The sequence below is a fragment of the Danio aesculapii genome, chromosome 7 (assembly GCF_903798145.1).
Source record: "Danio aesculapii chromosome 7, fDanAes4.1, whole genome shotgun sequence".
In the NCBI taxonomy this organism is placed as follows: Eukaryota; Metazoa; Chordata; class Actinopteri; order Cypriniformes; family Danionidae; genus Danio; species Danio aesculapii.
In genome coordinates this window covers 12,963,166-13,214,296 of record NC_079441.1, presented here as the reverse complement: position 1 = coordinate 13,214,296, position 251,131 = coordinate 12,963,166, and the positions used below count along the sequence as shown (strand labels likewise).

The 251,131-nt window shown below is 34.7% G+C and overlaps 3 protein-coding genes across 3 annotated transcripts; 2 read left to right on the top strand and 1 right to left on the bottom strand.

Moving 5' to 3' along the window:
• Positions 1–6,685: 6,685 nt before the first annotated feature.
• On the bottom strand, positions 6,686–37,760 carry sv2ba (synaptic vesicle glycoprotein 2Ba). Its single transcript, XM_056462712.1, has 12 exons — positions 37,298–37,760; positions 24,225–24,405; positions 22,917–23,068; positions 20,964–21,097; positions 20,005–20,094; positions 19,711–19,824; positions 17,095–17,183; positions 14,532–14,696; positions 12,018–12,151; positions 11,675–11,878; positions 10,313–10,472; positions 6,686–6,869 (listed from the first exon to the last, which is right to left on the bottom strand). The coding sequence occupies exons 1-12, from the start codon at positions 37,758–37,760 to the stop codon at positions 6,686–6,688; spliced, it is 2,070 nt and encodes a 689-aa protein (XP_056318687.1).
• Positions 37,761–90,238: 52,478 nt separating this feature from the next.
• si:dkey-172h23.2 (uncharacterized protein LOC393772 homolog) lies at positions 90,239–113,079 on the top strand. The gene is made up of 4 exons (XM_056461062.1): positions 90,239–90,278; positions 99,436–99,592; positions 104,835–105,122; positions 112,892–113,079. The coding sequence occupies exons 1-4, from the start codon at positions 90,246–90,248 to the stop codon at positions 113,077–113,079; spliced, it is 666 nt and encodes a 221-aa protein (XP_056317037.1). The 5' UTR covers positions 90,239–90,245.
• Positions 113,080–118,698: 5,619 nt separating this feature from the next.
• LOC130231686 (A-kinase anchor protein 13) lies at positions 118,699–236,935 on the top strand. Its single transcript, XM_056461061.1, is given in 34 exon segments — positions 118,699–118,880; positions 122,421–124,296; positions 130,160–130,233; positions 164,397–164,460; positions 171,464–171,585; positions 175,223–175,506; positions 178,333–178,380; positions 189,323–189,503; positions 191,511–191,613; positions 196,613–196,652; positions 196,747–196,855; positions 204,994–205,156; positions 207,461–207,528; positions 207,630–207,684; positions 207,771–207,915; positions 208,534–208,637; positions 212,708–212,854; positions 214,720–214,967; positions 216,594–216,719; positions 216,803–216,920; positions 219,116–219,367; positions 220,964–221,040; positions 221,727–221,908; positions 223,317–223,399; positions 223,718–223,888; positions 224,245–224,397; positions 225,782–225,843; positions 226,731–226,775; positions 227,686–227,736; positions 229,057–229,290; positions 229,292–229,372; positions 229,375–229,494; positions 233,373–233,667; positions 235,531–236,935. Coding segments are annotated over 33 exon segments (5,460 nt in total). The 5' UTR covers positions 118,699–118,880; positions 122,421–122,900; the 3' UTR covers positions 235,590–236,935.
• The last annotated feature ends 14,196 nt before the right edge of the window (positions 236,936–251,131 follow it).

Genomic DNA, 251,131 nt, shown 5'->3' with positions numbered 1-251,131 from the left:
AATCTCAAGTAATAAAAATCTCAATTAACACATTAAGAGACCAAAAAGCTGCTCACCGTTAAACCGCCGACCGTCGTGCTATCAAGCCGTGACCAGGTGATGTCCAATTAACGTCAGGATATGGCTGTATGCGATATTTGTCTGTTCTCAGAACATTCAAAACTCGCTTGTGTGCGAGCGTGTGTGTGCGTGCGTGTGTGTGTGTGTGTGTTTCGGGGTAGGATAGGAAACATTTAGGACACATTCCATTGTCGTAGAAAATTATGGGGTTATAATTTTTTTAATGTTCACTATAAATTATAAAGTAGCCTAGTCTAGTAGTATTTTTTAATGTCCAAGAATGATGGTAAAATAATACTTTTATGCTAACTAGCATACTTTTTATTACTGAATGTTATGCTGCACTTGTACATAATTTTTTTAATTTGTTCATAACTGGGCTGTTCACACTGTAAAACAGTTTTCTTGGTCCTATTAGTGTTCATCAAACCTAAAACATTAAAAAAAAAACATATACTGTATTTTATGAAGTGTAGTTTTTAATGCAATTCCAAAACCAATGTTTTGTGTTGTGGTGTGTTTTTATAACTTTGCATATGATGGCATTTTACGTTTATTTTTTATCAAACATATAAAGGTTCAAAACAGCAGCAGCGAAATAACACACATCTGATGTGTTTCAGACACCCATTGATGTTCATTTGTAAGCGAACTGAGACCCATTATTTTTATGTTTCAGAAAGCAGCGTTCAAACTTATTCAAATGAATTGCGCTAACATAATTGCACCAGAGTTTATTTTAATTCTCCCAAACCTTCAAACATGTGTACATAGACTAAAGCAATGCTCAAGCTGTGCAATTTTGGCCACATTTTGGTCCTCCAAGTTTTGACAATCCATAAATACTAACATAACCTTTTGATCGTTGGTTTCACGTGCTCACCAATTTACAGCCAGCCAATTAATGCTACCCTGATTAAAGTCTTCCTCCAAGGATTTCAGACTCATTGACTTCTAATACAACTACCATCAAACCGAAAGAATACATGGGGGATTCGTTTAAAAAGACCTTTCATTTCATTTCTGATGAGTCTTATTCTTACCCGTGTCCATTTTGATCCATCAATGGTACAGTCTGACATCATGACAGCTGAGATCTTTCAGTGTGACAAGAGAATTGTTCTGTCTGACAACCTACAATCTCAAAGGACTATTTGAATTTGTAGAGTGAGCCCAGCTTAAAGGGATAGTTCAGCCAAAAATGAAAAATTGTTCAGTATTTGCTCACCCTCAAGTGGTTCCAAAGCTTTTTTCTGTTAAACACAAAAGAAGATATTGTGAATAATGTTGTAAATTGGCAGACATTGACATCCATAGTAGGGAAAACAAATACTTTGGAAGTCTTACTTTTTTCGAGAATACTTTTTACTTTTTGGGTAAACTTTACCTTCAAAGGCACAATATGTAATTTTTTCACTATGTTATGAACTGATTCACAACAAACAAAGTCCAATATTGATGACGCTGTCGCTGAGTGTGGATCATGAGAGTTGTGGACCTCATTACAGAAATCATGCTGATGGATGAGTTAAGCATTCAACACTTATTATCATGGTAATATGAATAAGAGTAAGACTGAAAGCTGTGGAAGTTAAACAAGAGTGCTGAATCAGTTGCAGCAGAGCTTTTATTATGCCACAGTCTAAACTTCCAGTTCTTAAGCTCATGATCATACGGAGAATCAGCTCTTTTTTATCATACTAAAAACATTTTAGGCTTCTGTTATAATTCAGCTCCGTGTAGTCTAATGAAACACACAACATATTAAAGCATCTTTGGTGTTTCCCTGTTTTCTATAAGAACAAAAACCTGAAATCAAGGGTGTGTGACATCATTAGCATGAGATTTCTCTGGATTTGAACATTCTTCAAAACATTTGGGATAATGAAAGGATAATAGGGTATATGCAGAGCTAGTGTTTCTTTCCAACACAATCTCACGACAATTCGTAACTTTTTGATTTAGTGGCTAATTCATGTGAATTCGTACAATCTAATTCGTACAATTTAGTACGATTTGCTCATCTCCCAATGACGGTTGGGTTTAGGTGTAACTAGTCTTTTGCATCTCTTCTGTGTTGTGTAAATAAATATTCACTCTGTTATATCTTTTATTGATTTTATTATTGTGAAAACAGTTAGAACAGAAAAATGAGCGCAGATCTAATCTACCAGCCTCCTGCAATGGCTTCCTCCTACATACTCTACAATGAATTTCCTTTTTTTTAGGTAACAAAGGGGGCGCTCTACATGTAAAACAATAAATAAATGTTAACCCCTTCCTTCCCATTAGTATTTTAATGTATGCAAGTGGAGAGATACAATATAACCCTGTTACATTGGGATGGGGTTAGGTGCCATGCCTCCTTTTTAAAATCGTACAAATTCGTACGACTGAATTAGCCACTAAACTGACGAAATGTAAAATACTTACGTTTTCTCGTGAGGCTGTTTCTTCCCATACTGATAAACCTTCGGTGAACGATTAATATGACTTTTTTTTCCATTTTATACAGTTCCTTTTACAGCATTAATGTTGTAATGTAATTAAAATATAATCAGTTAAATAGACTTCGGCCTTCATTTAGTTGCTCAAGCATAAAACGAGACGAAAAGCCATTTACTCGCACGCGCCCATCAGGATCAGCAGGCTAGCGCAGAAGCTCCATTGAATATACTGGGCTAAAATAAATGTTCATATTTTAAACACATGGCGGGGAAAAATGTAATTTAACTCAGTGCTTGTTGTACAATCTGAGGCCCACTTTATATCAGATATCACTCAGCCAGTGGAGATCGCTGATTTTTAAAGAAAGCATACCTTAAACACAGTGATTTTGTACAGTTCTCTGGAAGCGCTTGACCCAGGTTACTGACAAATTAAAAGTCCTTCCGCATATACTCTATTCAGCAAAATATTTCTGTTCAATTGGTTTTTGAATAATTTAATTTAAAAAAATTACATATTGTGCTGTTGCGAGAACCTTGCCAAATTCCAAAATATAATTTGGTAAGCTGGGTGAATAGTTTTAGTTTACCCGGCTAGTTTAATGGGCTATATGCACAGCTAGTGTTTTTCAGCCACCGGTAAACTTATGGTGAAAGGTTACTGTGACTAATTTAAATTTTATAAGCTTTCCTTTTACAGCATCAACGTTGTAATGCAATTGATACATTCAGTTAAATAGACTTCAGCATTCATTTAGTTGTTTAAGCGTAAAACGAGACGAAAGACTGCGTAAGTGCTAGCGCCATCAGTAGCAGCAGGCTAGCGCAGAAACTCCTTTGAAAATACTGAGGTAAAATTAATATTCATATTTTAAAAACATGGCAGGGACAACTGGAATTTAAGCAGAGCTTCTTCTCCGGTCTGAGACTCACTTTATATTGTATATCTTTCAGGCAGTGAAGATCAGTGATTTTTAAAGAAAATAGATCTTAAACATGGCGATTTTGTAGTGGAAAGACGGTTCACCAGAAGTGCTTGCGCTGGTCCATGTGCATATATCCCATTGCACATAGCTAATCATGAAAATTTGCCAGCTAGTTTCTTGAGAACTGCTTCTCTGATGACCTATCTGACCGGTGTTGTGACCTCCAGGCCGCCCTCTCGCTCTGTCTTTCTGTAGTGTGAGAGTGAATGAGCAGCGTGCCACATTTGGCACCTCAGTCCTGCAGGAAAATGAGGGAAGCTGCCACCTGTGTGTGTTTTTACACTCTTCTTTCAGACTACCATTAAAAAAAATAGTAAATATATGAACTTAATGCTTATATTTTGTGCAGGGCCATGTGTATAAAATTGCATTTGTGCAATTTATCTGTTACCAGCTTGAACGTTGTTAAAGTTACTCTAGGAAAACCAGCTTTTACTGTGTCTTACTGAAAGTGAAGTGAAAAGTTTTACACCTTAGGTATGAAACATGAAAAGTGACTTAATCACAGTGTAGATATAAACTGTGCATTAATAAATCTGACATTGCACAAGCAAATTTGTAATGTTGTTGATATTTTCTAAAAGAAAACTGTGAAAAATATAATTCTGCAGCCAAAAACATTGATTTATAAAGATTAAAAAATTTAATAAAAAATAAGAGAGGTATATCTTAGCACAGCAAGTTATAATCTAGCAAATCTGCTGAAATGATTATCTAGATTTTGTTTCACACCTTCTGCATAAATAAATGCCCATAACAGGAGGTGTGAGTAATTCACACGTGAGCACTGGCTTTGTTTTCACAAGTGCCTTTCCATGCGCAGACTCACAGAAAAGCATGGGAACTTAAAATACTGTGGTTTTCCCATTTTCCTTTCAATATATTGTGCTGAGAAATAAAAGCATACACAAACCACTGAAGACCAGATTTAAAATTATGTCTTATATTTTATTTTTATACCATCAAAAAAACAAAACAACATAAACCAATCTTTTCTTATTTAAATATTTGAAAATGTGGTATAAAAGAAGCGTTTTATGTTAACTTAATAATATAATTGACTTAAAGCTATTGCTATAGAGCCCCTTTTTGCTTTAGAGATGTCCTGTTAAAAATACATTTACACAGCCTTTTCTTTGGTCAGAACAACAGAGTCAATGGCTTAATTCAATCATTATTTGGAGCCATATTAACTATTTAAATAATCTACATTTTTTCCTCTTTAGAATTATACACACATCACATACAAATATATTTTAAAAGTGTCTATTTTCATACAAACGATGTCATTTTGCTGTAGTATGATCATCTTCTACTGAAAAGGCATGACAAACAATAGTTGAAAAGATGGGAATCTGAAGAACATTAAAACACGATAAAAATATAATAATCTAATGTGAAATAAATACCGTACCACAGTAGTAAACAAATACAACACAACAAAATCTAGCTGATGACAGAAAGCTAGTGAACGGGTAAAACTGGAGATAAAGATTTTTCAGCAAAAAACAACTTTTTGTTTACAGATAAACAAATAAATGAAAGTGAAACGCATATATTTCTTTTAAAGATAGAAATTAACAGTCAACGTTATTATTTGTTCTGATATGAAAAGGGAATTTGATGTCAGCACTCACCGCTACGTTAACTTTATTTCATTGTAGCAAAGGAATTTCTCCATATTTCCCTATTTTTTACTCACAATATACAATTTAAAGGAATACTCCACTTTTTTTTTTACAAATAAGCCCATACAAGTCACCATTCAGCTGATCTCCAGGTCTGGCAGAAGCACTTTTAGCTTAGCTTAGCATAAATCATTTAATCAGATTAGACCATTAGCATCTCGCTCAAAAAGTAACAAAAAAAAACAGTTTTGATAATTTTCCTATTGAAAGCATAACTCTTCTGTAGTTAGATAATGTACTAAGGTGAACAGAAAATGAAAATTGCTATTTTTTTGGCTGATTAACTTTCTTCTCATTTGGGCATAATAATCAAGGAACTTTGCTGCCGTACCATGGTTACCATAATTACGCTGAAACCTACTGTAGCTACCTAGCTGCAGACTATTTACAGAGTCAAGATTTAAATGAGAAATTTATAGAAACCTTTTTTTGAATTTTTTGAGTGAGATGCTAATTGTCTAATCCAATTCAATGATTTATGCTAAGCTAAGCTAAATGTGCTCCCTCCATTCCCAGAGATCAGCTGAAAAGATTTAAAACTCAACTGTTTAACTTATTGAAGTAAAAAGTTAAATCAAGTACTAAGATGAACAGAAAATAAAAAGTAGTTTTTTTCTAGGCCGATATGGCTAGGAACTATCTTCTCACTCGGGCGTAATAATCAAGGAACTGTGCTGCCGTACCATGATAACGCTGTTACCTGCTTAGCTACCTAACTGGAGACTATTTTCAGAGTCAAGCTTTAAATAAGACCTTTATCAAAACCTTTTTTGGAAACTTTTGAGTGAGATGCTAACGGTCTAATCCAATTCAAGGATTTATGCTAAGCTAAGCTAAGCGAAGCTAAGCTAAATGTGCTCCCTCCAGACAAAGAGATCGGCTTAATAGATTCGAAAATAGTAAAACTCAACTGTTTAACTTATTGAAGTAAAAACTTGTATCAAGTACTAAGATGAACAGAAAATAAAAAGTAGTTTTTTTCTAGGCTGAAATGGTTAGGAACTATCTTCTCATTCGGGTGTAACAATCAAGGAACTTTGCTGCTGTACCATGATAACGCTGTTACCTGCTTGGCTACCTAACTGAAGACTATTTTTAAAGTCAAGCTTTAAATAAGACCTTTATCAAAACCTTTTTTGGAAACTTTTGAGTGAGATGCTAACGGTCTAATCCAATTCAATGATTTTTGCTAAGCTAAGCTAAATGTGCTCCCTTCATTCCCAGAGATCAGCTGAAAGGATTAAAAAGCGGTAAAATTCAACTGTTTAACTCTTGGAGAGTAGTGAAACAGCTCTATTTTCAAAAAAAGTGGAGTGTTCCTTTAAACATGCTCTACAACTTAAAGAAGTACTACTATTAAAATAATGCTACAGTACATTGAATCTAACATGACACCATGTCTTATCTTTCCAGCCTTTTTTTTGCTGTCAGTGTCCAGCAGTCCAATCATCCAGTGTCCATCTGGACCGAAATGCTGAGGCCTTGAAAAGTTTTGGCTTTTTTTTCACTGAAGAATGACCTCTCGAGTCTCGGGTAGCTTGAATGCTAGGAGTCCTCCGCAGACCAGCGCTGAGAAGGACAAGATTATCGGGATAATCTTGGTGATGCCAATGAACTTGCCAAAGATGAAACTGCTAATGATAGCTGCCAGTTTGCATGTGCCGTTCAGCACACCGAAAGCTGTGGCTCTGTGGATATAATTGATGGATTAATGAGCACGATATGGACACACTTTAGAGAACACATCATGTTTAAATGGGATGTAAATGAGGAAGTTTTGATTATTATATACAGTACGTATTTTGTGAGTTGTTTAAATGAATAATTGTGGAACCAACATCACTACTTGCTATACACTTTTATACACATATACACTTATTTAACAACACACTTTACATGCCAATTTGCACATAACAGCTGCACATATAACGCTGTATATAGTAATAAACATGTACATACACTTGTCAATCTGTATATTTGCACTCACTACTTACTTCTATTTTTTTAAATATATTTATTATCTGTTTTTTGTCCTGTCTCTGTTATCCTGTTGCACTGTAGAAGCTCTGTCACGAAAACAAATTCCTCGTATGTGTGAACATACCTGGCAATAAAGCTCTTTGTGATTCTGATTCTGAATTTATCAACAAATTTCTAGACAAACAAATACAAGTAGTGTAGGTGGAACAGTACAGTATATTAAATCTAACAAAGAGAAAAAATAAATGGTAGAGCAACAGAACAACATTTTTTGTACGTTTATGTGTCTTAAACATATTTTTTTGCATTAAATCAATTTAGCGTATTGTATCTTTAGCAAAAAAATACATAAAAATAAATGGTGATCATAATTTACACTATTGTTTATGGTTTTATTTTTTTAATGAGTACTTTTATTCAACAAAGATAAATTATTCATACATTTACCATTTACTGTAATTTTGTAATTAGTTCGAGCATGAGATACTATTTTCCTTAAAAGAGACCTATTATGCAGTTTTTATAAGATGCAATCTAAGTCTCAGGTGTGCCCAGAATTTTTTTGTAACATGTCAGCTCAAAATATAATTTTTTTTAGTTGGCAGCAAAAACACATACAGTTGAAGTCAGAATTATTAGCCCCCCTGTTTATTCCCCCCCCCCCCAATATCTGTTTAACGGAGAGAAGAATTTTTTCTACACATTTCTAAACATAATAGTTGTAATAACTCATTTCTAATAACTGATTTATTTTATCTTTGCCATGATGACAGTAAACAATATTTGACTAGATATTTTTCAAGACACTTCTATACAGCTTCTAACAAATAACATTTAAAGGCTTAACTAGGTTAATTAGGTTAACTAGGCAGGTTAGGGTAATTAGGCAAGTTATTGTATAATGATGGTTTGTTCTGTAGACAGTCGAAAAAAATATAGCATAAATGGGCTAATAATTTTGACCTTAAAATGGTTTTAAAAAAATTAAAAACTGCTTTTATTCTAGCCGAAATAAAACAAATAAGAGTTACTCCAGAGAAAATAATACTGTTTTGAAAATGTCCTTGCTCTGTTAAACATCATTATGGAAGTATTAAAAAAAGAAAAAAAGGGGGGCTAATAATTCTGACTTCAACTGTAGTTTTCATTTTGTGTCTCTAAATCTGAATGGGCTGCTGCTCCCCACCCCTTTTTAAAAGTGGGTGGAACCTTTAGGGATACTCCTGCAACACCATACAAAACATTTGCATGCCTTTTAACTCCTCTCAAACAGTTGACGTCGAAATGAATAGCCCTCCCAAGAATTAATGTTTCTTTTTCAAAATTTTGCCAAATGATTTTTAACAGAGCAAAGATTTTTTCACAGCATTTGCTAAAATTTTTTTCTTTTTTTTTCATTCAGGATTCAGATTAGGTTTTGATTCTGCATTTTTGGCCGAAGCCCTTTCAAAAACAATCTTTCTTTTCATGGATACAAAGACACATTGGTCTTTCAGAAAATAGGTAATGTTGATGCTAAGTTTGTTAGCTGTTTTTCTCTCTGTGTCAGCTGCAGATCGCCATGCTGCACATGATCGCACAAGTGACGTATCTATCTGCATAAACAGGGTGCACAGAAAAACTAATTTAAATTTGTTGACTGACAGTTTGAGTTACTTATCATAGCTATGCTATTGATTTTTAATTGGATAAATATTTTTTCGTTTTATGCCTTACCCAGAATATAAAAATACATATAAATACATTTAGATCATTTACTTTAATCATTAATATCAGAATGTGAAGAGACTTTCAACCAGCACAACAAAAAATGATTCTGGAGAATATCACCTACTGCACCTTTAACAGAGCAAAGATTTTTTCACAATATTTGCTATAACATTTTTCTTCTGGAAAAAGTCTTAATTGTTTTATTTCGGCTAGAATAAAAGCAGTTTTTCATTTTAAAAGCCATTTTAAGGTCAATATTATTAGTAATATCATTATTATTATTATATATTATTGTATTTTGATAGTCTACAGAACAAACCATCTTTTATACAATGATTTGCATATACATTTACATTTAGTCATTTAGCAGACGCTTTTATCCAAAGCGACTTACAAATGAGGACAAGGAAGCAATTTACACAACTATAAGAGCAACAGTGAATAAGTGCTATAGACAAGTTTCAGGTGTGTAAAGTCTAAGAAACAAAGCATTAGTAAAGTTTTTTTTTTTTTGAGAGAGAGTACAGTTAGTGGTATAGCCAGAGAGGCAGTTGCACATTAGGAAGGAAAGTGGAGACTAAATAGTTGAGTTTTTAGTCGTTTCTTGAAGACAGCAAGTGACTCTGCTGTTCTGATGTAGTTAGGGAGTTCATTCCACCAACTGGGCAGATTGAATGCGAGAGTTCGGGAAAGTGATTTCTTCCCTCTTAGGGATGGAACCACGAGGCGACGTTCATTCACAGAACGCAAGTTTCTGGAGGGCACATAAATCTGCAGAAGTGAGAGCAGATAAGAAGGAGCAAAGCAAGAGGTCGCTTTGTAAGCAAACATCAGAGCTTTGAATTTGATGCGAGCAGCAACTGGCAGCCAGTGCAAACGGGTGAGTAGTGGAGTGACATGTGCTCTTTTGGGTTCATCAAAGACCACTCGTGCTGCTGCGTTCTGAAGCAGCTGAAGAGGTTTGATAGAACTAGCTGGAAGCCCGGCTAGCAGAGAGTTGCAATAATCCAGTTTGGAGAGAACAAGAGCTTGAACAATGAGTTGAGCTTTTGCCTAGGTAAATTACCCTAACTTGCCTAGGTAACTTGAAAAATATCTAGTAAATTATTATTTACTGTCATCATGGCAAAGATAAAAAAAATCAGTTATTAGAAATGAGTTATTAAAACTACTATGTTTAGAAATGTGTTGAACAAAAACTTATTTCTGTTAAAAAGAAATGTAAAAAATTTATATAAAGGAAGGAGTCTTCTTTTTCTTTTTGCTTTTAACTGTCAAGTATGTCAAGTATAAAAAGAAAAAGATTTCCTAATATTTAGGACTTAAAAATATATCTGTAGTTCAGCATGTAAAAGCAATTTAGAGAATGTACTCAAAGGTGTTTTGACTGCATTCGTTTTAAGCATCAGAAATGGGATTGTTCTGATGGCTGTTTTTGTACCTTTTTGAGGCAGGGTAGAGCTCCACTGTAACGACCTCGATGCCGTTCCAAGCTGCAGCTCCGGCTGCGAAGAAGAGGCACTGGAACAGAACCACAGCCCACTGACTGAAGCACAGGAGCAGGAAGAATGTGCAGACGGCAGAGCCTAACATGGATCCACCTAAACAAACACAAACCGAGACGCACAATTCATTTGGATACGAAAAACACAGCAAAGGTAAGGAAGCACCAAATGTTCAAAAGTTATTTGGCCTGAAAACAGCATTGAGTGTTCAGCTGAATGGGTAAAAAATAATATGCATATATACATTTGAAGTCATGGCGGTTTATTCTGCTGTGGCGAGCCCTGATGAATAAAGGGACTGAATGACTGAATACAGTTGTGGTCAAAATGTTTCGTCCTCCAGTGAATTTTTTTTCTTTTTCATATATTTCCCAAATGATGTTTAACAGAGCAAGAAATTTTTTCACAGTATTTGCCATAATATTTTTTCTGAAGAAGAAAGTCTGATTTGTTTTATTTCGCCTAGAAATAAACATGTCAGCAGTGTGGACGCATGTTAAAGTGCCTGAAAATGATTTTAAAAATGATAGTTTCAGGAAAAAATCAGCTTATCTGAAGCATCTGTGCCAGACGTTTTGTCCCCCCTCCCCTCTCCCCCTCGGCCTGCACTCACACTGCATCTTTACCTTCTGAGCAGGACTGTTCCTTATGATACCTTCTTACTGTTCAGTTTAACAGGAAGAGATTGCTTTAGTTATATTGTTTTGTATTTATTTATTATTGTCGTTTTGGGTGCCGAACTGGAGTCTCTTCTTCGTGCGTGGATTACTCAGTTAGCTGGATTTGGTTAAATATAATTTGGATTTTAATTTAAATATAAATATAAGTTAAATATAAGTTTAAAAAATATGAAAATAAAACTTATGCAATCTACACTCTGAAATAAAAGTACAAAAACTGTCACGGGGTGCTTCTCTTCTCCCCAAGGGGTTCAAAGAGAACATTTATCAATATGGACGTTTTAGATACAAACACACACTGTGCACAATCAACTGTTTTTTTGTGTGTGTGTTTGTTTTTTTTATAATTTATGCAGTCATTCACATGTTTAGATAGATAATAGCCTATGACGGTGATTTGATGCTTCGCAAAAGTTTCAGACACCTTCACCAATATCACACAATTGTCAAACGAACCGGGGAGTGGGGGTCAAATGCGCCCAGGTATGGTTTGGACAGCCTATTGTGAGTACACCCTCAAACAGGTTTGTAAAGAAATGAGACTGAGAAAATATGACAGAAATTTCATTTTTGTGTGAACATCCCCTTTAATATTAGCTATCTTCAGTAACCACTCACCTATAATTTTAAGTCGTCCTATTTTATCCATCAATAGACCTGCTAAGATGTTGCCTGGTATTACAGACAAACTGCCCAGGAAGCTGTCTAGATAGATCAGGATGTCATTTTCCTCCTGGAAATTAAGATGGCAGCCTTTTTTGGGGTGCAAAAACGTTGTGTTCTCCAGGTTACAGTTAATGAATTTGGAATCTTCCCACAGGTCTGAAAGAAAAATGACAAGAGCATTGTAAAACAATCATTAAGGAAAGAAAAAGCTTCAAATATCAACTGGGATGAAGGTTAATGTATGGATCAAAAAACAAAAACAGTTTTGAAAACTAGTATTGCATGAACTGAATACCGGTATTATAGAAGACTGTGTTTTTCAGGGTGCAGTTCTCGAAGAAGGTCTCTGTTGATTTGATGTCCTCAAAATAACAATTCTCAAAGAGGGAATTCTCGAACTTCACATTTCTTATCTCGATGTTGATAAACCTGTAAATAAAGCACATGAAACTGCTTAACAAATACACTCAAAACTGCTTATTTAAAACTACTTATTTAAAATGAACTGAAGAATCTAACTAAGGATCTGAGTATCCTTATAGCAAACTTATGTGTGTGTTTTTTCAAGAAAGCAACCATTCATTTGTGTTGTGTTTTATTTTCATTTGTTTTTATTCATTTATTCTTCATTTAATTATTTTATTTAATCATATGATCATTAGTCATTCATATAATTATCAGTATATTGATTATTACTTAATGATTTGATTATTGTCACTGATTATTGTTGTTTTTATTAAGTTTTTTTTATTATTTTTTTTCCTATAATTATTGCTTTATTATTATTTCATTTTTCTATACTGTTATAATCTTATGACTGTGGATTCAAGCGAAACTTGTTTTCATGAGTAAGAGATAAGAGAAAGTCTCCATTTCTAGGACTGTATTGACTCTGCACAATGTTGTGAAGCAGTAATTTTCCATTGCTGTTGCTTGTGGTATAATAACTTGTTGGATTTATTCTGGTCAGATGAAGTCCGAGTACTGAATCATACGCAACTAAGAATATTCAATAAACACTGCTCTTTCTTTATCATCATTACTTCATATCCTGCTCTTACTCCTCTCTGGTTTTCTCAATCAACTCCTGTACTGATAGTAGACTGTTAATTCAGTTGAATACTGGTTAACAGGTTTGGGTATTGGAAACTCTGCTGACTTGTTGTCCAGATACCTGGAGAAATAAACATTTTCAAACAAAATCTTTTATCCAGGGCTGGATATTATTTATCTGGCATGGAGATGGTGATCTAACAGAGCTGAATCAACACAATTATTGAGTTTTTAAGGGCACAACTTCATGTTTTTATGTTCAACCCTCTTAAATTTGTAAAAAACGAATAAGTTAATTAATCGAGTTGTGTTGGGACAACATGAAGGAATTGCGTGGAACCCAGCATTTTTTTACAGTGTACTGGAGACTACCTTTCAAAACTAATAACTTTTATTAATATTATTAATGGTGATGCAGTGGCGCAGTAGGTAGTGCTGTGGCCTCACAGCAAGAAGGTCACTCGGCTGGGTCAGTTGACATTTCCATGTAAAGTTTGCATGTTCTCCCCATGTTTGTGTGGGCTTCCTCCGGGTGCTCCAGTTTCCCCCACAAGTCCAAAGACATGTGCCACAGGTGAATTGAGTAAGCTAAATTGTCCATAGTGTATGTGTGTGAATGAGAGTGTATGGGTGTTTCCCAGTGATGGGTTGCAGATGGAAGGGTATCCGCTGCGTAAAACATATGCTGGATAAGTTGGCGGTTCATTCCCCTGTGGCGACCCCTGATTAATAAAGGGATTAGGTCGAAAAGAAACTGAATGATTGAATATTATTAATTATCATTGAAGAAATTATACCTTTTATTTAGCAAGGACACAAATTATGATTGCTGCTTGTTCAAACTACTTATTTAAAATGAGCTAAAACAACACAATTCCTGAGGGTTTTTTGGGGACAGCTTAATTGTTTTATGTTCAATCAACTTAAAATTGTAAAAACCATTAAGTTAACTTAATGGATTTGCATTTGGATGACATGAAAGGATTGTGTGGAACTGAGCATTTATAAATACATTTATATTTTTAGAAAAAGCTAAATATTTCAAATGAATGCTTTCTTGTTTTCTACAAAAATAAATAAATAAAATGTATCTTGAGGACAAATCAAGGAATTGTTTACAGTGTGCACTAGAGACTACCTTTTAAAACCAATAACTATTAATAATATTATATTATTCATTATTATTGAAGAAATTATATCTTTTATTCAGCAAGGACACATTAATGGTAGTAAAGACATTCATAATTAAAAAAAGTGAAATATATCAAACTAATGTTCTTGTTTTCTACAAAAATAAATAGGTAATAATACATGCATTAGTCCTTCACTCTGTTAAACATCATACACTACCTGATGAAAGTCTTGTTGCCTATCCAAGTTTTAGGAACAACAAATAATAACTTGACTTCTAGTTGATCATTTGGTATCAGAAGGGGCTTATATGAAAGGCAAAGGCCTCTAGATTATGCTTATTTTACCAAAATAAAATATGATCATGCCTTGAGTTTTAATTATTTTTTTAGGACAGTAAGGTCTGACTTTGCTTAGACAAAAGTCTTGTCACTTAACAGAAATAATGTCCATGGTTTTTCCTTCACCAAACTTGTCCATGTGGGTCCAAATGATCAACTAGAAGTCAAGTTATTATTTGTTGCTCTTACAACTGGGATAGACAGCAAGAGACTTTTGTCAGGTAGTGTACATGTCGAAAACCAGTGAGAAATTGCCTTGTGATATTGCCTTATAGGACAAGTACCTGTCGTGAACATATTCCCCCTCTTTGTGGAGCTGATTTTGCAGAGTGAAGTTGAAATGAAAGCGTTCGACCCTCTCGCGGTGGAAGATCTTGACGTTGGACTCGTACTCTTCAAACTGGAGATACTTGATCTGGTCTGGAAACCATGTACCCAGGCCATAATAACTGTGTGGAGGAGGAGAATGGATTAATACTGTAAATCATATAGACTGTAAAACAATTATATGATCAATTAGTCATGACAACCTCTGTTTTTTAGTTAATTGTAACTAAGTTAATCTGGTTCTAACTTATTTTTTAAGTCAGTTTAACATAATGTGAGTTCAAATGACTCATAAGGTTAAGTTGATTCAGCTTGATTCAGTATTTTTTTTTTTACAGTGTAGTTACTAGATGGCTTTTCTGAAATACTTGATTCTGATTGGTCAGTTGTGACATTCTAAGGTAAGTTATTCCTAGATAACAACCAATTAAACTATTATGACACAGGCTCATCTGAGTACTACAGGTCATCTTGACCATGTATATTCATATACAGTTGATTGAAGTAAAAAATAATGTTAATTATTCTTTATTCTTTTTTTTTTTTAATTCAAACATTAAGCACTTTTTGGGCATCAATTTTTAAATCAAGTTCTAAAAGTTTTCTTTTAGATATTGAGCCACGCACCCTAGTAGCATAACTTAACCCTTCAAATTTTTCTGTGTCATCTTCACAGTCAAATGCGCTTGCCTTCTTTTTAATAATTGCTAAAAGGCTTATAACACTGAACTGGAACAATTCTTCTCCACCCAGTTATGTACACTGGATGCATGATTTGACGCAGTCTATTCAAATAGAAAAGATTAGGTATACAGTTTGCAGTAATACTGAAAAATCTGACACTATTTGGCAATCCTTCCTCTCACATTTTAAAAATGAATGAATAAATAAATAAATAAAAATATAACTGACATATTTTCCTATTTTTTATGAATGGAGAGCACTGAGAAAATATGCATGGTTATTAATGTTTTTTTTTGCTTTCTTCCTTTATTTAACCACTTTTAAGCACAATAGTATTAGCCCCCTTAAGATTTTTCTTTCCAATTTTTTAAAGAACAAACCACTGTTTTCCACTGTCTTGCCTAATTATTCCAAATTGCCTAGTTAATATAATAAACTAGTTAAGTTATGAATTGCACTTTAAGCGGAATACTAGTATCTTGCAAAACAACCAGAAAAATAATATGTAGCCTACAGCTATTATGGCAAAGACAATTAGTTACATACAGACAAAAAGACAGTTATTAAAAATTAGTTATTAAAATTATTATTGTACAAATGCGTTCCTCCGTTAAACAATTGAGAAATATTCAAAAAGCATTTCACAGGAGGGCTAATAATTTTGACTTGTACATATCTTTTTTGCTGCTGTATTGTACTTAACTCTTTGGCGCCATCTTGTGAGTGAATAATACGTAGGTTAGTCCTTTTTTTCTTTCTGCAAGCTTTACGTTTATTTAGTTATTTAGTTATTATTTACGTTACATTTAGTTAATAAATCATTTATTAGTTATTTAGTTAATTAGTTATGATTAGTTAATTAGTTAAGACTCTGACTAATGTTTTGTGTCTAGATTAGTTCTTTGGAAAGTCGGCATATGATAAAATGGATAATATATTAATCTAGTCTATGTGGTTGTTTTTGCCAAGATGTCTCTTTTTTTCCCTGATGCACCTCTCTCTCTCTGTCTCTCTTTTTTTTTTTACAATCTGCGATGTGTCAGGCTTTAATCTGCTAGAAAAACATGCCTGGGTGTGCATTATCCCTTACTTAAAAGAGTCGTTTACTGTTTATTTGCTGTCTAGAGATCTTAAAAAACCAGCTTGACCAGCCTAAGCAGGCTGGGAGCCCAGCCAAAACCAACTACGTCCAGCTTAAACCAGGCTGGTCAAGAAAATGGAAATGGCTGGAAACTAGCCTGGAAATGGCCAAAACCCCTCTAAAACCCGGCTGGTTGACCAGCTAAAATCAGCTAACCAGTTTAAGCTGGTTTAAGATGTTTTTTTTTTTTCACCAGGAGGGCTAAGAATACTAAAATACTGTAGTAATTTATAGTAAATAGTGTTTTAAACCATAGTATAATGAAGTGTATTATGATGCATATGTTATAGTATTTTTAACTCTTTGTTAATGAATGGCAGAGCATATGTAATATTAACTATAGTGAGCTGATAAACTGCAATAAACAGTGTAGTATACTTTAGTTTTTACTACAGCATATTGAATTGTAGTGTAATATATATAGTTGTAGAAAACAGTACAGTTTTAGGTCAGCTGTTCATATTACTATAGTCATTGTATTACCACAGCAATAAAAGGATTATCATGACAGATTATTTCAAGTACTTTACTATAATATAGTTTAAAAAAACACTATAGTATTTATTATGAATTACTATTGTATTTAAATGTGGTTAGCAACAGCACTGACCATTATATAACACAGAGAGTACACAGTAGTGTGAAAGTCATTTTCATCTATGGGTTATAAAGCCACGCTCTCTAGAGCTGCTCACCTGAAGGCCATAGTAAACCACACAATGGCAATGAACAAACCATGGAGTCTGACATCAGGGGCAGCCAGTGACAACATGTTCTTCATCACCTTGAGCAAAACAATGGAAACAATCACTTCGTCATCAAAACAAGCATCTTAAAGAGATAGTTCACCTAAAAATGAAAATTTCTCCATCATTTCCTCACACTCAAGTGGTTCTAAATAATAAGTTATTTCTTCTGTTGAACACAAAACAAGATATTCTGAAGAATGTTAGGGGAAAAGTAGACATTAATAAAATGGAATAAAAATGACAATAAAAAAATCAGTATCTTCCTTAGTGTTCAAGAAAAAAAAGGAAATCAAACAGGTTTGGCACAAGTAGAAGATGAATAAATGATGACAAAATGTTCTTTTTTTGGGGGTGAATTGTCACTTTAAGATTCAATATACAGATGCAAAGTTCCAAAGTTAATGCATTTTTACATTTTATGACAAAAGTTCTTTTTTAAAGGTCCCGTAAAGTGCTTTGAGATGTTTCTTTTAAATGAAGTGCTTTATGTTGATATTTGACAATTTCAATTGAAACATGAACACATGGTGGGGCATAAAGTAGCTCCACCCCCTTTAAAAAGAGCCAATAGCATTTTGTTTTGATCACAACTCTGCCAGTGAGCATCAAATAAAAAGCAAATGAGAAGCGTCTTGAAGTTGTGGGGCATGTCAGACACTTGAAAGCATTTGATCCCAGCAGGCACACAGCATCATAAGATGCTAATATTAAGTTAAATTTAGGTTGTGATGTCAGGTGACCAAAATTCAATGTCTAGCCAATGTCTAAGAACAGCGTTATTTTGACGTCCAATAACATGACGTTGATGTTTGCTTGATTTTAAGTTGTGTTGAAAAGTGGCCAAAATTCAAAGTTGAGCCAACATCTTAAACCAACGTCATATTGAGGTCAAATACTGACATTTATTCATCAGGTATGGCAACCAAAATCCAACGTCTGATTGATGTCATAGTGGTAACGTTCACAAAACATTAAGCTATAACATCGTTAGGCATTGATATTTGGTTGATTTTAGATTGGACGTTGGACACTGACATCGGCCTGACGTTGGGTTCAGATGTCAACCCTGTTTGGGATACAACGTCATGTTGAGGTCCTGTGGCTGCTGGGATTGGTCAGAAGATTTGATGAGAAACTGAAGTATGAGGTGATGTCAAAAAAATCATTGATCTATATTAGGCAGAAGTGACAAACTGCAAACTTTGTAAGTCTATATCTTCTAAATACTAAATTGTGTCACTGTTTTGGAGCACACTTACTTATAGATACTTCAGACTAACATACTGATATTAACATCTAAAAACTTTCTTTTAAATTCACAGGGCCTTTATGGCCTTTTATAAAGAAAACATTATTCAGGACATTCTGACTTATTAAATTAAAAGGTTTCAATAGTCATGTCAAAGCAGTTAGTAAATCACCATATTATCATCTCAAAAACATTGCAAGAATTAGATGCTTTGTTTCCAGTGAAGACTTAGAGAAACTTGTTCATGCTTTTATCAGCAGCAGGATGGATTACTGTAACGGCCTCCTCACTGGCCTTCCCAAAAAGACATTCAGACAATTACAGCTCATCCAGAACGCTGCGGCCAGGATTCTGACCAGAACCAGAAAATCAGAGCACATTACACCTGCTCCCAGGTCTTTACACTGGCTCCCAGTTACATTCAGAATAGATTTTAAAGTATTATTACTGGTCTATAAACCACTAAATGGCCTAGGACCTCAATAGATTACAGATATGCTCACTGAATACAAACCTAACAAATCCGTCAGATCTTTAGGCTCATATAAACAAAAAATTCCAAGAGTTCAGTTAAAGCAGGGTGAATCGGCCTTCAGCTACAGTACTACGCCCCTCGCTGCTGGAATCAGCTTCCTTCCAGAAATTATCAGATGTGCTTCAACATTAGGCACATTCAAATCAAGACTGAAAACACATCCGTTTAGCTGTGCCTTTACTGAATGAGCACTGTGCTACATCCCACAGATCGCACTATTGTGTCTTGCTTTTCTTTTTCATTCTTTTATAACCTGTTTTAAAACATTTTAATCTGTTTTCATCTGTTTTTAATCATTTTTATTATTTGTTTTCATGTTCTTAAGCACTTTGAATTGCCACTGTGTATGAAATGTGCTAATTAAATAAACTTGCCTTGCCTATAATGCCCCTTTTTGCAAATGTAAATTAAGTGTTTGGTGTCTCTGAGACACAACATGAGTGCCACTGACTTGATAATATTGTTGTACAGGGAAAACTCTTCTGGTTAGTCTCAAAATCGCTGGGATTAGCATTTTGGTTAAATTTTAGGACATTTAAAAAGACTTGATGTGTTTTGACCACTCTAATATGGCTGTCTACACACTATACTCCACACATTTCTGTCCAATCAGCTTCCAAAAATTGATTTCTGCATGATAGGAGCCCTTTAACTCTTAGCTATTTAGCTCTTTAGTAACAATGGTTCCAGAAAAAAGGAGATCATGGTGGCAAATCTTAATTGTTCTTTCAGATAATGAACTGAATACAGGATTTAGTGTTGATTTATGTCAGCATACCTGCTTAACCAGGGTCATCTGTCTGACCATGAATCTCTGGAAGGCTGTGCCAGTGTCACTCTGAATCTCAATGAACTCGTCATCCTGTGTTTGAGGTGTTTTAATCTGAGAGACCTGAAAGAGACACATTTGTTTCAGGCCACATTAAAAGGATTAGAAATTGATCAATTCAGTGATTTTTATTAAGACTTTTCTAAATAGATCATGACAGGGATCTAAGCTGCATTTCCAGGGTCAGTTGTACTTCTTTGGAACTCTATTTAGTTGTCTGATAGATTAAAATGGTAACTTTACTTGAAAGACTCTTTCTGGCTCTCCTTTGGCTCTCCAGTTGGTGTCGTGGACCCGCCTCAGAATCATCCAGGCCTCATCATGTCTTGCAGTCTGAAATTCACAGAGTACATGTAATAATTTTTGTTTTCTTCCTGACAGTCAAGATATCATTCTATGTTCTGAAAAGCTAAATGTACTGAAATTAATATACATCAGCCTGTGTGTTATTATTTTATTGAGAGCTTAATTATTGATTATTGACATTGTTTTTTAATAAAATAGATTCATAATATATACAATAAACAAAAAAGTATATATATACATAAATATATATATATATATATATATATATATATATATATATATATATATATATATATATATATATATATATATATATACATACATATATACTTATACAATCATTACATACAATTTTTTAAATACATATATATTTAATGTCTAAATATAAATAAACATTTTATCAAATATATGCATGCATGTGTGTATTTATATATACAAAATACATACACATATATTATGTCAAAACTTGTATTTTTGATGCTTTTAATCGTGATTAATCTTTGCCCAGCAAAGTACACCCAAATGTATATGTACACCCAACTAGTACACCCAAATTCATATGTTAGGGAAATATATTAAATAAAAATGTAAAAAAAGAGGACAATTTAAGAAAAACATTAAATATATCAAATTTAGTAATAGTGTGCTTGAATTTAAATATATTATTTTTTTATTTCTAAAGATGTTCAGTGACTATATTATTCTAATTAATATATCTGTTCAATGAATCAATTTTGTTTAAATGCATCAAAATATATTACCTATATTCACTGAGAAATTGATAACATAGGGTGTACTCATTTATACTGAGCACTGCAAATATGTGTCTGTCCGAGAGAAGAGAGAGAGAAAAATCGAGTGTGCCTTACTAGTAAACCATCAAAGAACTATTTTACCTCCAGAAGGAAACGGGGACTCTCTGGCATGAACACCAGCCCAGCGAGAGCAGCCACAGAGGGAAGGAAACAAACCAGAACAAACACCCTCCAACTGTGGAACTGGAACTCGGTGCCCATACTGAACCCCCAGCCTAAACAAAAGACAAACCAAATACTCAGAAATCTCATGAAACACAGCTTCAGCTTATTTCAGTTAGTTGTCCAGGCAACAATTCAAACTTTCATTTAAAAATTTTCATATAATATGTGCATTTCCTTTTATCTCTGTAGCAAAAAACAGCATTATTATTATTTTTTATCTGGGTGGAACCAAAATGTACAATGTATTTGGTGTTGCTAGTGCACATTGTTAGTATTTAAGTGAACAATTAATCCACACAAGTTAATCCACTGAAAAAAAAAATTCTGAGTGCCACCCGGTGTGGTCTTCTGCTGCTGTAGCCCATCTGCCTCAAGGTTCAACGTCGTATTTGAGTTACTGTTGCTTTTTTATCAGCTCAAACCAGTCTGGCCATTCTCCTCTGACCTCAGGCATCAACAAGGCATTTGCGCCCACAGAACTGCCACTCACTGGATATTTTATCTTTTTCACATCATTCTCTGTAAACCTTAGAGATGATTGTGCGTGAAAATCCCAGTAGATCAGCAGTTTATGAAATACTCAGACCAGCCCGTTTGGCACCAACAACCATGCCACATTCAAAGTCACTTAAATCACCTTTCCATTAACCTTTGACTACCATATGTCATTTTCTACTTTGGATGACAGTGGCTACTGGTTTTTCATTATTCTTCACAAAATGGGTAAATAAATAAATAATATAATTTATAATAATAAATAATAATAAATAATATATATATATATATATATATATATATATATATATATATATATATATATATATATATATATATATATATATATATATATATATATATATATATATATATATATATATATATATATATATATATATATATATATATATATATATATATATATATATATATACAGTTGAAGTCAGAATTATTAGCCATCCTGGATTATTAGCCCCTCTGTATATTTTTTCCCCAATTTGTTTAATGGAAATAAGATTTTTTTTCAACACATTTTTGAACAGTAGCTCACCCAAAATCTACTTAATCTCTGCTTGTTATAAACCTGTTTGAGTTTCTTTTGCCTGTTGAACACAAAAGAAGATATTTTGAAAAATGTTGGAAACCATTAACCTTTGACTACCATATGTCATTTTCTACTTTGGATGACAGTGGCTACTGGTTTTTCATTATTCTTCACAAAATGGGTAAATAAATAAATAATATAATATATAATAATAAATAATATATATATATACAGTTGAAGTCAGAATTATTAGCCATCCTGGATTATTAGCCCCTCTGTATATTTTTCCCCAGTTTGTTTAATGGAAATAAGATTTTTTTTTCAACATATTTCTAAACATAATAGTTTTAATAACTCATTTCTAATAACTGATTTATTTTATCTTTGCCATGATGACAGTACAAAATTTTTTACTAGATATTTTTTAAGATACTGGGATTCAGCTTAAAGTGACCTGACTAGGTAAATTATGCAAGTTAGGGTAATTAAGCAAGTCATTGTATAACAGTAGTTTGTTTTGTAGACCCTCAAAAAAAATATTGCTTAAGGCGGCTAATAATGTTGACTTTAAATGGTTTCTAAAAAATTTAAAACTGCTTTTATTCTAGTCGAAATAAAGCAAATAACATTTCTGCAGAAGAAACAAATATTATAGGAAATACTGTGAAAGATTCCTTGCTCTGTTAAACATTTGGGAAATATTTGAAAAAAAAAACAAAAAAAAACAAAGAAGACCTTATAATTCTGATTTCAACTTCAACTATATATATATATATATATATATAATTATTTATTCAGAAACACTTTAAGTTTTGAATGTAAATTACCGTAATGTGGGATGATTCCCCATGCAGTGAAGGAAGCGTACAGTCCTCCTAGCATCCAGAACAAGCACAGCCAGCTGAGGTGTTCGCCTCTCTTGTCCATCTGTAGAAACTCTGCGTAATACGTGTACACGACTGGGATTGACCCGCCAATGCTGCAGGACACATTACAAATTTTTTTATTAAGGGGATAGTTTGCCCAAACCTAAGAATTCTGTCATAATTTACTCATGAGTTTCTTTCTTCCGTTAAAAACACAAAGCAGGAATGTTGAAAAAAGCAGCCATTGACTTCCATAATATGTTTTGTACATACAGTACGATAGATGCCAATTGATTTCCAACATTCTTCAAAATATCTTGTTTTGTGTTCAACAGATTAAAAAAACCCTATAAAAATGTAGAACGGCTTGAGTGTAATGTGTGTAATCAGTGTAAATGGTGAGGAAATGTACGTTTTAAGTGAACTATTCCTTTAAGACGTAATCTACAACACTCCTGGTAAACAAGTAAATAAAGGTTGGTGGCAACAAACTTGATTTACTTTGTTACATTAACTTTTTGAAAAAGACCTACTTTTAAGAGCAGATTTAGGCTGGGACAGGGTAACTCAAGTATACCTATAAATCAAATGAAATTATTTTTTTACTTGGTTATGCTAGGTCAAATTTTCTCCTCTCATTGATATATTTTAAAGCACTACTATAAGAAATGCAAATGATTCCAGGAATGAACAATGAGTGATTCTATCTACAAAGACTCAATCAAACAATTGGAAAAGGAGTGTAAAATGGCTCGTGAATTAGTTCGCACACTAGTTTCTCTCTTTTCGATTTATGAACACTGACAGCATTGGATTAAGTGGACATGAACCTGCAGTCAGTCTTTTGTGAATGTGCTGTATCCACCAACCCAGTCTCACGGCAGTTCGTTATATAGTCACAAAATTTTATCTACTCATTTGTGACACAGTGTTTTACGCAGATCTATGATCCAAGATACATGATTATTCCAAGTCTTCTGAGGCAGAATGAATTATTTCGGAGAGACTGATGAAAAAATTAATCAAAAGTAAAGATAAAAACTACATTCTTGGCACAAAATTATATTATACTGGAGTAATTAAATTCCATCACATGAATTTAGGAATAAATTACTTTAAAATAACAAATGTATTAAATTAAAATGTAAAAAATATTAAGCTCTTTTTCATTATTATCATTGCAATGATATTGCACTGCATTATTGTTTAACAAAATCATACTCCATCCGATCAACAAACAAATAAATAAATGCCTTTTGGAAGACTTACCCGATCCCTGAACAGAGTCTGAAGAAAATGAAGAAGCCGTAGCCTTGTGCAAAACAAGACAGGAAGGAGAAGATGCAGTTGATGGCCAGAGCATAGAGTAAACACTGTTTTCTGCCCAGTTTATCAGCCAGACCGCCCCAAACAACAGCACCGATCATCATCCCCACGTACACTATCAAACCTGAACACATGAAGCCAGACTGTCAGATACTGAGCAACAATGACACAAGAAATCTGAACAACATTAGCTGTAAAACTTTTCCAGTGATGGGTTGCTGCTGGAAGGGCATCCGCTGCGTAAAACCTATGCTGGATAAGTTGGTGGTTCATTCCGCTGTGGCGACCCCTGCTAAATAAAGGGACTAAGCCAAAAAGAAAATGAATAATGAATGAATTAGCTGTAAAACTTTAACCCTAGAGCGGCTCAGGAAAAAAAAAATCACAGTTAGGTTCCTTGGGGTCCTCCTGACTCCAAACATTTACAGATCAATTATATCATATGGATATTTACTGACAAAAAAAACATAAAAAAACATGCCGGTTATTTAAAGGAGTGATGATTAGTTTTTACTCCAGTGATTGATTTTGCTTCTCATTTTTGTAGGATCATCAGAAGTGCTGCTGCCCTTTTTCACTTTCCCTTTTCCACAACATCAGTACCCTTATCATTTGGCCTTCATCATTTCCTGTCTTGTTGCAGTATATACCTGTTTTTTTTTATTTTTATAAGTTTTAAGGCAATAATTGTGGACTGGTTTTAATTATTAATTGTTCATTAGTGTTTTGTTGGTCTATTGTATTTAATTATTGCTACTCTTTTCGCATGGTTTACACAATAAACTTTTATTGTGCAGTTAAACTTTCAGTTTCTTCCTTGAACACTTAAAATAACACTTGTACAATTTTTTTTACATATTTTACTCATTATAAAGTAGCACTAATAAATAAATTAAAATAACATTTGATAAAATATAAAATATTACACTGTAATATTGAAAGTAACTTGGTAAAAATGTACAGTAACATACTGTTTTTCAGTTTTTCATTATGTGTACCACTATTATAATTAGTGTTACAGTAAAAACAAAGTAGAATGTATGATATTTTACAGTAAACTTAACACTATTGTATTTAGTATTACAGTAATTTTACCGTTTTATGAAATACAGCAACTACTGGATAATAGTTGCCAGTAAGTTACTGCAAATTTAACAAGATTTTTTTTACAGTGTAGGGAAATATGTAGTTTGAAATGTCAGTTTGACCCCAAGGAACTTAAACAGTGATTTTGTTTTACACATTTTTAAAACAACCATATAAAGTCAATTTTTTTTCTGTGTTTAAGATTTTTTAGGAAACGTTGAGATTTTTTAGGAAACGTTGGAGAGTGCCCCTAAGCTGAAGAGAACATCCATGGAGAACATCCATCGGGGTCACCCTGACCCTGTGGGCCGATTAAGGGTTTTAAACAACATTATATTCCTTTACACAACAGAGGCTCTGAAACTTTTTTAATCAGTCAATTGTGATTTTTTTTTATGACATTTCCCTTTCTTCCTTAGAATCATGTTGGACATTGTGCATTTTAAAAATCAATTTTTATTTGTCCAGTAAAACTGAGTCGTAGAATCTTACTCTAATACGTATTCAGTCAATGAGAAGTGGATAACAGAAATAACAACAGAATATATATGAGAGAGGTGGTGCTTTGTTTTTGTATTTATTTATGTATCGATCATAAAATGAATAAATATTAGGAACATATTTAAAGCGATAGCTCACCCAAAATCTACTCAATCTCTTCTTGTTATAAACCTGTTTGAGTTTCTTTGGCCTGTTGAACACAAAAGAAGATATTTTGAAAAATGTTGGAAACCTTTAGCCTTTGACTACCATATGTCATTTTCTACTTTGGATGTCAGTGGCTACTGGTTTTTCATTATTCTTCACAAAATGGGTAAATAAATAAATAAATGTTTTGCATTTAACACTGGAAAAACCATGGAGGCAGCACGGTTGCTCAGTGGTTAGCACTGTTGCCTCACAGAAAGAAGGTCACTGGTTTGAGTCCCGGCTGGGCCAGTTGTCATTTTTGTGTGGAGTTTGCATGTTTTCCCTGTGTTGGCATGGGTTTCCTGCGGGTGGTCCGGTTTCCCCCACAGTCCAAACGCATGCACTATAGGTGAATTGGATAAACTAAATTAGCCGTAGTGTGTGAATGAGTGTATGGGTGCTTCCCAGTACTGGGTTGTGGCTTGAAGGGCATCCGCTGCGTAAAACATATGCTGGAATAGTTGGCAGTTTATTCCGCTGTGGTGACCCCTAATAAATGTATGAATGAATGAAAATCAGGGCAGCATGGTGGTTAGCACCAAACATACAGGTGGTTGTACCAAAACAAATCAATTGGGTTAACTTAATCGTTTTTTTTTCCAAATTTAAGTGGAGTGAACATAAAACAATTAAGATGTCCCCCAAAAACCTTCAGAATTGTGTTGTTTCAGCTCAGTTTAAATAAGTAGTTTGAACAAGCAAAAAGGCAAAAGTCATTTTTTGAGTGTGGTTGCCTGACACCAAGAAGGTCGCTGGTTCGAGTCCCGGTAGACCAGGAGGCTAACTAAATTGGCTAAATTACTAAATTATTCAAAAAGGTAATGATTCGCACTCATTAAGTAATTGCTTCGTACGGTTTTTATTTTTACATTCTTTGGGTGACTTAAAAAACACAAACGTTTCAGCACAATCACTTCCTCAGTGTGACACTGTGTGACACTGAATCACACTGAGGAAGGCATTGTGCCGAAACGTTTGTGTTTTTTTAATCACCCGAAGAATTTAAAAAGAAAAAAGAAAAACAGTACGAAGCAATTACTTAACGAGTGCGAATCATTACCTTTTTGAATAATAGCATTGATAAGATTGACGCACCAAAGAAGTTTTTTCAAAAACCGCAAGCGCGCAGGGCAAAGTTTAGCAAATCTACACACGTAAATTACTAAATTACCCATAGTCTGTAAATGGGGTAGTGTGTGGGTGTTTCCCAGCACTGAGAGTTGTACTATCAATGCTGACATGTGGCTGGAAGAGCATCCGCTGTGTAAAACATAAGCCAGAGTTACATATGCCACTGATAAAGCAGGGAATAAGCCAAAGGAGAGTGAGTGAATGAGTGAGTGAGTGAGTGAGTGAGTGAGTGAGTGAGTGAGTGAGTGAGTGAGTGAGTGAGTGAGTGAGTGAGTGAGTGAGTGACTGACTGACTGACTGACTGAGAAAAAATCAGAAAGCATAAAGGTTTGGTACAACATGGGGTGAAGTAAACTCTGCTTTATTTACAAAAAAGTTTTTTTTTTTGGAGAAGTATTCCTTTAAATTGATTTTAAGTTCAAATAGGTTTTCTTGAAGAACTGCTACTTTAAAGGTAAAGAAGTGATTAAAGGGTTAGTTCACCCAAAAATGCAAATAATGTTATTAACCCTGACGTTGTTCCAATTCCCTGAGACCTTCGTTTATCCTCAAAACTTTGAAATTTTAGATCTCTGATCCTCTCCGATCCTCCATATACAGCAACGGTCCCAACATGTTAAAAATGCAGAAATGAAACCAAATACTTCAGTCGTTCAACTGTAAAACGAAGCTCAAGGAACACTTTCATGCACAAAAAAGCAAACAAAAACAAATGAAAAACTTTGTTCACCAATATCTTTTCTTTTGCGAAAGGTCTGCGTGTGCATTTATTACCTGCAATACAATGTATTTCCATGAGAGTCAGAAGGACAACATCTGCGGTAGCAGAAGACACCTCATCAAACCATTTAGTTTAAAAGACATCTAATAGGCGCCTGAACATAGACTTCTTGCCTAAAACAAAAATATACTTAATAAAATTAAATTCAATCATAGTCTGCTTACATTTTAAGGAACTTTATTACACCGCAACATTCATTCATTCATTTTCTTTTCGGCCCTTTATTAATCCAGGGTCGCCACAGCAGAATGAACCGCCAACTTATCCAACACGTTTTACGCAGCGGATGCCCTTCCAGCTACAACCCATCTCTGGGAAACACACATACAAGTTAATTCACACTCATACACTACGGACAATTTAGACTACTCAATTCACCTGGGCAGCATGTCTTTGGACTTTAAGGGCACCCGGAGGAAACCCACGCGAACGCAGGGAGAACATGCAGACTCCACACAGAAATGTCAACTGACCCAGTCGAGGCTCGAACCAGCGACCTTCTTGCTGTGAGGCGACAGCACTACCTACTGCACCACTGCGTCGCCTACAGCCCAATATACATAGGTTATTGTCTGGTAACCATTCATTCATTTATTTTCCTTTGGCTTAGTCCCTTTATTCATCAGGGGTCGGCACAACGAAATGAACACCCAACTTATCCAGCATCTTATCCAGCATATGTTTTACACAGCGGTGCCCTTCCAGCTACAACCCAGTACTGGGAAACACCCATACGCTTTGTCTGGTAAACATTAAAGCACAATAATTATTTTTATCTTATACATACTTATATTTACTTCAGACTTTTAAACTTTCAATATACTTTTTATGTACTTCTCAAAAATATACTAGCATGTAAAATGAAAAATAGACCAATCAACCAGATTAGACAGACTTTGCATGTGTAATCATTGATTCCTCTCTATTAGATGACTAGTCTATTTTTGGATTATTGTTAGACATCTATTAGATTTTCACAGCCCAAACTTTAGCAGTTTAGAAACCAATAGATGTATTTTAAAACAAAAAATCTTGCTTTTTTGGCAAACAAAGTGTTCGTGGAGCTTTGTATGATTGCAGTTGAACCGCTAAAGTCACATTAAATGTTTTGACAATGTTATTGGCTACTTTTCTGTACATATAGCAGGCCCGTAGCCAGCCTGGTGAGAGAGGTGGTTCTTTTTTTTTCAAAAAGTGGACCTTTTTGCAGTTATATGCCTCAGTTTCTATTTGACTATGAGATTTAAATACTGTATTTTAGTGACATTTTAAACAGTACTTTTTTTGCTGGATTAACTAGTCAGATGTCATCATAACCCCACTTTTGATGTACTAAAAATATTTTATAAAAATTTGCAATAAAGAAACATTAAAACTAATTTAATACAACATATCATTAGGAAAAAATAGGAATCTGTTAAAGTATAGGAATCTGTTAAACAAAACAAAAACTGGCCAGCACATTCAACTGTCCTCAGTGACAATTTGGCCATTTCAATAAAAAAATAATAATAATACGGTAATAATTAATTCTGCAGAATTTTCTAGCCTCTTTGGTTAAAAAAAAGTAAATTTAAAAATTCCTGGATCTCAACAACAGCCTAAATATATACAAATTTATAAACTTCTGGTGCCTCACACCTTTTTATTGCTCATTTTTATTTCAGAAATAAGGTCCATGATTTAGAATAAAGTAACCTGTAAAATGTTTTCTCAGTTTAAAAACAATACAGTAGTGAAAGAAGACTTCTCTTACATCAGATTATAGTCCCACTGAAGCAACTGCGGACAAATGATTCCGTTTGGTCTTAAAGCCTTTTTCTATGGATTATTTTCATTACTTATGATGGCAGCAGTCAAAATAGGACAAATGAGCTCATGTATGGGACAAATTCTGGTCCTTTGTCAGTGAGGGGTGGGTCTTCCAACCCCCCCTGACTAAAGGCCTGAAAAGTTAGAACATGTTTTATGCTTATAGTAAACATGTTTTTAATAGAATTGTGGCTGTAAAAGTGCACCTACAGGTGTTTCAGGCGCAGGGCAGACTTTCTCCAGGTCATAATTTATTTTATTTATATTAATTTATGAATGATTATACCTGTCCAGTTTCATCTGGAATGCATCCCAGATCCACTTCTGAAGTGGTTTGAGCTATCGGAAATTTGATCAGAATAAAACGAATGAAGTGACCAAACAGCCTCATAAACACAGAATATATATTGAATATAAATATATTATAATAATTATATAATAAATATATTATGTAATATTAAATTACATAAAATAATTAAAATGAAAAAATGCTGGACCTTTTGGCCGTGGGGGGTGGTTAGTAGCAAGTAACATGCTATTACGTTATGTGACCGCTAGATGACGATCTTGGATAATAAGAAGCTTACCACCACTAGGAGTTTGTCAGAGTCATTGGTCAGAGGAGCAGTGTGTCCTAGCCGGGCTCACTTTCTGTTCTAATGTCCCGCGTCTGTCTTTAATTATATTCATCTGTCTCCATATTCTACTGCATCCCAGAATATTAAACAGCACCAAAAACGTAAAAATATATATTCAATATATTTAATGTTTTTGTCCAATGAGGTGTGCTCTCTTTAGCGCTCACCATGACAACGAGACTTGCAGCAGTGACGTCGCATTGTAAACATTTGCATCTATATTCCTTTAAAGCTTGTCGGTTCTCTCTAAGTGTTGTCAGTTCGCTCGGTGTTGCTGTTTGTACTTGACCAAGGTGAGTTCAATACCTGACGGTACGAGTGGAGCCACGCCAATCTCACGAAGTCCGCTTCGTGAAGCTTCACTCGGGCCCGTCTGTGCTGTAGTTCCTTGCGGTTTGCGTACATAAACGCAATATCGCGAAGAATATTACGTGTTTGTTGCTCGAAATGTGCCGCCGAGCAACATTCCAGTGAACACTGGCACGGACTGGCGCCCGGTTAGCTCGTGCACTCCCTGGGGCGAGGCGGCTTGTGAACCCTAGGCAGGGAGCAATACAAGCCCTGAGGACCCTCAGGGAAACACGGGAGGCCGGTAGTGGGACCCCGCTGCGAGGGTTATGGTGGGTGGGAGCAGCGAGGCCCACTCATCGTCTATTTTAAACTATAGTTTCAAACTTTAGTTTACTATAGTTTAAAATAGAAACCATGGTAACTGTAATGTTTTAACTGTATGTCTGGCTGTTGTAATGGTTTGCTTTGTTTTTCAGCAGAGTTGTTGAGCAAAGAAGGACTACTGAAGACAACCGCGGGTTATATTCATGAGTGCGCGCATTATAATGTTTCCGTGCTGTTTTCTGAAAGTTTATCTTGTTTAGATAGGTTTGCAGGTCAAACAAAATAAACTATACTCTTTCTAGACACCTGTCTCGTGTTTTATTTGTCCTCTACACAGCAATACACTGTCATATAAGTCTGTTGAATGCATTTGTATGCAATATGGTTTGACAATAAAGTAGTCTAACAAATAAATAGTTGTTATAATTGTACCTTCATTAGTCAACATTTCGTGTAGGTAATAAAAAGCTAATCAAAGATGTCCTGAGACATAATGGTAATGTTATGGTTGTTACATAACTGTATTGTTATTCGGTATGTTTAAAACCAGCAGAATATATATATATATATATATATATATATATATATATATATATATATATATATATATATATATATATATATATATATATATATATATATATATGTCTTAGCTGGTCAGGCTGGAAAATAACCAGCTAAATCCAGGTAAAACCAGCTTGACCAGCCTGGTTTAAGCTGAACATAGTTGGTTTTGGCTGGGCTCCCAGCCTGGCTAGGTGGTCAAGCTGGTTTTAGCTGGTCATTTTCCAGCCTGATCAGCTAAGACCAGGCTGGAAATGGCCAAAACCCCTCTAAAACCAGGCTGGTCAAGGCTGGCCTAGGCTGGTTTAAGCTGTTTTTTTCAGTAGGGTATACATATATATATATATATATATATATATATATATATATATATATATATATATATATATATATATATATATGTATGTATATTTGTCATGAACTTACTGTTATTCAAAAATTTGCTTAATAAAAAATGTCCTAAGACAAGAATGGGTATCGTTTTGGTTTTATGTCAAACTACTGTAGGTTTTAGGTTGACTACAGCAGGTATAGACTACCTATATCATAATATTGGTAGTCAGAGTTATTTAATGACCCAAATCAATTAAAATGTCTCTTACTCAAGTACTTTTAGCATGGAAAAGTCAAATTTAATTTATGAAAGTCAATATTAATTTATGAATGATTATACCTGTCCAATTTCATCTAGAAAGCATCCCAGATCACCTTCTGAAGTGGTTTGATCGATCGGATTTATATCCGATTAGAATAAAACAAATGAAGTGACCAAACAGCCTTAAAAACACAGACGTGACGGGATTATACAGGACGTCCCGGCTAATGCGGCCAGTTAGCCTAGAACCTCATGGATAGGGGCATATTTTCATCTGTTAGTAAGTAAGTAACTTTTGCCTTACCCTGTTTGGCAGTCTTTTTGAACATATGTTCAATATTTTGCGATAATGACGCCGCTGCCTGCCTTTTCCTGCCCCTCTTTTCGACCCACAGAGTTACTTAGTATGGATGTCGCATCAAAGATTCAAACGTTACCACTCAGTGGGTTATGTCACGTGACTCGCGTCACATTGTGGCTTTGAGGCTCCATGGGATTCGAATTACTGGCCATAGTTATTTAAAATTACACTTTATTACAATATATATTAAATATAAATATATTACAATTAAACAGTTAAAAGGAAAAATTCTGGACCTTTTGGCCGTGGGGAGTGGTTTGTTCGAACCACCCGAACCCCCCCTGGCTACGGGAATGTATAGGGACTGTTAGAGGATGAGAGAGCTCCAGGATTTCATCTAAAATATCTTAATTTGTGTTTTGAAGATGACCAAAAATCTCAAGGAATTGGAATGACATGAGGGGGAGTTATTAATAACATAATTTTTATTTTTTATGTGAACCCTTTAGTTTGTATAAGATGATATTTAACAAATGCCTCAGAATATCACACCATGTCTTGTCTGTCTTACAGTGCACACATCCTCACACACTCAGACTCAAACAGCTAATTGCAGAATGGGATTATCAGGCACGTGTCAGGGATTGTAAACCTACTCGTGGATTACACACCATACTCAACAGCAGGCAACTTTCATCCCTGACTCAAACTTTTCCTGCTTCTCTCTTACTACAGCACGCGATCTAGGAAACATTCCCATTTGACCTGAGCTGCCATTTTATCACCAACAGGCTTGGGACATACTTACATAATTAATAAAGGGTAATTTCAATTCGAGGGGATTTAAAAAAATGTATATTTACCTCTTTTTATATTAATTAACTGTACCTTTGATGTCTTTATTATTGTGTCTTTTGATAGTTTAGTAATAGTGCAATCAATCAGTCAAACAAACACTCAACAATTGATACATTGACCATAGTTTAAGGGTATTTTTACTCAAACTTATGCTCCAAAAACATGGTTATTACAGTTTTACTAAAATAAATCCAACTCCATTTTTTAACAAGGTTAAACAATAAGATCAACAGAAGCATTCTGGATCCAAATACAAAACATGCTGGAGCATAACATCAGTCTAATTATTAGTCAAATTACTTTCATTAATTAGACTAGTTACGTATTAGTTACCATCAAACTGAGACATAAATTGGCCTTCTTAATATATATCACCATCAGCACTTTTATCGTTTTCGTTTCATGACGAGAGAAAATTAGCACATGCACATTTACTCAAAATTCAGCGCTGACGGCTCTGATTGGCTACTGCGTCCATAAACTCAACATAAATGCGTCTGATTGGTTACAGTATTCGGCGCTGCACAGTTCAGCGTGAAAATAAGGTGAATATTGCAACCGGCCGGAATCAGATGTTAATATGATGAATATGGATACTTTTCTTAATGTTAATGATTAGTTTTAATCACGACAGTCTTAATAGATAGTGTATGGACATTTTGTGCTTTATCTGGAATTTGAAGGGCCGTTTTTGGTTAATTTTGATTGCACAAAGCTCATGTTCTGTTCCTGCCTCGGGGTGTAAATGTGGTCTGAAAAATAGTCACATTATTGATTACTAAACTTTGATTAATAAATAAATATCTTCTGTCATTAAAAATGTTTAGAGGTAGATTCATGTTTTTTTAATTGTTGTAAAAGAAGTTACATGAGGTAAACAAGTCATGCACTTCTTACTTTAAATGTAATTTTCCATAATTATGCATGTATCATATGTGATTTATGGCTAGATGTTGATTTGTATATAAAATTCACTGGGACATCTTGAAAGACCAAAGTGTTGGGTCTTTATTTTCTCCTACTTTGAGTCAGTCTATGATGACCTTAGACAATCAGATACCAACATTTTTTTAAAAATATCGTCTTTTGTGTTCAACAGAGGAAGGAAAATCATACAGCTTTGGAACAAGTGGAGGGTGAGTAAACGATGACAGTATTTGCTTTTATTTTTCAAAACCACAATCCAAGTAATATTCACTTTTTTCTTTGTAGTTATAAAAAAAATGTTGAACATTTTCCCCTTGTTTATATATTGTTATGAAGTAAAATGAAGTTATGATTAAGTAAAAAAATAACAGAAAGTGTACTGCTCTGTATTTTTATGAAAAATATTTTATGAACACTTATCAATCTTAGTTTGTCAGATCATGAAGGTATTTCTACGGTGGCCTAGAGAGCTTAATGCGCTGCAATTTAAGAAAGCACTTCATCACAAAAAACACCAGCAAATTAAGAAAAGATACTGTATATGTATTGTACAGCATATGTGTTGCAAATTCTCACAACACAAATGAATAAAGAAAACGCGCTGTATTTTCTCACAATGCAAACAGATGAGGAATACGCTCTGCATTTTCTGCAACCCAGGCTCATAGCGGATATGAACCCAGGGGACAGGGGGACCTGGGGACAGCGAAATACGTAACCTTAGGTACGTTTGCTCGCAGGTTTTGTTTTTACAAATCCACCAGAAGCCACTGTGTTTGCTTTTTGATGATCACAAATTTCTCTTGCACGTCCTCTTCTTGCTTAAATCCACCAAAGGGCACCATACACACTTCAGCCGACAAGGCCAGCTTGCTGTCGACTGACCCACCCATCCTCTTCCCTAAACCCAAATTATAGTGTTTTCAAAAACGATCTAGAAAAACAAAAACGGCCGCGTGATTTCAGCACGTTTTCAGCCTGTTATTTATTTATTTATTTATTTATTTTTTGCTTTCGTTTAACCTGGTTTCTGAAACCAGTCATCCCTGGACTCGAACCCTATTGTTGGGGTCAACTCCACTCTGTGTCCCAAGTCAGATTATAGCTACATAATTCACACTCTCCAGAAATGTAGACAGGGGTACGTTTCCACTATGAGCCTGTGTTGATTTTCTCACAACACATGCAAATAGCATGGAACTCAATGAAAATGGGGACTCAAAACCGTGACGGACCAGGCTGGGATTTGCTTATTGTGCCATGACTATCGCTTAGTGAAGTCGTAGGTGATTTCCACAATTTCATTTTTGTTCTGTGCTGTTTGCATGTGTAGTAAGAAAATACTGAGCGTATTCATAAGGTGTTTGCGTTGTGAGAAAATGCAGCACGTTTTCTTTATTTGTTTGCCTTAACCTTTGCTCAGTGAAGTTGTACAGGTAGATGATCTTCGAAAGGTGAGTATTTAGTTTATTTTACCATCCTGATTTCACGATTGCCTTGTCTTTTGTATATTATTAGCCTCAATAACCATGGCTGCGTCTGAAATTGCATACTTACATACTATATAGTACGCTAAAAACAGTATGCGAGCAGAGTAGTATGTCCGAATTCACAGAATTCGAAAAACATTATGCGAGAAGTTCCCGGATGTTCCCGGACCTACTAATTCCAGTGAGATTCTGAAGTGTGTCTCCGATGCACGCTACGCTATCCCATGATTCCCCGTAAGAGAATTCATAAATGGGAGTGAAGCGACGTAACTCACGCGGGTAGGTCATGCAATCATAACAAAATGGGGGATGTAGTACGTTCGAGTTCCATTCATACTACTCACAATTAAACTGTAGAGAACATACTTTTCTAACGGCCGAGTAGTACATTTAAATTTAAATTTACATACTGAGTAGTAGGTTGTTTCGGTCACAGCTCGTAACCTAAATAGCCTTGTCCATCAAGTTTTTGCGTCCCCCTGAAACATTTCCTTTGTGTTCCATGCTATTTGCATATGTTGTGCGGAAATACAGAGCATATTCCTAATGTGTTTGTGTTGTGGGAAAATGCAGCGCGTTTTCTTTATTCGTTTGCTCTGTGATAATTTGATGGTCACTCTGAAAAAAATGGTGGTCAGTGCTGCCAGATACACTTGAATGTTTCCAGGCCAAACTGTCCAAAACCTTCCCTGCATCCGAAATCGCATACTTCCATACAATATAGTACACTAAAAACTTTCTGCGAGCAGAGTAGTATGTCAGAATTCATAGAATTCGAAAAACAGTATGCGAGAAGTTCGCGAATGACCTACTACTTCCGGTGGGATTCAGAAGGTGCCATCCAGTGCACGCTATGTTGTCCCATGATTCCCTGCAAGAGAATTCATAAATGGGAGTGAAGCGACACAACTCATGCGGGTAGGTCACGTGATCATCACAAAATGGCGGATGCGGTATGATCGTGTTTCATTTACACTGTTAACATTTATTCAGTATAGAACGTACTTTTCTAACGGCCGAGTAGTACATTTAAATTCAAATGCACATACTGAGTAGTAGGCGGTATCGGATGTGGCACATAACCTAAATAGCCATGTCCGTCAAGTTTTTGGGTCCCCCTGAAACATTTCCTTTGTGTTCCATGCTATTTGCATGTGTTGTGAGGAAATATAGAGCATATTCATTCCTAATGTGTTTGTGTTGTGAGAAAATGTAGCACATTTTTTTTGTTTGTTTGCTTTGTGATAATTTGGTGGTCACTCTGAGAAAATTTGTGGTCAGTGTTGCCAGATTCACTTGAATGTTTCCAGGCCAAACTGTCTAAAACCCTCCAAAATGCACAAAAAATGCCTAAAAACTAAAAATTATTGCACACACTTGGTTGTTGTTAAATATTTAACATAAAATGCACGTAAAAAGCATCCAAACTGACCCGGATGCTGTTAAACTGATGAAGTGCTTTCTTAAATTGCAGCACGTTAAGATCTCTCGGCCACCGTATGTTTCTCATCCATGCTCCTTTACTTACCCAGCATGCCCTTGTCTGCATTGGACAGGCACATGTCTTTCTCAGCACTAGGCAGGGCGAAACTCACTACGAAGCACTCTACACCGTCAGCCATCAGGGCCAAACCCAGCACCGTGAAGAGGGTCCACTGGAAGCGTCCGTGACCGCAGTCCTCCATGATGCTTTCATACTGATCTGGCAACGTTTCCTCTTCCACCTCTGCTGCCATCCTGGCCTTCATCCGGGCCTCCCTTCGGGCTGCTCTCCGCGCCTCCTTGATCTCATCTGGATGTGGGACACCCTGGTACTCCCCCTCGTACATCTGATCGTCCTCATCATGGCCTTCGGTGGCATCACTAGCAGCATCATCATCCTCCTGGCGTGGATAGTCTGTTTGATAGGGATAAGTGTATTCTCCTCCTTCTCCATATGTTGGATATGCTTCTCCCTGCTGGTTTATATTGTTTTGGTAAGGGTCATCCATTTTGGCTTGAAACGCGTTATTCTTATTTTGTAGACCAAAAAAATGCTAAATGAGCATAATCCTCAGATAACCCAAGAGCTTTTGGTGACAGATCCAAATCCAAGATGGTCTATTGATAATAAATGCACCTCAGTTAAATTAAGGCCTCAGTGTTTTTTGATGATAATGAACTACTTCCCTTTGGTTGGTTCTGCACAAGGCCACATTGCACCTGAAAGAAAAAGAAAACGAATTAGAAAACCTTAACCAGTGGTGTACAGTAACAAATTACAAATACTCAAAATACTGTAATTGAGTAGATTTGTTCAGGAATTGTAATTTACTAAGTAGTTTTAAAAATGTGTACTTTTACTTCTGAGCAGGACTTGTCATTACATTGTGGCTAGTAGTTTTCCAACATTACTAGCCACTCGTCATTTTCACTAGCCACAATTTTTTTGTTGGGAAAATATATTTTATACACATAAATATGACTTTGACATGCTAAAATGACTTGATTTAGATTTTGCGTCATCTCCACATGCCTCATTCATTTCACTTTATGTGTGTCGTGTATGAGCTTGCTCAATAATCATGAGCAAATGGGTCATGGTTTCATAGTATTACAGTTAGTTTTTATTTCACATAATTTTCAGAGCTCAAAATGAAGGATTTACCAAATTTATCTCTGACTACACCAAACATAAACAATTAATTATTTCTTAGCCACAAATTTTAAATGTGTCAAAACAAGCAAAATATAGCTGTATACTATACTTTTTAACTAAACATATGCACAGTAATCTGTCCTGGCTAAAGGTCCCAGATCACCAGTTAACTACACATAAATGGGCAGTTCATCTCCCATTAAAGCAATGTCATTGTAAAAAATGATAATTAAACCAAATTAACGCAAAATAAAGCAGGTAAAAAACATACCATGTGATAATGTAAGGATGATCACACACACACACACGGGTTAACATTAGACCCATAAATAATCTGTTCAAAGAATAGTTAAAGCAACTAGTGCTGCTCACAATAAGTCAATCGTGGAAATCTTGGAAGCAGCAAGACTGTGGGTGCATGTTCATCACGTTTTGTCTAGTCTATTTGATTAGTCTAACCGATCGCATCAGTTGTGTTTCTAGACACAGTTGCTTCACGAACCAGCCTGATCTCAGGAGAAAACGTAAGTATTTTACGTTTTGTCAGTTTAGTGGCTAATTCGCACGAATTTGTACGAGTTCAGTTGTACTAAATTGTACGATTTTAAAAAGGAGGCGTGGCACCTAACCCCACCCCTAAACTCAACGGTCATTGGGGGATGAGCAAATTGTACTAAATTGTATGAATTAGATCGTACGAATTCGTACGAATTAGCCACTAAATCAAAAAGTCACGAATTGCCGTGAGATTATGTTGCACGAACGGAAACGGTAGCGTGCATGCTTTATAAACAGTCGCACGCATCACCTCAGCTGTTAGCGCCAGCCGCAAGTGATTATCCTCTCATTTGGTATTCACCTGCTTTGCTTGCGTGAAGTTGCGAACGCAATTATTTTTGTCAGTGGTGTTGCTTCTCAATTCTAAGATCGCCTTTGCATGCATTTTGGACCATCTTTATTGTCGAACCCTCCTTTTAAGAATTACTATTTGGGAAAATTATTTTAAACCAGCCAAAGTGGCTAGTGGGAGGGTCTGTCTTACCCTCCACAGCTGAAATGTACCCGCATTTGGCGGGTTGGCGGGTGCTAATGTAAAGCCCTGATTCTGAGTACATTTTTACTGCTGTATCGGTACTTTTACTCCACTACTTTCCTTCAACCTGCAGTCACTACTTAATTTTTTCTTGTCTATGGGGATTGGCTAAAGTAGAAAAATAAGTCCTGTGATTCCTGTCCAATCACATCACACATACAAGCTAAATTGCATCATACAGAACAACCTCAAGAAATGGACACTTCATATATGCAGCTAAATATCCAAGAAGATGTCCAAAATTGTCACACACAGTGACCCAGAAACTGTTTAGACTGCATGTCTAAACATGTAGAAGATGACGAATGTCTACTGTATGATGACTGAAATGGCACTATAGAATATTAAGTTTTCACATACAAGCACAAATTGCATGTAAACGCATCTGCCTGGATGCAGACTTGGTGCAGTTGCAATCTAAGCATGGCATGCAATGCTTTTTAATGCCTACACATAACCCCACTTTCTACCCTTCCCTTCACAGTGACGCCACTTGCTCGATTGTCACAGAGTGCATTGTGTCTGACATTGCATCTCTGAAATATGGAGTCTCAGCTTGCAAATCCAAGTCTGCATCTAGATACTATTGAACACATCAGACTTTCACAGTGTAATACTCACTACTCACTACGCTTGAGTACGTTTGAAAGGGCTTTATGGGTATTACTCATTACTAGGGCTTTAAATATTACTTAACTTTGAGCAATATTTAGAAAAGATACTTTTACTCGCACTACATTTTTGTGCAAGTAATTGTACTTTTAATTGAGTAATTATGTAAGATTTTTTAGTATACTCTTTTTTTTTGGCTCAGTCCCTAATTTATCAGGGGTCGCCACAGTGGAAGGAACCGACAATTAGTCTGGCATATGTTTTAGGCGGCGGATGCCCTTCCAACTGCAACCCAGCACTGGGAAACACCCATACACTCTCGCATTCACACATACACTTCGGCCAATTTTGTTATCCCAATTCACCTGCATGGCTTTAGACTGTGGGGTAAACAAACTCTAAACTCCACACAGAAATGCCTCCTGGTCCAGCCGGGACTTGAACCAGCGACCTTCTTGCTGTGAGACGACAGTGCTACAGTACTCTGAGCCCCCTAATCAAACTCCTTCGCCAAATATGTATTTTATTAATTGCAAAATTAGTTTGACAATCATTCTAGACTGATCGAGCTGTATTTCTGCTTCCTTACATTTCTTTGTGATTCATCTGATAATCACACTGCGATTGTTTTGTGTATTTTATCCTCTAAAATATACTGACTAGTTTGTTTGAAAATCAGGCTACATTGATTAGGCAGCACGGTGGCTCAGTGGTTCGAGTCCCGGCTGGGCCAGTTGGCATTTCTGTGTGGAGTTTACATGTTCTCCCAGTGTACGCGTGGGTTTCCTCCGGGTGCTCCTCTTTCCCCCACAGTCCGACATGCGCTATACAGTAAGTGAACTGGAGAAACTAAATTGGCCGAAGTGTATGTGTGTTTCCCAGTGCTGGGTTGCGGCTGGAAGGGCATCTGCTGCGTATAAAATATATGCAGAAATAGTTGGCGGTTCATTCCGCTGTGGTGACCCCTGATAAATAAGGGCCAAAAGAAAATGAATGAATGAACTACATTGGTTATACTGCATGTTTTATTAACTAAAATGAACCAAATCATTTGTGGTTCATTTGGCAGTCACACTACTAGCATAAACTGTTCCTTGGACATTTGTTTGTGAACTGCACTGGAACTGTATGTTTGATTCACTAAAATAAATTTACAAATTAGTTGTTTAGGCAACACTTTACTTGAATGTTTATGCCATGGCATTTTTTAAAACATTAGACATGAATATGAAAGAGATTAAATGTCATTTGTTCTGTCATATAGATGTTAACACTTCAATATGTTCCCTCTGCCGCTGCACTCGCCGTCGCCGTGGCTGAAGTAAATGCGCCTACAGCTTTTGACCGCTGGGTGGTGCTTTAACCATAGACTTCGTCAGCTGGGCTCAGACTACAGGTTGCAGTGCACACATGAGGAGAATCTTTGGCGATTTTATTACCTCAAACCCTAAATGTGCACACACTACAAGATGTGAAAACCGCTGCACAGCACAAGATATTATTAAGATTATTGTGCCTGATGGAGCACATCACCTAATTGCAGTTTAACTTGCTTTATCAATAATTATTATTTATTACAGACTAGGTTACAAATATTTGACCAACTGCCACTATATGCAAAACACTCTCATGCACTCAAATAGATTGCCGTTTGCATAGCTATTAGTGGCGGTTATGAGTTAAATAAATCAGTATATATGCACGCAGAGTGAGCTGTATATTATTTATCGTCTGATCATTTCTCTTTCACATGCATGCAGAGCAAACAGCCTGCAGAATGAAAGAATTCTGCTTGTTTAAATGAGCGCATTATGTCTACGAATGTCTAATAATAATAATATTCATTCATTTTCTTTTCGGCTTAGTCCTTTTATTAATCAGGGGTTGCCACAGCGGCCAACTTATCCAGCATATGTTTTACACAGCGGATGCCCTTTCAGCTGCAACCCATCAGGAAACACCCATACACTCTCATTCACACACATACAGTATACGGACAATTTAGTTTATTCATTTCACCTATAGCGCATGTCTTTGAGCTGTGGGGGAAACCGGAGCACCCGGAGGAAACCCACACGAACACGGGGAGAACATGCAAACTCCACACAGAAATGTCCACTGACCCAGCCGAGGCTCGAAGCAGTGACCTTCTTGCTGTGAGGCAACAGCGCTACCTGCTGCAACACTGTGCCACCCTTTATGACAACTCGACATAACCAAATACCTCACAACCTCTCTTTGTCTTTGTCATGACATTACCAGGTTTTTAATTTCTGTTTGTTATCATTATTTTTCTGTAGTTTGATTTAATTTTACTTTTAGATATGCTTCATAAATAAATGAACTTGAACTTGATCCAAGACAACTTACCTTGTAATAAATCTGTCATAAACATGATTGTCATGAGGACATCATAATTGGAATTGAATTTGTCATTAATTCTCAGTCATTTATTGACATTTTAATGACAAATTCAATTTGTACCACTAGTAAAACAATAATGATGCTGTAATAAAATTAATGTCATTATTATAATTGCCTCATGACCATCATGCTTATGACAGATTTATGACAAGTTATGTTGTCTTGCTATAATGTCAAGTTGTCATGACAAAGACAGGTCGTGATGTATTTGGTTATGTCAAATTGTCATCACTCAAACAATGCCACCTTTGCATTTAAAATGACATAACTGCGTGAATGAAACTTAATAACAGTTGTCAAGCAAGCATGCATATAAATCTCCTTAATGCTTGTGATGTGTCATGATTTTAAAGGTTTCATGACAATCTTGTAAGTCAGTTGGTAAATTCCACAGCGGACATTTTAAAAGTGAGGGGGACAGCTGAATGAGATACAAAAGTTTACTGTCATATAATTATTAATCACCTGTTTCTAAATGGTCTGGCTCTAAAAGTGAGGGGGACAAATCCCCCCCGTCCACCTGACTTGCTACGCCCTGTTCGTGGCACTCTTTGTTTGCTTTAGCCATTCATTAGCCATTCATTTTGAAATCATGCTAATCGCACAACACTACTAATCCTGTTTGAACTAATTACTAGGACTCACTCTATACTTGTTACACACTTTGTCAGATTTGTTAAATAAGAACAGACTCAATAGTTGACATTTTGAAATCCAACTATTAATCACACTACCTGACAAAAATCTTGTCGCCGATCCAAGTTTCAGGAACAACAAATAATAACTTGACTTCTAGTTGATCATTTGGTATCAGAACTGGATTACATGAAAGGCAAAGCCCTCTAGAATACACTTTTTTTACCCAAATAAAATATGATCATGCCTTTTTAATTATGTAATTAGGACAGTAAGGTCTGACTTTGCTTAGACAAAGGTCTTGTTACTTAACAGAAATAATGTACAGTACAGAATATAAAGTCATGGTGCAGTGGTAAAAGAGTTAATATTGTGTATGACTCCCATGAGCTTGGAGGACTGCATCCATACATCTCTGCAATGACTCACATAACTTATTAATAAAGTCATCTGGAGTGACAAAGAAAGTGTTCATGCAGGACTCCCAGAGTTCATCAAGATGCTTTGGATTTGTAACAAGGGGAGTGACAGAGACAACTGAAGTTTTAGGATCCACGTGCAGGTTTATTCAAAGTCAGGGAGGCAATGGTCAACACAGGTGCAAACAGATGTATAAAGGCAGTCCAGAATCATAGTAAAACACAGGCGAGAGGTCGGTAGACAGGCGGCAGACAAGGAGAAAGGGAAACCAGGCAAAGATCAAAAACACGGAGGAACAAGACTAAGGGAAACGCGTTGTAATGTCACTTTACAGCTAACAAGACTCGGCAATGAAGTGAGAGTGTGTGCTAATCAGTCTTTGACAATCCTCAGGTGGTGCAAGTGTAATCAGTCAAAATGAGGAAGCATGTGTGTTTGTGGAACGGAGTGCATGTACTGTATGAAAATGTAGTCCATGAATGGCGGATTTGTAGTCCAAGTGAATGTGTGTGAGATCCAGCGATCTGGGAGTTATGATCGCTGGTGATCGTGACAGGATTCATCTTCAATGCCTCCACCTTCATCTTACCCCAGACATGCTGAATAATTTTCATGTCTGGTGACTGGGCTAGCCAATCCTAGAGTACCTGGATCTTCTTTGCTTTCATGAACTTTGACGTGGAGGCTGAAGTATGAGAAGGAGCGCAATCCTGCTGAAGTATTTGCCCTCTCCTGTGGTTTGTAATCTAGTGGGCAGCACAAATGTCTTGATACCTCAGGCTATTGATGTTGCCATTATTTCTTGCTCTTACAATTGGGATTGATGACAAGACTTTTGTCAGGTAGTGTATGTTTGAAAAGTGCACAACATTTTGTCATGCTGTAGGGTTGATTCACTATAATAAACATTAATTCAAGTTGACTTTTATTTGAGAGTCGCTTTAGTCAAAAAAAGCTGGGTTATCATAATCCAATGTTGGGTCAAATATGGACAGACCCAGTATTGGGTTTATTTTTTTTACATTAACTTTAAAGTACAATGTTTCCTAGTGATGGGTTGCAGCTGGAAGGGCATCCGCTGCGTAAAACATATGCTAGATAAGTTGGCGGTTCATTCTGCTGTGGCAACCCCAGGTTAATAAAGGGACTAAGCCGAAAAGAAAATGAATGAATGAATGAATTTAAAGCACACTTTTAAACCCAATGATTGGTTTTATCCATATGTGACCCAACTCCGGGTTACAGCAACCCAGCATTATTTTAATGTACACTCGTTTGATGCCAGTTGATTGATGCCAGTTGAAAATAAAGACTGAGAATTGTACTAAACTACCCAGCAGACACACAACATCATAAGATGTTAATATTAGGTTAGATTTAGGTTGTGATGTCCAGTGACCAAAATTCAATGTACTGTATGTTATTTTGACGTCCAATAATGACGTCAAAAGATGTTGATATTTGTTTTTTTTAGGGTGCGTTGGTAAGTGACCAAAATCTTAAACCAACATCTTAAACCAATTGACATCAAATACTGACATTTATTCGTCAGGTATGGCAACCAAAATCCAACGTCTGATAGACATCATAGTGGTAACGTCCTCACAACGTCAAGCTGTAACATCATTATTTGATATTTGGTTGTTTTGCGTTGGAAAGTGACCAAAATGCAACATCTGTCCAATGTTGAACACTGACGTTGGTCATTTTGACGTCCTGTGCCTGCTAAGTCGTCTCTCTATGCTTTATTCACTAAAAACAATTGTATCTGCATAATTGGATTGATAAAAGCACTGATGTTAGACCAGTTTGACATGTATGTGACAGACTTCTGTAGTATGAAATATGTTATGCAAACTAGACTTACTGTATGTGCAAAACTGGAATATTGCATAAATCATTTTCAAGGTCAATTAATCAAGGTCCTATAATGCAATTCATAACCATTACCAAACAAAAACACACGTGAATGACAAAATGAGGAAACTGTTAATTAATGGATATTTTCTTTCACTGTGTTGAGTGTCCAAATGTAATGAGCAAATATGTAAGATGTGCTTCTGCATGTACTGTATATGAGATGTCGATAATTGTTTTTATTAGGAGCTGTCAATGAGATGTTTACTAACACTCGCTACATTCATTACTGTAACTTCCTCTCATCTCGTGCTGTCATGAGAGTGTCTGATACGAGACGATAATCCTGCATTCTCATTGGTCAAGACTGGAACTCATTATAAGCTCCCTGCTTATCCAGCCCAAGCCATTTGATCTGACCACGCCAGAGACGGGACATCCTGAACATCGCATGCCTAAACATTGCATTCATTATAGACTGATATTAGAAATGCCATGAAAACAAAATGAAGTGCATTTAATGAGCATACAGGTAGTATAGGCAAATACACAGTAATTTTTTTTTGTAAAACACATTTTTTTTTAATGAAAAAATAGGGTAACACTTTAGTTTAGGTCACAATTTGTCTATTAACAAACATTTAACTAACATTACTAGCTCAAGAAACTACTAATTGGCTGCTTATTAATAGTTAGTAAGGTAATAGTTGGCTTTAGGTTTTAGGTGGGATTAGGGATGTAGAATAAGAATATATACTAATAAACAGTAAATATCTTTATTATAGGCAGGTAATAATTAATAGCATGAACTGTGACCTAAACTAAAGTGTTACAAAAAAATTGTTTTGAAAAATTATAAGCAGTTTTTTCTCGCTTTTAACTGTATTGTGCCTTAAATATGTTCCATGGTAAAGCAAAAATGAAGAAAAATAACTTGATAATATAGAAATAGCATAATAGTGATTTATCTTTGTCATTGTCTTCATTTAGTGCTATTTATTTTATATGAAACTACGAAGACTATGATATTCTCCATGACTTTCAGACTTTTTGGACATTTTTAATAAATAAGGGTGTCACATTAAAGAACAACAAGACTTAACAATTTTATGGCGGTTCCACAAAATTAAATATGTGAACAATTCTGAGTCAAAAACATAAAATGTGCTCATCGCAGGCTTCACATGAGGCTTCAGTCACATGATCCTTCAACGAATTCAAGGTTTCACTGGAGTTTTCACACCAGGCATGTCCTGATTTTGCAGAGTTAGACACACTCAAAAAATGCTGGGTTATTTAAGCCCAAATTGGGTAAAATACGGACTACAACAAACTTTGTTAGTCCTGGAACATCAAAATGTTCTCCAAACCTAATTTCTAACCAGCCTGATCTCACAATGAAATGTATTTTACATTAGTCAGTTTAGTGTCTAATTTGTACAATCACATCCGAGTTAAGTCATAAGAAAATGTACCATTTTTAAAAGGAGACGTGGCTCCAAATCTAAACCCCACCGTCATTGTGGGATGAGGAAATTGACTGTACAAACTCATATGAATTAGCCACTAATAAGTAGTTATGAATTGCCATGTGTTGCTCTAAACCAAAACCTGACCCTTAACTGTAAATTATTATATAAAAACATACATTATAAAATAATATACGTTCATAACAATGATGTAGAAGCACATAACCCTGATTGCAATCCAAACATAATCCATAAACATCTCTGATTTGTTGATCAGAATGTTGGCGATTCATTCCGCTGTGGCGACCTCTGATAAATAAGGGATTAAGCTGGAGGAAAATAAATGAATGAATGAATGAATGAATGGATCAGAATGTGTAGTTCTGGAATCAATATACAGTAGATGTTAATCTAGGAAAATGTTGCATCTGGTAAAAAAACAACAACTTGGTTTTCAGTGATAAAATGTATCAAGTTTCTATATATTTTTGGAAATATGTGGATGAAAAAAACAATATTGCCATTTACTAAAATAGCTACTTGTAAAGTTAGACTTATTAATGGATTTGCGGTCAAACCTGAATTTCGCACAATCAATTTTTGTTGGGACAACATGAAGGAATTAAGTAACTTATTAGTTTTTACAAATTTAAGTGGATTGAACATAAAACAATTAAATTGTCCCCCCAAAAAAGTCAAGAATTGTGTAGTTTAAGCTTATTTTAAATAAGTATCTTGAACAAACAGCAAACATAATTTTTTGTGTAGGAGAGTTTTGACATTTGGCTCAAATAAAAAAAAAAACACACAACAAGAAATCTTAAACCAATTACTGCATTTCAAATAATCCTAATGCTAACTGTCTGCACCTAGCTCTCTGCAACTTTTACATGGTTGCCCACTGAAGCTAAGCAGGGCTGGACCCGGTCTGTACCTGGATGGGAGATCACATGGGAAAGCTAGGTTGCTACCAGAAGTGGTGTTAATGAGGCCAGCAGGGGGCACTCAACCTGCGGTCTGTGTAACACCCCAGTATAGTGTACTACACTATACTGCTCAGTGAGTACCGTCTTTTGGATGGGACATTAAACTGAGGTTCTGACTCTCTGGTGATGAAAAATCCCAGGATGTCCTTCGAAAAATATTAGGGGTTAAACCCTGGCCAAATTTGCCCACTGGCCTCTGTCCATCATGGCCTCCTAACCATCCCCATATTATAATTGGCTTCATCACCAATCAGCTGGTGTGTGTGGTGTGCGGTTTGGCGCAAAATTGCTGCCATCGTGTCATCCAGGTGGATGCTACACACTGGTGTTGGATGAGAAGATTCCCCCCAATGTGTAAAGCGCTTTGAATGTCTAGAAAAGCACTATATAAATGTAAGAAATTATTATTATTATAATATACGATTTTGTCATGTGTGAGAGTGAAAATGCAATGTCATGTTGCAAAAACCCACACAGATCCATATGCACCGGATCAAAACGTACAAGTACTATAAAGACAGTCTGCTTTTCCTGTGCTCTGTGCTATTTCCTCCTGCTTTCCAAGTGAGAGCTATGCTTTAATCCAGCTTAAAATCCAGATGAATTTTATTCATTCCCAGAAGGCCAGATTAAAGGGTGACGAACATGTCTCTTTATTAAATAATCAAATTGCAGAAGTTTAAGACCAAAGCAGTTCCATAGATTGGATTGGTTTGCAAAAGGCAAAATGTAAATGCTTTAACTGAGCATTTTTGAGCACACAACAATACTCATTCTTCCCCCAAACAAGCCAAATAATAAAAGCAGTTGAAAAGGGATTACTGAGCGAACACATAGTATCCCGTCTCGACCTGCTCGTCCTGATCTGATGGTTGCAGATGGCCGTTACGTAACGTCAGACTTATGCTGTGACAAAATAAGCTAAAGCAAACAGCCTTGCAAAATGCAATACGTTAAGGGCTGTATTACCCATTAAGGGATTAGATTATGATAGTCATCCATTTAAAACATGCAGAATGCCTCGAAAAACAAGTCCACACATACGTGTCATTACACAATATTAAATTAAATGAAATTATAAGTAAAAGATGTGAAATGTAAACAGCATATAACGTGCTATTCCTCATCTAAAATTAATAATGCATGCTTCTAAATTAAAAGCAATAAATTCACTTTTACACTTCCTGTTAGTCAGGTGATATGCCCATGTATGGCAGAAAGTGCACATGCTGGGGGCGGGGCTTTGGGGATGTCACTGCCGGGTGGAGATGAAGACGGAGGGCAAGTCTGAAGGGCACGTTTGCTTAAGCATGTCACCTGTAAAACTATTGAAAAGCCAATAGATATTTACACTATATCAATGTATTTTATTTAAACTCTTCAATTTCTGCTTATTATAATCATTAGTTGTTATTATTTGGCATTATACACAACAGGTGATTTGATAAACATAGTTTGAATTATATTCCATACCATTCTGGATGCATTATATGCATCTCCATTACTAAAAATACTTTAAATTAGTACATAATGATACTAATGTAGTTATCAGGATAATATTTTGTATTTCTTATTATACTTTTGTTCTTACATTGTTATTTTATGCTATATCAGATTACAAGAAAACTCATTTTAGCAGCTATGTTTATCCTATTGTAATGTAAATGTGTAATGTCACTGGAGAACCGAAAGGACCCACAATGTCAATGGGTAAAAGTCAATAATAATTGGTTGTAAATGATGAAAGGCAACATGTCATGATGTACAGTGGAGCTTTTCCATCAGCTTTACAGATCTGCAAATGACTAATATGCACTAAACAGCCACTTTACAAAGTGTAAACCTAATCTCAGATGATTTGGACTGTTGTGATGTATACGGATGTGCTCAGTTTGTCAGTTGAAGCACTACAGACATTTTAAGTTGAATGTGAAGTATTGACCAAATGCTATACAGTATCAGGGATAGTGTAAAAGCAATGGCAAAGCAGTTTTAAAATAGCTAAACGTTTGAATTAAATCGAAGGAACTTACCAGAATTATAATTCCTTTATGTAGTATTTTGCTGATATAAATTAAAATCCAAAGGAAAATCCTGGCAGAGTTTCAGAAGGCAAGCCCTACATGTCACCTTAACGGGAGGCTGTTGGGCAGACCAGAGGATTATGGGTCGACCTCATGATCAGCGCCTCCGGCTCATCCAGATGGAATCTCCCTACGCTTGATGCTGTCAGACTAAATGGTAGAGTCCAGTTTAAAGAACACAGGCTGCCACAATTAAACAAACCTGAATATTAGGGTGGAATCTGTGCAATGCATATTTGTGACCCTGAACCCTGGTGTCATTTTTTGGAAATTACCCAGCAAGCATTTTTTTGATTTTAAAAGATGTCTAATAGATGTCCAATAGACGTCTAAACATAGTTGTCTTGGCTAAAATGAGGGTAAATTTGTGCTGTCAGTGAAAATCTATTAGATGTCTAATAGGCCAAAACTAGGCTAGTCATCAAATAAACAGAAATGAAGGACTACACATATTCACCTTATTCTCCGCGTATAAGCGTTTGAATTTGAATCTTTTTGGCTCGAAACTTCCGGTCTCATTCACTTCCATTCATTTTTAGAGGTTAAAAACAGCTTGTTATGCTGCTTGATGTTGCAAACTGATCTTTTCGTATTATATTATACTACTTTTTGTGTATAGTCATGCAAACACTTGTTTGTAGAGCGAGTAGTTTGATCGTTTTCTGCCGTTTATTATTTCTAGTCATTTCTCCCATAGGCAACTGAATAGGAAGTTCTAAAACAATCGCAAAAATGAGCGCACTTCCGCATTGTAGAATAAGGTCAATAAAGTCTGTCTAATCTGTCTATTTGACCACTAGTCTAGTTTGGGGCTATTCTTAGATGTCTATTAGATTTTCACTGACAGCCCAAGTTTAGCCTTGTTTTGGCCAAACTGTCTACGTTTAGAGGTCTATTAGACGTCTGTTAAACACATAATTGTTTGCTGGGTAAGATTTCTGCATTTTCTGAAAGCTGAATAAATGAGGTTTCCATTAATTAATATTTGGCTGTGATACAAGATCTGGAATCTAATGGTTCAAAAAAATCTAAACACTGAGAAAATTGCCTTTAAAGTTGTTCAAATTACTTTCTCAGCAATGCATATTCATTCATTCATTCAGTCATTTTCCTTCGGCTTAGTCCCTTATTTATTATGGGTCACCACAGGGGAATGAACCACCAATTATTCCAGCATATGTTTTACGCAGCGGATGCCCTTCCAGTACTGGGAAACACCCATACTCTATTTGCACTCATACAATACGGCCAATTTAGTTCGTCCAATTTACTTATAGCGCATGTCTTTGGACTGTGGGGGAAACTGAAGCCCCTGGAGGAAACATGCACACAGAAATGCCAACTGGCCCAGCCAGCACTCGAACCACCGACCTTCTTGCTGTGAGGTGACAGTACTACCCACTGCGCCACCGTGCCACCCCGTAATGCATATTACTAATCAAAAATTGGATCTTGATATATTTACAGTGGGACATTACAAAATATCTTCATGGACCATGATCTTTAGTTGATATTCTAATAATTTCTGGCATAAATGAAAAATAAATAATTTTGGCACATACAAACACAACATAAGACTGGTCACATTTAGTATTATTTAGTATTTTAAGTGCCTTAAATATATATTTTCAGTAAAAAAAAATATTAGAAAAAAAAACTATCTTGGCAGGATCTCCAAAAAAATTATACCTGCAAAATACAAGTAAATACATTATCCAGTTGGGATTTAAAACTCTGACACTGCTCTCATTATGGTGCCAAATGACTTGCTTTTATCATCCAATTGTGGACACATATTTTTTTACCTTTATTAATTTGTTGAGCTAAATGATGAGACTTTCCACATATTTTTTTGGAGTACCACAGGGTTTGGTATTAGGACCATTGCTTTTTACCCTGTACAAGCTACCCTTTCAATATATATTTAGGAAACATGGAATTTGTGCTTACACAGCTCTATATTCCTGTCTAAACCTAAACCAAAATCAACAAGAACGGGCTGTGCTTTTTGATAGCAATCTGTCTTTTGAAAACTGCATTTCTTGCATTTGTAAAACTGTAGTTTGTAATTGAAGTTAATTCATGCAGTCATAACCTCAAGGTTCATATACTGTAACTATGCATACTATCAATTACTGCTAGTGATCACTGGGAATTTTTAATAAACGAGAAAATACAATTAAATTTTGACAATTGTTTAGATAATGCACAGATTGTAGCCTATGGTGAAGTAAAACTTTGCCTCAAAGTCTAGTATTTTCAGAAAAATAAAGTTATTTCTCCATAAATAGAAGGATCTTGACATAACTTCCTTTACAAACTGACATCAATGACACGTTATGGCTTAACAAGCTGTGGTAAAATGCTAATTTCCGGCCAGGCTCAGAGTTAGTTTGTTCAATGTGCTATGGGACGGAGTTACCGTGAGTAGATGTCTTGCACACAGTAAATCTGCCTAATCCCACAGCCAGTAATTCTGCTGCAAAGAGGATTAGCTCCACCCCAACAGAACCATTGGCTATTTTTAGATCACATATTCCCTGTGTTTTGTACACACTTGCTCCGCCTTTTTGACTTTCCCCACCCACCAGTTCATTGCAGTTACAACCTGCCATAAGACTCACGTTATCTTCAAAGATTCTTAGTTTAATATAGTGGTTATCAAACGCTGTTGACCACTTAAACAGTTAAAATATGCTGACCATTTTATACATTTAATATCCGGTCTTGATTAATTTGCTTTGTTGTAATGTCAATGATTATACGACTGCTATTTTCAGCAGAAACTGACTGTTAAGATTCGTTTGCCCAAACTTGATAACTTGTAGTTAAAAAATATATATTAATTTAATTGAATACTTTAAAAAAACTTTTTATTCAATTAGATTTAATATTTAAATAGTAAATCACAGATATTACAGGTTTATTTAGCTAGAATGCCCATTTTTTGTTAGTAACATTCTATAAGCCAATTGTTCACAATTTGTCCTGAAAGATAACTTTAGAATTTTAACTATTATTTTTTTTTATTTCTTAACCCCTTAACTGTAGCCATCCTGATAGCAGGACACTTAAGTTTACTTCACTATATTGCAATTAAATCCTATTCTAATCATGACAAATGATCTATTGTTGGAAAGGTCTAAGACTCTAAGTTTAAGTCTTCTGAATACATATTTTTCCACTGTTTTTGTAGTTTTTGGAGACTAAATTCAAATCAAATACCACCAATTTCCCCATAATACTTTAGAATTTCATGTCTATTTTACAAAAATTGTCAAAAGAATGAAAAATATGGTTCAAACCTGTCATGTCTGGTACTGTGGACAAACAACATTTTACTGAAAGCTCATTTCTCGAGATTTCAACTTCAAATTTGCAGTATTATTTGTTCAAATATAACTTTGATTATCATTGAAAGGTGCAAAGTTTGACGCCCAGTGATTGAACTAGGTATTGCATTCCTGGATCAAAGCACATTTTCACTTTGCCTCTCTTCTGATGAGTCCAGGCAAGCGCAGGCTGCCAGACTGACGACACCAACAGGAGCGTGCCTATAGACTGTTGAGTCTAAAGGCTGATTTAAACTGTTTTCTAACTAAAAGCAACGGCATGCAATAGAAGGAATATTTTCCATATTAAAAGGAGTTTTTGTTCTAACCAACACCTTGATATTTTAAAAACGGCTTTTATTTCTTACAACTGAACAGCAGAAAACTGAGAATGATCACCTAAGGTACACCTCATGTGCTTTATTCAGTGTTAAATGCTAATAATGTGAGTTTGAATGCCATTTTATGTGACATTTATTGCTATACTACTGAAAGCAGCAGCATATAGTTCACCTCAGATGTTGAAAATTTGAGAACTGACTCAAAACCAGAGGCCGCATGTGAGAGCAGATGAATCAAATACTCTGTTTTCCACCAAGCCAACTCCGTGTGCTAAAATATAATTGGCTGAAGTGGCAGTGGGCGGGTTAAAAGAACCAAAACAAAGACAGCATTCCAAAACCTAACTCACATTTTCAAAGCAGAATATCTGACTCCAGCATTGTTTTTCAGATAAACAAGTATGTTCACTTAGCATGTTTCTTAAATATCTTAAAAATAACATATTTTGGCAGTTTTATGCTTTTAAAGACTTAAAAACTTACATACAGCACCTTTAATGATAACAGGTTTAGCCTAGCTATGCTGCTATGCTATTAGATGACTAATAACTTTTTAGATACTTTCCCAGTCGGAATATAACCAACCTTTGATGTTGAAATATGGTCAAATAATGAAAGTTCTTGTTTCAACATTGAAGCAGCATTGATACTACATTTATTGCTGAACAACCAAAATCACAATTCTGAAGTTGAAACATCTTTTTTTTTTTTTACGTGTGAACATCAATTCAATTCAATTCAATTCACCTTTATTTGTATAGCGCTTTTACAATGTAGATTGTGTCAAAGCAGCTTCACATAAAAGGTCATAGTAAATTGGAACAGTGTAGTTCAGTTTGTAGTGTTTAAGTTCAGTTCAGTTGAGTTCAGTTCAGTGTGGTTTAAAAATCACTACTGAGAGTCCAAATACTGAAGAGCAAATCCAAAGATGTGCAGCTTTACAGATCCCGAACCATGCAAGCCAGTGGCGACAGCGACAGCGCAGAGGGAAAAAAACTGAAGAGAGAAACCAGACTCAGTTGGGCACGACCATTTTAATTTCTCCGCTGGCCAAACGTCTTGTGCAGAGCTGCAGTCTCAGCCGAAACCTTGTGATCAACTCGTCCTTGGTCTTGGATCGAATCAGTGACTCTGCATAGTCTGAGGGCCTCGGGAAGTTTATCCCCAGGTGGAAATGGAGAATAAAGAAAATAATTAGCGTAGCTGATGTTCACAGTGTATATCAACAAGATGCATAACCTGTGTGGAAACCCGCTAAGTGGTGCACTAAGTGTATGCTTTACTGAACAGATAGGTCTTTAATCTAGTTTTGAATAGGAAGAGTGTGTCTGAGCCTCGGACGTTATCAGGAAGGCTATTCCAGAGTTTAGGAGCTATAAATGAGAAGGCTCGACCTCCTTTACTCGACTGTCCTATTCTAGGTACTACCAGAAGCCCTGAGTTTTGAGACCTTAAAGAGCGAGTTGGATTGTAGCGAGACAGAAGGTTGGTTAGATAAACAGGAGCTAGATTATTTAAAGCTTTATATGTAAGAAGCAATATTTTAAAATCAATACGAAACTTAACAGGCAGCCAGTGTAAGGAGGATAAAATTGGGGTGATGTGATCAAATTTTCTAGACCTGGTAAGAACTCTGGCAGCTGCATTTTGTACTAATTGAAGTTTGTTAATAGAGGATGCTGGGCAGCCAGCAAACAGAGCATTACAGTAGTCCAGCCTCGAAGTCATAAAAGCATGGACTAGCTTTTCTGCATCTGAGATGGATAGCATACTTCGTAACTTAGCGATATTTCTCAGATTTCTCGTCAGGTTTTAGCTGAAGCCTGTCACTGTCGACCAATCGCAGCAGGCTGTCATTGGTCCAATCAGCGCAGATTAGCTTCGCGCTGAGGAGGGGTTTGAGAACAAATGAATCACTGAACGATTCATATGGGAGTCGCTGGGATAATTAGGTAAAAATAAATGCAGATTATAACACCATCAAAGTGTTTTTTGACCTTGCATGCATATTAGACTGTTGTTGGAGACCCTTACAACCTAAATATGACCCTATTTCATGTATAATATGGGCTCTTTAAATGATTGCTATTTGACTGTTTATCTGATCACTGTAATGTATTTAATGTATTTTTATTTAAATCTATAAATAGCCCTAATGGTATTTTCTACAATTTGATCTTAGGTAACATAGTTTAATTATAGTATAATAATTATGTGGAAAATTATTTGAATTTGTTTCATTTTTTTAATATTTTCCCAAATGATGTTTCACAGAGCAAGGACATTTTCACAGTATTTCCTATAATATTTTTTTTCCTGACAAAAGTCTTATTTCGGCTAGAATAAAAGCAGTTTTTTATAAAAAAACAAAAACAAAAACATTTTAAGGTTAATATTATTAGCCCCCTTAAGCTATATATTTTTTTCGATTGTCCACAGACCAAACCATCGTTATACAATGATTTGCCTAATTACCCTTACTTACCTGTTAACCTATTTAAGCTCCTGAATGTCACTTTAAGCTGAATACTAGTATCTTGAAAAATATCTAGTCAAATATTATTTACTGTCATCATGGCAAAGGTAAAATAATTCAGTTATTAGAAATGAGTTTTTAAAACTATTATGTTTAGAAATGTCTTGAAACAATCTTCTCTCCATTAAACAGAAATTCAGGAAAAAAACTGTATATAACATAATTTATACTTCAAGTCAGTAGAAATCAGCCGTGCTTGGTCAGTCTTCATCTGTCCATCTTGTTGTCCAGAGTTCTGGAAGTGTAATCCCACAGTATTAAAGGGAAAGGAGGTGGGAAGTAAAGAAGGTGAAGTGTCACAACCAATCTGACCCAATCAAAACCTCACAGGCTCTGAAGGTTCAAGCGTGACCACAGTTCCAGTCACCTGACAGATGGACAGATTTATAATCTCATCTGTGTAAAGGTTTTACTATAGTAAATATAATACATTGAGGTGCTTCTTAAAATGATTTGACTAATATTTTTGTATTTTGTATCTGGTAAAACCTTTCAGCTTTAAGTCTCAAATCTAGACAATGAAAGAGAGAGAGAGAGAGAGAGAGAGAGAGAGAGAGAGAGAGAGAGAGAGAGAGAGAGAGAGAGAGAGAGAAAGAGAGAGAGAGAGAGAGAGAGAGAGAGAGAGAGAGAGAGAGAGAGAGAAAGAGAGAGAGAGAGAGAGAGAGAGAGAGAGAGAGAGTCGCCATCTAGTGTCTCTTTGTGAAAGGGAAATGGAAATGAATGGATTATAATTAATTTTAATACATTTAATTAACAAATTAATTAAATGCAAAATTACATATGAAAGTGTATTGACAAGGCTGATATAAAAATAGAGAAAAACAGATCAAATTATTATGAAAAACTTATACTATTGCTTAAATACGTATTTATTTAAAGAATTAAATGCTTGAATAAATTCTTTTTTAGCCAGCAAGGACACATCAAACTGACCAAAAGTGACAGTGTATGTTAAGTATAGACACACTCACCGGCCACTTTATTAGGTACACCTGTCAAACTGCTCTTTTACGAAAATTTCTAATCAGCCAATCACATGGCAGTAACTTAATGCATTTAGACATGTAGACATGCTGAAGACGATCAGCGCAGTTCAAACTGAGCTTCAGAATGGGGAAGAAAGGTGATTTGAATGACTTTGAATGTGGCATGGTTGTTGTTGCCAGACGGGCTGGTCTGAATGTTTAAAATGCTGATCTACTGGGATTTTCACGCACAACCCTCTCTAGGGTTTACAGAGAATGATGGGAAAAAGAGAAAATGTCAAGTCAGCGGCAGATCTGTGGGCGCAAATGCCTTGTAGATGCCAGAGGTCAGAGGAGAATGGCCAGACTGGTTCCAGCTGATAGAAAGACAACAGTAACTCAAATAAGCACTCGTTACAACCGAGATATGCATAAGAGCATCTCTGAACGCACAACACGTCCAACTTTGAGGCTACAATTCGCACAGGCTCACCAAAATTGGACAATAGAAGATTGGAAAAACGTTGCCTGGTCTGATGAGTTTCGATTTCTGCTGCAACATTTGGATAGTAGAGTCAGAATTTGGTATCAACAACATGAAAGCATGGATCCATCTTGCCTTGCCTTGCATCATGGATGTGCAGCCGACAAATCTGCAGCAACTGTGTGATGCTATCATGTCAATATGGACCAAAATCTCTGAGGAATATTTCCAGTACTATGTTGAATCTATGCCACGAAGGATTAAGGCAGTTATGAAGGCAAAAGGGGGTCCAACCCGGTACTAGTAAGGTGTACCTAATAAAGTGGCCGGTGAGTGTATACACAGTAAGAACTACAGCTGATGTTTTTTTATTTACAAGCTTTATTTATAAGCTTATAAGAAACTGGAAATCGAGGGATGTCATTAGGATAAATACATAGCGCATACTCTGTCTCTCTAGTTAAAATCGCTAATTTCCCTGAATTTGAAAATAATTTGAAACATTTGGCATAATGAAAGTACACAAGTCAGCAAAATATATACCTCTGTTCTAGTGTTTTTTGGATGTTATAATGAACATATGTCGCATATTGTGCATTTTATAACAGGCATGCTAAAAAGTAGCATAATTAGTTATGCCTAATAGTAAGAGTTCATCCCTGTAGACTAAAGTGCTATCCTAAATAGTGAGTAAATTTGACATTTTTGGCTGACCTATCCCTTTAAAAATTCGATAGCGCCACAGTCCATAATCCAATAATTCTGCAGCCAATAAAACACAACAACATCCTTGACCTGCTCAACACTTCCCAAACTTTCAGAAATCTAACAGGCCATCCTGTCACTTCTACAGTACATCCTCCTCCAGAGAGTCCTTCAACACAGAAAACTGCTTTTGTGATGGGACAAAGCGTCGGACAAAGCCGCCAATGTATTTTATTGTGTCCAGCTTGTTTCCCAGCTCTCTTCTTGTGCAGATATTGAAATTCGCGTCACGTTTGCCACTACTCTGACTCTCCCAAATGTGTCAGAGAGCAGCTCAGCGGGACACAGAGAGAAGAGGCTTTTCTTTCAGTGTTTCCTTATTTATCTAACACTTTAACACTTCTGGAGATGCTGGATCATTGTTCTGAGACCTCTGAACTTACATTCACAACACACGAGAGACAATAAATGTGGACGATTTGGAAATGTTATTTGTTTTAAAAGGGTTAATAGAGTCAGACCAACACTTTAATACGTTTTACAGTATCAAACTAAAGTTTTCATTCAAGTTTTTAGTTGTTTGTTGTTGTTTTAAGAGTTGAATGTGGGTCAAATACGAGGCGTCACACTTTGATGATTGAATCAAATAAAATTTACACACTCAGAAATAATGGCACAATATCTGTCACTGGGGCAGTACCTTTTTGAAATGTACACTTTTGTACCATACAGGTGAATATCAGTACATTTATGGTACTCTTTTGCACTTTTACCTCTTTTTTTGTTCACTTAGTAGGCTACCTTTAAGATACTATGAGGTACACATTTGGACTTTTCATTCATTAATTTTCCTTCAGCTTAATCACTTATTTTTCAGGGGTCGCCACAGCGGAACCACTAACTATTCTGGCATATGTTTTACGCAGTGGATGCCCTTCCAGCCACAACCCAGTAATGGGAAACATCCATACACTCTCGCATTCACACACATACTCATACACTATGGCCAATTTTATTCATAAATAAATAAAAAATAATTTAAATAAATTTAAAAATTCCTCCATAGGAAGTGCCAACTGGTCCAGCCGGCACTCGAACCAGCAAACTTTTTGCTGTTAGGCGACAGTGCTAGCTACTGGGACACTGTGCCACCCACATTTGTATATTCTAGGTATTATTATGTACCTTTAAGGACCTGTTAGGAACAAAAATATACCTTTCAAAAGGCAATGCCCCAGTGACAGATTTTTTACGTTTATTTCTGAGAGTTTCTGCTCATTTTAAATCATTTAATTGATTTTGGATGCATAGAAAGTATGTTAAAGATACACATTAAACGTGTTTCATGTTTATTTTTTTGTGGGGAAAATAAAATGTCAAAATTATGAGTGAAATAATGTTCCATCATCATTCAACGTAACAGATCAACTGTATTTATGCACTCTAAAAAACGTTGGGTTATTTATTTAACCCTATGGTTGAGTTAAAAAATATTTGGTGCTTTGTTGGATTATTTTGAACCTTTAATGGGTTATTTACTGAAAAAACAGCTTAAACCAGCCTAAGCTGGTTGGCTGGTTTTAGCTGGTCGACCAGCCTGGTTTTAGAGGGGTTTTGGCCATTTGCAGGCTGGTTTCCAGTCAATTCCAGTCTGGTCTTAGCTGGTCAGGTTGGAAAATGACCAGCTAAAACCAGCTAAAACTAGCTTGACCAGCCTGGTTTTAGCTGGACATTGCTGGGCTCCCAGCCTGGCTAGGCTGGTCAAACTGGTTCTAGCTGGTCATCTCCCAGCCTGACCAGCTAAGACCAGGCTGAAATGGCTGGAAACCAGCCTGGTTGACCAGCTAAAACCAGCCAACCAGCCTGGTTTAAGCTGTTTTTTTTTAGTAGAGTTATTTAATAACTCAACCAAATTTCCTCTCCGTATCGTGTTTTTTATATTCCTTTCACCTGGACTCTTGATGATAAAAACGCGTGCTTCATAGCTGATCTATATGTGGATAAAAACGCTTTCTCTACCTCCGTGTTCATCTCTACAGTAGTTTTGGAGGAAATGATACACAAATTTGAGATATTCTGCCGTCATTCTCGCCTTTAGGACCCAGCATGTAAACCAGCCCAATCTAACGGCAATTCGTAACTTTTTGATTTAGTGGCTAATGCGTATAAATTCGTACAATATAGTTCGTACATTTTAGTACGATTTGCTCATCCCCCAATGACGGTTGGGTTTAGGGGTGGGGTTTGGTGCCACACCTCTTTTTTAAAATCGTACAATTTCGTACGACTGAACTCTTACAAATTCGTGCGAATTAGCCACTAAACTGACAAAACGTAAAATACTTATGTTTTCTCGTAAGATCAGGCTGAAACTAACATATTTATTATTATTCTGACCTGTTCTTAAATGTAAATTAAACATACATTTAAAATTCAGATGAGTGTGTAAAACCTAAGTAATAAAATGTATTTATATAATTTATACATTTAATTATTAAGATGTAAATTATTAAAAATAAAAATTAAAGTCTCTATTACATCTGAGCCTTTAGGAAATATAAAAACAGCTGTAAATAAATAAAAATATATCAATAAAAATATGTAAAGAATATAAAATATATATATATAAAAAAATAAAAAAGCATATATAGGCTAGTTAAATTTTCCTTATAGCTCACTGTATGAAATATTTCACACATAAAAGTGAAATGTTTCATACAGTAAGCTATAAGAAAAAAAATTGACACAATATTAATTAATAAATAAACAAATCAAATGAATGTTTTCAAAATTAAATATATTTGGGTTAGATTTATTTTACTAAAGTGAGCTGTTAAAATATTATGAGAAAAAAACATATCTTAGATCACATATATATGAGAGAAGAAAAATAGTAGCAAATAATGTATAAATGTTCAACACAATTTATAATATCATAAGTGTACACACTCACTACGGCAACTCTAGAATTAAAAAAAAAATGTCTGAATAACATAATTAATTATTGAATTAATGAATAAGGCAACATAACGTTAACTTGTTGCTAGTAACTTGTTGCTAGTAGTAAGTACTTTCGACTTAAAGAATATTTTAGCATTATTGATACTGACAGAACACAGAAAGAAACATATTCTTTACCACATTATGTTTGTTTGTTTTTTATAAAGATGATTTTTTTTTAAATGAATGTTACCTATGTGAAATGCAGTCTACTTACTTGTCGATAGAGGGCGGAACAACCAGCTATAAAACACTTGCTGATGACAGCTCTGACTAAAAATACAGAATATTAACATCCTTAAAACAAAAGAGTGTTATGAGTGTTATCAGTAATATTTTCTTAATGTACCTGTACTGGAAACCAGGCTTTCGATGAAATATTTCTTGCAAAGATGCACGTCAAACGTTTATTATTAATATGTATTCACAGGGATTTCAAAGGGCGTGGCTTATTTTTTAGGTACGATATGTAATAAATGCTTTTTTAATATCTGATATTTGTATTATTAGATTAACCGTAGAATAAAGCTTACCAATCTAATTTTTCATTCATAAACAATCATCAAACCCACTTCTGATGAAATCCGGAGACAGCGCTGTCACGTGATGCCTGTTAGTTTTCTAAGCGCTGGTTAAGGTGGACCAATCACAATAGTTTGATTATAGAGTGAGGCGTTTAATTGTGTGGCTTTTATAGACATGAATGGAACAAATATCGTTTTGTTTGTCCATGCGCTATACTTTAAATAAATAATAGATGCGAATAGTAAAGATATGTAGCAAATGAACCTCTGTAGTGAGGAAAATGCGACGAATTATTTCAATGCATCCCAATGGTGTGTTCGGATTTCTGGGCCACGACTTGGAAGTGAAAAAAACTGATGGCAAAGTTTTCTGTCATCAGCAGTTGCCTCCCACTGGTTAAACACCACGGTTAATATGTTTCCTCAAAGCGTTTCATCATGAACGACGATTTCATCTGGCCCGTTTCCAGTTTATATGTGTCCTCGTGAGTCTCGAAGGGAAACTACGGTAGACGTGTTTAGTTTAAGGTAAGTTAAGTGACTAATTTCATGCGTAGGTATACTTGGAGAAATATGGAGAAACGTGCTTGACAGATAATGTTTGCTTATACATTTGGAATTATTATTATGGTCCTGCTTTTGACAACAAAGCAGGGTTTATGTCCCCCACATGTTCTCTGTTTAGAAGGCTTGTTAGATTTCAGGAAATTAAATTTGCCTCTTAATTCATCTCATTATAAAGTCAACAGGTGCACAAACCGACACTATGCAAAGACAGCATACAAGAAATACAGTCAGATTTGTGTTTTATTTTTCCTTTACCAACACTTTTAGATATAAATGTTTATTTATTATATTAATTACAAATATTAATTTTATTTATTATTGTTTAATTAAATGACGAGCCCCTGTAAGATTTATTTAAAAATTAAAGGTGTTGCGTAAGATAAATCAGCTCTTCCTTTACGTTTTACTCCTATATTTTTAGTTTTCACACATACAAGATGCTGTCACTTTATGGTAATTTAACTTGAAATATAAACATATGACTTCATTTTTTAAGTTAATTAATTAATTATTTATTTATTAATTAAATGACCAGCCACTGTGAGAATTATTTCAAAAATAAAAGGTGTTGCATTAGTAAATCAGTTCTTCTTTTGCGTTTTACTCCTGTCTTTTTATTTTATAATGTTTCCACATTATAGTAATTTAATTGACATATAAACATCTGACTTCATTTTTTTAAATAATACATTTTTATATGTATTTTCAGAAGCATTAAAGTGATAGTTCAGCCAAAAACTCACCCTTAAGTGGTACTAAACCTTTAAAAGTTTATTCTCACCTGTTGAAAATAAAGAATATATATATATATATATATATATATATATATATATATATATATATATATATATATATATATATATATATATATATATATATATATATATAAATGTTTGAAACTGGTAACCATTAACATTCTTAGTAGGAAAAACAAACACAGTAGAAGTCAATGGTTACCCATTTTTCAAAATACCTTTTGTACTCAACAGAATAAAAAGAAACTCATAAAGGTTTGTTACAAGTGAAGGGTTAGTAAACTGTAACCATTTTCAGTTTGGGATGAACTGTCCCTTTTAATATCATCTTCATACAATAAAACAATTACTTTCTGCCAACAACAACAAATCAAACCAAAGCACAACAAAATACATACAAAAGTACAAAAATAAATTATGTAAAAATAAAATAAATGAACATTTCTATATAAAGTATTGACATGATCTTTTCATTACATATTTTACTTTTTCTCCTTTAAAAACAGGTCAAATATACTAATTAAAGCATTGAAGGCACTGACTTTGGTACTGACTGCCACCTCTTCAACAGTACTCTTATTATTTTATTTTAAAAGTAGTTAACCCAGATATATTTGTAACTTAGGGCTGCACAATTTATCATTTCAGAATCAATATCACAATGTGCACAATCACAATAGTCACATTGCAACATATGCAATGTTGAGTCTGGATTATAGTTGATCATGAGGTACAGAATTGCATTTAATTTCCGTATTTATGAAAAAAAAAAAAAAAAAAAAAAAAATATATATATATATATATATATTAAGATTAGATTTTTTTTTTTATTTCTAGTTCAAATATTTACATTTCAAAGTGAAAAAAATATTATTTTACTTACCCCACTGGTAGATTAGTTTACCTTGTTTTGAGGGAAAACTCCTAATTTTGCCTCTGAAATTGAAATAAAAAAAACAACAACACTATTTTTACTTGTTCTATGAATTTTTAGATATCTGGACTAGAAACGAGACAAATCAAAGTAAGAAAAGCTTTTTCTTTGCATTATGATTATTCAATTTTTGTACCTGGACACTGTTAGGCTTCCCAGAAAACTGTCAAATAGTGCCATCTTCAACTTAAACAATTAGCACATCAGTTGCTATGCGTTTTCTTATGGTCATAAACATAAAGAACCGATTTTTGTAACCAATAAAGTCACTTAAACATAAATACTTTTTATTTCTTATATATATATATATATATATATATATATATATATATATATATATATATATATATATATATATATATATATATATATATATATATATATATATATATATATACACTCACATATATATATATATATATATATATATATACACACACACACACACAAAGTCAGAATTATTAGCCGCCCAGTTTATTTTTATCCCCAATTTCTGTTTAACAGAGAGAAGATTTTTTCAGCACATTTCTAAACATAATAGTTTTAATAACTTATTTCTAATAACTGATTTATTTTATCTTTGCCATGATGACAGTAAATAATATTTGACTAGATAATTTTCAAGACGCTTCTATAAAGCTTAAAGTGACATTTAAAGGCTTAATTAGGTTAACTAGGCAGGTTAGGGTTATTAGTCAAGTTATTGTATAACGATGGTTTATTCTGTAGACTGTCGAAAAAAAAAAAAAAGCTTAAAGGGGCTAATAATTTTGACCATAAAATGGTTTTTTAAAAAAATGTAAAACTGCTTTTATTTTAGCTGAAATAAAACAAATAAGACTTTCTCCAGAGGAGAAAATATTATCAGACATACTGTGAACATTTGTGAAAATATATAAATTTTCCACTTATTGTCATTATGTGTTCTTGTGTTGATAGGTACTGCAGTGTTTCCCAACCCTGTTCCTGAAGGCACACCAACAGTACACATTTTCAAGCTCTCCCTAATCCAACACACCTGAATCAACTCACCAGAACATTAGAAGAGACTCCAACACCTGAAGTGAATAGGTGAGATAAGGGGAGACATCCAAAATATGTTCTGTTGGTGTGCCTCCAGGAACAGGGTTGGGAAACACTGATGTACTGTATGTATGGACTGTATGTATCCTGAGTAGGGCTGTGCGTTTTGAGGCAAATATGTAATTGCGAATTTTTAAAAATGTTTTATAATATACAGATATTGCGATTTCGATTTGATTTGCGTTTTAATTTTGCAGTCAATCTTCAGCTCAATAATCTGTATTGTAGCTTCTTACTGCTAAAATGCAGTGAGTGTTAGTTAAAAAAAGGAACGTTAAAGGTATTAACACATATTAGCAAACAACTCTAGACTCGCTCAACTACTAGTTTGAGTGTCACTGGCTATACTTTTAGTTGACTTTTTTTTTTAGCAAGACGCTCCTCATATAGCCGCCTGTGGTGCTTTTTTAGGTGCTGGTTGATGTATTTCCTCATGCTGTGGCAACAATTCTGCGACAGCTCTTACAAATGACCTGTTTTTGTTTGGTGTCTGTGACTTTGAAACCAAAATATTCCCATGTTTCTGACGTGTGTTTTTCTTTGATATTAATTCGTCTATTAATGCTTCAACAGCCGCCATCATCCCACTCATTCGCGCTTTCCTGTTTGTTTGTTCTATTGTGGGCTTTCCGCATAGTTCGGTTGCTCAATTCTGATTGGGCTGAACAAAAGTGCGCTCACTCCATTCGCTAGCAAGACTGTCACACACAGACGAGTGTCACACACAGACGGCAGTCACGCATTTGCTCTGGGTGGGGGAAGTTAAATAATACATATTTCATATCGAAGCCTCTCATGATTAGTTAATCGCAATGTTTCAGATTGCGATTCGATTTCGATTAATCGCACAGCCCTAATTCCTGAAAAAAGCTAAAAATTCCTTGTGTGTTTGCGCACACTTGACATAAAGCGCATTCTGATTCTGATCTTCTGGAACTATACAGCGATTCATTCATTCATTTTCCGTCAGCGTAGTCCCTTTATTCATCAAGGGTCACCACAGTGGAATGAACTGCCAAATTATCCAGCATATGTTTTACCTGGGAAACACCCATACACTCACACATTCACACACATACACTATAGCCAATTTTTTAGAGTGTCCATTTCACCTATAGCGCATGTCTTTGGACTGTGGGGGAAATCGAAGCCTTCGGAGGAAACCCACATGAACACAAGGAGGACATGCAAACTCCACACAGAAATGCCAACTGACCCAACCGGAACTCGAACCAGCAACCTACTTGCTGTGAGGCGACAGTGCTAACCACTGAGCCACTCTGTCGCCCAATCGCAATGTTTATCTCCAAAAAAAAAAAACGCAATATTAGTTTTTCTGTAATATCTTGCAACCCTAGTTTCCTCTATAAAACATGACATCAGCAAAGCAATACAGGTAAATATGGACCCGTAAAAAGAGTGAGCGTTCCCTCGGGGAGTAAATCAGCAGGAACAAACAGCAGCTTTTTGAGAGCATCAGGTAGAAGAACATTAACCAGACGGTGCAGTGAACAGCAGTGGCCTCTGTTACTCAAGTGCTCTTGGAAACAGACACCTGAGCCTCCCCCACCCCATGACATCACACGCCTCTTATCTGCTGCCAAACACAAAGCCGCATTTAGCTCGCAGTAATCGGCGCTGTGACCTAACCTGCCGCGCACGGAAGATGCAGGAGGACTCAGGTGTGCTCTCTACTAATGTTGATTCTCATAATGTGCTGAAATAATGGATCTATGAGCTCCGCTGGACTCCACTCGGAGGCCTGAGGTATGATGTGTTCGTTGTAATGTGAGGGATATATGCATGGGAAATACTGTGTGTATTAAACCTGTGGCGTGAGTTCGGATGATAGAGATAAATGGGTTGCGTTATTGGTAGCAGTTGTGAAATTAGAATTTATTTTGACAAATTTTTACAATCTTTAACTGGATTTTGAAGTTATGTCATGCTGTTGAAGCAGGTAGTGGTTTTGAAAGAAGTGTTTTTAGGGTCATCAACACTCTTAAAGATTTTATTGGCTTCTAATGGTTCCAAGAAGAGCCTTGAATGTGTACTGTGAACTTTTCCTTTGCACCAAATGTACTTTACATTTATTGAAATGTTCACACTAAGATAAAACATTGCTTTTTCAATGATCATTTACAGGTTCTCTGAGGAATTTTCAATGGCATTGCTGTAAAAACACATTTTTTATTAAGTGAGGAATATATTTTTCATTATATTTGATTAAAAATACAATAAAATAGTGTGGAATATTACTACTTTTTTAAGATCTAATAAAGCCAATTTTACATTTTGTAGTTTTGTTTTACATTGTGGAATTTTATGTTTTATGAGATTATTAAAAACTTTTGTGATTATTTTGCGTTTAATTAAGAATTTTGCAGGATCGCAAAAATTTTGGGACTTTATGTTGATCTTGCGTTGGATTCAGCGATCACGGAATCGCGAAAAACTAGGGGGTCTGTGTAATGTAATTAAAATATAATCAGTTAAATAGACTTAAGCATTCGTTTAACTGTTCAAGTGTAAAACGAGATGAAAAGCCGTTTACACACACACGCTATCAGGATCAGCAGGCTAATTCCATTGAAAATACTGGAGTAAGATAAACTTTCATATTTTAAACAAATGGCGGAAAAAATGTAATTTAATACAGTGCTTTTTGTACATTCCGAGACCCACTTTATATCGGATATCACTCAGCCAGTGGAGGTCATTGATTTTTAAAGAAAACCTTAAACGCTGCGATTTTTGTAAGGCCCTACAGTTCACCGCAAGCGCTCTAACTTGGTTTCTGAAAGTCCTTCTGCCACCCTATGCCATTGCTTAAAATCTTTGTATACTGAATATATTATTTATATATTTATATTTTTTATTATTGCGTTTGATTAAAATATACCAAAATTGTTATAATGTGAAATATTACTGCTTTTAATATTTTCAAGATGTAATATAAAGCCAATTTCCCACTAGTATAGTTTGTTTTACAGTGTAAAACATTGTTCTTTTAATAATCTTTTACAGGTTCTTTTCAATAAGGTATAGGCACAGCTAGTGCTTTTTTCCCCTACCGATAAATTTCTGTTGAACAGTTAACATTTCTTTTACAGCATTGATGTTGTAATGTAATTAAAATATAATCACTTAAATAGACTTAAGCATTCATTTAATTGTTCAAATGTAAAACGAGATGAAAAGCCCTTTACACACACACGCCACCAGGATCAGCAGGTTAACTCCATTAAAAATACTGGAGTAAAATACATTTTTTTATATTTTGAACACATGGTGGGGAAAAATTTCATTTAATGCAGTGCTTTTTGTACATTCTGAGACCGACTTTATATCGTATATTAATCAGGCAGTGAAAACCACTGCATACAGATCACTGAAAGCAATCTAACTTGGTTGCTGAAAGTCATTCTCCATATACTCTGTACCAGTGGTCATCAACCTTTTTATCACTGCGAACTGGTCAACGCTTGACAATTTTACATAGGTTGTAGGTTGCTAGGTCGACCATCAACCAGTTTCTCAGTGGATGGTAAGCTGACAAAACATTGCTGAAACTCTAATACAAGTTTTATTTATGGAGAAAATTACAAAGCACTGCAGTGTTTGAGTTTCTGTGTTTGAGATAATTAGTCGACCGAAATGTGTATATTCCATACAAACTGAAGCTGATCAGTCAGTTCTTGTCACGTGACTCGCGGTGCACACGTGGAATTCTTCAACTCGTCTGGAAGGCGCAAGCCACACAACTCAATTGGAAACAACAAACTTGTGCGAACTCTAGAAAAGACACGATATGCGAACAGCCCCTAAAAGGCAGCCGTCATTTGCGATCTCTAGCAATTTATATTGCACAGACATGCTGGATTCACCTGATTTGTTGACAAATGGGTTGCGGATCGATTCCTTGGCAGTTCGTGGGTCCTTCATTGGGTCTTTTCCACTTAGTTTTAACAGTAGATGGTGCCCAAGGCTAGTTTTAACAGCAGATGGTGCTCAAGGCAAATTTTTAACAGCAGATGGTGCTCTAGGCTAGTTTTAACCATACCTGCCAACACTCCTGTTTTTCCTAGGAGTCTCCCATATTTCAGACCCATCTCCCGCCCATCTCCCGGATTGTTCTGTCTCCCGGACAACTCCCAGAATCCCCCCCCCCCTTCCCCCAGCTCAGCTTTTTGGTTCAGTCCCCATGCGCACCGAACCCAACGCGCAACCATATTCAAACCTGCTCCTCAGTACGCGCACCTTCCCTCCCCCCGCTCTTCACTTCGCGTGCACCCCCGGATAAAATCTCCCAGATTTTATGATCCGAATGTTGGCAGGTATGGTTTTAACAGCAGATGGTGCTCTAGGTTAGTTTTTAACAGCAGATGGCGCTCTAGGCTAGTTTTTAACAGCAGATGGCGCTCTAGGCTAGTTTTTAACAGCAGATGGTACACAAGGCTAGTTTTCATTTCAGCTAGTTCATAAGCCGGCTCATACTGTGCAATTTATAATAATTCTAATTGATTGTAACATGTCAAACTGCACTAACATGATTCCCATGTCACACTGTAAGATCAAAAAGGCGGAATGAATGACAAGATAGACACACTAGAAAACTCACCCGGAGTTTGACGTCATCCATCCGTGACACTTTCACTATCCTGCATTCTGACATGATACTTCACGACAAACATAAACAAACTGTAGGGGTGATGTTGCTCATAATAAAACCAGAAAAAAACAGTTTTGACATTTTTCACGCTGCTTTAAAGTTGTTCAGCTCATTGCATCAGATATGGTGGTCCTAATGGTTTTTGGTTTTTAAAAAAAGTGGTTAATAAGTGGCTCTGTGACCACGTCAAACCAACAATCAAAGATCCCAAATTTGTCTCGTGACTGAAATCGCACAGTATGCAGGCCAGGGCTTTATTTAGCACAAAGAAGAGCACTTGTGGAAATCTGCAGTAATTCAATAAGCTTTATTTCAGTCTTTATATTTCTATTTTAGGGTTAAGTGTGATGTGATTTTGCAGCTGTAACTCTAATCTCATAGATAGAACATTGACATTCGTGCTTTGAAGTGTCAATCATTGTTGCTATGGAAATTCAAACAAAACAAGTAGTTAAACATCAAGCTCCACCTCTACACCATTCAGCTGAGACCCTCCTCCAAAACACACACGCTCACTCACTCAAGCATCACTAATGTTGCTCTCTGGCACAAACAGTTACAAATTCACAGCAGCTTTTGAACTGCAGGAAACCACTTCAAAACGTGCACGAATCAGAAGGTGTGGTCTTTTCAGGTCAGAGTAATAAAACAAGCTTTATGTCTCAAATAACACTTGATAATAGTTGATATCCACACCCAGAAGGACAGGTTATATTTATAGGTATTGTTGAATATTGCACCAGTGATCAAATTTCTGGCTGTTTTATTCACTTTTTAGTTTTTAGTATTTATTTGACTATTGTATTTCTTCGTATGCAAGCAGAAATAGCAGTTTTATTTTCAGGTTAAGCTGTATTTATTCAAACTAAACATGTGTATACAGATTGATCTTGCCAAGTGCTTTCTAAGGATGTAAATACGAAGCCTTTCCTGACAGTGTGGCCATGATCAGGTGTCAGTGAGGGATACCAGTATTAAATGTCACTATTGAGTGTTACTGTTCCATGTGCTTGAACACTGTCACACCACAACAAAAACAGTGCTAATTACCTAATACTGTACAACTTTTAGAGCACTGTGCTCAAGTTTTTACATATAGAGTTGTGTAGAGACTGCATTAAACTTATGGATTTTTTTCCCACCTGATATGTATTGTCATATTGCACAGCCCTACATCCTGCTAGAAGTGGCTGTGAGTGGATTATAAACACTATTGTCGTAAAGTGATAGAAGTAGTCAGCAACAATATTCTGGTACACTCCAAAAACAAAAAATGGTTCTAAACAGTACCACATTAAGGTTTTTTAGCTTGTAACAATAGCAGAACCTCTTTTGGTGCTAAATAGAAGGTTCCATAAATAAATATTATAGGTGGGCATAGATTAATTTTTAAAATCTAGATTAATCTCACTGTAATCTTGGAATTAATCCAGATTAAAATGGCTCATTTGAATTCTGTTGAATACATTCAGAATGTGTGCGCTACCCAAATAATGACTAAATATAAGCCTTTGAGAAGGGGTTTCTCAAGCCAGGTGGGGCATTAGACCAGGGACTCATCTCCGGTTTCCAAAATGCATCACAAACTGCTTAAGAAACTGTTCTACTATGATAATTGGTGATGAAAATAAATTATGTTCAATCAGATGTACTTGTGTTGACTAACTGTTTATTCAGTTAAATACTGTAGGCCTACATAAAGTCGAAACGGCAATTTTTATTTTATTTTTTATTTTTATTTTTTTGTTGATTAATCTGACTAAAGTCATAATTGAATTAAACAGAAATGGAATGAAGTCATGGAGTATGTGTATATTAGTGGCATTACTGAAGTAAACTCTGTGATCCAACTATTACCGTCATGTAGGACTTTTCGTCATATTTTCCAACAAGATCCACACACGCGGCTATCAGTAAAGGACCACACACACATCGCGAAATGCGGAAGTTTTTTTCTTTCCATTCAGCATGCGTTATTAAATTCCATAACACTCTTCCACCAGTCCTCACTCCTTATTTGCTTCTAATACCCCAGTTTGTTACGGGGGCATGAATGAAATGTTCATGAGTGAATGTGAAACTGCCGAACTGCAGTTATAGTCACCCAAAATTACAGGAAACTCTTACATGAAAGCACTTCATGTAAACACCTGAATTATATTATTGTCTATTGAGGCAAATAACTAGATTACAGATGTCCATGTAAGTGTAGTCAGTAGTGTCTTAGAAGCAAGTTAAAGATCCAGAAGGACATCCTGCTGATTTGATTCAGAAGGGTACTTTTTTGTCAGACTGCTCACTGGTCAGGTATACATCCGCGCTAAAATATCAAGGTGAAAGTCATCATAGCTTGCATAGAATAGACCCAGCTCCCAACCCAACTTTGAGAATAGATTAACGGTGATATTTTTATCGCGCAATAAGAGTGTTGCATTAACGCAGCACGTTAATCAGAGAGGTTGATTTGCAGTGTGGTCAAACAAAATTTGCATTCAAATTGTGCAAATTTAAAGTACTGAATCCGCTTAATTAATAAAAAATTTGTTATTTACTTTTTTACAAAATATTCTGCATAGGCTAAAGGCACGGAGATGAACTTGCAATAAAGAATCAGAATCAGTTTTATTGCCAAATGTGCTTCACACACACAAGGAATTTGTTTTGGCTACAGAAGCTTCCAGCGTACATAAAGTGACAAGTGACAACACAAAATAAATATGGAAAAAAGAAATACGATAAACATTAAACAGAGATGCAGTTAGTCAAAAAATCTGGATGTTAAATTGTGTGTACAGATTTGTTATAAATTTACAGGTTATAAGGTGCTGTGTACAAATACGAATGGAGAAGGTATTGCATTGTATATTGATATAAGGTGCTGTGTACAAGTGTGTGTGAGAAAGTATTGCACGTTTATTGCCCTGTAGGGGAATATTTAACTGTTCATGAGATAGATGGCCTGAGGAAAGAAACTTTTCCTGTGTCTGGCTGTTTTTGTGCTTGTAAAAATGACACTACGCTTAAAGGGCACCTATGGTACAAAATCTACTTTTCTAACTGTTTGGACAGCCATATGTGCATGTATGGTGTATAGACTGTCATATTAGGGTGATATAAGCACACCCAGTGCTTTTTTTTCCAATTTAACAACATAAAAAACGGTGGACCAATTGGAGCTGTTTTCAAACCGACTGCTACCTGACGTAGGAGAGCGGTCCCCCCGCCCACCAATATTGATTGACAGACGTGTCATCATATCCTCAGTTTGTTAATTCACGTCCGCCATTTTCAGCGTGAGTCGAAGCAATATCACTAAAGGAACACCCTAGCTCTATTTTTAGATGCAAGGCTCATTGGGCTCAACACAAGAGCAATATTCTCCGCATTATCGCTCTAATCGGAATTATTGGTTGTATCTTTAGGTACACTGTAAAAATTAAAGGTTCCTGGAGGCACTTTTTGGGGGTTTTCACATTGCCACACCGGCGGAACCCTCTAAAGAACCTCTAGGCACCATTTCAAAAAAAGGGCAGTTCTTTGAGGAACTTCAAGGGTTCCTGGAGGAACCCTCTTATTAACACTGTAAAAACGAAAGGTTCATGGAGGCACTTTTTGGGGTTCTTCACATTGCCACGCTGGCGGAACCCTCTAAAGAACCTCTACGCACCATTTCAAAAGGAGCAGTTCTCTGAGGAACCCTCTTATTAAGAATGACCAGGAACCACCTTGAGTGCTTTGAAGCACCATTTTTTTAATGCTTGTTTTTCCACTCTCTCTTAATTTATGGTTTGTGCAAACATGTTTAAATCACAAATTCAATAGACATCTATCTATCAATCAATCTATACATGTTTATAGATTTTTAAAAAATACAATCGCATTTTTCATAAATAATTACTTTTATTAATCAATATACATCACAATTACATTCACATAATATGATTAATAATGTAATATACATTTAATGCAAATAATCAAATTTAAATAATGTCTAGCAATAACAGCCAGCAACATCTTCAGCTGTCCACTGCTTCACATTGGAGGTGTCCCTATAAAAGTAAATTAAAAAGTAGTTAATCTGAGAAGTTATGAAAACAAAGGAAATTCACAATATTCCCAGAGCCATTTTTTTTACTTATCAAGACATATTCACAAAAGATATGCAGAACATTTCTGAATAACAAAAGGAAACATCAATAAAATTAGGAATTGTCTTAATTTATATATTATGCTTGCAGAGTGCCCGTATACATCAATAAAGGCAAAATCCATAGAATGTAAACCTCTGAAATATCTGAGCACAAGCAGAAATAAGACAACACAAAAGCTGTGTCTGAAACAACTCCCTCCTTGGTGCACCCCACATATTTTCCCACTCATTCACACAGATAATGCACTATAATTTTGAGTGTACTGCATATGCGATATTGTTATTTTATTCAGGTTATAGTTATTAGCTTTTTTTAAAAAAATTAACCATTAGTTGACTAAAAACACATTAAATAAAAAGAAAATTATATGAGTTAAAAATTTAAATCAATTATGCATGAAGGTCAAATATTGTTTTTGGACTAAATTTAAGCGGCCTTCAAAATACAGAAATTAATATTACAGGGCTCAACAATAAGTTTTTACAATAATACAATGTAAAAACATCTATATACAGTACTTAATAAGTGCATTGTACCATATTATTAATTTAACTTTAAGTACTGTGGTTAAGGTGCCTTAATATAAAGTTGGTCTTGTTTTTTAAAATATATAAATGAAAGTAAAGCAGTCTGTCAAGTTTACATTATTTTGCGAATTGTTTTCTACTTTAATGAAAATATATATTACAAACTCGATTAATGTAACCATTTAGAAGAAAATGCCATGTTTTACTGTAGTTTTTAGAGCTAGGGTGCAGCTATTTTGGAATGTCGCTGTGTCTGACGTCACGGGGTTGGTTCCGTTCCCTCAACTGAAGTGATATTGTGGAAATAATGGACTGAACATGAAGACTGAAAAGCCTAACTTAACACAATGCGTGAAGTTCATTTGTGGACATGCATCGAAGAGCTGGTACAAATACAAGGAACAGACTTGTGTCTAAAATCTAAACTTTTTTTTATATGTTTACTATTTTTCTTTTTTTTTTTAAATACTGTTCATTTGATGTGCTTTGGTCTACTCTCTCACACTGGTGCAGCGCTGCCTGGCACGGTGATTTAAATTCAGACTAATGCAACGATTACAATAATCTTTCAACATTGAATATGAAGCACGAAAAAAACTGTGAAGTGAAAAACTGCACCGATCTTAGTTTGGTTTGAACATGAACAGAAGTGAGGGGCTATATAGTAAAAAGTGAAAGTTCCCGCCTCCATTACGTCAGGTACCAGATCTTGTTAAAGACATTGAGGGCAGTCAGGCATCGTAATACAGAGAGTGGACCAAAGCACATCAATCGATCAGTAATAAAAGAAAAATGTAAAAATGTATAAATGTATTTTTATGTTTCAGACGTACAGTTCAAGTCAGAATTATTAGCACCCTTGTTTATTTTTTTCCCCTAATTTCCAAATTTTAACACATTTCTAAACATAATAGTTTTAATAACTCATTTCTAATAACTGATTTATTTTATCTTTGCCATGATGACAGTAAATAATATTTACTAGATATTTTTCATAACACTAGTATTCAGCTTAAAGTGATATTTAAAGGCTTAACCAGGTTAATTAGGTTAACTAGGCAGGTTAGGGTAATTAGGCAAGTTATTGTATAACGATGGTTTGTTCTGTAGACTATCAAAAAATATAACTTAAAAGGGCTAATAATTTTGACCTTAAAATGGCTTTAAAAAATTTAAAACAGCTTTTATTCTAGCTGAAATAAAACAAATAAGACTTTCTCCAGAAGAAAAAATATTATCAGACATACTGGGAAAATTTCCTTTCTCTGCTAAACATCATTTAGGAAAAATGTAAAAAAATAAAAAAAAAAATTCAAAGTGGGGCTAATAATTCTGTCTTTAACTGTAAATGTAATGCTTGTATTTGCACTAGCTCTGTGATGCACATCCAAAACTTCACGCATTGTGTTAAATTAGGCTTTCCAGTCTCCGTGTTCAGTCCATTACTTCCACTGTATCTGTTCAGCTGAGGGAACAGAACCAACCTTGTGACATCAGACAGGGATATTCCAAAATAGCTGCACCCTAGCTCTAAAAATTTAAACTATTGTAAAACATGCTCTTTTCTTCAATAATGGTTACATTAATCGAGTTTGTTTATTATATTTTCACTAAACTGGAAATCAATTTACAAATGAATGTAAACTTGACTGAGTGCTTCATTTCCACTTTAAAGGGACAGTTCACCCAAAAAATGTTATTCTGTCATCATTTACTCAACCTTCACTTGTTCCAATCCTGTTTAAGTTTCTTTCATCTGTTGAACTGAAAACAGAAAACCTATAACCACAATCCATACTTTTGTTATACTGGTTATAATTTATTTTTAACGGTTAAAAATGTTCAGCTTTAATCAAAATATAATGTTTTGCGCTCAACCAAAGAAAGAAAATCCAACAGGTTTGGAACATATTAGAGGTGGGTAAATGATGACAAAATTTTAATTTACTTTAAACCATGTTTATTTGTGAGGTAGTATTAACTAACTCACTACTCTGTAAAAAAACTATAATTTTGTGGACACTTTATAAATACTATTTTAATTGAACAACTATTAATTTTAAATGTATTACCCAAGCATTATGTTGCTTTATCTAATAATAAATATAATTTAATTAAATTCAAGTTCAACGCGGCTTCGTTTTAAACTAACATACTGTAGTCATTTTGTTTAAGCCAGGTTTCACTAAGACATTAAGATTAGGATTATTAGTGCATTAAGATTGTTGTCTGTTCATTTACAATACCTGCTTTAGGTGCAAGTGGCCTGACGTTTAGAAGACCGAACTTAAAAAAAAAAAAAAAAAAAAAAAAAAATAGTATTTTTACTTATTTGCCATTTTTCTGGTTTGATTTTTAATAGATTTTTTTTCTAGAACACATAGTAAATTTAATTCTTGATCTAATAATACGAGGAACAGACAGTTTCTATGGAGTTAGCCAGATATGCATTACTGTGATTAAAGTGGTACGAGCAAAAGTCTACATGGCTAAAATGTGGATTTTCACTCACTGGTCAAAGCATCCTGAAGATGTTGTCCGACAGGAATTCAGCTCCAGTACTGCTGTGGTGCAGCCCATCAGCATGGGAAAGCCTAGGACGATCCTAGAAAAGATTCCAATTGTTAATAAAGAGCAGATTTTGTTCTTCACACCATGTTAATAGCCATTAATTCAGAGCAAAAAGTCTGCTGAACCTTTCATGTCCACAGCAGTAAGTAGAAAGCTGTCCAGAAATGATGGTCTACATTGCAAGTGAAGTGCATCGGACCGTTTCAATCTGCCCCACTGCTACCTGGATTTGATACAGCAAACTTTAAATTTCTAGTCTATATCTGTCACAATGATTTACACCTAATATGAATACATCAGAAACAAGCAAATGAGAAAATAAGTGAGTGATTTTAAATACTTAAAAGTTTAATGTCATTAGTTCAGTGATACCCAGCTGGATAATGATTATCAAATAATATTGTTTGTTAAATGAAGTATTTTTACATTTATTTCCAATTCAGTTAGTTACTTAAAAAAAATACTTACATTTGAGGTGACTCAAACGGCTGTTTGAGAGAATACTGAACAATTTCAGGGTTTATGTGGATGTTCTGAGAAGGAAAAAAGCAGGCGTTATGTACATTATTTGTGTGAATGAATAAAAAATGTATTGACGTACATAACTTAGACACAATTTGTCACACAGGTAACTGTTGAAGAAACGCAAATAATAACAAAAGCGTAATATTACTCACAAACAATATAAGGAAAGAATATTAGATAGCATCGCGGCTAGAAAATAATATAAGCAACCCTGCTCAAGACACTTGCTACACACTGTATATGTAAGGGAAGACAATAAATAAATAAATAAATAAATAAATAAATAAATATATTTGTGGAAAAAAGCCGTCTAATAAGTACGAATGTATCACGTTATCTGTTTAATTTGAAATTAACGGTCGCTTGCAATGGCTTTCATGGAAGCTTCGTGTTCAATGACAATAACATATTTCGACATAAATCAATATTTTATATCAAATTATTTATATTTGTGTGAGGTAGACGTGTAATTTGAGTGATTATGTATATCCAGCCGATTGTTATTATCGCAAAATAATGTTTACCCAATCTTATACAACAGCAATCGCTTCGCGAGACGTTCCTAAAACAGGTTACACGACATAATGATGCGTGTAAGTGTAGATATTTGTGTGCAAATCGTATCTAATTTGTATATTTATTTTGCAAACTTACTCACCTTCCGTGTGTTAGAGATGACAGCAGTCATAAAATGGAGGAAAGGAGCCGTTACAAATCGATATTTGAAAACGCTCCTGCGACCTGCACCTGCGCGTGCACGATGATGCGCGTCCGCGTCATGTTTATATTATTTTGTTAGTTCCGGTTAATATATATATATTTTTTTGGCAACACAATTAATTCCATATCATTAATCCAAGAAACAGATGAAAAAAAACATTTATTTCAGAAAAATAAAAATGTACAAAATACTGCATTCATTAGCAAGTTGTCTTTGTTGGTTTATCAAAACAAAGTGGAGGAATACTTTTTATTAATAAACCAGAGCCCATAGCCTATATACTTAAGTTTAGTAATATCTTAAATATTTTTCATGAGTGGATTTTTGAAGAACTGTGTTATATAGTTCTATTTTTATAAAAAATAACAACAACAACAACAACAATAATAATAATAATAATAATAATAATAATAGCTTAATATTTATTATTATTATTGTTAATATTATTATTGCAGCAGTTGTTGTTATTATTATTGTTTTAAATGACAGAAACATTTACAGAAAATTTAATTAGTCCCCTATAATAATTATCATTTTCATAATTGTACAAGCCTGTGCATGTTTTTGTCTCTTTTTTCCCCTCTGTTGTGGCTCATTTGTATTTTATTCTCCAAAATTACTTTTACATTTTCAAATTTTTTCACAATTTCCCAGTCAGCCTCCTAACTGCAATCAAGTTAACATTTCTAATCATTGATATTTTGTGTTCACAGTGAGTGCCACACAAAAAAGAAAAACAAACACCACATTTCATATCATTCTAAAAGCACAAATAACTAAGTAAATATTAAGTAAATGAACATCCATCTCATTTTCTGGTCTCCACAATTGTCTATTTAATTATGACACAAAAAAAATCTCTTGGTTCCTTTAAGTGCTAGCTTTTAGATGAGAGATCCACCAGGAACCATTATATAAGTTCATAGATCTTTCAGTAACTCTTTTTTGAAAATTGAGTTCCTCCAATAACTTTCAAAGTGCTTTGAGGTCTTAGTGTAAGGAAACAGTGACTCCAGAACCTCAGTATTGACAAAAAAGTGCTTGTAGGATCCCAGTTACTGCAAAAGGGTCCTGCAAGCACTGCAAAGACTGTCAGTGGTTCCTCAAGGAACCCCATTTTGAGAGAAAGAGCTTTGAGGCACTTAAAATACATTTTAAAGTTCCTCGAGTACTCAACAGAGTACTTGAAGCACCTTTACTTTTTACAGTGTAGGTTTGCAAACATGTGTACTTCTCATTGAGTCTACCTTATACTTCAGCCGTTTGCATTTCTCGCGATCTCAGAAGCTCCCTGTGATCTTAACTAGCATGCGTTTTAGAATTCTAAACATAGGTTTCTATCAGGGTACACTCAAGTCGACGGCTGGGCGCCGCGGACCGCTGCAGAAACCTATGTTTAGAATTCAAAAATGCTTGGCGCGACTATTCGGGACACTTCATGTTTCTGCCGCGCTACAGAGAGTGTCTGGTGTGCCGTGTCGCGGCTTCGATCGGCGGATCCGGTGCCTCAGTCAACGTTAATTCAGTGTGCGTGGTTATTAGTTTCTGTGTACAAGCTCGGCACTTGAAACTAGCACACAGTTGGCTGTAAAACTGTACAAAGACACAAATGATTTTGTACTCTCTGCTTGGTCTGTGTCAGAGTCGTACATGTATGACTGAATGGTGATCCTCTCTCCTTCTCCGTCTGCCTGTCAGACTCTGTAGCAAACGCAGAGCGGGTGAGCTCATGGCCCCGCCCCCTTGTTACGTTGGTGGGAAGCCGAAACTAATTTACATGTGAAGCAACACACCCCTAAATCAGCGAACTGTGGACACGCCCCCAACATGACACTTTTTAACACATTATAATGAAAAAATCTGAATTGTGTTTTGAACTGAACCTAAACTGGCACACTTAGAAGAACCATAATATTATTATTAAATCATAAAAAAGAGGTAAACTATGTGCCCTTTAATGCTAAATTACACATTAAGCATGTTATCAATTCAATAAATATGACAATAAATCTGTCATTGTTCCACAAGTTAACATTTAGTAGTCTGAAATTGGCCCAATCCCAATTATATTTTTGTACCTCTACCCCTTCCCCATGGCCCTATACACGTCATCATATGTCATTGCAATCTCTTGCTTCATATGAGATCAGACGATGACATCTGTTGTAGTTATTCTAGTTGATTTTTTTTTTTGGTATTTATCTTCAGGAAATCACTGAAGGCATATATTATGTTATCATAACAATCTAATGTGGCAATAAGATTGTAACTGTACTGTGCATGTACACTGTGGACACATTTATCTAAGTAAACACACAAAAAACAACTTTAACATTATAGCAGATACTGTAAAAAGGTCATTCCCTGCCACAAGACTTTTCTGAGTGTCAATATTGTAGGACTGCTATACAGGAGTTATTATTATAGATAGTGAAATTTAGCGGTTTTAATTTTGAAAAAAAAGCTGAGCAATGCGCACACAGCTGCACTGCACCATTTCTAATGATGTACATACATTTTGCAGCCTGTTTAGATGTTATTTCATCCTTTCTGATTATAGAATAAAGTTTATTTTTTTTATCGTTTAGATTAAAGAATCTATTATTTACTTTTTCTTTTGGTCTTGCGGAGTGCACGCTGTCAGTGAAAAGTAGTCTTTAATAAAAGAGCAACACTAAAATGCAACAACTTTAGAAAGTGAAAGCAAAAGTTGACTCCTTGACATTTTAGGAGATTTAGAAACACCGGCCAGAATTGCCAGATGCATTTTTAAACCTCAAAAAGGTGCATCTCTTTGGGTCTCTGCAGAGCACTTGAGTGTTGTTGACAGTTCTGGTGTGCACACGAGCAGTAAAAATAGGTGGAGAGAAGATTTTCCACTGGTTAATCGAACGCGGTTGTTTGGTTATCTTAGACGGATACAAAAACAAGTGTAAAACGTTAATATTCGGATTAAAACACTGTCATCAAATATACCTGGCTGGCCGTTAATATACCTGGGTGGCCCGCCCAAGTAAAGTCTTACAGTATGTGTGGGAAGTACTGCCGTAAAACACGACCGGCGTCATGAATGTATTAAAACATGATGTTTGTTGTAAAAAAAAAATCTTAATAATGCCAAAAAATTATAATTTGTACCTCTCCTGACTGGTGTATGTAGCCATGTTTCTGTTGTAGCTGTTGTAGTATTTTTGTACACTTTGGTTTCTAGTGCGCCAACCTGATTTCACCAAGTAGGACGTGTTTCTGCAGTAACATCTATGTTGATCCTGGAACAACATTCCTGTCAGCCAATCAGATTTAAGAAATCCGTTTACAGTTTATGTTAAGTTTAGACTCATGGCTAATAGGGTTGGGTCGAGAGACGATGCCATCATCCATCGGCGATGGTCGATTGACATCACGATGCTGAGCCGGCATCGCCGATCCTCTGCCCCACCCCATTGCAAACCCTCTCGCGAAAAATACACACTTAGGCCCCGTTTACAATAATACATCTTAGTTTTAAAATGTCATATTAGAACGAAAATGATCCACATCCACACTGGTGTTTTATCTAGCATTTCTGAACAGCCCTCCGTCTGCTGAAAACGCACATCACGTGACCACACACTGACACAGCCACACACAGTGAGTACGTTTACATGGACACCAATAATTTGATTTTAATACGATTAAGACAATACTCTGATTAAGAGTTTACCATGTAAACAGCGATTTTTGATTATTTAATTCGATTAAGGTCATAAACTAAAGAGAAATTGGATTAAGACATGTGGAGTATGCCGAATTTAGTCGCATTATTGAAGTGTAGTACAGACATGTACACACCTTAAACTATTACCATTGTGTAGGACTTTTCGCTGCGTTTTGCGACTGGATAGTCTATACACACACAGCTGTCTGACACTATTATCTGCACCTACCAAGTCATTGAAGACCACAGACACCTGCATCGAGAAATGCAGAGGTTTTTTTCTCCCATTCAGCATGCGGTATGAAATTCCATTAAAGCTACACTCTACCAGCAGTTCATAATTGCATCCAATATCTTGTTTGTCACGGGGGCGTGCATGAAATGTTCCTGAATGAAAGTGAAAGTGCCAAACTGCAGTTAAATTCGACAAATTGAAAAATGACACAACCGAAATTACATAAAACTCCAGAGGATGCATGGATAGCGCGGTGACGCAATGATGTTAATTGAATTATGTGCCATAACATGTAAAACAGGATAATGCAAGGAACATTCAAAAAGCAACTCCTGTAAACCCCTTAATCATATTATTGTCTTAATTAGATTAATGCAATTAATTTGATTACTGTTGTCCATGTAAACGTAGTCACTGTTATGCGGTCATCTGAGCTTCAGAGAGCAGTGCACGTCGGACAGTTTATCAAGGATGTACCGCTGGATCGCACCTCACTATAGTTGTTAAACATGATATTTAATTAACCCTGTCTCTATTTAACGACTCTTCTGTCTTTTGAATCTATCAGGTAACGTGTCACAGCATCAGTACTCTGCTTCAATCTTTTGGTTTCACGCTTGTACTTAATAATTTTAATGAAAACCTCAGATACTGTTGGTTGTTTGCGATTGGTTGTGCACCTTTTTTGCCAAGTTTGTCGACACCATTATAACAACACAGATCACTCTGCCTATTCATGCCCCATGGAAAAGGTGATTGACAGGTGGTAATTTGTGTGTAACTTTATTTATTTATGATTTGGTTATGGGTAAAGCAAAGACCATGCGGGACAGGTAGGCTTCAAATAATTCATTTTGAATTAATTATTCATAAATAATTATTTCACCACTGCTTATGACGATGATGCCATTGTCCATCGCGATGTTTCACATTAGACATCGTACGATTCCAAATTGGTCGACATCGCCCAACCGTAATGCTTAAGTTTATGCACTTCCACGTGCTTGTTATACAACTATTATTCACCTCTGATTTTGGGAATAATTTACAGTTGGATTTGGGCATAGGGGAATAGGTATGGATTACATTTTCCAACAAAATTGATTCCAACAGTATTAACATAGATGATAATCCAGTATCACAACCTTCTTGGCAAAAATCATGACGTGAGTTTCTAGTGTGGTCCTGGAAAATCTCAGCTATCTCGCCCTTCCCCTTAGCCCTATCCCTTCAAGCTAAAGAGAATTGGGACATCAAAGTAAGGAGAAGGCCTAAGAGGTAGAATTGGGATTGGGCCTAATTCTTTCTTTTATTACATTTTTTCACTGTAGGAGTAGCCTAGAGTGTGTTTGGGTGGACCACCCCAAACTCTAGCTCAGCCAGTGGTCTTTACATGGTGGCCTTTTGTGTAAATTAATTAATTGTGTTGACATAATTACTAAGCCTTGTTAAAAAAGTCAAGCTTAATTGATATGAATATAAACTAATATAGAGTATAGTGTTGCCATGATACTGGAATTTGATACCAATAGGTACTGAAATTTTAAAAACTTCCATTTCTTGCTAACATTTGAGCTCTGTTGAGGGCATTCTTAACCTCTTAAGGCCCAATGTGTTCAATCTAAGTATCATGTTTTATGTGGACTCGTGGTCCAAATTTACATAAAACACTTTTTCCTAAATGGTTTTTAATGCATATTTTAACTTGCTTTGACTATCAGAGAGTAAAAACGTTTTTTGTTCCCATTTTGTACAGTTAAAAATAGGGTTTGGGACATTTCGTATGCTGCAAAACAGTTGCAGGATGACACCATATGTCTGTAACAAAATATAAAACATTCAAAGTATTTTAAATAGCTACTTAAGAGCTAAAATATGCTGTCCACGTATGTGGCCACTCAAGCCCTAGAAGGTTAAACAGCGCTGATTTGCCATTGTGTTTGCGTGCTCAACAGAAATGGATGTGATTAGCCATGAAGGTCATCAGTTCATTGAACTCACCGCTGTTTACTGAGTGTAACCACAGATACAGGAATACTGGAGCATTTTAAAGTCATGAAGATCAGTCGATTCATCAGTGGATCACTCGTATGTCAGCTTATAGACAGACCAGCTGATCTTCGTGGCTTTAAAACACTCCAGTGTCCCTGTACCTGTGGTTACACTCAGTAAACAGCGGTGATTTGATGAACTGATGTCCTTCATTGCCAATCACAGTCATTTCTGTTGAGCACGTGAACACTGAGCCTGGTTTCTCTCAAGATTTTTTCCTTCACTTTCGTCAATTGGTGAAGTTTGGTCCTCGCCACTGGCTTGCTTAATTTGGGACTTGGGCAGCTGCGCATCGATGCATTTGCTCTTCAGTGTTTGAACTTTCAGCAGTGAAAATTAAACCGCACTGAACTGAACTGAACTTCAACTCTGAAAACTGGACTGACACAGTTTTAATTTATTAGAACTTTTATGTTAAGCTGCTTTGACACAATCTAAATTGTAAAAGCACCATAGAAATAAAGATGAATTGAATTTCATTGAACACAATGGCAAATCAGTGCTGTTTAAGAACGCGCTCAACAGCGTTAGTGGGAAATGGACGTTTAAAAAATTTCAGTACCGAATTCCAGTGTAGCGACAACACTAATAGAGTAACACTAGAGAGTTCATTATATCAGTTGGCAGAGGTGGGGTGAAAAAAAAGAATAAAAAAGCAGCTGCTTCCTCAGCAGCCGAATTTTAGACTTGCGTTAATTAAATCTTCACACCTGAGGCACTAATGCAGCCCTGGTTATTTCTACCGACCAATAGCCGAACATGTTATTGCCTTTTTTAAACATTGACTTTACTTGCCATGCCAGAAAGGCCAGAGAAAAAACACACAATGCTGAAAAATGTAAGGTTTATGCAAACTCAAAAACCCCATAATCCTGTTCGGACCTCCTTTCAGTGTCTTGGCACATGCTATTATCTCACAACTCAGATAAACTGGCCCAATTATTAGGTCACATCAAATCATAATAGTTTGTCATTTTCTGCAAACGTTTTCGAAAAAAGCTCTCTTAAGACATTATCCGCATGGTCCTCATGGATGATCATGTGTTTAAGTCCCTTGCTTGAGGACAGAATATGCAGAGTTTTTCTGAGCCATTTTCTAGCTCTCAAGCTTGGGATTTGACTTCCAACGTTTGCAGTATATTTGCACTGTACTATTGAAAAAAATGTCTATTTGATCAAACAACTACAAAGCAGAAATATTCACAAATTTGTTTGCAATTTAAAATTCATTTTCTGTTTTCCATTGTTCATACTTTGACCCTGGACCACAAAACCTTGAAGTCTTATGTTGCACTGAAATACATTGGGTCAGAATTATTGTTTTTATTATTATTATTTTTGTTTTATGGTAAAAATCATTAGAATATTTAATAAAAATCATGTTCCATTAATATATTTTGTGAATTTCTTGCTATAAATATATCACAACTCTTGACATTTAGACAAATTAAAAATATTTTACAGATTGTCTAAGTGAAATATCAAACATTACAGAAGTTAATAATGCTGAGTGAATCTGATGAAAAGATGATGCAGACCATGAGATGAGCTTTAAATGGATGGGTTATCCGGCTCAGTTTGCAATGGTTAATGATGACTTTTCCTGATTCAGATTACTCTCTGGAATCATAATTAAATTAAATTAAATTAAATTAATGTTTTATTAATTTATAGCTGTGAAATTGAAGACTGCCATCCATATTAGGTTACATACCCATGTCTGAGAGTTCAATGGTTAATTACAGCTAACTCTTTGCTATTTGAATGTTGAAGGTAAATATTTTAGACTTGATGGCATTTAAATAGTGACGTGGTTAAGTCACTAACCAAATTGTCCAGAAAGCACCCTCACTCTAGCACAGGAAAAAATAAGCAGAGCAGCCTACGAATATATTGCAAGTGTTGAAGCTGGCTTCTGCTGATGAAACTGCAAACTATCTTCAGTAAACTTTATTTATTTATTTGAATCTCTGACTCCGGCTCTTCTTCATCTGACAAACTGGTCATTCTTTGGGTTCAAACTGTAATTAATCCCTACAGTTTGCCCGCATCCTCCACCAGTATAAATCTCAATTTCCAAAAATTAACACTTACGACTGGTTTTGTGGTGCAGAGTCAAATATCTGTTTCTAAATGCTCCACTAAACTGCTCTCTAAACTCTGAGAGGTCTACATATCTTTCTTCTGTCCTTACAAAGTCAGTCCCATTTCTGTTGTTCATTATTATGTCGAAGTCATTGTCAGAGAAAGAGGTTTCCATTAGTATTTAATCAAGGTGGAAACATATAGTTGATATTTTTGCTCGTCACTTGTAGTCGAAAGTGTTTTAGTGAGGGGTGATGAAACAGCTTCCCCTTTTAAATGGCTGCTTGTGTTGCTTTTTGTGCTGTGGCACATTTTATGCAATAGAATATTTTGAAAGGAGCGCAGAAGAGCCACACCTCAAGGTAGGAAATGTAGTTTTATCTTTTGATGTTCTAGCTAGTGTAGTTGAACTTCACGTGTTGGCAAGCATTTGAGGTATAAGCGTATATCAGCTTACATCACAGGTGTACTGTAGGGAAATTTAAGACCACTTGAAGGCAGTTTCACTGGTCATTGGTGTATTCAGCTTTAGCCAGGTGTCTCTGCCATTACTTGTTCATAAATTTAGGTTTTATATAAAAAAAATGTAAAAAAAAGTTAAATAGACCATTTTTTAAAGAATTCATTAAAATCGAAGCATTATTGTTATTTTTCACTGAAATTGGCAGATCTTATTATTTTTTATTAATATATTATTATTATTTTATTTTTTATAAGGATTTATTTTTGGCGTTTTTGTCTTTATTTGTCAGTAGGTTGACAGGAAGTGAAGTGGGAGAGAGAGGGGGCTAGGATCGGGAAAGGTCCACGAGCTGGCATTTGAACTCGGGGCGCCCAGAGCGCTTTCACACTTTGTCATCACACACTAACCATTGGGCTATTGCTATTTTTTTCTTGTACTTTGTTTCATACTAGTTTGTAGGTCTAACTGAGAGTATTGAAGAACAAATCTTAATATTCTTTTACTGGATTTTGGTTCTTAAAATCCTATTTTAAGGCTTATGTTATTAATTTCTTGAGATTTTGGGATGTCAGTGTGGCTGCGTCATTTGTATCTCACAAAAGTCACTGAAAATTCACTTTGAAGAACAAATTATCTTAAAATTAAAAACTTTTATTAAAGAATAATGTACCTGTATGTGTGCTAAGATGTTCTTTTTCCAAAGTTTGCATGTCTGTAACTAGTAATATCTTATCTGTAATCTAGAAATATCAAAGGTGTTTTAATATATTTTTAGATGTATTCATATGAGGCTCTATGTTGTTCAGTCTCAGAGATATTGATGTCAAATTTTCTATTGTCAAAAAACATAATTAGTTTCAAGTACAAACAGACTTAAAGTAAGATTGTATCTTTGAACCTGTCTTTGAACTCTGAAAATAAATAAATAAGTAAATAAATAAATAAATAAATAAATAAATAAATAAATAAATAAATAAATAAATAAATAAATAAATAAATTGCCATTGTTTTCAAAGTTTTGCAAGATTTTTTTTTCAAAAAAGGAGAGCAACCCCTAATTTCTAAGTATGTGATATGAATTTTCTGAACTTTACTTTGGGCTTTTTAAGTAAAAATGTCTTGTTTTATGGAAAGTGATTTGTTTTGCAGAATCAGATGTTAAAAGTAAAGGTTTGTGAGCAGAGGCTTCACTCTTACTTATGCTTGTGTGAACACTAGGCAGAGCGAACTGCGCACGAGAGAAGAGGATTAGGATGGATATTATTAGAGTCGTCTGTTTATCCTTTCACCTGATCCTCCTTAAATCTGACAAGGCTGCTTTATTTACTGTGCGCTGAAAATTCATTGAAAAAAAAAAGGATGCCCATTGGATTACACGTCAGATTGTTCGATCTATATAGTGTCCAAGTTTCACCTCAAAAAACAACAGCAAAAAAGTAACATGGAAAAATTAAGCCTAATTTTAAAGGTGCTTTATGTTAGTATTTGACTCATCTAATGCGTTAAAAAATAATATGTTTGCAGATAATTAAGAAACATGCTATATAAATACTTTTGTTTATCTAACAAAATAATGCTAAAGTCATTTATTCTGCTTTGAAAATGTCAGAACGTCTGTCTTTGTTTTGGTCTCTATAACCAGCCCACTGCCAGTTTACCCAACTATATTTCAGCACTCTGGGTTGCCTTGGCGGCAAAAAACACAATTTTAATATGGAAAATATTCCTTTTATTGCGTGCCATTGCTCAATTGTCAGGCACACTCCTGTTGGTGTTGTCAATCTGGCAACCTGTGCTTGTGTAGAGTCGTCAGAGGGGTGGGTGAAAAAGTGTTTTGAACTAGGAGTGCAATACCTTGTTCAACCACTGGGTGTCAATCTTGCATTCTGCACCTTAAAGAACATTATGATTAAAAAAAAAGAATGAAATTTTGTCATTATATTAGTAAGGGGCAATCAAAGAACAACCTGATATGAAGCACATTTAAAGGAAATTAAAGCATGACAAAGTGTTAATTATGCTGGTCATTCTGTGAAATAAGCCAAGGTATAGAAAAGTTAACAATGCTCTTTGCAGCACAGTTTTGACTGAATTTTTGTGTGCTACGCCAATGATCTGAAAGAAAAACCAGGTTCCCAAACTGTATAAATATGTTTCCTTTTGTCCTTTTGTCAACACTAGTACACAAAAAAATTAAACTGTCATTAAAATCACTTCTTAGTAAGAAATTTTATAATTAATTCATACATTTAAACCTGTAATCCAAAGTTGTCTTAAAAAAACATCCTGCCTTAATCAGCGTGCAATAATAAAGGCCAATTGAGGCCACAAAGTATCCACCGGTTGTATTCTTCATTATCCTATTAAATGCATTTGGAGGGTGTCTTCGAATTTGTTCGAAACAAACAAATGACACATATTTTGGGAAAATGCATTGAAAATTAAGCAAAAATACCCCCTCGACAATACACTCTGCAAGTTTACTACCACTTGTAATGGAATGTGTATTTATAAAGTGCATTTATTATGTATGGTCATACACCCAAAGCACTTCACAATGATGACATGTCACTTTTGTTATGTTAGTGGCTGTTTTTGTCCCATTGACTTCCATTACAATTAAATTTTTTGATTGCAAAAAGTTTGACGCACCATGATGACGCAAACACTCTTCAAATGCGTCTTTTGAAGATGTAGCCTTCGCTTGAGTTACTACCAATGTTTGGGCGAAGCATGTTTCTTTCAGACTGACTAAAACTGTCTGGAACTACCTGTGCATTTCAACGAATTTAATGCACAGTCTCCAGCCAATCAGAATCAAGAATTTCAACAGACTATGAAATAAATATAAATTCAATCACATTTAACTTATCATTAGCATAGCACATCAGCACATTTAAGTAATTTAAAAGATCCAGGATATAATGTCTTATTTTTGTCTCATTTTTGTGAAATAAAATCTTGTTTGGAGTGAAATATCAGAAGGTTTTTCGTGAGATTCACCACGTACTTGGTTTCCTCTAATTACAGGCGTCAGAATTAGCAGTGTATTTTAACATGTCTGGCACTCATTTAGACTGAAGGTGTGACTCATGGTTAGGTTCTAGGCCTGTAGTGCCATTCAACAAACAGCTGTTGTATTGTCAGCTAATTTGAATTAGTTCCACATTTGCTGAGGCTATTTTCATGCTCAAACGTATCGAGCCATAAACCTCCTTTTATTATCAGTTCTAAAATGTTCTGCTTGAGCTGATCTTTGTATGACTTCTGGCTGTTTATTTGCATTAAATTCACTTTTTTTTCTTCTTTTTTTTTTTGCAGTGTTCAGAGTCATGAAACTTAGTCCCTGTCAAGCTCCGTTATATGTAAGTATCTTCCATGCTGATTCTTATGTATTCTTCATCTTTATTTCTCTGTCAAACCCATTTGAGTGAAATGCATGTCTCTCGCTTTGAACACAACTTGTATGTTCAGCTAAATATCAGCTGAAATGTTAAGGCCCCATTATACTCAAAGCACAGACTGAGAGCCACACATGTGTTATGTAAATGCCATGAACAAGTGTTAGTTGAAGGGTTTTGAATTGGTTCTGAAAATTAGCTTTAGCAAGCTGTTTTAATCACTTAAAACAAATTCATTTTGGCCTCAAAGCATTGTCATTATTGGTATTTTTGATAGCATTAGCATCAGTAAAATTTTTGATAGCATTAACAAGCATCAGTAGCATTTTTGTTTGATATTACCTCAGATTCATTGATATATTTCAGATTCTCTTGAAATATATCAGGACCTAAAGGGCATAGTTCACCCAAAACTGAAAAAGTAAAGCATTTTAATAGCATTAGGAAGCATTTTGTTTGATATTACCTCAGATTTGTTTTTCAGTTTCTCTTGAAATATATCAGGGCCTTACTTAAAACTGATCACCTAAAACTGATCATCTTATCATTTGTCATCATTTACTTAACATTCACTTATCCCAAACTGTTTTTGTTTCTGTTTTTCTGTTGAACATTAAAGAAGTTATTTTGAAAAATGCTATTAACCAGTAACCATCGACTTTCATGGTATTTGTTTTCCTTCTATGGAAGTCAGTGGTTACAGGTCTTTCAAAATACATTTTTCAAAATATCTTCTTTTGTGTTCAACAGAAAAACGAAAGAAAGAAAACTCATAAAGGTATGGAACCATTTGAGGGAGAGTAAACTTTAAAGTTATTACTTAATAATAATTATTAATATTATTATTACGTATGCTCACTTTAAAGTTAACTTATTGTAACTTTAAAGATGCTGCAGTGTCAACCAAAAATTATAACTCGCATAGGTGCTACTAGAATGTTTAATTCCATATGTTTTTTTTCTCTATTGAATTAATTACATTTATTAAAAAATATAAACAAAAATAAATAAATAAATATATATATATATATATATATATATATATATATATATATATATATATATATATATATATATATATATATATATATATATATATATATGTATATATACACACACACACACACACACACACACACACACACACACACACACACACACACACACACGCAGTTGAAGTCAGAATTATTAGGCCCTCTTTAAATTTGTTACATTTTTTAAATATTTCCAAAATTGTTTAACAACGCAAGGAAATTTTCACAGTATGTCTGATAATATTTTATATAAAAGCAGTTTTTACTTTTTTAAAAAGATTTTAAGGTCAGAATTATTAGCCCCTTTAAGCTATTTTTTTTTTGATAGTCTACAGAACAAACCATCATTATACAATGACTTGCCTAATTACCCTAACCTGCCTAGTTAACCTAATTAACCTAGTTAAACCTTTAAATGTCACTTTTTAGCTGTATAGAAGTGTCTTGAAAAATATCTAGTCAAATATTATTTACTGTCATCATGGCAAAGAGAAAATAAGTCAGTTATTAGAAATGAGTTATTAAAACTATTATGTTTAGAAATGTGTTGAAAAAAAATCTTCTCTTCGTTAAACAGAAATTGGGGAAATTTTTTTTATTTATTTATTATTATTTTTTTGACTGTGACACAATAACTGAGGCCAAACGGTGCAAAAAACAACAACACATTTGTGTAGGGCTGGGCAATATGGCCTTTTTAAAAAATCCTTGATTTTTATTTTTTAACTTTCTTTATTTAATTTTTTTTTCACAAAGAAATTGCTTTACGATTTAAATCGAGACCCAGCCCCTCCCCCACACAAAAATGCTTGGAGTTGAAGGTTATTAACCTACATAACCTTATCATAACTATAATTATAGGATATAAAAATGCTAAAGACAAAAAGCTGTCATTTAAAGATCAAATTTAACAAGCTCTATTTATAATTGCATACAAAGCTTTTACAATAATATTATACATTTAACTATTTTACACAATTACAGTGAAATTAAACTACAGTGAAAGTAAACTCGTAATGATTTAAAAAAAGGGACCTTTTTCAAGATGATGTTTTTCAATGAACATGCATTCAGAGGTTTATTCATTTTTATTTTGTGTTATATCAGTTCATATAAATTACTCACATTAGGCTAGTGGGTTGCATTTCATTGCTGTTATTTGCTTCGGGTCGCTGCATCTTGTAGATAAGTCTAGTGCACTGAATAAGTTTTGTCAGTGATATTTACAGTAATGAACGTCTTTGCGGCTGGGTCACGTTATTTATCCAGAAACAGCAACGTTAGATTCCAACATTAGATCAGTAGCAGTTCTTTAATATACACGTCTTCTCCATTATTTGTCTTATCCATTAGGTTACTTCTCACTGCAAGAAACACAAGGTGTAGTGTGCAGTTTCAAATGCATGTCTGACTGTGAATGCGTGACTGAGAGCCCTGAATCATGGACTCATGCCCTATTTTTTGGCGGGTATGTTTGTGCGTCTGTGCCGTTTTTCATTTCACAGAGCGCAACATTTCTCTGAGTTCTTCCCTGCTCGCTGCTATGTTGTTAGTATGTTTCTCTGGCAATGTGAGGGGGACTACGGAAACCCAGAGGGAAGTGTCACATGTTTGGGTAAAAACCATGTAAACTTCACACTCGAGTTAATCAATAAAATCGATTTATCGCGCAGCCCTACAGTGTGTAAGAAAATGCTGTTTATCAGATGCATGTCAAGTTATATTCGCCATTTCATACAAAAGTTGACAATGTCCATCTCAATTTTATGTAAATGTCTTATGATTTAGCTTGTATTTCGAATAGCTCATAAAAGAGATTGTAAACAGCATTAATCAGCTTCACCATATTATGCTAAATTATGAAGTGTTTAGAACTTATTTATTTGTATGTACTTTTGACACTTAAAACAAATCCACATTTGCGTATCACAATTCATTTGAGTATTTGCTGCAGAAGTCCAATAAGTCATATGATAATGTATTATAACTAGTATGTTTGCTTGTTTTTATTGGGTTCAGTATTTTCTTAAAGGAATAGTTCACCAATGAAAATATACTCTCCCTCTACTAGTTCCAAACCTTTATAAATAAATTTTTCTGTTGAACACAAAAGAAGATATTTTGAAGAAAGCTGAAAACTGCTAACTTTTGTACATCCATAGCTTGAAAACCAAATGCTATGGAAGTCAATGGTTACAGGTTTCCAGATTTCTTCAAAATACAGAATTATTAGTTCAGAATTATTAGCCCCCCTGAATTATTAGTCGCGCTGTTTATATTTGACCCATTTTCTGTTTTACGGAGAGAAGATTTTTTCAACACATTTCTAAACATAATAGTTTTAATAACTCATTTCTAATAACTGATTTATTTTATCTTTGCCATGATGACAGTACATAATGATATATTAGATATTTTTCAAGACACTTCTATACAGCTTAAAGTGACATTTAAAGGCTTAACTAGATTAATTAGGTTAACTAGGTAGGTTAGGGTAATTAGGCAAGTCATTGTATAATGATAGTTTCTTCTGTAGACAGTCGGAAAAAAAATATAGCTTAAAGGGGCTAATAATGTTGACCTTAAAATGGTTCATAAAAAATTAAAAACTGCTTTTATCCTAGCCAAAATAAAACAAATAAGACATTCTCCAGAAGAAAAAGTTTAATCAGACATACTGAGAAAAATTTCCTTGCTCTGTTAAACCTAATTTGGGAAATATATAAAAAAAGAAAAAGAAATTCAAAGGGGGGCTAATAATTCTTTTATTTTTACTTATTTTAATAAGTATGTTTATTGACAATATACATAACATTATGTAGAATGTGAGAATACAAAGAATATCAGGACTCATTTTAAAAATTAGCAAAGACAAATAATAATAACAAAAAGAAAAAATAATAATAAAATAAAATAAAACCAATACAACCCACCCCCCATCCAAACAAGGTATAATTGTCACAAATTTTGTCAAAACATTTCTCATTTTCATGTTACGTAAAGAACGTTGAAATGATTGATGGTAATAACATTGCTCGAGGTTTTTAAATTCTTCACTTTCGCCAATTAGTGAAGTTTTTTTTTCCCTCTCCGCTGTCGCCACTGGCTTGCTTGGTTCGGGATCTGTAGAGCTGTGCATCGATGGATTTGCTCTTCAGTGTTTGGACTCTCAGTAGTGATTTTTAAACCACACTGAACTGAGCTAAACTGAACTGAACTTAAACACTGAAAACTGAACTGACAGTGTTTCAATTTACTATGATCTTCTATGTGAAGCTGCTTTGACACAATCTACATTATAAAAGCGCTATACTAATAAAGGTGAATTGAATTTAATTAATAATAGATAAAAACAATAATGTCCAGTATGATGCTCAAATAAATTACATTTACATATATGATAAAACATTAAATTAAAACAATAACATAAAATAGGAGGAAGTAAAAACAACAACAAAACAACAACAAAACACTAGCAAAACGATAATCATACGAAATAATCAATTATTAAAGTCTAACAGAGGAAATGTGTCAAGAAAAGGTCCCCAAATATAATCAAAGTCGGAGGGCTATCATCAGTGTAAGACTCTATCAGTGGAACACTCCAAGTCAGATTCCCATTTTTGCTTTAATAAGAATCTTTGGTAAGCAGGGAGATTGTTATATGTAGAATATTGTATATGGAGGAAGTTAGACCCTGTGTAGACTCATATCTGGTATTGGGGGCTAATAATTCTGACTTCAGCTGTATATCTATTTTTTTTTTGTTCGACAGAAGGAAAATTCAGTGTTTAACAGTGAAATGAGAATAAATAATTACAGACATTTCAGGTTTGAAATTACAATGAATTGCATGAACATGGCATAAAATAAAGATATAGGATACAATCAGCCAAGAAATGGCTTGGTTTCAGTTTTCTCTGCTCTGCTAAGCTGAGATAAAAGGGCACACACACACACACACAAACACACACACATAATAATCAGAACTCAATCTCACAGTCAGCCGTCCTTTCAGTTGCCTTCAATACAAATTTGAAAAAGTCAATCAAATTCTCATTCAGGAGACTGGTGACCCTTATTTGAACACTTCCTGGGGAATATATCTCCTAGATCCCAAAGGGGAATGTGACTGTCAGCACCTTACAAGATCAGAAAACGAGTCAAGCAGCGAGAAGGATGTGTGACTGGATTGAGTTACTATCACAAGAAGCCCATCTCACGTACAGAATACAGTCAACAAAGAGAAGGGATTTTCCCTCCACTGCTATGAAATCCGATGAGGCTTCAAAGACACTTATCTTTGTGTTAATGTCTGTAATTAACTGCTGAAACCATATTAGATTATCCAGAGCTCTGAGATAAATGGAAACAATGGTGGTGGTTTCGAGGACAGAAGTATGTGTGACATCCTTTATTGTCTCTTTATTCCCATAGACATCTTTCCTCTGCTGAGATTATTTCAGGAGTCACTAATATGCCGCTCAGATTTCTGAAATTTTGGTCAGTCAAGCTTGTATTATAATACAAGCACCATTGAAACTCTAACGATGCGTTCACACCAGACACGGATGAAGCGTCAAGCACGAGTGATTTACATGTTAAGTCAATGCAAAGGCGCGAATAGACATCCTGCAGCGCGAAGAGGCGGCACGAATGACGCAATTCGTGTGAATGAAGCAGCGTAAATTAAGCGTTTTACACGTGAATCACTCGAGTTGGAAAATCTTTAGCGGATGTTACGCCCCATGTGGCTCGGAGGATGAAAAGGGCTAAACATAGGCTGTTTCTCAATTCCAAGAACGCAGAGAACGGACTTGCGTTCTTATGGAGACCGGTCTTGCTACGTCACCTCGGAAGAACGAACTCGGGAGACCGCGAGAACAGAGAACACATCCTGTGAGAAATGAGATGCTTCTTCCCTGGTTCTTCCTGATGGTCACATGACCCTCGCGCATCTTTAACCAAATCTTATTTAAACATTACAGCATTCATACAACAATTTATTGTTTTTCCTCTTTTCACAATCAATACTCTGCATAAAACCCAACATACACAAATATACGCTGCACAATATAAATAAAACTGATTTTAATACAAATTTCAGCAAATAATAACCCTTAATGTGTTTATGCCTTTATTAAGATTTTCATGGTAATGTTTATATTCACAGTTTCATTTAGGGAAACTCCTGAGGTAAATAAGTTTTATCTCTGAACTTTTATTAATAAACCTATATAAGATGCTGCGCTTTCCACCTACATTCGCAATGACTTCTGGGACTTCTAGAGCAAGTTCGATGCTCAAGTCCTTCGGTGTGTCCTCGATATCAAGAACACATCCAGGATATTTCACGCATCCTCTGTTCTTGCGGTCTTGAGTATTGGAACTAAACTTTGGCAGCTGATAATGATGTTAAACGAGAACACGAGGACGCAAAATCACTAAAGAACGCATATTGAGAAACAGCCCTGATTATGACAACCCAATAATTTTTTTAATTCACCTGAGACGTTAGCTGCTATGGATCGACACAGACAACGAACGTGGCAAAAAGTGGTTTGCTTTATTTACAATAAAGATAAGAAAAAAGAATATTTATTGACCCAAAGTATATTTACAAATGTGTACAATAAATGCAAAATAAGCAAACAAATCAATTGAAACAAACCTGATAGAGGGAAGGAAAATAAGCCGTGCCAAATCAAAGAAAATAACACCTTAAACTCTCGCTAACTAGGGCTGTGCAATTAATCGATATTCAGTTTCGACTTCAATTTTGGCTTCTAATGATTTTTTTACACATTTTGTTGCTCTGCAAAGCTCAGTTTCACATGAAAATTACTAAAAGGATGTACTGTAATGTAACATTTGCGCATCATTCATTGATGTACATTCAAATCATTCATCTTTTAAAAGTGCGAAAGAGATTGCTTGCTGTTGTGTGTATGCGCTCGGGCTCAGAGATGAGCAGAGCAACCACCTCTAAAGTCATCTTAATGTGAGCGCTTTAATGGTCAAATACATGCACATTTGTGTCAAAACGCGATGTTTAGTGATTATTCATATTAACCCTCATTTGTGTAATAAACAATAGAGTTGAGAATCAAAAGACATGTGAAAGAGAAACCATAAATTAGAACCGCATTGCTCTTAATGTGACAGCGCACAATATTTTTCTTATCATTAATCAAACAACAAAAGGAGAAAATCCCTCACTGTTCTTGACTGAAGGACTTTTGTAGCTATAGTTTTTTTCTTACAGTGAGGATGCTTAAAGCACAGCTTGTTTCATATTTTAATTCTATTGTATTTATTTGCCTTTCCTTATTTACAGAGAGGAAAATAACTGTGCATATATACAGTTAAAGTCAGAATTATTAGCTCTCCTGAATTATTAGCGGCCCTTTATAAATTTCCCCAATTTTTGTTTAACGGTAAGATTTTTTTTCAACCCATTTCTAAACATAATAGATTTAATAACTCATTTCTAATAACTGATTTCTTTTATCTTTGCTATGATGACAATACATAATATTTTACTAGATATTTTTCAAGATACAAGCATTCAGATTAAAGTGCGATTTAAAGGCTTAATTAGGTTAAATAGGCAGGTTATTGTATAACAGTGGTTTCTTCTGCAGACTATCAAAAATATTGCTTAAAGGGGCTAATAATATTGACCTTCAAATGTTTTATATATATATATATATATATATATATATATATATATATATATATATATATATATATATATATATATATATATATATATATATATATATTTAAACCTGCTTTCATTCTAGCCAAAATAAAATATGACAACAAATATGACTTTCTCCAGATAAAAAGTATTATAGGAAATACTGTGAAAAAATTCCTTGCTCTGTTAAACATAATTTGGGAAAAATAAAAAAAAAATTCACAGGATGGCAAATAATTTTGACTTCAACTGTATATTGTTCTGAATAATCGTGATTACAGTTATGACCAAAATAATTGTGATTATGATTTTTCCTATAATCGAGTAGCCCTAACACTAACTAAACCCTCCCCATCTCTAAATAGCTGAAGAGAAATCTGAAGATAGAAAAAAACATCTTCAGCGTCACATACCCCTCACCAAACTGCACTCGCTGAAAAAAACATACAAAGGGTAGCACCCGCTTCTGACCTAATGGATTAACAGAGAATCAACTATTTGATTAGATGATTAGATGTACAACTCCAAAAAAAAAAAAAAAAAAAAAACTAAAGCTAACCAGAGAACAGGACAGGCTCACAAATGTCACACAGAAAGACAGAGTAGTGACAAGAGACAAAGGACTCGGCTCGGCTTATTCTTATAGTTTTTGGAGGAGCTGAGGAACTCACAGAGCTGGGTGCACCTCCGAAAGGATCTAGTGGACTCAGACACGGTGCCGAGCGAATCTACGCTGTTTTTAGCCTTCCTAAAGCACATAAAGCACAGCTACTCTCTCAATAAAATCCATGTTAGCTTTTTAGCAACAAAACTAGTCACCGGGCAGGCAGAAACCCTGCCCATGACGTGAATCCACATCTATTGTGAAGTGAATTTGACACGCGAATGACGTGAGTAAACTAAAGTATGGCTGTATATCTGTCTACACCACACAAGTAAGCACCAAACTCCATAAAAGCACTTGTTTGAATATTAGTTCTAATTGTGTGTAGTAATGTGACAGGAAGAGAGCAGATCAGGGCGTGAGCTGTTAAATCCTATCTGTGTTAATCTCTGCAGACCAACATATCCTGTTGCAACCACAACTTCACTTATTTCTCATTGCGTTTGACTCTAAGTTCTTGACTTAAATTATGTGAATGATTGCATTTAGAAACAAGAGTAGTACGCTTTTAGCACACTTCTCACACTCATTCAGTGCTTGTGTGTAGTAAATCATGTTTTATCTTTAGAAGTTGAATGGTCAAGATGGTCATGTTAATTCAAATGTCTTTCATAATTTGCTTTGTCACTTGATAATTTTTTTTGGTGCCAGTAGCATATTAAGTTATTCGTAAGTGCATTGTTTTGTATCTGAAACTTGTGTTTTTGTATTGTGTGGCAGGGCAAGTGTGTGCTGACAGTTGATCTGTGTGATGGGACGCTCTGTGAAGGAGAACAGGACGAGGTGTTGTTCTTCCTGTTGTTCACCGGCTCTGTTCAGACACATATAACCAGCACACTGAAGGTCAACCATGCCACTCTTCAGGCTGTGTGTCCAGGTGAGCATGTTATGGGGCCTTTGAAGTATGAAGTATGTGATGCTTACTGTTACCTTTAAATGTTGTTAAATTAAGTTTTTTGTAAAATGTGTCCTGTCCTTTGGAATATGGTTTCTCAAAATGAGGTTTATTAGGGCAGTGTTTCTCAACCACTTTCCGGAGGACCACCAGTTTTGCACATTTTCCCGGTCTCCTTAACCAAGCACACCTGATTCAGATGATCATTAGCAGAGACTGAAAGACCTGTAATGGGGTGTGACAGATACAGGAGACATCCAAAACATGCAGTGTTGGCAGTCCTCAAAGAATGTGGTTGAGAAACACTGTGTTTGGAAACTGGGGGTTGGAGAAATAAAAAAATTGTAGACTTTTTTTTAATTTATTTTTTGTTTAGACTTCATTTTAAACATGTCAAAAATAAAATAAATGTGATTAAGCATAGCAAATAATACAACTCAATACAAAACAATTTTAACTCGTACATGTCCGAAAAGGAATAGCATATGCAAAACCAAAAATGTAAATCATACAAATGTAGAATTAAATAAATAATAGAAAAATTCTGCCTAGTTAACCTAATTAACATAGTTAAGCCTTTAACTCTCACTTTAAGCTGAATAGAAGTCTCTTAAAAATATCTTGTAAAATATTATTTACTGTCATCATGGCAAAGATAAAATAAATCAGTTATTAGAAATGAGTTATTAAATCTATTATGATTAGAAATGTGTTGAAAAAAAAATCTTTTCTCCGTTAAACAGAAATTGGGGAAAAAAATAAACAGGGGGGCTAATAATTCTGACTTCAACTGTATAAATAGATGCATATGTACATTTTATATGGATGACTTCATCTGCACAAGGTGGCAGTATTGCTCCAATCAATATAACATGTATGCTTAGTGATCCTATTAAGGACTCAAAGGTGGATTGAGTCAAAGTAAACACAATGCATCTCATATACTGAGGGACTTCAGTGGCCAAACTGATCAGCTGTGTGTTTGCAGCACGTATTTGGGAATATCTACACTGTAAAACCCAATAAGTTAGGGTAACTCAAACCAATTGAGGATACCGATTGCAACAAACCATTTAAGTTCAAAAACTAATCCTAATGAGTACTGTGAACTTAAATCCATTTGAGTCAACTAATTTATTTGAGCACAGTAAAACCCAATAAATGAAGAGAACTCAAAACAACTGAGTATTGTAAAACCCAATAAGTTAAGGAAACTAAGACTGTTTGTGGAAACCGATTGCTATATGCTACCAAAAACCATTTGAGTTAAAAAAAAAATCTACAGTATATGAGTACTGTGAACTTACCCCATTTAAGTTGAAGTAATGAGGTCTTTATTTAGCTCATTACCTTCAACACTGAGTTCAAAACTCTTTTCAAATGAGTAGAATTAACTTTCAGTCAATTTTGAGTTAACTACACTCATTTCATTTGATAAAGTTGACTGTTGGGTTTTACAGTGTATACTGTATGGATTAACCTGTTCTTTTCTTGTTAAATGGTGGCTTTTTTTGCATGTTGTGTGTAGGGCTACACAATATATTGTTTGAGCATTAATATCGCAATGTGTGCATCTGCAATATTGACACTGTATCCCATAAGTTGGGTTTACAGTTGACCAGGAGCCAAAAATTTATAATTTTGTTTTCAAAGTGGAAGTCTGACTGTTTTTAAGGCCTGTGACTGTATGAACATTTCAAGAGAGTTTAAAGCATTAGAGCACTAGAAATTGTACCATTTGTAACTTTAATAAAGATGCATTATATTTATTATTTATACAATGAAGACAATGCAGTGTTATTTTTACATTTGATTTTTCCAATTTCTGTACCTGAATACCGTTTGACAAAACCGTAAAGCAACACTGCTTGGAGTTTGTTTATTATATTTATGTATGATTCAATCCCCTATTCGCAATCAATCTGAATACATTTTCCAAATAGACTTATTAAAGGCATCTGATGAAACTGTATTCCTATTGTAATATTTGATAAAAAAAATATATATACATCACAATGTCCGATTTTTCCAAAATTGTGCAGCCCTAGTTACATGTTTTAATTGCTTGTTTGGTCACTGAAGTGAACGCTTTCTATGGATACGCTCGCTCAGCTTGAATGAATGAAGTTGAGCACAGCAATGTTTATATCGTAGTGATGTCTTTAGTGTCAGGTGTAATGTCTTAGCAGTCAGTGAAGAGGATGATCTGCTGATGGAGGGGATTACAGGGACGGTGCTTTTGTAGAATTACTGAGGTTCTGTAATAGTTTTAATTAATTGCTTATTAGTTGGTATTTTAATCTTTGAAGTTATCATGAACAGGACGTTTTTTTATGTTGATGTGCTTCTGATTGAAAATGAATATTGAGTAGGGGGCAGTTACAGTAATCCATCCTGCTGCTGATAAAAACATAAACAAGTTTCTCCAAGTCTTCACTGGAAACAATGCATCTTATTTTTGCAACGTTTTTGAGATGATAGTATGCTGATTTACTGACTGCTTTGACATGACTATTGAAACTCAAATCTGACTCCAAAGTCACATCAAGATTCTTGACTTTTGTTGTTTGACCATTAGAGCCATGGTTCGTATTCACCTTGAGAACCTCATCTCTGTTCCCAAATGCAATGACTTCAGTTTTCTCTTTGTTTAACTGCCCATGTTATGGGTGTCTACTTTGTTAGAGAGGTGGGGTTAAGAATATTGTGGCTGAAGTCGTCAAACTGATGTCACCAGAGAAGAACAGACACTTCAAATGCAGAAGCAAATAACCAGACTTTGATTAAAGATTACCAAAACAGTTTTTTTCATTGACGTGCATTAATTTGCACAGATTAATTGAACCCCCTAAAGCAGGGGTTCCCAAACTTTTCCCCACGCCCCCCCAAAATAACAGTTCCAGTGACTTGGGATTCCCACTATCCTCTGAGGTGGTTATAAATATGCAAACATTGCAACGTTGCAAACAACTGTGCACACACACCAATAGGCCTATATAAACGCAAGCATATTGACAGCAAAAAAAAGTCTTAATAGCCATATATATATATATATATATATATATATATATATATATTTCTTGTCATTTATTCATTTGTTTAACCTCATGTAATGGTTTATTTTGGAGACGGCCACTTGAAGATCGAAATCTGTTAAGAAAATTTTTTTGATGTATGTGAGGGCATGGTGGCTGAGTGGTTAGCAATGTTGCCTCAAAGCAAGAAGGTTGCTGGTTTAAGCCCCGGCTGAGTCAGTTGGCATTTCTATTTCTATTTCTAAGTTTACATGATGGCATGTTCTCCCTGTGTTGACGTGGGTTTCCTCTTTGTGCTCTGGTGTCCCCCACAGTCCAAAGTAGTGTGTGTGTGTGTGTGTGTGTGTGTGTGTGTGTGTCTCTGAGTGAGTGTATGGATGTTTTCCAGTACTGGGTTGCAGCTGGAAGGGCATCCGCTGCATAAAACATATGCTTGATTAGTTGGTGGTTCATTCTGCTGTGGTGACTAAGTTGAAGAAAACTAAGTTGAAGTTGGTGTGTGGACTAAGTTGAAGAAAAATGAATGAATGAATGAATATACGTGAGTGCTGTAAATGTGTCAAAGTTTAGGCGTCACTGCTATTGCAGTGTCTCTCTTTCTTTCTTTCTTTGTTTCTTTCTTTCTTTCTTTCTTTTTACTGTCTAGTTCCAACAAACCTGTTTTTGTTGTTTATGGTTTTATGCATCCATGATAGAGTATTCGACACTTATGCACACTGTTTCAGTGTTTTTTTTTTGCATTGACTGCAAATCAAAATCAACCTTTTACATTGTAAGTATTGAATGTATTTCTAAAGCCGGATTAGTCTACATATTTCTTAATTACATATTTCTTAATTATATTTCTTAAACATGTTGCAACATATTTATGTTCATTTCCCAGCCACTGTTTCTTTAAGACCAATGCTGTAATTTTGATGTACTTTGGTTAAGTCACAATACATGCAATGTTTTTCTGAGGTGCGATTTCTGACAGACTGGCGTTCATTTGTAATTGCTGAATGCAAATGTAAATGTCAATAAAAACAATCAACTCATGTCAGATTCACAAAAAAAAAAATCTGAAGTTATGATGACATTTTCACAACTCAAAGTTTTTATCAAATTAGTTTTTTGTAAATCGATCAAATATTTGTGTTGACATATGGCAACTCTGTGCAATAGTGGAATATGCAATATTGCAATAGGTTAGCTAGCTAGCAAGGTCAGCTGTGAACTTTTAAGTTGTAACCATAACAACATGAATGCTAGTAGTATAATGTTGATTAGTCATATGTTAATGGAATTTGAATTATGGATAAAATCTTAATTTTAATGGCAATACTTTTGATTAGATGTAAATACAGGGAACAGTGTATTAGAGAGCACCACCATGTTCTATGGTAAGTGAATGAAGAAAAGGACAGAGCTGGCTCTTCCTGCAGATGAAAGTGAGGATGAGATGTGCTTTAGTGACCATGAGAATGATGCAAATTGGATATTTGATAAAAGCAGTGATGGAGACAGTTCAGGTAAATTAGCTCAGAGGCAGATAAGACAGGCGTAGTATAGTATATAGTATAATATATAAACATTGTTAGCTAATAGCTACATTATTCTGATGCATCTGGATATATTAGACTTGCTATTTATCTGTTATAATATTTACTGGAGGAAATATTTATATTTACTGTGTTGTAAACATGATAATATAATATTATGATTGTTTTCAATAATATTCTGCAATAAGAATGCAATCAATGAAAGCTGTTGGAATATGAGTTGTTGGAAAGTATTCATAAGGTGTCATTTATAAGTTCTGTGTTAAAGCTTATAATAGTGCAACACCAATTGAATCATTTCAAACAACAAAATTATTAATTATAAGGAAAATTCTAATTTATAAAATTCTAAGTTAGATCCACTGTTGGACGTTGTTGCCAAATGGAAACATATCATAAAGTACCTTAAAAAAACTTTCCTAAAAAAATCTTTTTACAGCACTTTAAGTAAAGCCATTTTAAGAAAAGAAAAACAGTCAAATTTTTTTTTAATAGATTTGTCATAATGTGTGCAGTAGAGGGTTAAATATATAATAACAACATGTTTTTTTTCTCCTCCACTTCTGGTCAGTCATCCACATCAGTTATTGTCTTATGTGTGTTCGACTGCAGTCCTGATGTGTTATTTTTTTTCTTTGTTCTTTGCAGCTCATAACTGCTGTGAATCAGTGCTGGTCACCCTGTGCTCCACGGGGCCTGACGGTTTGGTTCGTTCTCTGGCCACCGAACCCTTGGTCTTCATGCAGGACCTAGCTTTCGACATGGCCCAGTTCTTGGTGAGCACGGTGGGGCAGACAGGTGTCCTGGAAGAGGCTCTACTACTGGACGAGCATCAGATCCCCCTGCAGGAGTGCGAAAAGCTGGACCTGAGTCTGTCCCTGGCCCTCAAACACCTCACGCTGCCTCCTGGATGGAGCCTGATGGGAAATAACACACGTGAGTGAGGCCTGCAGGAGGCTAGTGGTTAGATTTGTCCTGGTGATTTTTGTTTATCTGTTTATATGCCATGGACATCACAATTACACTAGACAAACCAAATGCATTTAATTTGCAACACTTGTCCAAGGGAGACTTGACTTTATAAATAAAAAATAAAATGAAAATAAAAAACAATTAAACAATATTATAATTCTTTACATAAAATTGCTATAAGGTAAATGCAAAGGCAGCATACTCAAAAGTCTAGGTGTGAAAGCACCCTTAGTCTATAATTAGTTTGTTTGTTTCGGAACCTGGTGCGTTTCCCCAGTTAGTGCGTTTGGCATATATGAATCTGCTACGAGTCTCTGCTCGATTGAAATGAACTCTGGAGAGGATCGATTGTTGTGAGAAAACAAAATGATACGAGCCGGCTATATCACAGTGTAATATGTATATGTAATAGGTAAATATATGGCTATATGAAGAGAGAATTATGAGTAGGGTGGGATGCCATTCCTGGTAAATGTGCATTTCTTTTTCAATTTAAATTTCAATTTTAAGTGACACTGCTCATCCCCTACACTTAGAGTTTCAGCTCCTTCTTTCTGGTCGCAGGTTTTTAGTATTAAGCTGTAGAACGAAACGATACAAAAATAGTTTCATACCAGCAGCCATTAGATATTTAAATAAGGCGTAGACTAAAGCAAAGGTATTTCGGTGACCTGTATATTTTAGATCGTTTTAAACATTTATTTGGGGGGGGGGGGGGGGGGTGGACACTTGAAGTGATTATTCATTTATACTTTATAAGTGTTTTTATGTTTATGTTTTATGTCCTAATGTTCATTTGTTGTTGCTACTGTGTGAGTTCCTTTGTGTGTCACTGTTGTGAGATGAGGACTTATGACTGCAAACCAAATCTACCTTCGGGTATAAATAAAGTAACCTAACCTAATTTCATGTCAAATACGAAAGTGAAAGCATGCTGAACTATTAATGACAGCTGTTTATCCATTAGGAAAACTGACCGAACTGCAGTCTTGGTTTATCTGTTATTTCTCTCTATAATGTAAAGCCTATAATGCATAATTCTAGCCAAGGGAGAGTCCATCCGTGGATGTCACCATTCAAAATTAAAGCGCAGCTTTTCACTTAAAACGTTTTGTTTCTCATTGCCATAAATTAAAATAAGGACGCATGACAGCTGAGCAATAATAATCCATGAAACTATGACCAATGTGAGGAGAGTTTACTCACACGTGACTTGTTTTAGCTCTTTTGGTCCGTTTAGAAACTTTGCCATGTGAAAGTGAACCGGTGTAAAAGGTGTACAGGTGTAAAAGCACAATAAAAATACCCCACTAAGACATATACTTTACATTTACTTCCTAATTTTAGGCATTCCACAATTTGGTTCCCTTAACAGAGAAGAAAGATTGAGCAAAGAGAAGTCTTACACTTTGGAACAAGACAGTCATCATTAGTAGTTGTTTGTAGGGCTGGGTGATAAAACAGTATCTGTATTTATTGACGGTATGCCATTGTCAATATTGATTAAAAAAGTCTGGTATAAACCACTATAGTTTTATTAAAACATGGCTGGCTGAGCACGCACTAGTAAGCTTGTTATTTCCAATGGAGGTGAACGACTAAAGCAAGCAAATAGAAAGCGCTCCGCACGTGCACACCAGAGCTTGTGAAATTAATCTTTGAATAAATTTTGAAATGACAACTTTTTTCTTTAGCATTTTTATATCCTAAAATTATAATGATGAAAATGTTATATAGGTTAGTAACCTTCAACTCCAAGCATTTTTTTTAGGGTGGAAAAAACTATTTAAATCTTAAAAAGGCTATATCGCCCAGCCCTAATTAATTGACATCTTACAGATGTTGATCTACCTTAAAGTTTGCCTGCCATCGCACACTCTTTGTAACATATTTTTTAATCAAGTTTAAGAGTCTCTTTTACACTTATGTTTATTTTATTATGACATAAGAAACAATGTGCTTTTGTATATTAAAACTATTTGGCTTAGTAACGTTAGTATCGGGTTGACGCGGTGGTGCAGTGGGTAGCACGATTGCCTCACAGCAAGAAGGTCGCTGGTACAAGCCTCAGCTGGGTCAGTTGGCATTTCTGTGGAGTTTGCATGTTCTCCCCGGGTTCACGTGGGTTTCCTCCGTATTGTATGTGTGTGATTGAGTGTTTCCCAGTGATGGGATGCAGCTGGAAGGGCATCCGTTGCGTAAAACATATGCTGGATAAGTTGGTGGTTCATTCCACTGTGGTGACCCCTGATTAATAAAGGGACTAAGCTGAAAAGAGAATGAATGAATATTAGTAAATTAAAATAAAGTGGTTAAATAAAAAAAAATCTTCTAGGCTTCATTTCTAAATGATTTGTTAAAAGATTTTCAATAATTATCTGTACCAAATGATTTGAAACGTTGTATCGTGATATTTTATTTTGCTGTATCGCCCAGCCCTAGTTGCTTGTGTTGCTCTGTGAGAGGTCTGATACCTACTAATGAATAGATCAGAAAACAGCAATGGTACAGTACATCAGTGTTTCCCAACACTGTTCCTGGAGTCACACCAACAGTACATATTTTGGATGTCTCCCTTTTCTGACCCATTAACTTCAGGTGTTGGAGTCTCTTCTGATGTTATGATGAGTTGATTCAGGTGTGTTTGATTAGGGAGAGGTTGAAAATGTGTACTGTTGGTGTGCCTTCAGGAACAGGGTTGGGAAACACTGCAGTACATGATTATTCAAACACTTAAAAACCATTTTAAGATTAATGAAATTATTGAAACTAGCAAAACTATAAAGGTTACGTTTGCTAAATGACGTATCATGAGTAAAGCTAACAAAAGCAAACAAAATATACAAAAAATCCACGAATGTCTTATTCCACCCCATTAAAGCAAAAAGCGAAGGTTCTTTGTCATTTCTGACTTTCTGGCAAATTAAAGATAAAGGGATTGATCACCTAATTCGGTCATCATTTACTCCCCCTCCAAATATATCAAGTTTGAATTTCTTTTCCCTGTTTAACACAAAAGAAATGTCAGTGGCTACTTATTTAGTAGTTTTCTTTTGAGATGATAACTTATATATGTGAGTTAATATTTTGAAAGCCTGAAACTCACATGTAAACTCACACTGTAAATGAATCTGAATTGCAAGATACAAATTGAAATTGAAGAAATACATTCAAAACTGTGAGAAATAAAGTCAAAATTGCCAGATTTTACATTAAAATGCCTCTGCTAATGCAGTAACGTTGGACCTTAACAGGGAGAAATACCATCAAAAACAGATCTGCGATAAGGTTACAATAATGATTTATACACTCTGAATAGTGATAAATAAAAGTATACCGTTTTTTTATTCTATGGTGAAACAAAAAAGAAACCGTGCAAATAAATGCCACTAAATAAACAAAACATCATTCATTTTTCTTTCGACTTAGTCCCTTGTTCATCAGTGGTCACCACAGCGGAATGAACCACCAACTAATCCATCACATGTTTTACACAGCGGATGCCCTTCCAGCTGCAACCCAGTACCGGGAAACATCCATACGCACACACATCAATTTACCTAAACCGCATGTCTTTGGACTGTGAGGGGAAACCGGAGCACCTGGAGGAAACCCACACGAACACGGGAAGATCATGCAAACTCCACACACAAATGCCAACTGACCCAGCCGAGGCTTGAACCAGCAACCTTCTTGCTGTGATGCGACAGTGCTAACTACTGAGCCACCGTGCCACCACAATTTTGATTTCTAAAGCAAAAATAAATATAAAACAAAAAATATTTAATAATTTTTTTTCTTTTTCTGTTTTCTTTTTTTGCTTTATGAGGTTCATTATTGGTCGGAAAGAAAATAACATAATAAATAATAATCCAATATAATAATATTGATACATATAGATGGACAGAACCATAAAATCATGCACTGATACAATTCACAACACAAGAAATTGTCAGGAAAACATAATTGTACACTAAATAAGTATATAAATCATAAGGTAAAATATCACATATATACAAAAACATACATGCAGAAAATAACATGAAAATAATAATACATCTGCCATTTTTTATGTGGATTTTTTTTTTATGTGAAGCTGTCATAAAAATGCATGTGCACGATTAAACTAAATATTTTCTGATTATCGCCAGTAAAACTAATTGTATTCGATTACTTTTGTGCATGAAGTCCATTTATAGTGCTTAGCATTACAACCAATTACAAATATTTGGAGAGCTTATACATATTATGGCCAATCAGAGGTGCCATTTTATTTTATATCCTGCATTTAGTGCCGTTTAGTAGACCATTAGGAGATTCATTCATTCATATTCTTTTCGGCTTAGTCCCTTTATTAATCAGGGGTCGCCACAGCAACCTTCTATTGAGATTGGGTTGTTTTGTCTATAGGTAGGGTTCCAGTTAATAGTTTGTACTCCTTTCAATAAATTTTTTTAAACCATTGGGAATGGCATTAATTACTGTGTTGTATTTTACTGAGGGTTCAAAATTCTACTTTTTAGGAAACTCAGAAAATGAATATAACTTTTTGCAGTGTATAAACAGCAGTGTGGTTGGCCCTGTAGGGGGCATCTGAGCATTAGTATTAGCCTTCACTAGACTCATGACTTTGATAATTTTGATTTGTAACATTCTACAAGGTCAATAAAACAAAAACAGTCATATTTGATATGAAGTTGCACATGTTTTACTATAAAAATATATGCGGTTATATTTTAGAATGCTAATGGATTCTTATTCGTGGACACGTCCCAAGTTAGTCTTGGCCTATAATGTCTTGTGCCTCCCTTTTGTAATTTTTTAATTCTTTTTTTGGATATCATTACAAGTTTAGAAGGGAATGTTCTGGATGATTTTAGAGCTCGTATTTGCAGCCAAACAAATGTCCCTAAATGACATTCCAGATCAGGCTCCAAGTAATCAGAACGGTTGTTTTGGGTTCATGACGGCTGACGGGTCACTTACAGTTTGAGGATAATTACTGTTGTCAGATCTTTTTAAATGTTTAATTAGTCAGAATTGTTTTTGCACTGGTTGTTCCCTGTTCTCTTTGGCCTCGTCTTAAACAGCCTGTGTCGTAAATTATTATGCTTGACAGTTGTTCTTGTGCTATTTTTATTTGAAGTAAATATCAATTGCTAACAAATTTTTATATTCATATATAATATAATATAATATAATATAATATAATATAATATAATATAATATAATATAATATAATATAATTTAACATAATATAATTTTTATAATATAATATAAAAAAATAATTAGTTTACTGTATAGTATAATATAATATAATATAACATAATATAATATAATTTAATATAATGTAATTAATATAATATAATATAACATAATATAATTTTTATAATATAATAAAATATAAAAAATAATTAGTTTACTGTATAATATAATATAAAATAATATAATATAACATAACATAACATAACATAATATAACATTATATAATTAATATAATATAATATAATATAATATAATTAATATAATAAAATGTAATATAATTAATACAATATAATTAATTATAATATAATATAATATTATTAATTATAAAGTAATTAATATAATATAATAAAATAGTTTTAAAATCAAATTAAATAAATAATTAAAATAGCATAATATAATATGGGGATCCTCGAGTCATCTTTGCTTTCTTAAGGACTACTAGACCTTTCTTGAATGCTGCTTGTGTACCAAATCATAATTACAATCACCTGTTGACATCACCTGTTTCTAATCACAACATTATTTAACCAATTTACCTGATTACTAGCCCTAAACTGCTCCTGTGCCTACTGTTTTTGCAATGTGTTGCAGGTTTTAATGACAGGAAAGGATGTATATTTATAAATGAAATGAAGTTGACCAGACAGAGCATGAAATATTTTGTGTTCATATTAGGGTTGGGTCGATACATGATGCCATCATTCATCGCCGATAGACGTCACGATGCTGAGTCGGCATCGCGATCCTCCGCCCCGCCACCATCGCAGCAGCAACCCGCTCACGAAAAATAAACACTTAAACCCCGTTTACACTAATACGTCTTAGTTTTAAAATGGCATTTTAGAACGAAAACGATCCACGTCCACATTGGCGTTTCATCTAGTGTTTTAGAAAAAACTACTTCCACACTATACTGCTGAAACCGCACATCACGTGACCACACACACACAGACATAAGCTGCATAATGGTAAAATGGCACACTATACACTATGCATTCATGTACTATGTACTATGTACACTCAACAGCATAGTATATATAGGTAGTGCCGTCCCAAATGGAACACTAATGTTATATAAATAAATAAAGTTTGCTCACGCAGCGGAAGAGGCGGAGCTATCGGGCGCACATGTTGGATAACTTTATTTATGTTGCATGGTGAAAGCAAAATTCTCCTACGACATTGATTATAGCGCCTCCAGGTGGTGAATGCGGTTATACTCATGGCTGGTATTATTTGATAGTTTGGTCATTTATTTCACTGATTTGGCAACCATCAGACGTCATCAGGGAAACGGTTTGAATTTCCGCTTAGTAAAAAAACATTAGTGTTCCATTTGGGACGACACTACATACATATACTATGCTGTTGAGTGTGTAAGTGCATAAGTACATAGTGCATAGTGAATAGTGTACCATTTGAGACGCAGCTACTGTCATGGGCTCGTCTAAGCTCCAGCTTCAGCTTCAGCTCAGCTGGTGCTTTGAGGACAAAACCTCAGATAGCACTGCACGTCGAACAGTTTATCATGTACTACTGCTGGATTGTGTTTCGCTATAAATGTTAAAGGTGATATTTAATTGATCTTGTCTCTATCTAACAACTCTTCTGTCTTTTGAATCTATCAGGTAACGTGTCACAGCGTCAGTACTCTGCTTCAATCTTTCGCTTTCACGCGTGTACTTAGTAATTTTAGCGAAAACCTCAGATACTGTTGGTTGGTTCCTGTTGGTTGTGCACCTTTTTTACCAACCAAGACGCCATTATAATGACACAGATCACTCTGCCTAATCCCAGAGTTTTGTGGAAAAAGTGATTGACAGGTGGTAATTTGTGTGTAACTTATCTTTATTTATTTATGATTTCGTTATGGGTAAAACAAAAATCATGCGGGTCACGTAGTTGAAACGGTAGGCTACAAATAATTCATTCGTTATGAATTAATTATTCATAAATAGTTAATTCACTGCTGCCTATGACGACAATGCCATCTTCCATCGCGATGTTTCACATTAGACATCGTACGATGCCAAATTGGTCGACATCGCCCAACCTTAGTTCATATTGTCAGCAATGAAATACAAGTCAAAGGAAATTTGGAAATCACTGCTTTCGTTTTTATTTGCATTTTCCATACTATCCTGACTTTTTCTGATTTGGGGTTGTAATCAAGATGGGGTCAATACATAAACTCTTAATCAATCTATAGTTAATCTAAGTATTAAACAATTAAACTGTTGATGATCAAACTTACAAAAACATGATTATATCGTGCTATATAGAGTATATCAGGATATGAGATGACTTGCTGTATATCATGAAATGAGAATTTATTTCATATCGACCAGCCCTAAGTTAAAATATTGTACATGTTGTCTTCTATGCTTATTTATGTGTCTATTTCTATAAATTAATTTGATGCAAACAGATCTTGTCTTGAAATTTACTATGTTAACTTTGTGTGTCAGGACTGGAACCTCAAGAGACGCTCCTTCATTTTGCTGCTCGTCGCGGTCTTTCCAAAGTGGCCAGTTTTCTCCTCAAGCAGCCCGGAGCCCAAGAGGCCCTTGACCTGCGTAACAAACAGGGGGCCACACCGGTGCTGATCGCCCAGAACCGAGGACACACAGCACTGCTGGAGCTCTTCAACATGTAAGGAACACTCCTGCATCTAAACGCACAATGTAGACATCAGTGCTTCTCATTTCTTGTTCAGATTTTTGCTGTTGTTCAATAAAAAGTCAAAAGTAAAAGTTTAAACGGGACCTTTTATGCAAGCAGCACTTTTACAAGGGATTTAAACACTGTTGTGTATTCACAGTGCATGAATATAGCCAGCCTCTAATGGTAAGAATGTATTAATTCATTTTTTTAGAATCACACTTGACAGCAGAAACACTTTGATTGACATTCTCCATTTGTACATGTCATCAGAGAGGGGAAAGCCCCGTCCATTAGTGACGATCTCTCCCTCATTAGCATAGACTGCCCTAAGTGAGAAGCAGCCATCTGCTACTAGAGTTTTCATGCTGTACCTGTTGAAGATAATGTATTTAAGATAATGACATTGTAAATGTAATCTTTTTACATTTTCATTTTTTTTTGCAGATAATGTTAGTGCTGTTTTGCTCATGCATTAAAATATTTTCTCTCTCTTGTTTTCTTGCGATCACGACATTAATTTTCATGTGATCTCGACATAACAAAAAGTTATGTTGGGATCATGACTTTTTTTATCTCGTGATCTTGACATAACAAAATATGTCTTGGGTATCTTCTTAGAATAAGCAGAAAAAAATAGGTTGTCTGGTCTTACATTGGGCAATAATAATAAATAATAATAATAGTTAATACATAAATAAATAAAAGCCAAAAAATAAGTTGTAATGACGAGAAAACAACTTTTTATTATGTTGAGCACACGAGAACATTAGGTCGTGATCACGAGAAAACAAGAGAGAAAAAAATGCATGATCTTTAAGGACCTCCATAGTTTTGAATCTACCACTATGCTGATACACAGGTGATTTTAGCTCCGCCCTCTTTTGAAAAGAGCACATCTCATTTGATTTTAAAGCGACAGTCAACGAAACAGCACAATATGGATCAAAGCCTAAAAGGGGCAGTTTTAAAGAGTTATAAGACACTATTTGGGAGGTATTTCGAGTTGTAATTTCATATATACACTTTAGCGACATCAGAGACTTATTTGACTTTTTTTTTTTTTTTTTTAAAGGGGCATAATAGATCCCCTTTAAGTAAAATCCAATTGGCCCTGAGCTTTTGACATAGAAGAGCTTCTACCATTGAAACGTCCAGCTTGAAATATCTTTTCCATTATCCACTTTTTCCCTACATCCCATGATGCCTTTTGCATGAATTAAGGCAAATGAACTGTGTACAAGGAGGGGTCATTATCAAGGCCACACAGAATCTGTGGATATTTTTTGCTATTTCTACACCCAATTTTGTAATGCAAATCTGTGAATTTACGTGGAATGTTTTTGAGAGTTTAATAACTGAAAAACATGAAATAAAAATAAAAACTTTTCAACTTTTATTTAAAAAGTGAACAATGCAAATCCTAATAGATATACTTGTTTGGTAAACAAAGCAAGTCTTTCAAATGATGCATCTACTAAAAGACTGTATTGTAAATAAGTCATATAAACGTGCATATTATTCAATACTAATACTGAAATTAGTATACAATCTGAATACATATATATATTTACACACATTTACTGTACATAAGTGAATGAATAGACTCAATGATGTGCTAATAATCTGCGTAAATATGTGGATTTCTGTGAGCACAATTTCCGTGCAGGCCTGGTCATTAGTCTCTTTAAAGTTCATCCATTGAATATGATACTATTGAATACTACATATTAGACTTCTCAAATTACTTTTAGCAAACCTTCACGGACTATCATAGTCACAGCTGTTGAGCACATGAACACAATGGCAAATCAGATGTTCAAGGGCTTATTGACACCAAAGGCATTTTGGATTCTTAAAATGCGAGACGCAACCGTTCGGAGTCGCCATTGAAAAGGAAAATCGTGTTCTGTGTGAACAGCCTTTAAGAATACACTCAACAGTGATCAAATTTTAGCTGCCAATTGGCATTTTTAAAATGTCAGTACCAGTTGGTACTGAAGCCAATACTTAACAACCCTAATTAGATACACATTGTATCTAAAGCAAGACTTTGAGGAATAGTTAAGCTGTCAACACACAATTTGACATTTTATTTTTTACAGAAATTATTTGACACATTAAAATATACGATACAGGCTCATTGGATATATGTGCTTTAACCTACTTTATGTTGATGTAAGTTTTTGCAGTTTCACAAAAAAGTATGTCTGACGGCAGTTTCTAGTGCTACGGGAGTAGTATGACGCAACAACTTTTGTTCATTTTCACAATAATGATGTTTACAGGGATGTATTATTTATGAATAAAGGATTATTTGTGTGCATCTCAATGCACAAAAACAAATATATAAGACAAAACAACTCAACAGTGTCTATGAATTGTAATTGAATATGTTTACCTCACCTTTTTTGGCGTGGTCAGTTTGCTTGGTAGCTCACCTTGTACAGTGTTGAGCGTTCAGATTTGAGTCCGGTTTTATAAAATGCATAAAATCAATGTAAAATCAAGGTAAAACTATTATTATTATTATTGTAATGTTTGTTATTTTTATTGTAAAGTCTAAAACTAGACCCTTAATTTACATTTGACATGTTTTCTGTCCATGTAAAACCACTTTTTTTGTCCATTTAAGTTTTTCCAGACATTTAAAATCATTCTGACATCAAGTTGGGTTGCTTGTTCCCCTCACAAGAAACATCTGAGAAACAGGAGGTCTCCATTAGCTCTTTGTTTAATTTCATTGATGAGACATTAAAGCAGGATAATCAAATATTACTCTTTCATCTGCGCTGTGCTGCTTCAGACAGCAGTGACAATTGCTTTCCTCTGACCTTGTTGACAAAAATCACTCCACCCAGCATTAGTCAACACTCCAGGCCCATATTTTAACCGTTACCTCTTATTATTAACACACTCCAGTTGGCAAATGAGTAAAAAAATAGACATTTCACTGCATAATAACTTGACTTGTTTAATTGGATGCTTTTTTGCAGCCTCTCTTGAATAAATAGATGAAAGTAGTACATGTTATTAGGATGTACACTATTAGTCAAATGTAAAAAAAAAAAAGAAAAGAAAACATTTTTAAAGGTGCTGTATGTAAGGCTTTGACTCTTCTAAAGTATATAAAAACCATAATATGTTTGCAGATATTTAAGAAACATGCCAAGTGAACATTCTTGTTTATCTGAAAAACAATGCTGAAGTCAGATATTCTGCTTTGAAAATGTGAGGTGTCAGAACTTCCATCCTTGTTTTGTTCCGTTTAACCCGCCCAATGCCAGTTTAGCCAATTATATTTCAGCACCCCTTGTTGCCTTCATGGAAAACAGCATATTTCATTCATTCATTCATTCAGTCAGAAAGGCTCTCAAAGTCTGTGTCCATGACAGAAATTCAACCTCTGGTGGACAGTAGCAGACTCCGAAATGAGACGCAGATGCAGATTTTCACATGAGGTGGTTATTAATTTGCAAATAATATAAATATTAAGAATGTAAACATTAGGTGAGCAGGTTACACTATAACCCTGTGTCCTAACAACACCCTGTGTGAGGAGATTTGCAGTGATTTGGCTGTTTGCACCAGACGAAACATGACAGAAATTTAAATACAGCCTTTCAGAGGCACAGAATAGTGCAACAGGTTCAACAGGTTAACCTGATGAAGACCATGTAGGTCGAAACCTTTTAAGAGCTAAAGTGGCAGTGTACTTATTTTCTTTTGACTTTTTACACTGTGTTTGTTTTTGATCGAGCACCTGCCTTGAGAATCTCAGATGTGCACACATTTCTTTTCTTTTTTTTTTGAATATTATATTTTTATTTTCTTAAAGCAACACAGAGCGATACAGAAAGCAACAACGATTATAAAGACAAAACAGAGGCAATGGGGAAAAAAGAAAAAAAAAAAAGACATACAGTAAGTCAGAAAAAAAAGATTTTAAAACCATTATTACATCAGTTCCTCCAATATTATACATGGGTCAACAATGTTACACATTTATATCTAGGCCAGTGGGCGCAGGCAATATGGTGATCTTGCAGATGATAACAGGGTTATACCTTTAAACTGTTATCCTGGGCATTTGATAAATAATTAAAAAAGGGTTTCCAGGTGGCTTCAAAGCCGGCAATGTTATCAGAAAGATTGTGTCTTAGCCTCTCTAAATGTAAAGTGGTAGAGAATTCTAAAAGCCAGGATTTAAAAAGTGGTTTTGATGGCTCTTTCCATAAATAAAGAATAATTTTTTTAGCTAACACCATTCCATATTGAACAGCTTTTTTAATTTGATGACTAAACCCACGAAGTGAGTCAGACCAACCAAAAACAGCGATTGCTGGATCAGGGGCAAGGTCACAAGAATAAGCCTCAGAGTAGAAGTTGAAAATTTCGCTCCAAAAGTTTTGGGCATGACCAAAAAAGATGTCCTAAAGAGCCTTCCGCAGATTCACATTTATTACATTTAGAGGAAATGGAGGGGTAGAATTTATTAAGTTTAACCCTAAAATAATGAAGCCGATGTACTACTTTATATTGGATTAGTTGATGTCTGGAGTTAAGAGAACATGTATTTATGACCTTGAAAGACTTTTCCCAGTCCTCATTGGTAATTTGAATGCCTAAATCTTTCTCCCAGGAATCTTTCAAGTACAAGGTCGATATGTCAAACTGATCATTAAAAACGTCTATAAAATGGGAAATCAAATTAGAGGCATCAGGAGAGGCAGAAAGTAATTTATATACATCATGTTCATCTGCTAATAGTTCAAAGTGGGGGATAGATGTACGAACATAGTTTCTCAGCTGTAGATATCTAATAAAAATGTGATGGTAAAAGATACAATTTTTGTTTCAGCTGAGGAAATGTAGCAAATTTACCATCCATGTACAAGTCTTTTACAGTGACCATTCACTGGACCAAATTGAAAATGTGGAGTCATTGAGTGATGGCTTAAAGGCATGGTTATGAGCAATAAGGCACATTTCTTTTTATAGAATATTTAAATTATACAATTTTAAAATGTATACAATTTTAAAAACCGCTGGGCTGCTTTTTTTCTGTGTTTTTTTTATTTTTATTTAATTGTATTTTTTTGTGGCAATTGTGATACGGTACCATTAAAATTTGCTTTATTTATATTCATTACGCCATAATAAACTGTTCAAGAGTGAAATAAAAAATACTTATAATGGGAATTTTTATTAATTAAAATATATATTTTTTACCTTTTAAAATAAAAACTTTGAAACAGGAAAAAAACATGTTTTTGAAATTATTAATAACTGAGTTCCAGTTATAATCTATCATAACAAAACAGCGAATCCGTATATCAGAACGAAGAAATGGTACGATGATGATGATGATGAAAAAGTGAATGAATCACAGAATATCTACATTCATCTTTAAATTATAATCATTTTAAAATATGCACAACCTTGGGCAGCAGAAAAAGCTTCTTACTGATGCCAAACGTTTGACCTGCAGTGTAATTATATTAAGTGTCTTGATGACAGCGGTGTGTTATTTTGTTGAAATGGAGCCGTTTGAGCATATCCTGTTCATCTGATGGCTTGTTTTGATTTAGGGAGGATTCAGAGACAGACACTGGCATCGAGACGACCAGACAGATCTCCACCTCGGGCGGTCGTGTGTTACAGCACCACCCCTCACTGAACACCTACACCCTCTCTGTGGGCACGGAGCCTGGCGCTGCACCACCCAGCCTGCAGGCCGACATCCTGGAACTGCACAGACTGATCCTCCGCCATTGTCAGGGGAAGGAGAGTCAGGTCGGTTTGATTTAGATTTGGGTAATCATTTATTTTCTTCTCTGCTCTTCAGATCATTTGTTTGAGTTTTTATGCACGTTTCAGAGATTAATTATTCAGGCAATATATGAGTAGTCTTGACAAATGGTGATGACTGTATAAAGTTATAATGATGGATTCATTAAAATAAGTCAGATGCTTATATTCTTTCTAAGTATTTAACATGTAAAATTGATTTTGTACCAACAGGAGCATGTACATTGAGTACGAAAAGTATTCCGACCCCCTTAATTTTTTTTAAACTCTTTGTTATATTGCAGCCATTTGCTAAAATAATCGTAGTTAATTTTTTTCCTTATTAATGTACACACAGCACCACATATTGACAGAAAAACACATAATTGTTGACATTTTTGCAGATTTATTAAAAAAAGGAAAACTGAAATATCACATGGTCTAAGGTATTCAGACCCTTTGCTCAGTATTTAAGCACCCTTTTGATCTAATACAGCCATGAGTCTTTTTGGGAAAGATGCAACAAGTTTTCACACCTGGATTTGGGGATCCTCTGCCATTTCTCTTTACTGATCTTTTCCAGTTCTGTCAGGTTGAATGGTAAACATTGGTGGACAGACATTTTTTGGTCTCTCCAGAGATGCTTAATTGGGTTTAAGTCAGGGCTCTGGCTGGGCCATTCAAGAACAGTCACATAGTTGTTTTGCAAAACCGTTTTTTGTTATTTTAGCTGTGTGCTTGGGATCATTGTCTTGTTGGAAGGTAGACCTTTTCTGTCAATATGGGGGTGCTGTGTGTACATTACTGAGGATTTTTTTTTTTACTTTACCCACTGGATATAAACAAGTCAATAAATAAGCAAATGTTCTTAGAATTAATTTGAAAATGACTTTGATTTTGATTTAAAATGACTTTTCTATTTTAATATATGAAACCTTGTGTCAGTTTTGAGATTTGAGATTCATACACAATATGAAAGCTAAATATAAAGGCTTTCCATCCATTTATGGTTTGTTAGAATAGGATAATATTTGGCTGAGATACAGCTATTTAAAAATCTGTAATCTTAGGGTTCAAAAAAATATAAATGTTTAGAAAATTACATTAAAAAGTTGCACAAATTAATTTCTTAGCAATGGACATTAGGCATGGGCCAGTATAAGATTCTGACGGTATGATAACCTTGGATAAAAATATCATGGTTTCATGATATTGTGATTACTACTCTAAAATATATTCTTTTTAAATGTCTGGGTAAAAGACAAAAAAACTTTTTTCCCCTTTGAACACAATATATTTTATTTTGAGAAACATTTAAAATATTTTGGAGCAGTAAACATGTCGGGCTAAATAATTTAAACGAATCATTGACTTCTGCTGTTTTTGTTAGTTTTAAAAATGGTATCTTTGGATATCTTTTCTGCTGGAGATACTGTTGTCCTAACAGTACCGTAGGAACTTTTTTGGCTACATGCATAGTATTTTGGGCCACATATGATATGTTAATCAAATATTATATATTTAGTCATTACTTCAGTCCTCAGTGTCATGTCATCTTCAAGAAACCCTTATAATTTGTTGATTTGTCACTCAAAAAACTGATTTATTTTAATGTGATTTTCTGCTTAATATATTATATTGAAAACCTTGATACTTTAAAACAAAAACTTTCCTTTGAATTTATTTATTTATTTATTTAACCAGCAATGTCCCATTGAGATACAATATCTCGTCTACCAGAGATTTCTGGCCAAGACAGGTGGTATAGGATCAAGATGCAAACAATAAAAAATACATTTCACAACACATAAACACACACAAAAATAGTATAAACCATAATCAATTGTTAAAACATGTGCACTGTTCTAAATTGACAGTCTATAGAATATTTTTAAATATAGCGATAGATGGTAAGGATTTCATATGTAGTATGTGTTGAAGCACATTCCATACATATGGAGCATACTAAGAGAATACAGATCGAGCTAACTGTGTGAAAAAAAATGGCATCTTAAGTAAGAATATATCTGCTGATCTGGTATTGTAAGTATTTGAACAGTACTCCACCAAACTAGATATATACTGTGGTATATTACCAACTAAAGCTTTAAAAATAAAAACTAAGATATGTTGTATTTTCTTTAACTGTAATGAGGTCCATTCTGTCAATTTATATAAATTACAGTGAAGTGTGTGTGCACTTGAACCAGTGACAAATCTTAATGCACTATGATAAACAATATCCAATTTTTTTACTTCAGAGGTGCGTGTATATAAAATAAATCTCTGTAATCCAATACTGATAGAAGTGTACTCTCAAGCTGCGAAGGAGAACCTTTTTTTTAAATAACCTAATATTAGTCTGAGTTTTGTAAAAGGCTATCAATATGACAGCTATAAGTCAACTTATCAAGTCAGACACCTAAATAAATATTAGATAAAACTTGTTCAATCTGTCTGCCATTTAACGTTTTAATGTTAAAATCGTGTATTGATAATCTGGATCTTGTAAAGATCATGTAGTTAGTTTTTTTTGCATTCAATACTAATTTTAAGGACCCAAGAGACATTTGGAATGAATTAAAAGCAATTTATATTGCCTATTTCTATTCTATTGCCCTTTCTACAGATGAAGCCAGTGTAAATAATTGTGTCGTCTGCATAAAAGTGTACATTTGCCAACTCAACAGCTTTACCAAGTACATCTATATAAATAAGGAATAAAATTGGGCCCAAATATGAACCTTGAGGAACACCTGTCTTTACTGTTAAAGGAGCAGAGATATGATTTTCTATAGAAACACACCGAGTTCTTCCAGTCAATGAATTATGAAACCATTTCAACACTCTTGTACTAAACCCTATACATCTTAGTCTTTGCTACAAAATATGGAAAGAGTTCATCAAAAGAACAGCTTTTAAAATAAAATATACATATATTAAAATGTTTTATTAAAACTAATGGTCACAAGTTCACAAGTTAATGTATTTGCTACCATGTACTAAGAATGAAAACTACTAGTACAGAGTTTATTATTAAGCACAGTTCAACATTTACCAATGCATTATTAAAGTCTGTGCTTGTTAACATTATTGTACTGTGCGTTAACAAGATCTAACAATGAATGGCTAGATGCTTAAGTACTATAATAAATGTAATGTTTGTTGTTTATTTATGTTAATAACATAAAATATAAATCTTAACTAATATCAACCAACAAAACTTTATTACAAAGTTGAATAAAAATGGCTTTATTCATAACAGTTTTGGTTTTCTCAGACGTTGTACTTCTCATATGCCTCTTAGTGATGAATCAATTAGTTGTCTTTCTCATTAGTAAGTCACTTTTCCTTTCGGGAATGCCAGCTAAATGAATACCCTCTATTATGCAGTCGACAGAAGGCAGCTTGTCTGCCAAGAAATATCCCTCACATTTCAACCTCCACCATACGTCGCAGTAGGTCATTGCACTGGCATAACTGTAGACTTAGACAATCGTTTGAAAGACTGAAAAAAATCTAAAGCTGTTCTCTGTTCATGTTCAGGGAGGAGTTGGATTTCAGCAGAGCTCAAAGTCTCCGCACATTGCCCAAGAATGTGATGACGACCCGGAGACCAGAGATCGCTGTTGTGAAGTTTCACCCCACGACTCCCTTGATAGGACAGAAGGAGGGTGCGCTCTTTTTAGCACACAGGAAAACAAAGCAGAACGTAATGACTGTCTGGATCCATCGCAGAACAGGGAGGGTGACGGAGGACCCTCGGTCCTGGCTCTCCTACACAATGGCAATAGTGAGGATCAGCGGGCGTATGCTTGTGAAAACACTGTGAGCGATTGCGGAGAGCAAGAGGAGAGTTCAGCTGCTGGTGGATTTATTGGAGATAGGAGTGATGCTTTACAGGGCATAGAGTTTTCCTGCAGACGACAGAAAGAGGAAGCTGATAAAGCGGAGGGGCCTGAAAGGGAAATCTCTGTTGAGGAGACAGTTTTGGAGGAGAGTAGTGCTATTGGGGAGACTGGAGATATGGGAATCACTCAGTCTTTGGACACGCCGGAAAGCTCGGATGTTGAATCTTCTTCTTCTTCTCGAGGAGCTGAGAGTGATGAGGAGGATGATGATCGATATGAAGATCTCATAGAAGAAAGCGAGGATCCTTTAGACGACAATCCAGATGGAGATACATCTCTAGATTTGGTTGAGAATGAGATTTGTTCTTGTCAAGATTTGGGTGAGGGGGAAACTCAAACGATGAAGAAATCTGAGGGAGATGTTTGTGAAAGCAGTCAGGGTGATCTTAATTCTTCAAGAAACTTCAATTCAGATGGAGACACATCTCTAGATTTGGTCGAAAATGAGATTCGTTCCTGTCAACATGATTTGGGTGAGCGGGAAACTCAAACGCTGAAGAAATCTGAGGGAGATGTTTGTGAAAGCAGTCAAGGTGATCTTAATTCTTCAAGAAACTTCAATCCAGATGGAGATACATCTCTAGATTTGGTTGAAAATGAGATTTGTTCCTGTCGAGATGATTTGGGTGAGCGGGAAACTCAATCTCTGAAGGAATTTGAGAGAAATGTTTGTGGAAGCACTCAAGATGACCTTAATTCTTCAATAAACTTTGAAGTAGAAGATGCTAATGAAGAGTTTCAGGAGGCTTCGGAAATTCCGTACTTGGAAATCAATGGGGAGGAACCAAAGGAAGGTCTTGGAAGGACTTTTGTTGCTGAATATGAGAGCGTTTCACAACGGCATGAAATAAATCAAGAACTTCTGCCTGTAGAAAAAACAATTTATTCAATTGAAGATGCAGTGGAAGATGGAAGTGAGAAACATTTAAGTTCTTACGATGACTTGCGAACCGAGTCTCAATCTCATGCGTCAAGCGAGGACACCTTAGAACCTGAAGATCTGGAGCCTGTTTTAGGTTCTAGCAGTGAGGTGATGGAAAACATCCAGGAAAACAAACCTGTTTGTGAAACTCTGGAGGAAGTTCCTGAGTCAGCGAATCCTACAGATATAGAGAAAGCAAGTCTAACAGAGGACTCCTCTTTGGTTCCCATGCAGGATATGACATCAAACAGTGAGGTCATGTACACAGATACAGATATATCAAGAGAACATACTAAAAAATCAGGAGATCAAGGTGAATTAGTTCAACTTTCAGATATGCTCAAGTCAAATAAGTCTGGAATCTCTGAGAAAAGCCTGGCTGTCAATGCACAAGATCTGCTGGGTGCTTCAGTCCACAGTGAACATGTAGATGGTTCCTTACATGTCCCGAATACTCTTGATGAGGAGGATGTTATAGTTTCTTCTGTATGTCCCCAACAAGCCCAAGAAAGCTTAGATCCCATGTCTCGAGTGGAGGCAGGTGCAGTGAATGAAGTTGGACAACCATCGCATGAAGAGCTGGTGAAAGGTGAGTTAAACTATCAAAATTGTATATATTTAGAATGTATGTATTTTATGTAAAATAAGCGAGACCTTCTCAGATCCAAAGTATAGTTCTTTATTGTATATGAACATTAGCATAACATTAGTTTACACAGTTTGATAGAGCATATAATGTAGTAGGACTGAGTATTTAACAGCATGAAATTGATTCAAATTGATTCTTAACATGTTTGCTTTACATCAGTGGATATGAATATTGTTTGTGCTTCCGCTATCATCTTGAAGATGCTATAATTTTTCCAGTAATTATAGAATATTATAGAACTATAAAATATAGTAATTATATTTTAAAAACCACTAGGAATTCACAAGCTGTTCTATAGAGAGCAATACAGGTATCCAGTGGTTACGCTATGCCATTACTCAAGTTTTTCTTTCTTTTTTTTCAACCTGATGGTGCTAATCTGCCTTTTCAAAATTGTATTTAATTTCATCAATATTTGAATAGGAGAGTCTGTATTCTAATTAGAAATACTGCACTGAAAAAATCTCATTGTTTTTAATGGTGAAAAAAGGATATTATTTACTTCATGAATAATTTTTTTTTTAACCAATCCTCTCAAAATGCAAACTGAAACAGAAAAAATATTATAAAAATTATAATTTTATAATTATAATTTCAATTGATTTTCCTGAAGAAAAAAAAAGTTGTGGTCTTTGGTCACTTTTGACCAAATGGATTATGTTTTCCGGAGACCGAGAGGGTTACAACAAAACAAAAACGCACAGAGGATCATAGCAGAAGGTCTCTGTAACAGTTTAAAGCTAGAATTGGCAAGATTAACCACTGTGATTTTCAAGTTGAGTCTGCAAAGATAATGCTGTGTCTACACCAGATGCGAGTGCAACAAAGCTAACAACAAAAGAACCCGCAATAATCAGTGTCATTCATTATAATCAAAATTACTTTGAAACGTCAGATGTAAACACAATTAAGGTAAAAAAAAATAAAATAAAAAACATCTGCACCCATAACCTGGTCATATAGTGCAGATGGGCTGCAGGTGTTCCGAGTTCAAGTCCCGACTCACTGACTCTTTCTGATTCCATCCTATCCACAATTTTCAGTTTTATTTACTGTCAATATCAATCCTGTCAATATCAATCCTTTGTGTGCCATATGTGAAAAACACATGGGCTCCAACATTTCAAAAATTTGAGCATCAAAAGCTTGAAGTTTGGCACTTAAGCCTAAATGGATCCTTTTTTGACATTACCTCATACTACAGTTTCGCATCAAATCTTCTGACCAATGAAATGCTCTCTAGTATTGGATATGGCTCGTCCCCTTAAATACGCTTCTCAATGCTTTTCATTTGATGCGCTTGAGCTGAACCACTCTCACTGACAGAGCTGTGATAAAACCAAATAGTATTGGTTGGTTTTTATGACAGTACATAATATTTTACTAGTTATTTTGCAAGCTACTAGTATTCAGCTTAAAGTGCGATTTTTTTTTTTTTTTTTTTTTTTTTTTTTTTTTTTTTTTTTTTTTTTTTTTTTTTTTTTTTTTTTTTCTGGAGCCAATTGTTTTTTTTTTTTTAACAGGGCTATGCAATGTATTATTATAATAGTATATAACAATATTACCATATTATTATATTATTGTAATAATAATACATTTTAAATATATATTTTATTACAGCCTTAATAACTAATTTATCTCTTATTAAGAAATGTTTGAAAAATAATTACATTTTTAAATTAATTAATTTATTATTTATTCATTCATTATTTTATGTTTAATGTAATTGTATTATATTTTATTATGTCTTATTTTTTACATTTAATTTAATTTTACTTTATTTTATTTTAAATTCATTTATTTTATTTATTTTTCTATTTTAATGCATTTTGTTATCTTATTTTAATTATTTATTTATTTTTGTTTCAATTAATTAAATTATTATTTTTTTTTATTTTCTTCTCTCTTTTTAATATCTCACTCATAAACATAATTTTTAATGTTCTGTCACAGACTCAATCACTCTCAATGCCAGAGCTATGATAAAAACCAAATGGAGAGGGGTTACTTTATGTACCACCTTTATAGGTATTTGAAATTACGTCACACATTCAAAAAAATGCACATTTAAATTAACCTCTATTTATAAAAAAAAAACATGCAAGTTCTGAAAGAAATCAAGCCTTAGCCAGGTAAGAAAAAGTAACGCAGAAGTAATGTAACACATTACTGTCCATAAAAAGTAACTAAGTAACTCAAATAGTTACTTTTTTGAAGAGTAACTCAATATTGTAATGCATTACATTCAAAAGTAATTTACCCCAACACTGTTTTAGAATAACAGATAATAGAATGACTAGTAGATAATAGAATGACTATTATCTGTACTTCGACTCTTTCTAGGTTCTCATTTTGTTGCTTTACTTAAAACAAGCAAACAAATGTGGAGAAGTATTCAAAGTATTTCATGTTCAAATGCAATGTTGATAAAGTTGACAAAAGTGAGTGGCGCAACATGACTAAAAATTGTAGAACCCACTATAATCAGTGACTGTCGATAAACTGTTTATTTTGGTTGTCTGTGTTTGATGGTATAGCCATGGGAAATAACTGTGAGCTCATGTTCCATTTTCATTCAGCTAAATGCAAACGTTTGTGTTCCGCATAATTTAATTGCATTTACATTAATTGCATCATATAATCCAGTTTGTAATAGCTGCGGGATGTATCAGGTGATACAAAACCTTCAAAACTGTTTTGAAAAATGCTGTATTATATGATTTTTAATAACATTTAGAGTTGCACAACAGTATTGCTGGTTCAAGAGATATAACTGAGATTATACTGAATCAAGGAGAAACAGTGTTAACATCCATCTCCAAGATCCACAGTTTTTTTTCTCCCAAATATATTTATTGAATCCCCCCTCCCCATCTGCATTTCTGTTTCCCCCACAGTCCAAAGACATGCACTATAGGTGAATTAGGTAAACAAATTTGGCTGTAGTGTATGAGTGTATGTGTTAATGTGAGAGTGTATGGGTGTTTCCTAGTACTGGGTTGCAGCTGAAGGGGCATCTGCTGCGTAAAACATATGCTGGAAATGTTGGGGGTACATTCCACTGTGTAGCGACCCCTGTTAAATAAGGGACTAAGTCAAAGGAAAATGAGTGAGTGAATGAATAAATAGATAGATAATAAAAACTATAATGAATTGAAACCAGAGATCTACATTTAATTTCATTACAGGTCAGATATTACAGTGTGATTGTGTAACAGGGGCTCCAAGTCTCTTTAACAGCAACTGCCTGCCATGATAAACCACAGTCAAATAATTATGCCTCTCAGATCCAGCAGAATAATTGTAAGTAGCCTGTGCGTCTCCATCGCACAAACGCCTGAGAGAACAGGGTGTATCCTTCATGATTTATGTACATAACAAAATGTAGCCTAGAAACAGGTGATGTCATTATGGGATGTCCAGGGAAGTGAAGTAACAAGACGAGGTCAGCAGTCATTTCCTGACCCTTTTTTTTCCTTTTCATTCTCACAGTAACCAAAAAAGTACATTGGTACACCCATGTTTTTAAAGCGTGTTGTTATCTTTGCAGAGTTACGTAACTGAACCCAAATAGTCAGGCTTACAAATTCCAGAAATATCCTTTTTGGTTGAAGCAGGATTTGTTTTTTGTTTCATTTATCGCTAATAATAAATTGACTCACATTTTCCATTCTTGAGTGAACTAGTGTTTTTATATATACAGTTGAAGACTAACTTATTAGCCATTCTTTGAAATGGTAATTCCTTATTTGGCCAGTGCTGTTTAACAGAGAGAAGAATTTTTCAGCTTCTTGTTAAACATAATAGTTTTAATAAATCATTTATAATAACATTTTTCTTTATTTAACCAGATAAAAAAAAAAAACACATTGAGATGAAGATCTTATTTGCAAGTCTCACCTGGGCCCCATTTCAGAAAGGAGGTTAAGTGAAAACTCCGTGTATGTTAACCTTGAAATTAGAGAATCTCTGGGTTTTCCGTTTGAAAATGGCAGGTTTGTCAAGCTCGAGAAAGCAGGGTAAGTCAAGCCTGTTTCTGAAAGAGAGGTTACTTTTACTCAGAGTCAGTTACCGTGACAACTTACTCTGTGAACCTAACTTGGTCAGGAGCAGGCTTTATTCTCTAAACTCTGAGTTTCTGTCAGCATTTTGAATATGCGCATACAAAACCGGTTGATGGAAACGCCAAGATGCATATAACTTTTGAAAATAGGCATAAAAAACATCTGCGCATAACTGAGGAGGATAAACTTTTTATTCAATAAGAAAAGATTCGCTTAAACTACGATGGAAACACTTTTACTGAACAAATTCCAGTATGTGTATTAAAAAAGGTTTGTTATAAGAGATCATATGATGATGAAAATGTGTGTGAATGGACAAACCAGCAGGCTGAGCAGACTGTAAAACATCTGAAATGTTGTTTTGGTCATTCTAAAATGCCTTAACCGTTTCAGTATTAGTGTTATTATATTATTAATTACCACCAGAGCATCTGGAGCGTGTCAAGAGTGTCTGTTCTCCGCGTCTCATGGGTCAAAGTCATTTATTAAATAAGGAAAAGATTCACGCAGCTTCTCCTACCGCAGTAAATTCAGTTTTTACTGTTTATATTTGGCGCTAGTCAATCAGGAAGTGTTGATTTTGTTCTCTTTGACTCATTGGATGGAAACGCTTCTTTATTGTCACGTCTTTTATATTAGAGTTCACCAAGCTTTAACTTTCCAATGCAGCAAACTGCGAGACTAGCCGCATGACCTTACGTTTCCAGTCTGACGCATTCGCGTGCGTATGAAAAGAAGTCTATGGTGAGAAAAGTGCAGTGTGACCGCAGCTTAACTGTGAGTTGGTCTACTCAAAGTTTATTGACCTAACTCTGATCAGCTTTTTCTGAAACAGTTCTGAGTTTTTAATCTTTCGGTAAGTCAACTCGGAGTTCAAGTTTAAACTCAGAGTTGTTTGAACCTCCTTACTGAAACAGGCCCCTGGCCAAAAAGTCTGCAACACACGACTCATGAAATAAATAATTATTTTCTCTTTTTCAAAGATTTTTTATAGGATTTTTAATGACCACAGAGAGGCTTTTTTTTAAACGACCTTGGTTTAACGTCTCATCCGAAAGAGGGCGCTCACTGAGCAGTACAGAGTACCCGTAATTATACTAGGGTGTTAGGACCCACACAGGCTACAGGTCAAGTAATCAAGTCATCAAGCTAAAATATTTTTTTTTTCTGGAGCCAATTGATTATTATTTTTTTACAGGGCTAATGTTTTATAATAATAGTATATTATTATATTGTTGTAATAATAATTTTTTATATATTTTTAAAATAAAAATGTTGAAAAAATATAATTAAATTGATACATTCATTCACTAATTATTTTTATTTATTTAATTAAATGATTGGTTAATTAAATGATTAAATAATTAAGTAATTAAATAAATTAACCAACCAATTACCCAATAAATTAACCAATCAATTAATCAATTATTTTTTATTTTAATGTAATTAGATTGTATTACATTATTTAATTTTATTTTAAATTAAATTAAATTTATTATTTTTAATTTAATTTAATTTAGTTTAATATTTTTTTATTTAAATTTATTATCTTTTAAATTAAACAAAAAAAATGTTTAATTTAATGTATTCATTTTTTATTTGTTTTATTTATTTATTTTTACATTTTTCATTTTAATTAGTTAATCAATAAATTTTTTTATTTGTAGTTCTCTTTATTTTTTTATTTTTACCTATTTATTTTTAATAACAGACTCATCATTTTTAATGTTTTCTCACAGATTCTGATGCACATTTGGAGGATCAGACGGATTTTCAGAAGCCTGATTTCATGGACAAAAAAGATTCACCAGTGGTTAGTGCTAAAAATATTTGTACATTTTAAGACTGTATATATTTAATTGACCACACTTCACTTATGACAAATGCGATTGGGCATGTTGGGACTCGCCAAATGACATACTGTACAAAACAGTGATAACTGGGGTGCAGAAACAATAGATTTATTTTTAGTGTCAGCTTATTGTTTTATGCTGACAAATGTCTAGACTGTTATTAAATTGTGCATATTTTTTGAATAATGTGAATAAGTCAAAATCCACCAATCTTTTTAGTCACAATACACTAATTTTAGGACCCTTCAGAGAGATCCTCACATACAGCAAGGGGTCAGTATTTAAAGTTGCTTTGAAGTAAATAAATCTGTACTGAGCTCCAAATGGGGGCGATATTTCCTTGAAAAAATACAGTATAGCATCCTGTTTCTCAGCCTCATATTAGTCGGGTCCCCATGGTGACAGGCCCATGTTTAACCAATAGCAGATGTGCTCCTTCCTTTCATCTTTAGACCTACAGTACTTATTACATAACCATCTGAGAATTATTGTAAACATCTGAAAATCTAGATGTAATATCCTGGAGTATAGACCATTTCAATGTGGTCATGTCATTGGCCTTTGAACATTTCCTGCTTGTTATCAAACCATTTCATAACTGTAACAAGAGGCAAATTAATCTAATGTTAAAACCAGTGACGGGAAGTAATTAACTACAAATACTTTGTTACTGTACTTAAGTAGATTTTTCTTGTATCAGTACTTCACTCCACTACTTATTTTTCTGACAACTTTTTACTTCTACTCCTTACATTTTTACACAAATATCTGTACTTTATACTGTACATTTTTACATCAGGCTTGTTACTTTCGTTTTCATGTGTATGGGGGCGTGATCTATATTATTTCTTGTCATTGCTCAATTTGAGCGCCTCTTTGATGCAGTAAGTCTAGTTTTCGTCTCCTGCGTGCTGCTGTGCTTTTTCAACCTAGGCTATTATGCACCATATGTTGGCTAGTTTATGAAGATTACTATGAGAAAGGCAAGGATGACTACGCAGATGAGACAGAGGGAGATGGCGAATTTAACATGCCTGATGCTGCCCTGTTTACGCGATAATAAGGCACGTTTTGCTTGATCAGATCACAGGTAAACAATAGAGACACATTCCAGTTCAAAAATATGCCATACACTACAAATGCTTAAGGTAAACAGTCTTTTGTCCACTTCCGATAATACTGCATAGGATTTCTCTGCTCTTTCAATCTTATACTGCCAAAATGTGCTTTTGTAAAGATTTGTACATTTAGTAATAAGTGAAGTTTCACAAACTAATTTTAAGAGGAGCACGTGATATGATTGACTGCAGCTGGCCACTCATCTACATTCATTAGTTAGCCAATCAGATTAATCCCAACTCACTATAAGCAGCCTTGCTAGAACTACTCTCTTATCTTCGTTTTCCGAAGAAACCCCCCATCCACCCCTTCTCCTCCTTTCCTCCTTTACCACGGGGAGCTCTCGAGAACCACCTGATCTCGTACTCCCCTTACATGCTCTATGGACCAGGCGGGAGCCCTGGGCTCAACTATCTCCGAGCTCAGGGTTCTCTCCCAGGACAGCATGCCAAACCTGCTAACAGTTGTCAAACAATATCTAAGTGTGAACTCTTGAAAACAATCAAATACTTCATAAAAACTTTATGCATTGAGATTTATTTTGTTTATTTCCGCTGACTTCATATTTCCTAATAGAGACTTTATGCTGTTTTATAGATTTTTTTAATGACTATATGATTTTACATATTAATCTAAATACATTTTTTAACAAATATTTTACAACTACAACTGTTTACTGTAAAGTGCTGCACATATGACATGATAATGCTCGTGTTATTCATGACAGAAGAGCTGCTTTTGTGTCTGAGGTCACAGAAACACTAGCTGTGGTGGCATTGAGGTGTGAAATCCAGAAGCAGTGTGGATTTGTTTGTTTTGTGAGACTCAAAGAGAGAATTGAGAGTCCTGCTAACCATCTGGCCATATCGGTTGAAGACTAAATTAACAGCCCTCCTGTGAACTTTGTTTTATTCTTTAATATGTTTCCTAAGTGGTTAGCACTGTCGCTTCAAAGAAAAAAGGTTGCTGGTTCGAGTCTCGACTGGACCAGTTGGCATTTCTGTGCAAAGTTTGCATGTTCTCCCCTTGTTCATGTGGGTTTCCTCAGGTTTCTCCCACAGTCCAAAGACATGAAGTATAAGTGAATTGGATGAACTAAATTGGCCGTATGTGTGTGAATGCAAGAGTGTATGGGTGTTTCCCAGTACTGGGTTGCGGCTGGAAGGGCATCCGATGCGTAAAACATATGCCATTAAACACACCATATGCCTCTTCAGAGTGAAGCTGAATAAATCTATAATCTGTAAATCTTGCATTTTGCATCCTGAGGGGAGTTTGAACATGCCCCATGCTGTCATTGCCCAGAAATGCCAAAGGCTCGATAAGTCATTTCACTCGGTGGCCATCTTTGAAACACCTCTCGGGCAGTATGCACGGGCTTTCTGTCTGATTTGGGAAACATCAAATTCTCCAAAACTGCTTACTATTGAATTTCATATTAGGAATCACCAATAAAATTAAACAACAACAGTGGCTTAAGTTTCATTTCTAAACATCTGAATCACACAAAATTTGTAGAAACTCATGTCTGGTCCAAACCCCTCCCCCAAAGAATCATCAGTCTGTAGCGATCGATGATTGGCTCCTGTATTAGAAGGTGGGCTTTATTCGCCATATAGCGATCGATGATTGGCTCCTGAACCAGAAGGCAGGCTTTATTCGCCATATAATGATCGATGATTGGCTCCTGTATTAGAAGGTGGGCTTTATTTGCCATATAGCGATCGATGATTGGCTCCTGAACTAGAAGGCAGGCTTTATTCGCCATATAACGATCGATGATTGGCTCCTGTACTAGAAGGCGGGCTTTATTCACCATATAATGATTGATGATTGGCTTCTGAACTAGAAGGCAGGCTTTATTCACCATATAGTAATCGATGAATGGCTTCTGAAGTAGAAGGCAGGCTTTATTCACCATATAATGATTGATGATTGGCTTCTGAACTAGAAGGCAGGCTTTATTCACCATATAGTAATCGATGATTGGCTTCTAAAGTAGAAGGCAGGCTTTATTTACTATATAGCGATCACTAATTGGCTCCTGAATTAGTAGGGGGGGCTTTACTGACCATATTGACAGTTACACTTTTCCCCATTCAAAAAGATACAAGTGACATGTCTTGTGTATTCTATAGTTTTTGGTAACGCACAGTAAACAGTTTGGCGTTTTCAAAATAAAAGTCCCACATAAATAGTAAGTTAAATACATGCTTAAAAATAACAGTGAGGGAAACTATCATTTTTTTTCACTTGAGAACGTTGTTGCTTATCAAATGCAGCCAGAGGCGTGCTTATAAATCATCTCAGAGCTACATATAAGTTTGTGATCTCTTGATAACGTGGCCTCTCGTCAGGTCCGGATGAATGACCTAAAGTAGGCTTACAATCAAATTATGAGGGCATGGCCTGTGAGTCTCGTCACAATTTGTTTTCTCCTCTGATTGGCCCTTTGTCCACTGGGGTTTTACACTCCTGGAATTTACATGAGAACGAGGAAACGGTGGTGTCTGAGGCTTACGGTATGTCCATTTCCGTATACTGATCTCTTATTATTCTACTATGCCGGTCTTCATAGGGCATGTTCATTTTTTAACGTATTTAAGTGGATTGGACATAAAACAATGAAGTTGTCTTAAAAAAGCTGAAGAATTGTTGTGTTTCAACCAATTTTAAGCAGCAAGAATCATTTGTTGAGTGTTGCGTTAAAAGTGGAGTCAACTCAAAAATGCTGTGCAGCAAGTTGCCTTAAAACTCTAAGTTGAATCAACTTAATGTCAACACATCTGTATCTCACATACAGTAGCTGTACAAGGTGTAAGACCACTGATTCAGCTAAAAATCTTCTTTATGTTGCATTATTATGAAAAAAAGCCACCTTTATCTTGGATGACCTGAGGATTTTTTTTTTTATTTTTGGATGAACTATCATTTTAAGCGATGTCCACTTATGATTGGATCAAGGAAAGCTCCTCATAATACTATTTGTAAACAGTGAAGTAATGAGTGTAGTTTGTTTAGACCATGCGTTCTCCTGTTGGACGTTGACAGTTTAATGTCGTGAACTCTTGGCCAGCTGTTCATCCACAGGCTCCTTTACGACTGTTTGGGGGAATGGAGGGGGGCTCGGGTCAACCTTTTTACGTGAACCACAACCGCTGAAGGCCTTTTCCTGCAAATTATATACAGCTCCATCCCGGCAGCACACAGTTTCTGCTGGCTTCACCTCTGGAGATCATGAGCAGATGGAAGAAATCAGTTGTAGGTGCCTGTTTCCTCTGCACTGAGGGTGTGTTTGTGATTGTGTTTATATCTGCTGCGCTAAAAACTGAATCGCTTTCAGTGCTGGTGTCCACAGGAAACGCATCAAGGCTGTTATTAGTGAATTCAACTAGACTGGGTTTCCTTATTGATTAGTATATGGTTCATATTCGTACATGTTTTTGTTGTAAATTTTGTAAACAAGTAAATTTAGCTGTATTTATATAATTTTAGAATTTTTTTTTTACATAAATTTTGTACTTTTAAGCAAAAAGGAATACATTTTTTCCTTTGTTTTTTTTATTAGTATGCAAAGGATTACCAAAAAAATAATAATAAGTCAATTAAAGAAAAATTTTCTTTAATAAGTCAATAAACCAGCCAAAAAAGCAAGTGGTACCTACTGCAGAGCCACTTGGGCAGAGCTGAGCTCCAGCAAGGGGGAGCTTGAGCTCCAGCTCCTCCTTGCTTGCACTTCTTCTACAAGTGATGTCACTGGGGGTTGGGGTTAGGGGTGGGTGGGTTTTAAATTAAAACGCATTAAAACAGCTCATAGGAGGAGGAGCTGGAGCGCAAGCTTCCCCTCACTGGTGCCCAAGTGGCTCTGCAGCATGAATAAATTGGATAGTTTTTTTATTGTTTTCATATTTGTTTAGTTTTTTGTTTAGGATTTAGTAATTTTGTTGCATTTATGCCATGTCATAAATTTTTGTCTTATATAAGTTGAGATTTCGTTTCTTATTTTGGTATCTTTAATAAGTCAGTATATTAACCGAAAAAGAACTTTTTGTCATGACTAATGAATACAGTTTTTTTTTATTATTATTTTCATATTTGTTCAATATTTGCTTTAGATTTTATTAATTTTGTTGCATTCTGAGATTAAAAATTTTTTGTTTAACTATCTTTAATAAGTCAATAAAAATACATTTTTTTGCCTTAACAAATAAATAAATAAGATACAGTTATTTTATTATATACATATTTGTTAATTTTTTTTGTTTAAGGTAGTAATTTTATTTTATACAATTTTACACATTTATACAATATATATATATATATATATATATATATATATATATATATATATATATATATATATATATATATATATATATATATATATATATATATATATTTTTTTTTTTTTTTACACATTTATACAATATATATATATATATATATATATATATATATATATATATATATATATATATATATATATATATTTTTTTTTTTTTTTTTTTTTTTTTTTTTAATTCTGACATTTTTTGTGTGTGTGTGTGTCTTTAATAACTTAATAAACTAGCCAAAAAAGGACTATGAACTTTTTGCCTTGACAAAAGAATAAAATAAGACATAAAGTTATTTTTTTATTTACATATTTGTTTTAGTAAATTTGTTGCATTTGTCATTTTATTTTTAAATATAAATTTAGATATTTCATTTTTTTTTTTTTGGTTTTAGTATCTTTAATAAGTCAATAAACTAGCCAAAAATGAGAACTTTTTGCCATGACAGATGAATAAATATTTTTTTTATTTTTATATTTGTTTAATTTTTTGTTTTGAGTTTGGTAAATTTGTTGCATTTATGTCATTTTATTATTATATTTTTTAATGTACATTTTGAGGTTTCAGTTTTTTTTAGGATATTCTCTTAGTTTTCTTATTAGCAGGTATGGACGGTACTGAACAACTGCTCAGACCAAAGTATAAATACACAAATTATACAAAATATTTCACTTTATCCAGTTGATTATAGTGAATTCAACCACACTGCCTTTCATTATCAATCAGTTTATTTTTCATAATCATTTGATTTAGTAATTTAGTATTTTTTTTTTATGTCATTTATTACATTTGTTTAATAGAAATTTTGAGATTTCAGTTTTTTTTTGTTTTGGTATATTTAATAAGTCAAGAAACTAGCCAAAAAGAAGAACTTTTTGCCTTGACAAAGGAATAAAATAAGATACAATTATTTTATAATTGTAGTTTTCCCAAACTCAGTTTACTGTTAAGTAATTAAAGTACTTCACTTCAAAGTAAATGAATATTAATATGTAAGATACGCTGCAGAGATTTACAGAATAAATTTAGATTTGCATAATAAATATGCAAAAATGGCAACAATTTTTTGCTTTTTGTCAATATGGGGTGCTGTGTGTACATTAATGTGGAAAAAAAATTAACTTAAATGATTTTAGCAATTAGCTGCAATATAATCAAATTTAAGGGGGTTTTATGTATATAATTTCTTTCTTTCTTTTTGCTTTAGTGTTTTTTTAGTGTTTCAGATTAAGCATAACGACAATAATAAATGTTGTGTAGAAAGATATGAGGGCAGTTATCAGTGAATCCCGCCGGACAGGTTTTCCTGCATGTCCTGTACTGAACTCAATCCATTCAGAAAAAGGAAATACAAATAAGCCACAAGAAAACAAAGGAGATTTTCTACACATGATGATTTTAAAACATTTAAAAATATGTATTATTATTGTTTTAACTGAAATGCTAAAAAGGGGGCATTTTCTATAAAGGCTATATCAGGCTTGAGATATTTAATTTTAAGCTTAATTATTTACACAGTAGCAGGTCTAAAGTCAGCCTGTGCTCACCGATAATGTTTTTGTCAATGTCAATATTTTTTGACAATGTTTTAGAGCGAAATAAGCCACAGAAATCTTTAAATCCATTTCTAATAGCAGTGCTGTTTTTCCACCCAAATGAGGTCACTTCCTGAAGGAGAATGATGTCATCAAGGAATTGGCTTTTGTTAGTTTAGGGATATTATAAAAGAGCAGGAGCATGGGAAATTGATATGGAGGACATGGCAACTGAAGCTGTATATGATTATTATTAATATTCAAGTAAAGTATTTAATTATAATTTGAATCAGTTTTTAGTACTTGTAATTATAATACTTATGTGAAAAAGAGACATGAAAAAAATAAACAGGGGGGCTAATAATTCTGACTTCAACTCTTTCAAAACAGCATATTCTGTGCCGCGAAATTGAAAATGAAAGCGAGGCCCAGACCTTTGCGTGTTCTAGTCTAAACTACATATTTATAGGCTGTATTACCAAAAAGATCCCATTTTTAGGGTACTGGTGTCAACAAATATAATGACAGACATTCAGAGCCTAATTTTAGTATGTCAATAAAAGTTTTGAATATAAATATGATGTAACAATATGACGTCTTATATGAGAATGGTCAGAAATCTAATAGTTACAGAATTCTAGTTCCACGGTTGATATAGCCTACTCTCGTGTCCGTGTTCATGCAGAATGAAGCGAGCGCATCGAAGCCCATTCCGGCCAATCACAGACGTTTCTGTTGAGCTCCTGAGCACATGGCCCTTAAGCTCGTGCTGATACGCTCTCTTATTGGCTGCAGCTCGTCACTACATCTGACCGCATGTGGGGTCGAGTCGGCCGACTGCTCTGGAATATTCAGCATGCTAGATATTGGATTTTCGTCTGCGAGGTGTTAGCGATGCCTCAGCGAACCTCTTTGATGCGTTGTTCAGTAGTTCGCACATAAAGACTGCCAAGAACCGAGCATCTGCCGTTTTTTTTTTTTTTTTTTTTTGGTTCCCGATCACAACCCGATCGGTTGGCGAGTTTGTTAACTTCCAAATCAGGCTTAAAATCCTGTAGTGTGAACTAGGCATTCGTTTTCTTATTAGTAGGAATGAGATTACAAAAAATTCATATTTTTTAAGGGAAGCTTTACAATATTATATTTGTGCATATATTCATTTTCAAAATGGGGTGTACTCAAGTATACTGTATACTCAGCAGTTTTATATAGAGCAATTCAGAGAAGGAGCGGAATAGTATTTTTTTTATTATACAAATATATTTTTTTAGAATAATTCTATTTTTTTGACTAAAGATGCTTATACATTTATCGAGACAATTGAATGGCTCACCAAAAAACTAAATGATTTATATATATATATATATATATATATATATATATATATATATATATATATATATATATATATATATATATTTTGGTTCCCGATCACAACCCGATCGGTGGGCAAGTTCGTTAACTTCCAAATCAGGCTTAAAATCCTGTAGTGTGAACTAGGCATTAGTTTTCTTATTAGTAGGAATGAGATTACCCAAAAAAAGTACAACTGCTCAGACCAAAGTGTAAAAAGAAAACAATAAAGAAATCTGCGTGCACTTAATAATAGAATTTCCATCTACAAAATTTGTGAAGAATATTTCACTTTATGCAGTTGATTAAACTAAATAAATGAACCAGGGAAATTAAAAAGCACTCCACTGATGCATGTGCAAATATGTGAGAGAGAGCCAATATTGTGGCAGACGCACGGAAAAGAGACTCATGTTTGCATATGTGTGTGTGTATGTGTGAGCGAGAGAGAGAAAGGGAGAGAGAGAGCAGTGGGGGAAGAGCAAGGAAATAGGGGGCCGGACCTTCACACAGATGTGAAAGATTAGCAGCGTCTCATTTTTCCAAAGGCTTGAGCCGTGGAGTTTGTGCCTGTCAGGAGCTCATGTGGGAAATAAGCTTTGTTCACTGTCACAGTTTCTCCAGGCGCCGCGTGTTGGAAAGATGTACGAGCGATACAAGCGGAGGTATAGTTTGTGCGCCAAAGGAGAGACAACTGTGGATGTAGTTTTAATCAAGGTAAGGAGATCTTTATTTGTGACCATTCAGTGCTGCAAGCTTTACATTTCAACTGCAGCTTCTGTGGGAGTGTTATACAGATTCATGCTTTTTTTGTACAGTACATTTGGACGTGTACTGTTTATTTTTATTTAATGAGCAAACATATTAACCATCAGACATTTTTACCATGGTTTTTACTGTACATGACTCCCACTAAAATGTAATTCAGAGTAACAGTAGTTTACCTACTAACAAATCTGACATGTATCATATTAAAAGATCATGTATCACATCTTTGAGATCCTAATTAATAACAGTGTTGGCTGTAATTAGTTACAAAGTAAGTAGTTACTGTACTTTTTAAGTTGAAGGGAATTTTAAAGTAAAGTTACTTTTCAGTTACTTTCAATAACTGTTACTTTTACTCAGATTATTATTTTTATTTATTTATTTACTTGTGTAAATGTCTGTAAATTTATATTTATTCAGTTATTAAATTAATTTCAGAGATAATATTGACTAATTTGAAAGTGTTCATTTGGTTTATTTACAATACAGTTTGCATATTTATATTATATGAGAGACTTGCTATGTTTACCAAATAAGTGGATCTAGATGGATTTGCATTGTAAACATTAAATAAAAGTTAAAAATGTATTCTTTTTTATTTCTTATATTAAGTTTTTAGTTATGATACTCCCTAAATAATTCAGCATAAATCCACAGATTTTTTTTACCAAATTCTCCGCAGAAATAGCAGAAAATGTCCACAGATTTTGTCTTGCCCTACTTATAATGTACTTGTCTTAAATGTTGTATATACAGTGCTCAGCATATGTAAGTACACCCCTCACAAATCTCTCTTTTAAATTATTATTTTTAATAGGAAGCTCTACAATATTATATTTGTGCATATACATTAGATTAGTCAGTTCTGAAGCCAAATCTGGAGCTTATCTAACAAAATAACTTACGACAACGGTCCAAAAACTAGTGAAAAAAATTTTGCAAGTTTTTTTTTTTGCAATATTTTACTTTAATTCAATTGCATTATCTTTCAATATCTAAATATGTTTGGTGACTAAAATGTTATTTAAATAAATAAATATCATTAATAAATATATCTGTTTAACAAATCTGTTTTGTTTAAATGCACCAAAATACATTGGCTATATTCACTGAGGAATGGATACAAATATTCATTTTCAAAATGGGGTGTACTTAAGTATACTGTATATTCAGCAGTTTTATATAGAGCAATTCAGAGGAGCGAAATAGTATTTTTTTATTATACAAATATATTTTTTAGAATAATTATATTTTTCAACTAAAGATGCTTATACGCTTATTGAGACAATTGAATGGCTCACCAAAAAACAAAATTTTATATATATATGATATTTATGAAATCTTGTGTCAATACTTTGTTTAATGTTTTGATAAGGATAATTTTTCATTTTTAATTTTGCTAAAAGGCTCTATTTGACGTCAATTAAAAAAGTTAAACGAGATTATACCGTCTTTGCATTGAAATTTACAGGGATTTTAAGTAGTATACTTGAATAATTTTCAGACAAAGTGATTAGAAAAATTATTAAAGGATAATTGTAATGATGTAATTGGTATTAGTTATTTATTTAAGTTTAATAATAACAGTGCAGTCTTTTTAAAAATTATACAGTATACTTTGCTTCCAATTTTCGAAATTATTGTTTTGTCAGCAAAAAGTTTAAAAAACGCAACACAAATAAAAACATCACACTTATTCTTTAATTTTTTTTTAAATAAGTACAAGATTTTGTTCTATTTTGACATATGTATACCATGTTTTTGTTTGACAGGTGTAATTTAAAACATTGAAGTAGACACTTTGTGTTTGTAATATTACTCTTGTGTGAGTGTAATATAAACTAATTCAGATTTTTTAAGTCCCTTTAAACGGACTGTTCACCCCAAAATGTTTAATTTCATCACCGTTTACTCAAACTCAATTAGTATGAGTTACTGTCATTAGTTTTATTTTCTTCCATTGAACAGATTGAGAAAAATGTTAATGATAAATTAATGATAAAACATTAATGCACAATGACCAGTTTAAGTTGATCAAATGAAAGCATAAACTGAAAGTATAAACAGGGTGTACAGTGAACGTTAGAGAGCCAAGAGCAAAACTGTGACGCTTCATTCATAGTCAATCTAGGCAGTTTATTTACTGTACACACACACACACACACACACACACACACACACACACACACACACACTCTTCAGTCTAAAACCAGCAGTTCAACCGATTTATTTGCAAGCAACCCACCAAATAAAAGCTTAGAGGTTTGAAAAAATCTACAGTGCATCCGGAAATTATTCACAGCGCTTCACTTTTTCCACAATTTTTTATGTTATAGTCTTTCTCCAAAATAGATTAAATTCATTTATTTCCTCAAAATTCTACACACAATAGCCCATAATGACAATGTGAAAAAAGAGTTTTTGAAATTGCTGCAAATTTATTAAAATGTACATCAGTACATCACATGTACATCAGTATTCACAGCCTTTGCTCAATACTTTGTTGATGCACCTTTGGCAGCAATTACCGCCTCAAGTCTTTTTGAATATGAAGCCTCAAGCTTGGCACACCTGTCTTTGGGTATTTTTTCCCATTCCTCTTTGCAGCACCTCTCAAGCTCTATCAGGTTGGATTGGAAGCGACGGTGTACAGCCATTTTCAGATCTCTCCAGAGATGTTTAAGATTTAGGTCTGGGCTGTGGCTTGGGTCACTCAAGGACATTCACTGACTTGTTGTGAAGCCATTCTATTGATATTTTGGAGGTGTGCTTTGGGTCATTGTCCTGCTGGAAGATGAACCGTCGCCCCAGTCTGAGGTCAAGAGCACTCTGAAGCAGGTTATCATTCAGGATGTCTCTGTACATTGCTGCATTCATATTTCCCTCTATCCTGACAAGTCTTCCAGTTCCTGCTGCTGAAAAACATCCCCGCAGCATGATGCTGCTACCAACATGCTTCACTGTAGGTATTAGTCTAGTAAAGAGCGGTGCCTGGTTTTCTCCAAACGTTACGCCTGAAATTCACTCAAAAGAGTTCAATTTTAGTCTCATCAGACCAGAGAGTTTTGTTTCTTATGGTCTGAGAGTCCTTCAGATGCCATTTGGCAAATTGCAGGCGGGGAGTGGCTTCCGTCTGGCCACTCTGCCATACAGGCCTGTTTAGTGGATTGCTGCACAGATGGTTGTCCTTCTGTAAGGTTCTCCTCTCTCCACAGAAGAACGCTGGATCTCAGACAGAGTGACCATCGGGTTATTGATCACCTCCCTGACTAAGGCCCTTCTCCCTCTATCACTCAGCTTAAATGGCCGGCAGCTCTAGGAAGAGTCCTGGTGTTTCCAAACATCTTCCACTTACGGATGGAGGCCACTGTGCTCATTCAAACTTTCAGAGCAGCAGAAATTTTTCTGTAACCTTCCCCAGCCTTGTGCCTCAGGACAATCCTGTCTCGCAGGTCTACAGACAATTCCTTTGTCTTCATGCTTGGTTTGTGCTTTGACATGCACTGTCAACCCTGGGACCTTACATAGACAGGTGTATGCCTTTTCAGATCATGTCCAATCAACTGAATTTATCACAGGTGAACTCCAATTAAGCTGCTGAAACATCTCAAGAATGATCAGTGGAAACAGAATGTACCTGAGCTCAATTTAGAGCTTCACAGCAAAGGCTGTGAATACTTCTGTACATGTGATTTTTCAGCTTTTTTTATTTTTAATAAATTTGCAACAATTAAAAAAAAAATCTTTTTTTCACATTATCATTATGGGGTATTGTGTGTAGAATTTTGAGGAAATAAATGAATTTAATCCATTTTGGAATTAAGCTGTAATATAAAAAATGTGTAAAAAGTGAGAAATACTGAGAAAATGTATTAGTGAAATTTGATGGTATTTCTCATTAGATACACTGATCTTGAAGATTATAATACGTTCTTGTTCTGATCTACAGTATACACAGATTTTTCTAATACACACAGGCTGTGAGAAAACAAGAATTATTGACATGGTAACTACTAACTGATTAGATCATTTACATTTATTTTTGACATTTTTAATTTAACATGTAATTATTATAAATAATGCAAAATATAATGATTGTAAATAGTGTAGTAATATATTTTTTATTTAACATTTATTGGACTTAACCTTTAGTTTTTTAGACAACATTTTATGAAAATTAACCACTATTGGCTTTGGTTTTAGCACACACAGACAGCAGTTGTACGTTGGTTTCAATACAGATCTCATTTATGCTCTTTCCTCTGTATGCGGTATACAGAGTTTCATTCAGTAGTCTCTGAGCATGTCTTATTTGTCAATTCATAGCTCTTTTGTTGGCCTGAGACATCTGACATTCACACATCATTTCATACGGTCTGAGGGAGAGTGTGTTTGTGTGTGTGAACACAAGGTGTGGCTTGTTTTCAGCTGTTTAATGTGGTTCAGCAGACAAACACCCAGAGGCTCTGAACTGCCGTTTTGATCAGGCAATGAAGGAGATCAGTATTTACAGCCATTAGCACGTCTTTGTAAACCTCAGATCTTTATCTCACAATAAACTATTGAACCATGTTATTTAGATCATGCGTTTTGTCCCTCATGAAGTGACTCTCACTTGACAATTTGGGACTCATTTTCAGCTCACGCTCTTTGGAAATAGCCAAAATATTTGCAAAATATAAAATATGTTGCTCTGAGTACATTTCATTGCACGTTTCAGATGTCAGATCCTCTAGAGGGCGCTGTATACTAGTGATAGACAAGGCAAGTTTGTTTATATAGCACATTTCATACACAATGGTGATTCAAAGTGTGTTACATAAACAAGAATAAAAGAAACATAAAATACAGGTATAAGAAAATAAAAACAACAAAGAATAAAAATGATTAAAAATGGTTTAAAATGTGTTAAAACAGGTTTTATATTAATAAAATAAAAAAGAAAAGAAAGACACAATAGTGAGATCTATTGGATGTAGCACAGTGCTCATTCAGTAAAGGCACAGCTAAACAGATGTGTTTTCAGTCTTGATTTGAATGTGCCTAATGTTGAAGCACATCTGATCATTTCTGGAAGCTGATTCCAGCGGCAGGGGGCGTAGTAGCTTGAAGGCGGATTTACCCTGCTTTGAAGGAACTGACACAGTAGCATAGGTGCATTACTACCCTGCAATTCTTTCTCTTCACGTGGCATTTGCTGAGATAGTTTTATGGCGTCTATCCTGTCCAATCACTGCAAAGACACGGGTGTTAGTCATTTGCCAATTGACCTACTTACAAGCCACCGTTCTCCTGATCCATTATCCCCTCTTGATAGACGTTTGACTATGCCTCCCCTCTTCTTTAGTTACTACAGTTTTGTGAATATTAAATGCATAACTTGGGGTACATTTTGTTGTATGTTTCAGGCATTCATTTTACCTTGATTCATTTTACTTTGTTTTTACGTCTTTTTTTATTGGAAGTGTGCCTCGCCATACTCGAAACATGAGCACTCTGCATCAATGCGGTATTTATTTATTGTTTTTTTTTTGTTGCAAGAACTGCATGAAACTAATGCTTGATTTGTTTATAGGTCCTTATAAATATGATTTGTGTTAAAAAGAGCAAAAGTCATTTACATCATAGTACCCCGTGGTGTTAATTTTCCATACTAACTGCGGTCAAACCTATACACTGTAAAAATGGTTGCTGCCTTAAATTTTTAAGTTGAATCTAATTATTTTTTCAAGTCACCTCAGCTTACATCAGTCAAACTGACTAAACATATTAAGTTAAGCTTTGTAAAATGCAGTCAAAACCTGATTAACTTAAGCATAAGTTCTAATATTTTTAAACATTTTGTTGTCGTCACCTTTTGTTATATAATTTTTTTACAGTGTATGTTAATATACTGTATATGTTAATATTTTTGCGGTTTCATTATATTGCACTGTAGACTGAAGGACATACTGAGAAAGTGTTGCTAATTAGCACCTTTGAATTTGAATACCTGTGGTCAATGTCAGTCAATCATTTGATTCAGTACATATGTGCATTTCAGATCAATGTGATCTGAATTTGGAGCCTTACTCTTAATGGCTCATCATTGTACAATATTCTTTGCAAAAATGACTTCAAAATGGCTCTCCGTTACAAGTGATCAGTTTCTCTTATTTGAACCATTGTATGCTTTTCATAAATTTTCATATTGATACATTTTTTAGATAAAATAAATAACATTTTCCAATAAATGTAAATAAATAAAATAACATCTTATAAATAAAATCACAGGCCACTCTTTCACTATTGAGGTTATTAATACACTACGTTTCAAGCGTTTGGATTTCTGCACGTTTTTTTGTTTGTTTGTTTGTTTGTTTTGTTTATGAAAGTCATTTATGGTCACCAAGACTGCTTTAATATATATTTTTTTAAATCACACATGGTGATAATTGTAAATATTATTACAATTTAATTGTATTATAACAAGCTGAATTGCCAAGTTGATGCCATTTGCTTTTTTCAGATGTATAATAGTAGTAGTAGTTGGACAGGAAGCTAATATAGTTTATTTAAATTTGTTTATTTGACAGCTGAATTTTCAGCAGACATTTCTCCAGTCTTTAGTGTCACATGATCATTCATAAAACCCAATACTTTTGCAGTCGATGTTAAAAACACTTAATAAACAGTTAGTAAAAAGTCTTTTCTGTCATAATGGATACATTTAATGCATCCTTCCTGAATTAAAGTATCACATTCCTCTAAATAAAAGCCATCTAACTGACCCTGAACATTTGAATAGTACAGTATTTCAGAAACGGTTTGCAAATGCTGACTTCATTCCAGCACATTTGATTCTGTACATTTCTCTGGCCGGTCCGGAGCACTTTTCCGCTCTTAATGACTCCAAGACTGGATGGCTGTTGCTTTGGAGCAGTGCCTCTGGGAAAAGCTCCGATATAATGTTTTGACTGTAAATGGAGTTTGTGCACAACTTTTTGTGTGTGTGTGTGTGTGTGTTGTGGAGGTCAAGAACTGTAGGGGCGTCTCAGTTTAGTGACAGTCTGGGAGCCGCTGCTCAAATCCTAACGGTTTCCTTTGGCTCTCGGCCTGGAGAGAATGATGGAAACGGGCTGTCAGCCAAATGACTTCATAGCACTGTACTGCAAACGAAAAAAAAAATCACCATCTTTACAATGCACTCAGATTTTGGAACTGTGCATGCTTTTTTTTTAAACTGAGATCTTGCAGGAAAATAAAAACGTCAAGGCAACGTCAAGCACCGAAAACGATGTCCTTACTAACTGATTAACATCTTATCGTGCCATAAATTTGCTGCTTTTGTGGTACTGCTTTTTGTTGGTGCTGCATTCATTGAGAGCCTGTGCACTTTCAAACCAGATGTGTTTTTATTGGGTACACTTCTGAATGCTCTGCGCTCTACAGAGTCTGCTGGCACTGCCTTTTTCGGTTTCTCCCTCCGCGCCGCAAATATGCTGTGAGAACGGCAGAGGTGCCAGATTCTGGAAAGGGACGTTGGATGATGTTTGGCACTGTGTAGACTTTGGCATTTGGGCCTGTGTTATAAAGAGCCTGTGTTTGAGCCTGTGCTGAGTCTCTTTAGAGTGTATAGCGTTTGACTTACAGTTGAAGTCAAAATGATTCGCCCCTTTGAGAATTTTTATTTCTTTTTCAAATATTTCCCAGATGATGTTTAACAAAGCAAGGACAATTTCATAGTATTTCCTATAATATTTTTTCTTCTATATTTTCTATATTTTCTATATTTTCCGATTGTCTACAGAACAAACCAATATTATACAATGACTAAAATAAAAGAAATCACTTATTAGAAATTGGTTAATAAAACTATTGTTAAAAAATGTGTTGGAAAAATCTTTTCGTTAAGCAGAAATTGGGGGAAAAATATACAGGGGGGCTAATAATTCTGACTGTACCATTTGCTTTTATGATCTTTCTTAGATACATACAACCAAGAAATACGTTTAGTTTGGAAGAGAAAGATCTGGACACATTACTCAGACCTGCATTGTCTGCATAAGCTCTACAGTTTAATGCATTAGCCACCGCACCACTGTGTTTTTGATTATACTGCATTTGCTATAACATGTTCATTGACTTCAAAAAGTGTTTTGAACTTAGACATTTGAGAGAGAGTTTACACTGAAATTACATTTTCTCCCCATTTACTCACACACATGTGCAGCTTTCTTTCTTCTTTCAAATTTTCTTTCTTATGTTGAACACAAAACAAGATATCCTGAAGTATGTTGGAAATAAGCAGCCATTAGCATCTGTTAGCAACAAAACATACTGTGGAAGTCAATGTCAGTTTTTTAGTTTTCTTCTTCAAGAGAATGAGTGAAGGCGAATGAGTGAATGATGATCATTTTACTTTTTTGGTGAACTGTCCCTTAGGGCTGGGCCGATAAACGATATTATATCGAATAGCAATAATATTTATGTCAATAACAATGATAAGCTCTGGACTTTTTTTTTTTTTACTCAATATTGATCTAGGAGCCAGTCACACATCATAAATGTGCAACAATGAGAATCTAAAAGTGTTTTGTTATTGGAGATGTACTGAATTTTTGGCCACCAAAAAATTATCGGCCCAAGATTTGTTATGCCATTTAATGGACCCTCTAATTTTTGTGGCTTCAGTCATTGTTGGGGTACTCTTTTAAATCTGGAAGCCACAACTTGTACCGAAATATATCGTTCAATATGGAAAATAATTATCGAGATTGCATTTTTGCCATATCACTCAGCCCTACTGTCCCTTTCAGCTCTTTGTAAAACTATATGTATTTTAGTAAATAATGTTTAAAAAAAGTCTTTTATCGGACCTTCTGTGCAATTGTATACCTTTGCCATTTTTTATGCTACTGTAAATGTCAATAAGAATTTTTAAAAGTGTAAAAATGCCTATTAGTGTGACTTCACTGAAGTCCCTGTTTATCTTACATATGTAAATGACGAGCTCTTTACATATCTGTGGCAGTTAGAAATGTAAATGTTTACTTTTTCCTGCTGGTGTTTTTAATTTGTCCACTGAAGTGTTATTTGTTAAATAGGGAATATTACATTTTTATTTTTTTATTTTTTGGGCCTGTCTTGTTCAAAACAGTATGCTTTCTGTTGTCCAACCAGAAAAATAATCACACCAATATTTAAAAATGAACTGATGCAAACTAAAAGCCAGTGTTGGGCACGTTCCTTTAAAAGAGTAATTACTTATAGTTACCAGTTACTTGTCACAAATAGTAACTGAGTTGGTAACTGAGCTACACAATTATAAAGTAACTAATTACCATAGAAAGTAACTATAGCATTATTTAAAAAAAATCTAATTTATCAAATGATTAAGATAAAACTTTGTACACTACACTATTTTAATGTTGTTGTGGGACAACGTGAGAGACAACAGCAGCCTCAACTATACATCTAGATATTATTTTGTTCTTTCTGAGTAATAAGAGTTTTGTGTGTGGAGAATAATCTAGTTTTTTGCTTTGTCGTCGTGGCTTCGTCTCCTTCTTTGGTAGCAGAGCTCAAGTTATCACCTATGTAGCCACTAATTTTGTGGCAGCATGTGACGACATGAGGTGCTTCATTAGTTTAAAATTACTTGTCACAGACGCAGAGAGACTTTTTTTCCTTGGGCATAAGTTGCATACATATTGGATACATTATGAATATTCTTGTTTTTCACCTAAGTGAGGTAAAAAATTGTGTTTATATTTCCAGTTTGCAAACGCTACCTTTCAACTTGTCGGATTTGCCATCGTTCTGACTTCTGGTCATTGATGTGTGCGACTGACTGTGTGTGTGCTTGTGTGAACACCCGCACTACTGTGCCTCTGATTGGCAAATGATGGAAGTATACTCTATCTAAGCCAATCATCACGTTCTCAGTTACATCACATTCACAGACACACCAATCATCGTCACTGGTTGGTTATGTGTGCCACCCCAGCCCCGAACTCATACTGTTACAATCACCAGCGATCTAATCCTGGCAGATTGCATAGAACTACAAATCTGCCATTAAATGGACTACAAGATCCAGTCATGCACCGTACACACACACCGGTTCCTAATCCTGTCTAATTGCAAACACTCTCAGCTGAAGCTGCTCATGAACTGATTATATGGACTACATAGACACAGCACACACGCACACATCTTTGCTGAGTCTTGTTTATTTGTCTTTGTAAGCACTACGACGTTAATTGTGACCGTTGCTTGCCTGACCTTTCTAATAAACCTGCGTTTGGATCCGCATCTCCCATGTGAGCATCCCCACTTCACATTACAGACACACACACCCACCCCAGAGAAAGAGAGGTCCTATACCTGAGACAGATGCTGCTCGCATGAAAACTGCTTTAGTGTTTTCAATTACAGTAGCGTGCATTTTATTGTCAGTAACGGTAACGGCGTTGTAACGAGGCAAACAGTAACTCATTAATTACTCATTACTGGGGAAAGTATTGCCTTTAGTAACGTCGTTAATTTATAGCGGCATTATTCCAATCACTGCTAAGAGTTAACATAATGTACTTTTGTTCTATTGGCATCATTAAATTGATGAAAATAAACATTAAAGTTTTAAAATGAATGCTGCTTTTAAAAAATAGGGATCTTATTTATACATTTAAAGCAAGCTAAAACTGACCTGCTCACAATCGGTCAACTGTACGCCTCATTTGCTAGTCATTTACGCCTAACAATACAGCTCTATTCATTTATAATCTTTTTCACATCGAAGTGTTTGTTTTTCAGCGGCCGGTGCATGTGTGATATCATCTCGCACAGTGATGGGAACTGCTACCAAAAACCCAAAGAGTGTGTGTTTATGCTCTCTGAGGGCAGGGTCTGCAATCGGGACAACAGACAGCAGTGTTTTCCGCACCCACACACAGACACACACACACAGCCTTCCCAGAGGCACACAGAGGAGAGTCTGAGTCCTGGCCTGAACGTGCTCATCAATGGAGCCTTGTGCATTGATAATTACTTTAAAACTGCACGGCCAATTGGTCTTTTTCACAAGCTCACGGGGTGTGAACTTACTGGGTCCTCCGCTAATATTAGCACCATTGGTAAATATGAGCAAAGTTTGATGTGTAAAATGTATTTATTGTTGAACCATTTGCTCTTATTAGTCTAAATATGAACCAAAAAATGGAAGATACTTTTTATCTCTGTTATTCACAGACGATGTTGTTCTGTTGGCTTCATCAAACATGGACCTTTAGCATGCGCTGGGGTGGTTTACTGCCGAGTGTGACGCAGCTGGGATAAGAATCAGCATCTCCAAGTCCAAGACCATGGTGCTCCACTGGAAAAAAGGTGGTTTGCCATTTAAAGCTTGGAGCAAAGTCTCTCAGGGTTTTGTTCATGAGTGAGGCACGGATGAAACGTGAGATTGAACATTGTGGTAACGAAGGAGCTGAGCCGATTTACCGTTTAACCTACGTTCCTACTCTCACCTATGGTCATGAGCTTTAAGTCTTGTCCAAAAGGACAATATCTTGGATACAAGTGGCCAAAATGAGTTTCCTTCACAGGGTGGCAGGGTGCACCCTTATAGATAGGGTGTTGAGCTCTGTCACCTGGGAGGAGCTCAAAGAAGAGCTGCTGCTCCTCCACATCGAGAGAAGTCAGCTGAGGTGGTTCGGGTATCTGTTTCGGATGCCTTCTGACACCTACCTAGGGAGGTGTACCAGGCATGTCCCACTGGGAAGAGGCTTTAGAGAAGACCCAGTACACAGTGGTTGGGCTATGTCTCTCGGCTGGCTTGGGAATACCTTGGGATCCTCCAGGAGGAGCTGAAGGAAGTGTCTGAAGAGAGAGATGTCTGGGATTCTCTCTCGAGACTGCGCCCCCCGCGAGCTGGCCCGGAAAAATGAATGAAAATGAATGAATGAAATGAATGTTAGATTGTAGTTTAGGAGACATTTCTGCAACCTCTCCAATTCTCCAGCTATAATTCTTCGATATATTTTGGTCGTTCATTGGGATAAGATAGACTCGCATCCACTTTCCAGGCTGATTCATAACACTCCCAGTTGCCTGAAATTGTTATATTATTGTCCTAATTTAGGAAAAGTGTATTTTAAGGCCATATTTTGTGTGACCTTTTGCCTCAACCACAGCTTCACCCATTGTGATGAATAACTGGGTGAGTTCGGCCTGTGTTTTACCTCACAAACTGTATATAACTCTATGAAAAAGGAGGTTGTGGTTAACAATTTCCTGTTCCTAGTCACTCATATATAATTGAAAAAGAAATAAAATATCAATAAGAATATACTTAAAAAATGCTTTGCTCATAAGAATTAGTAGGGGTGTCAATAATTGCGCACACATATACACTGCCCATCCCGCCCAAAAATGGCGCACTCTAATATTTAGTTGGACTGCATTTAGCTTTGATTACAAAATGTATTTGTTTCAGATTTGCATAAATTTTTTGGCAATATCTTGTATTGATAATGGGAGGGTTTTACCTCTGTGCTAAGTCTTCTCCAGCACATCCCAATGTTTCTCAATAGGGTTAAGATCTGGACTCACTGGTCTTGGTGGCCAATCCATGTTTAAAAATGATGTCTTTCACAATTTGAACCCAATGAATCCTGGGATTTTATCGTTAAAATATGCCTGAGCCCTCAGGGAAAGGAAAAATCTAGGCATTATGGGTGGATCACTTCTTCCGACTCTCTTTTTACCCCGATTTGCCATCACTCTGGAACAGGGTAAATCTGGATTCATCAGACCACATGACTTTCTGCCATTTCTCCAGAGTCAAATCTTTATGCTTTCTAGCTAATTGAAGATTTTTTTTATTTATTTAGTCTCACCCATAAGTGGTTTTCTTAAGGCTACAAGGCAGTTTAGTCCCAATGTCTTGAGTTCCTTTCACATAGTGCTTGTGGAAATATTTTACTTTCACTATTAAACATAGCAGTATGTTCTACTGTTATTATTTGCGATGTGATTTCTCCAGACATTTAAGCGATCTTCGGTCTCAACCATAATTTTATTTTATGTTTTTGTCGACCACATTTCTTCCTTAAAGTTCCACACTTCCCTTCCAGCTTTGAACATTGTTTTGGACAGTTCTTAACATGTTAGTAGTTTTTAGATTTGCTTCGATTTCTTTGCTTGATGCACACCAATAATTTAACCCTTCAAATTATTAAAAAGACGAAAACATTTTCTACAGCCACAGGATTTGTCCTCTGACATGGTTGTTTAAGAAATGAGAAGTATAAAATACTCTGCATCAATTAGAGTTAAGAACAGCAGTGAATTCTGATGTAGGGTTTTCAAGGTTTAAAAAAGGCTTAGATTTTGGATAAAGTGCATGAAGCTGATTAAAAAATGTAATTGTGTTGTTTCAAAATCAAGTATCTTACAAAATATGAAAAAAGTATTTGGCTCTTAAAATAAAATAAATCTTTTGCATAAATTAATAACTCTGGCATCTGGCATGTGAATGTAATGTGATTTGCCTCTATGTATTTATTTATTTATTTATTATCTGTTCTCTTTGATTAAGCAGTAGTTGAATACAAAATGCTTTTTGTTTCCATTTTTACGAGTGAACATTGCATAAAATTTAAATGAATCTGAAAAAGAAGATTATTTAGTGTTGACCCGTTGACTGAACATCAGCCTCTCTTCGGTCATCAAGCCAGAGATTATTATGCATCTCCAAGTTGAGGCTGAAATGCAGGGGTGACCGTGCTTTCGCAGTAGCTGGTCCTACTTTGTGGAATGCTCTGCCCCTCTCTAATTAGATCTATATCATCTCTGTCTGTTTTTAAATCTAGGTTGAAAATTTACCTTTTTCAAAGTTTGGCATTTTATCAGTGAGAATTGTTCGTTTTAACTATAATTTTATAGCTGTTATAGTGTTTAATAGTGCTATATAAATAAAATTGACATTGACAACTTGTAAAGTGCTGGAAAGTATGAAACTGCACCTGAAAATAGCTTGAAAAGTGCTTAAATTTAACTTTAGAAAAGGTGTAAGAATGCTGAACTTGTTACCAGATAAAACTTAACCATCCATGCAGTAATTCCACTGAGTGGTACGGTACGGCATAGCAAGACGCGCAGCTGAACGCTATTGGTTTACAGAAGCAGGAGAATGAAAACAAAGGAACCACCATTTTTAAAAACACAGGCGAGACATTACACCGTAATAATGTATACATGTAATAACAAGCCATGGTCAACTCGAGCTCAAGCAAAGCTTGTCGTCATAAAAGTGCGAGCGGTTTCACTTTCTCCAGAGAGCTCACCACATGTCTATATTTGAAATAACGAACTTCTTGAGCTCATATTAATAACACACAAGTGTTCATTGAAGCACTTATTGTTATCTGATCCTTTCAGAAAGAGACAAACGCGAAAGTGAAGCACATAAAAACAGCCGGAAAAAACAGCAGCAAATGTTTCTTTCTGCAACATAAACCATGAACAAACTGCCCTGTTTAACTATTATCATCACCTTTTGGACTAATATTGTGACAATGGCGGTGGTGACGACATGGAAACAGATTAGATCCAAATGCAAGAAGTTTAATAGTTCTCAGCAAACAAATCTAAATCACCAGGCTAAATCGGAGTCGGTAAGAATGCAAGTTCAGAATGACAAACAGAAAGTCCTCCAAGGAAACCAAGGCAAAAACAGTAATCCAAAAATCAGTAGTCAACAAACACAGGCTCAAAGGTCATAACAGAAAGGCAGAACAAAACAGTGAGAAAACGCTCGGTAAGGCAGCAGATACTGGCAATACTTCGCACTGAGTGTTTGGTGTGGCCAGGTTAATATGACCCCCAAACAGGAAGTAACCAACGAAGAACTGGCAGTCAGAATTTAGGTGAGGGCTCCCTCTGCTGGCTGGATGAGTGGTTTACAGTCCTGTTTGTTACAATTATGAACTCTGAATAACAGAATTACTTTCTAACAAGAGGTTACATGTGCTGCTGAAGATTAAAGACACATATGAGAGGTTTGCACTGACTGTGGGCTATATTTTGTGTTGTTTTTTTACCCAAATAAGGACTAAATATATGTTGTGTGTAGTTTTTCTGTAATTGATTACATATCAGAGACTGTAAGTGTCTGTATGTGTTCAAATATGTTGCGTTTATTTATTTCATATAATTGCAGACGTTACAGTAGGCTATTTTGCACATTGATCTGCAGTTATAATCAAATCATGTTCATAGAGAGGTTAGTAATGAACATTTATACACAAGTATTTATGTGTATAAAGCATCTGTTTTGTGAGAAGGGCTTCTCATGATACTGTGAACGACCCATACGGCGTTACTGTGACATTTCCTCGAGTAAAAACATCTAATTCATCGGAAACTTTCTGTTGTACTCCATGCCCACCAAAAAGGTACCCTTTTGGCAGTGGAAACGCAAGCCTGATAAAGGTGACCCGTACCGGACTGTACCTCTCAGTGGAAACGGGCCATAATGGGAGGCTTGTACCTCTTTGCCGAGTTAAATCCAGCTGGTGAATTTGTATTTATTGTTTTTTTTTTTTAACAAATTGATACAATTTGTGAAATTGTCAAATATTGAACTGTTTGTTGGTTTATAAAACGCTCAAAATAAAGATTTAGTTTTATTTCAGCAGTGCCAAATTTAGTACAGGTTAATTAGTCCCTGGCCAGGATGGAAACATGAGCTACTCCTGGGTCAAATCACAATCTTTTTTCCTCCCATCTGTCCTCTTTATTCAAGTTTTCCTCCACTCTAGGTGCCTTTTGTTGACCGTCTTTCTCCTCCATCTGAACTTGAATCACCTGTGTGACCCTGTTGCTAGATTATAACAAAGGCGAAAGAGCTTTTCAGTGCGCTTTCCAGCCGAGTGAATAACCATCAGCGGTGCAGGTCGCTTTAATACAGGCTTTCTATTGTGGGGAGCTTTGTGCAGGTTGCTGTTCAGTACCAGTACTGGCCCAGTAATATGAGATCTGTGTAAACATTTCCAATAGACTGTATGTATTCACCCTTTCAGTGCTTCAGATCAAAAGCTGACATATAGTAGGCAAGCAGGCGTGACATTATTCGGGCCTCTTTCGTATAATACAGACTGAAAGTGGATACTGGAAAAGGAAGTGTAGTATAGTAGATACACAAAAAATTCACAGCTTAACACTTGTTAATGTGTGTGAGTTGTGTTCGTTCTGCTTGAGTGCTTAAAGGGATAGTTCACCCATAAATTTAAATCCTGTAATCATTTACTTTCCCTTCATTACTTTTTTTGTATGTTGAACACAAAAGAAGATATTTTGTAGAATACTGAAAATCTTTAACCATTGACCTCCATGGCATCTGTTGTTCCTACTAAGGATGTCTATGGTTAGAGGTTTTCAGCTCATTTAAAATGTCATTTTTTTACCACTTGAGGGTGAGTAAATACATAGTAAATTTTATTTTTTGCTTAAACTATGCCTTTAAGACAGCTTTGTAAGTTCTTATCTTCATTTTTCAAGTATCTCTACATTTACTGCTGTTTGGGGTTCGAAAAAAGTCTTTCAACAAGGGTACATCTTTTTTGGTAAAACCGGCCACTTTATTAGGTACACCTTACTAGTACCACGTTCATATTGACATGATAGCATCACGTAGTTGCTGCAGATTTGTTGGTTGCACATCCATGATGTCTCGCGTTCCACCACATTCCAAAGGTGCTTTATTGGATTGAGATCTGGTGATTGTGGAGGCTATTTGAGCATAGTGAACTCATTGTCATGTTCAAAAAAACAGTCTGAGGTGATTCGCACTTTATGACATGGCGCGTTATCCTGCTGAAAGTAGCCATCAGAAGATGGGTACACTGTGGTCATAAAGAGATGGACATGGTCAGCAATAATACTCAGGTAGGCTGTGGTGTTAACATGATGCTCAATTGGTACTAATGGGCCCAAAGTGTGCCAAGAAAATATCCCCCTAGACCACCACCACCACCAGCCTGAACCATTGGTACAAGGCAGGATGGATCCATGCTTTTATGTTGTTGATGCCAAATTCTGACCCTACCATCTGAATGTTGCAGCAGAAGTCAAGACTCATCAGACCAGGCAACGCTTTTCCAATCTTCTGTTGTCCGATTTTGGTCAGCCTGTGCGAATTGTAGTCTCAGTTTCCTGTTCTTAGCTGACAGGAGTGTTACCTAGTATGGTCCTCTGTTGCTGTAGCCCATCAGCCTCAAGTTTTGATGTGTTGTGCATTCAGAGATGCTCCTCTGTATACTTTGGTTGTAACAAGTGGAAGTACTCCAACCAGCCCGTCTGGCACCAACAGCCATGCCATATTCAAAGTCACTTAAATCACCTTTCTTCCCCGTTCTGTTGCTCGGTTTGAGCTGCAGCAGATCGTCTTGACCATGTTTTAATAACTCATTTCTAATATTGATTTATTTTATCTTTGCAATGATGACAGTAAGTAATGTTTGACTATATATTTTTCAAGACACTTCTATTCAGCTTAAAGTGACATTTAAGGGCTTAACTAGGTTAATTATGCAGGTTAGGGTAATTAGGAAAATCTTTGTATAACAATGATTTTTTCTGTAGACAGTCAAAAAAAAAACATTGCTTAAAGGGGCTAATAATATTGACCTTAAAGAGCCCCTATTATGGGTATTTGAAAATGACCTTCCATACAGTGTGTAACACAGCTTTAAGTGAATGAAAACATCCAGCTGAGGTTCAAATCTAAGGGTGCAGCATGTTTAAAACTATTGATTCTTTAGCAAAATATTTGACTCAGAGCCGAATAAACAAATCGAGTTGGGTTCGGATCTTTGCGATTTGTTTGATCGCGTTGACGTCGATATGGTACATCACCAAATATGTACTTCCAGTTTCGTTAAAATGTGCACGCGCTTTCCCTCCACACACTAGCGGAGGCGCGGGGGATCACGTGACTGATCATGACGTGAAGATGACGATCACTGACAGATGGAGGTTCGGCTGCGGGGAATAAAGAGTTAAAGTTCATTTTCACAACAAAACAACAATATAGCCAACCTAGAGCTGTGTTTGTTCCTGTGATTTTTCAGATTTTTTTAAACAATAACCTACGCTGCAGCAAGGGATTCGTCGGCCATTTGCTATTAAAGGAGCAGCAGAGACTATGGGACTTTGTCAGACTTTGACAGGGACTTTGTTAGTAACTTTTACAATTTATATGGACCAGTTTCTTCTTCCTCCAGCTCATAACATGTAAGTGTCATTAAAATTGTTGCCTCGTTTTGTGTAGTTTGCAAAATACGTGTTTAATTGTGTGTTATAAGTTATAATCACCCCGCGCCGCTTTTAATCATGTATCTGTTATCGATCAGTGCTTATACTGTATCTCTCAGGTTTAATCTTTGTGGGGCTGTTCACATATCGTGTCCAATACAACATTAAAAACATGATGCGTGCTTCTTCCTTAACCGATTTTTAAGTGCATTTCTGAGCTCGCGATCCTTTGCTGTTTGCCTTTGTTATGGCCACCATCAGCTGTTCTTACACACACGCGGCGCGGTCAATTTTCAAAATAGTATAGCTTCGCGCTAAGGAGGGGTTTGGGAACAAATGAATCACTGAACAATTCATATGGGAGTCGTTGGGATAATTAGGTAAAAATAAATGCATATTATAAGACAATGAAAGTGTTTTTTGACCTTGCACACACATCAGCATGTTGTTGGAGACCCCTAAAACCAAAATATGACCTTTTTTTAATGCAAAATAGGGGCTCTTAAAATGATTTTTAAAAAATGTAAAACTGCTTTTATTGTCACTGAAATAACACAAATAAGACTTTTTCCAGAAGAAAAAATATTATAGGAAATACTGTGAAAATTTCCTTGCTCTGTAACACATCATTTGGGAAATATTTAAAAAAGAAAGAAACAAACAAACAAACAAAAAAAATCAGAGGAGGGCTAATAATTTTGACTTAAACTATATAGCTGATTGCTTTATTTTTCAATCAAGTAAAATATGGAGTACATTGTAATTTTATAAGCCGGGGTTTATTATTGCAGCCATTGTTTCTTTTTGTACAACTGGAACGAATCCAACCTGCAGTAGTTGTTTGGATGTCTGGCTTGTGGGGATTCTCTCAGGGATGAATCCTGACTGCTGAAGCGGCTTGTTGTCCCTCAGGGCTGTGCATGTGTGTGTACAGCACATGTGTGTGGTCTATGACTGAGATGCAGCTGTTATTGGGGTCCACAAACCAGAAACCGCAGACTGAGCCTCATACATACGGCAGTCTCTCAGCATATGCAAGCAAAGCTGCTTCTTCACTGTTGCCTATGCAAACCTTTGTTTCGTTTGCTGTTTACATTCTCATATTTATAATAGAGATGTTCCAATCAAGGTTTATTTTTAAACCCCCCTCAACATTTCTTCCAGTCATTTCATATTAAACTTTTGAATCTCAGACTGGGTGCTTTTATTTTCCGATTTCCCCCCCTAGATTGACTTATTAAAGTCAATTTAGTGTTTATGCTGACAGCTGTACCAATAAATAGTTGATCACAACAGATTGCACTAACTGCTTAACTAACTGTATAACTTGCATGTATGAGCATAGGCATCTATTCACATCCACAATATGGGTCTTATCATACACCTGGTGCAATGTGGTGACACAAGTGTTTTATGCTAGTTTCTGCCTGGTGCAGGTATCATTTTCACATTTTTCACCACATTGTTTAAATAGCAAATGCATTTGCACCCATGGGCATGCTGGTCTGAAAAGAAGGTGTTAAGGCGCATTGTTTGCAGGCTGCTATTTTGAGTAAACGGTTATACAGTAGTCTGCACCATTTACCAATTAAAAGCTGGTCTAAAGTCTTTATTTGTTATTTAAGCAGCATGTTAGTGATAGGTGAGCCAAAATTGTGTGTACAAATTGCTTATTACACACACAAGTATGTGGAGCAGCACAGAAACATCTTTAAATATAAAAAAATAAAGGATTAAAATGCAAAAGATTGTTATTGGCTTTATAAATTACCTGCCTCCACCCATGCATGCTTCATCTTTAACAGATCCAGATTGTTTTGTAGGTGCACTTGCACATTATAACCTTACACACTTGCTAGTGAAGTCTTCAGTTTTTCTGCTTGCAAAGTCTGCTATGTAAATAGCGAATCTGCCATGGGGCGACTCAAACTCATGCTTGAAGGTAATGGGAGATGAGACTCTGATTGGTTTAATGCACTATGTGCCCCAAACACACCCATAACACACTTAAAGATTAAGAGAATAATTACAACTTGTTTACGTCATGTGCCTGGTGCGACGACTGTTTTTCCCATTCTTAAAAAAAAAGTTGATTTGAATGAGCCAAAATTCCACATGTACCATACACATAGACCATTTGCTTATGCCATTAAAATAGAGCCCTATGAGTCTAAATTGACATAATTTTAGGCTGAATGTACACTGTAAAAAAAAATATCGTAAAAAAAAGGTCAAATGACTGGCAGCTACGGCTGCCAAACAAAAACCATAATATTACGGTAAAAATTTCTTTGTTGAAATAAAGTGCAAAAAATAATAAATCTACAGACATTTTCATTAAAATGTTTACAGACTTTTCCTAGATTATTACGATCAAATCTGTTCAAAAAAGTTACACACTAAGAGTTTTACAGAGAAACACTGTTATTTCACAAACCTTTCTTAAATTATTATGATCGAACACCATCAATAAAGTGACTGCACTAAAATTTCAAGAGAAAAAATGTTATCTAAAAGAATTTTATCTCTCAACCATTACAATTAAACACCTTTAATAAAATGTCAAGACATGCTCATGGTCGTAATTTAACAGTTTTAGATTGGATCAAAAACATCTGGAAAAAACAACAAACGAGATACAACTGATTAAAATTCTCACAACTTTAAGATTACAGTTGTTGCATTTTATTAAATAGTATTTATATAAAACATGTAGAGGTTTAAAGGGCCCATATTATACATGAAATAGGGTCATATTTAGGTTGTAAGGGTCTCCAACAACAGTCTAATATGCATGCAAGGTCAAAAAACACTTTGATGGTCTTATAATCTGCATTTATTTTTACCTAATTATCCCAGCGACTCCCATATGAATCGTTCAGCGATTCATTTGTTCCCAAACCCCTCCTCAGCGCGAAGCTAATCTGCGCTGATTGGACCGATGACAGCCTGCTGCGATTGGTCGACACGGACAAGGCTTCAGCATGAGACAGAGTGAAATGCTCAGCTGCTAATCTACAATATAAAAGTAGTCACAGTGCATACACGCTTCATAGTGGATTTTGGCTGCCAGTGGGTGAATGTAAACACAGACGATGGACTAGAAAATACTGACGACTAATTATTTTATTGAGCAAAAAGTCCAAGAACTGGCGAGGAGATCTCCTAGCCTCCTAGTCACAGTCTTCTTGCTCTTTTCACACACACACAGGGCCTGCGCATCCATAGAGAAGCGGCTGAATAGAGAGGGCGCGGCGCTCAGTTATATCCGCGAATACCCGTGCGTTACACACACGAGGAGACACACACACACACACAGGGCCGGCGCGTCCATAAAGGAGCGGCTGAATTGAGAGGGCGCGGCGTGGTTATATCCGCGAATACCCGTGCGTTACACACACGAGGAGACACAGACACACACACACACACAGGGCCGGCGCCTCCATAGAGGAGCGGCTGAATTGAGAGGGTGCAGCGCTCAGTTGTATCCGCGAATACCCGTGCGTTACACACACGAGGAGACACACACACACACAGACACATTACTCCTACCCGAGGACACGACACACACGCCTAGAGCGCTAGTTCAGCTTGCTGGGTGCAATTTAGACACCTCACCTTGAACCTGAGCTGAAATACTTTGAAACTTGACCGTTGCATGCGTGTAAACAGCTGACGATCCGTAATCAAAGCGGCACGCGTCACGTTTTCAACGTGGCTTTACACGCGATATGAGAATATAAAGAGTTAACCTGATACAGCACACGCGGTTACAAGTAACAAAACACAACTAAATACATAATTTGCAAGATAGAGTAAACGAGGCAATAATTTTAATCGCACGTACTTACACTTGTGAAATGGGGGTAGAAACTGATTCATGATCCACTGATCCATGTTCAGACAGTCTTCACTGATCCTTCCTTTAACAAACTGAAGAAGAATGTTTCATCTTTGATTAGACTGTCCATAATATCCATCTGCACAGCGTGACTTCATTCGACCGGTGTCTGTCTGTGTGTGTGAGACTTTTTTTTCTGTTAGTGGGCGGGGCCGCAGGTTTCAAATCTCCCGGGTTTGCGCGCCCAACTACTTGTGTTTCGTAGCTGCGTCATCGCAAAACACCTAATGACTCGTTATCAAGACGACTCGTTTGAAGCACTATGAGTCGACTCTTTTATAGATGAATCAATAGTTTTAAACACTGTACACTTACAGATTTAAGCCTTAGCTGGATATTTCACTTCACTTAGAGCTGTGTGACACACTACATGGAAGGGCATTTTCAAAAACCCATAATATGGGCTCTTTAAGTCATATGGAATAATTCAGTTACAAATCTTAGATGAAATGGAACTGTAATGTGAAGGGGATGCTGACAAAGGAGTGCAGATCCAAATGCAGGTTTATTACACAGAGATGGTCAGGCAAGCAACAGTCAACACAGGGGCAAACAGATGTACAGTATGCAGGGAATCCAGAGTCATGGTCAAATAACAGCCAAATCATCAGTCACGGCAGCAAACCACATAAACAATTAACAAACAAAGCACGGCAAAAGAAGAGAAACGCATCATAATGTTCACAGTAACAGTATAACAAGACTTAGCAATTGGTGCGTGCGTCTGTGCTGCTTTTAAAGTCCATGTAATCAGTTCATAACGATCCTCCGACTGTGTGTGTGCAGTCAGCGGAATCCGGAACAGGTGCATGTGAGCGGAATTTATCTATTTTATTTATTGAACAGATTTGATCGTAATAATCTAGGAAAAGTCTGTAAAATAACAGTGTTTTTCTGTAAACATTTTCATGAAAATATCTGTAGATTTATTATTTTTTGCACTTTATTTCAACAAAGAAATTTTACCGTAATATTATAGTTTTTGTTTGGCAGCCATAGCTGCCAGTCATTTGACCTTTTTTTAAGATTTTGTATTTTTTTTACAGAGCAAGTAATTACAATTTATTACTTTAATTTTACGTAATTTTAAATGTACTTCAAAAAACTGGAAAAAACACTGTGTAAATAATACGGCAATTGTATTGTATAAAACAGGAAAATTGCTGTAATTTGTCATTAATTATATAGTACATAAAATAACAGTCAAGCTGTTAATTTACAAATATTGTTTGTAATTTTTACGGACTTTTGAATATAGTTTAAAATAACAGAAAAAAAACTGTACAAATAATACTGTAATTTCCCTGTATAAAAAACAAAAATGTCAGTAATTTGTTTTTAATGATAAAGTACCTACATTAAAAGTCAAACTGTTAATTTAAAAAGATTGTTTGTCATTTTACTAAGTTTTTAATTTAATTTGATATGACAAAAAAATACTGTAGATATTTTCTGTAAAATTAGTTTGTTTTTTTTACAGTGTAGATACAAACACTTCTGCCTGGTGCAGGTATCATTTTCACATTTTTCACCACATTGTTTAAATAGCAAATGCATTTGCACCCATGGGCATGATGGTCTGAAAAGAAGGTGTTAAGGTGCATTGTTTGCAGGCTGCTATTTTGAGTAAACGGTTATACAGTAGGCTGCACCATTTACCAATTAAAAGCTGGTCTAAAGTCTTTATTTGTTATTTAAGCAGCACGTTAGTGATAGGCGAGTCAAAACTGCTTGTACAAATTGCTTATTACACACACAAGTATGCGCAGCAGCAAGAAATGTCTTTAAATATGAAAAATTAAGGAATAAAATGCAAAAGATTGTTATTGCCTTTATTAATTACCTGCCTCCACCCATGCATGCTTCACCTTTCACAGATCCAGATTGTTTTGTAGGTGCACTTGCACATTATAACCTTACACACTTGCTAGTGAAGTCTTCAGTTTTTCTGCTTGCAAAGTCTGCCATGTAAATAGCGAATCTGCCATGGCGCGACTCAAAGTCATGCTTGAAGGTAATGGGAGATGAGACTCTGATTGGTTTAATGCACTTTGTGCCCAAAACACACCCATAACACACTTAAAGATTAAGAGAATAATTACAACTTGTTTAGGTCATGCGCTTGGTGATGCGTTTTTCCTATTCCTAAAACTCTAAAGTTGATTTGAATGCGCCAAAAGTCCACATGTACCATACACATAGACCATTTGCTTATGCCATTAAAATAGAGCCCTATGAGTCTAAATCAGAATCAGAATCAGAAGGAGCTTTATTGCCAGGTATGTTAACACATACTAGGAATTTGTTTTTGTGACAGAGCTTCTACTGTGCAACAGGATAACAGAGACAGGACAAAAACAGATAATAAATATATTTAAAGAAGAAAATAGAAAATAGAAGTGAAATTGACATCATTTTAGGCTGAATGTAGATACAAACACCTAATGTACAAGAAAATTTACATTGACAATCTTCTGGAAGTGATTGTACATTGGCAATGTATGAACCATAATAGGGGGGGGGGGGTCCTTATTATTATTTTTTTAATTTCAGATACAGATAAGTGCAAACTACTGTATTTCCCCACACATCTAATTTCGGTGTCCATCAAGCATTAATTATAGTAGTGAACCACCCCCAAAACCCCCTGTAATTCAGATACTGCTTTCAGTCAATGTAAAACGTGAGGATAAACTCAAATTCAAACTGTATTGTCATGCAATCTGATGTTTATGTTTGTTTTTAGTATGTCAAGCCACTCTTTCCAGTTAGACAGTCACATGTGTAAAACCATATCTTCCTCTTTCTGTCCCCAGATCCACAGAGACAAAGACGCACTCTGTTCCAGTGTTTCCCAAAAGAGACACAGCCTGTCCACAGGTAAGATCACACAGCCCTGACCTCATATTCTATCACTGGTTATGTAAAGTAATATCAACGTTAGCCTAGACTGTTTAATTTTAGTTTTATTTTTTCATTTGTAGTCTAATGCTGTAGATAAAGGTATATTGCCACAAATACATAGAAATATCAGATAATGATGTGCTTTTTGTTCAGTGTTAATAGCAAACAGTTGTGTGTTTATAATAAGCCGAGTTCTCTCATGCTCATCAGTGTGTTTGTTATTGTAAGATTGGAATACTATTGTAGATTTAATTAGTAGTTTTATTTTTATTTTTACTATTATTTCAATATATATTTATTTAGTTTTTAATTTTTTATAATTTTGTTTTTGTTTTAACATTTCTACATATATATTTTTATAATCTGCTTTATATGTGTTGTTTGAGTACATTAAACTGGAAATTAGAAATATTCTGCAACTCGCGGATATAAAATTGTATGTATTTATATTTTTATATATCATTTTTTATGACTTATATTTTATATTACTTTTATTATTATTCATATATCACAGGATTTCTGCAGAGTCTTAAAGTCTTGAAATGTCTTAAATGCCAAAATCTAAATTTTAGGCCTTAAAAAGTCTTAAATTTACTGAAATGTTGTGTTGTAGGTCTTAAATCTTTTATAAATGAGTCTTAATTTTCTTTTGTTCTTGAATATAGCTACCCAATTTGGCCGAAAGCAATACAATCACTAACAATCAGTCTCTTTAAACGTTTTTTTTTTTCCAAAATGTCATTTTTAACCCTATTTATTATAATGGTTCAATTATTTTCCTTACAATAACATTTGTTTACAAGCGCTCTTTTTGTTTACTGCTGATTTATATTGTTTTACTTTTTGAAACTTTTAAAACATTTGTTGATTTTTTTTTTTGTATTTTAAAGAAAGGTTATTTTGTATGGATACAAGTTGAGCTTTATGGTTATTACACAATATTTGCTAAGAAATATCTGAAATATTTACATTTTTTATTGTATTATTAAATGTATTAAATTCTAATCATGTTTTTTTTTGATGGAGCAAATAAAAATCTTTTCCATCTAGGACATTTGAAAAATTCCTTTGCCTTTAGCCCTTTATGAGTTTGAAATTTAATTCATAGTGGTCTTAAAAATGTCTTTAAATGTCTCCAATTTAACTGAAACCCTGTATTACTACAGTTGACATATTAAAGAACAAAATGGCTTCATGGTTTTAGTGAATGCTCATCAAACCTGTGTTTATTTGATTAGAATGCAGTAAGAGCAGAAAACAGTGTGAAATATTCTATACATTTTGTAATGGGTGTTTTCTTAATGATGCCAACCTGAATAGATTGACATGATCCATGCGAAAAAAAATTACTCCAAACCTTTTTGTCAGTAGTGTACATATTTATGTGCTTTTTTATATTTAGGTTGTAAGTTTAGCAACACACTATCGTCATTTTATATGTGAATCATTTGTGACTCACAGTGCTCATGCATTTCATGTGATGAACACTTTTTTTGTTGTATGTATGCTTTAATTGATTGTCTAAGTAGGGAAAATAGCATTAAGCAGTATATTATCATTGCTACTTTTGTGCCAAAACATTTCCACCCTTAAATCTGAACCAACTCTTTACAGAAGAGTTATAGAAGAGTATAGAAGAGTTCTTTACCTTTAAGTCTTCTATATAATATGTAAATGACTTCTGTTGTAATTGGCTGGCTTCCCAGGCAGACAGGAACATGGTGTGGCAAACAATGAAGTGATTGAGCTCTTTTCATTTAAATATGAACTCAAATTGAGCTCATTTCATTTGAGAAGAGATAGTGACTTACCAAATAAAATGTAATTAATGGTACAGGAGTTAATAATTGCATTATTTTTATGCTTAATTAGTATAATGCTAAATAAGTATTTTTATACATCCTAACATCACTTTGAGATGTACTGAAAAGTGTGAATCAACCATACAGGATCTTTTGTTTTGTTTCTCCTGTTGTGAACTTGAATGGTCTTTTTTTCACAATTAGACTCAATCTGACTGGATTGTCCTGAATGCTTACTTGAATCACTAGTATGTTTCCATTAATGTAGGAGGCAGGATGAGATTTTATTTATTCCTTACTAGCATGACATATTATTGCATTTTACAATGTTGCAATGTTGATTCTGTGGTTGTAGTTTAGTCACAGTGCTCTGATTTTAAAAGAAGTTGAATTTTGTTTTACTCGTAATTTAAAATGATTTATATGCATAATGCAAATGTATTTATTAGAGAAGATATTTTAAAATACTTTAAGATTGTATTTGTATTCCTGCAGTTTAATTTTATTTATATACAGTGCAATGTTTTATAAATTATATATTTATTTACAAATTGTAGTTTTTGTTACATTTCATTTTATGTTAATGTTAATGTGCTTACACAATGCTAAACACCATTAGCAGTTTTAAACACCACAAATTATACATTTATTTAATTAACATGCTAAAAACATATACTAATCTTTTTTAACTACAATGCTAGCATTTATATTTTGTTTAAATTTTAATGTGCAAATATGTTTTTATTTTATTTTATTTTGTTTTAAATGCTATTCGTAGTTTTAAACACCCCAAAGTATGCATTTATTTAGTTAGCATGCTAAAAACATATACTAACCTTTTTTTTAAACTACAATGCTAACATTTACTTTTTGTTTTCATCTTAATGTGCACATTTGTTTTTATTGTATTTATTTTGTTTTGTTTTAAACAATGCTAAAATCTATGCAGTTTTAAACACCCCAGAACATGTTAAAAACATATAATAATCTTTTTTTAAACTACAATGCTAACATTTACTTTTTGTTTTCATCTTAATGTGCAAGCATGTTTTTGTTTTATTTTATTTTATTTTAATTTTGTTATTTTCTTACACAATGCTACACACTATTTGCAGTTTTAAACACAACAAGTATACATTTATTGAATTAACATGCTAAAAAACATATAATAATCTTTGTTTTATCTATAATGCTAACATTTAGTTTTACTTATTATTATATTAATTATATAAAATAACACACCTATTTTATTTTTATTATGTATATACTTCATAGTTTAATGTATTTTCATTTAATTCAGTTTACAATATTGTTTAACAGGTAGTGGAACAAGAGAAAGTTTTCTATTTTATTTATTTATTTATTATAATTTTTACCATCTCACAAAAGTCACATTATTCACGTATCATTGAACCATGTCAAACCCCTACTGAAAATAATTTTGACATGTTTTTATTTATTTATTTATAATCTTCTTGAAACATAACCCGGATTTTATGTGTAGTCACTAACCACTGAAGGTCTCGGTTTCCCGTCGTGTCCTGTGTTATGTAGTCAGTTGTTTGAGGTAATGATGTTTGCTTTCACTCCAGTGCTGGGTCGTTCAGAGTAGATTATAGAGAAAGAGCAGCTGGAGTGACCCTATAGCCAAACCCTCATTTCCCAAGACCCAGAGCCACCTGTGTGTGTGTGTGTGTGTGCGTGCGTGTGTGCCTGTGTGCGTGTGTGTGTGTGTGTGTGTGTGTGTGTGTGTGTGTGTGTGTGTGTGTGTGTGTGTGTGTGTGTGTGTGTGTGTGTGTGTGTGTGCGTGTGTGCACGTGTGCGCGTGTGCGTGTGTGCCTGTGTGCGTGTGCGTGTGTGTGACAGCTAACAAAGCTCACACTCTCGTGACAGATCTCCAGTGCTGATCCCGCTCTCTTCACATACACTAAACCCACAGAGAGAGAGAGAGTGACAGATTATGCTCGTTTTCACAAGATGTCAAATAAATCTCTGATGTCACCAGAATGTGTGTGTGAAGTTTCAACTCAAAATAGCAAAAGATATAATGTAAGTTGTCAGATTGAGTTATTTGAGTTAGCGAAAACACGTGGCACCTATTTGAGTTAGCAAAAACACATTGTTTTCTTGTGTGTTCCTTGAAATGCAAATGAGCTGCAGCTTTTCACAGGAGGGCGGGGCTTCTACGAGCTAGCGCGACAGAAACAACAAAACCAAATGTCTGAAATGACCAACAGAAGATTAAGTTCATATCAAATCTAAATAATGTTTTTTAGATGTTAGTATCAGCATGTTGCTAGGTTATAATAGTTTTAGATTTTTCATCAGTTTTAGTTTTTATTTAGTTTTGACTTTTTGTTTTCAAATTCAGTTAGTTTTAATTAGTTTTTAGGGGCAGATTTACTAGTTTTTATTAGTTTCTATATTTTGAAATAGCTTAGTTTTAGTTTAGTTTTTATTAGTTTCAGTTATAGTGTTAGGTTTTTTTTATAAATCAGAAAATGTGTTAGGTGCAAGATACAAAATCCTCAGAATATTGTATAATAACTCAACCAAAGATATATTTTTGAAACATGTATTTAGAGGACACATATACACTACACTCAAAAAAATAACTCATTGAATGAACTCAATTTAATTGGGGGCAGGATTTCAATCTAATCAATTTGTGTAGCACCAAGTAAAAAAACTATTTACACAATGAGATGCATTTGAGTTGGTCCAACATGATTTTATCAAATAAAAGTTTAATACATCTGTATTTATATTTAAACACTTAAACATAAAGGTCCGATAATACTATATACTGTTTACATTTCCAAGTATCTTAGCTTAATTTGAAGCTATCCTAAATTAACTAAAAGATAAGTTTTTTAAGCATGAGTTACATATACAGTTGATTGAGACTCTCAGAACTAATTTTAGGACAGTTTTTGCTCACTTTTCGTTTTTCGGTTCGTTTTCGTTATTTATATTAACCTTGGCATGTTAGTCTTAATGATATCTATAAGCTAGTGTGCTACAAAACAGTGACAAAATTTGTATTTAGAAGAAATAAACAATCAACGTTTGCAGTTTGTCACTTCCACCTAAATGGATTTTTTTTGACATCACCTCATATTTCAGTTTGTCATTAAATCTTCTGACCAATCAAATGCTCTCTAGTATCTGACATGTCCAGTTCCCTTCAAGATGCTTCTCATTTGCAGAGCTGTGATAAAATAAAAACCCTATTGTCTGTCTTCATGTTTTAGTTGAGATCACGTCAAACATCGAATAAAAAATGCTCATTTAAAAGCACTTCACTGTTTATTTTAACACATTTTTAACATGAGAGGAGAGGAAGAGGTTACATCCTCTAATCTGAACCAGGACTGCAATATATGCAGTTTTTTTGTGAAGTAAAAGTTGATTCATCTCATCCACTAGCATGCTAATGCTCTGTTTAGATGTGCTAGCCTTTGCTAATAAGCATTACACCTAATAGTACAATTCTCTTCACAAAAAAATGTAAAAACTCGAGACCATACAGTGCATAAGTGTGTTTAAGGATTATTTTAGTGTGGGTGTGTTCAGGGTAAAACTAACCACAATTGATCTGGCCTCACTGAACGGTCAGAGATAATGGTAGCTTTAGCCACATTAGCACAGCATTTTAGCAAACACATTCAGAACTGAAGCATTATCCTAAAGTTAAATACTTAAATGCATGTGTTTTGGATGTGAAGTTACTTGAAACTTTGATGTTTTCCCATCCTTCAGAAACGATGTTGAGCTGACCATCGTGTGTGGCATAAAATCTATTTTGCCCAAAAAATGTAACACTTCACCAGCATTCCTCTGCACATTTCCTTCAAAGATTACAGTAAACAAAAATCTCTGTGTTTTAGATGTCGAGAACCTTTTAGGTATTAATATGTACCTTTAAGGACCTGTTAGGAACAAAAATGTATCTTTCGAAAAGCTACTGTCCCAGTGACGGATTTTGACCTTTATTTCTGAAAGTGCAGTAAATCTCTACCTGGTACTGTGAGCAAAAAGAAATGTCATCATGGGTGGAAGCGTGCAAATTAAAGGGACAGTTCACCCCAAAATTTAAATGTACTCCCCCTCAAGTGGTTCCAAAACTATAAGATTCTTTTTTTCTGTTGAACACAAAAGAAGATATTTTGAAGAATGTTGGAAACCGGTAACCATAGACTTCCATTTAAAAAAAAAAAAAAATTACTATGGAAGTCATTGGCAATCGGTAACAATCATTCATTTATTTTATTTTCGGCTTAGTCCTTTTGTTAATCTGGGGTCGCCACAGCGGAATGAACCGCCGACTTATCCAGCATATGCCCTATGCAGCTGCAACCCATCACTGACAAACATCCATACACACTCATTCACATATACATGCTCTACGTACAATTTAGTTTGCCCAATTCACCTATACCATGTTTTTGGACACCCACGCGGACACAAGGAGAACATGCTAACTCCACACAGAAATACCAACTGACCCAGCTGGGGCTTGAACCAGCGACCTTCTTGCTGTGAAACGACTGCGCCACATTGCTGCCGCTAGCATTCGACAGAAAAAAGAAACTCAACTAGTTTGTAACAATTGGAGGATGAATAAATAATGCTTTACATTTTTTTAGTGAACTGTCCCTTTAAGGAGTGGTAATATTACGTAATAACATCTCTTCATATGTCACTAGGAAATTAAAATCTGATTAGCACTTCTTTTTTTTTCATGTTAGATGGAAAATGTTTACTAAAACAAAGTACGAAAATAATAATCTAATTTATTATACTACATTATAGAAGCTCTTAATCCCCCACCCCCCCCAAATAGCCACATTTTTATAATATGTCCCTTTTAAGAAGACTAAAGTGAAAGCAAGAGCGAGGAAGGAAACGGGCGGTAGTTTTTCTAGGTGATGGAATCTGTTGAGGTTTGTCATGGTGGTTTTGTCTAACACGTGATACGGTTTTGTTCCCCACGCGATGTTACACTTTTTGCTTTAATCACGTTTGTCCGACTCTGCTGTCGTGAATGCATGTGCTGTTCTGAAGGAGGATGATTTGTAAGACGACTTCTTTGGAGACTTTTTAAGGGAATAAACTTAGCTTTATTTAATTTGTTTGCTTTTTTGTTGTTGTTGTTGTTGTTGTTGTTGTTGCAGAGGCTTCACGGTATCCAGAGTTTCAGACTTGCAGCTCAGAATCGGTTACTTTTCGAGACTCGGGCAGCGATACGGATGGATTTCTCAGTCCAGATGCTGGAGAGGATAATGTCTTCAGAAAGGTGAGAGAAGGAAAAATAAAACAAACTAGATTTTTCTTCCGGTTGGTGCTACATGTGTTGTTCAGAGTGCTTGCTAAAGCCTTTCAGGGTAATGTTTGAGATATTGTCTGTATATATTTTTTGCTTATTTGCATCGTTATTCTTATAGCTTATACTAATTAATTGTGTGTATTTATACTTGTTAATGTACTGAATGTTTTATTTTGCATTCTTAATATATAATTTTTTACATGGATATTCATATTTATTTAGTTCGCTGTTTATTTTATTTTATTTTATTGCACACTTCCATTCATCATTAACAATACATACCCCGTCTTTATCATTAGCTTGAAAGTATAATAAAGCTGTAATGATGTAAAGAATTATTTTTTATTTTATTTTATTTTATTTTATTTTATTTTATTTTATTTTATTTTATTTTATTTTATTTTATTTTATTTTATTTTATTTTATTTTGCTCATAGATGCCCATTTTCCTTTTTCTCTAACACTGTTTATTCATGTGGTAACTATGACATATAAATTATTTGATTTTATCAGTAACTAGAAAAAAAGTATAATAAAGCTGTAATGATGTGAAAATGTTTTAATTTAATTTAATTTAAATTTTTCCTTCAAACTAATCAGTTAATGTTATCATGTGACCAGAGTTCCTTTTATTACTATTTATTTTATATATATTTTTTTATTTATTTACTTTATTTAAATTAAATGTAATTATGTATTATTATTGTTGTTTTTGTTGTTGTTGTTGTTATTATTATTATTATTATTTATTTTTTTATTTTATTAGTTTTATTAGTTTTATTTTATTTTTTCATTTTATTTATTTTTATAATTGGTATTTTATAAATTTTATAAATTTACTTTATTTAAATTAAATGTAATTATTTGCATCATTATCATAATCATCATCATCATCATCATTATTATTATTATTATTTATTCATTTTATCATTAATTATTTTATTATTAATTTTATTGTATTTTTAGAATTTTTATTTATTAATTTCATTTAAATTAAATGTAATTATTTACATTTATTATTATTATTAATATTATTAATATTATTATTATTATTTAATCATTAATTAGCTTTTTTATTTGTATTTTATTCATTTACTTTATTTAAATTAAATGTAGTTATTTACATTTTTAGTATTATTATTTTATTAACCTTTTTTGTGCCACTTAAATGTTAAAATCCATCATAGGGTTTTTTTAAAGTCACATGGTTAAATTCTCTGAAACTCTTTTTAAACCTCAAACGCAAACACACACACACACACACACACACACACACACACACACACACACACACACACAAACCTGAATTCAGGGCTTTTATGCCCCCGAGCACCAACACAAACCTCAATCTGTGTCAGAAGCTCAAATCCTCTTCCCCTTGTTGCTCGGCACAACAGACTCATCAAAACCTCACACATACACAAGCACCTAAAATTTAGATGTGTGAGATCATAGCTGACTCTTACCGTTAGTTTATGTCACAAGATGCCTGAGTGGATGAAATGAGGAGTGTGTATGTGTGTACGGAGACATCTTGGCATCAGTTGACTCATTTCAGACTGAGTGTTGACATTCTCATAAATCTGAGGTACTTTTTAGGATTTTAGATATGAGCGAGTTAGTATTGTACTGTAAATTTAAGAAAGAGCTCTAAAAAAATCATGTATGCAAATGATGATATCATGGTCGTCTCATCTCAAAGCTTTTCTAACTTTAGAATTTCATGGTAAGTAAACATTTATTCATTTTATTTATAATTTTTTTGTGGTGGTGATTTGTTTTCCCCAAAATACATGTAAGCATACTGGCTGTCTCAACCAATTGCATTTGATTGGAGGCGGGACATTCTTTTTAATTAGTCGATGACAAATGAGTAAACCAACGTTTTTTTTTTTTTTTAAGGATAAGTGTTCTACTTCTTCTTTTATTTCTTCTTTATTTCTTCTTCTTCTTATTATTATTATTTTAAAAAATTGTGGTAATGTAAATAAATCTACAATATAATTTAAATATTAATGTAAGAAATAAACTTTAACTAAAATTAGAAATGTTGCCTTGAAACTACCTGAAAAAAAGTGTTTGTTGAATTTATTATTCATTCATTCATTCATTCATTCATTCATTCATTCATTCATTCATTCATTCATTCATTCATTCATTCATTTTCTTTTCGGCTTAGTCTCAAATAATTATAACTGTGTAAATCTCTAATTATCTCTAATAATATTATAAAATAAAATTAATGTGATTTATATAAAAAAGTAATGATTTTTTTTAAGACCCGTTTTATTTTTTATTAACTTTTATTTTTGTTTTATTTATTATTTATTAAGTTTTACTTATTTTATTTTTTATTTTATTTTATTTTAGTTTCATTAATTAATTCATTCATTCATTCATTTTCTTTTCGGCTTAGTCCCTTTATTAATCAGGGGTCGCCACAGCGGAATGAACCGCCAACTTATCCAGCTTATGTTTTACACAGCGGATGCCCTTCCAGCTCCAACCCATCTCTGGGAAAAATCCATACACACTCATTCACACACATACACTACAGGCAATTTAGCTTACCCAATTCACCTGTACCGCATGTCTTTGGACTGTGGGGAAACCAGAGCACTCGGAGGAAACCCACGCCAACACAGGGAGAACATGCAAACTCCACACAGAAACACAAACTGAGCCAGCCGAGGCTTAAAGTGACCTTCTTGCTGTGAGGCGAATGTGCTACCCACTGTGCCACCGTGCAGCCTTTTATTTTTTTTTTCCTATACATTTGCATTTATCATTTACAATACATCAATAGCTAGAAAGTATAATCAAGCTGTAATTATGTGGAAAAACTATTTTATTTTATTAAAATTCATTTCATTTTATTTCATTTTATATATTTTAATTTTTTCATTGGCACATTTCCATTTATCATTCACAATACATACACCTTGTGTTTATCAGTAGCTAGAAGGAAGGTATAATCAAGCTGTAATGATGTGAAAAAACTATTTTTTTATTTTATTTTATTTTATTTTATTTTATTTTATTTTATTTTATTTTATTATTATTATTTTATTTTATTTTATTTTATTTTTATTTTAGTTTATTATTATTATTATTATTATTTTTTTATTTAATTTAATTTAATTTTATTATTTTTTTATTTTATTTTATTTTATTTTATTTTATTTGTTATTATTATTATTATTTTATTTTATTTTATTTTTATTTTAGTTTATTATTATTATTATTATTTTTTATTTAATTTAATTTAATTTTATTATTTTTTTATTTTATTTTATTTTATTTTATTTTATTTTATTTTATTTTATTTTATTTTATTTTATTTTATTTTATTTGTTATTTGTTATTTATTACACAATTCTATTCATCATTCACAATAAATAGCCAGCGTGTTATCAGTAGCACCCCTGTGTAAATCAGTATTGTGATTCTCAGGGGTCAGTACAAATGTTTTGTTTTAATAAAATTGTATTTGAATTTTTTATTGAATTGCACATTTCCATTCATCATCAGTACACATCCAGCACATGTTTATCAGCTGCACTGTGAATAATACTGTTTCATCTTTCTGTAAATCTGTTTCTGTAAGGGTCAGGGCTCAGTAGGAGGAGGTGACAGCACCAGCGAAGTCTCTGTCTCCTGCTCCTCCACAGACGACACAACCAGCGTGGGACGTCCCAGCTCGTCCGCCGAGAGCTCAGAGGAGTCCCAACTCAGAGGAGAGGCGGAGGACGAGGCCAAAGACAGACTGACAGAGACGCCGCTGCCCACTTCTCTCTTCCACTCCTCTGGACGATCCCTCTCTCCCTTTCGCAGACACAGCTGGGGTCCTGGAAAGAACCAGGCGGGAGAGGAAGAAATGAACCAGCGCAGGTACAATGCTCAATTTAGTCATGAAGCAGGTTAAGACAACAGTATTAACACAAAAGTAAACACAAAACAGGTTAATACAAAAGTTTGAGATTTGTGATTCGTTACACCACTACAAAATAACAATAAAATTCTAACAATAGACTAGAAAGTAAAACAATATAGAATAAAATCTTTTTCCTTGCCTTAAGATAAATTAAAAACCTAGTAATAAAAATATTTTTTCAATCAATAAACTCTCAGCACACAGACCGCAACCTCAGATTTAACAAGACTATCAATAATAGGGATGCACCGATCCCGATATTTGGATCGGATATCGGTTCATTACGGCATATTTTTGCTGGATCGGGTATCGGCCAGCTGGCTCTGATCTTGCGCGTGCGCTATATTCTGTGTAATTTATAAGCCAACAAAAGCCATGAAGGCAGCCTATTATAAGACACTAGAAAGTTGTCATGTAGGCCTACTATATCCCAAATGTTCTGAAGCCATTCTATAGTTTAATGTGAAGTACAGATGAATATTCATGTGGTTAAATTCATGTTCAGTTCAGCGCTTCCCTCCGTTGCGCCTGTCAATCATTCTCCATTCGTTCACTATTCAAACTGCGTGTCGCGTTCATGACAACACAAACTTTCTCTAAGACTAATTGTTCCTATTAATATAAGTAATCAGTGGAGAAATGCATTGAGTTTTGCATTAAAGGGTTCATTTTGACCTGCAACACGGAGTTCATTGGTGTTTCTAAATCATGTTGCGCTGTGTCTGTTAGATCAGCAGATCTCATTCGCAATACTGGAGTAGAGAGGGTTATTATTACCTGCTCTTCACACACAAATTAGCTACCTGAAAGTTGAAACTTTAAATTAGAGAGGGTCAATAAAACATTGAACAGATCCTCAACGCACTGATTTCTTCCCTTTGTGTTGCTGTTTTGGAAGTGTCTGTAGATACCGGAGGGCTGCGTGCTGTCTCATTGATGCATTAAGCGATTTATTCACTCACTGGCTGCGCAGATGCGATGTGCGCCGGTTTGTAAAATTATTCTCACAATAAGTTTCTGTTCTCTCATCCTTCTCGATTTATTCTTCTGAGGGGAATACTTTAGGGCTGCGAATAGTTTGTAAAGCCTGGCACATTGTGGTCAAAGTAGTTGATTAAATTAATATAAGTAAATATAAGTAATATAAGTAAATTAATATAAGTAAAATTCATTTGTAAGTCGCTTTGGATAAAAGCGTCTGCTAAATGTAAATGTAAATGTAAAACTGACAGGCGCAATATGGATTGTCATTAACAGAAAATGATTTAGCCTAATATAGGCTACTCTGAAACTGTGAATATTTGCGCTGAAGCATATACAGACCTTGTTTGGAACTTCACCTCAAATATTCTTGTTTATTTTGTAGATAACTGACCAACAAAAATTACATTAAAATAACCATCAAATTATACTAAAAGAAATTCGTTTTAAAAAGGTAATTTTTTTTGACAAAAAATAATTTTTCAGAGATGCTTTCAGTTTCTCCGTCTCACTCGTGGCGAGTTTAGGCAAGCGAATGTTTATGAAGTAAAACAGGCCTTAGACAGTTTAGTTTAGTCTGCTTCAAACCTGCAGGAAAATATCAGGCTTTGCTAAAAGGCTGATTAATTAGGGTCAATAGTGGTAGCCTATTGCAGATTTAAAGAAAAATCTTAATATTAAAAAAGGAAACGCTGAATTACAACAGATCATATCAATGAATAACATATATATAACATAAAATATCATAACGAATGCTCAAATAACGTAGCCCATAGTTTATAGCAAGCATCATGTTTTTAGTTAGATTGTGCTGTCTGTCATGTATAGTAGGTCTATAGATCTGTTATTTTTATTAAAGAAGATATGTTATTTGAGTTTATAACCAGAACTAAAGAAACTGCATTAAGTTAAAAAAAAAAAAAAAAAAAAAAAGGCACAGTATCGGGATTTGATCTGTATCGGTCAATACTCAGAATTTTGGTATCGAGATCGAATCGGTTCCAAAAAATAGTATCAGTGCATCCCTAATCAATAACAATCGGTTTCATCATTTAAAAAGCCTTAAAATGTCCAAAATTTTAGTAAAAAAAATCGAATTGAAAACTATTTTAAAAGAAATAGACCAGCGCAGGTACAATGCTCAATTTATTCATAAAGCACTTTAAGGTAAAGTGCTGGATAAGTTTGAAAAGTGCTTAAATTTGACTTGGAAATAAAATTATGTGATATATTATATTTGAATAACAAATTAAATTAACAAATAAAATAATAATGATTAAGAATAAAATGTAAAAATACAATACATTTTTAAATTAATTTTGTTTTGCATTACTGTAATGTTAGCATGCTGTAATGTTTCCTTAAATAAAATATTTCATTATTTAACCAGTGCAGGTACAACGCGTAATTTATTTGTAAAGCATAAAATGACCTCACTCACACTAAATGCTCATGTGACACCTTTAGTCATCCAACCTCACTCTTATTTGCGTTTTTCTTTACTTTAAGTTTTGCTTTTACCCTTTTGGGAGACTCTTTTTATTCTGATCTTTCATGCCATTGTACACAAAAAAAAAAACATATTTAAAAAGCTGGAACAACCCAAATATTGAGTTTTTTTTAAACACTATAATTGTTTTATGTTCACTCCACTTAAATTTGTAAAATAAGTTAAATTAATTCCTTCATATTGACCCATTACAAATCGATTGTGTGGAACCCAGCATTTGTTTTACAGTGTACTTAATATAACTTCATATTTCCATGTCATCTTATACCTCTCATCATCTTTTCATTTTCAGTTCTGTGCAAAATGCAGGAGAGGGAAAGCCTGTGTTTTACAGAAGAAGGTATCTTGTTTTGTTTTTTTGCACTATTTTAAGTATATGTTGATCCCTATAGAGCACAACGGTAGCTGTGGTTTCAAATTGAATGTAACTTATAAAAATGTAAATATTGCTGTAATATTTTAAGAATAAAGCAAGTGTGAAACCTGTTTGAGAAAAGAAAGCAGAACAGAAACACAGTTGTCCCTTACCGAGAACAGATGCAAATTCATTCGTTCATTCATTTTCTTTCGGCTTAGTCCCTTTATTTATCAGGGATTGCCACAGCGGAATGAACCATCAACTATTCAGGCATATGTTTTATGCAGCATATGCCCTTCCAGCTGCAATCCATTACTGGGAAACACCCATACACACTCACATTCACACTCACTCATACACTACGGACAATTTAGCTTATTCACTTCACTTATAGCGCATGGCTTTGGACTGTGGGGGAAACCGGAGCACCTTTAGAGCAATCTTTTGTCAACACGGGGAGAATATGCAAACTCCACACAGAAATGCCAACTGGCCCAGCTGGGACTCAAATCAGCTACCTTCTTGCTGTGAAGTGAGAGTGTTAACCACTGAGCCACAGATACAAAGTATTAATTCTAAAATTACACATGTAAAATTACATGCATTTTCCAGATTTTGAGACATTGCATGTGTATCGGTATATTAGATCTGTGTGTATTTTATTCATAAACTCATCACACCACTAACACAACCAGACCTCGTCCCCCTGGCCATCGATTAGGTGGTAAATATTTATTCAAATTAGGGAAAATCATGGCATGTTTGTTCCTGGAAGGAACCTACTGTTTACTGATATAGAGAATAAATCCCTTTGGAATGACTTTGTAACTTTGCAGACTGTTTTTCAATAACATTATGCACTTGGTAGGAAATTCTAAATATAGCACAATTACATATAAAGCATTACAATGTTTTCAAATGTTTGCTTCTGAAACCAAACTGTTGTGCTCTTATCAAACACACACTGCAAAAAAAAAAGTATTCTAAGAGATTTAGTCTTCTTTCAAGTTAAAAGTTCAAATTGTCAGAAAGAAAAGAGGGAAACAATTATTCAGTTTGCAAAAGTCATTTTTGAGACAGTGCAAAGATGATCACTAAGTGAATTGAATAAGCTAAATTGTCCGTAGTGTATGTGTGTGTGTATAAGTGTGTATGGGTGTTTCCTAGTGCTGGGTTGCAGCTGGAAGGGCATCTGCTGCATAAAACATATGCTGAAATAGTTAGTGGTTCATTCCGCTGTGGCAACCCACTGTGAAGAGACTAAGCAGAAGAAAAATGAAGGAATGAATAAATATCATCATGTCCTCTATATTAGAGTTCAAATGTTAATTTATTTATAAATTATTTATTTATATTTATTTTTTATTTGTAGTTATTTTTATTTATATCTAGTAAATTATTGATTAATCATAGTAATTATATATCAGATGCATAATATTGTCATGATCTCTATAGATCTCTGTAGAGTCAATTGTACAATTAATAAAATAAATTATTATTATATTATCTTACTTAAATATTCTGTGCACTTTTAAACCTCATTTAGACTAGCATATATGTAAAGTATAATCAAAATGTACTGCAGCAGCATTCATTTTGCTTCTTACATTGTAGTTTTATTCAACATTTAGCAGTTTTTCTAATAAATGCAAACTCACCTCTGATAGTGAGGAAGAGGACACATATAGTCTCTGATGTAAAACTCTTTGCAGGGATCTCATTTTGCATCTTCATCCAATATGCAATATAAACTCATGAGACATTTGGTTTTCAAGATATTTTTTTTTCTACTGTAGGTTATTACTAATGATTACATAATTACATTAACAAAATTACAGTACAATTTTTTGTTCTCATTACTTCTGCATCTATAACATTTTCTTTGAGCATTAAACATTCTAGATTACAGGTGTCAAACTCAGTTCCTGGAGGGCCACAGCTCTGCAGAGTTTAGTTCCAACCCTAATTAAACACACCTGATCAAACTAATCGAGTCCTTCAGGCTTGTTTGATACCTACAGATAGGTGTGGTGAAGCAATGCTGGAACTAAACTCTGCAGAGCTGCGGCACTCCAGGAATTGAGTTTGACACCCGTCCTCTTGATGGACCATAGTAAAGCAGTTTCATCTTTCCGAAGATAGCTTATTTGTGTTTGTGCTTGTCACTTGCCGAAAACAGATGCAAATTCATTCATTCTTTCATTCATTCATTGTATTTCTGGCTTAGTCCGTTTATTTATCAGGAATCGCCAAAGCGGAATGAACCGCCAACTATTCTGGTATATGTTTTACGCCTCGGATTCCTTTCCAGCTGCAACCCAGTTCTGGGAAACACCCATACACACTCACATTCATATGGCTTTCAAGACATACTTTTTCTACGTCAAACTAGCAGCTCTGCACAGTTTAGTTCCAACCCTAATTAAACACACCTGATCCATTAATTGAGTGCTTTAGGCTTGTTTGATACCTACAGATAGGTGTGTTGACTAAATGCTGGAACTAAACGCTGCAGAACTGCTGCCCTCCAGGATTTGAGTTTGACACCCCTGCTCTAGATAGACCATAGTAAAGCAGTTTCTTTTTTCAAAGTGTCTTCTTTCTGAAGATACCTTATTTGTGTTTGTAGCTCACTGAAGAACTGTCATCATTTTATTTTAAGTAGGTGTCAATCCCCATAAGTGGGGTGCTGGCTTACAGGTCAAGTGTTTTTTATTAAAACAAGCAAAAAAATCTGCCTTAAGTTGAATCAAAATAACTTGTCTAGTCGTCTCAACTTTCACCAGTTAAACCCTCTACTGCACGCATTAATATAGATCGTTTAAAAAAATATTTGACTGTTTCTATCCTTAGAATGGCTTAACTTGAAGTGCTGTAAGAAAACAAAAATTTGGGGGAAATAGTTTTTAAGGTACTTTATGATATGTTGACATATGGCAACAACGTCCAATAGTGGATCTAACTTCGATTTTTTTTTTTTTTTTTTTTTTTTATTTAGAATTTACCTTTTAATTAGGCCAACGCGCAATCTGCACGCGGAGAATTCTGCAGATTTTTAGCCCATGATTGATTCTGTTTAATTACTTGAATAAATGTGTGTACATTTATATTTATTCTGTTTTTAAATTAATTTCATTTTATATATTGACTAGCATGAAAGTGTTCATATGATTCATTTAGAATACAGTTTGTAAAGTAACATTTTCTGTCTTTTAGTAGATATATTATAGGAGACTTGCTTTGTTTACCAAATAAAGTGGATCTAATTAGATTTGCATTGTTAACATTAAATTAAAGTTTAAAATTGAATTATTTTTTACTTCATATATGAATTTTTTAGTTATGATACTCCCAAATTCATTCTGCATAAATGATGCAGCTGATATTCCAACAGCTTTCATTTATTCCATTCTTTTTGCTAAATAGTAATGTGAACAAACACAATATTGTATTATCATGCATACAACATACAGTAGGTAAAATATTTCTTCTAGTAAATATTATAACAAATAAATAACAAGTCTGATAAATCCAGATGCATCAGAATAATGTAGCCACTAGCTAGCAATGTTTACTATACTACGTCTGTCTTATCTGCCTCTGAGCTAGCTTACCTCCATCACTGCTGTTATCAACTGTCCAATCTGCATCATTCTCATGGTCACTTCACTTTCATCGTCTTTTTCTTTTTTCGCCTACCATAAAACATAGTGGTCCTCACTAATACACTGTTCCCTGTATTTATATCTAATCAGAAGTAATCCCATTAAAACTAAGATTTTATTCATAACGCAAATGCCATTAACATATGACTAATAAACATTATATTAGCAGCTTCAATGCTGTTATTGTTACAACATAAAAGATCACAGCTGACCTTGCTAGCTATAGGTAACCCATTGCAATATTCTACTTCCATCATTTGCCAACATAAACATTTGATCGATTTACAAAAACTAGTTTGATAAAAACTTTGTGTTGTGAAAATGTCATCATAACTTACTGGAGGTGATGTTTCAGATTCTTTTGTGGATCTGACATGAGTTGATTGTTTTTATTGACGTTATCATTTGCATTCAGCAGCTACTCACAATAAACGCCAGTCTGTCAGAAATCGCGCCACAGAAAAGCACTGCACGTCATGTGACTTAATCAAAGTACATCATTGGCTAAACTAAGGTCTTCTCTTTTCAACAAAAAATTGAACGTTGGTCTTAAAGAAACAGTGACAGGGAAATGAACATTAATATCATGTTGCCATATGGCAACACTATACGGTAGAGGCAACTGACAACTAACCAACATATTAAGTTTAACTTACAATATTTTCACAACATTCTGATTAAAGGATTACAGTTAGTTTAAGCAAAATAAAAGCATTTGTTTCTCATTACATTTTATTTTTAGTTTTGTTTAATTTTTTATTGTGTGGTGTTAACATAATAATCTTAAAATTATTATTTATTATTATTATTAAACTATTTATTATGATAAAATAAAAAATTATTATGTATTTTTTATTACATTACATTTTACTACATAATTATTACATTTTTTAAAAAATAATTTTTGCATACCCCACTAGCTTATTATTTTACTTGTTTTACAGATAAACGCAATTATTTTGGACGTCTAAAAAAAATAAATAAATTTTAGTTTAGTTTAATTGATTTAATTTATTAAAATTAAATAAAATTAAGCAAAAGAAAACAGCAGGGGCTGACCAAAGTACTGTACATAATAAGCAAAATAACAAGTAATGCTGCTGCGCATCCCTGTGTGTGTAAAAAACAATGTATATGTGCGTTTTTGTAATCACTAATGCGCACTTTAAATTACAAACAAAAATAAATAAATCTGGGCAACACGATGGCTCTGTGGTTAGCACCATCGCATCACAGCAAGAAGTTCGCTGGTTTGAGTCCCGGCTGGGTCAGTTGATATTTCTGTGTGGAGTTTGCATGTTCTCCCCATGTTGGCGTGAGTTTGCTCCGGGTGCTCTGGTTTCCCCCACAGTCCAAACACATGCACTATAGGTGAATTGAATAAACTAAATTGTCTGCAGTGTATGAGTGTGTATGGATGTTTCCCAGTACTGGGTTGCAGCTGGAAGTAAAACATATGCTGGATAAGTTGGCGGTTCATTACGCTGTGGCAACCCCTGATAAATACAGAGATTAAGCTGAAGGAAAATGAATGAATGAATGAATGAATGAATGGATAAATAAATCCACTGGCTTTACACTAGCTTTTAGTAAAAATAATAATAAATAATATATAATAAAATAATATAAGCAAAAATATAAACAAAATAATAAATAATATAAGGTCCAGAGTTTAAAAATAGCAATACCTTCTCCATGTAACAGGACGGAAGCTTCTTGATATATGAACTTGTAGACATTGCAAGACAAAAACAAGGAAAATATATTTCTTTTGCAGTGCAATATCATCAATAGACTTGTTTACTAAACAACTGCTCATTTTCCAAACTCTACTACACCTATAACTGATCTGTGCCCCCTCTGGTGCCCCCTGTATTTTGCCCAGTTTGAGCTGGTGTCCCAGTGAACCCTGCCCAGAGCTGGAAGAGATTAGAAAGCTCATCAGGTACTGAAAGTGTATAAATGCTTCCTGTAAACGCAGCCGAAGTCCCGCCCCTTTTGACTAGCACAAAGAGCTTTGCATCTACATTTGCATTACCTGTTTGTCTGAGGGCAAAACCAGCCGCTTGTTTAGGCCTTCAGCGCAGACACACGATGGCTTATAAACGATAGAAGTGTTGCTGCTGTGGAGTTTGTGTTGTAGCTTTGCTTTTTTCTTCTTCTTGTTGTATGATGACTAATATCGTGGTTGTTGTGTCTGGTACGAATGTCAGGTAAGAGGAAACGTGTTTGAGTAAAATGTGAAATGTTTAATGTGACTGGTTTGACACAGTTAAAGTAGGCAATGTCAATTGAAGGGGTTTTTAAAGTCAAGGTTAATTGAAATAATCTGTATTTTCAGTTTTTACAGTCGTTTTTGTAGTTGTTTTTGCTTTTTAAATTATTAAGTATTTATTTATTGATATTTTAACGTAGTTGTGTCTTTGTATTTATAGTTGTGTCTTTGTATTTATTAGGGTTTTGAAGGTTAAAATTTGTATTTGTTTTAAAAAGATTTTATTCATTTTTGTAAACAGGTTTTTTTGTACATGTAAATCCTTTCAATTCATGTTTTTTTTTCAACTAGTAAGTTTGATTAATTAAAATAATGATAAATTAGAGGCATAATATTATCGTGATCTCTATATTACAGTTCAAAGTACAACTAAGAAAATATTTTAGCCATTTTTTAAACAATCTACACTGTAAAATGTAATGCAATATGATTTCTCATGATTACAGTAGCTAATATCAATTGGATGGATTTTTAAATGTCAGGTTATATAGAAATAATCTGTATTTAAATTTTTACAGACTTTTTTATTTATTACAGTCTTTTTATTACTTCTTTTTTGTAAACATGGTAGATTTAGTTCTATTTTTGAGGTTTAATATAATTGTGATCTTTATACTGTTCGCATTTTTGAATAATTTTATTAATTTTTTTAAGTCAGACTATCGTTTTTGTGCATGTAATTTATTTTAAAAAATTATAAAAGTTCTCTTTTATTTGTATTTCTTTAAATTTTTTGCTAGTAAGTTAACGATTAATTAAAATAATGATAAATTAGAAGGATACGATTATCGTGATCTTTATATTAGAGTTCAAATATGCAGTACAATGAAGAAAAATATTAGCCATTTTTTAAACATAATTTACACTGTAAAATATAATGCAATATGATTTGACATGATTACAGTAGGTAATGTCAATTGAAGGCATTTTTAAAGTCAGGTTATTTTAAAAAGAATATCTATTTTCACTTTTTACAGTCTTTTTTAGTCGATTTAAAAAAAAACATATATATATTTTATTTTTTTATTTTGATGTTTAACATAGTTGTGTAATTGTACTGTTAGGGCTTTTTTATGATTATGTTTAGGTTTTTTTCACTCTTAATTGGAAAGGACAGTGGAGGATACAGACAGGAAAGTGTTGAGAGAAGAGGGAGGGGAAGGGTCGGCAAAGGACCTCGAGCCGGGAATCGAACTCGGGTCGCCGTGAGCAACATGGTGCTATGTGTCGGTGCACTTAACCACTGGGCTTTTGGCTACTGTTCGCATTTAAAAAGTTTGAAATTTTATTCAGTATTTTTAAGCACGACTATCGTTTTTTGCATGTAATTCAGGTAAAATAGGATAAATGCTCACTTTATCATTTCTTTTTATTTTTGACAAAGTTATTGATTAATTATAAAATAGATGGATATTATTATTGTGATCTCTATATTAGAGTTCAAATATAAAGTACAAGTAAGAAAAATATTTTAGCCATTTTTTTAAACATAATTTACACTGTAAAATGTACACTGCAATATGATTTGACATGATTACAGTAGGCAATGTCTATTGAATGGATTTTTAAAAGTCAGCTTATATTGAGAATTTTTCCTTCGTCTTTTTAGTTGTTTTTGTTTTTTTAAATTATGAAGTATTTATTTTTTGATATTTAAATGTAGTTGTGTATTTGTACTGTAAGGGTTTTAAAGGTTTCAATTTTTATTTTTCGTTTTATTCAATTTTTATTCATTTTTGTAAACCGAACTCATTTTTTTGTGCATGTAATTCTTTTCAAAATATGATAATTTTTTTTTTTGTTTGTTTTAAAATAATGATAAATTAGAAGGATAATATTATGGTAATCTCTATATTAGAGTTTAAATGTACAGTACAACTATGAAACATAAGAGCTGCTGTAAGAAACAACATTTGTTTAATATAATGCAATATGATTTGACATGATTACAGTAGGTAATGTCAATTTAAGGGATTTTTTTTATGTCAGGCTAAATTGAAATAATCTGTATTTTCTTTTTTTAGTAGGTTTTTAAAAAAATACGGTTATCTATTTATTTTGAGCTTTAATATAATTGCAACCTTCGTACTTTTTATTAAATATCTTATTAGTTTTTTTTTTAATGCACAACTATCATATTGTGTCTGTTTAATTTAAATATATTTCTTTTTATTTTTAACTGTTGATTTATTATGAAATAATAAATCAGAAGCGGAATATTTTTGTGATCTCTATATTAGAGTTCAAATGTACATCGAAGAACCATTTTTATTAACCATAATTTTGACTAGCATATATGTAAATCATGTTTCATTTTATTTTACAAATGAAAGGATTTTTAAACGTCATGTTATACAGAAATAATCTGTATTTCAGTTTTTACGCTCATTTCATTTTTAAATAGTTTTATTGTTTTTTAATTGATTGCGTTTTTTTTTTCACTTTTATTATATTTATTTATTATCAGCTTGGATAAATAATCTGGATACTCTTCACATTTTAAAAGGTTGAAATATTGAATTAACTCTTTTTAAGCACTTCTATCATATTGTGCATGTAATGCATTTTAAAATAATCTAAATGATTATTTTTATGTGCATTTTTTTATTTTTAGCTAGTAAGACATTGATTTATTCTAATAATTGTAAATCAGAAGTATAATATTATTGTGATCTTTGTAGTTCAAATGTATGAGAAAAAAAAAACAATTAATTTTATTATTTATTTTATTATATATAAATATTATATCCGTGTTTTAAACATCATTTAGACTAGCATATATGAAAAATATAAGCCAAAATCTACTGTAATAGCCCTTATTGTCACATCTTACAGAGTAGTTTTGTTCAACATCTAGCAGTTTTTCTGTCAAATGCAAAATCTCACATATATTACGCATCTTTTAGCGTATTGTGCTTGTCATTGTGCTGCTTTTGAGCTTTTACTGTATATCTGTATATCTATGGATTATGTTCTAGGATTAGACCTGGTTTCTTATACTAGCTAAAGCTGTTTTATTGTCAGATGCACTGTTTTTCTTATACAAGTCTGTAAAAAGTTTGATTTACATACTGAATATAGTCCTTAAACTATATTTTAGTTGAATACCTTCAGTACTTTGACTCATTGTTGAAAGGATTTGCTGTTAATTATATTACAGTTACAACACCAAATATTATATTATTGTGTGACTAAATAAGTTCTAATCTTTTGTTTTTAGTGTGGACACTTCTGTGTGTAGTGTTCGTTCGCTTTGCATGTTTTGCATCAGGTCAGTCAGTAGTAAACCACACAGACAGACACACCTTTCTGAGAGAAAAGGAAAACGTTGATGGTTTATTTATTTGGATGTGAATAAAAAGAAAAAAAAAAGTAATGTTGTTCAGGTTGTTTTCGGAAAATTAGACTTATATTTGATAGAAGCAGTTTGTGCTTCAAAGCTTTGCTTTTATTTGTATCACTTTAGCGCAGCTAAATTCTCTAACTCTTTCGTTCTTTCTTTTGTTCGATTCTTCCTTTTGTTAGTTTATTTTTCTGATGTATTTTTATTAATTTTTCATTTATTAAACATATTTTTTTTCATTTACTTGTTTTCTTTCTAGCATATTTATTTTGACGTTTATTTTTGTTTTTGTCTTGTTTTATAATTAATTACTATAATTATTTATAATTACTTAATTTTAGTTTCTAGCTTTTTTCTCATTCATTTTCTTATTTGTAACATTTATTTTCATCATTTATCTTTTATTTTTTGTCATCTATCATATTTTCTAGATATTTCTACAATATATTTTGCTTTTATATATATATATATATATATATATATATATATATATATATATATATATATATATATATATATACATATATATATATATATATATATATATATATATATATATATATATATATATATATATATATATACAATTTTTTTATGTGAAGAGTATTGTTTTTTCTATTTTTATTTAGTTTATGATCAAAATTATTTTTGGTTTTAGTTGCCCTTTTCACATTTATTTATCTGTTTTAGAATTGTAAATTTGCCTTTTAATTTCACCATTAACTTTTGTCATTATTGTATATTTATACAATATACTTTTTTAAAAATATTTTTTCTAATATTTTCTATTTTCCTTTATTTTTCTCATTTAATTGTCTTATTTTTAAAAAATATTTGTTATATTTCTCTTTATTTTTATTTTATCTATTCATTTTTTGTGATTTATTTTATCCTACTTTGTTCTCATTTTATTTAGTTTATTTAGTTTTTCTAATGTGTTTATTTAGTGTATTTACTTGTTTTTCTAACGTGTTATTTATTTTATTTATTTAGTTTATTTACTTGTTTTTCTAATGTCTTTTTAAATTTTTTTTTATTTATTTATTTAGTTTATTTCTTTTCCCAGTGTGTTTATTTTTCTATTTTTATTTTATTTTATTTATTTTATCTCATGTTTTCACCCATTTTTCTCTTTATTTTTCTAATGTTTTTAATTTGTTTTGGGGTTTTTATTTTTCCTACTAAATTTATATAGATTCTTTGTTTATTTAATTTTTTTTTTTACTTTTCTTAGATGTTTATTTTTCTATTTTTATTTCATTTGTCTAGTTTATTTACTTATTTTTCTAATGTGTTTATTTTTAATTTTTCATCTCATCTGTTTGATATATTTATAATCTTTTTTATTTCTACTTCATTAATATTTTGCTTTCATCAGTTTACTTTATTTACTCATTTTTCTAATGTGTTTATTTTTCTATTTCAATTTAATTTATTTAGTTAATTTGCTTATATTTTGCTCATTTTTAAAAAAAATATATTTATTTAGCTTATTTACTTATTTTTTTTAACGTGTTTATCTTTCTATTTCATTTATTTAGTTTATTTACTCATTTTTATAATGCGTCTATATGTTCTCTTTTCTTCTGTAATTTGGTCTTTACACGTCAGTAATCTCTTTGTGCTGTGTCCTGTGTGTAGTTACAGCCTGGAGGGTCTGGCAGCTGGGATCGAGGATGGCAAACGCTGGCGGTCTGGAGGTCCGTCTAAAGATCAACGCGGGGTTCAGCGTCAGGACAGTGAGGACAGAGGCTCACTCATGTCCCTCACTGAAGAAGGTCCTGAATCCGATTTAGGAGAATGCAGAAGTCCAGGCGTTCAGGTGAGACATGAGTTTGAGTTACCTTCACAAAGCATGACATTTAACTTCAAATAACAGAACTATTTGGAAGAGGAAATTGAAGCTCAATAATCGTACTTCTGTATTTTGTATTATTATTTAAATATAAAAGTCCTCCAGCTGAATTTTTTTTTAAGTATTATTTGGTCTCTATTTTAATGACAGCACTTTAGGTAGGAAGCGTTGTTTAAGGCAGTGTTTCTCAACCACATTCCTGGAGGCCCACCAACACTGCATGTTTTGGATGTCTCCTTTGTTTGAATTGAACTGAACTGAACACCTATTACAGCTCTTTCAGTTTCTGCTAATGAGCTGATGATCTGAATCAGGTGTGTTTGGTTAAGGAGACATGGAAAATGTGCAGAGCTGGTGGTCCTCCAGGAACGTGGTTGAGAAACACTGGTTTAAGGAAAGACTCTGCAGTTCAACAAGGTAAATAAATGAATAACTAACAGGGTAATCAATATCACTTCCGCAGTTGATTGGTTGCATTAAGAATTTTTTGCAAGAAGAATTTTTTTGTGTTTTATGTTTTTTATATTATATTTAAATATGTAAATCAGGCATCATGTTTACAGTTTAGTACAAAAATCTGAACATAGGATAAAGTCATTATTGTTTTGTTTTTTACATTGAAGTCAGTATTTTTTTACTGAGGGGATTTTGGAAAACTTTTTTTTTTATTACTCCATAATTCCATAACAAAACTGCAAAGAGTCATGCAAAATATTTTTGTGCAATGAAATGTAGATAATCAGTCAGAACTAAGTAAAAAACTGTGAAGTTTAGTATACAGTGGGTATAGAAAGTATTCAGACCCCCTAATTTTTTTTGCTATTTTGTTTTATTGCAGCCTTTGTTAAAACCCCCTTTTGATCTAATACAGCCTTGAGTTTTTTTAAGAAAGAATTTTCACACCTGGATTTGGGGATCCTCAGCCATTCCTCTTTGTCAGGTTGGATGGCAAAGATTGGTGGACAGCCATTTTTAGGTCTCTCCAGAGATGCTCAATTGAGTTTAAGTCAGGGCTCTGGTTGGGCCATTCAAGAACAGTCATAGAGTGGTTGTGAAGCCATTCCTTTGTCATTTTAGCTGTGTGCTTAGGGTCATTGTCTTGTTGGAAGGTAAACCTTTGGCTCAGTCTGAGGCCTGAGGACTCTGGAGAAGGTTTTCCTTCATTAATGTTTTCCTCTATTGCAACCAGTCGCCCTGTGCCTGCAGCTCAAAAACACCCCCACAGCATAAAGCTGCCACCTCCATGCTTCACTGTTGGGACTGTAATGGACAGGTGATATGCAGTGCCTGGTTTTCTTCACACATACTGATTAAAATTAAGACCAAAAAGTTCTATCTTGGTATCATCAGACCAGTGAATCTTATTTCTCACCATTTTAGCAAACTCCATGCGCTCTTTCATGTGTCTTGCACTAAGGAGAGGCTTCCGTCGGGCCACTCTGCCATAAAGCCCCAGCTTGTGTATGGCTGCAGTGATGGTTGATTCTCTACAACTTTCTCCCGTCTCCCGACTGCATCTCTGGAGCTCAACCACAGTGACCTTTCAGTTCTTTTTTACCTCTCTCACCAATGCTCTTCTCCCTTGATAGCTCAGTTTGGCCGGACAGCCAGCTCTAGGAAGGGTTCTGATCATCCCAAACATTCTTCCATTTAAGAATTATGAAGGCCACTGCTCTTTTAGGACACTGCACCTAGGCCATTTCTGTGCCTTCCCACAATTCTGTCTCTGAGCTCTTCAGGCAGTTCCTTTGACCTCATGATTCTCATTTGCTGACATGCATTGTGAGCTGTAAGCTCTTATATAGGCAGGTGTTTGGCTTTTTTAATCAAGTCCAATCAGTATAATGAAACACAGCTGGACTTAAATGAAGGTGTAGAATGATCTCAAGGATGGTCAGAAGAAATGGACAGATCCGGAGTTAAATATATGAGTGTCACAGCAAAGGGTCTGAATTTTTTTTTTTTTCATTGCAGAAATCCAGGAAATATCATCAGTACCGAAACAGCAGTCCATCAGTGATGCTTCCTCTCACAAAATCAGTCTCCATGCTGTCCATCAGTCAACGGGACATTGATGGTAAGTAGCATTTCTGGCTCCCATAGATGAATTACATCATGGATTGAAAACATTTTTTGTTATAAGAAAAACTGATTTTACAATTACTTTATACTGATTCATGGTTTTAGAATTGATGGACTGATTAAGCCCACAACATATTTCATAATAGCATTCTAATAAGCAGCGACAAAAGTATTGCATCGTTACATACTTTATTATGAGGAAAATTATAATAAAATAAACTCTGATAAATTGTATTGTCGTGGTCATGTTTATTAATCTTGTTAAATCAAACAAAAGCAATTTAATCTTCTGTTTATCCTACAAATGCTGAAGGGATTTCACATAGACTGGGATTTCCTGGTTTTTTTCTGAGCATATTTGGTTGTTCTGTGTGACTCGCACGAGAAAGAGCACGCTCTGGTGTTCGTGGGACATTTTGTTTCTGATCACATTAGACGTCTGTTTGCCCTCAGTTGTATGGCGGGAGGCGCGGGACCTGACCAGATTTCTTGCGCTTTGGGAATAAATTTCCCAATAAAACATGGTAGCGGTTGGTAACTCTGGTGTAATTTGAACGGGAGCAGGCGGTCTAACAATATAGCGCTCTCGAGTCCCGAGCAAATTGAACATGCATTGTCCTTGAACCACACAGCACCATGCATTTTAGAATTGTAAACCTAGGTTTCTGTCAGGGTACGCACACCGGTGCTGCAAGTCTGCAGCTGTCCGTGGCGGACAGAAGATATTTCTGCCTTGCCACTGAGCGCTATCTGAATAGTTGCATTTTTAATAACATGTGAATGTGTGCGTCTGGCAAATGTTATTTCCATCTGTCATATGCATGCCGCAGAGTGGCACTAAGCGGCGCATCCAGTGTGAAACCAGCTTCAGATGACTGAAACCTCAGGTTTAAGGGGGCACGTCTCACTACAAAGGGCCAAACAAAACTGACATTTAGCCTACAATCCTTGCACAACCTACAGTTTTATCTGGTATCTCTCTCTTTCAGTAGTACCCAATTTAAACGTGAGATTTTGGAAACCAGATCTAAATTTATCAGGAATGGTCCGGGGTGTGTTTTCCAAACAACGACGTAACTCGCGGCTGAACTATTATAGTATGATGCATCGGAGTTTATCCCAAAACCCGTAGTAACTCTGTCGTGGATGCATCGCTTGAACCACATTAGTTATAACGTAAAACGCCCATAATGATGCTCTAAACGTGGTGGTAACAACTTCTTTAGAGAATCATTTCTTTGTGCAAAATGTATTGTTTTACACGCACATGCATTTAAAAAAATATTAGCTTTGATAAAAACATTCACTTGCTTTCATATTAATTGAAATATATGTAAATGGCACAAATAGAGCCCATGTTTCCTTTACAAATATTATTGAGAACATTACATATTCTATTCTAATACATATAATCACTTACAAAAGCTAACATGTATTCTAATATCATATATAAATCATATAAATAAATAAACAAATAAATAATTAATGAGGCTATTTATGAATGAAATGTAATATTTATTATTTATTAGCAAATAAAACAAATTCTACTTTAATGATATTAATAATATTAATGGTGATGATGATTATGAAATATTATTATTATTATTATTATTATTATTATAATTATTATTATTATTATTATTAACTAGGATATTGTTTATTTATTTTTTATTTTTTGAAAAGTCTACTTTTACAGTTTGACACATGCAAACCACTGAAGAAATGTTCTAACCAACAGGCTCATGTCAAATACAGTACAAACACTTAAGAAATAACCTTCGATTTAATTACCTAATTAAAAGCATTAACGTTTGCTATGTTTTTTGTTTTTACAAGCTATGGAGACATAAGTTCTGCTTTTAAATAATAGGTCACCTATGGCTTTCGTCTTGAGCCTCGGCTGTGTTCAAATGACATCAATGTTTTCAAAGTTTACTGTGAAGGGAGAGCAATTGTCAATATGAAGATCGCTATAACAGAATTGTAAAAATACTTTGAAAGCAAATTACACCTAAGAGAGATGAATTTAATGCTTTTAAAAAAATTATTCCAAAGTTTAAATGTTAAAATGTTCTAAACGAATAGGACATAGGGGGGATAACTGGGAATTGAACCCAGCCAGGAACTATGTTACTAACTACAGCTCCAGACGTAGCGTACAAGTTTGCGATGCAGTTTACGAATGTTCATTGGTGCAATGGATTTGGGAAACGCTAAATCAACTAACTATGTTTGTAACAACGGAACCTGCAACCTTAGTTGGCTAATGATGGTTTTCGCAAACACACCCCAGGTCGGGTAGAAAATTATTCTAAGCAGGCAGTGGGTGAACTAAGACTGAACATACAGTGGGAGCGGTCGGGTGCGGAATAAAACCCAGTGGGAGCGCAATTTAAAAAATCAGTCCTGCACAGACCTCTAGATCACATCACTGTAATTTTCTCACATGCAAGATAATCGCAGTTTTTGCTAAACCACAAATGTGATTTCATGTCGATTTATCGTTCAGTCCTTGTATAGTGTTTCATTTGGGATGCAATTTCAGATCTTGATGATTTTAATCAAGGAATCGGCTCTAAAAATTTCTATTTAATTCCTTTTTGAGTGTTTGTTACGTGTACTGTACAGTTGAAGTCAGAATTATTAGCCCTCCTCCTATTAGCACCCCTGTTTATTTTTTTTTCTAATTTATGTTTAATGAAAATATTTTGTCAACACATTTCTAAACATAATAGTTTTAATAACTCATTTCTAATAACTGATTTCTTTTATCTTTGCCATGATGTCAGTAAATAATATTTGACTAGATATTTTTCAAGATGCTTGTATTCAGCTTAAAGTGACATTTAAAGGCTGAACTAAGGTAATTAGGCAAGTTGGTTGATGGTTTGTTCTCTAGACAATTGAAAAAAAAAATAGCTAAAGAGGGCTAGTAATATTGACCTTTAAAAATCTTTAAAAAAAATGAAAAACTAAAAAAATTTAACAATATTCTAGCCGAATTAAAACAGATAAGACTTTTTCCAGAAGAAAAACTATTATAGGAAATACTGTGGAAAACATCCTTGCTCCGTTAAACATCATTTGGGAAATATTTGAAAAAGAAGGAAAAATTCACTATTAATTCTGACTTCTACTGTAGGTGTTTGCAGTATTGCATCATTTGTTTTTTTTAGTTAGTTGTCCTCCACTCGTTTCTAAGACCCCTAAATCATCTGCTTTAATAAGCACTTGCTCTTGATTTTTCCGTCCCCAATGCATCCGTCCAGCAATAGGAAGGATTCGGCAAAAGAGACGGATCTCTTTCACCTTCAACCTCTCACCAATTCTCCCCAAATCTAAAAGTGTCATTACTGTCAGCTCTTCATCTAGTGATGAGGAGGACATCATAAGTAAGTTGAATAGTAGCAATGTCCTGTAGTTTACAATAGAAGTAGAGATGATCTGAAATATGCTCAAATGTTTCAAAGCAAGTCTTTTTTTGTTCTTTTTTGTTGTTGTAAAATATTTGATTTAACAACACTTGAGATTTAGAAAAATACATTTTTGGACAAAGTAGTTGTAAAATCATTGTATAAAACGGCAAAAAAGGATTAACTTTAAATATTAATTTAATACACAACATGTATAATTTACAACTTTCAATTTTAGGTAAACTAGCTTTTATTTTATTTATTTATTTATTTATTTATTTATTTATTTGTTTGTTTGTTAATATAGAAACCCGTTCCCGCCACTGAATTAAAAAAAAATTTCATTGGGAAAAAAAAATTAAATTCAAAAAATTTTTTTACTTGGAATTCTGACTTTATAACTCGCAATTCTGACTTAATAACTCAGAATTTTGACTTTATAACTCGCAATTCTGACTTTATAACTTTCAATTCAATTCACCTTTATTTGTATAGCGCTTATACAATGTAGATTGTGTCAAAGCAGCTTTACATAAAAGGTCACAGTAAATAGGAACAGTGTAGTTCAGTTTGTAGTGTTTAAGTTCAGTTTGTAGTGTTTAACTCAGAATTCTGACTTTATAACTCGGAATTGCGACTTTATAACTCAGAATTGCGACTTTATAACTCAGAATTGCGACTTTATAACTCAGAATTCTGACTTAAAATTATTATTTTTTTACTTATTTTTTTTTCCCAATTAATTATTATAATTTTTTTTATTCAGTGGTGGGAACGGGCTTCCATTATTTATTATTTATTTATTTATTTGTTTTTATTGTGCATTAGCAAATTTTCTGTTTTACGTAAACTAGCTTTTATTTATTTATTTATTTATTTATTTATTTATTTATTTATTTATTTATTTATTTATTTATTTATTTATTTATTTATTTATTTATTTTATACATTAACCAATTTTCTGTTTTAGGTAAACTAGCTGTTATTTTATTTATTTATTTATTTATTTATTTATTTATTTATTTATTTATTTTATACATTAACCAATTTTCTGTTTTAGGTAAACTAGCTGTTATTTTATTTATTTATTTATTTATTTATTTATTTATTTATTTATTTATTTATTTATTCTATTATTTAATTTATTTATTTTTATTATACATTAACCAATTTTCAATTTTAGGTAAACTAGTTGTTTTATTTATTTATTTCATTATTCATTTATTTTTATTAAACATTAGCAATTTTCTACCCCATCTACCCTATTTTTTATACATGATTCTTTACGATTCATTTGAAAATGCTGGAAAATGTATCACAATAAGAACTAAATATATAATATAAAAGACATAATCTAAAAAATAACTAAAGATATGAATTTAAAATGATTTCAGAACGTCTGTGTTAATTAAAACAGCATTGTACATATCATATTCATGGCTTGGTGAGTCATATTACTCCCTGGTCAAACACACAATCTTTTTGCAGACGGTTTTGCATGTGCACTGTACGTAAATCAGGCTCTGCCATGAGTGTTTGTTGTCGGTGATGCTCATTTAAAAACTATCCTTGTACTTACAGGCATGACATCATTCAGCACTGGCAGTAATATGGGATACAGGTAACAATGATATTTAAGTACAATTCATTATGATATTTCTGAAAACAATCATGTAGTTTACGATAACACACGTTTCTTTCAATCCTTCAAAAAGCATCACAGAGGAGGAACCTGGACCTTTAAGAGGAGATTTTGAGAAAAGTTCTACCAAAGTGAGTCGGACGTTCAGCTACCTGAAGAACAAAATGTACAAGAAAGCACGAGTAAGTCAACATCAATATTTTTTTTTACTGTTTTACTAGTCATTTCCTCTCAAGCATGAGTGTGTTGTAGATTAGATAATCTGATTTATTTATACTGATGACTGAGTGTGAATTATCACTCTGTCAGTCGAATGTAAGACAGGAATTTATCGAACATACAACGAATGTTGAAGTATATTGTGTAAAGGGTATAAAAAGGGTCACCAGAGGAAATAGGACTGGGGAAAGAGGCAGAATAATGTTTCATCATTTGCTGTTAGATCAGCATTTTACTCATTTAAAGGAAGGGTGCTTTATTTACAAACAGCAAAGATGTAGCAAGGTTATAATAGTTTTAGATTTTTTCATTAGTTTTAGTTTTTACTTTTTGTTTTCAAATGCAGTTAGTTTTAAATCATCTTAGATTAGATTAGATTAGTTTCAACTTTATTGTCATTACACATGTACAAGTACAAGGCAACGAAATGCAGTTTCGGTCTAACCAGCAGTGCAATAGCAGCAAGTGCAGGACACAGGTATAAGTTATAAAGTGCAGTTATAGAAAAACTATGGTGATATTTACAGATGGATGTACTATGAACATTATATACAGGTTGTATTAGCTATGAACAGATTTACAATAAATGAATATATGTACAGGATGCTATTAATAGCAGAAGTGTGCAGATAGATAAACATAATTACAAATGTCCATGTGCAGTGGGTATGTCCAGTTCAAATAAATGAATCAGTGCAATGAATATGTGCAAACTTTAAATGTGCAAATGTTAAATAGTGCAGTGATTGTGAGGAGTATAAGTTAGAGGAGTGTGGGGAGTGTATTGCGGGGGGCAAAATAGTCAGTGAGGGGCAGAGTTCAAAAGGAAGACAGCTCTGGGGAAAAAGCTGTTTCTCAGTCTGCTGGTTTTTGTCCGGGGGAGCCTGAAGCGCCTGCCGGAAGGCAGGAGAGAAAACAGTCTGTGAGCAGGGTGAGAGGTGTCCTTAAGAATACTGCGTGCTCTGCGCAGACAGTGTTTCTTCTGGATGTCCTCTATGGCTGGCAGTGTAGTCCCTGTGATGCGTTGGGCAGTTTTCACCACCCGCTGCAGTGCCTTACGCTCAGCAACAGAGCAGCTTCCATACCAGACTGTGACGCAGTTAGTCAGGATGCTTTCTATTGTGCAACGGTAGAAGTTTACCAAGACGGCTGATGAAAGCTGGTTCTTCTTAAGTTGCCTGAAGAAGAATAGGCGCTGGTGAGCCTTCCTGATCAGACTGGAGGTGTTGGTAGTCTTAGAGGAAGATTTACTTGTTTTTATTGGTTTTTATATTTTGAAATTGCTTAGTTTTAGCTTAGTTTTCATCAGTTTCAATGTTAGTTTTATATTTTTTTCTAAAAAAGGATGTTTGTTAGGTGCAAGATTCAAAATTGTCAGAATATTGTAAAATAAAAACTCAACCAAAGATACATTTTTGAAACAAGTATTCAGAGAACAAATGAACGCCATCTACCACTACCATCTACCCATCCTCAAATTCAAATACAACAGCCCACAAGATAGCAGCCCTATGTACAATATGTATGCAAGGCTGCTTCTGAGGTTAGATACACAGAAGTTCAGACCTTTAACGCAAACCTGATTTTTTGTGACAATCTTCCCATGTAAGCACTCAATGTACAAAAATCTACACACAATACCCCATAATGACAATGTGAAAACAGATTTTTGAAATTGTTGCAAATTTATTAAAAATAAAAAAGCTGAAAAATCACATGTGCATCAGTATTCACAGCCTTTGTCGTGAAGCTCTAAATTGAGCTCAGGTACATTCTGTTTCCACTGATCCTTCTTGAGATGTTTCAGCAGCTTAATTGGAGTTCACCTGTGGTAAATTCAGTTGATTGGACATGATTTGAAAAGGCATACAGCTGTCTATATAAGGTCCCAGGGTTGACATTGCATGTCAAAGCACTAACCAAGCATGAAGACAAAGAAATTGTCTGTAGACCTCAGAGACAGGGTTGTGTTGACGCACAAGGCTGGGGAAGGTTACAGAAAAAATTCTGCTGCTCTGAAAGTTCCAATGAGCACAGTGGCCTCCATCATCCGTAAGTGGAAGATGTTTGGAACCACCAGGACTCTTCCTAGAGCTGCCGGCTGGCCATCTAAGCTGAGTGATAAAGGGAGAAGGGCCTTAGCCAGGGAGGTGATCAATAACCTGATGGTCTCTCTGTCTGAGCTCCAGCGCTCTTCTGTGGAGAGAGGAGAACCTTACAGAAAGACAACCATCTGTGCAGCAATCCACCAATCAGGCCTGTATGGTAGAGTGGCCAGACGGAAGCCACTCCCCGCCTGGAATTTGCCAAAAGGCATCTGAAGGAGTCTCAGACCATAATAAACTAGATTCTCTGGTCTGATGAGACTAAAATTGAACTCTTTGGAGTGAATGCCAGGTGAAACAGTTGGAGAAAACCAGGCACCGCTCATCACCAGGGTAATTCCATGTTTTTCAGCAGCAGGAACAGGAAGACTAATCAGGATGGAGGGAGAGATGAATGCAGCAATGTACAGAGACATCCTGAATGAAAACCTGCTTCAGAGTGCTCTTTACCTGAGACTGGGGCGACGGTTCATCTTCCAGCGGGACAATAACCCTAAGCACACTGCCAAAATATCTGCACTGCATGTGCCTGGGACCGATGTTTATTTTTATTTTTCTCTGATGCTTAAATTAAGTTATTTCTCTGTAATATACAGTGACGCTGTTGACAGAGGAATAAAGCGCGAGATGTAGGATGCGACCAGTGTGAGCTTTGATTGATTTTTCTGCTGCAACTCGAGTTGGCGAGCTATCCTGTATTTTTTTTACCTAACTCAATGCATTACATGTCTTTCACATATATCTGGGATAAGCATGTGCAAGTAATATGAAACTTTTATTGTCTGAGATGTAGAATGCTGGAAGAGACACACATAGATAGACACTGCAATGCAAGTGAAGATTGTGGCTGTTTACAGCAGTTTGACTGATAAGTATGAATTTGTAGCTAAATTTCCCGTTGTTTACGTCCGTTGTTTATATCCTCGCTACAACATACCATTAACATTAGAAACTGTACATAAAATAGATCAATTTTAACAAATAAAAATACTTACAGGTTGTGGCTTACAATCCACAGCTTTTGCTTATTGGAGCTGCTCCTTTAAGGAGTTTTAGCTAAATCCAGCACTGAACTGGGAGAGATTCTGGAAGTTCTCCTTTGTCAAATGCTAGCTATATATTTTATAATTCTCTGGAATATAACAAAAATTAAACTGTAGGCACTTCTCTCTTTGTGTCGTGTCCTTTGGAAGACCAAATACAGAAACAGAACAAGCTCTCTGGAAATAGCAGCGTTTGGACGGCATTTTAGCTTTCTCTGCTGTAACATTACAGTGCCTCTGGCCACACCCCTGCACAGCGCAGGGTGTGTGTGTGTGTGGTAAATGTGTGTAACCTGAAGCGCTTGTGATCTCATTAGTTTGGATGTATTTTTTGTAGTCCCCAAATTCGTTCGTTTGCTAAGCTAAATCTGTAAAAACCAATAGCCCCTTTCACACATGCAGACCTTTCCGGAAAATTACCAACAATTTTCAGGAAAGGTCTGTATGTGTGAACAGGCCCTCTTTTAAAATATCAGAAAATTCGTTCCGGAAAGAAAAGTTGTAACATTACCAGTAATTTGCCGGAATACTGCGCTGTGTGAATGCAGAAGGAAGATTGCCGGAAAGAGCACGTTCACGTTTAGAACACTCACGTCTGCGCGCTTTATTAGAATAAAAGCCTGAGAATATTTTTCCAGACACATTTAGCTGCTAGATGTTAGTCAGATAACGATTCTATGTTCCTTCTTAATGCCAACTGGGGAAAAAATATTTATAAAGTGTTAATCTATAAATGCTTATGATAAACCGCTGTTTGTTTACCTTCAAGCTCTGACGCGTGTGCTCGTAAAGCAGCCGTTTAGCACCAGCACACACACATTATGTACATCTCAACAAGCAAAAGTGTTTCTTTAAATGTTTTCATCAAAGTTGTTCACGATACTGATCCATCCACAGAGTTTGTGATGTTGTCAAATGTGTACAAATACAAGCGCATGCGTTTAGAGGTCATTTCTTGTTAATGACGTCAGAATTTACCGATATTTTGGAATGGATGTGTGAATGCTCTTTTCCTGAAAAATTACGGAACATCCTCGCCTGTCTGAACAGCACTTTTATGAATTTACAGGTAAAGTCATTCCGGAAATTTCCAGATATTTACTGGTATCCTTGTGTGAAAGAGGCAAATGTCTCCCTTTGTATTGAACTTTGAACATCTTACATTTAGAGATGTTATTTATGTTCACACAGCTACATTACACATCAACTAAAGTTTAAAACATGATATCATAGTGTACCACCCCTTTAAAACGTGACGGTAAAACACAAAAAATCTGAAAAATCTCTGTTTCAAAGGTTATCTAGCCTTCCCCTTAGTCCTACGCCTTCAAGCTAAGGAGAATTGGGGAAGGGCTAAGGGGAAGGGCTAAGGGGTAGAATTGAGATTGGGCCTTATTGTGTTTATATCACTCTAATATGACACGCTATGCCTACACACATTTCTCTCCAAACATCTTCCAATCTATGATTTTGCATGATAGGTGCACTTTAAAAACCAAAAGTTTACTCTGAAAGTCTTGCAATTGTTCTGATTAGCCAAAATAAAAAGCCTTGCATAGCTCTCAACGTGTTCAGATTTCGTCAGCACTTTGCTGTTCTGAAACCAGCAACAAGAGTGTGATAAAAAGAGGAAGCGAGAGTCGCAGCACCTCCCAGCTTGAGCTGGATCACTTCCTCCCCAGTCTAAGGTGATGCTGAACTTCTTGTGTTGTTGAGAGTCCTGCCAAGGCCATCTGCCTCCTACAGTAATGCTATATCGAAAGTTTTGCGAGGTGCAGGGCCGCTATCAGAAGGTGAAAACCTTGAAGGGAGAAGAGGTAAGCTGAAACTCAGCCACTTCCTCTGGTGTCTGTTGACCTTCTTTTTTTTTTCTCTTGTCACTTCTTGATATTTACAGTTTCAGATATGGTTAACTCCTTAGTTGCCTAACAATGGAATTCAATGACTTGCTCATTGTTCTGGATGGTCATAGTGATTGTCTTTAAATGCATTTCTAGTAGTTTATTTAGTGTGTTTTAAATAGGATGCACATTTGAAATAATGATCATGTTTTAAATGTGCATCGTGATTGAAATTTAAATGAAGATGTCTATCTATGATAAAGGTTTTTATTGCAAACAGCAATTCTATTGAAGTGGCTTACTGTAACTTCAGTCCTATTTTTACAAGTAGGAAGCTGAACTTTGTTACAGGAGAACTTAAAAACAATTGAGAGGATGTTTGCGTGCAACACTGTGAAAATGAAAATGTGGTCCATATGAAATCTGCATTGCATTTTTTTTAACTAAATGCAAGGTTAGCTGCATGGAATCATTAACACTTCTTGTATTGTTGTCAGTTTTATTTCGCATACTCGTTAAGTACAGATCCAGTGGTGCATACATTTGCCCTGTATATTATAGGAAATTGCATTTACTCTATTATGAAACACTAAGTTGCTTCGCAGAAACGCAATTACAGTAAATGATGTTCAGTTTAGGTTAATAATAATAATTCCTTACATTTATAAAGCACTTTTCTGGACACTCAAAGCACTTTACACATTGGGGGAATCTCCTCATCCACCACCATCGTGTAGCATCCACCTGGATGACGTGACGGCAGCCATATTGTGCCAGATCGCACACAACACACCAGCTGATTGGTGTGGAGGAGATATGGGGATGGTTATGGGGATGGTTAAGAGGCCAGTAGGCCGGGCTTAAACCCCTACTCTTTTTCGAAGGGCATGCTGGGATTTTTAACAACCACAGAGAGTCGGGACCTCGGTTTAACGTCTCATCCAAAAAACGGTGCTCACTGAGCAATATAGAGTCCCTGTCAAAATACTGGAGCGTTAGGACCCACACAGACCGGCCTCACTAACACCACTTCCAGAAGCAAACCTAGCTTTCCCATGTGGTCTCCAATCCAGGTACTGACCAGGCGCAGCCCTGCTTAGCTTAAGTGGGCAACGATGTGAAAGTTGCAGAGAGCTAGCTGCCGGTTAATGGGTTTAAACCGATGGTGTGGCAATGGGCTGTACCCTGCGTATTAAGGCCCAATCCCAATTCTGCCTCTTAACCCTTTCCCTTACCTCTACCCCTCGTTTTGTGCATTCACTTGAAGGGGAAGGGGTGTCCCAGTTCTTTTTAGCTTGACGGCGTAGGGCAGGACTAGATTTGTGTGTGTACATAGATGAATATGGTCACAATGTAAATGCACAGTACAGTTACGATCTAATTGCCACATTATATCATTATGATAACATAATATAGTTGCCTTCAGTGATTTCCTGAAGATAAATGTAGCGAATTAGCTCAAAGTGAATTGAAGATTAATTTGAAGGGGGCTTTGAAAGAAGCGACTCTTTAAATCCGAGCAAACTAATCATCCAGTTGACTTCAACTACGCCTATTGCTATCAACAATAAAACCCCATTTATGTTTAAGCAGGGTAACAAGATCGAAGTTTAAGACATTAGATTTATAAATATGCACAGGCACCTCCTTTATACAAAATTAAACTTATTGATTAACAGAAACTAACACAGAACACAAGCACACATTCATACAGGATGTAGAGGAGGGTAAAGGAGGAAAAGTAAGATTTTGAGAGAGTGTACTGATGTAAAAACCTCAGATTTTGTAAGACCAAACCAAGCAAACCAAAAATAATCAATTTAACCTTTCTATGGTTTCTTTAGGGTTACATTTGATTTACACCAGTTCAGTGGTAATCTGGAAGTGTTACTCGCGATCCTTTTGTGATGTGAAGAACTCTGTTGAGCTAATGTTCCAACGTGGTTAGCTGGTGGCCGCTCTTTGTCCTGTAAAGCTTAGAGTGGGGTAGAGTCTGAGGCAGCAAAAGGACTAGCCGTGTTGACTTCAGGTTTTGAGGCGTATTAAACTTAACTAGATTCTTGATGGAAATAAAAGAAAGAAAGGTATCGGAGATGGAAAGTTTGAGCTGTGCAGTTAACACATTTTTGTCGGGGTCCAAGAAGCTGAGCTGGATCGGAACAACTCTCTCTCTCTTGGGCTCTGTGGCGATTCTCCTTCTTCGTCTTCTTGGAGTTCTCCGGTGTTCTCTGGGGGCCCACCTTTGTCAACAGCTTTTATAAGCATGGTCTTGTAACAACCTCAGGAGCTGAGTTGACCAATAAGAAAGTTATTTTCCCATATAAAGTTTTATGGGACTTGGTTGGGAAGCTTGGTGATTTGCATATGCATTCTGGATGACTGCTAATGAAGAGTGTATAAAGTTTCTTAAAATGTTAATATGTTGCACACATATTAACATAAAGAGTAAACGAATGTTCAGTACACCAGATTAGCTTCCTAGGGACATCAAACATGAACTATCTACAGTCTTGTTTAGCTGTGGTAGAGTAAAACATTGAATGCAGGAGGATTAAAACCATAATATTAATACATGAGGAAGAGACTTGTTGCAAAACACCTGATTACACACAAAGAGTGAATAAAGGTTTGCATTAAGAGCATAAGTCTTAAACAAGGAGTGTATAGGAGCTTAACCATGTTTATGTCCATTTCTGAGCGCATTCTTTTTTTGTTGTAAATATCTTGGAATCGGATTACACACTGACCATCCAGTATTTTCTGGGAAGGAGAGGCTAATGGTGTATTATTTGTTGAATAAAGCAAAATAATCTATCTATCTATTGATTCATTCATCCATCTGCAACATAAATACCAAAAAATAATACAACTGGAATAACTACAACAGTCGTCGTCATCGATCTCATATGAAGTAAGAGACCGCGATGACAAGTACGGGTGTTGTTGTGGTGTCCCATTTCTTAGGGGTAAATATTGAATCCCTTCCCCTTCACACTCTGGGCCAAGGGCCAAGGGGAAGGGGCAGGGGTACAAAAATAGAATTAGGATTGGGCCCAAGTGTTAAGTGGTGTCAGTTATTGTAATATGTCCTATTACTTTTTTGTTGGCACAGGAAAAAGAAAAGGAAAAGAATCGCGAAAAAGACAGAGAGGCCAAAGAAAGAGAGAAGAAATCAGTGAATGGGCACCTGTTTACTGCAGTAAATTCTCTGCATCCGGCTTTGTGTCAGCAATGCAATAAAACACTCAACACTAAAGATGCCGTCAACTGCACAAGTAAGAATCTTTAAATCTTACGTTTTTATACTAGATACTCGATATAATGTTGACCTAAGGTGTGTTTACTGTGGGACAAATATAGTGTTCAAAAGAAGTGGATCTTTGATGTTTTGTATGACTAAAGACAAGAAAAACACTTTTGAAAGGGGGTTTAAAGATGTCAGAACTGTTGTGTCACGCATTTCAAAAGAGTCATTGCTCAAAAAATAGGAAGCTGTTCTGGTAGCATCGTTCACTTCCTCATGGAGCTGCTTAAAACAAAAACTGATTCATTCGGGGAGAAGTTTTGCTGCATTGTTTTGTTCTTATTCCCCTCTCTATTTGTTTTATATTTCTCTTTTCTCATATTGCATGTATAAAAACCATATAAATTAAATCTATCTATCATTCTTTATGTATGTCTGTATATTATTTTGTCTGTCTGTCTGTCTGTCTGTCTGTCTGTCTGTCTTGTTCTATTGTTCTTTCCATTTAGTTCTATCCATCCATCCATCCATCCATCCATCCATCCATCCATCCATCCATCCATCTATCTAGCATTCTATCTATCTATCTAGCATTCTGTCTAGTGTTCTAACTAGTATTCTGCCTGTCTAGTGTTATGTCTAGCGTTCTGTCTTTCTAACGTTCTATCCATCATTCTATCTATTGTTTTAGCTATCTATCTGTCTAGCATTCTATCTAACTGTCCGTCCATCCGTCCATCCATCCATCCATCCATCCATCCATCCATCCATCCATCCATCCATCCATCCATCCATCCATCCATCCATCCATCCATCCATCCATCCATCCATCCATCCATCCATCCATCCATCCATCCATCCATCCATCCATCCATCCATCCATCCATCCATCCATCCATCCATCCATCCATCCATCCATCCATCCATCCATCCATCCATCCATCCATCCATCCATCCATCCATCCATCCATCCATCCATCCATCCATCCATCCATCCATCCATCCATCCATCCATCCATCCATCCATCTATCTATCTATCTATCTATCTATCTATCTATCTATCTATCTATCTATCTGTCTGTCTATCTGTCTATCTGCTCATCCATCCATTCATCCATCCATCCATCGTTCTTTCTAATGTTCTATCATTCTGTCTGTCTGTCTTTCTTTCTTTGTCTGGTGTTTTATCTAGTGTTCTTTCTATCTAATGTTCTATCCGTCGTTCTATCTACCGTTCTAGCTGTCTATCTTATCTGTCCAGCATTCTATCTTGCATACTATCATTCTGTCAGTCTGTCTGTCTAGTGTTCTATCTAGCGTTCTATATTTCTAGCATTCTATCTACCATTCTAGCTATCTATCAAGCATTCTACAGTATAATGTGTTTATCAATCAATCTGTCTTTCTGTCTATCTTTTGATCTAGCTTGCTATCATTATATCTATCTTTCTAGCTATTTAATAAAACGTTCTATCCAGTATTCTGTTGTTCTATCTGTTTGTCTGTCTGTCTGTCTGTTTTTTGTCTGTCTGTTTGTCTGTCTATATCTATCATTTTGTCTGTATGTCTGTCTGTCTGTCTGTCTGTCTGTCTAGCATTCTTTCTATCCTTCAAGCTTTCTATCATTTTATCTAGTATTCCATCCTTCTAACTGTCCGTCTCTGTGTCTGTCTGTCTATAATTCTGTCTGTCTGTCTGTCTGTCTGTCTGTCTGTCTGTCTGTCTGTCTGTCTGTCTAGTGTTCCACCTAGCATTCTATGTAGTATTCTAGCATTCCATCTATGGTTCTAGCTACCGTTCTAGCTATCTATATAGAATTCTGTCTAGTATTCTATTGTCCTATCTGTCTGTCTGTCTGACACCCATCCATTAAACAAATACTGTATTTGTTTGAGGTTTGAAAGAGTTTGTGAATACAGTGTTTTCTCCAGGAACCATATGATGATGTGGTTTTTCTGCCTTGAGTCTTGCTCTTTAAGACAAATCTGTATTTCCAGAGCTCGTTGGCATGTTCCTGGGATTTAATTTATGTGCTTGGTGGAGTTTCCTGACTGGAAATCTTCCTAACCTTAAACCCAACTCTCTTTACCACTTTGACCATGAGCCAGAATAGCAAACACAATGACTTCCATTAAAAGTAAATTAAATCCTTGTGTTTGGTCATACCAAAAAATAAAAAATAAAAATCTCTGCACTCAGAAAAAGCTGTGCTTATGCTTGGGTATCGAAATGATTATGATTGATATGATATAAATGATTAATAATGTAATATTTACATTGTGTATTGCAGAAAAAGCACTTCCTAATGTATTTTACTTGCATGCTTTTCTACAGATTGCAATATCAGAGTTCACAAGAGTTGTAGAGAAAACCTTCCCATTTGTCTCAAAAGCAGAATGAAGGTTTGCTGATTTGTTTTTCTTCTAAAATGTCATATTATATCATTTACACGTCCAGAATGTATTTGCATTGTGTTCTCTTTCTTTCTTTTTTCCGTAAATAGCAGTTTGCTATACCAGAGTCCACCACCATGCCTGTCGTCACTCTACGAACAAAATGTAGGTTTGTTTATAAACAGTTTCCTTTATAATCATTTTTTGACATCTGCCGATCTGAATATTACTTGCATGATTTTTTTGTGTAGCATCCACGCTTCGGGAGCGACCCTGGTCTGCAATCTTTTCCCCAGAGGAACATTCTGTGATCGTCCCATCCAGGCGACCCACCAGTATTATGCCCTTTCACAGCAGCAACCTCTCCAAAAGCATGTCCATCAACAATATCGCAATGTGAGTACCTACTCAATTACACCATGCATACTAATAGGGCGGAACAATATCGATAGCGCAATGTGTGTATCTGCAATAGTCACATCGCAGGATTAGATAATTTATTAAGGTTAAAAGATATTATTATATATTTTTTATTATTATTTATATAGTGATGACCATGCTATTTTACATTTAATTGTTAAATTTCTGTATTTGAATACTGTTAGACTCCCCAGAAAATCATTAAGCACAATTTTTTTATTTATGTTAATTTATTCTAATTTATGCAGATCCATTGCACAAAAAAGGACTAGTCTATCTAAATGAATGAAATCTTTCCAAATAGAGCTATTCAAATATTCTGGTGAAATTCTATTCATATCGCTATATATATAGGCGACAAGACGTTTGTCAGGTAGTGTGTTATATATATATATATATATATATATATATATATATATATATATATATATATATATATATATATATAGTTTGGTAATATTGCATTCCCAAAATACAAATTAAATGCTATCTCTTTAGCTGCTGACTCCTAAAGTGAGTGAATTTGTCTGTACAAAACACTTGACCTCACTGACCTTCTGTCATGACCAGTAAAGCCTCATCCTCTTTGTGCAGGTTTGATGATATGCCTCTGAGTGGTCGGCGGTATCTGTCTCAATCCACAGACTCACTCCATAAACCCAATAAGGTCACAGCATCTAATGAGTCTCTAGATGAAGGTGAGCGGGCATATTTCTTTATTCTAGTATATCAGAATCAGAATCAGAATCAGAATCGGTTTTATTGCCAAGTGTGCTTCACACACACAAGGAATTTGTTTTGGCTACAGAAGCTTCCAGTGTACATAAAGTGACATGTGACAACACAAAATAATCTGAAAAAATAAAATAATAATAATAAGAAATGATGAACATTAAACAGATGCGGTTAGTGAAGAAACCTGGATGTTGAGTTGTATGTACAGATTGTTATAAATATACAGGTTACAAGGTGCTGTGTACAAGTGCGAATGTAGAAAGTATTGCATTGTATATTGATATAAGGTGCTGTGTACAGGTGCGTATGATAAAGTATTGCACATATTTATTGCACAGTAGGGGAATATTTAACTGTTCATAAGGTAGACAGCCTGAGGAAAGAAACTTTTCCTGTGTCTGGCTGTTTTTGTGCTCGGTGCTCTGAAGCGCCGACCAGACGGTAACAGTTCGAACAGGTAGTGTGCTGGGTGTGAGGCGTCCAGAGTGATTTTGCGAGCCCTTTTACTCACTCTGGAAGAGTACAGTTCTTGAAGTGTAGGAAGGGTAGTGCCAGTGATTCGTTCAGCAGTCCGGACTATTCGCTGTAGTCTACGGAGGTCAGTTTTGGCAGCTGAGCCGAACCAGACGGTGATTGAAGTGCAGAGGATGGATTGGATGACAGCTGAGTAGAACTGTACGAGCAGCTCCTGTGGCAGGTTGAACTTCCTCAGCTGACGAAGGAAGTACAGTCTCTGCTGGGCTTTCTTCACAATAGAGTCTATATGAGTGTCCCACTTCAGAACCTGAGAGATGGTGGTGCCCAGGAACCTGAATGACTCTACTGCAGCCACAGTGCTGTTCATGATGGTGAGTGGGGGGAGTGCAGGGGGGTTTCTCCTGAAGTCCACTATCATCTCCACTGTTTTGAGCGTGTTCAGCTCCAGGTTGTTGTATCTGCACCATAACGCCAGCCGCTCCACCTCCTGTCTGTATGCAGACTCGTCACCGTTCTGGATGAGGCCGATAACAGTAGTGTCGTCTGCAAACTTAATGAGTTTGATGGAGGGGTCTTTTGCAGTGCAGTCGTTGGTGTACAAGGAGAAGAGCAGTGGAGAAAGAACACATCCCTGGGGGGCACCAGTGCTGATGGTGCGGCTGTCGGATGTGATTTTGCCCTTTCTGACTAGCTGCTGTCTATCTGTCAGAAAGCTGGTGATCCATTGACAGACAGAGCAAGGAACAGAGAGCTGGGCCAGTTTGTACTCAAGCAGTGATGGGACGATGGTGTTAAAGGCAGAACTGAAGTCCACAAACAGAATCCTTGCGTAGTTCCCTGGTTTGTCCAGATGTTGTAGGGTATAATGCAGTCCCATGTTGACTGCATCATCCACAGACCGGTTTGCTCTATAGGCGAACTGCAGGGGGTCCAGCAGGGGTCCAGTGATGTCCTTCAGATATGCTAGCACCAGTCTTTCGAATGACTTCATGGCCACAGATGTTAAGGCCACAGGTCTGTAGTCATTGAGTCCTGTGATCTTTGGCTTCTTTGGGATTGGGATGATGGTGGAGCGCTTAAAGCAGGATGGAACTTTGCGCTGTTCCAGTGATCTATTGAAGATATGTGAGAAAATGGGAGCCAGCTGGTCAGCGCAGGTTCTCAGACAGGCTGGTGAGACACCATCTGGCCCTCAGATGCAATTTCATGCCTTTCACAAAGCTTCAAGCTGCTTGAGATTGTTAAGGGAAGTATGAAACTGTCGCAAAAACACACTAATTCATCATCAGTCTACAATGATCGTAGACGGGGCTTCATTTGCTATATTGACGTTACATTTTCCCACATTCAAAACTGCGAGTGACTTGTCTTGTTTATTCTATAGCACAGTTTTCAACAAAACCACTTGAACGGTTATGTGTCAGATATTTTTACATCCACCACAGTGTCCTGGTTTTGGTTATGTTTAGGGGCTGAAGAAGAAGGACTTCATCTGCATGCTGTTTTTTATTGTCTGCCACATATAGGTGTGGTACATATATTACTCCGTTTTAACCCAGTTTTCACATTACCAATCTAGATGTAGATATTTCTTGAAACTATGCATACTATGTGTATTCCCGTGGACTTCTAGTCATAAAACAAGTCATTTATAAATATAAGTCAGAGTTCGGGGCGGCACGCCGGCTCACAGCAAGAAGGTCACTGGTTCAAGCCCCGGCTGGGCCAGTTGGCATTTCTGTGTGGAGTTTCTTGTTCTCCCTGTGTTTGCGAGGGATTCCTCCGGGTGTTCTGGTTTCCCCACAGTCCAAAGACATGCGCTATAGGTGAATTGACTAAACTAAAATTGGCTATAGTGTATGTGTGTGAATGGTGTTTCCCAGTACTGGGTTGCAGCTGGAAGGGCATCCACTGTATAAAATATGTCCTGTAATAGTTGGCGGTTCATTCTGCTGTGGCAAACCCTGATAAAAGGCTGAAGGAAAATGAATGGATGAAAAAATGAAGTTAGAGCTCATCTGGTTTTGAATGTTATATTTGTTTTGTGTTTTTTTGTGTCTTTGTGTCTTGGCTTGTGTCTTTTTCTTTTTTCTTATACGTAAAAAATTAAACAAAATAGGCAATTTTTGACTTTTAATTGTAATTCACTATTCAGACTTTTTGAAAAGGAAAATTTCAAGAAGAAAGTCATAATTGTTTTTGTTTCTTAGTATTTTGGGAAATAATAATAAATAAAATTATTGTTATTATTTGAGATTTTATTTATTTATTATAAATCAGAATTTATATTTAAAAAATGTTCATTTACAAAAAAATTATATTTTACAGAATTATAAAAATTATTCTGAGAAACAAGTCTTTAAAAAATAGATGTGGATTTCTGAAAACATTCTGTAACATGATAAAACAATAGAAAATTGTAACTTTTTTCTGATGCAGTTGCACATTTGTATCCCACAATTACTTCTCAAAATTGTGGAATATACAGTATAGAATTGTAATGTACTAAATTACATTTGTGAGATAAAAAAAAAATGTTTTATAGTATGTTATGGGTATGTAACATACTGTATGTTATGGGCAGTGCTTAATTTTGTAAATTAATAATTCCCGGAACAAAACCAGGAAATAAAAGTTACCATGACCGATGTCCACCACTTAATTTCAGTTTTCCCGGAACATGACGTCAATAAACAGCGCAAAAAAGAGCATCATATTTCTGAACGGTCTTTAATTATACTGTGCCATATAATGTTATAGGTCAGTCATGCATAATAAAAACACATAGCTACAAACATAAATCATATGAACAATCACTATTCAGCTCACTTCACTATTTATTATGTTCCAAAGGGAAAAAAAATAACGAATTGACTTACTCTGTCTAATCTTTAAGAAGAGCCCACAGTTACAGTTGCTCTTTTGTCATGTTTACTTGAGATCGCTTTGCTTCTGTCTCCCGCTATCTTGATCCATTCACCCAGTTTCATCTTCTCTTTTGATCAGGCTCATTATCAGATTTACTCGTGGTTTTTAAAAAGGAAAATATGCTTTACTGCCACTTTGCCAATTTGAAAATACAAATATTATTTAGGTAGTCCACTCTACCATTACTGCTCTCTGTGCATGAAACAATCATCAACCAATGAGAGTGATTGTAAACATAAGAAAGCCGATTGTTAAATAGTTAAACACACACACAATATACACAGCCTTTGGTTGCACTCAAACACATTCTCTCTCTTACACACACACACACGCATACACACACACACACTCACACACACACACACACACACACACACTTAAGTGTTCACCACGCACAAGTTGATGCCGGATCCATTAAAATAAATACCGGAATGCAAAACACGAATATCAGACATTTTCCGGAACAGGATCCAGCAAGATCTGGCTCAAATTAAGCACTGATTATGGAGCAGAACAGGTTTCCATTTTTGTCATTATTGTTGGTTTCTTGTAGTTGTTTTATTCGTTTTTTTCCTCAGATTGACTAGTCATGTATTTTATGTAGTCATGTACTTTTTTCCTCTCTTAGGTACTGAGATGGTCGACAGCCGGCTGATGGGAGATTTTGAAGCAGATGGTAAAGAACTGGAGGCCGACTCCTGGAGCCTTACTATAGACAAGAAATATCTGAAACAGCTCAAGAAGGACATCATTAAGAGACAAGACGTCATCTATGGTAGGACTGTGGAATTTTCAATTTCTTTTTGGCCTAAAGCATTCTGTGGCACTAATAAATGATTGCAAATTGTAGCTAACACGACTGTTAAACAGTGGTGATGGGGTTACTAAAACTAAATGTGAAATAAAGATAAATCAAAATGACATAGACCCTTTTAAGAAGCATCTCTTTGATGTTAAAAATAAATTTTACTTTAAGTGATTTCTTTCTACAATTGGTTACAAGGATTTTTTAATGATTTTTTATTTTCCTCTTCATTGAAAAAAAAAAAAAAAAAAAAAAACGAACAAAAGTGCATAATAAATAATTGATATTATGGGGTGAGGCCAGTTGGGTGCACTTATGCAGTACAAATTAGGCTTCGTTATTATAAACAGCTATCATGATGATGGAGCACTGTTTAACATCAAGTAAAATACTTCAAACTTCAAACACTGCAGAATAGCTTGGTAATAACACAATCTGAGGTTCAGTTTAGAGAACTGCCTTGACATAGAAGGAAGAGTTAGCTGTTACTGGCATGACCATGTAACCGAGGCTAGCTTGTGAAAGCTCACTATGCCAAAATTACAGATTGAGGTTGGTGTTGAACCAGAGAGTTTAACATTTATGACTTTTAAAGCATGTGAACATTATACAAGCGATCTCGTTTGAATCTTAACTCATTTGGCATTAATCAAACAGCCTAATATGTTCCTTGGGAGCAGCTACTCCAAAAAACAAAAGGGTGTTTTGGAAATAGTTTTATACAGGTTTGACACTTTATCTTCTGTTCATAAAAAAGAGTATATATAGCCATTATATCTGCACATCAATGGAATTGCTCTTCAGTGTTTGGACTTTCAGCAGTGAAATTTAAACCACACTGAACTGAACTAAACTGACCTTCAAATCTGAAAACTTAGTGTATAAATCATATTAATTTGCTCTGTAAGTGTCTTAATATAAATTATATGACTAACAGTGGTAGATGAGATGTTTAATACAGCTGAAAAAGGAAATAAATAAATAAATAAATAAATATATATGTATAATATATATAACAATAAATAATATATAATTCTGACTTAAATTGTATATATATATATATATATATATATATATATATATATATATATATATATATATATATATATATATATATATATGTATATATATATATATAACAGTTGAAGTCAGAATTATTAGCCCCTTTTTTATTTTTTAAATATTTCGCAAATGATGTGTAACAGAGCAAGAAAATGTCTGATATTTTTTCCTCTGGAGAAAGTCTTAGTTGTTTTATTTTGCCTAGAATAAATGCAGTTCGATTGTCTACCGAACAAACCATCATTATACAACCATTGCCTAGTTAACCTAATTACCCTAGTTAAGCCTTTAAATGTCACTTTAAGCTGTATAAAACATCTAGTAAAATATTATTTACTGTCATCATGGCACAGATAAAATAAATTGGTTATTAGAAATGAGTTATTAAAACTATTACGTAGAAATTGGGGAAAAAAATAAACAGGGGGGCTAATAATTCAGGGGGGCCTGAATATATATATAAGATATAAGACTGTCTATCTGTAAACAAATAAAAAAATCTTTAAATATATAAAATATATAAGTATAAAGATCTGGAGCTATAAATGTAATTATTTTTATAAGCACCCCCTGTAAAGTGAAAAAATCCTGGAGCTGCCACTGGGTAAAATGTAACAAACAAGCAACTTCAGTTCATTTTAAATGCAAGTTGATGCAAATGATTTAGAACTAACTGGCCAGCTTCCCATGGGAATCTTTAGCTTCTCAAAGAGTCTTCTTCATCGCCTTTCTAGACGTGCGTCTTTAAACATCCTCCTTTTCTCTCAACCCAGAGCTGATCCAGACGGAGATGCATCACCTGCGGACGTTACGGATCATGTGTGATGTGTATAGCAAGGGTCTGTTGACGGATTTGCAGCTGGAGCACCAGGTGGTGGAGAAGATGTTCCCCATGCTGGATGAACTCCTGGAGCTGCACTCCTTCTTTTTCAGCGCTCTGCTGGAGAGAAAGAAAGAGGCTCGGCTGGACGGAACAGACGGGTTCTTGATCCACAGGATAGGAGATGTGCTGGTCAGCCAGGTGAGGACATTTTATACAGTTGAAGTCAAAATTATTAGCCCTGCTGAGACATTTCTATTCTTGTAAAATTATTTCACAAGTGCTTTTTTACACACAATAGTTTGAATAACAAATTTCTGATTTACTTTGTCGTTGCCATAATTACATTTTAATGAATTTAAATTTTAATAATTAAGTTTTACTATATTAAATTACCAATTTAACTTGTTCACTATTTTGTAAAACACTAGTATTCAGAATAATGTGCAACTGAATTACATTAAGGCTGGTTAGCACTGTAGCCTCACAGCAAGAAGACCGCTGGTTCAAGTCCCGGCTGAGCCAGTTGGCGTTTCTGTGTGGAGTTTGCATGTTCTCCCCGTGTTGCGTTGGTTTTCTCCGGGTGCTCCAGTTTCCCCCACAGTCCAAAGACATGCGCTGTAGGTTGTTTTCACATGACGTCATTGATGACACGCGAGACTCAGATGGAGGGCAGGAAGTGATTCTTCTACATAGGAATCGCTATCAGAAGATAAAAAATCTTTATTTGTTGTTTATAATTGTTTAAATCAGCCAAAATGATGAATGCCAAAGAGCTTTTATAGGCCTTTAAAAGTTTGTAACATCTCCTCTATGTAAGATGTACAATAGCTATGGGTTGAGCTGGAATAGCATCCGCTGTGTAAAACATATGCCGGAATAGTTGGCGGTTCATTCCGCTATGGCGACCCCTGATAAATTATCAGACTAGGCCAAAAGAAAATGAAAGAATGAATGAGTAATTAGGTGAAATAGGTAAGTTATATCCTTTGGTGAGTTATAAACAGTGTCAACTGGACAGCAGTGGACAATGAAACAAAAAAAGTCTTGATGGCAACTAATATTTTCCTTAAAATTGTTTTTAAAGAAATTTAAATGTGGTAATTCCAGCCAAACAAAAAAAAGATGTCCTATAGATGTAAAAAAAGTGATTGATAGATAGATAGATAGATAGATAGATAGATAGATAGATAGATAGATAGATAGATAGATAGATAGATAGATAGATAGATAGATAGATAGATAGATAGATAGATAGATAGATAGATAGATAGATAGATAGATAGATAGATAGATAGATAGATAGATAGATAGATAGATAGATAGATAGATAGATAGATAGATAGATAGATAGATAGATAGATAGATAGATAGATAGATAGATAGATAGATAGATAGATAGATAGATAGATAGATAGATAGATAGATAGATAGATTGATTGATTGATTCAACTTTATTGTCATTACACATGTACACGTACAATACAGCAAAATGCAGTTTAGGTCTAACCAGCAGTGCAATAGCAGCAAGTGCAGAATACAGGTATAAGTTATAAAGTGCAGTTATAGAAAAACTATGGTGATATTTACAGATGGATGTACTATGAACATTATATACAGGTTGTATTAGCTATGAACAGAGATTTACAATAAATGAATATATGTACAGGTTGCTATTAATAATCAGAAGTGTGCAGATAGATAAACATAATTACAAATGTATATGTACAGTGGGTGCGCATATGACACAAACACTCATCAGCTTCCAAGCAGTTTGATTGTTGACATACAGGCTCCTGTAATGATTTCTTACATGATGGGCTTCAGTTTACAGACTCCAACGCAGAAAGCATGAAGAGAATCTATGGCAAATTCTGCAGCCGACATAACGAAGCAGTCAACTTCTACAAGGATCTGCATGCTAGAGACAAACGCTTCCAGGCCTTCATCAGGGTAAATACTTCACTTCTTTGTTTTAGCTATTCTTTTTTCCATAAGGAGTACCTAACAGACCTTCGATGTGTCTTTATCTCCAGAAGAAAATGAGCAGCAGTGTTGTCCGGCGCCTGAGCATCCCAGAGTGTATATTACTGGTCACTCAACGGATAACAAAGTACCCGGTGCTTTTACAGAGGATCCTGCAGCACACCAAAGGTGAGATTCAGTCAGACAGCTGGGATTTAAAGCCATAGTTCATGCAAAAAAAATTATATCTATTAATTTACTTTCTCACGCTTCCAAAATTTTATGGATTTCTTTATTCTGTTGAACAGAAATGAAGATATTTTAGCTGTAAACTGGTTGCTATTAACATCCATAGTAGGAAAAAACAAATATGGAAGCCAGTGGTTTCAGGTTTTCAGCATTCATCAAAATATCTACTTTTTGTGTCCGACAGAAAAAAGAAACGTTTTGAGGGTGAGTAAATGATGACAAACTCATTTTTGGGTGAACCGAAATGCTATTTTTGAGTCACAGCTGTGGAGTGAAGTCTCAGTGCTCCATCAGTGCTTAAGAAGAGCACCAATGTTTCACTTTCAGTAAACACGGCTGTCCTACGGGTAAACCAAATACATGACACGCAACCTGTAAACACTCCGCGCTCACTGTAAATCACTTCCAACTGCTGCACAGCGAGTCTGAGAGGCTTTTTGGTCACATTCCCAACAAAGAGATTTTAAAGTGAGTGTCAAGTTTAACAAATATAATTTCAGGGGCAATTTGAGAAGCAGCTTATAGCTCTCAAGAGGATTTTAAATGGCCAGTCTAATGTTACAGTCAAACAAAACGCACTGGTCTGTTGTTTATAGGAATTTATTGCAATTCAGTTTCAAAATACAGCTGCATCCTCACAGCAAAAAGGTCGCAGGTTTGAGTCCCAGCCGGGCCAGTTGGAGTTTCTGTGTGGAGTTGGCATGTTCTCCTCGTGTTGACGTGGGTTTTCTCCGGGTGCTCAGGTTTCCCCCACAGTTCAAAGACATGCGCTATAGGTGAATTGGATTAACTAAATTGGTCATAGAGTATATGTGTGTGAATGCAAGAGTGTATGGGTGTTTCCTAGTACTGGGTTGCAGCTGGAAGGGCATCCGCAATATAAAACATGCTGGAATAGTTGGCGGTTCATTCCGCTGTGGCGACCCCTGATAATTCAGTGTACTTTCACATCTGTGGTTTGGTTCATGTGGTCCGGACCAAGGGCAACAAATGATACATTGTAGTATTTTTCTGCAGTCTTTGGGTGTTTTTCACACCACACTAATTGCTTTGGTCTGAACCAGCTGAAAAGAACCAAAATGCAGTCATGTGACAAAATCCACATCACTCATTGGCCAGATGTTATTGAATGTATTTTCCCCTCAACTGCTTTTGGATTAGTCAGAACTGTTTCGATTAACAGGTTGTGGCCTCAGAGTTAACAGCTTCTGCTTGTTGAGCTGCTCCTTCTTTGAGGAGATTTTAACTGAATCCAACACTGAACTGGGAGAGATTCTGGAGCTGTGTTTTGTCAAATCATGCTTGCTCTGTCTTTTATAATTCTCTGGAACATAATTAATATTGAACTGTAAGCACTTCTGTCTATGTGTCGTGTCCTTTGAAAACCGAAATACAGAAACAGAAGAAGCCCTGTGGAAATAGCAGAATGGAATTTTCTCCCTCTGCTGTAACATTATCTGTAACAGCATCTCTGGCCACGCCCCTCAACTGCGCAGTGTGTGTGCGCGGTAAAAGTACGTTTGTGATCTCACTGGCCCGGAAGTATTTTTTTGTAGTCCCCAAAATTCGTTCATTGTAGGCTTTGCTAAGCTAACTCTGTAAAAACCAAGGTCTCCCTTTGCATTGAACTTTGAGCGTCTTACATTCAGAGATGCTGTTTATGTTCACACAGCTACATTACACATCAACTAAAGTTTAAAATATGATATCGTAGTGGACCACCCCTTTAATACAACAGTGTGAGAGCAACATCTTGTGGACAAACCATACACTGCCCTACATATAAATACTGTACATATTTTACAATCTACTGCCAAAATGTGTGATTGATTTCACAAATGACCTAGGAAGAGTTTGAAAAATAAGGTTTAAATAAAAATGGCTCTAAATATTGGGATATTTTGAAACATGGCAACAACATCTTGGATATTCAGTGTTTTGTTCAGCTGTAGTCAGAAAATCATTGAGTATTGGGTTAGATTTAGGACCATCCTGCCAAATGTGGTTGTTCTAGGTTTTATGGTTTTGGTTGGCCTGACACTTTTAAGGCAGAATAGAAATAATAATGTGAAAATAAGAACAAACCTGTGGTGTTTCTACCCTTAACAAACCTGTGTGTATATGTGTGTGCGCAGAGAACGAGAAGGATTTTGAGGACTTGACGCAGGCTCTTCAGTTGTTGAAGGATATAATTGCGTCGGTGGACAGTAAAGTGAATGAACATGAGAAGAAGAAGAAGTTGAAGGAGATCTACGGCCGAACGGACAGCAAGTCAATCACGCGAATGAAGAGCGGACAGATGTTTGCTCGAGAGGATCTGGTGCGCGGACGCAGGCTTCTTCATGACGGGCCTCTGCAGCTGAAGAACACAGCCGGACGACTCAAGGGTACAGCTTATGTTATGTCATGTCATGTCATGTCATGTCATGTCATGTCATGCCATGTCATGTCATGTCATGTCATGTTATGTTATGTTGTTATGTTATGTTATGTTATGTTATGTTGTGTTGTGTTGTGTTGTGTTGTGTTGTGTTATGTTATGTGTCTTGTCTGTTTTTGATTTTTGTTTTTGTTTTGTTTATTGATATTTTATTTTATCGATTGTTTTAGGGCTGTGCGATTTGGGGAAAATATCTAATTGCGTTTTTTTTTAAATTTATTTATTTTTTTTATTTTACAGATATTGCATTTTTGATTTGATTTGCGATTTAATTTTGTAGTCAAGCTTCAGCTCAATAATCTGCATCGTAGCTTCTTACTGCTAAAATGCAGTGACTTAGTTAAAGAAGGAACTGAAAAGATATTAACTTACTTAAACATTTATTCAAATTAGTTTTCAAATATTCAGAAATGAAACACTCATTTTTCTCTAGGGCAAACAGTAAACACAAATAAAAGAACCTTACCTTTCTGTAAACATGTTAAACTCAAAATAGGGACATTAGCTTATTATACAAACAAAAAAATAATAATTATAAAAATACCGAACACTCAACTAACTAACTAACTCTGAAATTGTACTTTGCTGTTGCTTACTACTAGATTGAGTGTCACTAGCAATACTTTCAGTTACTTTTTAGCAAGACGCTCCTCATATAGCCACCTGTGGGGCTTTTTTAGGTGCTGGTTGTTGTATTTCCTCATGCTGTGGCAACAATTCTTAGTAATGGCCTGTTTTGTTCATTGTCTCTGATTTAGAAACCAAAATATACCCATATTACTGATGTCCTGCTTTTCTTTGATATTAATTAATCTATTAATGCTTCTGAAGCAGCAAATGTCATCATCCTACGTTTCTGCGCTTTCCTGTTTGTTTGTTTTATCGTGGGCGTTCTACATAGTTCGGTTGCACAATTCTGATTGGGCAGAACGAAAGTGTGCTCAATCAATTGGCTAATAAGACTGTCACATACAGACTGCAGTCATGCATTTGCTGTGCGTAAGGGAAATTAAATAATTTCATATCGCAGCCTCTTGCGATTAGCTGATCACAATGTTTCAAATCGCTAATGCGATTCGATTTCGATTATTTGCACAGCCCTAGTTTGTTTTATTTATTATTTGTTTTATTTTATTTGCTTTATTGCTTATAAATACATAAATAAATAAATATATTTATTGCAATTATACACAATTATACACGTTTTTGCAGCATTTTAGTGTAATCAGTCAGTAAATCAATCTATAAATTCGTTATGCATTTTTAAAATATTTGTAAAAATTATATGAATATTATATTGTAATTTAGTAAACATCATTCACAACGTTGACACTTCAGAAAAAAAATGAATTTTAAACGTTATTTCATTTGATTTTATTGCTTCTTTACTGCTATAATTTAAATACAAATTTCTGAAATATTGCTACATGAATATTGCATGTTTTTGTGTGCATCTACAATATTTTGGAAATGAATGTAAACTGTAACGTCGGTATCATGTTTTTTTGTTGTTGTTTGTTTGTTTGTTTGGTTTATACCGTAGATGTCCATGCTCTTCTACTTTCTGATGTCTTCGTGTTCCTTCAAGAAAAAGACCAGAAATATGTTTTCGCATCTCTGGTGAGTGATTGGATTTTTTAAATGCAAAAATCAGCATAAAATCTGAATTTACCCCATTTTACATCATCAATATGTATTGCTCGAAATTATACATTTTCATTTACTGGTGGACTACAATATTAAATAATGTAAATAATAATAAAAAAAATTAATTAGTGTTTTTAATCATCTAAGATTAAAGTCTGTGTGAAATCAAAATTTACTATATTTATTTGGTAGCGCACATAGTTACACGTAATTTACACAAGTTTATTTTTTTGTAATCTTTGGTAATCTGTGTTTGGAGTGGCGGTCCATCTCTGATGACATCAGTTTGATGCTTCAGCCACAATATTCTTAACCACGCCCCTCATACTGTTAGTTTGCTCTGAGAGAATGATGTGCAAAAAAAGCCCTGCCCCCTTCTCAATATTCACTTTCAGTTGGAAGCACATCAACATATTGACCCAAAAATCTCAGCAACTTCCTGTTCACACAGACTTTTTAATAAATGCTATACTAGTGTTGTTTACTCATTGTTAATCATGTTAATGCTAATGAACTAGAGGGCACAATGTTGTTCATACCCAGTGTGAAACGTGTCTGTGTTCATTCATCTGATTATTGAATATTATTGTCGTCTCCCTCCCTCCGCCCTCCTAATTCTTTCTGTGTGTGTGTGTGTGTGTGTTTCTTGTCCTCGGCAGGACCAGCGCGCCACCGTCATCTCCCTTCAGAAGCTGATTGTGCGCGAGGTGGCACACGAGGAGCGCGGCCTCTTCCTCATCACCGCCGGCATCGCAAACCCAGAGATGGTGGAGGTTCACGCCAGCTCACGAGAGGAGCGCAACACATGGATGCAGATCATTCAGGATGCCATGCACTCCATGTGAGTAGCACACATTCACATCCTCTGATGGTCAATGGAGAAGCCAAAAGCTTTTTCTTTTTTTTTTGGGAAGCTAGATAATTGGGAAAGATGATGAATATATTTTGTTCTATAATTTTTTTATGTTAATGTTCTACTTTAATGTACTTTTAAAAACTCATCTCTAGTAACTGATTTATTTGATTGTAGACTATCGAAAAAATTTAGCTTAAAGGGGCTAATAATTTTGACCCTAAAATGGCTTTTAAAAAATTTAAAACTGCTTTTTTTCCAGCCTAAATAAAACAAATAAGACTTTCTCCAGAACAAAATATATCAGACTCTGTTAATAAAATTGTTCTGTTAAACATCATTTGGAAAATGTAAAAAAAATAAATAGAATTCAAAGGGGGTTTTATAATTCTGACTTCAACTATATATATATATATATATATATATATATATATATATATATATATATATATATATATATATATATATATATATATATATATATATATATATATATATATATATATATATATATATATGTATGTATATATGTATATGTATATATATATCAATCTTTTTTTTTAAAGTAGAGCTGCACAATATATCGTCTCAACACCGATATCGCAATGTTATCCTTCGCAAAAGTCACATCGCAGGGTATATCCAATGTTGAGTTTTGCGTGTGTTTTTGATGCCTGTGATTGTATAATGTTATTAAAAAAATTCAGGTATAAGAAAATATACCATTTGTGACCTTAACTAGGATTAATTTTATTGAATTATTTTTATTTTTATCATTCAGTTACTGTACATGAATACCGTTAGACTCAGGAAACCATAAAACACTTCTTTTCAATTGTATCTATTTCTTGATTGTATTTTTAGATGCATGAAATGCATGAAAATATGAGTATGCAAATACAGAAATGCACTGCAAATAGTGCAGACCACAATGAAAATGTGTTCGTGTGGGTTTCCTCCAGGTGCTCCGGTTTCCCCGGTGAATTGGATAAACTAAATTGGCCGTAGTGTATGAGTGTGTATGGATGTGTCCCAGTGATGGTTGCAGCTGAAAAAGCATCTGCTGCGTAAAACATATGCTGGATGAGTTGGCGGTTCATTCCGCTGTGGCGAACCTTGATCAATAAAGGGACTAAGCCGAAAAGAAAATTCGATGAATAATGAATGTTTAACAACATAGTTTTGAAAAGTTTTGTGGATCACAAATGCATAGCAAATATAAATAATACACACAATTAATTAACCTTTGCTAGTAATAATTAAACACAGTTGAAGTCAGAATTATTAGCCCCCCCCTTTGAACTTTTTTTTCTTCTTTAAATATTTCCCAAATGATGTTTAACAGTATGTCTGATAATAATCATTTAAAGAGCATTCATTTTTCATTGGTTTACAGAGAAAAAGATGATGATGAGGGCATCCCGAGTGAAACAGAAGAAGACAGGAAGCTGCTCGAAACCAAGACTAGAGAAATGAGAGGTAAGAAACATAATTCCTCTTAATTTCGCTTTTTTTAGTATTTAAATGTTTCAAAACAATTTTCAAAATAAATTTAGATTTATTATTAATTATTAATAATATATTTCTTATCATAATTGATGCGTGTGTGTGTGTGCGTGTGTGTAAAAATAAGGCTCTTTAAAATAATTTTCTATTTGCTTATGAATGAGTTTCTACAATATGTTTGTTGTCAGCAATTATTTTATTCATTGATCGTCATCATCTTATTTTTTCTTTTCCTCAACCTTCTGTTTTATCCACTAAACCTTAACTGTGTTTCTGCTGTGGACGTGCTAGACATGCTGCAGAGGAAGGACGAGCAGATCGTATCGCTCCTGCTAGAGAAGATGAAGATCTTTCGTGAGATGTGCGGTTCGTCTGAAGACCCACAGGTCAAGATGCTTTTCAGGGCCAACAACGAAGAGGTGGCGAAGGGGGAGCCCATCATGACGGACGCTCTGAGAGAGGGTAAGGGTCTCTTCAGCTGAGCTCCACCTGTCTTTCCCAAACCCATCTCTTATTTATGACTGATTAGTGTTCAGGGGCAGCTGTGGCAACAGCTCATTTCCAGCTCTAATCCTCTTCCAGCAGTACTAACTCACTTAATGTAATGCAGTTAGTGGTGTGTGTGTGTGTTTGTGTGTTTGTGTGTGTGTTTGTGTGTCTTTGTGAGTGTTTACAATATTTGTCCACAGTATGAGTCTATTTCAAGTCAACGGCACCTTTAGAAATATGTTTTTTGAGAAAAATAATGTGTTCAATACTTATTTCCCTATGGAGAGTCCTCGGACAGACCATAAACCAGATGTGTGTTTGTGTATCAGTGGAAATGCTGCAGGCACTGATGAACAGCAGTCTGGGCGGAGCAGTCGGGCAGCAGGTGGCCTGTGCACAGGGCATCATGGGACCCGTGTGTCTGCCACGCAGAGCCGAGACCTTCGGAGGCTTTGACTGCCATCAGATGAACACCTGCAAACGTGAGCCATTTAATATGACCAGAAGGAAACGTTGATGCTGAGATGCAGCAAAGGCTTTTTATAATCAGGCACAAACGGATTTTGTGTGTCGATTTGACTTACTATAATTAATGATAAATATGTCACGTGCTTGGTTATATATAATCTGAATTAAGTCATTTATAATCCAAATTAGCTTTAAAATCAAAATTATCAGTTTGGAGTTACAATATAAACAATTAAGATAAAATTATTAGGCCTCCTATCAAATTTCCCAAGTCATGTTGACAGTATTTAATATTTTACTAGCCAAATGCTAGTATTCAGAGGAAAGTGGATTTTAAAGGCTTAACTAGGTTAATTAAGAAGTTAGTTTAATTAGGCAACTCCTTGGCAACAATGGTTTGTTATGTAGCCAATCAAAAAATGAATTAATTTTAATTGTATTTAATTTTATTGTTTTAAATTTTATTTTATATATATTTTTTATTTTCATTCTATGTTTTTATTTATTTTATATTTTATTTTATGTAAAATAAATGAAATAATTTTAATTGTATTTTATTTAATTTTTTTTTATTTTTTTTATTTTATATATTTTTTATTTTCATTCTAGAATTTTATGTATTTTATATTTTATTTAATTTAAAATAAATGAATTAATTTTAATTGTGTTTCATTTAATTTATTATAATTTTTTTATTATTTTATATATTTTTTATTTTCATTCTATGTTTTTATTTATTTTATATTTTATTTTATGTAAAATAAATGAAATAATTTTAATTGTATTTTATTTAATTTTTTTTTTATTTTATATATTTTTTATTTTCATTCTAGAATTTTATGTATTTTATATTTTATTTAAAATAAATGAATTAATTTGAATTGTATTTAATTTTATTGTATTTTTATGTTTTTATTATATATATATATATATATATATATATATATATATATATATATATATATATATATATATATATATATATATATATATATTATTCCAAGCTGAAAGAAATAAGGCTTTCTCAAGAAAAAAAGTGTAACAGGTTACACTGGAGTAATTTCACAGGATGGCTAATAATTGTGCCATCAGCTGTATATAATCTAATGTAACTGATTATGTTTCTAATATGAAACTACAATTTTTCAAATGCAATTTGTTCTGAGTAATGGACTTCAGCTGCAAAAACACACAGAGTCAACGTAAACAAAATAAAAACACAGATTAGTCACATTTTAAATTATTCAGAAGTGAAGTAAATTGTGCTACTACTCTAAATGAAATGAATTGGGGGAAAAAAAAACAACACACGCACCATAAAAAGAGCATAAAATCTTAAATTCCAGAAAAAAAGTCAAATAATAATCCAGTTGTTCATACAGTGATTGTTTTCTGTAGATGGTGAGAAAGAGGAGGCTGAAGATCTGCGGAGGACAGAGTCTGACAGTGTGCTGAAGAAGGTAAGAAAGCCAAGATTACATCATTTTATTGTTCTAAAATCTAAGTGTGCTGTTTCAGTATACAGTAGTGAACATTTGAAGTTTGAAGAACTTTGATCAAAGTTGTCCTAAAACTGTTGAACAACTTCCATTCTAGTCCTAAGACAGTTGTGAAAAACATTTCTGATTCACTTCGAATGTTGACTACTGACACGTATATCCACATGTTGAGCCTATTATTGTAAATTAGGATGCTTTAACACTAGAATAAGAAAATGTAAGAAACACATTTCAAAATGTCTAAAATCATTTAACCTGTAATGAATTCAGCAAGAACACATTAACTTAAAGGCAAAGTAACTTTTAAAAAATATATATCCCAAAGGTTTTGTTTATCTAACTTGATAATATAATATAATATAATATAATATAATATAATATAATATAATATAATATAATATAATATAATATAATATAATATAATATAATATAATATAATATAATATATAAATAGAAAGACAGATAGACTGACTGACTGATTGATTGATTGATTGATTGATTGATTGATTGATTGATTGATTGATTGATTGATTGATTGATTGAGAAAAAAAATCCTTCAACCTCAATTTCACACACCGCCCTCTAGTGTCAGTCAGTCTTTCCTACACACATGTGTGCTGTCAGGTTTTGTAGATAATGGGAGTCATTAGTGCAGCGAAGGCTCGGTGGAGGGTGGAAAATGAATAAGCGTCCATTAGGAGCCCAGCATGGCCTGAGTCTGTAATGTACATAATGAGCGCCGCTGTTCTGTGTTGTGCTGGGCTGTTCTGGGATCAGGGTTGCTGGGCTGATTAAACACTCTCAGCTAGGCTCAGTAACGCCGCAGTCTCTGCTTGTCTGCTCCACAGGGAGGAAACGCCAACCTGCTGCTGCTGCTCAAGAAAAACAGTGAGGTAAGACATGAGCGCATCATTTCCTCACACTGCAGCCTGCTAAAGCAATAGGAAGTTCGGATCTTTTCCTCGAACTGGATCTTTCAGACGATTCGTTTTAATGAACTGGTTCAAAAAAACAAATCACTGATTCTTTTACACTACAGCATAATCATATCATCATCCACAATGATGTAATGGCAGTCCTCCCATGTTAGAACTCAACATATCAAAATATAGAGTCAGCTATCATAATTTCAGTCCGTTAAAACATCACCTTGAACTCCAAAGGTGCTTACATTTAAGTTTTGCATCCCAAATGTTTTCCATTGAGGTTATCACAACTGTTTTGTTTTATGAAGATGTTTTTCGGTCTTGAGTTGGTCTCAGATTTGGCTGTGCAATATTTAGGCCCAATCCCAATGCTAATTGTGTACCCCTTCCCCATGGCCCTTGAAACAGAGTGTGAAGGGGAAGAGCTTCAAAATTTACCCCCTAAGAAATGGGACACCACTACAGCACCTACACACGCCATCATATGTCATCACGATCTCTTACTGCTTATGAGATCAGACGATTGCGACTGCTGTAGTTATTCCAGTTGTTATTTGGTATTTATCTTCAGGAAATCAGGCATATATTATTTAAATTCGTAATCATGACAAAAAATACTAACTTGTGAATCTCCTTCCACGTGCAGCTGTTGTTTAAGTGCTGTCATCAAAAATAAATAAATAAATACACCCAGGAATCTTTAAATAACTTTTTGTCAATATAGCATTGACCATCTTGACACTGATATAATCACTTTTATATATTACAATTTTATATGCAAGTACTATATGTGTATTTGTGATGAGTACATCTGCTCTTATGTCTTTTTGTTTGCTGTTGTGAGACTCATTGTTTTTGGACTTGTGTTTCCTGACAGCAGGTTCTGACTAGCGTCACTCACCTTCATGACCTCCTGAGCTCACTTCAGGTGTGTATTTTAAAAAGTAAAATACAAGTTTATAAATGTATATATAGTTGAATTTTCACAGTATTTCCTATATATTTTCTTTCTTCTGTAGAAAGTTGTATTTGCTTTATTTCTGCTAGAATAAAAGCAGTTTAAAATTTTTTTAAACCATTTTAAAACATATTCATTATTATTATTAGCTCCTTTAAGCATTTTTTTTCAATTGTCTACAGAAGAAACCATCATTATACAATGACTTGCCTAATTACCCTAAACTTGCCTAATTAACCTATTCAAGCCTTATTGCAGTTTAAGCTGAATATCTTGAAAGATATTTAGTCAAACATTATTTACTGTCATCATGACAAAAATAAATCAGTTATTAGAAATGAGTTATTAAAACTATTATGTTTGTAAATGTGTTGAAAAAATCTTCTTTCCTTTAAACAGAGAGAGAGAGAGAGAGAGAGAGAGAGAGAGAGAGAGAGAGAGAGAGAGAGAGAGAGAGAGAGAGAGAGAGAGAGAGAGAGAGAGAGAGAGAGAGAGAGAGAGATTTATGCTATAAGTTACAGTTAGTTTTTGATTATATTATGTGAAATATTTTCTTTAATATGATAGCTTTATATTTCATTGTTTTGTTTTTATTTTGAAATGCAGTGTATTCATGTATTGGCAAAGGTGCATGTTAAGCTCAAAAAGCATTCCTTGTTAACATTGCTGACAGCATATGCTGCTTAAAGTGTCTTGTGCAAATTGTCAATGTTTTGAGAGTGCTTTTTAAAACATGGTAAACTTATATACGTATTTAATAAACATTTTTGAACAATTTAAAGAAAGACTTCACCCCAAAAAAAAAAGAAAAAGAAAACTATGTTATCACTTACTCACCCTTTACTTCATTCCAACCTTTATGAATTTTTTTCATCTGTTGAACACAAATGAAGATATTTTGGAAAATGTTGGTAACCTGTAACCATTGACTTCCACAGTATTTGCTTTTTCCACTATGGAAGTAATTGGTTACAGCTTTCTTCAAAATATCTTCTTTTGAGTTCAACTGAAGAAAGGAACTCTAATTAGGTTTGGAACCACTTGAAGGTGATTAAATAGTGAGCAAATTAGAATTTTGGGGTAAACTATCCCGTTAATGCATCCTTGCTGATTAAAATATACATCTTCAAATTATTAGTTTAAATCGATTAATTTCTTGAATTCATTATATTTTTCAGATGTACTTTACGAATAAATGCACAAATTTTAAAATCAGCACAGCAGGCCTAGTGTATCCATTTACAATGATTTACTCTAATCTGTTTTCTGTTTGTCTCCTTTTGTCTTCAGGCTGTGGTCCTGCAGCAGGACACGTTTATCGAGGACCAGCGTCAGGCCCTGAGCGAGCGCGCCCCCTCCCGGCCCTCCTCTCGCCCTCCGTCACTGGTGGAGCAGGAGAAGCAGCGCAGCCTGGAGCGCCACCGTCAGGACGCCGCCGCTCTGCTCCGCCAGCAGGCAGCTCACGCAGAGGAGAAGAAACGCAAGGAGAAGGAGTGGGACGTGAAGGAACGCGAACTGACCGACCGCGAGGTGCTGCTGCATGTCAGGGAGGAGGAGGTGCGCAGGCGGAGCAGGGAGATGGAGGAGGCGCAGGTCCAGCTCCAGGGGCGCAAGGAGGACTATCAGAAAGATCTAGAGAGGTTGAGAGATGCTCAGAGAAGGCTGGAGAGAGAGAGAGAGCAGATGCAGAAGGACATGGAGAGAGTCGAGCACCTGAGAGAGGTCCAGGTCAGACTTTTTAATGGGATAGTTCACCTAAAAAGGACAATTCTTTTACTCTTTTTCAAACCTTTATGAGTTTCTTTCTGCTGTTGAACACAAAAGAAGATATTTTGAAGAATGCTGAAAACCTGTAACCATTGACTTTTATAGTATTTGTTTTTCCTGCTGTGGAAGTCACAGGATTTCAGCATTCTGCAGAATATCTTCTTTTGTGTTCGACAGAAGAAACCCTTTGAGGGTAGATAAATAGTGAGAACATTTTATTTTTGGGTCTCTTAAAGGCCATAGTTGATGGAGAAACATCAAGATTTTGAAGTGAAGAGGGTTTACTGACCCCCAGGGCGTCCTAGTTTTGTTGGAGTACTTCTGGGACCCCCGAAGGCCTTAAAGTCCCAATGAACCAGAAGCTGTGATATGTATTTTTTTCCGGATTGTGACGCAGTTCCTGGAGAAATGGAATTTTAAATAAGCAAACTGTGGGCGTGGCTTGTTTTTTCTACCGCGTGCTGAATGGCTGTAGTAAAGTGGGCATGTTGTAAGATGTAGTGAGTAGTAAAGTGAAGAGGGAGTGTGCTAGGGTGTTCATGGAAATGGTTAAAAAAAATTAAGCTATTTATTTTGGTTAACAAGCACAAATGAATATTAAATAAGCAATTAATAAAGTAATACTGGGTTAAATTATGTAGTAATTATAAAATAATTAAAACAAAGGAAACAAAAATAATAAAAGATTTCAATAAATTATCCAAACTCTAAATAAAGTAAACAAAAAATGTACTTAAAATATAATAATCCGATTTTTAAAGTAATAATAAAAAGGTAATACACATAATTAAATAAATACATTCATAAATAAATGTGTACTATAATGAAAGGGAAAACCAGTTTTTTTAAGTAATTATGTAATCTAGTTCACCCCAAAATGAAAATGTACTCACTATTTAATCATCCTCAAGTGGTTCAAGTAGCTCTGTTGAACTCAAAAGAAGATATTTTGAAGAATGCTGAAAACCTTTAACTATTGACTTCCATAGTATTTGTTTTTTCTGCTGTGGAAGTCACAGGATTTCAGCGTTCTTCAGAATATCTTCTTTTGTGTTCGACAAAAAAAAAAAAAGAAACTCAACAACAAGAAACAAACAAAATTCATATTTAAACAAAACAAAAACAGAAATTTCAAAAAAAAAATAATTAATGAAAAGTATTACAAAACGTAAATGAACTATAATAAAAGGTAAAATCTGTTTAAAAGAATAATGATGTAACTTATTTCACCTTAAAATGAAAATGTACTCTCTATTTAATCACCCTCAAATGGTTCAAGTAGTTCTGTTGAACTCAAAAGAAGATATTTTGAAGTATGGAGGCTTTAGAGAGAAAGCGCAGATGCAAAAGTACACCTTAGAGAGGTTCAAGTCAGACTTTTTAATGGGATAGTTCAACCAAAAAGGACACTTCTGGCATTGTTTACTCACCCCTTGTTTCATTCTTCTGTCGAACACAAAATAAGATATTTTGAAGAATGATGAAAACCTGTAATCATTGACTTCCATAGTATTTGTTTTTCCTGCTGTGGAAGTCACAGGATTTCAGCGTTCTTCAGAATATCTTCTTTTGTGTTCGACAGAAGAAAGAAACTCAACAATATGAAACAAACAAAATTCATATTTAAACAAAATAAACAGAGATTTCATTAAAAGTAAAATTAATAAAAAAGTATTACAAAAATTAAATGAACTATAATAGAAGGGAAAATCTGTTTTTAAAATAATGATGTAACATAAACATTAAAACACCACAAAATTAAAATTTAATCACAGTTTAGTCATCCTCAATTGGTTTATGTAGTTTTGTTGAACACAAAAGAAGATATTTTGAAGTGCTGAAAACCTGTAACCATCGATTTCCGTAATATTCAGGGGAGTGTGGCTAGGGTGTCCTTGGAAATTGTTGAAAAAATAAACAAATAAAACAATTTATAAACGGGCACAAATTAGTATTAAAGAAACAATAAATAAATTAATACTGGGTTAAAATAGTGTAATAGTTTTAAAATAATTCAAACAAAGAAAACAAAAATGATAAAAGATTTAAATAAATTAGCCAAACTCTGAATAAAGTAAACAAACAAAAATTGTATTTAAACAAAATAAAGAGAAATTTGATTAAAAGTAATAACAATTAGTAAACAAAATAATTAAATAAATACATTCATGAATACATTTGTACTATAATGAAAGGGAAAGTCTGTTTAAAAAACTAATGATGTAACATAGCTCACCCAAAAATGACAATTTAATCAGCCTCAATTGGTTCAAGTAGTTCTGTTGAACACAAAAGAAAATATTTTGAACAAAGCTGAAAACCTGCAACTGTAGCCCAGTACTGGGAAAAATCAATACACTCTCGCATTCACACATACTCTATGGCCAATTTAGTTTATTCAGTTCATGTCTTTGGACTGTGGGGGAAACCGCAGCATACGTCGAAAACCCGCGCCAACACAGGGAGAACAAGCAAACTCCACACAGAAATTCAATGAGATCATTTGAATCGAATATTTGCAAAATGATCATATTTATACCACAAGCATAACGTGTTAGCTACGAAAAGGTGTTTGTACAACAAAATACAGGTGGTACAAAACTCATTACAATCAAATGACACTTGAATATTTACAAAAAAAGAGCTTTAGTAAAAATAGAGCGCTTACGGACATTTATTTCAACATTTAAATCAGCCCCAGAAATAATCTAGCTGGGCTGAATCTTGTTATATTTTTGACGTCAGTTGCGGGCCGGAGGGGGGGCCACAAATGGCCTGCGGGCTGGCAGTTTGAGAGCCCTGATATAGACCTGATTAAGATATATAGTTTTTTAACATGACTGATAGAAGTTTTATAAAGCCAGTCGATCAGAGCCTCCCTTAAAGTTTTAATACCGGCCATTTATTGGTTATTTGTGAAAAGATTATAAATAATGATTAACTTATTTGTATCTTGAGTCCAATCTTCAGATAATACTTTCATATATTTTTAAAGATATAATACTATAAACATAATTTACTATATTTGTAAAGATTTTAAATTTGCTCTAAAACAGGGATGTCCAACCTCGGGCCTGGAGTGCCGATGTCCTGCATAGTTTAGCTCCTTCAACACACCTGCCTGGAAGTTTCTAGTATACCTAGAAAGAGCTTGATTAGCTGGTTCATGTGTGTTTAATTGGGGTTGAGGACACCGGCCCTCCAGAACCGAGTTTGGACACCCCTGCTCTAAACTTATAGACAAAGTTGAAGTCAAAATTATTAGCTCCTGTTATTATTTTTTATTATTTTTTTTTTCAGATATTTCCCAAATGATGTTTAACACAGCAATGAATTTTCCACAGTATTTTCTGTAATATATTTTCTTCTGTTTTTTTTTTTTTTTTTTAATCATTTAAGGTCAGTATTTTTAGCCCCCTTAAGCAATATTTTTCAGATTGTCTACAGAATAAACCATTGTTATACAATGACTTGCCTAAAGCCCAAAGCCTTTAAATGTCACTTTACGCTGAATACTAGTATCTTGAAAATATCTAGTCAAATATTATGTACTGTCATCATGGCAAAGATAAAATAAATCAGTTATTAGAGATGAGTTATTAAATCTATTATGTTTAGAAATGGGTTCAAAAATCTTCTCTCCGTTAAACAGAAATTGGGGACAAAAATATATAATAATTCAGGAGGGATAATAATTCTGACTTCAACTGTATGTGTTTTTTAACATGACTAACAGGAGTTTCATAAAGCTTCCCTTACAGTCTAGAAATAAACATTCATTTTTTGACAGACTGACCCATGATATTGTGTTCTAACATCTCTTCTGGTTTGTTGTCCAGGCTCGTCTTCATCGCACCCCGTCCAGCACATCCGAGGATTCGCTGAAGCTCCACAGCAGCAGCTCCATGGAGCGAGAGGCCTGGGAGTGCGAGTTATCGTCCAGCCCCAGGAAAAACTCTCTGTCCCGCATGGACTCCAAACAGAAGAGCCGCAGCCTGTTCTCTCTGGGCGGAAAGAGTCAGAGCGCAGAAGGACAAAACCAGATGCCCACACGACTGCTTCAGCTGGCCACATCCAAGGAGAAGAAAGACAAGAAGAAGAAGAAGAGTAAAAGCCAGTCTCCTCAGGATGCAGGTAATTCAATAGAGATCATGATAAACAATTGATTTAATTAGTCTGCAAAACCACTGCCGCTATATCCGTTCTGACTGGAATTGGTAACAAGTTCACTGTTGCAGAACATCACACATTTATTTCCATTTAAGGTGAGAGACTGCAGGCAAGAAAAAGACAGGGTTTTTTATGCATCTGTCAGTTTTCATGGTTTGGTTTTTTTTTTTTTTTCTTCAGACAAATGAAAAAACCCCCATCTAAAATACTTTTTAAATCTCATGCACATCAGGATGATTATCGCTCTTTCATATAAGCAGTGTTTTTTATACTTTTTTTACCTCATGCGTGATATCACTGGGGATAAGTCGAGTGAACGTGCAAAATGTGACAGTAGATGGGGCTTAAGGAATAGCAGAAATACTCCAGGACACAAGATGTCACTACAAACACTCAGTAGTACTGTTGCACAGTAGTAGCAGTAATCTGCTGTTAAAAACTATCCTAGAGCGCAGCCTGCATGTTAAAAACTAGCCTAGAGCGCCATCTGCTGTTAAAAACTATCCTAGAGCGCAGCCTGCATGTTAAAAACTAGCCTAGAGCGCCATCTGCTGTTAAAAACTAGCCTAGAGCGCAGTCTGCATGTTAAAAACTAGCCTAGAGCGCCATCTGCTGTTAAAAACTAGCCTAGAGCGCAGTCTGCATGTTAAAAACTAGCCTAGAGCGCCATCTGCTGTTAAAAACTAGCGTAGAGCATAGTCTGCATGTTAAAAACTAACATAGAGCACATTCTGTTGTTAAAAGCAAGTTTAGAGTGCCACCTGCCGATACAAACTAGCCTAGAGTCCAGTCTGCATGTTAAAAACTATCCTAGAGCTTCATCTGCTGTTAAAAGCTAGCCTAGAGTGCCATCTGCTGTTACAAACTATCCAAGAGTGCCATCTGCTGTTAAAAACTATCCCAGAGCACCATCTGCTGTTAAAATTTAGCCCAGAGCACCATCTGCTGTTAAAAACTTGCCTAGAGCACCATCTGCTGCTAAAAACTATCCTAGAGCACCATCTGCTGTTAAAAACTAGTCTAGAGCGCCATCTGCTGGTAAAAACTATCTCAGAGCACCATCTGCTGTTAAAAACTAGCCTAGAGCACCATCTTCTGCTAAAAACTAACCTAGAGCACCATCTGCTGTTAAAAACTATCCTAGAGCCCCATCTGCTGTTAAAAACTATCCTAGAGCGCAGTCTTCGTATTAAAACTAGTCTAGAGCGCAGTCTGTTGTTTAAAACTATCCTAGAGCGCAGTCTGCGTGTTAAAAAGTAGCCTAGAGCGCCATCTGCTGTTAAAAAGTAGCCTAGAGCGCCATCTGCTGTTAAAAACTAGCCTAGAGCACCATCTGCTGTTAAACTATCCTAGAGCACCATCTGCTGTTAAACTATCCTAGAGCACCATCTGCTGTTATAAACTATCCCAGAGCCCCATCTGCTGTTAAAAACGATCCAAGAGCACCATCATCTGTTAAACTATCCTAGAGCACCATCTGCTGTTAAAATCTAGCCTAGAGCACCATCTGCTGTTAAAAACTATCCCAGAGCACCATCTGCTGATAAAATTTTGCCTAGAGCGCCATCTGCAGGTAAAAACTAGCCTAGAGCACCATCTGTTGTAAAAAACTAAGCTCAATCAATTCAAGATATATTATCAATGCATTTTGAAAGTCTCAGAATCAGTGCTGAATTGATTTCTGGAATGATTTTTCTCCACCGCTGTAGTCAGCAGGAAGGCATTTGCTTCAGAAAAAGTGTGAATAATTGACTTGTGATTTGTCTTGTGTATCTGTCTAAGTCTGTGTTTATTTCTCAAATCCTGTTGTTTGTTTTGTGTCTCCAGCTTCACATCTGCTGCCTCTGACGGAGCCGGCTGTGGATGGAGAGATCTTCTTCTGCTGATTTTTACCCATCATCCCTTCTGTCTCCTGGACTCTCGATCAGATCATGTAGGAAGTCACCCAAAGTGCCCTCTTCACGGTTCGGCAGAAGCAGTTTCGCTCCAACAGTCTCTTTACAGTATAATAAATCTCACCAAACCCCAAATTCAAAAGAAGAATAAGGAATATTTTGTTTAAACCAAATGAAGCCTTTTTTGGGGTTGCTTTGTGCATCGTGACATTATTTTAAAAACAATTGAACACAATTACTCCAAAATTCTCATTACTGTAATGTAATCTAATGTAATATAAACCTTTATACACACACAGAGTGTTTATATACCATGGTAAATTCATATATTCATGCATTTTCCTTCGGCTTACTTTCTATTTCAGAGGTCGTCACAGCGGAATGAACCGTCAACTATTCCGGCATATGTTTTACACAGCAGATGCCTTTCTAGCTGCAACCCAGTACTGGGAAACACCCATACACACTCATTCACATATGCACTCATACACTACAGCCAATTTAGTTCATACAATTCACCTATAGTGCATGTCTTTGAACTGTGGGCGGTTTCGTAGGAAAACCCATAGGAAATCCACGCCAACAGGGTAGAACAGGCATGTCCAAGCTCGGTCCTGGAGGGCCGGTGTCCTGCAAAGTTTAGTTCCAAACCCAATCAGACACACCTGGGCTAGCTAATCAAGCACTTACTAGGCTTTCTAGAAACATCCGTGCAGGTGTGTTGAGGCAAGTTGGAGCTAAAATCTGCAGGACACCGGCCCTCCAGGACCGAGTTTGGACACCCCTGGGGTAGAACATGCAATCACCACACAGAATGTCAACTGGCCCTAGCCGGGACTCAAACCAGCAACCTTCTTGCTGTGAGGCGGCAATGCTAACCACTGAGCCACCATGCCACCCCTTTATCTTGAATTCTATATTTAATTATGCATCCTTTTTTGACTTATAACACTTACAAAAATCAAGTTTATTGAAGTGTAATGTACTTCTATAAGACTTAAACTTTACTTTTTATGTACTTCTCAAAAATATTCTTTAAACAAAAAATAGACCAGTCAACCAGATGAGACCATGCTGCCCCACCATGGTAAATGTTTATTGTTTTATTACATTATTTTTAAGTATTAATGCATTACAGTAATAGGAATCACCAATAACAATTATACTTATATATTCATTCATGTGAGGCGATTGTGCTACCCACTGCGCCATCCTGTTGCCGCTACTTATTTATTATATTATGTACTTAATATAATAACTGTGCAATTATTATTACTGAATTAAATATAACTTAAAAGTAATTTATGTTTTTTTTTTGGAGTTTAATTTTATTTTCTTGTTTTTGTTTTTAAAATAATTTTTTATTTGTTTATTGTGAAATATCTTAAATTATATACAAAAAATAGTGTTTTGGATATAAAATATTTATATCTAACAGCTAATGTTTTCAAATATAAAACATACTGAGAAAAAAACATTACAGTAATGAGAATCAATAATAATTTTGTAATATTTCTATACAAAAAATCCGAACAATGCGTAATTAGAATTTCAAATATATAGTACTGTATAATATATAAATTGTCACGAAAATAATGTCAATGCGCATATATATATATATATATATATATATATATATATATATATATATATATATATATATATATATATATATATATATATATGCGCAAAAGTCTTGTCACCTACCCAAATTTTAGGAACAGCAAATAATAACTTGACTTCTAGTTGATCATTTGGTATCAGAAGTAGATTACGCTTATTTTACCAAAATATAATATGATCATGCCTTAATTTTTAATTATTTAATTAGGACAGTAAGGTCTGACTTTGCTTAGACAAAAGTCACTTAACAGAAATAATGTACAGTATAGAATATAAAGTCATGGTGCAGTGGAAAATGAATTAATATTAATTAATTCATACTCCCATGAGCTTGGAGGACTGCATCCATACATCTCTGCAATGACTCAAATCACTTATTAATAAAGTCATCTGGAATGGCAAAGAAAGCGTTCTCGCAGGACTCCCAGAGTTCATCAAGATTCTTTTGGATTCATCTTCAATGTCTCCTCCTTCATCTAATCCCAGACATGCTCAATAATGTTCATGTCTGATGACTGGCCTGGCCAATCCTGGAGCACCTTGACCTTCTTTGCTTGCAGGAACTTTGATGTGGAGGCTGAAGTATGAGAAGGAGCGCTATCCTGCTGAAGAATTTGCCCTCTCCTGTGGATTGTAATGTAATGGGCAGCACAAATGTCTTGATACCTCAGGCTGTTGATGTTGCCATCCACTCTGCAGATCTCTCACGCGCCCCATACTGAATGTAACCCCAAACCATGATTTTTCCTTCACCAAACTTGACTTATTTCTGTAAGAATCTTGGGTCAATGCAGGTTCCAATGGGTCTTCTGCAATATTTGTGATGATTGGTATGCAGTTCAACAGATGATTCACTGGAAAAATCTACCTTCTGCCACTTTTCCAAATGTTCAACTAGAAGTCAAGTTAATAAGTGTTGCTCTTACAACTGGAATCGGCGACAAGACTTTTGTCAGGTGAGAGAGAGAGAGACAGAGAGATTCAATTCTTTTATATGCACTTGAATTCAAGGTTTATCAGATATTTATCAGATTTTTTTAATCTAATGTACAGACTGTCTTGAGTTTTATTTTTTGCACTCATTCATAAATCACCAAAAAAACTAAACATAAAAGAATTATAGTTGGCCGACTGCAGGCTGAAAAATCCTTTGGGCTTATCGCACACAAGAATGACAATTTAAAAATTAATCTGGAGTTTTAACATTTAAATGGATGCGGACAAGAGCAGGTGCTTTTCCATTTCCCCTCATGTTTTCTATTTTAGTTTCTCGACGGGAGTCCCGTCTTTGAAAAGCCATCGAGCACTTTAACACCATCCACACGCCACCGAGATATGACAATCAATTTTTCATTAGCATTCCAAAGATAAAGCCTTGAGGACAGTTTTTGAGGGAACGTTGTATAACAAGCCAATGCATTTCATTCTCTAATCCTTCAGAGTTTAATACCTCATGACTTGAGGAAGGAAGAGCTGTAAATACTGTATTAATCGTAGATATTTAAAACTACCTGCTGGACAGGTAAAGGAAATAAACATCCACGCAGGATCAGTAGGTCATTATAATATACAAACGTCAATAATAATACATTTCACACCCCGTTTTTGCACTCAAAGTGTCCACTTATTTCATCAGCATCATCTTTTAAGCCATCTTATTTAGACATTCTGTCAATCTGATATTGTATGGAGTTATTTATTGGTACAAGAACATTGTTGTTAAAATACTACATGCTCTTAAAGGGACAGTTTACCCAAAAATGAAATTCTGTCATCTTTTATTCATCCTCTGCTTGTTTCCAAACAGGTTTCTTTTTTCTGTCGAACACATATGAATGTAACTTTGTTGTAAACAATAGCCATTGACTTCTATAGTATTTCTTTTCCTACTATGGATGTCAACGGCTGCCGATTTCCAACATTCTACAAATTATATGTTGTTGTTTGTTAGTCTGCTATAAATCACATTCAAAACAACAATTGTTGACCAAAGGGCTGTACAAAACAATAAAAAAAGCATCAAATATGTAGAAAAGAATAGGTAAAAAAATTATAAAGATTCAAAAAATGAGTTTGGGGAAAAAATATGACTTAAGCTTAGGTTTAAACAAAGAAATAGACGATTTCTTAGTAAACTTCTATAATTTAGGGCTAATGCTAGCAAAAAGAAATGCATATAGGAACTAGCAACGAGTAAATAAACATTTTTGGGTGAACTATCTGATTTTTAAGTCTATTTTGTGCAGGTTTCCGCTGCAGTTTTAGCCTGCACTGACTGAACTTCTCCACACGAGGGCAGCAGAGTCGCGTATTCGTGTTCTGCTCCTCCGTCGATTTACATAAGCTCTCAGTGATGATGTCAGAGGAGACACGGTGACGCAGTGCAGGAATTATGATTTCTTCACATGCACAAAGAGGAATTATTGGTTCATAATTGAAGGAAAACGGTGCCTAAGGCCTTACAGAGCTTTCAGCGACACTTTTGTCCTCAGGAACAAATATGGCAAACTAAATTCAGGCATATATTGTTGACATCATGCATAAACGTAAATTAAAGTCATTTAGCCTTAAAGAAATGACGCTGTGCACTAAAATATAACCTGGCATTTTCTCAGGAGTTTAGTGTCATGTTATTCGTCGTTGTTGTACAGTGAGGTACATATGTTTTCTTGCTATATAAAGGAGCTAATGTTGTGTACATATCTTGTGTACATTGTTTAAATGTAAAGTGTTGTTTCATTTGTGATTCATTTTGTAAGATGTGTTTTGTGAGATGTAAGCTGTATTTATCCTCGTCTTGATGCAGGAGATGCAACATTGTCATCAAATTAAAACCTGTTGCAAAAAAAAAATTTTTTTTTCTTTTGTTTTAATCTGTTTATTGAACTGTATATGTATTTGTTCACACGTGACTAGACTTTAAAATTTAACTTTCCGAATTTCAAGAGTTTACCAAATTGCCACTGTAAGGACTCGACTATAGCTAGGGCCAGACAGAATCTGCGGACAATATTTTCTATTTCTGCAGTGGATTTCTGCATGCGCAGATTCCGCGTGAGCCTAACTATAACATAAGTTTATTTGTCTTTACGAAATACCTTCTTATGTAGCAATTATGTGAGGAAATATTTTCATTGAAAACTTTTTATTTAGAAAAGAAGAAATGTACAATATAAATCAGGAAGTGATTTGTAAGAGACTGGATTGTAAGAGACTGGAATACAAGTACATATAATTACAGAATAAGAACAATACATAAATAAAGAGAGGTGAAGTACAACATTAAATAAAAACCACAGAAAGCAACAATATTTAACTTATTGGAAGCGTGAATTTTCATAAATTTCTATTAACTTGCAGAAAAGGTTAGTACAAAACAGGCCCAAAAACTAGTACAAATATATGTATGTTATAGAAAAATATTAAATTCAAATTTAAAAAATAGGAATTATCAAGAGAAACAAAAAATTTATAAATTTAATTAAAATTTTGTATTTTTAAATTAATTTTTCTAATATTTAGCTTGAATTTAATTGTATTATCTTTCAATTTCTAAATATTTTTGGTGACTAAAATAGTATTTTAATAAATAAATCTATTTAATAAATCCGTTTTGTTTAAATGCACCCAAATACATTTCCTATATTCACTGAGGAATGGATAAAAATATTCATTTTTAAAATGGGCTGTACTCAATTATGCTGAGCACTGTATGTGGTTCTCATGACAAGGAAAAGGAGGCAGAAGTACAACTATATATATATATATATATATATATATATATATATATATATATATATATATATATATATATATATATATGGGGACACAATCATCAACTACAGCAGGGGATCGGTACCAGAAAAAAAATTAAGTCATTCTTTTTGATATAAATCTGTATTAGAAACTTTTTCAAAGTTTTCATTTGTAATGAATATAATCTGCATTTTGGTATAGGCTACACCTCGCAAACTTCTGTTTATGAATAAAGTATTTACTTAGTAAGATGTAAAAATTAACAACATACTCGAATGCTTTGTTTGTGTGTGTGTGCGTGTGCGTGCGTGCGTGCGTGTGTGTAAGAGCAAATGGCATCTTTTAAGAGAGCCTGTAATTACAGTAACATTTCTTTGCCCAAATAACACATTACTAACATCATAGCCTACCACAATTTAAAAGAGACATCACACAGTTAGTAAATTATAAGATTCTATCTCACATTTTTGATAAAATTATAACCTTTTATAAGTTTTTTTTAATAAATTGTTTACATTGTAAGACTTTTTATTAAAAAACAAAAAAGGTTTTATTTTATGTGCAGTCAAGGTTGTATTCCTGCAGCTTGGCTCTATAAGGTTCTTTCTGCAAGGACCAATCATGATCAGCTTTCTTTGTCATTCCACTAAACTGCTCCGTTGACAGCGGGGAAAGACCAAAAAGAAACACAAAATTGTTTCTTCTCAAAATTGAGAAGTAATCTAAGGCTAAAAAGATGTGTGTAAATGTGACGATTTAGAAGCGTTTTTGACATTAAGATGAAATGTTACATTTTACATTGTTGAACAAGGAACAGTTATTTAAAAATTATATATTAAATGTAAAATATACTTTTATTTGTGTATATATAGTCAGTGAAACGGTTTTCGGTGTTTATTAAACTTTGTTAACACATTTGTGTATTGTCTGTTTTCTTTTAAAGTCTTTAAATGTGATATTAAGCCTTGAAGGGCAAATACTTCACAGAATTCAATAATTATAATTCAATAATTCATATAAAGCATATAATTCAATAGATATTACCATATCAATTACATAAAATTAACAGCTGCACTGGATAAAATATTTAACACTGCCTTGTATGCTTAATTTGAGAAGGTGTATTTCCCCTGTTTGTTTTACCCCAACTTGCAAATTTAAAAGAATTGTAATAATTTACATGTAGAGTACATTTAGGGTATCTGTAAAGTAAATACACGAGAAAGAACTGTTACTCACATATTACATGTATACAAACTCGCCGCTGTCGCCACTGGCTTGCATGGTTCGGGACCTGTAGAGCTGCCCATCAATGGATTTGCTCTTCAGTGTTTGGACTCTCAGCAGTGAAAATTAAACCACACTGAACTGAGCTAAACTGAACTGAAATTAAACTCTAAAAACTGAACTACACTGTTTCAATTGACTATAATCGTCTATGTGAAGCTGCTTTGACACAATCTACATTGTAAAAGCGCTATACAAGGTAAAATGAATTGAATTGTGTCTACTATATGTAAAGCAAAAACTTTGAAGCTCAATATTTCAAAATCATTTAGAACGCAGATAGAACCTTAGAATTCCAAGGTGAGGAGTTGATGGTATAAGTAAGATGAGGTAGCCTAAGTCTTCCTCGTGTAGATTACAAAATGTGCTAGTATCGTCAGCATTCATGAATTTAGATTAAGCTACTCAGCAAAGGTACATTTTGTGAAGTACTTTAAAATGCGCTTCTTTAACTATATGTATGTTACACGTTTTGACGTCAGCAATCAATCAGGAAGTGAAGGAGGGAATCCCGCCGAACAAACGTGAGTGAGAATTTTGTTTGTTTACTTGATATCATTTCAAAAGGTAGTCTAAACGCCTTTTGTAGTGTCAATAAATATCCAAATCGCCAACATCTACGTTTTGAGATTCAATTTAGCTACGCTCGTAATGAATCAAATAAAACTTACCGGATTTCTAAATGTTTTAACTAAATTAGCTTCGTGAATTGATTCACTCAAATCACCTCAAGCTGGCGTTTCCTGCTCGTCAAAGTCGGTCATTTTGTTTAAAGCGACACCTTTTGATTTTTTCAAAGCAATTATAAATGTCTTAATGAAAGTGTAATCTTTAAGGCTAAATATAATCTACAAGCCCTACCTTATTTCCATTAAACTTGAAGGTTTTTGTAAAATATACAAATTGTTAATGTGGCTCTCTATTTAGTTTTATTAGGTCTGTTGGAAGTAATAAAATTGTTAAAAATCACCAGATCAGCATCATCTATAGGGAAAATTAAGCACTTTGAAATATTTTAAAACATGTTGATTATAAGAATCATTTACAAAAATTATGTTACAAAGTTGGTGACACGGTGGCTCAGTGGTTAGAACTGTCAACTCATATCAAGAAGGTCACTGATTTGAGTCACGGCTGGGTCAGTTGGCTTTTCTGTGTGAAGTTTGCATGTTCCACCTGTGTTGGTGTGGGTTTCCACTGGGTGCTCTGGTTTCCTCCACAGTCCAAAGACATACGGTACAGGTGAATTGAGTAAGCTAAATTGGCCGTAGTATGTGTGTGAATGCAAGAGTCTATGGGTGATTCCCAGTACTCGGTTGCGTCTGGAAGGGCATCTGCTGCGTAAAACATATGCTGGATCAGTTGGTGGTTCATTCCGATGTGGCCAACTCTGATAAATAAAGGCACTAAGCTGAAGGAAAGTGAATGAATGAATGAATCTTACATAGTTGATAAGTTCTGACCAATACAGTTGGGTTCCAGAAGTAAAAACTGTTTTATAACCATAACAAACAAACCTTTAAAGATAGACCTATTGTAAGCTCTTAGATTGTTGATGCTTCTGTTAGACCAATCTGTTCACATTAATTCAACTCACTTTTGATCATGTTTTATAACAGAATAGGGGCGAGACGGTGGCACAGTGGTTAGCACTGTCACCTCACACCAAGAAGGTCACTGATTCGAGCCTCGGCTGGGTTAGTTGGCATTTCTGTGTGGAGTTTGCATGTTCTCCCATTATTCGTGTGGCGTGGGTTTCCTCCGGGTGCTCTGAATTCCTCTCACAGTCCAAACACATGCACTATAGAAAAATTGAATAAACTAAATTGGCCGTAATATATGTGTGTGTATGGCTGTTTCCTAGTACTGGGTTGCAGCTGGAAGAGAATCCGCTGTGTAAAAGATACTTTGCATAAGTTGGGGGTTCATTCCATGACGCATCATTTGCTGCTGTTTTTTTCCGGCTTCTCCTTTGTTTTTTCGCGGTTCACTTTCGCGTTTGTCCCTTTCAGACAGGATCCGATATCAGAGCGTTTCAATGACCACAAGCACGTTATTAATATGAGCTCAAAAAGTTTGATAGATGCGATCACGAGCTCTCCGGACAAAGTGAAACCGCTCGCACTTTTAGATAGGCTCGAAAAATAACAACAGGGCAAAGCAGATTTTGTTCTTCTTGGCTTTCTGGCTGTTCAACAAGACAACGACAAGGTTTGTTTGAGCTCGGGTCGACCATGGCTCGTTATTATATGTATATATTATTACGGTGTAATGTCTCTGCTGTGTATTTAAAACATAGTGGTTCCTTTGTTTTCATTCTGGCTTGTTGTGCGAGCGAATGACATATTTCTGTAAACCAATAGCATTCAGCTGCGCGTCTAGCTCCGCCCTTTGGTTCCCTTGGTACCCTTTGCAAAGGGTGACCAAAAAGTGGTATGGTTCGGATCGATATGCCTCTTGACAGTGGAAACGGCCATAAAAGCTTACTGTACCATACCACTCAATGGAAATGGGCCATTAGTCTGGACAAACTACTGTGTATAGTTTTAGATAAATGAGAATATATTTTTTAAATGTCAATTTTTTTTAAGAACATTTTTGTTGAATAAAAAGTGCATGTATACAGCTATATTTAGACACATTATTTTAAATTTGTGGCAAGGAAATAATTAGTTTAGTGTGGCCAGAGAAAAAAAATGGTAAATCATTAGTGTTGAGCCCTAAAAAGTCATGTGAAATAAATAAAAAAAGTTAAGGAGGCATGTGGACGTAACACATAATTTAAATCATGTAATTTTACCATGAAAAGTCAAATTTATGCAAATATATTTTTCCAACAACAAAATTGCGACTAGTCATGGCGAGTGGCTAGTAATGTAGGAAAACTACTAGCCACATTGGCTGGTGATCAAAAAAGTTAATGTCAAGCCCTGGATGTGGCTATTGCGAATTATCACACGATGTTGATGCTGAAACGATGTATTGTGAAGCCCTATCTCTGTAAATGTTTTCAAGCAATTATATTTGATTTACCAAAGTTACACAAGGGCCAATTTTACATCTGTCACATCCATATTGGAGAGATGTCACATCCATAATTAAACTCTTTCCTCATATAAATGCAAAAATGTAAAATAAAATTAATAATTTTTGTTCTATTGTGGGCCAACTCTTATCCTTTAGATTAGCATTATTTTTTGGGCGTGTGCAGTTTAATTCACAGAAGTGTGTTGTATACTGTAAACTTGTATATGTTTTTGGTCACATCCATAACACGTTTATTTTCATCATTTAAAATCTAAAAAATGTTTACAGATTGATATTTTTCTGCTCCCATAACTCTGGTTATTTGTTTTGGAAAATATAAACAGATGTTTCAATATAAGGTTAAAATATACTTTCTCTGTCAATTTATGTTTCAAGAGTTCACACTTAGCCGATGATTGATTGATTATAAAGCTTGTTTGGCATGGTGTCCCGGGAAAGAGCCCTGAGCTCATAAGATCCTCGAGTCCGGGGCTCCCTCCCGTTTGCAGGGCGAGAGGGGAATTCGAGCTCAGGTAGATCTTGAGAAATCACCCCCATCCCCTTGCACCCCCCCCCCCCCCCCCAGGATTGCTATGAGGGTATGTTACTGGTGAATTCGCCTACGGTGCTGATTTGGTTTAGTCGATTTACTTATGTCTCATGTTTTGGACTATGGGAGGAAACCGGAAAACCCGGGGAAAACCCACGCGAGCATGGGGAGAACATGAACTCCGCACAGAAATGTCATCTGGCAAAGACCCGAATGAGAAAATGTTCTTGCTGTGAGGCCACTGTGCTTCCCTATAGAGGAAAAAGAGGAGGAAGGGGGGTGGAAGGGGGGATTGTTCAAGACGAAGGTGACTAAGTTAAGATGCTTTGGTTATTCATACTGAGTTAGGTATCATCTGATTGGTGAATCATACGTTAGCTAATGCAAGGCCAGCGGTGTCAGTCATAAGCATGTGATCCTCTCGAAATTAGTTTATAAACTTCACTTACTTTACTGCAAATGTCACATCCATAACGCTGGAATTGCTCATAACACTACAATTAATGAAGTACTTGTCTTTGACTTACATGACTAAACATGCATAATCAGGCATATTTAGATTAAGGTTGATGGCCTATGATTAGCATCTGCATTCACATCATTAAGACACAGATGACATGGTGCATTGTCTGCCTGTAATGCTCTTGCTGTGTAAATGCTCTTTCATATCCACTGTCCTGTGTTTCTTACAGCTCTGATGTGGGTATAGCTCTATATGCCAACTGTTGGTCACAGTGCTGTGAAACCTGTTGCTAAGAAAAGAGTGAAGGCATGCATGAACACTGATTGTCATCAAGATTTATTGAACAAGGGATTTTTAGTCTTGCTGGTACCCGTTAAGAGTTGGGTTAAAGGAAATGGGCATTCTCTGTGTTTTTACAACTGGCTCAGTCATGTGTGAATTTCTGCTAGATTGCTTTTGGTGCAAGTCTGCTGGAATCTGGGCTCTTAGAAAATGCAAAAAGATAGGGCAGTGGATAAATAGTACTACAGCTACTTCATTGTTAAGAACAGACTTTTGGTAATGAGCTGTGACCCAGAGCTCAAGTCAACAGAAACGCGTGTAACGAGATGTGTTTTTGAGTGGAAAAACTATAAACTCAACTAGGGCTGCACGATAACAGAAAAAATGATAATCACGATTACTTTGCTCAAAATGTTAATCATGATTAATCACGACGATTATTCCTTTGGTTAACTTTTATTATATATGTAAACCTATATGTAATATATTATACTAATATAAATATATTCTTATTATACTTCACAGCCACAAATATATATATAAAAAAACAATCAAATAAAAAAGTATTAAAACTGGGCGGGGATTAGATGCTTAGGTCTAATCTCTTGTCCGATTCCTTTTTTTTCACTCGCTACTCTGCTGAGAATTTTTGCGCTGGTGAGCACATTCAATAATAATCCAAACATTTGTTTAGAGATGGAACACAGGATGTGCTCAAAAGTGTAGGTTTAATCAAGGAAATTGATCTATTTCATTAGTTAATGCATAAAATAGGCTTGTCTTTTCATAAAGTGTTTAATTGATCTGAAACTTTTAATTCAATTTTTTTTTTCTTGTAAATTCTAAAAGTTGCATCAGATTGATGAAAACGAACCCGAATACCTGCGTGAACAGGACCAAAATTCCTTTTTTTTTCTTTTAGATTGGAACAACTGGATATAGTATCTTCTGTCAACATGACTGGCAAACGTGTTGGAAGAAACTGCTGAATCTATGTGAATATTTGGTTAATTTAGAAAACAAATGTTGTCTGCTTTAGTAATGTTAGTAATGCATAGAAAATTCTCCTCAGCTCATTATTGACTACAACCACTTTGTGGTGGCTTTTGAGGTGGTTATTGAGGTTTGTTGGGTTGTTTTGAGAAATTTGGATTGAACAGAAGCAAAGGCTAATCAACATCACATTTCTTGAAAAAAAGACGCAGTCACGTCATTCTTGTGATGCGGTACAATCTGTAAACTCCACCCATTAAAATAACGGCTTGGTCTTTATACTGTAAAATCGTGACAATATTCATTTATTGATCATGGGCCACAAATATTGTTATCATCATAATAATACGATAAATCGTGCAGCCCTAAACTCAACCCATCAAATGTTTGGATGTTGGTATGATTTTTAAATGTTTTTGAAAAAAATGTCTCTTTTGCTTATAGGGCTGCGTTGATTAAAATAATGTAATATTGTGAAATATTATTGGGAATATGGAAAGAATAATAATGCAGTGGGTAAAATGTGTACAACTCCTTGGGTTTTGTTAAAAACAACCCAACTATTTGTGTTTCATAACTCTAAAAATAATATGTTGGTTTGTTGCATAAACCAGCATTGGTTGAAATATGAAGCCCAAAGCATTGGGTTATTTAAAATAAATTTAGATTAGGCCTACACTTTTAACCCAGCATTTTGGTTTGTCCATATTTGACCCAACGATGGGTTACAATTATTACTTTTATTCATTATAATAATAATAATAAAACATGTACACACTTCAACTTTGAGGACAAGGAATGTAGCCTACTTTCATTCTTAGCGGTTTTCAAAAAAAAAAATAATTTACTTTATTCAATCAAACATCAATTGTAGCCACGGTGTTTTCTATTAGGATAAGTTGCTAGTGCATATTACAGTAGTGGAGAGCAGGCTATGATGAGTAGGCCCACACAGAATCTGCGAGCACAGAAATCTGCAGATTTCCGCAGATTTTTGCCAATAATTGAGTATTTATGTACTTGTGTAAAGTACATAAATACTTTCTTCAGTTGTTAAATTAATTTCAGTAATATTATTGACTAATATGAAAATGTTCTTATGATTTATTTACAATACTGTTTGTAAAGTAATATGTTCATTTAGTAGAGATATGAAAGACTTGCTTAGTTTACCAAATAAGTGGATCTAATTGGATTTGTACTGTAAACAATAAATAATCAAGTTATTCATTTGATCAAGTTAAAAACATATCTTTTTTTTTTCATATATTAAGTTTTTAGTCATGATACTCCCAAAATCATTCCGCAGAAATCCGAAGATTTTTTACAAAGTTCTGCGCAGAAATAGCAAAAAATGTCCGCAGATTCTGTCTGGCCCTAATGATGAGCCAGAGGGTAAGTTGACCCACCCCATGTATCTAGACAACCATTACATTTTTTGCATTTATAAATATAAATATAACCAAGTTATTTTTATATTATTTCAGGGTAAAGAAAGTATCACTACTAACTTCTGAAAGTGAACATATAATAAGAAGTATATAATAACTTGCGGCACATTGAGCCACATGACCACTTTTTTTTAATAAGCCATATCTTTAAAACAATTTGTCCAAAATGCATTATCATGTTTTGGATTGCAAAGAATCATCCTGAAATTAAGTTAAATGCTTTAGTTGTACTGCTGCCTCCTTTTTCCTAGTCACGAGCACCACATAAGTTAAAAATGGCTCAACTCATCCCACTCTCCCCTAAATGTTGCCACTTTGTTTACTATTAGGATAGGTTGCTACTGCATATAAGGTCTACATCCGTCGTCTGAATCTACGTTTGAATTGAATAAGCTAATATGTCCGTAGTGTATGTGTGTGAATGAGTGTGTATGGGTCTTTCCCAGTACTGGGTTGCTGGAAGGGCATCTGCTCTGTAAAAGATATGCTGGATAAGTTGGTGGTTCATTCCACTGTGGCAACCCCTGATGAATAAAGTGACTAAGCCAAAGGAAAATGAATGAATACCATCATTAATAATAATAATAAAATTTATCAACAACCAAACTCAGCCAGTCTAGCTAAATCAAATCTTTAAAAAGTTATTCCTATTATTAATGTAATTAATATAATAACAATAATAATATTAATATAATATATTATTATTAATGTTACTTTACAGTACATCAGATTTTACAGTACTTTCCGACTAAAACCTGAATTTTTAGATGTTTGGTTTACTCATAAACACGTTTTTTTTTCCAGCGCTGTGTCAAGTAGCCAATCAGAGGCGTTGGATGAGTCACCACTGGAACACCGGAGTTTCATTAATTGCACACGTGCTGCTCACTACCTGAATTCTGCACGTGCACGATTTCTTGTCAATTGACATCGAGTGGAATGATGTAAGTAAAATTATTAATTTAAACGTAGTCTCTGTTATTATTGGACAACTCTTTGTCTGTGTAGCCAGATTTTTACATTTTATCGAACATTTATACTGTAGGCTGTAGGCTATGTAACTAATGTTTTTCTTGTTATAAAATCACAGCCTTCTCTGTAACTGTTTCAGTTTTTTCTGTTTTCTTTTTCTTCCTTATAATTCAATAGCCTACATATGATTTTGTTTGGTTGTATCTTTGGTAAGATTTTGTGGTCCGAGTATAATTGGTTAAACTGGTTAAAATTTGACAACAATTAAGATGTACTTTTAACGTGGCACTTTAAAAAGCCCTCATGGAGGTGAAGTTAGTTAATTTCTGAGACACTTTATTCTCAGAAGTGAACTTGTTTGAGTGTAACATTACTAATGGAGATCATTCCTCCTTTTTGTTTATCAGTCATCATGAAAGCACTGTACCAGTAACAAACATTTAAAAACACAGATCTATAATTGCATTTCAGCATGTGAAAGTCTCTCAGCTTTGAATTTTCCATTTGCCCAGCAAACCAGTAACTTGAAATAGGATGTGGAGAAACAATATTGATCAAAATCGTTACACTGATAATATCATAATTTCATAAAAGCACCATTGGCCTAAAAGCATTCGGGTGTTTTTTTTTGAAGATAATTAAATGCTGCTGTAATCATGAAGCTTTTAAAGGTGAAGTGTGTCATGTTTATACTATTATCAGTATCAGCCAGAAATGCTGTTTTCATGGCTGTCATTAGTCTTGAAATGTATGGTTTTGCATGCTTTACCATTTTTAAGCGAATCACCCTCATATGTTAAGGAATGTAAAACAGGAATGTGTTCTTTTTTTCGTTCTTAACATGTTTGACTAAAATCAGCAAGTCTGGCAAATTAAAAATTGTTAAAAAGTAATTAACATGTATAAAAATATACAAATAGTGATAAATAGTGAATATTTATAATCTTTATCTTTGAGGACAGAAATGTAGGATTTTTTATTTAAAACCAGTCTGTCTAGCTAAATCTGATTCATAAATATAAAAAATGATTACCATAATTAATAAAATGTTATTAGTTGTAGCAGTAGTATACAGTAGGCCCACCTCCTTCTCCGGAAATATTTTGAAGGCCCAAACTGAATGTCTAGA

Excerpts from the sequence above, each read along its gene's own strand:
- sv2ba (XM_056462712.1), bottom strand. The coding sequence starts at position 37,760 with ATGGATGACCCTTACCAAAACAATATAAACCAGCAGGGAGAAGCATAT. Across the intron at positions 24,406-37,297 it reads TGCAGACAAGGGCATGCTGG|GTTTGATAGTGTACGTGGGG; the intron begins GTAAGTAAAGGA and ends TCATGTGTTCAG. Across the intron at positions 10,473-11,674 it reads AGGACGACTTAAAATTATAG|GTGGATCCATGTTAGGCTCT; the intron begins GTGAGTGGTTAC and ends GTGTTTGTTTAG.
- si:dkey-172h23.2 (XM_056461062.1), top strand. The coding sequence starts at position 90,246 with ATGAAACTTAGTCCCTGTCAAGCTCCGTTATAT. Across the intron at positions 99,593-104,834 it reads TCTTCAGGCTGTGTGTCCAG|CTCATAACTGCTGTGAATCA; the intron begins GTGAGCATGTTA and ends TGTTCTTTGCAG. Across the intron at positions 105,123-112,891 it reads CCTGATGGGAAATAACACAC|GACTGGAACCTCAAGAGACG; the intron begins GTGAGTGAGGCC and ends TTTGTGTGTCAG.